Here is a 228,311-nt window from a genome sequence, read left to right as displayed (position 1 = left end):
ACGGCTCTTGGTTGCAGCTCCCATGGCCCTAATCTGGAAGACTATTCATTGATGTAGACAGTTGCACCATCTGGCTATGCCCAGAAATTTGCCACCTGGGTGTCGTTCTGGACTCAACACTTTGTCTAGATGCATATCAAATGTGTCGCCAAAGCAGTACGTTCCCACCCAATGAACAACTCTTGACCTTATCCACCCTCCCTCACTCTGTAAAAGAGACCCTTATCTCGTTTTTTCTGGCCTTGGATGTTGGGGTGCTCCGGGATGTGGTTGCAGTAGGCCCACCTATTCCCACTGTGTGGCAGGGTAGTATGGGGAATTGAGGTACCTACTGAGCCAGTTGGAGCCTACTCTCCTTTCTCGCCTTCTCAAGTTTTACATCCCAGCACCCACCCTCTGTTCATACACACATCAACATGGATGGATGTGTATTTTTGTGCATTGTTGTGTTTGTGTGGCCAGTATATGTCTATATGTCTGGGGTTGCTGTGCCTCAACTTCAGTACAACATAGTCATAGAGGATGAAGGGTTGCCCCTCCTACTGCCCCTCCTCGTTGCTGCCTCCTTGGGGATGTGAGTACTTGGTGTTTCAAGGGCTTATGGCCACATGATCTGGTGTAGTTGTCGACCCACTTCCTTGGGAGTTGTGATCCAGGGTGGCTAGGCCTCTTCTGTGCAAGGAAGGGGATTCATTATTTTAGCTTCTCACACTCATTATCACACTCACACAAGAAGATGCTAAGTTTGTGTATCTGTTTTTGTTTCTCTCGTTAAGGTGCTGTTTGTCTTTTGACTGTGCTTTATTTATTACATTTAAGATATCTGAAAGCCTGATCATCAGTAGTCCTACAGACTCATTGCTTATGATCCTCTGGCTCCTCTTGAAAAACAAAACAAAAGAAAGATGTTTGACTTCCTGAAAGTGGCATTCCTCTGTTCTTAAAGAATGTGATTTTTAACAGTCACGTGGCTTAAAACTTCCATTTTTGATTAACCTTGGACTTCCCATGATTCATCGAGCTCATCTTCACCATGCATTAATGCATGTTATTCATTTTTAATTTTTCTGTCTTCCATATGCTTCAAGCTTTATCCTTTCTTTGTTAGTCACAGTTTTTGCTATTGGGCTTAAAATTTTTACATAAGCACACAATGGTAATTTTTCACTTCTGAGGATCTTAGCATTTAGGTTAGCCAGCTAGTGATAACCTTCTCTTATATTTCTCAAAAATCCACAGTTTGAACTCTCCCCACATTTCAACCCTCATTTCTCAACATAGTTGTCATGGTCTGTACAGGGTCTGATGTTTTTGTGTTTATTTTCTGTTCCTCTCTCACTTTGTAAAAGTCGCTTTGAGTTCTAGGTGGAAGTGGGCTCTGTGGGTTTGCCTGTGGGCGGAGTTCTGCTCAGATTGTCCTTCTCATACCTGGGGGCTGGATGGTGTAGCAGATCTCTGCCAGATTGTCTTTGCTATGTCTCTGCTTGTCATTGACTAACTTTGTTACCTTGTTGCCAGTCTGTGCCAAGCCATGCAAAACCTCTCCTGTTCTCCTCATGCTGCTCTGAGGAAATCTGAGTTCACCATCAGCTGCTTACCACCAGAATCTATCACCTATAAGGTGAAGGACTTTCCAGAAACTTGCCTACCTGCACAATGACCCTTCCTGGTCCTCAGCCACTCAAGCCCTCAAGTAACAGAGTTAATCCAGTTCTCTAACTCTTTCCGCACAACACATATCCTTCTTAGCCTCAGCTAATTTCCCCCACAGACAGCTATTCTTCTTTTCAAACACTTACGCTGAAAAACTACAAACTACATTGCACAGCTGAGTAAAAATGTTTTATTTGTAGAAGTGGGCAGCACGTTGGTTAGCACTGCTGCCTCACAGCAAGATCTTCATATATACATCTAACTGACTTCAGTATGAGTGTCAGGTGTAAAGTAAAGCTGGGACGATTTGTCAAAAGATTTGTTGACACAAAATTTACAAATCTAAATGTTTAGATTGCTGGTTTATGAACAGTAAAATTCTCAAGGCCCTAAACTTCTCTTTCCTTCTTTGTTAACATTTAGAAATATTCCTTTATATATCATTGTTCCTATAATTGTTATTATAACCCAGTGTTACAATTCATAAAATATGACATCAGTAAATATGAATGCAGTTCTGTTATTTCTGGATTCATTAAATGTTCAAAGACTCTATGTAGACTTGGATTACCCCCCTCTCATAAAGCACACTTTATTCGGTTTAGTTGAAGAGTAATGCGTTGTTTTAGGCGTTAATCGTCTCTTCGTGCTGTAATATATTCACACAGCGACCTCGTCCGTCTCTTATTTCAGTCATGCGCAATACAAACTGCAACCTCACCACTATGGAAGTAGCCACTGTGATTCACGCAGGGACCAAACAGGAAGTAAAGTTAGGGAAAGGCATCCGGCGTTCGACTTCATCATATTTAAAATAAAAGCACTAATAAACGGTACAAGGTAACAGTGTATTCACAACTGGTACTCTGTACAAACCTGCTGCACTGTTAAATTATTGTTTTGTCCACTGAGATAAGACTATTGATCTCCATAGGAACAGCAGTGGATACACTAGGTCATGGCCCTCATGAACAGCACATGCAAAAAGGGATGACGTTACTAGTGACATGGTGATGCAAAAATATATCAGCGTTCCACCACGTTTTACTAGAATAGAATAGAATAGAATACTTTTTATTTGTCAATTTCTTCAAATGTACTTGCCATACAAAGGAATTGTATGGCATTACTTCGGGGTATGTTGAAATTTTCTAAGGTAGGCGCTTTCAGTGTTTCATATTTAATTTTAGCCTTACCCACACTCAAGATACTCCCCCTTTTGCCAGGACACCATTTTAAATAAGATGTTCTTAAGGCGTCGCCTTCAGGTATTACCTGAAAGGCTGACTCGGCCCCGTGTTAAAATTCTGTTGATCTTTCTTCAACACCATACACAGATGTTTTGACCATAAAATCATAGCAGTTGTTTCTTCGTGTTCAGCTGGAAGCTATTTAATTTTGGAAGGGCTTATTTTGATATACAGGAGTCGATAAGTGTGCTTCTAATGTTCCTTCAATGAATGAGCCTTTACTTTTCGTTGTATAAGAACAGAATTAAATGGTTTTTCCATCTTTACTTAAAAGTAACGTTTTGGAATCTTGTTTTTATTTGTTAAAAAGCACATTGCTTTGCATTAGTTAAAACATCTCAATTATGAATATATGAGAAGAGGTTGGAATATCTTTCTCCTTGCGGGTTTTATTTTGAAACGTGCTGCCGAAATTGTGAAGTTTACTTTTGTAGTGGTTGACAGTGGTAGCTGCTAGCTTACAGGGCACCGCAGCTCCGGCGGGACAGCGATGGCACTTAGGCGATATGTATCTCAAAAAAATCGAACGGAAGGCTGGACTGAGCCGCTAGTGATGGATATGCAGTAGTTCCAGTGTTATATGCTGCTTTAAGGAGTCTCTGGACACCGCTTATCAAGCTGAGGACTTAAAGCGTAACTTAGCAGGCTTGTTCTTCACGGGGGAGGAAGTTTGTTGCGGCGAAGGGAACATAATAGGAAACCGGGGAGGGACAAAATATCTCGACATGGAGGACTTCGGGTCGGCCCTGGAGAAAAATGTGGCTGACCTCACGGTGATGGACGTGTATGACATCGCCGCAGTGGTGGGGCAGGAGTTTGAGCGGATCATAGACCAGTATGGCTGCGAGGCTCTGTCTAGGCTCATGCCCAAAGTGGTGCGGGTCCTGGAGATCCTGGAGGTGATGGTGAGCCGCAGCAGCATCAGCCCGGAGACCGAAGAGCTGAGGCTGGAGCTGGACAAGCTGCGTCTGGAGCGCATAGACCGGCTGGAGAAGGAGAAGAAGCACAGAAAGGTCTCACACTGCACAGCCACAGAGCCAATCACTCTCTGCTATACAGAATAAAAGTGGAAGTCAAGATTTAATTTGTCAGTGACTGTCAGACTATGTTTTTGATCCGTGTAGGACGTGTTCAGATCGTCTTCCTAGGACAATACTAATACCACAGTAAAATGTCCTGCATTTATAATGTGATCAGAGTCAAAGTGTCACTCTGCTCTAAAACGAATCAGGCACAATAAAGTTTTGGATGTTAAACAAGTTGAACAACAACAACACCCCTACACGTACACAGAGTATTAATATGATCCATTACAGTCAATGTTGTATAGTCATATTTTGCACTCAACCATAGAAAAAACAAGAAAACAACAAACAGTAAAATATCGACAAAAAGCATTACAAGGCACGTGGATAGTGGTAACAATTACTTAAGTAAAAATCCTATAACAGGAAGGATACCCTGCTAAAAGAGTCTTTTTTTCATTATATTTAAATAAAAGCAAGTACTGAAAGTAAAACATGTATAAAATGCTTTTAGTGCACATTATTAATGTATAACACTAAATAGAAATGCACAAAATAGTCAAAAAATTAAAACATAGCTGCAGCCATAGTAAGTAGCATTTTTGTGTTTCAGACAGAATAAAAGCTGGACATAAGCTCTAAGAAGTGAAGCAGGAGGTGAAATTTCTAAACCTTTAATTTTTTTAATAGATAGCGGGGGAAGTGACTCTGGTTTCAAACGGAAGTTAGATTAGAAAGAAGTCTACGATAAAGTGATCCTGTTTCTGACATGATTTATAATCTTGGCAAACACTTACTTTGTGAACTTATGATCTGAATTGCCTTTTCAAGTCTCATTTAATAACATACGATGTTAATTTAGTAAATTCTAGTCATATTTAAAGTAAAACCGACAAATCAGGTTTGGGGCGAGGCTTACTTTGATTGAAAAATCACTACAGTATGAATACAGTGTCACAGTGTGGCTGTACGTAGTATCATCAAGCACTCCTGTCAGATCAAATCCTTCATCATTATGTCCCGTTTTAAATACAGTCTGTGACTGAAGTTGGTTGAGGTGGAGCTCCAGTGGTTGAAATGACTTTACATACAGATAGTACTTATTCTAAATCTAGATATAGATTCATCCAGTGTGGTAGTGAGGTGAGTATAAATTATTAATTCATATTCATTGGTGTAGGAGTTGGGTAAACTTTAGAAATGTCTAGGAATGGGTTTCTTTTTCCAATGGTTCAAGAACCACTAAAAACAATTTATGGAGTAAAAATGTATTCATACACCATGAAAGGAAAAAAAATCATCCTTAACCACATGCTGTATTGTATAAGGCAATTATATATTTGTATATAATCTGAAAGTAGCTATAGCTGACAGACATAAAGGAACTGGGTAAAAAGTACATTTCCCTTTGGAATCTAAATGTAAAGTATTATGACATGGTCAAGTAAAATCTAAATGCAGTGCATTAAAGCATCGAGCTTTAAATGTTTTCATTTATTTTCCATCTTTGTGAATCTAAAAGTAGACCCTGTGTTTGGGGTTTGAAATAAGCCGGACACTCAGACTGCTCAGTGCTATAAAAAAAGTTAGTGTCAGTTTCTCGTGACAGTGACTGAGCCAGTGGTTCACATATTAACTGTCTCGTGACCGTGATAAAGTGGAGAAGGCTGTTTGTGCTGCAACTCACAGGCCATTTGAAGCCAGCACAGTTTTCACATGGAAATGAAAAGTTCACATCCACAGTGAAAATATGCGGTGTAGTGTTTATTGGCTCCGTGCACAGTTTTCTTTTGTGTATATAAAAGCTAATGTAAGAGTTGTGCAGCAGTGTATATAATAATAAAACTTTGTGTAGGTTTTTTTGTTTTGTTTTTGTCATGAACCCAATGACTGAACATGTAGCATATGTTGCCCATGTGTAGTGCACATGCTCCCACTAAAATCAATGAAACTGATTCCAGCAGGCCTCGGAGCAGTGTGAAATGGCACATGTCCACAGAATCCGGCATTTCCACGCCTCCCGTGCACAGTCTGCGTAGCCTCCCGTGGTACCTTCATCATGGTAGCGACCAACGTGTCAAATTTTGCATGTTTACAATCCTTAAAAAGTCTTTAAAATTCTCTCTTGTTGAGGACTGCAACTCTTACTTTTGCTCAGAATCCTAACTAGCTGTTCAACAACGATTCGGATACAGTCACCTCTGATATCATTGAAAATAAACATTTAAATATGGAATCACATTTGAAAAACATGCATCACACTTTCAAAGTAATAGTGATGTTTGCCTATTCATTCACAGGTAAACTGGAAAAATGAAGTACAAACAGCAAATTATGCATTCTTGTTAATGTGACAATATGAACAGAATGACTCATGCTTCCTGTTTCCTGTTTGTTCCTGGTTTTCCAGTTGCTATATGAATCGTTTAGGGTCTGAGTGACTGACTTGAAGAAGATGTTTCGTTTTTAGTATCTGCCAAAATTTTTCCACAATTTAAAGCAAGTCAATTCGATTGTGTTTTATAGGCTTTTGTCATTAACGCATTACTCTTTGATATGACAATTGTGTTCTTTAAAAGCAAATTACTGCAGTAAATTCTGAAAGTTAGAGATGTTGAGATTTCTTTTTCTTACACATGCGCATAAACCACAAAGAGGAAGAACTCAGAAGACCACAGCAGTGCCAGTTTTGTTTTGTAATGCCAGTCTGGTCACCATAAATGCTCGTAGAAACTATGTCCATCCAGTTGTTGTTGAGATAGTCAGGACCAAAGTGGAGCAATGCGTTGATCCTCCCATTACACAACCAAAATTATTGCGAATGTTTGCAGTGAAATTGCTTGTTGGCTTTAAAATGGTTTCTTTGAACCAGGGAAGCAGGTCTGTACATAAGTGCTTGGTAATATTGCTTTTATGTACAATCACCTTGCAGTCAGGCAGCAAAAAAACCTCAATGCAATGAGGCCTTCAGTCCGATTTTTTAACTCTAGTTTTACCGAGCCATAACAAACGTGATCGGTAATGATACATGTACAGTATAACAGTATGTGTGTATGTGTCTGAGCGCAGGAGTTGGAGCTGGTGGAGGATGTGTGGAGGGGAGAAGCTCAGGATTTGCTCTCCCAGATTGCTCAGCTGCAGGAAGAGAACAAAACCCTTCTCACCAATATGTCCATGAAAGACCCCATGAGCGAGGAGGAGCTGCAGAGGCATGAGGGTGAGGATGTGGGGCTCCATCAAAGCAAAGTACTGTCTAGCTTAAAAGAAAAAGAAAATGTGTTTGTATGTGTGTTTTTCATGATACACACCAGTTTACAAGTGACTGAGAATGTGAATGACTTACAAGTCAGTTGCTTTAAAACATTATTATGTGTTATTCACTAATATGTGTGTAGAAATGTTACTGCCCTCTACGCAAGTCTTTGAGACCAAGATTGAATCGAGTCAAAAGTAGGCTCATGGAGTAGGCTCGTCACTTTTCAGGGAAAGTGTGGTTATGCATTGGTCCTACAAAGAGCTTTGCAGTTACTGTCGGATTTCTGAAACATGTGCATGGGTAATTTTTTTTTACTAACACTGTGAGCATGTTCCTGATAATAATTCCAAATAACAGACTCCTGCTTCAGTGTTGGGAGTCTGCATGCTACCACTCAAAACCTGCTAATACCTAGTAATGTTTACATCACAGCAGAGCATGAAACAGCTTGTCTTTTGCTGATTTTCCTGGAAATTCAGTTAAAGTTTCTGCCGTGTGCGCCCCGAAACTTGTCCGTTTGCCCTCGATACGTTTCTCATGTGTGTGTCCCCCTCTCTCTCTCTGCTGTGCACGCAGTACCACACTCAGATACAAACACAAACAAAGGGAGCCTTCTCTGTGTTAATGGTGAGCCAGTCTCATCCCTGCGTCAGAGGCTTCTCCGTGGTCTCACACAGAGGCCACAGTCACCCTGACGCACAGACCAGCTTCAGTGTACAAGCACACCTGCCAGCCTCACACACAAATCAGAGCTCACGTCTGCCTGTCAGCCCAGATGAAAAATCTATTTGTCCTGTTTATTTTTATGGCTGACAATTTTTTCCCCCTCTGTCACCGATTTCCAGGTATGTCAGAAAGGGAGAGGCAGGTGATGAAGAAGCTCAAAGAAGTGGTGGACAAGCAGAGAGATGAGATTCGAGCCAAGGACCGTGAACTGACTCTAAAAAACGAGGACATAGAAGCAGTAAGGACACAAAAACTCGGTGCCTCAATGAGAAGAGGCTGTTTTTTTTCTACTTGTGTGAATTATAAAGAATTCAGATATTTTCTATATTTTAAATATAAGAGAGGCCTGGTTAGATCGAGATGAGCAGCAAATGTTTTGGCTCAGTATTAAGCAGACATATTTGCTGCCAGTGTTTTACTGTTTAAAAAAGTTCAGGGATAGAATGGGTCTTCCGAGCATCTATTTAAAAATAGCTATATATAGATTGTAACAAATTAGTTTTCCAATCATTGATCAGACTTTTGTTTCTTAAGATTATTTTATCAGAGTGCCCAAGTTCCCTACCTTCAAGTTCTAGCTTCCCACCTCAACATAGGCTAAGAAACCCTGGAAATGTGCAAAGTATTTGTTTATTTTCGTACATAATTTCTGCAAAGTCTCAAATAATTTAACTTCTTTATCTTGATTTTACAAACCTTTGAAGTGGATCATACAAGTCTCAAAAACAAATAGCCTACGTGTATAATTTACAATGTCTCACATTATCAGATGAAGGGTGTTTGATGTGTTTTGTTTGCCTGTGAGTATTTCTTTTGTATAGATTAGGTTTCAGATAACAAAGAGACCCCACCTAAATGCGACAGTGTAGCGTGAACAAGCCAGAGTAAAGGTCATGCAAAGGACATCACTACAGACCAGTCTGGATTGTGTGGCAAATTGAAGACATGGCCATAGATCTGGAAAAGGTCAACGAGTCAGAAGCTGACATAGAGGACTAAAATTTCTCCAATAAACATGTAAAATTTCACAAGATGGCTTTCCAGAAAATAACAGCAGAGCCAGTTTTTTAATGTCAGGTTCAATAAAACCTTTTTCACAGCAGACATTTTGACGTGTCACCATAGGCATCAAAGCTTCAGATTTTTTGTAAAAAAAAAAAAAGAGCCCCGGATCTGTTGATCTGTCATTCCAGTCATGCATTAAACACCCCCAAAATGTGCTGGTGCAAAATGCAAATATGCAGGTTTTTGGTTCTCTCAGAGCGAGAGAGGTTATACATGTTACAGAAGAGGTTACACAACTCATCTTTTGGCCTTTGGCCATAGCTCTGCTATGAATATGGAAGTATTTTTAAAAAGGATGGATGAGTCCTGGATGAGGTGGTGGATAAAGGGAACGTAAAAATGCTGTGGCCTCAAGTTCAGGATGTCGATGAAGAAGATTCTTTAGCAAGTCAGCTAATCTACTATTGATCTACTGGTTTTCCAAATCTTTGTCAGAAAACTAAACCATTACTAACATAAATATCAGCAGCTCACACTTTAGCTTGTGAATACAGCTGTATACAACATCATAGATAAGACTGATACCAAGACATGTGCTTATGTGTGTAGTAAAATGATAATTAACATGGGTTAATTAAATATATGTAAAGGTTCCTGAACATTTCAGGAGTTATGTGAATTTGTACGCATGGGTAGGTAGAAAAATAATGTGCATTGTGAGACTTCAAAATGTTCTTTAGTCCAAGATTTTCCACATGTGAAACTTACTTTAGATATACAGTGAAGGTGAGTACTCAGACGTCACTCATTTGGTTTCCTTTGCTGTCATGCTGGGAAAGGCAGCCTAGGCACTCGCACTCTGAAATGCTAAGGCCCAGGTATTTTAGGATATTAACAGTGAATTTCCATTTCAGTCATTTATATTATTTCACTTGTCCATGAATTCAGCTGTTCATTTGTTCTGTGGCTTTAGAAACCCCCTGACACCCACTAATGGTTTGTGTGTCACCCAGTACAGCACAATCAATATCTCCTCAGACAGATTGCCTGAAAATGCGTGCTCTTACCTTTGATGGGTGGCTTTTACCTCCTGTGTGGCAGTTCTGAGAAACGCGAGACCATGCAGCCCATTGTCTCTCTGTTTCTTTCTCCAGCTCCAGCAGCAACAGTCTCGACTTATGAAAATCAACCATGACCTGCGCCATAAAATCTCTGTGGTAGAAGCTCAAGGGAAAGCTCTCATTGAACAGAAGGTTGAGCTGGAGGCCAGTGCTCAGGCTCGGGGACAGGAAGTTGCTGCTCTTCGACAGGAAGCGGCACGCTTAAGGGAACGGCTTCAAGGAGAGCTGCCTGCTCAGAACCCGGACGAGCCCCCACCTCAGCCTCCTTCACCCGCAGAGGTAACAGCACAGGGAAAACTGAACATAACTTTTTGTTTTCACGTTTTAGTTTTTTGTACAGATAACATTGCTTACTTTAATGTGGACCTATTACACAAGCTCTATATTTCTTAATTTTTGGACTCTCTGTATGTTATATAGTTAAATAATCCTTCTCTATCTTATGCTGGGCCTTGGTGAAGCCCCTCAGGTCATTCTCTGTGTGAAACAAGATGTTTTTGCTAAATTCCCCCAAATTCTTCTTCACTGCCCTTTGCAAACAAAACACAGAAGTTTTGTACTAGCAAGTAGGTGGGGCCAATGTGAGATGACCATATTAGGAATATCCACTGTCATAATGTCATACAGAGCCAAACACAGAAAAAATTCTTTAGTTAGGGTAGTCTGAAGCCTGAGGTATTGGAATATTTGTACGTACATTGGAACAGAAAATGATGGTGAAAAATAATAAAAGAAACATTATTGGAAGTTTCCCCCAGCTTCCAGTCTTTGTGTGAAGCTAACCTTTTAGTTTGATCTTCTCTTGACTTGTTGTGAGAAATGAGCAAACAAACTAGCATGTTATGCAAATCGTTTGCATTGTATAACAGATCTGATCATTTTCACATGCAGTTGTTCAAACCACCATCTTTTATTTGAACTGTAGATTGTGCACCACAAATCCTCGGAGCAACTCAATAGTTTATTATATGTCTCACAAACTGTCTTTTGCCTCACCAGTGTGGTAAAATTGCTACAGTGTTGGTGGGGGCTGAGGGCTCCTCAGAGCTGACACCCAGGGGGGTTGATGGTGTATCGTGGCCTCTGTGTGGTTCCCTCAGCCCAGAGACACACGAGGATGCTGAGGACGATGCAGTGTTGCTTTGGGTAATGCAAATGTGCTGATTGGAACTAGAGTGATGTGATTGTCCTGACTCTAACTCCAAACCTGCACTCCTCCCCATGGAACATTAGCCTTGTGGGTATAAAAACAAAGGAAGATAGTAGACTAACATTTCTGTGACATGTGGACTGTGCTGAAACAACTCTGCATGGGTGTCAGAAAGCTAACAGAGTATCAGTAGGATTTCCTCTCCACAGCTAAGTGACTTTCTGGACAAGTGCACTCATGACCCCTCTAAATATAGAATACTGCAAGAGCCCAGCCTTCAACGACACTTGAATCTGTCCTTTCATGCACCCTGAGATTGAAACACAGACGGCAGGAAAAGCTACAATTAAGTGTTTCTTTTTTATTTCTCTGCTGTAATAGTGGTAAGAAAGAATAAAAAAACAAGAGTACTACAATGGGTTTTTTTTTTAATGTAGCTACATTTAAGACTTTTATATTAACTACAATTGATGTTATGTTTCAAAACACATTAAAACACATTCAGAAAAATTTCATAAATGATAAATGAATGACAGCTCTAACTAGCCAGTTAGTGCAGCTAATGACATGAAAGCTCATGGTTGAGGTTTTTTTAGCCGCTCAACAGTATTCACCACACTGATGGAAACATCTGACGTGCTAAACAAAGGTGGAGACATGCCGATAAATCTGTTCTCACAGTGACACTGAACCTGGACTGAATCTGAGCCAAATAAACACACTAGACGGCTGCGGTGGAAGATGTACATGCACCATTGTCTTTACTACTGTGTGCTCTCAGTGAGTCAAACAGGTCTGTGTGTTCTGGCTCTTTGATCCCTGATAAATGAGAAAATAAGCCACAGACCACAGCTGACTCACATCTGGTCCTTTTCACTTCATCAGCCTCCAAAACGACTGTTTTATGTCCGAGATCAGCCTTCAGGAGGTGGCCCAACTCTATTGAGATGCCTATCTGTTCACCTTGGTGTACAATCAGTGGTTACAAGTTATCCAAGTTATGCAAACATTTCCTGCTGTTGCTGCTTGACATTAACCAGCAAGATGCAAAGATGGTCTCACTTTAGCATCGGGGCTGCTAGACAATAAGCATTTGTCAGTTTGACCACATGAAAAAATCGGTACTATTTGGTTTTAAATGAAAGAAAAAATATAAGTAAGTAAGTAAGGTTTATTTATTAAGCGCTTTTTTGTAGACAGGCAGTCAGAAAGCGCTGTACACAAAGGTTAAAATAAAGAAAACATTAAGTAATAAGATAGACAATATAAACAAATATATAACAAACATATAAATGTAAAATAATTTGTTTGAAGTGATGCAGGGAAGAATAGTTGTGAAACAGCCAAGTGAGCTGAAAATGTCTGGAGCAGACAACAAAGTCAGGAGTGGCTGAGCTAAAGCGCATCACAAAACCATTTTTTTATTCATTTGCAAACACATTCAGATAATCTCTAATGTTTAAAAAGTTTGACGAAACATGTGATTCCAGTTGGACTTTGAGATTGTGTACAGAATCCTGAAAAGCGTGAGAATTTTGGACATTTTAGAGTAGAATTTTGCATGAGTGCCTCGTGTCCGCAGCATGTGTTTCAGGTGTTTTCCTTTAACACTCAGTGAATTTCTCTTTGCTGAGTTAAAAAAGCTAACAGCATTTTAGCTCACAGACTGGGGTGAAGTCTGAACTAAACCAATGCATTGGAACAAAAAGGCCCTGTGTCTGACTTGTAGTTAAACATTTGCCACCAGGAGGCGATGTGCGATGAAGACATGCCTGCTGTGTTCCAATATTTCACTAAGGTATCCTCACTCCCCGCCCCTGCCTCTTCCCTTCTGTTCTCTGGTTTAGTTTACTCTGTGTAATGTATTTTTCTCTCGGCAGGAGGCGCTGTGTGAGGAGGAGTCAGGGGGCCTGGATCCAAAGGACCCCAACAGGCCCAGATTCACCCTGCAGGAGCTGAGGGATGTCCTGCATGAGCGGAATGAGCTAAAGGCCAAAGTGTTCCTGCTGCAGGAGGAGCTGGCCTACTATAAAAGGTACATATAGGTGTTAAACATGTTAATATTGACAATTACCCACCTCCTGTGGAGAGAGATATTTACGAGCTGCACAAAACGGTGTTTATCGTGCGCTTAAAGCATCAACAGGATTTAGAAGTTTGTTTTCTCAGTCAGACCACGCAGGGCCAGCTTCTTGCTGAGTGCTTTAAGTTGCTGTTTCCTCATTAATATATGTTAAAATTGCACTTATTTGTAGTTGTTTTCAGTTTAATTATTATATTCTTTCATGTTTATGCTCGGTTACTTAGCACCGTTATATTTTAGCCTCGTGTTTCTTGTACTGTTATCTCTGCTTTTACTTCAACTTTCAGACTTTTGTTTATGTGCTTGTGAAGCCTTTTCGGCCGTAAGATTATTATGATACTTTGGCAAATTATGTTATTGGTGTCCACCCATATCATAAGTATGGGTGGAGGGACTGAGTAAAGAAATATTCAGTCCCTCCACAAGGGATAGACATTTACTATGACTTGTTGTGGGATGATGAAGAGAAAAAAAGACATGCATGAAGAAGCCATAAAGAAACCATATGCATTTCCCAATTAAGATGTATTGCTTGATGTATTCTTAGTTTTAGACATTCACATTGTTTAATATTTTTCTTGGAGGGTTGCTCACAACCAACACAAGTTGCCACAGAGCTTTAAAATCTGACTAACAACCGATTTAAATTCTCTAAAGCATATTTTTTGTTCCCTTTTTTCCGCACATCTTTTGGTCATCCCTCTGCCAGCACATTAAGTTAAAAATGTATTTACTCCAAAAAAATCCCACTTTTTACATCTAATTCTTTTGTCCATCTGTGAAAAAGCCTGATATGTTGTGCTTCATAGACAAAGTAATCCTGAGCTCTGCAAATCTGGTGGTCTCTGTGTTTGCAGTGATGAGGCAGACGAGGAGATTGGAACTCCATCTTCTTCTCCCTCCCCTGAACTAAGGACTCGCTCCCGCTCTTCTGCCCAGCCAGAATCGGGAATCAAACGCCTGTATGTGGAGCTCACACTCACACAAATACTCTCACTCATGTAACATCTGCTAATGAAAACACTTGCCTGTGAGAACCTTGCTTCCTGTGATTAATGGGAACTTTGCATGCTGTGAGTAGCGGTTGATTATTTGGTCTCTACATGCTCAGTCATTTGCATATTACATGCTTGTTCTTGTCTCTTCAGCAGCAGTGCAAGACGCTGTTTCAGGCTGGCAGCTTTAGCTTTAGACTTCGCTTCCCTCGTGTGATACCATATACTATATATACTTTACTTTACAGAGGTAGCTGGGCTACTAACAAGTAAACATACATTTATCCTGTGTTTGTCAGCAATGTACAAACTGGAGTCTGTGGTTGTTTCCAATTAGCTGTCACATTGTGACAAGGACTCAAGACTAAAAGCAGCTCCAAGTATTCTAATTGTAGGACACTTTACTATTTTATTAACGTAATATTTAATTGAATGTCTTTTTTTTAGTGTCGAGAATTTTTTAATGAAATTGTTTACCTGTTAATCTGTGTCTCTGTATAGCTCTCTGATACAGAGTACATATCATTCCTGTAAGTCCTGTGACTGTATGAGGGTAAATATTTTCATGAATGTAAAACTAAAAGTATTCAAAATATAAAACAATTGTTTTCCAAAAAAATAAACAGACATTATTAGATTAGGGTGATATCAATAAATGGTCATTTTTACAATATTTTTTAGTATTTAAAAACATGTTCTTTTTATTTTACCATGCATTACATTATTTATACGAGGTGGCTGTGCCTCAGGAGGAAGAAATGATTCAATCCCAGGCTGCTCCAGTGTGTGTGGCAGACTATTACAAGCTTTCTGGTTAAGTTTTTTTTAATTAATTCTATGGCAGCTCTGTCAGTGTGCACAGTAGCAAGTGTAAGTACAAGATTTGGGACATTAATTAAATGTATCAGGAGGTGTCGCTATATCAATATGGTGGCAACATTAGCAGCAGTTTGCATGTTTATACAGTTTATCTGTGCAAACTAAGTTGCATTCACTGTGTTTTGGTTTTTAACATGCTGTGAGTTGTTCTTGGATTTTGTTGTATTTTTTAATTCAATATCATAATTTTATTTTCCTCTCTGGTTTAAAATAAACTCAGCTTGACATCTTTTGAGCTTTAATGAGGTTTGGTTCAGACAGAGGTCAACGGTTGATGTGGTCCTTGTCCTCCCCCATCCCCTATGTATGTGTGTTTTCGTTTTCTTACCTCTGTGTAACAGGATCTTCACCGCTATAATGCCGATGGTAGCGGCTGGTTTGATCCCAGATGACCCCACTTTACAGCCAATCAGACGCCTCATGTCACTTGTATGACTCTATATTTGGTTGGCTTTGCAATCCATCACTGTCTCAGCTAACAGGCTTCACCCCCTTTGCATGTCCACGGGGTTGCTTTCTTTTCGCACCTTTGTAGTATTCTGATTGGCTGATTGTGGGGCTGTCTTATTGTGTTTGTCGAATGAGACGACCAAGGATCGTGCAAAAAATAAATCAGCCAGTCAGAATAGTGTGTAGTCTAATGTCTCAACTTTTGCCCTCACTGACCATCCTGACTGACCATGCGCACTAAAAATGATTGTGTGGAATTTACAATATAAATTGATCTAAAGTGCTTTTAGATCATAGCTAGGGATTAATTTAATTTTTAATGCTTTAATATTTTATCATCTGCCCGGATCAATTTACAGAAAATGACGAAATAATTTCTGCTACAATTTATGAATTTTTACAATAGTGTATTAGGGCAGGTGAAGAGGAAAAAGGGGCTGGGTAAGAGGGGGTAAAATGACAGAGAACTTTAGAGATGAAAGTAATAGGTTCATGAGGGAAAAATCGCTGAAAAATAGTGTCTGTGTTTTGTAGTGATGAATGCAGCACATCACCTCACTTGACAAGGTTAAATTGGAAAGAAAATTACATATTGGAATTAAGGGGACGTTTAAATGAGCAGAAATTTACTTCAATTCCTATATAGTTATTTCACCTTAAGTGGTTTGTAGAGTTTTGTGTTAATTTGAATCAGGGTTACAACAGAACTTGACATATGACAAAAGGAAAACAATCCTGTTGACATTAGAAGTGTTCAGATTAAGAGAAACCAGTTTTAAGTGTCAGGAGCAGATATCCAAACAAAACGACTGGTGTAACATAGAGGCATTTGTTTACACTAATTTTACAGGAGGTGTCGTAAATAAAAACTAAAATAATTCACTTGTGATGCATTCTGTTAAATTTGCCATTACTCTAACACTGCTTTACATGTAGCTCATACTCAGTGTTAGCCCTACATATATGGTGTTGTAACCCACCGCCTGTTTCTTCTCTCCGTTCTCTCGTCTCAGGTTTAGTTTCTTCTCACGTGACAAGCAGCGGAGCTCGCAGCGCAGTGCACATTTCGATGTCGGCTTCGGCTCGTGGGCAGGCAAAGACGACGTGTACACCGAACAAGCCCAGGAGGCATTGCAGCACATGTAGTCACCGTATGGGACTCAAAACTCTTAACACTCCCATCACTCAACTGCACACCAAACCAACACTAGCAACTCACACTGCAGCTGAAATGCCATGTACATGAGGTGAGAAGATGGCAAGAAACAAGAAGAATCTAATGTCCTTGGAAAAATACTGTGTATACTTTAAATTCTGCCATTTAAAAAAAAAAAATCCCTGAAAGTGTTTTACAGGATTGACGTGCAGGCGAGAGGGTAAACTCAGGTTGACTGTGGAAAGTGGAATGTTTTGGCAGGTGGTAAATGATAAGGAGCCGGAGGTCCGGAGTAAACAAGGGGGGAAATGACTGCACACCTGAGTGTCACTAGTTTTTTTAATGAGAGCAACATTTTAATATCCCATTTAGTTATTTCAAATTTCTGTCAAGTAGGCAGCTAATCAGTCCATCACCAGCGTTTTGCGAGTATGCAGCTCTATGAAATCTAATTGAGGCCTCTGTTTAAATGTTGCATGCAGTCACAATTTAAAGCTGTGTGAAGGTGTGAAGATATTTTGTTCTCATATTTAATGCAGCAGTTTCTGTGACTAAAAAGAATGAATGCATAAACACTTGGGTATGAGAATTTAAAGTACTCGTGTAAAGTGAAAGTTAGATTTTGGCCATCATAATCCCAATTTGTCTTTGCGTTTTTACCCATTCATCATAGTTTTTACTATCCTATTACAGGATGGTTTAAGCATTTTAGCATTTCATGACATCTCCTATAATGTTGGCTACATGTTGTATGTAGCCAAAATAAGCAACATTGTGGCTTTAATGTTGAATTAGTGGGTCATTAATTCACATATTTGTACTTTTTAAGTCAATGTTTGCAATATTCCATCATTTCATGGTAATATAAAAGCTTTGACATGGTGAATTAGTTCATTATAAAACTTTTCCAGTTTTATTTAAGTCAACTACTACTGATGAATTATTTTACATTTTTTACTCACTCATCATGGTTTAGTATAAATTTAACACCTGACTTAATAATTTCTTGTTTTTATGATCTGAAAACCGTAAATGAATGTAATGCATTTGACTAAACAAATTACAAATTAAATTGTAAGATTTAGCAAGCCCGTTTTATTTATTAGATCTTTATAATACTAATGATCTTTTTATAGATTAAAAGTTGTAAATCATAGCTTGAGCTTTTCGTTCATTGCTGCAATTTTTTATTTTCTTTTAGTCAATCTAATTCTAATTTATTAACTTAATAATGATGTATTGTCTCATAATTTTGACATAGTAAGCTCTTCACCCACTATAGTTTTGACTTAGTATCTCTTTATTTTGTTCGAGAAATTTGAATATATTTATGTTTGTGATGCTTTTTTCTTTTTATGTGCCCCTTTTCTCTAACAATTAACACAGATTTCTCTTTTGTGAAACAGAGAATAGCTGTGCCATGGGAATTCCCCTAATATTTTACATACAAACTTACATTTGTCATAAAGTCTGATTTCACGCTTTCAGTGACAAACGTGACGCTCCACATTGTGCTCGTGCAAACCTGCAGTTTTCTAACACCAGCCAAACCATAGCAGGCAATAATAAATTACATCTATATGATTCTGTTTAATTTCTATAATCAAACATAGACCCGAAGAGACAGTGTAATATTGTATTTGAATCACTTATAACAAAAACATACAGCAGCTTTCACTTCAAATAAAAGCAAAATAAATTAAAATGTATTTTAATTAATACATATTATGCCATCAGTAAGAGCCTACATCTTACATTACATTTGCACTTTTTCCCTAGATAAAATATTCATATTCAGCATAAGCAGCAATAATAACCCCGAATATCATCACACATGTGCAAAATAGAAGTCAGTGCGTTTGTGTTTATATGCATCATTTATACAAGGCCTCAAATTTAAACATGAATCAAGGCTCTGTTTAGAAACAGTGTAAGTCATGAAGGATTAATTATTTCTCAAATTGTGCATGGTTTAAAATAATGGTAATTAAGCTGAAGAGTGTGTTTACATTTATTTTTTAAAAAGACTATTTTGCGGATGGTGCTTGTGCTTTAACAGCTGATGCCTTCATGGAAACGTTAACAGTAGTGGCACTTTATCTTCATTTATACTCACCCAGGAAGGTGGAATAAATGAATGGCAAATGAAAAGATTGAGAAATGAGGCTAAAGACGTGTGTCAAAGCAGCTTTCCCCCTTTTATGAAATCACAGATATGTTAAAGAGAAACTATATTTTACATGTTATTTGGAAGTCAAAGGGATCTGCTCAATTTATTCATGAAGGAATTAAACAGTGAAATATTTTAAGGGAAATGAACTGCTACCCGAGTGCTCACTCCAATCTTCATTTTTTTCCTTTGTTGAGTCTCCTATGAAGCCCATTAAAGTGGAGATTTAAGAGATATATTGAATGGATCAGTGCTTTATGAAATTCAAACATGTCACATCAGTAATAAAAATCTGTAATATTTGACATTTTTGCACGTGTTTTTTTGTTGTTGTTGTTGTTTTTCCCAACTTGCATAACAGATCACAGTCACGTTCAAGTGTTTGATTTGTTCATAATTGTAAAAGGAAATGGGCAAGGGAACATACATTTGTAAACAAAGAACATCCAGTGTGGTAAAATAACTGGTGTAGGGAAAAAGTTTAACTACATTAATTTTCCTCTGTCTCAATTTAAACATAAGGCACAAAGCAGTGTATTTGGTTGAAATTCCATTGTACAGAATATATCACCTTTTGCACTTATGTAACAATTTAGAAATCAGGTCTATATGAAGAAGACTAAATATGAAACATAACAGAAAGCACAGCAGTAGTCGTCCAATTCACCAAAAAAAGGATGATTTTATTTATTTATTTAAGATGCTGGGTTAGTGTGGAAAGTTGTGACAAGAAGAAATATGATTTCTCTCTATTAGATGATGATAGCATGGTGGTACAGGGGTTAATACCGTCGCCTCACAGTGAGAAAGTCCTGGTCTCGTTTTGATTCCAACCTGGGGTTTTGCTGTGTGGAATTTGTGATTCTAAATTGACCTTGGCAACCTGTCCAGGGTGTACTATAACTCTCGCCCTGTGACACCTGAGATAGGATCCAGCCCCAACCCTAAACTGGATAGGTGGAATAAAATGGACAGATGGCGTGGTGCAGAGTGCCCTCTGGTGAACAAACTATACAACATCAACCCTCATGGTAGAAAAGAGTTCTTCCCATCTTTTCTTTTTTGAATTCTCATTTATTCAAAACAGTTTTAAGCATTAACGTACTTCTTTCTTTTAATGGAAGAACAAATCAGATGCCCAAGACGTTTAATTTGCATATTACATCTTTATTAAACAATGCCTAAAACCCCAGCATTAAGATTTAATCAGCGCTACAACAGCAAAGATCTATCATGCCCTAAAAAACAGCCAACAGGTTTGTTTTGCCCCTCAACTATTATTGCATTAGTTCCACATAGACAATGGAATAATCCAGAGTGGAATATCTCTGTCAAGAAAGGCTCATATGAAAACATTTCATACACAATGCTACTGGTAGAGGGAGTAGAGGAAGGTGTATCCTTATGTATTAAACACAGTGCATCACTTAAGATGTACTTCGTCGGATACACGTGACTGGGCTATTTATTATTAACACTGGGTTGTTTGTTTGTTTTTTTTCCTTTTGCATTTAAATAATATTAACAAGAACAGAAATCCAAACATTAAATATACTGAATATTTTAAGAATAACTTAGAGAGCTGGATTTGTTGTTGTCTTTTGGAAATCTCCATAACCTCGACAGCTGTACAGACAATAAGAACGTAGAGAAATTGGTGCAAAAGGTACAATATACTGTTTAGCTGGGTCATTTTTAAACAAAGCTGCTACAATCAAGTAAGAAATTAAAAAAATAAAATAAAAGGCTTAAAGAAATAGTTCAACATTTTAGGAAATTGTGTTTCATTTGGATTTTTGCTGAGAAAAATCAATACAAGTCATATCTGTACAGTTAACATGAATTTGTCAGGAACTGCTTAGTTTAGCATAGCAGAAAGACTGGAAACAAGGGAAACAGTAGCCTGGCTATAAAAATAAATTAAAAAAAAAAAAATACCACAAAGATATTTTAGAGTGTAATTTTGGGGGAAATGAGCAAACAAAACAAAACAAAAATCGCAATAACTATGAAACAGAAAAAAAACAACATGTACCTCGTTAGTTAGTTACAGCTAAGTAGAGATTTTATAAGAGAAATATGGCACCATGCCAAACACCCAAAAACAAAACAAGATAGCAGACTTGATTCTAGAAGAACTTTTAGTTTGTTTTGTGCAAGTTTTAAGCTTCAGTAATGTGTGCAGGACACAGGACAACTTACAAGGGGAATGAATTCATCCTTCTAAAAGCTAGGAGGCTAAAGTTGCTAGTCAAGCTTGGCTGTGGTGCCTGTCTCTATAATGGATTTCATGGTTTCATGAGTACAAGCTACCTCATATATCACATACTTTAATGTATTTAAATAGTTTATGAGTTTATTAGGCTTGGTAAAATTGGTGAAGAAAAGTAATGAATAATTTTTTTTAATGTCTTTTAAAAAAAAAAAAAAATGATAGCTAAGCTTAGCAGCATAGCCACTCACTGAATTGAATTAAATGAGATTTAGTCTAAATGAAATGACAGCATTTCAGTTTATTTAATTCATGATTAACTTGTTATGGTTGAAAAAGCTGAATTAGACCACATGTTATTTAGGTACAAATGTTTGCAAGGTTGAGTCAACACAATATATAAACATGCCAGTCTGTGGGCTTGACCTTTGGAAGCAGCCACAGGTCATACATCGTTTCTCTCACTTTCAGTCTTTGCATGAAACTAGGCTAGTCTTCTTGAACTATCAACTAGACAATAAGTAAGAGCTAGGGTGACCAGATGCCCTCTGCATGTGGGACTGCACTGCAATTTCATTCCTTGTCCTCCTGTCCCACATCTTGAGACAATGCCCCACATTTTGACTGGTTCACACTTTTCTAAAGTATGGCTTTGATCAAGCACACGTTTATTATAGTCAACTGAAGCTTAGCCCATCAGTTCAAGTTACCAAAACATAACAAGCTTTGCAGCAGTATATTTTGAGTAATTGACATGTCTTTTTTTAAATTTATTTTTCAGTTTCACACAGGAGAAAATATGGTGTGAGGTGGCACAGTATGCATTTGTGTATCACAACTGTCTTAAACTATGCTGTTAATTAACTACTTGTATTTGTACCACAGAGTTCTGTTGTTACTGATAAACTGCTAAAGAACATAAGTGCGTCAGACTGTGGGACTGGGTGACATGTTTGTTCATTACCATAAACACAAATGCATGATCTAATCCTGTGCTGTCCTCACTAGAACACCAAATGCGGATTAAGCTGCCAATTAACACTGTGTGTAACCAAGTCTGATTGTGTTTCTGTTGTTTAACTTGTTGAGCTTTACCCATTTATAACACACTACACTGTTAGGAAGGGGTCAGCTGTTATCGAGTTGGCTTTTTGTTGTCCACTGATTTGTATAAGCACTGTTCATTATGGATATATATGCAACAACAGCAAATCTGTTGGCAATTGAGCTAATAAATTTGGAACATCTAAGAAGAAAAGCCATGCAGTTGTTGTGAGACTGTTTTATATGTGTACGTAAATAGAAACTAATGGAGTTCACAGTCAAAAACTGCTTGTGTGTATTTTGTAAAATACATTCATTTTCCCATTTTGCTGTGGGTTCAATAAGACTATGATGTCTGTATGTTGAAACAGGAATCTACTGATACTGGAACTGAATCACAGTTTATATTTACCGAAAATCGTGAAGATTTGGCACATAAACAAACTCTTTCATTGGTACCTGTACTGCACCTTGTTCATTACAAGAGCACACACCCTTCTGGCTGGTTTTCAACTTTAGTTTCACCAGTACAGCAAATTTAAACTATTCTCCATCCAGATGTGTGTTTAAGCGATCATTCAGAAGCAAATACTCTAATAATGCTAACAGTGGTGTTATATTACAGTAATAAGCAGATTTGACCTCCCCTGGCCCCTGGGCTCTTCAAACCATGGCACAACTTCTCTATAATTGACAGTAATGACAGATTTGATAGTCCAAAAATTCAAAATGATATTTCAGCTAGGAGTTTAATTTTAAGGCAACGGGTGTAATCTGTCTGATAAAACCTTTATGAATAAAACTGAGAATTTGCATTTTAGCCTAACCATCAACATTTTCTCTCCCCTCTTAAATGAATGCAACTGCAAGTATAATGCATTGGATTTAAGCTCAGGTGTCCGCTCTCAAAAAAGGTGATCAGATTGACATTTTGCATAGACAGGAGAGTTTGATCAATCTTCCCATTAAGTCTCAGCAAAAACAAAAAAAAATACAACATAATTCCCAAAATGTCACAGTATTTCTTTTGAAACAATATTTGGATTTGTAACAGCAAGCAAATAAATATATTTACAAAGTGCAGCACCACAGACAGTGTCGTCATCAGTGGGAGAAGTTATAATTAAGTGAAACTAAACAGATGAGATAATCGTGTGTGCCAATTGAGGTTAGAGAGAGACACCGAAACTTACTTGCATGAGCGAATCATCTCTTCGAGTCACACAGAATATTCTGTAGGTTTTCCCAGATACTTTTCGTTTTAATTTTTAAAATTTACCACATACTAACTCTTTGTATATGGCATGTTTAATATTATAAAATACAATCTATGCTAAAAAATAAACATTCATAACAGTAATTTCCATATTCTAATGTAATCTTTTCCATGATCAACACAAAGTATTTCATCCAGTGTCAAAACATGTGATCTTTTTTGGTAACCAAAACCCTGAAACGCCAAATAAACCGTGAACGTGATAAACTATTCTACCCCACTGAACAATGAGTGTGAGGTCCGATTGCTGAAAATAGATGCCCCTTGAATAGAATACATATCTAAAAAGAGTTTGTAATTTGCATCTCATAGTTTCTGCTGATTCAAAAAGGGGAGCAAATACAAGTATTGCCAAGTATCTACGTACTAATTAAAAAAAGCTGTATAAAAATGCAGAGCATCAACTACTACCTGCATGCTGTAGAAGCACTACTCTATAGGTAATACAAAATGTACAAAACAAATGTGCTGCAAAACAAAAGAATGTTTCTGAAACACGCATAAATAAAAAGTACAGATAACATCTGACAAGGCAGATGGACCTTAGTTGAAATGTGATATGAACCCAATCAGCCCCCATGACCTGGACCCATAAATGTCTACTAAACCCTCACACACCCCAGCTTCCTCATTATTGAAACAAACAAACAAAAAGTACATATTCTGTTTCTAAGGCCTTTTGTACACTAGCTAATGAAAAAACAAGTCTTACTGTACGTTTCCCTTTACTTTTTCTCTGGACCTCTTAATCAATATTTGAGCCAGGGGTGAGCAGCGATGGAAGCTTTGCTGCGGTCTCCATAGTCATAAAGCAGCTCCTCGCCTTCCTCAATATTTCGAGAGGCGATGAGAATGAGGTGAGGGACACCGTTGATGTCGTGGAGTTTGGTTTGGCAGTTCCCATTTTTACTGTGATTTATCAACCTACCCATTCGACCAGTCTCTTTTGTAGCATCCACACTGTTGGCAGAAACACATACATTTACATTGGTGTTCTTATTAGAGGTTGTTTAATATACATACACAATATGTTCACAAGACAGCATTTACATTTTCACATTAAATACTGAATTGTTTTCAGTGACCATATTAGCTGCTATGCTAATGTTTCATTTTCATTAAAAGAATAAAACAAAAAAATTGAAATTAATAATTTGTCCTATCAAACTGGTGGCTTTGGTTTCATAACTTAATATAACACAAATTCCAAAATGTCCAATGAGTGTTCACAGAATCCCAGATAAGTCTTTTCTTCCTACCAGTATGTTTTGCAGAGGTACTGGAAGTAGTACATGTAGCAGCCGGTTGCTGGATTTTGAGCATATTCGGCTTCTCTCTTTTTAGCATCGGTGATCTGTAGCAGGTCTCCGTGGTATTCCACCACATAATCGCCTTTCTGGAAACACCGAGTGGCAAACACCGCTCTCCCTTTTCCTTCTATGTATTGCACCTACAAAAACAGTACAAGAGGCTTTCTGTGGTGACACAGCTTGGCAAAGTAAAGGTTCTTCAGTAAACATATGAACAATGTACAATTTGAATTTGGTCACTCTGAGCCTTTTTGCGGGCTTCATATTCAAATTAATTCTTAAAATAAGACATTTTTGTATGAGAACATGACTGAGTAAAATTTAAGGATTTTTTAAAGGTCTACAGTAAATCCTCATTTACAACGACAATAAGATTTTTCCTTCAGATGAAGAAAGAAGAAACAAAGAAAATTCAACGTACCTCCATTCCTTCCTCTATTCCACTTGTAATGAGATCGTCTATGAGCTTCTTTTCTTCGCACTGGTAACAAAATGGAACATGAAACAGGCCAGACCAGATTTCTCTTCATACACAGAGTCATGCAGTGAGGGTAACAGTTATTTAATCCTCAGATCTCTCGCAGTGCTTGCGAACAAGGGTTTCTCTATCAAGTGCCAACTCATCTTTTGCTTGGGGATCAAATACTTTCATTCCATAACAAATCAATGGAAATCAATTTTATTTTTTTATGTTTTTGATAAATATTAAGTCTCTCTCCATTAAAACAAAACCACCATAAAAATTAGAAACTGTTCATTTTGTAGGTGAGCAAACTTATAATTTAAGCAGGGCTCAGATAACTATTACCCCCACGGTACATCCACATTATTAATAAAAAGTATATTTCCCTCAAACACAGTCAGAGCACCACACAAGTGCAAACATAAAGACAATGTTTTTGGCAATACTAAACATGCTATGAGAGTATATGTTAGACAAAGCTTTTGTCATGAGCATTCTTAAAGATACAGCTAAGGTCAAAACTCCACCTTTGAACTTTATCTACTCTTAGAAAATCTGCACTTGTGGAAACTGTCCACCAGAATTTTCCATTGGAGAAAATTTTTACTTAGCAGTGACACTTTCATCAGTCTGAGAACCAATCAGTTAAGTTCTTCTGACTCCAACTTCCTGTTCTGTTTGACAGTTATTGTTCACAAATTTTGATCAACCGAAAAAACAAGAACTAACAAACACACACAAAAAGGCTATATCATCATAATGTATCCAGCCATAGCCTACAAATACAGGCACACTATAAACTAAAAGCAGATTCTAGTATGTTGCATCTTACCTACAGGTACTAAACACTCATATTCAGATATGCTTTTGTAGAGAATATCTTCTAATGGTGATTTGTATACATTTAAAAACATTTTTTATATCAGCTATTTTCAGCCCTTACTCTGATATTCAGTGACACCACAAACAATTCAGACCTGCTCTTGTGTCAAAGTGTGGAGTGGGGGTGGGAGTTGCACATAATTGTCACAAAGACAAAACAGGTTTTGGCTAAGGGCAAACACTTTAATAAGACCCATACTTTTCCCACTTCTCCAAATAAAACCACTTCAATATCGAATAATATGAACACCTATGCCTAACTACCTATAACATATGTTGTAGTACATTATGAAATAGACTTTTTTTCTTACCTTGAGCTCCGTTTTACTTTTTCTTGAACTTCGTCTTACTGGATAGAAGTCAGTAACTTTCCGGTTTTGGGAATTTTCCCCTCCTGCCCTATAGTAAATAAACACATTGCAACATCAACAACTATTATACACATTCAGCCTAATGATAGGCTATTACAGCACTGCACCATTTATTACCAAGAGGCATTTGAACTCCTTCATGGATAGGTGCCATATTCATTCAGGCCAAAATGGAAAAAAGTTTTCTTTGGATTTAGAGGACCAAGGATCAAACTACTGACCTTCCAACTGAAAAGCCTTCCCCTAACCACATTTAGACACTCGGTGGTGATGGTTTAACTTATTATTATATAATATAATATTATACTATTAAACACTAGTCTATTAATCAAGATTAGCCAGAAGAAAGTCTGTTTAATCAAATTAAGCCCATCTAGCCAAACAGAAATTTGGCTGTCAGTGAAAAACTACAGTCAACATCAGCAAGACATTCAATTTATTAATGGATCACTTGGCTTTTGAGATCAAATCTGACCTTGAGCCAACATTCTTCTAACTAAGGTTAGCCAAGTCCTTGTAGGCTCTTCAACTGTAATGTCTAGGATTTTCTGTAGCAAAATTTCCCTTGAGTGGATAAGACTGGCTTGTTCATCCAAGCTACCAGGGCTGATTTAGTAATTTAACTGTCAGTTTTTACATTTCTTCATCAACCAACATTACCAGACTAAAACTTACCACATATATTCTAAGTAACTAAGTCACAGCTAGTTGGCTTACCACTAGTCAAGAAAGCACTGGAAGATTTAGACCAAATATTTTAAAAGTCTAACATTATGTACAAGTTAGTCACCAAAAACACATATAATACATTATGCAAAAGAGTTCAGACTATAACTATATTCCTTATATAGTGTCCATGTGGTTATCTAGTGTGTAGCTCTTGTGAGTTAACGTGTTTACAAGAAAATGTAGTAATTAAGATATAAATTCACTTACAAAGGTGCTCCAAAACCTAATCAGACCACCTTATCCATACATGGTATCTGGGGTATGAACATGACATTTATACTATGTATGGTTCCTGTATACAAAAGGCAGCATGAGGGCACACTCTTCTGCATGTACCATGAGGAAAGGTCGTAAAAATGCACCAGTAATCAACACATACATTCTTCGAGTGGATTTCTTTCCTATGACCTTGACCCGGGCTCCCCTCCTCTGGAGGCCATGGAGAGCGCCGCCATTATTGGCATGTAGGGGAGTATGAGTTAAGCCATTGCTGAGGGGAAGGGAGAGTTCAGGATGAGAACAAAGGTAGGCTTCGGTGCAGTGGAGCTGCAGAGGTGATGGCTGTTCATCAGACCAGCAGGGTGAACACTGGCTGTAGCTGTTCTCCATCTCTGTGAAATCTGCCTTTGGGTCTTTCGTTGGAGTGCTGATGGTATTCATTGTCTTTCCTGAGAGTGAATGGAGAGAAACATCATCCTTAAGATTCAGACAAATCTTGTGCTTCTAGTTTCTCTCACTGGAAATTCTTAGATGATATATATATATTAACAGGGATTCAGTTACTGTCCCATGGACTGTTCAACCAGCTCTCCTCTGCTAGCGATCAAACTGAAGAACTGGAGTAAACATACTCACCTTCTCCTGGCTTCTGGACATCATTCTGCAAGGACAAAACTGGAGAGCACTTTCCTTCCTGTGTCAACCTGATGGTGGGCTTTTCATCTTGAACTGATGATATGGAGTTGGTGCAGCTTAAGAGGGCAAATGAATGGCTGTTGCATACAGTGTCCTGTGAAAGGAGAGAAAGCTTGATCACTCTCTAGAATGATCCATCACAAAACATGGAGAGGAATCTAGAGGAATATTTGGGATAGTCCGTTTATAGCAATGAGACAAGCTGAGGCACATCTGAGTGTAAAAGCTGTGCGACAGCCTCTGGTGGTGATTTGGTACCTAAAATGGGAGCTACTTCAACATCCCCCAACAAAGCACAGTACTTCTTCCTACTAAAGGTGGAAACAACTAGCTCAATTTACGATTTGAGGCAAAAAAAAAAAAAAAAAAAAAAGGACACCAAAAAGTAAGTAGGAGGAGATACTAGCAGCTGGTGATGTGCAACCCTATCTGCTTGACGTGCACTATTATTGCTCTATAACTGAGGATTCATGCTTCAGCAGGAAATCCATGTAGTACCTATGTTGTAACTACAAACCCTTGGAAACCCAACACCGTAGTCTTTGCTAGAACCCGATGTGCAACTCCCTGGAAATATAATGGCACATCTCGTACAACCAAGCACTACTATTGCGATTGCCCTGTTCAGTACCACTGATTCCTCCTATACATGTCCACCTACTTTTTTGCCTCATTTATGGAATTTATCAGTGAGACAATAACAATCATTGTCTCAATATATGATATGATGAGCTGTGTGCAAGCTGCGAGCACCAGTAAAATGTTAAGTATTTTTTTTCTCTGTTGTCAGAAATATCGTGGTATAATTGTGAGCCTATGCCCACCCGTAACTGAATGTGAGGCTTATATTATTGGAAAAGAAACAAATATTAGAAACAAATAAAATGAGTGTAATGGCGCACAAAAACAAAAGCGGATCACCAATCCAAACCAAAATGCAAAAGGATTAAGTTGAATGAGTCACTCAAGATATGGCTCAGCTAATTTGTTGATAAGATGTAGCTTGTTTTCTTCTGTAGGAATGAAGCTGAAATGATGCAATCAACAGGAAGGGATAAGATCAACAGCCACTTTTACTTTGTCACGGTGAAAACAGTCAGATTGGGGTGTGTTTTGTGGTAATTCTATTAAACTACTTCACTTGAAAATCTAGAGCTTGATTTGCATATTAAATGTAAATGCAATGTCTAAACACTAGAATACACACAGGAAAGACAATATTATAATCATTACAATAAAATATCAAGATGGGTGCCAAATGATAGAAAGAAAAAAAAAGGTGTACCATTAAGATTTTTACCAACCGGGCTAGAGATGTTTCTCTACCATTTTGAGACTCACTCTTCAAGTCCCAGAAAAACTACTGGATGGACCAAACACCAGTTTTCTAAAAGAAATGTATTCATTTATTATTTAGAGAGAACTCTCATAGGTCTGACCCAAATCACAAACAGGTATTTGATTAACTTGGGATCTGAAGACTGTGAAACCCAAAAGATATGACCCACATGACTTTCATCCTAAATAAACCCTTCAGTGAACCTTGTACCCTCAGGACAGAAGCATTGCCATCCTGGAAATTAGCATTCTTATCAGGGCAGAATGTTTCAACATAGGACGAAGGTGATCACTCACAGTAACTTTGTGCTCATTTAGAGCAGGGGTCTCAAACTTAAATGAGCTGTGGGCCACTGCTGGTACTGTCATCTCATTCGAGGGCCACATTAGTGTTCAGAGTAGTACAAAAACAAACAAACAAGAAAACACCCACAAATATTTCCGAAAATTTAGTGTTTTGTTAGTTTTTTTTTTTAAATTTCCAATATTGTATAACAAGACAAAACTGCAGAAGTCAACGCATTTTTTCATTACTCTTAACTAACTGAAGCCTTTCATTGAACTACCAAATAAACAAATTGGTGCTGTCTTTCTGGTGAGACACTTGAGTGATCTTATCCTCTGTCGAGAAGAAGTGTAGCTAAACAAATCCATCATAAATGGCCCCAAAGCATGACACACGCAGCGGATCGCCTCGTTGTAGAGGTAGGAGGTTCAGCTTTTCCTTTAATTTGTCACACACATTTATTTATATTAGTCACACACATTTATTTACATATGCGTGTAATTATTTTTCTATATTCATTGATTCCTTAATAGCTCTCCTCAATCTTATCATTTCATTCAATACAAAACAGTCGCTACTTTCCACCAGTGTTGTGGGTGGGGCCTGGAAAAGGGGACCACGCTGGATCCACACCCACCTACACTCCCCAGTCAGCCCCTTTAAATCCAGAGTCAAGGCACAGATAGGCCTCCTGACTCATTATCTCCCGATCACATCCATTCAAACCAAACCACGGAACTGATTTTAATCTATAAACCCCGCTCAAAAATAGAAATACAAATGCACGTATTTCGATCTCTTCTAACATCCGAAAATGCTGCCGTGTCCTCGGCTGCCAGACACATGCATGTAGCTTTCAGTAGCCAAAACAAGCACTCCCCAACAAAACAGCACCTCTGTAGCGAGTCTAACGACACTAACTTACAGAAAAAAATGCTACCCAACTGGGCTACAAGTATTAACTAAATACATTTCCACCGACAAGCACCTTAGTCTCAAGAGTTATCCCACTTTAGCTAGCTCTCCGTATTTAACCACAGTTTGGCTCGACGGCGATGACCAAACAAGCAAACTTACCCCGTTCATGTCCGACTTGTTTTCGTTGCTCCTCGCTCGGCACTCTCCTCTCGATTAGAGAAAAACACGAACAGAAAATCCAGTAAAAGGCTAACCTCGCCCTGCTCCTACAAGGGAAAGATGTCCCTTCACGTCGGCCGCTTCCACGGTGACTGCGTGCCCTTCTGTTGCATTTAAACCTACAGCAGCTCAGCCAATACAGCCTCCACAGCTCCGCTCCGCCATCTTCCTGTCTGCTTGTAAATGAAGGAGAGGTGTGGAGGAGCTCCGGCGCCCCCTGCAGGTCCACAGCGACAGTACAATTATTGTGTGTTTTGTCTTTACGTTTTCTCTGGTTTTATTAGCCAAAATTTCGATACCTTTAGTGTCTGCCGCGCAAAACAAACCAACACTTCCAGGCTTCCATGTTGTCTTATTTTTTTTTTTTTAATTAACTGGTATTTTAATGCAGTAAGCCTGTGTAGGTACTGTATTATCAACACTCAGAGGGCACCAGTGCAGACTGTAAGTTTGTAAATGGATTTGTGTTTCAATAGTGGCCTTCTACTCAGTTGAACACTCAAAGCACTTTCTACTGTAGGGTCATTTATCTATGCCTAATTGCTTTCTAACATTCACACATACACACACTCTGATGGTTGAGTACCTTGCCCAAGTATGGCTCAGTCTGGGGACTGGAGGCCTCTGCCCTTTTAATTGGTAGACTACCACTCTACCATTTGAGCAACAGTCTTTCATAAACAAAGCTAAAGCTATATTAAAGAGGACCTCTTAGTTAATTAATTAATAAGTTTTTGGTTATAAATTATGTCTGTTATTATTAATCTCTGGTTACCCCCCCCCCCCCCCCCCCTCATCTTTTGTCCCGTTTCGCTCCACTACACAATATAATGAACCTTAAGGCAACTGTGGTATATAAAACTGAACTGAACTGAATTAGATTCAATATTCATAACACATATCATAACTGTTACAGTAGCAGATGGTCATACTAAACATGGGCAAAGTTTCAGATTCTCAGATCAGTATGTGTACAGCTATTGTAATCCAAAAACAGTTTTTCTTTTCAGATTTATTTTCTGTTCTTTAATTTTTATTATGCCAAATTATGATATCCATAATATGGTGAGTTCACTGTTGAGGCAAAGGAGCCACACCCACTTGCTTTTCAGAGCATCTGTTTGAGAGTGGGAGAAGAAAATTGGCTTAAAATTTAGAAAACTCAAATGTCCCGTTTATACCAGATAATGAACTGAGGTGTATCACAAAGGCCAAGTATAAGAAAAATACAGATTATTTGTAACTGTGAATCAAAGCAACTCTAGTAGAGTCTAAGAGTAAAGCTATAGAGTTAGAAATAGGCAAGATTTAATTTCTGCTTCAAAATCTTTCATGTACAGCTTAGTACAAAGTACCAAAAGTAAATGTCAGTCATCACGTGTGCATATATCAATTAATAAGAAAATAATAATAATAAAATGCACATTCACTGTACATTTTAATATCATTTATTTCTTTATTGAGTATCTGTAGCTGTGTTTACTAAAATCAGTTTAGGTCTACTTGCTAAACATTAAAAAAATCACAGGACAAGGGGCAAAAGATTGAAATTAAAACTATGTGCTCTTTCTTAGCTTAGCAGAAATCTCACTTAACCGTCACATTTTTAAAATACTCACACTTACAATCGCCTCTGTGCAAAGGGTTTTACAATACAATTCAGTACAATACATAAAGCCACTGTTTTTTCATAACCGAATAACACTACATGGCTTCTGTGTTGATATCTGTCATAAGGTATGTGGATACCAGTAGAGTGAAAAATCCCCAAAATATTGCCAAAGCTGTAACATATCATAATGATTGTATAGACACCAAATCTGACTCTTTACACTGATATAATGAAGATCAAAACAGTAGCTTTATAAACAACAGCACTCAGAGAGTGCAGGGCCCCCTGATGGACAAGAGCTATACTAAAGCTTTGATGTTTTATGTTGTTTGTATTACTGCTGATGCCAGCCTGCTTTTGCTACAATATGATTACATCAGACTGTTATGGCGTCATTGTGATGTTGTAAGCTGTCACAGTGAAAAAAATTAAAACTGTGTTGTACAGCTCTCTCCATGACCATTCATAAAATATATTACTCAAAATTGTTTCTTCAGACAAACAGACAGCCGTACAGTACTCTCTCCCAGAACCATCTTGCTTTGAGGTTACAGTATCAACCATTGCAGCACCATGCTGTAATGACTCAAAGAGTTGAATCTGGTTCATAATTTATGATAGGAAAGGGAATCTGTTGTTTACTCACTCTATATGTTTACATTAACTAAAGAAACCAGAAAATTTAGTTGTTTATAGAGAAAACATGAGTGCATTGCATGCTTCCTCAAGCTCGGGTCCTCTGCCAGAGGCCTGGGAGTTTGAAGGTATTGCACAGCATCTTAGGTGTTCCTAGGACTTCACTCTTCTGAGCAGAGGCCTCTGATGTTGTGCCTGGAATCTACTGGAGCCACTCTTGAAGATTTGGGTTTATATTGTTTCCTCTGTATCAGTGTAGGGTCTTTACCTTACAATAAAAAGCGCCTTGAGGTAACTGTTTTTGTGATTTGGCGCTTTTCATGCTCCTGTTACCACTGGGGAGACTTTGGACTTAATCTTTCACATCTGCTCCACTTGTTTCTTCAGGCCTCGGTTCCTCTTTTCTTCTATTTTCTTGTGCTCCTACACTTTTATGTTGATGTCCACTGGGATTGCCACTCTATCACAACAGTCTTCTGCTCTGTACAGTTCTCAAAAACCCTTAGCTGTGTGTTCCCCACTTGTGTCTAGGGTATGTTGTCCAAGCTTGCATCTTACATCCTGGTACTATGTGCTGGACTGTTTCTTGGGGACCTTTGATTATAGTCTGCAACTTGGGTCCTGTTGGCTGTGATAGACCCCTGCCTCTGTGGATCTGGTGCTTAAGGCCTGTTCTGGTGCTGCTATTATCAGAGCCTCTGTGTTGCTCTTTAGGCCACAGCCTTTTTTGTATTTTCTTCCACTGGTAATATTTCCTAATGTCAGCCACTTCCTCTGTTTGTGAATGGTACAATGATATGTCTTCCATGATAGTTCCTCCATCTCATCCAGCTGCCTAAGACATTTTCGTAATAGCTCATCTCTGGGTCCATATTCCTGATGTATTTGTGGATGCTCCATAATTCTCAAGGTAGCTGACCTTTAATTTTCATCATGATTCCCAATTGCCTGTAGGATACCCTGGTATTTGTAGCTGGTACCATTAGTGTGTATTCTGGCAATTCTTATCTAGTCCAAGTGACATCCTGATGTCCACAATAGAGATCCTGGTGAAGTGGATCAGTGAGTCGATGTCTTGCTTGCTTCTTGTGTACATCTTCAAATCATCCATGTACAGGAGGTAACTAGTAGTCACTCCACTCTTAAATCTATCAAATCCACACTTACTAAAGAGCTGGCTTCGGGGGTTGAAGCGCATTCAGAACAACGGCAGGGACAGGGCATCACCTTGTTATATTCTGCACTTGATGACAACTTGTGCAACTGCCCTGGAGTTGCCCTTAACCCTTTCATGCATGAAGTATGACAACCTCAATCAGGATTTTTTTCTTAAGAATTTGTATTCATCTTTAGGCATGTAAAGATGAATAAAATACTTTAAAAACAAAATCCTGATTGATTGTCATAATTCATGCATGACAGGGTTAAATAACAATAATTACAATGAAACACGTCATACATCTATAGTAACATTAAACGACCAGTGGGTGGCAGGGTATGGAGTGACACATCAGTGTCCAATATAGTGGTTTATGTGCAAGTATACCATCAACACTGACGCAAATACAAGAAAACAGCCTTTGAATAGCTGTCCATTTGTTTGAATAGCTGTCCATTTGTTGAACAACATAATTATATCCACTGTTGCCCAAATTTTTAAAGCTGCTTTGTTCCACTATAAGGTGTAATACCACCTGCTATGTCTACTTTGCTAATTCTGTTTATTCCAGCTTCTTTTATACTCAAAGTACTGAACTATAGAACATTTTCTTTCATGGTGCTCATGAAACATATGGCTGTTCATCTGTTCCAGTTAATATTTCATTTAGTCCTAAATCCATATTTCCTGTTTTATGTTTCTGTCTGTTATTCTCATGTAATATGTACTCTCACTGATTTTGGATTGATGTCTTTTTCTTTTTTTTATGGCACATTCATCATATTCTAGTTTTGTTACTAAATGAAAACATTGTGGTTACTAAGATTATTAGAGCCTCTAGAAATGACTATTTGATTTTGGATTATGAAATGACTGTGGACTGTTGATTTTTATAGGTGAAAGAATGACGAATAACCATAAATTCATTATATAACTATTCTGTGTTTATGTGTTCAACTTTCATAAATCAACTTTGCCAACAAAAAACACTTCTTTAGTGTTTTGGACAGCTAATGTGAGCATTATTTCTTCTTACTTGAACAAGAAGTCTGTAAAAACCTCGTGTCCCAAAAATGCATTTACCTTTATTTAATTTTGTATTTGTATTTGTTTATTACTTATATTGATTAACTTCATGCAGTTGTAAAGTATACACCCCTCTGTTTCCATCTATTCACTCCCACTTATTCGATTCAGGGTCGAGGGGTGCTGGAAGGTATTCATAACAGTCATATCCTTTTGAAATATCCCGTCGTTCCAAATTTTACCCACTGGGTTCACATCTTATTTCATAGTAAAATAAAAAATAGAACAATGAAAAAACGATGAAAATATTTTTTTAAAAAACGAACGATATCGATACATGTATATATTTGAGGCATGCGCATATTTCTGTTTAATAAAAGAGAACCAAGAAGAGGTGTGAAAGGAACAAGAAGACGAAGAAGAAACAATTTTCATCGTCACTTCCTATCCAGACCTGGTCGGGTCACGTGATGTGGTATTAGCTCGATGACTCTGCTATGTTTATCGTTTGCGGAAACGTTGAAGAAATGTTGATTTTCACGCTTTTATCAGTTTACTGTCATCGGGGGATGCCGCGCGGCTGCTCAGAGACTCATTTTTGTCGGCGCTGCCCGAAGAGTTTGACTTCGAAAACGGACGCTGTAGGCCTACATGTCACGTGACCAGCATGCGGCGGAGCGTTTGATAAAAAGATGGCGTGAGCGCGACGGAGCGGATAGGACAACAAGCCCCGAACTGCTGAGCGCTGCCGATCACGAGCCGCAGCGGCCGTTCAACCACCAGGTGAGCATATCGGCGTGGGAACGCTTCGTTTTAACGCTAGCTCAACTTCTTCGCGAGGAAAATGTAAAAATTACGGTGTTGCGCTGATTGTTGAAGAATAAATTCCAAGTTCTCGATTTGAAGATAGCGGGTAGCTGGTCTGAACGCTCCTTGTTGCTAATGTTAGCTAGCAAAAGCCGCGACACAGTGGGGGAGAGTACAGTGAGTATCAAAACAATGTGAGGGGTCGATAGCATGTTTCTTTTTTTTCGTTAGCTGTGGTGCAGGAGAGTAGGAGGGGTAGCCTGCTGGAAATAGTCGAAGTTGGTATTTTTTAAAACTCACTTAGTGCTGAAAAAACTTGCTAACGTCATTTATCAGCAACTCGTTATCAACTTCAAGGAGCGCCGACGTAACAAGCTAGCTAGAGGGCTCTAATATGGTGTAGTGGAATCAAAGTATCCGTGATAGTTAGACCAGTGAGAGATAAAGTAAACCTGGAGAAAACAAACATTTCCAGGAGCGAGAATCTACAGTAGGATAAATGGACTGACATATGGACGTAAGCAAGTATCCGTGGTTACCATTAATAACATTGAGCCATAACGGCTGTAAGCTTTCTTTCTGAATTTTGTACGTGGTTGAACTTGGCATTAGGTTAGCCTCTGTCAGTTTGAGAGTATTTCACCTTTCTGACTTGTCACTGAAATACTGAATATGAAACTGGTTTTCAGTTTCGGCAGCTTAGCTTTCGGTTAGTGAGCAAGCTAGCGTAGCTTAGCTGTGTCACCCTGATCTAAGCAGGCCAGTTTAGCTTGTACAACATTCTGAAAAACCACGCAGTGGCTGTTGCAGACTGGTGTTTATCTTATATATGTATTCTTTGAGCTTATATAATATTTTAGCATATACGATATTATTGTCTGCATAAATAATAAGGCTATGAACCACCCGAGCTAACGAGGAAGGAGAACCTCTGATGATCCAGAGAGAGCAGGAAGTTATAAGAGGGCATTGCAAACACGTGTCTTGTTTTGGGTCACTTTGGAACAAGTCTTTGTATCACACGGGTGTGTAGAAGTTGCTATAGTACTCGACTAGCTTTAATTCTCGTGTTGTTAATCCTACCAACGACTGAATTAAAGTATATCGAGTCAGCGTTTACAAGAATTGTTCATCATTAATTTGCTTGTTTCGATCCTGCAAGAGTTGAGGAGAGTTTAAACATCCAAACAGCTTATATTTGATTGAAACAGTATTTGCGGATTTAAGTTTAGCATCAAAAGTTTGTTGTTTCATGCTGAGTGTGAAATATTTATTTTTCATTGGAAAGCGTAGCTTTGAATTTTGTTTTACACTGATTGTTTTGTACCCCACGTGTGCTTTACATGTGGGTCTTGATATTTGTGGTTTACATTACTCTTTTGGGTTTCCTTTGTAAGCTGTCCCCATTGTATGTCTCTATGTCTGGTTACTGTAAATGACATGTAAGAATGAGGATTGATTATTACTGGTCTGCTTTTGATGGCAATGTTTGATTGTATTTGTTTAAGCAGAGCTCAGTTTTTCTAATTCATCTGAATCTGAACTAGAGACTAAAATGAGCTTTAAATGGGTAAAAGATGTAACCTTATGAGACTACACATGTTGCTTGACGTGGAAAGTTTTCATTTGGCTGAAAATAGCATTCACTTTTAAATTCACAGTTGAGTTTCATGGTTGCACAGAGTGAATAGTTTCTTTTGCATCCCAGGGAAGAGTGTCTCGCTGTGTTGGAGAATTTTTAGGGCTGCGGATGAAGACAAGTTATACTAACAATTAGTCTTTGTTTGTATTGGCTGATTACACACTGTAAAAAATGCAGATGACACGTACCTAACACATGACAAAAGGGTCTTCGGATTACTTGTTTTTAGAGGGATTCGTATTAGGCTGGGAATGTTCGCACTTGAGAGGCTGGAAACATTTTTTTGTTGATTTCCCCTTTGGTTCATTATAACACAATTAACAAAATGGCTGCTGATGTTCTATCCACTCCGTGTTAACTTCTGAGTGTGATTTCCATCATACCATCATTATTGGACCTGTAGATAATCAACACTCTAAATGGAAGATGTTTCCATAAGGTTATATTAACGTTTGTCTTGCAGATGGATCCCGGACAGGATTTACTTCTCGCCGCTCTCAGTGAGAGTGGAATTTGCCCAAATGATATTGGCTTATTTGATGTTGATTCTCAGGATGTTGCACAGCCCTCTACAACCCAGCAAGTAAGATGATCCTTAGTTTTTGTTCTTATGGAGAAATTACTGTTTATACATCTGTATATATGTTAATGTTATCATTTGCTTTCCTACAGTCTATCTCCATCAGTGCCCTGGATGTTGGTGTTGGTGTGGGGACAGAGTCAGTAGAAGTTGTTCGACCTGAACATCCTGCTGCAGTCCCCATTGTTACCATCAGGGTGAGATTACAGAACAATATGTTCCTCTTGTTTTAGTTAACTCTGGTATTTTGCAGTTTATGTTTTGCGGTGTGAATTCAAATGTACTATCTTTATTTTTTTACCAGCACAAACCTCAGCCATCAACCACCACGTTTGTCTTAAATCAGCTGAATCAGTTGCCTCCACTGGGAGCTGTTGTGACCAAACAGCCTGCTATTAACCCTGTCAAGCATACCATAACTGTCACCAAGGTGGTTCATGTGGCGAATTCAACCCTGCGAAGTTCACTAGCCCCCTCTTCCACAAGTATTCCCCCTTCAGCATCCACAGTAGTGCCTTCTAACAGAGATCAGGTGAGTTTATGCAGCTCATATTTTCAGTGGGTAAATAGTTTAGTCAGTGGAAAAGCATTTTACTTGGTTATGGTAATCATTCTAATCTCAGCAGATTCAGTTGAAAGACCTCCTTCGGCCCAACAGTGTGAAGAGCACTGGTCTAAAGGGCAACAGTCTGATAGAGCTCATGAAGCTCAAGCCTCCACCTGATATTGCTCCACCAGTAGCAACAGCCACAGGCCCAGGTGAGTTATCATGTGTTCTTGTAAATATGTATTGTAAACATTTCGACTAATACTTAACACAGCAGGCCGCATAAATAAATCATTTCAGGTTCTTCAAATCATGTCATAGAAGGTAATGGTCTATTTCTTACAGTGTTACTGAATGTGGTTGTAGCAAAAACTTATTAAGCACTTGTTCATAAGTAACTTATATCAAAGGCATTATCAGAGAAAGACATGGTACCCAAATGGTCCTGAATAGAAATAGAATCGTCCCATTCCTGTTTCCATGCGAACAGCCAAAAAGACTAACACATTAGACAGTCATGTTGTTCTGCTGACGTGTGCGTACATTAGAGGATTATGACAGTTAAAAGTGTGTGGTGGCAAGCATGTCTTTTCATTGTCATTATTAATGCAATGGGGAAAAAGTCAATTTTATGGTTGGCCTAATTTATCAATAACACGAATTAGCATGGCTTTTGTTCAGTGCTCCTGGTGGGAGGAACCAGAGATGCTCGTTGTGTTGCCAGTCTGGAGTTTCTTAGTTGAGTTAAAGCTGTTGTGTTGTAGAAATGCTGCTTTAAAAAAAAAAAAAAAAGAGTAAAAAAACAAATAAAAATATATATATTTTTTACTTTAGTTTGACTAGGAAATCTATGCATGCATTTTGATGTCCCCTGACCACTGAAATTGAATATATGTTTCTCTTCCAGTATATTTAGATAGAGATTTCCAACAGTAAGCATGTCTTTGGACTGTGGGAGGAAGTGGATTTACCTACCTAATGACTCTTTTATATTATCCTAAATGACTCCTAGTAGGGCTGCCGTTAACATTATTTACCAGCATTGTCATCACTTTATTGGTAGGTTAATAAAACATAGGAAAGGGGGAGGGGCAAATAATAACTTTAGAGCCTGAGTTTACGTCATAGTTAAAAGTTTTAGTCTATGAATTGAAATGACTAAAATATGAGAAAAACACATTCTGCATTTAAGAAGTTGAAAACTGATATTTTATTTGAATACATGTGTTCATATAAATATAAGAACTTTATATTTGAAGTTTTTGCTGATTAACATTCAGTCTGCCGGTAGTTTTCTGACCTATTATTTTTGCTATTGTTATACTATTGGAAAGTATTAATAAACATAGGTAAGTGGTGATGGGGTTTTGATCTAGTTTTCATTCATCATTCATATTTCGGATGGGTTTATCATGAGTCTGTATTAAGTCTTAAGTTTAATTTTCCAACTCCATGCCACAGCTGTGACGTTTTAATCATTCTGTTGATAAGAATCATTAAGCTCACCTCAATCCCAGAGAGCTAAAATGATCTTTAAAGTTGTAGTTGGTTGAAGCGGTTGTAACTGGTTTAAATCCTGGCTGAGCTCATCCAGAGCTGAACATTTTCTGTTTGCATCTCATGAGACAGAGATGTTTACCTGGAAAATAAAATGAAAAGTAGAAATAACAGCATAAACTAACAATATGCTGTTTATTTGTTGTGCTAACTATTATAGTTTAGCAGAGACATCTTTCTGATTTTTAAGCATTGCCTCAAAAATGACAAGTCATCCATGGGGCATTGACCATATCAGTAACAGTTTAATGGCGTGTTGGTGTTTTAGGTGACTTGAACAATGGAATCAAGAGAGAAGTTTTGGGTAAAGATGCTGCCAGGATCTGGATTCATGATGACATTAAACTACAAACTTTTCCACATTCTCTGGTAAGTGTTATAATATTAAAGGTGGACAGTTATGGTTTTTTCATGTTTTTAATTTTTCTTTATAGAGTAGATATAAGTGATTCTAAATAGTTCTTTTTGGTCTTGCTTGGCCTTGGCGTACAATTTAAAAGCAGAATATTGCTTACACATGACTCTATACAGAAACCTCCAGTGGTGAAGGAAGAGGATGAGCCTGAGGAGGAAGAGGAGGATGAGCTGGGTCATGCTGAGACTTATGCAGAGTACATGCCACAGAAATGTAAGTACTACTGTTTTAAATCAAAGAATCAGTTTCATCAATAATGAGCCATTTTGTCACTAAGCAAGGAGCTCAAGGCCAATGAACTAGACTGTGGAGTAACAGCAGTGTCAGCATCACCCTTAATCAATACTGCTCCATCAAATCAAACAAGAAGCAGCCGCCTGCTGCTGCTGCTGCTTCCTTCTTCCTCTGACCACTTGGTTTTGTCACTGCAGTAAAGGTTGGCCTGAGGCACCCAGATCCTGTTGTAGAGACCAGTTCTCTGTCCAGTGTGAGCCCTCCTGATGTGTGGTACAGACTGACCATCCCAGAGGAAGTCATTGACAGGGGCTGCCTCTCTGCGTTGCAGCTGGAAGCTATTACATATGCAGCTCAGGTAATCACTGGAAACTGACTGACTATACAGTAACTTTTTCTTTTATTCATAATAAAAAAAAAATAAGACTAAAAAATGCATCTGTGGTTGGTTGTTCCACTTTAACTCTTCTGTTGTTGTTTCACCAAAACTTGCTATTTGAAAACGGCGTATAATATTTAATGTGATGATCTTCTGTTCTTCTGCGATTGTTGTTTAGGTATTTTTGTTTTTGCGGAGTTCTTTGCTATTCCCTATCTTGAAAAATAAAATTTCTTATCTCACTGTACCACAGCAACATGAGACATTCCTCCCAAATGGTGATCGAGCGGCTTATTTGATTGGCGATGGAGCTGGTGTGGGGAAAGGCAGGACGATTGCAGGGATCATCTATGAGAATTACCTCCTGGGCAGGAAGAGGTCACTATGGTAAGTTCTAATATTCGCCACAGTCGTTGACAGATTGACTGACTGTAAAATAAAACCTAAACATGTCCTCTGTATAATATTTTGTGTTTTATTGTCTTCTCTTAAGGTTTAGTGTCTCAAATGATTTGAAGTATGACGCTGAAAGGGATTTAAGAGACATTGGAGCCAAGAACATCCAGGTTCATTCCCTCAACAAGGTAAAACACTTTTATGATGTACACAATAATGTCAAGTGTTTACTCACTCGTATGACATTACACTTTTCTGTTTTTCAGTTCAAATATGGCAAAATCTCTTCAAAGCACAATGGAAGTGTGAAGAAAGGTGTCATCTTTGCCACCTACTCCTCTTTGATAGGAGAGAGTCAGTCAGGAGGGAAATATAAGACCAGATTTGAGCAGCTTCTCCACTGGTGTGGCGAAGACTTTGATGGAGTCGTATCCTTTCAGAAGTGTTTCTTTTTTTCTTTTCTTTTTTTAAATGCATACAAAAGGTTGATTAGACCATTTTTGTTTTCATGTAACCATGAGTATGATTAGTTATATGTAAAATGATGTAAATAAGATAAATATAAGGGGTTTCCTTAACAAAGTGCCCTTTAGATCGTCTATGATGAGTGTCATAAAGCCAAAAACGTTTGTCCAATTGGCTCCTCCAAGCCTACAAAAACTGGGCTTGCAGTGTTGGAGCTGCAGAACAAACTCCCAAAGGCTCGGGTTGTGTATGCAAGTGCTACAGGTTTGTTAACAACACAAACATAATTTGATCTATGAATAAATTGGCAGTCTTAAATCCTATTATTATGCATCTTTGCAAACATTAAATATTGTAACAAAAAAAAATCCTATGTAGGTGCCTCTGAACCACGAAACATGGCCTACATGAACCGGTTGGGCATATGGGGACACAAAACACCCTTCAGAGAATTTGGGGACTTTATCCAAGCTGTTGAGCGCAGGTAAGCCTTTCAAGTTGCAGAAGAAGCCATAGACTTGAAAGACAAAGTTCCCAAAAGTCATTAAGAAGTCTGATATTGGAATCAAGGTCATGAGGGGTCTTTCTGAAAAATTTGCTAAATGATTAATGAGGGCTGTGCGGTATGATGAAATATATCGGATGGCGAAAGTAAAACATCTATTGTTTCATATTAGACGCTATCGTTTGTTTCGTGGTGTCGCAAAATACATTGTTTACTGCAGTATTTTATTTATTTATTTATTTATTTTCTTCATCGTTTGGATGGTCACCACGTGGATGCAGACACAAAGAATACCAACATGGCGAGTGAAGTTGAGGCAGAACCAGGTTGCTCCAAACAGAAGGACCTGTCAAAGCAAATCAAGGGCCTTATTCTTAAATGAGGGGCTTATGAAAAGTCTGACACGGACCAGAAAACTGTACTATGCAAATTATGCTGCAAACTGGTCCCCACCACAGACAAAATGCACTCATTTGCAAAGCATGTGTTAAAGCTATTGCTGGAAAAAGGTAGCAGCACCACGAATTTATTCCACCAGCTGGAAAGTCATTCACTGGGAAATGAAGACTGTTTTCAACTTGGCATGTCATTGTCTCCCTGCACACCAAAGAAAACGTTAAATAAATCGGTTGTGATACCTGTGACTGTTCTTGGTCAGTTGTTTTTATAGTCACTGTCTACACTGTTATTTCTGTAATTTGAGGTTGTCACTTTTTTTTTTTTTTTTTTAATTTTTTTTTTTTTAATTTATTTATTTTTTTCCCCCAATTTTTATATGTTATAAGCACAAAGGAGGACATTTTTAATTTCCGCTGTTTTATTTTGTGTCCTGAATTCTATGGCACTTATATGGTTGAAAATAACATTTGTATATCATGTATCGTGATATAGCTGAAAAATGTTGCCATATTAGATTTTCCTCATATCGCCCAGCCCTGTGATTAATTTTGTATGTGTGGGGGTTTTTTTCCACTAAGTGCTTGCTTTGATACAAGGAGGAAAAAAAATTAAGGATGAAGTTAAATGAGCTAACATTTGAAAAAGGGTGCTAGCTAATAGCTTTTCTACTTTTCCACTGGCCGCTTCATACTTCATAGAAGCCTCTTGTAGGTCATAACATGCACGTCATTTTTGCATACATTTTCCTCTCAATTCCAGAGGTGTTGGTGCCATGGAGATTGTAGCTATGGACATGAAGCTGAGAGGGATGTACATTGCAAGACAGCTGAGTTTTACAGGTGTGACTTTCAAGATCGACGAGGTTCCCCTGACTCAGCAATATATCAACATGTACAACAAATCTGTTAGACTGGTGAGCATCTACCTCTTCATCACTTTAATTCTTCCGTTTGTGCTTGCACTATTTTATTTCAACTTTGTCTCGTGCTTCTTCCAGTGGGTGAGTGCACGGGAAAGGTTCCAGCAGGCTGCAAACCTCATGGATGCAGAGCAACGCATGAAGAAGTCCATGTGGGGTCAGTTTTGGTCTGCCCACCAAAGGTTCTTTAAGTATCTCTGCATTGCCTCCAAAGTCCACCGAGTGGTTCAGCTGGCCAGAGAAGAGGTTCAGAATGGAAAGGTAAAACTGTTTTTGAAGTGTGATTAACAGTGATGTTGTTGCCCTCACTAACTGGTTAAACAAATTGATATATCAATATATTTGATATGTAGGGTGTGTCAGCTGAAGCAAGTTTCTGCAGGGGCGTGGACTTTAACCTGCAAGGAAATAAGGCTGCATGTGATAGCTAAAGTTGGGCACACTTGGCAAATTAATCTGACGTGCAAGTGTGTGCATGTTTGCATGCGTTGCTGGGTATGCCACAAAGTGCTACACATAGCGGAATTTAAAACTCCCACACAATCTGAATTTGGGTAGTTGTGTTTGTGTGGCTGTTGAGATCCGTTGAAACAAATACTCTGACTTGAAGCAGTAACTGTCAGTTGTAGGTTTACTCCACAATAAAAGCACAACTGTGCATCCTGTGATTGTCATTGACAATATGAAAGACACCTGAATGAATAGATGATTGAGCCAGCTCCTGCTCTTAAAGGACCAATCAGTAGCCAAATGGGAGAACATGACCGAATCTCCAATTCAGTTGTTAAGTGATGAAGCGATGAACCGTACCAGTTGACAGGGAAAACTTTTATCCTAAAAAAAAAAAAATCCGCTTGAGGCCCTTGACATAGCAAAATGTAACACTTATAACTAGCTAAAGGCGTTTTGGTAACACTCTTAGTTATTACAAGGTAATTATTATTATTACCTATTATTACAAGGTAGTTATTGCAAACAGAACTCACAAATTTGTTTGGTCCTATTGGATCTTATCGAGCTGCTTACTATTCTGTTTTGTTTTAGCCGTACCAAAGGAATTTCCCATCTTTGGGATAAATAAAGTATTATCTTATCCTTAAGCATACATTGTTTTGCTACACACGTAGACATACTGAGGATGTTTTTATCATGCGTTTAGTTTTTTTACTTTCACAGCTTATAAAATGTAGCTGTGGATTATTTCCCTTGTTGTTAGTGCATCCCACCAGACTGCAACTTTTTAAGTGTTTTCAGTTTTTGCCAGGGGATGGAATTGAATTGTTTTCCCCTCTGCTGTGGGGGACTAAAATGCACTATATCTTTATGGCAGCTAAACAGAGAAGTGAATAGAGTTGGGTGTGATTGGAATTGGGAATAACATTAGGGACCAAAGCCCTGGCCACAAACTTTAATAGTGATTTGAAATATAAAGTTGTGCAATTCTGATCATTTGTCTCCTAAATAAGAGAACAAATAAGCTAACCAGTTTTTACCTTTACAGTGTGTGGTGATTGGCCTTCAGTCCACTGGTGAAGCAAGAACACTGGAGGCCTTGGAGGAAGGAGGGGGAGAACTCAATGACTTTGTTTCAACTGCAAAGTACGGACTGACTTAAAATGACAGTTTTGTGACAGTGTGAACATAGTTTTGTGTCTTTATCATGACAATAATGCGATAAAATGTTTCTGTTGTAGAGGTGTGCTACAGTCCTTGATTGAAAAGCACTTCCCAGCTCCAGACAGACAGAAGCTTTACAGCCTGCTGGGTATCGACCTCTCAGCAAAGAAGACCCCCTCTCCCAGTGACACAGCAGTAGAACAAGAACAGAAGGGCAAGAAGAGGAAAGGTTAAAAAAAAAAAATCAAAAAAAAAAAAATCATAAAAACATTAATGATGCCTAAAACTCAGCTCAGCAAAAAGATGGCTCGTGTAAATCAAGTTGTGCTTTTGCATCATTCTTATTTCGTTCTGCTTCTCCAGGTTCAGAGGTTAAAAAGCAGCAGAAAAAGCGTCCCCGGAAGCATGGGGGTCTGTCGGGTACGAGTTCAGATGAGAGCCAGTCAGAGGAGTCGGACAGAGACTGTGACAGTGATGACAGCTTCAAATCAGTCAGCTCAGCAGACGAAGATGATGATTTCAACCCATTCAGAGAAGAGTCTGACGATGACGATGGTGAGGATACTAGGGGAGCCTGGATGTAAATTAAAGCATTTCAAAGTGAATTGGAGCAAATCAGTATTTTTTTTATTTATTTTTTTCCTCCTTCTAGATCCATGGCTTAACAGGAAGGAACCAAAGAAAGGGAAGGAGAAGAAGAAGAAAAAGAGGAGAAAGAGTATTGATCCAGACTCGATTCAAAGTGCCTTGTTGGCCTCGGGGCTGTGCTCCACTAGGCCTACTTTCACTGCCTCAGTTAATCCCCCCAGCACGCCTGCCACAGGTAAGCATGTTCCAGCATGGCAAGATAAACTTATATTACCCTGACTGAGCTTTTTGGAGGTTAATGAATACTGTGTCTTTCCTTGTTCATCAGTCAAGTCAGACAGTCAGGAAAGCTGCCTAACAAGTCAGGACTCAGTGGAACTTGCCCAGAAAATGAAGAAAGAGCTGCTTGAAAAACTGGAGGATCTGGCAGAGGATCTGCCTCCCAACACTCTGGATGAGCTCATAGATGATTTGGGAGGACCTGAAAATGTAGCTGAGGTAAAAAATAATTGTTGTATGTAGGCTGGACTTCCAGTTCCCCTGTTCACCCACCCCACCAGTTTTTAAGTTGGATTGTCCTGTATGAATTTTAACTTTGCGGATTCTTTAATTGTGCTTCAGATGACTGGCCGTAAAGGTCGCGTGGTCAGCAACGATGATGGGACCATCACTTATGAATCTCGCTCTGAGCTGGACGTCCCTGTGGAAATACTCAATCTCACTGAGAAGCAGAGGTTCATGGATGGAGAGAAGGTAAAGTAATTTTTTTTATTTTTTTTTTAAATTGCATATGCATTTATATATATATTGTAATTTAGTTTTAATCCTTTGGGTTTGTTTGCTTTCACCACCTTCCTAGCATATAACCAATTTCAATATGCACTTAAACTGTACTGCTGTAGGCCTGCTGTAGAATTGAACCAACAGGGTTCAAAGCTGTGGCTTGTAGTTGACTGACATGTGTCTATAAATACAGACGTCACAGCTGCTAATTGCACTTTTGTGTCTGGAGTGTAACGTTCACTCATCTGTTCCTTCAACCAGAACATAGCCATCATTTCAGAAGCAGCAAGCTCGGGTATATCCCTGCAGGCTGACCGTCGAGTGAAGAACCAGCGGCGGAGAGTCCACATGACACTAGAGCTGCCGTGGAGCGCAGACAGGGCTATACAGCAGTTTGGTCAGTAGATATTACTCCTCTGTACTCTCAGTACATGATTTTTCTTTGGTTTCCTTCTCCTGTGTTAGACTGCACCCTGTTAATAAAAAAAGAATAATAAAAAGGTATGTAACAAAATTGATGTTCTATTCTCAAACACAGGGAGAACCCACAGATCAAACCAGGTCACAGCTCCAGAATATGTCTTCCTCATATCGGAGCTTGCAGGAGAGCAAAGATTTGCATCCATTGTTGCCAAAAGACTAGAAAGCCTGGTGAGGATGCTTATTTCTTATTTCTCTTAAGTCTTGTAGAGACTTTTCTCTTCATATGTGGACTTCATTTGTGTTCATTCTTTGTAACAGGGTGCTCTCACTCATGGTGACAGAAGAGCAACAGAAACTCGGGATCTGAGCAGATTCAATTTTGACAACAAAGTAAGAACATCAAGCACTTCTCTGAGAGGATGTCTTATGGTTTTTAGGGCAGTGACTCACTCATACTCTCCCACAGTATGGCAGAAACGCTCTGGAAATTGTGATGAAGTCAATCGTAAAGCTTGATACTCCATTAGTGTCTCCACCCTCGGACTTTAAAGGGGATTTCTTCAAAGGTATGACTCATACACTGTTAACCACGGACAGGAGTTATTTCCTGTATTTCTGCAGGCTTGTTGTGTTTGCTGCGCATGTAGTTCATACTGTAGATGTTGCTATGTTTGTTGTATACCTTTGTTTTTGTTTTTTTTTGTTTTTTTTAATCAATTACTTGCACATATGGTTATTGTCTTTTTTTTTTTTTTTTTTTTTTTTTTTTTTTGTCTTTTCTACAGAAATTCAAATTGGATTAGTAGGTGTTGGCCTCATAAATGTGGAGGACAGATCTGGCACACTATCACTAGACAAAGGTGACTAGAAACTGGGGAATTTCAAGGAGAATCTCTTGTTTTTACTTCTTGGGAACCTTTAAATAACCACGTGCCTTGTTACTGTTGCAGACTACAACAACATGGGGAAGTTCCTGAATCGTATTTTGGGCATGGAGGTCCATCAGCAGAATGCTTTGTTTCAGTACTTTTCTGACACGCTTGCAGCGGTGATTCAGGAAGCAAAGAAGAATGGCAAATATGACATGGGCATTCTCGGTAAGATTTTTCAACTGCTTTTACAAACACATAAGCAAGGCTGGGCCAAAGGATGGCCTTTGTAATAAATTAAGTGTTTTATTCTTTCTTGGAGATTGAATGTTACTGTTGTGTTTCATTTTAATCATTCAATGCATTTATTTCTGTCCTCTGTTGTTAGATCTGGGCTCGGGTGATGAAAAAGTAAAGAAGGTGGACTGCAGGAAATTTCTAACACCTGGCTACACTACATCAGGGCATGTTGAACTCTACACTGTAAGTTCATATATGCATATGCTCTAGTCAGAGATTTGCATGATTAGTTGGTTCAGCTATAGACTATGTATGAGGACGAGACGTGGTACTGAATAAGTCTTTTTTTTAATTTTTTTTTATTTTTATTTTTTTTTTAAATCTTACTTTGGGGCAAAGTTGGTGAACCTTTTAACTGGTAATTCTATACATTGAGTTTTGATATTCCAGTGGGGGGAGGGAGGGATATTTAACCTCCCTTTTTTTGTGTGTGTGTGAGATACGCTCAGTCTTGACTTTTTTTTTTTTTTTTAAGTGTTTTCTTACTTTTAGACTTGTTATTTTGTATGCCATTTATAATGTTGTGTCATAGCAAATATGCCCCTAACTTTGTGTCTTCATTCACAGGTAAGTGTTGAAAGGGGAATGTCCTGGGAAGAAGCCACACACGCTTGGGCAGACCAGAATGGAGCCGATGATGGTTTCTATGTGCAGGTATGGAAGTGCTAACTCTTGTGTGTCTGAATTGGGGGGTTCATTCCTTATTGATCACATTTCATTCCTTATTGATTTTTTTTTTTTTTTTTTTTTTTTTTTTTTTTTGGCTCAAATAGCTGAACCTCTTTCTGTGAGTTAGCCTCTAGATTGTAATAAAGTGTAGTTAACTCTTACATGTGTGTGTGAATGCAGAGCAGTGACATATGACGTACATGTCTGTGGTTGATTTTCAGATGAGGAACAACAAAAAAACGGCCATCCTTGTCAAAGAGGTGAACACTAAGAAGAGGCTGTTCTTGGTGTACAGGCCCAACACCGGCCGGCAGGTCAAACTGGAGACGTACGCAGACCTCAAGAAGAAATTTAAAAAGGTTAGATGACACTCTTTCATTTAAACTGTGACAAGAAGAAGACAGAATATTTTTTGTGAATCATATGTGTTTTGCCCTCCCTGTATTAGGTCTTGTCAGAAGATGCCAAGCAGCACTGGACTGATCAGTACAAGTCTTCAGAAAAAATCTGCTCACACGCATATTGGTATGTGCACTTCAGATTTGCATGGTGCTTACTTTGCTTACTGTATTCCAATCCCACATTTGTTGATGACAGAAACTACTTCTCAGAGCACCAAATGCAGATTAATTTGGCAATGAAAATGGTGCCAGTATTTAGAACAACACTTTTCTTCTTTTGTCATGAAGACAACTTAATGAGAGGACATAAGCAGCTTCAACCTTTGATGCTTCCATTGCTCTGTGGTCCTTTTTTTTTTTTTTGTAAACCTGTTTGTGTTTTTCCTGTTGTCAGGCGCGGTAACTGCAAGAAGGCGTCAGTGGGTCTACAGTGTGAAGTTGGTCTTCGGTGCAGGAGGTACTACGTTTTGTGTGGATCAGTGCTCAGTGTTTGGAATGAGCTGGAGGAAGTGCTCACCCCGGTCAGTGGAACCAATGTAAAGGTGCAGATTGTCCGGCTGAGAACCGAAGATGGGCAGAGGATAGTCGGTAAGTTAAGTGACTGCTGTACTAAAGGAGAAATTCATATTTTGGAAACTAGTCTCATTTCTTGGTAGAGCTGGCGTCTCAGCGAAACTCCTGGTTTTATGTTTTGTGCCTTATTATTTAACAGACAGACATGTAACATGGTGTCTACAGATGTGTAGACACCGAGCTTATGCTCAGACCTTTTTTAAAATTTCTGTGTTGTTTTTAATCCAGGACTGATCATTCCGGCGAACTGTGTGTCTCCGTTAATTAACAAGCTCTCAACATCGGACCAGTGTCAGCAGCTGGCTGTGCAGGAGCAGCAGAAACGGCAGCAGCTTCACCCTCAGAGTCTGAGCCACACACACCACACATAGTTTAGGGGCTTTAATCCCCATCTTTACCCCTCAAGTTCACATCCCTCCCTGAAGGGATCTCTCTACACTGCAGGCTCCAGGACCTTCTGCACAACCCTCATTGTTCCTGAGTGTCAGAGGTGTGGTACCAAGCTGTGGTGACACTCGGATGTAAAGCAGTGGTTGTATAGAGAAATTTTCTTTTTTCTTCTTCCCTTTTTTCCCCCCAACCCCCAAAATTTGTAATCTCCAGAGACTCTTCCTTTCACCTGGAGATATTTGACAGGTGATGTATTTTCCTCTGACATTCAGAGTGAGAAGATTTGTGACTTTAAGAGAGCATGTTGATCTGAGTTATCCACTCCTCACCGATACTTTACCCTGTTTTACCCCAGAACCACCTCAGTATGAAACAAAGACTTTTTGTGGGTCTGGACCAAAAGTAGATGAAGCAAAATCTATGTTTTTTCAGAGTCTGAGGAAAGTCTCAGATGGGCATATAGTGCTTAACTACAATCACATATTAATGTATGCTAGAGACTCATTATATTAGATATTACCCAGCACTACCTGCAGCGTAAGAGTTCTTGTTTTTTTCTGAAGTAGAAAAAGTGATGCAGTTTACTGCAGGAAACCTTTTGCTTTTGGGGGGGGGGCTTCTGATGCACTGTATCTGGCATATTTGCTCATGAGACGGTAAAAACCAAATATTCTTATTGTCAGGTTCCACTTCCTTCTAAAATCAGGCCAATTTCTGTTTTTGCTCATCTGTTTTTCACACAGGTCTCAGATTCCTTAAAGTTCCTTTGTTTGTTTTAATGTTTAACTTGAACATTTTGTTCCTCTTTGTCCATGTTGGAACTTGATCAGCCAGTTGTTTGTGAACGTGCATTTGCATGAGTACTTGGAGCTACAGCAGTTGGTCACCTTCACAAAGAAATGATTTGGTTATTTTTGCATCAGCTATCCTCTGAGTTCTATATACATAGGGTGTTAAAATGTTAGAGATGATGAATATTAAGCAAACTGGGGAACTAGGTACAATAAATACAATTTAGTGTTTATTAAAGTATTGAAACGTTTAATAAATGGTTTATGGCCTTTATTGTAGCTACAAACAGATGGTGTTAAGAGTGTATCTCCTCATGTGAGGGCCTTTAACATTACTATACAGTGTTTCCCTTTACTATCAGAGGCTTTAAGGGGCATGTGGTGATAAAATGCAGAGACCATAAATTACTGCAAAGTGCAGTATAGACTCACACTGCACTGAAATGAAACAAAGCACATAAATTAGGCAACTGTAATGGTTGTTTCAGTGTCGTCATTTGTTCAGACGTGGCAGCATTTGAATGCTCACAAGAAGAAATATCATAGACAAAAGTGCTAAATAATTAAAGCAACATTACAGTGCTGTGAATCAGTTGTTAAATGTTTACTTGATGCTTAAAAAAATTTTTGGCAATAGAAAAATTTAGGTCATAGTTTGGGGTCGAGGGAAAACAATTTAATATTGTACTCCTTTCCAATCCATTACAACAGTTTTATTTCTTGACTTGGTCTTTAGCTGGCTGCTATTAAAACAGAGAAAATGGCAAAAAAAATGATTAGTTTTTAAAAAAAGATAAAGGGTTCCTGAAAAATTGTGAAATGCATGTTGTTGACAACAGCCTTTTTCCTGTGTGCGTATGTTCAAGGTTTCACAGCAGTCTGCATCACTGTCCTTCTCAGTGTTTTTTTTTTTTTTTTTTTTCCTTTTCTTTTATTACTTTGATTTTTTTTTTTTTTTTGGTAAATGTAAATCTGCTCAGGGGTTAAACTCATACGAAGACCCAAAACACAAGAGTTTTACAGTGTATTGCAAATGCATGATTAGAACTCAGTGGTCCTTGGACATCTTTGCTCAGTACAGTTGCTCTGTGTGTGTTTAGCTGTATTTACAGCTCGTATGTGTCAAACATCCAAACATGGTTCTCCAGTTTCTCTGCTTTCTTGTAATTAAGGTCTGTTTGTTGTACAGTCCACTTTTTCTGTTGAGCCTGTACCACCTCAGTCATATGTTGTGTGATGCTCGACCTGCCCTGGAAGGGTCAGAGCAAAGTCTGGATACGTGAGCTGTCCCAGTGGTGATAATTAAACAGAGGATGTGTTTGATTCCTAAACCTGTGGAGTGGTTATTGTTAGGTGGAACAAGAACAAATCTTTGTATCATTTGTACAGTTTGTAAAATGAGTCAAACTGAAATTGTTCATGCATCCTTTTTTTAATTTTTTTTTTTTTTTTTTTTATGGTGGAGGGAGAACTTATTCGTTAGAGCTTGCTCTCTAATTGGAAGTCTCATTTTAACTTGAATGTGCACCATGTACAGACGAACAACTCATGTTATTTTATCTTTTGGGCTGGTGGCTGACTTGGAAACATTGTTTTGTTTTTGTTTTTGTTTTTGTTTTTTTTTGTTTGTTTTTTTTTAAAATGCTGTCAAAATGTCACGGCAGATTTAGCTCATCTGAAGTTGAAACACTTGAAGGACTTAAATGTTTTTTCCTTTCATTATTGCACGAGTTGCACTACTGACAAGAGTTGTACAAAAGTTCAAAATTACCTGTATATGACTGAGTGCAATGCTCAATAAAGCTTGGTATACTTCTACATTGTTGTGTGTTGTAATACTGAAAAGCTACTGCATTACATTATAGAATTCTCCAGATATGCAGACTACAGTTACAGATGACTGGACTTGACTTCTTCCAGAAACATCAGTTAATCGTTTATCAAAAAACAGCAACTAGCAATATGAGATGACAAGTGTGGTATGCTTGTTTTTTGTTTTTAATGTAGGCACTCTATTTTATTATTAAAGGCAGTAATGCAACTCTTAAAAATATTCCTATGAAAAGTAAAAACACTGCATGTGAGAATGCTGCGAAGTGCTTACTCTGTATTTATTTATTTATTTATTTAGGTACTTAAAGTACAGCTCTCAGTGTAGTTAATAAGTGCAGAAAAAGCATTATGCATGCATATTAAACGTGTAAGGTGTATATGAGCATTTATAGCTCTATTACTTTAGGTGTTGCTAATAAACTGGCAACTAAGTATATAATGCCATTACATATAATTCCCACACACATAAGTTAGTACAAAGTGCATTAAACACGAAACATGGTGAAATACTCTCAGAAAGGCCGTTACGGTGTTTTTATGGAGCAATTCTCCAGCTCCTTAAAATGTCAGACTAATTATTTTTTGTAAAATAATAATAAAAAAAATCCATAAAAACTGCTGTCTTCTAAACCTCAAGCTTTATATGGTGGTTTTATTGATGAGCTCCCACTGCTTGCATTGCGCCAAGATTGCAATTACCAAAATTAGGAACGTTTATTTTGAAATGATTTAACGCTAAACAGTTCATTTTTCACCCTGTTACGTGCGCCTTCGTTTTTTTTTTGGGGGGGGGGGGCAGAGTGGGCAGGGGTCCGGGTCATGACCCTGAGAGCCACGATTGGACCACACTTTTGCCTTTGTGTGTCCAACCATGTGGCCAAGAGTACTGATGGGACATGAAGAACTGAAATGACTCCTGAGCACATTTTTGAAAAACTGAAGATAACCAAGTCTCCGAAATAAGAGCGCTGCTTCCAACTCCAGTTACTTTTCTTTTTAGGTAAAAGCAGACTGCTATCAGTAGTAATGGATACGACCCCTCAGACAAAGACAGGTACGCTGGTCTTCTTTCATACTTTATCTTAAAAAAAGAAAAAAGAAAAAATATATATATATTAAAAAAAAAATGAGTGAGTATAAAGTTTAACCTCAAATACATGTATCCACGTCTGGTTGCCTATTCTACTTTAAAAGTCTAGTTTCTCCTTCATAATGTTGTGTAAAAATTTAAGTTTAAAACATCTAAACACATATCACGTTTAAACACTTTTTGTTAAAAAAGTCTTTTAAAAGTGTCGTTAAAGTAAACTCGGGATAAAGGTTGGCAAATGTGCTTAAAATGCGCGTTAAAGCGTGCGCGAATTTGGTCGCTTTGTGGTGAAATGTGCTTCTTTTAACCGTTTTCTTGATAATCCGCAGTGGATAGTAGCAATGTTAAAAAGCACAGTGGGTGTCAATATAAAGTGACGGCCATATTTGCCGGTGCCGCTGTTGTAAACAAAAAGTGAGAGACAGACGCTTCACTGAATTTCGGGTCATTTTTATTTCTTTAATTTACAATGTCTTTGGGAATGTCTTACAAACCCAATGTCCATCAGCACATTCCGGGAACTTCTGGGAACCAGGGTAAGGAAAAAACGGCGGAGAAAATCAAAGTATCCGTCTGTTAAATCGAGTGTTAAATTCGGGGTCTCGGAGAATACCTGGAGAAAGACCGTGTCTGTAGTTTTTGTCCAGTTATATATATAGGGTCAGATCCTGGGAGCTAGGCTAATTCATATCCGCCATTATTACTAATGTAAAAGAGCGCCATCCGCGATACAAGTCGGCGGAGAAACACGGTGGGGATGTGAAAGGAGTCGGCGGCGGTTCCTACAGTGTCGATATCCGTCGTCCGGGGTCGCGGTCCCGCCGGGTGGGTGCCGTTACACGGTGACAAAAATGTATCACTTATGTCTTCTTGAGCCAGCCTTGTTCCGTTTCCTCCATGATGCTCCTCGGTCGGAGCTGCCGATTGATCTGCCTCGAATTTTTTTTATGTCTCTTCGAGGACATCTCGTGTTGGAGGTTGAATATTACAAGCGAACAAAGCGACAGGGGAGCGGTGATTATGGAGGTGCATGTGCGTGGATGGAAGTGTTCAGATCCCCAGTTTCTTTATGTTACCAGCCAAAACATAAAACAATACAAAAAATCAATCTGCTCAAAGTAAAGGTATGTGTTATATAGAGAAATGTATGGAAGAGTAGTCGGAAGAGTTAAGAATTAAAAGAAAGAAGGAGAAGGAAAAAATAACAATAGGAATTGTCGTTCCAATTCAAGCTAATGGTTGTGTACAGATTGCTATGTGGGTATTTGGTAAAATTGTAATTCAAAAATTCTATTAGTAACAAGTGAAATAATTTCTATTTTTAGCACATGAATAAAGTGCAAAAAAATGATTTTTTCCCCCCTAACAGACATTCTCTTATGAGATTGTTAATATTGATATTTCAGTGCTTTTGCAACATTTTACCCATTTTACTTCTACTTGCTTTACTTTAGTCCAGAGGTAATGAGTCCAGATAAAGGTTGCCAGATACATCTAAAGGTCAATCCTCCTAAATTTCATCACCTCTCCATTTTCATAAGACTCTGGCATACCAAAGATGATATCACCTATGTCCAACATAACAATTTTTAAGTAGTTTTTATGGCTTCATAAGCTGCTGATTAGCTTTATCTTTAATAGGACTGACAATTTTTTTAGTAGGTTTATATTAATCTACTGTACTGTAGTCTTAAACCACCCCTCATTTCTTTATATTTTGCTAGGAAAATGGGAAATGGATGTAGAGATTTATTGAATCATGTGCAAACATACATGGGAATACAGTATATAATGCAAAAAGAGAGTTTATATAATTCCAACAATCTCGAAAGTTGAAGCTTTGTTCTTCAACACAGCCTTAACTCTCATAGGAACTAGGAACATAGGAACACTGCTTCAGAGTAAGGGGAGGTCAGACTGACTGTGTTCCAGTAAATGTTTTTGTATCCAGGTATGCTCTACTCCAGTATGTTTGGGAACATTATCATGGTGAAAAATGAAACGTTTGCATAGTGGATCAAAATCTGATGGTACTTTTCTCCGTTCACAATCCATTAATTTTGACAAGAGCCCCAACATCACTGGCTAAAGTGCATCCCCAAACCATGACAGAGCTTTCATCCTGTTTTATAGATGGCTGTAGTGCTCTCCTGACCTTCTCGGTACACAAACTAAAAATTTGAACGCCCTGTTGCTGGTGATTTTCAGCCCAGTTCTTGTGTAACTTGGCATACTTGAGCCTTTTTCCCCCAGTTTCCCTTCCTTAAGAACAGCTTCTTGACAGCTACGCTTCAGCTGAGCCTGTTTCTGATGAGGCTTTGGTGAATAGTAGGTGGATCACCTGAAGGGCCAGATGCATCTCTCCTGTGACAGATTTTTTTTCTCCTTTTTCTTAAACATATGACATTCAGATAAGATAACCCAGGCCTAAAGATAGCCCTTTAGGCCTTTGCTCCTCTTTTGTCCTCCAAGTTCTCCATATTGGTGTAAATATACTCTATTATACCTGACAAACTGTGTTATTGTTGGCATTTTTCATAGTCATCTAAAGATGTTTACTTCTGCAGCAGGCTGCTGGTAAAAAAGTGCCTCAAGACAGAATTTAAATTGGTTCTTTGCTAAGTCCTCTGTCATGTAGTAACAAAACTCCTTGATAATTTAAGTTTTGTGCCTTTTTTCAAGCTTGAGTGATTCATAGATCAGTGTTAGGTGGCTTTACAAAGAAAAAGAACATTCCTTTGAAGGTGATCAGGTACAAGGACTGGACTGAACTTTAAACAACCTTCATTGTTCAAGATGACTTTCAAAAATCATAAAGTCTGTCTTCTTGGAAGAAAAGTATAAAGATTCACTGGTATACTCATCTCTTTTCTTCATGTCTGAGGTCACTAAATGGGTGGTTTGATAAAGGTTTTGAGTGTGATGACAGTAACAAGCACTGCTGCTGCTGAAACTAGAAAATCACTTCACCCCGCCTGGGATCACTTTCTTGCGGCGTTGTACTTTTAATGTTTTCTGTGTATGTGTGTTTGTGTGTGTGTGTGTGTGTGTGTGTGTGTGTGTGTGTGTGTGTGTGTGTGTGTGTGTGTGTGTGTGTGTGTGTGTGTGTGTGTGTCAGAGAGGAGATACTACACCTGTGAGAAGAATAATTGCTGCTTGTGGTGAATGCTGTAGTATATTTAATTCGCACACATGTTCCTAAAAACCTTTTACAGTATATGCATCTTTTCTTTAACTGTAATGTGAAACATATGCACTGTCAAGCCCTGCACCATCAGCATCACCTCACTGCTGTTTCCCACACCACAAACACTGAAGAGCTTCCTTTGTGAAACTGATGACTATAAGAAAAAAAAAAACCTGCTTTACTGCTCTGATAATACAATTTCCATTAAAAAAAATCTCTTTAATGGCAAACAGTTTCTATTTGTAGTGCCTTTTAACCTTACAGGTTCTCTAAAGTGCTTTAAAAGTTGAGCAGTTGGTTGGTTTCGAATATATTTGATTTGTGTGTCTATTTTGATTTTGACAGGAGTTGTTTTTGAATTGTCCACAGTTGCAAACCTTCAGTCTCCCTCAGCAGCTAACCTGGCCACGCTGCAGTCCTACAGGCCCCTTCTGAGTGACTACGGACCTCCTTCTCTGGGATTTTCACAGGTAACTACTAAACTCACTGCATACCCCAGCTCGTAAAGGCAAAACCAAACAAACATACTTTTCCAGTTTTTACATTTCCTTCATTGCCATGGAAGATACAAGAGTGTTGTTTGTTGAGTTTTATTGGTGCAAAACTGGAGAACATTGGCCTAATTACTTCATATTCATATCAACTTTACAGTCCAGGTTTCAACATAAGTCATATTTGTATATTAAAATTGCATTTACAGTCTGTCAAACCACCCATATGATGAAAAGCAGTGTTTTTACCTGTTTATATCCAGTGGTGGTCTTTTACACAGCAGCAGCACAACTGAATCAAGAAGTGGTGATTCCTTAGAGATTTTAAGCAGGGCTGCTTATGTCACTCTTATAGTGACATGAAATACCTCTGTGTCTGCTGTAGTGTTGGGACATTATGAAGGTCAATTTTAGACACTACTCTCCACCCCGGACTCCACAGGTCCTAATTTTTGGTATCAAACTGTACCAAGTATCAAATTGTACTGTGTCGATAAGGCTCCATTTTGCATACCAGAAACCAGTTTAAATGTATTGAACCTGACTGATTTTTGCTTTAACTTCAGGGCTCTACTGGCAGCCAAGTGCCTCAGAACAAATATGCAGAGCTGCTGGCCATCATTGAAGAGCTCGGAAAGGAGATCAGACCCACATACGCTGGAAGTAAGAGTGCAATGGAGCGACTGAAAAGAGGTAACCTTGATATGCAGAGCAATACAAAAGCAGCATGCAAGCATTAACATTTCTCAGACTAAATGTGTATTTGTTTTTCTTCAAAGGAATAATCCATGCCAGGGGGCTGGTGCGTGAATGCTTGGCTGAGACTGAGAGGAATGCAAGGTCCTAGCTAAAAACACCCATTCCTCCCTGCAAGAACTACCTTTCATGAGGAGAAAAAATAACTTGCATGGCGTTTCCTTTGCAAGGAGGAAGTAAATGAACAAAGGATGGAACAGCAAGCTCCTCGAGAGAGAGAGAGAAAAAAAAGAAATACAGTAATGCAATTTGTGACTCCTGAGAGCTCTGGAGGATAATTTCAATCATGTGTGGGTTATTGGAACTAAAATGAGAGATATCATGTGTTTGTTTGTTTGTTTTTTGGTTGTTGTTTTTTTTTATGCCCCATTTTTTTGGATCATAGTTTTGACTTCATATTTAAAGCATTGGTTTATGCATGCAAATGGGCCCATAGGTTAATTGTAGACACTGCATGGAGTATACAGGTGTAGATGGGGAGGACTTTTTCTTTGAATTTTTTTTAAACTTTGGGTTTTTTTGGTAGTGGTTGGTCTGATTTTCAGACCCCTTTAACACCTAGCTAAGTAAGGGAGGGACAGAGACGTGCCAAATGCATCGGTTGATTCGTGTTGAGGTTGGTTTTGGTATTAAAGGGAGGGAAAAAAAGGAAAATGCTGTTAACTTGCATCTTTGTATGTATTTATTACTCAGTGTAATAAATTGTATTTTCAATATAGTTGTCAACATGATTCATTGTACGTATTCAAAGTACATTACTTTTTCCCATGTACACATGGTTCAAGAGACTACTGGTATATTGTACTATCCATCCATCCATTCGCTTCCGCTTGTCCTTTTCAGGGTCGCGGGGGGTGCTGGAGCCTATCCCAGCTGTCACAGGGCAAGAGGCGGGGTACACCCTGGACAGGTCGCCAGTCTGTCGCAGGGCCAACACAGAGACAGACAACCATTCGCTCTCACATTCACTCCCACATTCACACCTATGGGCAATTTAGATTGATCATTTAACCTATCCCCACTATTGTACTAGTTATAGCTAATTATAGAGGCCAATGATTGTCTGTCAATTAATTAAATTTGACCTACTAATAAATCAGCACCTACCTATAATGACACATCTCTTTGGATGAATGGATGATGGATCAGTAAACCATTTTGGTCCAGGTTGAAATATATCAACAGTTGGTTAGTTTGCCATGATGATGGACATAACCATCATGATATAACACATTGTAATACTATTAAAAGCTAGATGAAAGTAGACTGAATCAGAAAGTCAACTGCACCGAGTGCTCATGTGGTGGTGACCTGCCAATCACAAGGTAGGTCGTACACCTGCCTGAGTTCTATAGACTTATCCATGCCAAAAGGGAGAAAATATTTCTCTCAAACATTTAACAGTTATTAACAATTAATCTGCTATTCACTGAACATTAATTGACAAATATTTTGATGACAAAGTGCTTCTGAGACCTGATGAGTTACTTCTGTATGACAATAAATCACCCCCCGCTAACATATCCCAGCTTTATCTTTAAGTAGTATTTTTCATATTCTCTAAGGCCTCTAATATATAAAATGGATTCTTGTGTGACATATTTTGTGTTCACAGATATTGTGAAATACCCATAATTAAGAAACCTGCAAATTAATGCCAAGCCAAATGGGAGATGCAAGATCTGAAATCAAAATAGAACATCTGACTCGTTGTGACAGTGGACATGGGGTTCCTCCACACGTTTGAATAATCAAAATGCAACCAAACAAATAAGTACAAAATTTCAAATACATTTCAAAAATGAGAATGTGATGAATGGATTCATATACTTTTTGAAACTTTTTACTCTGGTTGTTCCACAAACACACAATATGGTTTGGTGTACAGGTCTGACTGTGCTGAAACCAAATTATATTATATGCAACTGTATATACTGTAGTCACTGTTTTACATTCAAAGGTACTTTAAAAAGGAGCCACTCTCCTGAGTAAAATGTGTTTTGTTTGACTACTTTATAAGTTGCTAGTACCCTTGAAACAATACTAACAAAACTATATTTAAAAAACGATACAATCAAAGATGCAATTTAGCAACGATGGAAATCATGCATCGTTGCTAAACTCTTTTATTTTACACCATAAATGAGAAATGTCTAATATGAAACCCATCACACACTAGTTCAAGAATCGAGCAAACTGACTTTAAAACACAACAAGGCGTATAAAATCAGAAACTCTTCATGACTTTAGTTATCTGGCTTAAAAGCCACACTTTAAGTCAAATAAACATTTGTCTTTATCCCGTTATTGATAATTTACAATCCTCATGCTTTTGGTTTATCTACGGTCCCAACAGATGCGTACGCCTCTGTCCCCCACATAACCAATAGAAACACTGAGTGAAAGTAACGACCAATCACAGCTCTGTATTTCAGATAATATTTTGACCAATAGCAATGTGGGCTGTGAACGCTACAGCAGCCAACGACCACTGCAGTGCAGTAGCCAACCAGCAACCAGCTAGCCAGCTTGACTACTCACAGAGAAATATGGATGAAATAATGATACAAGTTAACGGGTAGGTTAAATGTTTATTATATGTAGCCAATCAGCGCGACACAGTTTTCTGTTTTATATCATTTATTATATACCCGCGTGCGCTATCGTTTCACCCGTGCTCTCCTGCGTGCCTACGCTGTGCTTACAAACCTGTCATAAACCAACTTAGCCAAACTGAGCTAGCTAGCTAACCATTTTGAACTGCTAGTCAGAGGTAGTTACTGTGCTAGCTTGGTAACTTAGCCTGACTGACCCAGGCTCCCGTGGAGTTTATAGGCAACTTCAACTGTCTGCAGCATCCGTTGCGCTGGCCGACACCATAGAACAGCTAATGTAGCTTCTTACTAAATGAACCAGCCCACCGCTTGTGGAGCTCTATCTCTGTTGATTTTCTTGTTGTTGGCTAAGTTAATTAGGTGTCCAATCAAAGCTGCCCATGTTGGACGAGCTCTCACATACAGCAAACACAGGTCATGACAGACAAACTGACAGAAGAGGCTAAAGCAAGAACAATTACATATTATCTTAAAAATCTGCATATTGTGCACGGCTTTTGTTTATGTCTTATTTATGTTGCTTATATTTATGTCAGTTACTGAATGTTGATATTAGATCTAAGATCAAAACTAAGAGTTGATTTGGTGTCTTTTCTTGGCTTTTACATGTATTATACATTAACGTATTAATGCATTGTCGTGTTCACAGTTCAGCAGCACTTCCTGTTGTTGAAGCTGGAAATACAAGAAGTGTGATTAACAGCACTCTGAACTTTTCTCCTTTGGTCCCTAGCTGTCAGAGTGACTTCCTCTGCATGGGCCCATAAAAATGTCCACAGATGACAGTATCTCAGAGGATGTGTCCAGCTCAGGGGCTTTGAGCCATTGCCATGTCAGTGCTGATGGGGATGTGGGCAAGGAGAGCGAAAACTCGCTGGTGTCTTCTGAGGGGACATCAGCCTCAGGACTGGCTGTCTCTGAGGGGAGACGCACAACCTCCCAAACAACAGGAGGCACTGTGGAGTGCAGGCCCATGGACATCACACCAGCATGCAACAAGATCAGGTACCGTAACTCTTAAGTTCCTTACTGTATGAGGAAGTGTCTGCATAAAAAAAGAAACACTTGCCCCTTTTAAAATATTAAATATTTGAATATTTTTTTCCTAATGCAGGTGTGTTGTTGCAGTTTAATTTTTAAAAAAATTTAAATGCTTAAAAGGAAATTGATTTACATTTACTACCTATTTATGCAGAATATTTTCTCCATTATTGTGACAGATCTCTTTAAATGCTTGTGGAAATTTGAACATATGTAGGAGTGTTGAATATGAAGATGCATTGACTGCAATTTTCTGTGTCAATTTTGATTTATGGTCTTTTAAAACTCCTGTTACAGTTTTTTTTCTTTCTAAGAACTACAATTGACTGCATACATGATTATTTCTCAGATTTCAATGGAATGGAAAATTGAATAGGTGCTGATATTACTCTGTTGTGTTCAGTGGACCTTTTTGTGTTGTGTTTGGAAAACCTCTGAACAGATTGAGTTTAGACATGTACAGACAAAGCTATCTTTAAGCAGCATTCTATCAAAAGTAGTAGAGCACGTGGATTACTGGATCTTTCAAGTAGATACTATACATACAGTATACATATTGGGTGGTATTTATTTATAGTTACACATATAGAGTGTTAAACTGGAAGAGGAAGTATAGGGCTATTTTGTTAATTTCCACCAAAACATTTCAAAGACTAAAGATAACTTCCAGTGCTTGACACTGCCTACTGCTCAGCTGTGACGTTACTCTGCTGCATGTACTGCAGACAAACGTGTCAGAGCTATTCTTCAAGATAAACACTGTTTTTAAATATACAGATGGATATTCTTCTGCCTTATGTTGCATAAAAATATTTTTAATATTGGCGCATGTTGAACAAAATATCAGACACTGAAAAGTCTGTGATAGGCTGCAGATATTGGCTGAACTAAGAAGTAGAGATCTTTTTTGACTTTTATAATTTTATTTAGTTGTCTCTAAAATACTGCTCAGCTATAATAATAATAATAATAATAATAATAATAATAATAATAATAATAATAATAATATTGCCAGACAGTATAAAATAATACTGGCTGGAGAAACATATCTAATATATTCTAATCTAATATCTAATATTTTAATACTTGATACAATATTTTAACAATATCCAATTTGTTTTACAGGAGCCTATGTCTGAGCACAGATGAAGCCTTTGAACAAGGGAAGACCCTACCATTCATCAATCCAAGCTCCCTGGAGACCCTTAGGGCCCTGGTCCAGGAGATCCAGAGCAGTGGAGAGACAGACCCTGAGATCTGGAAGGACTGTGAGGTAGGAAAATACCCATTGAGACTGGAAGACAATAGGTCTTGTAGAAAGGCTGATGATGAAGTGTAGTTAGTGTTTGCTGCTGTAGCAGTTTGTTCTTGTGCGCTGTATTTGGCTGCTGGTAGCCTCAGTTCAGACTTGTCACATGTATTTTTTGATCAAATCACACCTGACAGTAAGATAGATGCACACATACACATTTACAGACCCCAACACCCACACAGCACCACTCCACAGCTGATCTTTTCAGACACAGGATGTGATTTGCAGAGAACAGACAACTGTGATGCTCTACAATGTGAAGGCACTTTATGGCACAGTTCATCAAGCTTGAAGCCTTTCAGTTTGTACACCTGGGTATAACACACTCTGTTCTCAATCTTTAATTACTGTATGGGTAGGTCACAGGAAAATTAAATTCTTCCTATGTCTTCTTTCTCTCTAATGGAAGTTTGTATCATAATTGTTGTACACAGCTGGGTTCTCTGGCACCTTCATAAATACACATACTATTGCAGTCCTTTAGTGTACATGGAACTATTTTCTTTTGTGTTCTCAACTCTACTCAATTCATATTTATTTATTGTCTCTGTGTAAGTTAACCCGCCCTCATGTGTTTCATGCTGCTCTGGATTCATTTTGCCTTTGTGGATATTATATTCTTTGGACTGCTTAAACAACCCTATTAAAAATGTATTTTGAGTTTAACCCTTGGCTGTTTTGGTGTTCTGCATTTGGGTCAGTATTCTGCGATTCATGGGAGTGGGACATGGAAAGGGAGCAGGTTTGTAGGAGCTTGGTGATGTAAGAAGGGGCCAAACCATGAAGGGCTCTATTGACAAAGAGAAGGATCTTGAAATCAATGAAATCAATTCAAAATTTTTCAGGAAATCAAGAAACTAAAACGGGTATAATATGATGTCTTTTTTGAGTCCGTGTGAGGATCCTAGCAACAGCATTTTCGATAAACTGAAGGTGGGACAGAGAGGACTGAGACAATTGTAAAGTGAATTGCAGTAGTTGAGTGGGAAGAAATGAGGGCATGAGTAACAATCTCCAGATCTTTCACATACAGAAAAGGCTTAATTTTTGATATGGAACAGAGATTAAAAAAACAAAACAAAGACGTTTTTAACCACTGAGGTAATTTGCTTGTCAAACTTAATCAGAAAGTGGGCTTCTCATTGGGGTTGAGGCAGAGGTGCAGCTGAATAGTGTCAGTATGAGAATGAATAGAGATTGTGTTTACTCATGATTTGTCCCAGAGTAAGCAAAACTGGGAGACCAGAATAAGCCCTAAAATGGAATCCTGAGATACCCTACAATAAGGTGCAGCTGATGTAGAAGAATTGTTTTCATTTTATACTTTTTAAAGATGTTGTTTTTCTGTATGCAAGGAATAAGTTGCTGAAGAATTTTGGTAGTGGTTGTTTGTAGAGGTTGGTAATTATTAGGTAATTTGGAGTCTAAATTGTACTTTCTCAGCAAGGGCTAGATTACCTGCTTCAAGAGAGATGGAACAGTACCAGTAGATTTAGAAGTGTTGATAATGGAGAGGGTGCTTGGATCAAATACATCTTTCAGAAGAGTGGAAGGCACAGTAACTAGAGAGCAAGTTGTAGATTTCAATGAGAAATCTCTGTCTTTGTAAGAGCGGGTAGTGTAATCTGTTTAAAACAGTCTATTTGAGAGAGTCAGTTGTATACTGAACAACTGTTGACTCCTAAACTCCTAAATAAAAATTCCACAGTGGTGGGGAGGGAAACAAAGAGAAACCGGCTTCTTTTTTCCACCATAACAGGCTGTGTTTACAGGCCGTTCCAGTGTTTATCTGTCTTACACACTCGACCAAACAACAAATACAAAATTAAACAAAAAGTACGTTAAAAATAAAAATGTCTCTTCCAGCGAGCATTAAAAACAAACAAACCAAACTTCGATGTAATGTTAAGTCTTTTGTGCGATTTGGCGCATCTCAAATAAAAAAATAAATAATCCAAAAAGTAGCTATATTAAAACTGAAACAAACAAGAAAAGAAAGTAAAATATTCCCTCTAAACAAAACTATAAATAATAAAACAGGAAAAAATCAAAGGAGTGAAAGGGTTAGACTCATACGAGCATACAGAGTGGACTAAAGACATTAGCTTGCTGCCCAACTTTCATCACACAACACTAAAAGTCCAGTGGCGTCAGCCACAGCATTAAAATCCACTAAAATCGGAGCGGGGCAAAGAAAACACGACAGCGACCCCGGCCGTCCTGTCTGTCTCTTTGCTCCGGAGTACTGCAACAGTCACTGTTCTTTCCAGTGAAAGGGATTTCTTGTAGCACAGTGTGTCTCGGGACCTACCCTGCAATCCAGGGGATCTGTCGCCTCTTCGTGACTTTGGAAAGATGACTTGAACAATTTTTCTTCCACGAAGGAATCTGATAAAAACCGATCTCTTTACCCGTCGGCTTCCCGTGGCTGTCATGCGACTGGCTATGGCAGTTAGTAATACAACAGCTTCTTGCCATTCTTTGTGTCTCTGTTTATCTCTGTGTGACTGTTGTCTTGTAATAGCCCGCGCTTTTATTCAAAGTAAGACAAGTAACGATGTTTGTTTTTCTGCTACAGGGTCGATGGCTGCATCTGTTTCAGCTGGTTGAGAAGCAATACCAAGAGCAAATACTTGCTCAGCAAGAACAATACCAGTGCCAAATACAGGTAAGCCTGGATTTAACATCATGTCCTGTTTTATGAAATTGGACCACCTCAAAAAAGAGATGGTGGATTACAAGGGGACTATCTTAATGAGTATATTGAAAGCAATTTCTTACAGTAAAATAATTCCTCTTTTTCAGTTGATTCAGGATGAAATTAAGGCCCTTGTTCAGCTCCAAAACCGCCAGGCTAGTGTCCAGCCACATGGGGAGTTCTCCCCAACTCCTGTGAGCAAAAGTACCACAAACATGAAGGACTATATTTTCCCCCCTGTCTCCAGTGAATGTACTGTTCCCAAAACTGTGTCCAGTGACAATGACAGTCTGGCAGCTCCCGTCCATACCCCTTTTAGCTCCCCATCGCCTCCACTCCCTAGGTCTGAGGCCACAAATCAGCGGGATGAGCGTGCAACCACAGTGCTCAGCAGTGGATATGGGACTCTTTCTACTTGGGAGTCAAGTCTGGAACCTGCAGGTTCACCGGGAGAAGATGAGGTTGTTGGTCAAAGAAGCGAGAAGCATCACTGGTCCATTAACTTCCAGAAAGACACAGAGACAAGTATGCTTGGTTGCCAGCAAGATTTCTCCAATGAGAGGATGCTCGGAGTGAATGAATCACTAGTTTATCAGCAGAAAATCTCTGGGTATGTAAGGTCAAACACATCCATGCTAAACTGAGTTTGTAAGGATGTACTGTGGTGTTTTCTCAGCTTTTTCAGACATAAACGTCTATCTGTTAACCCAAGAGCATCTGAAAATGGCTATAGACAAAGTCTGACACTAGTCCATAAACATTACAGACACGGTAAAAGGCACGGTTTACACATGTTCAGCTGGCCAACAGTTTATTTTCTATGTTGAGTGTTTAAAATAATGGAAAAGTCTTCAATGTGATAAAGACAGAGTCTGTGACAGGTCAAATTAATGAGATTTAGTCGGGAGCCAAAGTTATTTGTTGCCTGCAGCTGCCTGTAGAAGTCTTGCCTCTGAGTTTCCAACACCTGCAGCATCAATCATTAAGCAAGAGAGCTGAGCAGATTTATGAATGTGACACAACAATAGTAGCTTCATTAATTACTTAAAATAAATGGTGCCCAACATATAGACACCATTGATTAGGATCAAGCAGCTAGTGACTGTGTACTTCACTTCAGATCTGTCACGCAGTCAGTTTATACCCAGTTTATACCCTACAGTGAGGAACATGAATGTAAACATGACCTAAAAGAAATACACTGATGAAGCCATCAATGTTAAGTGTTCTGTGTTTGAAACTGGTTTTATAAATACATTTAATATCAAATTTAATTGCCTGTAGATGTTTTCTAAAACATTTTTTGAAACTAAATGGCCACCCAACATGACATAGTCACATGAGTCTCTGGCTGGCAGATGATAGGAAGCCCAAATTCAAACAAGAAAACAATAAATATTTCTCAAAAATTTAGCATATCCTGCCAAGTATCTAGATCATCATATGTAGATCATCCCCCTATCACACTAGCTACTTTAGTAATACTGTTAGGAATTAGTAACTTAATCTGGAAAGTACTAACACAGTATTACAATATAAATGCACTTGGTAAATGGCTCTAGAATAGTGGTTTTCTTAAGTTTTGATAAATGAAAACAAAATTAAAAATGTAATTAAGGACAAAAACATGTGTATGTGTGCTTACCCAATTATTTTGGACATGTTTGCGAGTGTGAGTCTTTATTAAGCTTTATTGGAATATATCATTGTGCTAGTGTTTCCTTCCCTGTCTCACTTGTGTGTTCACCACCTCGCACTCTGAGTGGAGCAGAGGGCACACAGGTGACTCATTCTCAACAAGCGTTAAACTGAACATACTGTAGTGAGAGAAAGAGAGAAAATGCGGTTGTCAGAGCTTTTCAGTTGTGTCTGCGTATGCAACCAGTGTTTTAATCACAAATTGTTACAAACAAACAAAGAAATCTTTGGAATGCCTCCAAACTGCTGACCCTTTGCTGTAATATTAAATAAATAGTAAATATAGAACAAAAAGCCACTGAAGTGACTGGATTGGCAGCAGTATGCTTGTTGTAACAATACTCATTTAACCCTTTAGATACCCTGCAAGAATCCTGTTGAGGTTTAGGCAGCATTTGTCTGAGAAATTATAATTTTATTTACCCTAAGCAATTCTGTTGACAGCACCAGTCAACAGTTGACCTCCTGGGCCCAGAGGCAGAAACTGAGGCCCAAGAAGAGCAAAGCAGGACAAGCGTCATCCCAAATACCAGAGTACCAGGAGCAGCCTCGCAGCCCCAGAGAATCCCACAGTCAAAACACTGTGGAGAGCACAGAGTCCCAGGACCAGGTATAACCCAGGAAGTGGTGACAGCCTCTTCTCCAGGATTATTTGTCCAAGATTTTGCATAGATAAAATAAAATAAAACAAACAAACCCAAAACAGCAACAGTGCATAGTGTTTATTTGTAGTATTTTTTCTTTTTGCTGTATTTTTCTGTTTTGATTACTTTCCTGCTGCTGAATCTAATCCACTCATTTCTATTGGTTTTCAGCATCAACCAGCTGGGCCATCTTCCAGCTCTTTTCCACTGAGGAGGAGTGATAGTTTAGCATCTGAAGCCTCAGGTAAGAATTCAGTGACTTGAATTCAGACACACAGTGACTGGATTTGGCCACTGTAAAGTATATTGAAATAAATCAAGTACAAAACATGAAATAAAAATAAAAAAAATACAGGATATTACACTTTTTCTTTTAGAAGATGAAGCCCCTGGTCATATCAGAAATTGAAAACATACATCTCTACACATACCTGAAGAGCTAATTTCTGTGTTTCTTGCAGTTAAACATATAGTAGAGTTACAATAGAGTTGCGTTTTTCTCAGCCAGTCAACCATTTTTTAAACAGCTGTTCACTCCAAGGTTTTTTTGTTTTTGTTTTGTTTGTTTGTTTGTTTTTTTGGGGGGGGGGGTGTTACTCCAACACTATGGTGCAATTAAGTGTTTATAATAATATGTAGATTACACTAAGGCTCAGTGGAACAACAATAAGATATTTTATATAGACATACACACATATTTTTCAACTAAATTCTTTCTTTAGGTGTAATTTTGGTACTTTTAATAGCTTTGCTAGTAACAAGGAAGATATAAAATATATGTCAGCTGAATATTGGTATTGGAATTGATCCATGTTGGCTATATCCCATCCATATTGATAATGGGATATTAACAATCTTTGGTACAGAAACAAATAAAAAATGAATAGTATCAGCACTGGCTATCAGCCAAATTGTTATTGTAAACATTGCCAGTGGTGTCAACCAATTGAGCAATTAACTAAATATCAGACTTCTTGTTTATATTAAAAACATATATTTTTAGGATGGCCAGCGCTGCCAGAAATATGTGATAAAATTGTAGTTTCAAACAATGTTTCCAAATTATTGCATATAGCAATTAAAGTAAGCCTTTTTTTGTTTTAGGCCTCACGTATTGGCGTCTGAATGAGTGTGATCTCTATCACCCACTACCTGAAAGCTTTGACAGTGGTGCCTATCTACTTCTGCAAGAGGCATCCATGAGTCTGGTGAGTTGCGTTACGGTTTACTGTGGCTTCTGAGACTGATATAAAATACATGGTTTGCTTATAATGCTGAGGTTTGATGCCTAATTTGGTCTTCTTTAGACTCCGGGAAGCCAGGAACCTCAGCTGTCTCTCAGAGAGATCTATCAGAACAAGCAAAGAGCAGATTGTAGGCGTTCAGATTGGGAAGGCTCTGCTACTTCTTTTCCGTTGTCACCGCAGGTATGTCACATGACTCAAACTCTGCAATCCCAAGATTGTAGAAGTGATTTACAGAAGATAGATAATGACACGATAAAACATTAATTATTAAAAAATATAATATTTTTTAAAAATACAACTGACTGGTGACGTGTTAATCTTGTAATCTTGTAATAAATTTCACATCCACAAGTTCACATTTTCTTACAATTTGTATTTTTGTGCTTCAGATGTTGACACTGGATCCAGCAGCTAACATGCGGCAGTCAGATCGCACCTCTGGCTTCACTTCACCCTCTCATTTCAGCAGCCCATCATTCGCCAATCAGCCCCACCGCTACCCTAGAGTTGGGACCCCCATAACCCCTGACAGCATGGTGGATTGCAGCCCCAACCCTGGAGATACAGACTATATCTCTGATACCTCCAGTGTCTCTGCCCCATCTAAAGTGCAAAGCCCATGGGGAAATACAACCCAATTCCTGTCTACCTCCCAAGATAAGGCTCAGTCCTCCCAAACAGACAGCCATCAGCGCAGAGCCAGTGCTCCCTTAGCCAGCGAAGAGGAGGGTAGTCACACCCACACCAGCACCCTGAAGCCTTGTTCAGCCTCTGGTGCTTCTCTGCGTCATGAAGTCAGTCCACACATGGAAAGAGCATCATCACTAGAGGATCCTGTTGTCCTCTCTCTGTACGTACATATGTTATAATGTATAATGTTCTGCTCAACCATTTGCCTATATCTTTCCAAAAAAATGCACTGATATTAACTTGAACTTGTTTGAGCCTTTTCTATCACTTGGTTTTGATATGTTATTCTCAAACAATCCACTGAGTGTCAATCTGTCTTTGAGTGGTAGATCTTTTCAGTTTCCTTACAGAAAGTTAGCAACGCCACAGGAAAACTAGAAATGCTCTGTATGGTGACATTTTTTTTAAAGTTGGGTGGGTTTTTTTTTTTTTTGGGGGGGGCATGACATAATGTTAGAGACTTGATTGAACAGAATTAAATAACATGAAAATTAAAAAAAGTTTTACATGTGTCAAATAATTAAAAAAAAACAAACAAAATAATTTCTAACAACATCTACTCTAATGCTTGATTTGGCCCTTTATGGTAAATGTTGACCTGAAGCTAAATAACTGAAAATGTCTGTTTATAAAGTATAAACGATTAGTATTTGAACAATATGAATCTCTAAAGACATCAAATAAATCCAAAATACTGCCAAACACTATTAGCACTTTAGCTACACCTAATGTTTTCTGTTAAGAGGACCTGAAATAAGGACATGGAACGTCATGTGTTTCATAGGACCCAGAACCAGTGAACAGAAATCTCATGTTTAATAGCTTCATTTCATAACAAGATTGATTATGTTAGCACATATTTAAAACTTTTTACCCTTGAGGTTGGTTATAGTTCCCCTTTTATTCCTTTATTTACAGGTGAGTATAATCGTTTCTGGCACTGTCCAAGAGGCTTTAGCCAGCCCCAAAAGGAAAGCTGCTCTCATTCCAATTTATTGCTTCTTTTTTTCCCCATTATCTCTTTGTACTTGTAAAAGTGGAGGTATGTATTTGTGATTATCAGAAAGTCAGAAGTAATGGATAAATAAGGTAACAGATGAATTCGCTTCACTTTGCATCGTGATCACATTGCCATGCCCAGTCACCTCCCAGAGAACCAAAAACTACTTCAAGTGCTGTGAATAAAGTAACATTACACATGACCAATCTTCTTTAAAAAAGTTTTGTTTTTCTTCTCCTGTTTTTCAGACTAAGGCAGAACCTGAGAGAGAAGCATTCTCGGCATGTGGCTGACCTGAAAGCATATTATGAGTCTGAGATCCAAATCCTGCGAGACAAACTCAAGCTCAGAGATGTGCCCCAGGATTTAGAGAAGAGCAACCATGCGCTCACAGAAAGGTTTGCATTTATGGACTATATTTTCAGTTAAAATATTATTGTTCATTATATTGAGTTGGAGTGAAAAATTTGTTTTATATGTACAAGAAAAATAAGCAGGGATGATACAGTTAAATGTAGAACCAAATCACAGTCCCCTCAGCGGGTTAACAGTCACTTTTGGTTAGAAATAGCCAATAAGTGAACTGATGTTTTTGATGTCAAGGGGTTCAAAAGTTTAACACATTTCTGCATCTGTCAGTGCATTAACAATAGGGGACATTAAAATAGGTACTCCATTTAGGATGATGCAAAGTTGTGGTTAAGATGCTGAAATTAAAGGGGAAAAGGTGTCAAATCAAACTTGAATGATATTGAATTCATATTCTGAATTACCAAGACGCATAAAATCCCGTAGTATTATTTTTATGCTTTCATTGTTTATTGCTATTTATTTACAGGTGCAGGCATCTAGAACAGGCTTTGGCTGAGGCCACCACCCGTATTCAAGAACTAGAGGCAACAAACAGCTCACTGGAAAAAAAGCTGGTATGCTTTGCTATTTATTTTATATCATTTTTACCCCTTAGCCGTAAAAAGCTGATGTGGTATTGTCATCACCCAGCAGGGGACATGGACACCCAAGTTGTGAATGCGATAACTCGTTAACCAAGCAACATAGAAGTTTCAAATTGATACCATAGGTACACTACTAGAATTCTCAACAAGTTTGGTCATAGGTCAAATTTTTTGAAAATCTTGTGAATGCGAAAATCCGTGTTTATGTGTTCATTTATATTTATTGGGTTTTAATTAGAATGTCTTTTTAATTTGTCACTTCATCAAGGATGTTTTCTAAAAATATGTCAATGGCTATGAAAGTAATCTTTATTCCATATCTTCATTTTGATGTCCTTTTTTTGTCATTAGGCAGAATGGCCGGAGCGCTATGCTGTAGCAGGTGCCACTGTGAAATCTTTGCAACAGCGACTGGAAGAAAGCAAACATTCGGCCAAAGAAAAGGACGCCCTGGTGGCGCGTTTGAAGAACCGTGTACGGCAGCTGGAGGAGGCAGCGCAGAAAGCCTGCAGAGAAGCAGATGAGAAGGAGGCCAGGAGGGAGAGAGAGTACAAGATGCTGCAGGATGTAAGTGTGAGAGAACAGAATGACATGAAGACATGATAACAGTCAGAAAACTGTCATATAAACATGAACATCCTCTTATTCACTGGATGCTGGTAGCATCAGTACGGAGGTATTTCCTTTAATCAGGCAAGTGCACTGTTGTTAATGGACTTGATAATTTGTGATAGTTTACTTTATCTGCAGTCAGCTAGCTCTAGGTGTTGAGGAATTAGTTTGCAGCTGAGGATGTATGTAAGAGTTTTTTCTATGTTAAGAGTGTTTTTTTCAAGGATGCACCAGTCAGGTTCATCTGATTACTATCTGCTCCAGTATTGATTCTTTTAACCTCATGTTGGCTACAGCCAGATGTTCTCCAAAGCAGGGGAGTACAAGCAAACGTCTTTCACTTTATAGTCTACATATAATTTTTGTGTAATACAGTTTCTGCCACTTTCATGACTGGTCTTTTGAAACACTGGACAGTGTAGTATCGGTGGATTTAAAAAACAAACAAACATAATTCTGAAAGTACTATTAAAAAATATTAAGTCTGTCACACAACACAGTTAGAGAACTATTTACACTCACATTCACACTTTTGGGCAATTTAGAATCACCAATGAACCTAACCCCACTAGGTGCATGCCTCTGGGCTGTGGGAGGAAACCAGAGTACCCAAGTGTAGAACATGCAAACTCCACACAGAAAAGCCCTGGCTAGATGGTGGATTCGAACCCTCATATTTCTGCTGTGAAGCAACAGTACTAAAAACCATGTCACCATGCTGATCTAAAACAAAAAGCAATTGTATTTTTTGCATTCATTATCAAATTATAACATGTTATAAATCAAGCTCATTATTTTTTACAGAGGTGCACTTTTTGCACTAAAAACTAAACTCCTGATCAACCAACAGACTATGTGGCTAGATAACTTATGCGTAATTTATCTAACGGAACAAATTACATACTCCTTTAGATTTCAGAAAGATGTATTAATTTAGTATTTAAACAATGAAGAGGCAGTGTTACACATTGGTGGGCTTTTTTGTTTTGTTTGTTTGATTTTTTTTTTTATATTATTTTAAAAAAGGACATTTGCCAGTGCTATAGTATGTATAGAGTGTTTAAAAATTAAGTTTAAAAAAACCAAACTATTAAATGACCCCATGTTAGCCACCACATCCACCTCATTTTTCATTGATTTTAATATTGATTTTTCTTTCGTCTGAAGTATTGTCAGTACTACTGTCACATTTTCAGAATTTTGTATTAAGAGCAAGAAAGTAAATCACTCTTTGTCAGCACTGCAGTAATGCTGGCGTCCAAGGTTAAGATGTCTGTGGTTTTGTTTCCTCAGCTGCTTGGAGAATATGATTCTCTGATAAAAGACCATGAAGGATTGAAGGTAATGATTCTCTCACTGAAATTTACATTAAAACCTTACTGTGATTATTTGATTTGTTTGGCTTCATGGAGTTTCCCCATTTATTTATCTACAGAACAACCTGGTGTCAGCAGAGAATAAGCTTGTTGATTCCAATGATCAGATATCTGAATTAAAGAGGTGAGTGAAGAGAGTGACGGTAGGTGAGCTGGATCTAAAGGTTAAAAAGTCAAGACTACCAGCTTGTTTAAAGGTCACTTTAGGTCAAGGTCAAAATGTTACAGTGTTATTGGTCTCCGGCCTGTCAGTGTTTCATTGTCACTTGCTGGTTTGAGCATTTTTGTGAAAGGGCTGCAGTGGTGGGTGGTATTCAGCAGGGAGACGGAGAAAAGAATATTAATCGATAAAGCCTAATGATGATCCTGTTAAAAATAGATAATAGTGCTGGCCTCTGGTGCTAGGCAGCATTGTCTCCTTGCAGTTTCCCCTTTGCCTGCTAATTGATGCCTATAGAGGGAGCACATTGATAAAGTGTGCCAAGTCAACAATAAGAACAGATGGTAGTTATAAATTGGAGTACTTTAGCTTATCTGTTTTTGACTTAATAACCTAAAGGGTAAGGCCTACATCAGCATCCACTGAAATAACATATGACCTTGTGTGTAAAGAGACTTTGGGGAACCTAAGAAATGTTTTATTTTTTGAATACACAGAAGACTTTAAAAATAGAAAATGTGTAAGCTGCTCTAAGCGTCAAGGACTAATGGAGTCACAGTGCAAATGTTAATTACTATGATCTGTAAAACAGAGGAGCAAATTACAGCCAGGCCTTGAGAATTTTTCTTGCAAAATGTTGACATTAAAGAGGACCTAATATGCTCATTTCCATTTTCATATTTTTATTCTTGCACTGGACTAGAGTAGTGTTGTATGACTCACAGTTCAAAATAATCCTACTTGAGCTTACAGAGATGTTGTACAGCCCCTCTGTCCATCCATTGTCTGAAGTAGCTGTCTGTTCATGTGATTGGTGGACCCTTAATTTCAAATTTAAAAAGCAGATGGGTGAAGCTGCTGTGTGTTTTATAGCCTCACAATAATTAACATTTTATTTGGAATTTATTTACAATCATATATTATCGTTTGCACTTATTAACATTGTTTGCTGTTTTCTGATCACAGCTACTGATTGCACATCTCCATCAGTCATTAAAGTAAACAGCCTTGTGCTGTGTAGTGAAAAAAGAAATAAATGAGCCAGCATAGCTTGTTGTACCTGCCTTTGAAATACTTCTATGACTCTTTGAATCTAAACAGCGTTGGTTTAGTTATTTCATGTGTATGTTTGTGATTAAACCCCTCAGAGTGATCTCTAAGCTGGAGTCTCAGGTGAAGCAGTTGGAGCATGAGAACCAGGCCAGGGCCCGTTATGTTTCCCACAGTAACATACAACCTTCTGGAGCTGGGTAAGCACAAAAAGTACTGAAATCCTTCACAAGGTGTAATCATTAATGTCAGGGACTCCACCCATTAAATAATCCATAAAAAGAATCTTTACCTGGTTTAAATTTGTTTGATTTCCTATCAAGGCCATCTTCTCTGATACCTTTGACGAACAGAGGTGGTATTTTTAAAGCATTCCATGGACGTCCTGTTGAATGTGCCACTGTGATACCTTCTGGTCTCTGGACAACTATTTTTAGTACTGCTATTTTTAGTCCCCTCTACATATGCCCTACTTATGTCCTGTTGCCACCTGGTTTGGCCACTTTCATTGATTATAATGTTGCAGGATGTGCTCTGCAAACATTTAGACGCTTCAGGACTGTACAGTAGAACTCCAATGTGATATGGAACAGATTTGATATGGGACTCTGTAACTGTTAATAAAACAGCGAGCATTCTCCTTTGTATTGATCACCATCTTGGGTCTTTGACAATGTGAACTCTTCTACTAAAAATTCTTGTTTCAGATGTGGTTTTTGCTTTAAATTGCCAGGGTCACAAAACTTGATGATTTGAGTTTTGAAAAGCACAACCAGGAACATAGATTACGTGAATCTTTACTTTTTTTAATAATAAACAAAAGTATGCCATCAGAATAAGAATGATGAACTAATAACTAAAGATTTTCTTTAATGTTTTTAATCATGTCTCTCTTATTATATCTTTCCAATTTAAGCTCAAATATTTTGTAAGTGCAGTGCTTACAAGGGGTGTATAAACTGATGCGTGCCAAATTCTTAACCTTTTAACGTGTCCACAGCCTTTTCCACCATCCGGACCTCCTGCTGTCACCCAGTAAAGGCAAAGCAGAGCCAGATGTCACCCACAGAACGTCTCCTCTTCTATCAGACCAGCTAAAAAGTGTCAGAAGACCTAATCAATCAACAGTCCACAAAAGGGCATTGTATCCATTAAATGATCATTCATCGGGAACAGGAAGCTCCGTGGACACCCCTTCAGCTGCTGGGAGCTGGAGGTGTGTTTCTGATTGTTGAGGATGTTTTTTTGTTTTGTTTAGTACAACTGTAAGTGATTTACAGAGATCTTCTCCAACAGGTGTGCATCTCCTCCAGAGTGTGAACAGTCTGTTCTTCAGATCAGACACCAGGAGCAGAGTGCTGGCCACCAGGACGCTAGTCACAGAGAAGGATCCTGTGCCCTGACACCCATGATGAGGGCCCTGATAGAGCTGGAGGAGACTAAAGCCACAGATACCCGGGCCCCCTGTAAGAACAGCTCCACCAACCATAGTATGACTCTCACTCACACATTTACAAAGGCCACTTTATACTGAGGGACTGTCTGAAATTCTAAGCAGCTAACCATGAAAAAAAATGTTCCTCAGTCCTGTAGCTCAAATCAGAAAGAGTGACTCCTGGAAAACAAGCTAATTGAGAAAAAATGAGAAATTATACAGCTGCTATATAGCCCAACATGTCAAATGAAGATTTGTGGCCAAACAGTTAGGTCAGACCTCAGTGTTGGTTTTACAAAAGCAGCTACAATTAAAAGGGGGTTTCTTACTGTAATCATTCCTCTATTTAGTACACTTTCAGTACATGTGACATTATTTAATTTGTGGTGATTCACATTAAGTTCCAGGATTTTATTCTTTACTTTCAGGTCTTCTGTAGTCACTTGTCATTTCTTGCTTTTCTGTCTGGAGATGGCTCAGCTTATACCTTATTGCACATCCTGTTGTTAAATCTTATACTGGATGCACTTTTTAAGCTGCTCTTGGATTATATTATGTTTTTGTCTCTGTAGGGGTCAGTAGCCAGAGAACCACTGTTGGGTTTGTCGAGAGAAGATACAAAGAGCCAATTCAGGAGCGCGCTGGACTTCTTCACAGAGAGAAGGAGTTGGTTAAACCTCGAGGAGTTGTGGCTGGAGCTGAACATGGAGGATCGAAAAGTCGCAGTGGAGCAGAAAGAGCTGCTGCTCTGCTAAGAGCTCAGAGGAGTCTGTCTCCAGAGGGCCACAGATCCTCCTCACTGCCTCCTCCAGCACACCGAAGCATACCCACAGCTACACCCAGTAAGAGCTTCCAGTCATTCTACCTCCATTTAGGGGTGACGGTGGCTCAGGTTGTAGAGCAGGTCACCTACTAAATGGAAGGTTCAACCCCCGACTACTCCAGTCTGCATGCCAAATAGCCTTGGGCAAGATAAGAACCCCAAGTTGCTCTCCAATTCATCCATTGGAGTATAATTCTGTGTGAATGTTAGATGGAAAGCACTTACATAGAAAAACATATATGAATCAAGCAAGTTGTATTTAACGAGTACTCAGAGTAGAAAACAGCAAATATAAGAACAGTTACCATTTAAAGAGGAATCAAAAAATGAGTAAAATCAAGTGTCTTGTTTAATTTTTTTTGGTATGACTTAAGATGTATATACTGTGTCTGAAATTTATGGTAGCAATCAGATGGCTTAGTTGCCTTTGTTTTCTGTATTGGCTTCACTACTTGCTGCTATAATTGGTTGACTGGTATTGTGATTACTGTAATAAGTTGTACACTGCTGGAGTCCACTGTTTGTCTGTAATTTGAATTACTTTCATTAATTGGAAACACAAAACACAAAGACATTGTTTTTGGCTCTGTCTCCTGTGACACACTCAGTGTGATAGTGTTAATAGGGCTGTGTGAGCTTTACTTAGTGGTACACTCTTTTCTTCCATTCAGCAAAGAGGGAAATGTTACTCATGCCTCTGTCTGCGAAGTCCAGCCCTAAACGCAGCCCGACTGAAAATTACTCCACTGCTTTTGGTCACCCAATGCCAAGAGAGGAATACCTTCTCCACAGGTAAGAAACATACATCACATTACCTTGTATTGTTGCACAAGTTCTCCGTAAGCCGTGTTTGAACAGCATTAACATTACAGGGAGAGGGGGAATTTAGTATTCACTGTGCTTCACAATATTTTAACTAGTGATTCTTTATTTTAAACCATCTAGAAATAACATAATATGAGCTCTCCCATATGGGCACGTTTTTACATGACCTGAACTTTCTTTATGTGCCAAAATTGATGCCACAAAAAGAGCACAACAAAATAATTCAAAAAAGATCTCAATAAATCAAAACCTAAATAAAAACAATAAAATAAGTTATTCTGCATCTGTCCTCATGTCAGTGGAGTTGAAACATATATTAGGGAAAGTGTTCTGCTGCCTGTGCAGTAAGCTGTACTGAGGGTACACAGTTTATTTTCTATATCCATTCATTATACATTCACTACCCGCCTTTTAAGTCTGATGTCATTAGCTGTTTCTGGGTCCAAACTCCTCTTCAGCTCCCAAACTCAAACAAATACTGTGGTATCACCGAATTAAAAACTGTCGAAATTCTTTCATCTTTAATAAAATGATCAGTGTGGCAGCTCTACTAGGTGTAACAATCAAGTGTAACATCCAGGCATCCATGAAAACAGGATTTCTAAAGTTTAAAAGAGTTAGAAGTTAGCAGGGAGTTACCTTGCTAGTTTCTATTTAAAGATGATATGCCATATTCTGACTGAAGGATTTCTGAAAAATTAAAACATAAAGCTCTACTATCACTTATCACATTAATGAAGACAGAAAACTAAACAGCAGTGATGATTGTAGGAGTACTGAAGTTGGGGCTAGCTGGCATATGCTATGGTTAGGATGATATAAATACATTAGCACAGTAAAGCTGGAGGATGAACACTATTTCCTCCTCATTAGAAGGTAACGTGAGGGTCCCCGATGGTTAGAGACAAATGCAATCACATGGCAGATAAAAGACGCTGAAAACGGGCCAAACTGAGATAATCCATTCACAATATGAAGTTAGTCATGTGAGGCCGACAGTGATCGCTGACTGTTCAGATTAAGCAGAACAAGATACAAAGCATTAAAGCGTTAAAAAGACAACAGCCTTTATAATCCCAATGTAGTTTGGACCCCGAAGCAGGGTTCATATGTCTTCACTTAACAACCGGATAGCCACAGTGATTCTCTGACACTTTCCTCTGGGAAGTAATATGGATGTATTTTACAGCCTGTAGGTCAATATTCAGGCCACAGAAAAGTCCCATTGCAGTAACCTGTCTGGTGTTGCACCATTTTTCTCAAGTAGTGCAGTCCCTGTACATTTCTTTGTGCTACTCGGATTAATATGACTATCATTCAAAATGTTCTGAAGCCAGGTACAGTCATAATGTGGTCTGGGAAGCAAGTGTAAGATCTGTATGAAACACATCAAACTACACTCAATATGTTCCCTTTGGGTCCTAAATTGAGCTCACCAAACCAAATGATAGTTGGAATATTGGAAAAAAATTTTCACTGCTACTACACAGTGGCAGGCTAAAAAAAAAGAAAACAAAAAACCCCCCAAAGCCAAATGCTCGGGTATCTCAGCTCAGATCTTAGTTAGCTTGGAGAGAGATGTGTCAAAGATTTTGGTGTGGGTGAGCTACCGTCGAGAAATATTAGCAGTGGAGCTCTGGCATCTATTAGTGAACATTATTAGTTGCACCATGTCACAGAGGACAGAGTAACCCTTGCGTCATATATTTGTCGTAAACACTGCTTGCTGAGATTTACCACCAGGTGTCATCCCACTGCTCCCTACACACATTAAAACCTTGTAAAGAGTGTCACACAGAACACAGGTTTGTTCAAAGTCAGTTAGAGCATGAAATGAAATATAAACACCTCACTGCTTTATCACATAAGCCCCTGAACAGCAGCTGTCACACTTGTTTTTTGTTGAATTAAAACCTCATTGTGTGCTGTCTACAGGCCTGACGGACAAGTTGACAGGAGACGTCACTCATTCCACAGCAGCAGTCCGAAGAAAAGACTCCAGTTTACGTCAACAGGCAGAGAAGATGGTAACATATTTATACGCACAGATACAGTTTTTTTTTTTTAGAAAATTCAGTTAAGTACTGCTTTTTTGTTGTTTGACCAGATTTATTGCATTGTTTTGGTGCTGTACTCCTACCATAAACCAGTTTAAATGATACTGAATAACAGGGTGATTATTTATACTTATCTTTTAATGTAAGAATGGATGGATGATGACTCTTTTAATATGCAATGTAACAATAAAACCTGATGCTTGATTGATTTGAATTGATTTTCCGTTGGGCATTATTTATTTTAAGGTTTTGCTTTAGAGTGCGAGAAGGTACATTATAATTAATTTGTTATATTAATTACACTAATCTTCACTACTTCTGTTATTGCTGTAGTAACACTTCAGTAACTTTCTTTTTTTCTTTTTTTTTTTTTTGCACACATAGCAGACAGTAGATCTAAAACAGTGACCAGTGAGTGTATTTACTGGGAGCATATTAATAATGTTTTTTTTTTCCCTTTCTCTGCCAGAGTCCTCTGGTGGTGAAACCCCACAGGATGAAAACTCCCAGCTGGGTTGGGAGGAGCAGGGAGGCTTTAGTGGACCTGACCCGCAGGACCCCTGTGAAGACTCAGCCTCACTTCACAGAATCCAGTCACTGGCGGAGGCTGAGAAACTGTTTGACGAGTTGACGCAGGAGAAACAGCAGGTGAGAGTTCAAAGGCATGTCACAATATGCAGTAGTATCTGCTTTTTTATCAAATCAGTGTATGTATGTAAGTGGAACACTGGTGTCTTTTTAAAAATGGTGTAAAAAGGTAAACATGCACGTGAAGTTTTCTGATGAGTCTGTAGGTGTGGGGGGGCTAGTGAATGGTATTTCTCAGTGTTAGCCCATTAATGAACTGGTAACAAGTTAAGGGTGTACTTGGTTTTACCCTAAGATAATCTAGTCTCCCTGCCTCTAGATAGATGGTTATTAACAAAAAACAAACAAACACATGAGCGTAGTAACATTCCAAAATTTAGCTTCCCTTATAAGCTGTTGGGACATGGCAAACATTGATATTAACAGCCTTTATCTCGCCACTCTACAACAAAGAGTACATGGGGGAACCCACCCAGCACTGGGAGAACATGAAAACTCCACATAGAAAGTTCCCAGCAAGCCAGTGGATTCAAATCAGGACTTTCTTGCTGTCAAGCAACAGTGCTAACCACTGTGCCACCCTGTTTGCTGTCCAATTAACTAGAACACCTGTCCTTCTGCTTTGGTATTAGGATTTCCTCTTCCTCTCATTTTGGGCAGACTTTGTACTTTATTGATTTGTTATAACAGCTTGTGATACAAGTGCCCTGTTTTTAACTTTTTCTTAATATCTCTTTGATACACTTCCAAGTCATAGTGATTGTTTCATCACATTCTGCTTGTAATTACAAAAGGAAATTTGCAATTATTTTAAACACCAGAATGTCCAGTGTTTGCAAGGGTGTCAAGAGACCCTTGCATCCCTTGACACATAGGCCAGAATTCATTGTTTTTACAGAGCTGCTAAATAACTTGTATTTTTAGGAGGTTTATACTGCCCCCCCCCTCTCCCCTCCTGTCTCTACCTTGCTGACATGGGAATATTACTCTGCGTTATACATGAGTCCATTGAATGTGTTTCATGTGAGGGGTATTTAATTAATATCATTATTTTGGGTCATACATGATTAACCTCTGAATGTGTGATGTACAGATTGAGGCAGCTTTGAGCCGGATGCCTGGTGCAGGCGGCAGAGTGAGCCTACAGACCAGGTTAGATGAGGTAAGGCTCCACGGAAACCATCCAAATATTTATTATTATGTTTCTAGGATTTATTTATGGTGGTTGTTGATATTATTGATACATTTTAGATTTAGCCACCAACTGCTAAATGTTGTTCAATACTTTGTTTTTTTATTTAAAAAAATAAAGACCCAGAAAACATTGCCATCAGTCTGAACTGTGTCGTATGCAGGGCTTTTTAACAAACGTTAACATACTGACACTTTAAATAAAACTGCTAAACCTCAACATGTTAGTATGGTAGTATGCTTTGTTAGCATTTCGTTCAAAGCTTACCACTGTGATTAGGTAGAGACTCTGAGCTGCTGTCAACCTTGTATAGTAGATTCTGCTTTGTGGACCAAACTAAATGCATTAGCTAATTAGAATCATTGATTCTACTGTAGGGCTGTTTGATATATGTTTCGGATGACAATATGAAAATGTCTATCATTTCATATTACACGATCATTTGTTTTGTGGTGTCACAAACTGTTTATGGCAATATTTTTTCATTGTTTTGATGGTCACTGTAGTGGCTATATTATTTTTTTAAAGTTCTATCTTTCTCTTATATTTAAAATAACCACACTACAGATGGAAAAGCGACGGTTTTTATGCTTTGTCGTTAGCAACCACAATGGTAAAACATTGTGTGGCTCCGCCGTCTGCTTGTTTATTTTCCACATAAACCTTTCACAATAAAGTTGAAACTCCTGTTGAGGTTTTTTGAAATAAACTGAACATGACCTGACAAAATACATTTATTCTCAAACATCAAATTTTATAATATGCATCAAACAAATTACCTCAAATAAAAACATGAAGTAACTCTAAATGGCACTTACAGTCACCACGTGGATGCAGGCACAGAGAACACCAGCATGGCCAGTCAAGATGAGGCAGAACCAGGTAGCTCCAAACAGAAGGATCAGTCAAAACAAATCGAGGAGCTTAGGTAGCTTCTAAATGAGGGGCTACCTTTGTAGCATGGACATGGTTTGGTTATGAAAAGTCTGACACGGACCAGAAAACTGTACTATGCAAATTATGCAACCAGTCCCCACCTCAGAATCAAACATGGCAACCCTCTTCTATCACCTACGCAAGAAATACGTGAAAGCGTATGGAGAGAGTTTACGGATGAGAAGCAAAATAAAGCCGTCAGGTGCTCAAAATAAACCTTAGAACTTAGAAGAACTTAGAACGTTTATTGTCAATGTTCAGTTGCTTGCACAATGAAATGAGGAAACAAGACCACAAAGGTGTGAAAGAAAAGAAAACAATATACAAGAAAGAAGAAGAAAAACAATATAAGAACACTATATACACGATGTTTGTGTTACAGGGAGCATTGTGGGGGTGTGCACAAGGCGTTGTAATAAAATATAATAAATAAGGGTGGAAGGGCTATGGTTGTTAAGGGATGGAAATTGCACATCTGCTGAAATATTGCGGAGGAAGAACAGAATATTGCATGGAAACAAAAAGACACACACACACAGCAACATAATAAATAGCAAGTAGCAGCAACAGAGTGATTGTAAAAAAACTCTTAATTTGCATTTATTTTTCTGACTGCCCACGGTTAGAAGCTGTCCTTTAGTCTGTTGGTTTTGTACCTGATGGATCTGAACCTTATTCCAATTCAATTCAATTCAATTCAATTCAATTCAATTTTATTTATATAGCGCCAAATCACAACAAAAGTCGCCTCAAGGCGCTTCATAGATACAGAGAAAAACCCAACAATCATATGACCCCCTATGAGCAAGCACTTTGGCAACAGTGGGAAGGAAAAACTCCCTTTTAACAGGAAGAAACCTCCAGCAGAACCAGGCTCAGGGAGGGGCGGGCATCTGCTGCGACCGTTTTCCAGAGGGCAGGATGTTGAATAGATGGTGGTTAGGATGGAGGTGGTCTTTTATAATTGCCCTGGCTCAGGAGAGACATCTAGAGCTGGCAATGAAGACCAGGGTGAAGAGTGGACAGCCGATCACCTTCTTTGCAGTTCTGATGACCCTCTGGAGTCTATTCTTATCGGCTTTTGTGCAGCCAGCGTACCACACAGGGATGCCGTGCACCAGCACACTCTCGATTGTGGCACGGTAGAAGGACACTAGTAGGTCAGTCTGCAGCCTGTTCCATCTCAGAACTCTCGGGAAATGAAGGCACTGCTGGGCTTTCTTCACCAGGGCTGATGTGTTAGTTGTCCAGGATAGGTCCTCGGAAATGTGGGTACTGAGGAACTTAAAGGAGGACACCCTCTCCACATAGTCAGCTGTTATGGAGAGGGGAGGGGGATCAGTTAAAATAGTTAAAAACAATTTGCTGGGACCTCCCAGACAGGTCAACATCCCTAGAGTTAATACAATTGCTTAAATCAGATACTAATGTATTGAACCTGCTAACTTACTTTTGAAATGGCTGCCACTGAACTTTCTGCTCCACTTCCACCCTCAGGTGGCTTTAGAGAATCGTCTGGAGAGGCTGAACCGTGAGCTGGGATCCATCCGAATGACCCTGAAGAGATTCCACGTCCTCCGTTCCTCGACCAACATATAGCAATGTCTGTCTTCTTACTTTAGTATTGATTCTACAACTTAGTGTCTTGGTTTTATACACAGCACTGATTGTCCTCCCATCTTTTTCTGTGCCATAAGCCCATCTGTACAGTGACTCCACAGCATCTTTTTATACCTCTTACTTATTACTCGGGGATATTTTGTATATGTATGAAAGATATAGCAATTTTTTGGAGTATATTTTTTAGAAAAGCACAGATTTGTACAGTCGTTTACTTTTTTAGCCACAGAAATATCAATATTAATATTCTTTACTTGCCATATTGAGGAGTAGATTTTTAAATCGGCTCATGTTTCAGAGTAAATGTGAACAATCAAAACAAATGTTTCCAGCAAAGTCATTTATCCACTTTGGAACTATCACTGCCTTTTTTTCTTTTTTTCTTTTTATTTTGTTGTGGCTCTTTTGTTTTTTAAGTTTTGAATGTTTTTCCATTTGACATGTGTTAAGGTAATTTTCTTCAATTTGTTGCTTATTTATCTTTTGCTTTGGGCCAAACTTATTGATCTTGAAGGAAATATTTAATTGAGCCAAATCAGGTTTTTTTGTGTGGCTTTTTTGCTTTATGTCTGTAAATTATTTTACAGTAATGGTCCATTCCGAAATCGAGTGAAACCAGCACACACACATTTCCACAGAGTCAAAACTCGAGTCAGCTGTTTTTCAATGATGCTTGTGCATGGAGGTTCTTGCACTGCTTCCTTGTTGTCCTGGTTTTCCTACAATGATATGAATTCACTGGAAATGTAATATTGTTGCACAATAAATGATGCTTTTTGTTAAAAATAAACCAGTATTTCTCTTTGTTTATGCCTCATCATGTGCATTGCCTAGTGGCTGTTATTCAGTATTATTTACATAGAGCCCGTTTACAAAATTTATCTGAAGGCACTTTATATTCTCAGGTAAAGAACTTACAATATTAGAGAAAGACTCCCTGTTGATCTCCATTGAGCATGCATTTGTTAATGGTGGGGAAAAAGAACTCACTTCTATGAGGAAGTACTCAGTGTACTGTGGAAAGGCCCCTGGCAACCTAAACCTATAGCAGCATGATACAGCATGACATCATGTGATGCTCAACTGAACTGTAGAACTGTTGGTTCCAATGATTTGTGCCGCTTGTACTGAAAAGTTACATTTTTCAGAGGCAGGAATCAGCCAATCAAATCAGATTTATTTACCCTAGTCAATTGAGGTAAGTGAGGTAATTGCTCTAGAAGTTTAGTGCCAAAGAGGAGATCCTGGCATTGAGGATTCACTCTGTTTTGTATACAATGAATAACAGGCAGTAATTTAAGACTAATGAAAGATCGGTTAGCTTGCCTGATTAGATTGTTGTTGCTAGGATTACTGTATCTACAAAGCACCACCATCCCACAATTAAGCACTGAGGAAATGCCTATATGCCTCCCGAGTTTAACTAGGAGCTTGGTCCACGCCATGGGGGCCTGACAGCCGTATACTCTGTGTGCCATTCATTCTCACATTTGCAGGGTTCCTATGTCCTTTATTTCTGTCCTCCTTTTAATTTTCATCTATTTGCAGCATACGCACAGTGTCTAAACCCTATTCTTACACATCAGCTAAAATTTCATACTGTTAGTGATAAGAAGTGTGGGGACCAAGAAATATGTTGCTTTCCACCTGTGGCACACTTTGTATTTTACCATTTTGTAAAAGTCAAATATAAAATGATGTTCTAATACTGTCTGGATGAGAATACAGGGCTTCATATAAATACCCATATTTTCAAAACTGTGGTGTCCTGGTCCCCTTGTTCTTGGTCGATCTCGTGCCACTCCACTTAAGAAATCCTGTAAACGCCCCTGCTTACTTGAACACTCTTTCAGCAGTAATTTCGCAGCTGGCACAGGTGACCCACTAGAGGACGCCTTTCTCCTCTGTTGCTCTGCAGAAAAATGTCCTGTTCTGTTATTACTATTTACCCGGCATGTTATCAGCAGCCACCGGCAGCACACTGCGCTGCAGCGGAAAGCCCGAACAGGACGGCCGGGTAGTCCGCTGTGGCGTTGACAGCAGCTTTGACAGGCGGAAACACACCGGGAATGAGCGCTGTTTGTGGGGGAAAATCAGCAGAACGAACACCGCTAACACTTCACTGTACAATATATGAAAGATAACGCTGTAAGCCGGCTTGTCTCCTCTGAAAATCCTCTGAAAAGTCCGGAGATGTGCGCGATATGTTGTCTGCAGACAGACCGTGACTGCAGGTGAGCCGCCGATCGCCCTGATGCCGCAGTTGTTGACCGATTGTACGGTGTCACTGCTAATTAACGCTCCTATCTCTCATTAATTCCACTAATGGAGGCGATGCAACGTTTAATTAATTCCCGCATTATTTGTGGCAGCATTGATTTGGGCTGCAGAGGTCAGGTGGTGTCCGTCATAAGCAGTGCAAAACAGCTAAGCAGCATAGTCTACATATATTATGACTGTGGTGTGAGGGGAATAATGTTAGTCTGTCTACTGTGGCAACTTGCATGACATAAGGGACACCTGTGGAGACACATGTAAAACGTTGTAAGAGCTGCCCCATGGCTGCTGTTGTGTTGTGGGTTGATCTCCTTCCGTCTGCAGTCATTTCGTGCGTCTTTGTGACTATCCTTTTTCTCGATTGCATCTCTTTTTGGTCATTTTGTGTAGGTGCTTTGCATATCATCGTTGTTTAGTGCGTTGTTGTGGTCATTTCCCTCTGTTTTTCTCTGTCTTCTTGTCGTTGTTTTTCAGGTTTTTGTCTTCTTCTTCTTCTCTTATTAAATCCGTGATTGATTAGATGGTTTTGTGTTTTTTGTGCTTTGTTTTATGCGTTCTTGTAGGTGTTTAATCTCTGCAACAGTTTGTCATTTCTTTGCACACCCTTTACTTCTCATAGCTTTTACCTCTTTGTATTTGTTTTTGGTCTGTGTGTATATATATATAATATTTATATATATTATCTCTGTGTGTATGTTTGTGTCTCTTTTTGCCTCCATGAAGCTTTTTGGAAGCTCTGATTTCTTTGCAGTGTTTTCCTTAGTTATTGTATCTCTACGTGTCTCTTTAACATCTTTTGTTACCTACTTTAATTGCTTTCTGTGCATTTCTCGCTGTTGCATAATTGGGCATTTTTGTCTATTTTCTTGCTAATCAGTGAATTATGATATATCTCTCTTTGGCTGTCCCTCTCTCACTCACATATACACCTTTACATTACACCTGTGAAAATGGAGAAAAATGGATAGATTAATGGAGGCCAGAGAATGTTTTTTTGTCCATGGCAGCAGCTTAATGGTTCGAAACGTTTTTGGATTTCCAAAAAAGTTTCAAACTATTATGCTGCTGCCATGGACAAAAAAACCACAAACAAATAACCCATCTGCTTGTTATCACTCCTATCAGCAGATCCAGTGCCAGATGCATACTGGTTATGGATGTGCTCGTTCTATTTCCTCCCATTTTAGGTTCATTTTTAATGATTTGAGTGTGTTTGTTAGTGTGTGTGTGGCAGGGAGTGAAAGAAGATGGAGCCTCACAGGATTTGATTATCTAGCCAAAATGATTAGGTTTGCTTTAATGAATGCTGTTAGGAAGTAGCCACTGCAGAAAGAATGAGTCATATTATTGATTGCCACTTGCTCCTTCTCCTCCTCCCTCTCTCTCCCTGTGTTGTCGTCCATCTATTCACTCTTCCTTCTCTTTTTCTTTGTGTCATCTCTAGATATTCACATTATCACTTCCTTTTTTTCTTGTCATTTTCTCCTCCTCTGTTTTAATTTTTCATTTCTTTTAAAGGATATGCCACATTCCTCCCTGTCCGATGTCTACAAAGATTTAATGTGAAGTGTCATGTAGCCAGAGTGACAGTTGCATACCAGTAAGGAGGGAAGAGAGTGGCTGGGGAGTCTTGGAAGAAGGGGGAGGCTGGATGGGGGTCTTGTCACGAGATGCCACGTCATCACAGTGTGTGAAATCTATTTTTAGCAGCGTAAACAGAGGGATTCCAGCCCACTGATCATGGCTTTGCAGTCAGGGCTTTGAGGTGGGAGACTGCCAGAGCGTGAGATGCTGGATGTGAATGAACGACACCTGTATTAAGCCCTTTTTGTCTGCCTCCACCGTCACTCCCCTCCCATCACCTCGGCCTGTCATAATGAACACTGCACCGCAAATAAACCAACAATTCTTCTGGCTACTTTTGCAACACTGTTTTGCTTTACATGCATTCACATGCAACATCCTTTATGTTTTTGACTGAAAAATCTGTCTCAGTTTTTTTTCAGCACTGCAATCACACAGTGATGAATCTACCATCACTTGCTTCCATTTTTGTGCACACACACTCAAGCCCAGGGATTATACGAGCACACCGTTGCCAATATCCCTGGCTGTTTTGTAACTAACTATGTTGTCTGGCATGGATTTATCAGTTTCTTTGCCTTGCAGGACCATAAAAGTACAAACATAAAGAAACAATCCAAATGCATTTGATTTTTATTACCAGGAACACAGTAAAGTGTTTTGCCAAACAGCAATAGAGACAAGCTGAGGGACAGAAACCAATGAATAAATTGGACATAAAATAATATAGAACCAGTTGCTACTTTATTAACAAATAAACATGTGCCATTTTAGTTTTGATTTTAGTTTTTTTAGTTTACTAAAGTCATGCTGGTGAAATGTGAGGACTTTTACTCAGAACTATTTCTGTATTCTGGTGTTAGTATTTCCACTGACATTAAAAAAAAACACTCTATTATTACACAGCTGACACAAACACACATATAGGAAATATTCAAAGTAGCCTGACATTGTTAGGGTTTACAGTGAATTGATGGTTCCCTGAACACATCTGAGACCAAGTTGGCGGGCTAGAGAGGGGGGATTGTTCTGGGAATTGAAAGCACTCAGACTAATTAACAGTCCCCCAGCTTTGTTCAGATCTAGTGAGGCGTTATGTCCTCGTTAAATATTCACACAGGTTCAGGGGTACGAATGAGACACAGAAAAATCAATAGATTTTCGATACACTCTGCTACTTAGTTAAGAGTAGTCTCTGTGAATCAGTTTTCTCAAAGCATACAATGAACATTCTGTTTTGCATTTGGCATAAATAAGGATTGCAAGACAGAATTATGGGGTGGCTGTAGCTCAGGTGGTAGAGCAGGCCATCTACTGATCGGAAGGTTGTTTAATTCCTGGCTCCCCCAGTCTGCATGCCTTGGGCAAAATGCTAACCCCCCCACTTGCTCTCCAATGCACTGATGAAGCATAGGGTGTGTATTTGTATGGATGAGTGTGGCGTATTGTGTAGAGTGCTTTGAGTACTCCAGGAGAGTAGAAAAGCGCTATATAAGAATCAGTCCATTTACAAATTACAGCTGTTTTGTTATATAGATTGAAATGTATTTTTACTGTTCTGTCTTATTTTCCTTTGGCCTTTTATCTCCTTAAATCCTCCTGTTGTAATAAATGCCTGTTACTACTTGGATGAGATTGTTAGACCAACTAAACACCAAGAAAAATAATTCCCTATCCAAGGTTCCTTGGTGCCTTTAGGGTGATCCTGTGGGTTCCATGATTGTGGATACAAAAGAAGGCTTTTACCACCTGGTTGGACTAGATGAAAAGTTGGAAGTAACATCTGGAGCTGAACAAAAGCAAATGCACAACTGGCAAGAACTGCAGTTCCTCTAGCAGCCACTAGAGGCTGACTCGAAAAGGGAGTTGATTGCCATAGACTCCCATTACACAAATGTCCAACTTTACAGTATTAAAACACATGTTTACAGTCTGGTACAAATGCTTTATGGGTAGTTTACTCCTTCATAAAAACTCAGAGTGGGGTGAATTTGCTTTAAAACATAGTTAGGGCATTTATTGCTGACTGTAAATAGTCCCAAAGTCTGCTAGAGCAACTGTGCATCATTGAATTGGACTCCTTTACTGTAAATGGTTTTGCATTCTGGAGCTGTGTAATGGATTATATAAACATTAAGGCTTGCTTGTGGTAGAAGTTTGTGCTTCAGTTTTGGTGATTGATTATTTTATTGGTCTGTTACCTAGCCCTAATCTGCTGATATGTCTGTCTCTGAGTTGCATCTGTACAGCCTATCCATGCAGTTTCCCAACCAAGCTTGCTAGCACAGCAATTTTTTATCCATATGTAGTCACTTCTGGTTTGAAAAACAAAAAACAACTTGATGGTGGCTAAAAGACAAATGTTGAGTCTGGTCCTGGTGGCTACGTCCATGTTTTATACAATGAATGCATAAATGTCTGGAGAAAATTTCAAGTTGGGAGTATGACATCGTCCAAAATGTGTTGGTATGCTGAAACATTAACAGTTCCATTCACTGGAACTAAGGGCCCAAGCCCAAATCCTGGACCCCCCCATCAGACTGCCTGATGGAGAGGCAGGATTCATCAATCCAGAGAGCTAATTTGAAGCCCACATGAAGTCTGGAGGTCTGTAGCGGCTGACTGCAGGAAATTGGTGGCCTCTGCGCACTATGTGCTTCAGTGTCTGCCGACTTCAATTTGTTATTATACCTCTAGCAGACTGGAATTTCATGACTGGACTTCCTATCACAGTAACCACGCTGGAATTTACTTCCATGATTAATGAAATAGTCATAGCTCATGGAAGTGATTGGAACACCTGAATACAATGATTTGGATTGGCAATATAGTGTAGGTGTGATCTCTGTCCTACCTGCTACTGCTGCTCCGTGTCACCCCAACTTCAGCATATTAGTCAGCCTCTAAAGCTTGGAGGTGGGTCAAATGCTAATGGCCCTGTACCGAGGTATACCATCCTCTTCCCTTAATCTGTAGGCTTTCAAATCTTAACAGCAACCTTGCACTTCTATTTTCTTTTCTTTTTTAGTGATGTCTGTGATCACCCAGCTACCCCCTCCAGAGCCTTACACTCTCTATCTGCAAGTAAGCCGCAAATCAACTTCTCACTAGTTACTGCTCTCCCTACACTCTCCCACTGTCCTGATGCACATCCGGGAGGGGATAAATGGAAGAGTGCATTCAACGCAGCACACCTAAGTCATTTCGAATATCTGGTTATGTTGTCTCACTAATGCCCCCTGTGGTTTTTCAGACACTAGTTAATGATGTATTGAGGGACAACGCCTCCTGGAAAATTGGTTATATTTCAAGGTAGAAAAATGTGAGTTCCACTTTCCTTCAGTAACCTTTTCTGGTTATATTCTGGCAGGAGACGGGTGAAGACCGACCCAGCAAAGATTCAAGCAGTGAATGAATGGCCCACTTTCGCTAACTTATACCGTCACTTCATTCGGAATTACAGCTAGGTAGCTGCACCACTCACTCACTCACCATTTCTGGTCTCCTGAAGCTGAAGCAGCCTTCATTGAATTGAAACAAGGGCCACAAGCCAAGCTACAGCATTCTTCTCACGTCGCCTCACTCTAGCCAAGCGAAATTATGATGTGGGCAACTGAGAGCTGTTTGCAGTAAAATTAGCCATTGAGGAATGGTGTCACCTATTAGAAGCAGCCGAACAACCATTTACCATTTGGACTGATCACAAGAACCTAACTTAACTAAGAACCACCAAGAGGCTCAATGACAGCCAAGCCCGTTAGCTTTTTTTTTTTTATTGCATTTTCTCTATTTCTCTACTTCCTATTGCCCAGGCTCCAGAAATGTCAAGCCTGATGCCTTGTCCCGCCAGTTTGCCACCAACAATGACCCACCCGAGACTGCCACCATCCTCCCTGCCACCTTCATGGTGGCTTCATCTCCTGGGACGTCAATCCACCAGGCTCTTCAGGATGAGCCTGACCCAGGTACCAGTCTACCTAATCACTGCTATGTCCCCATTCCAGCCCTTTCAGCAGTCATCCATTGGGTTCACACCACCAAGTAAGTAGGTGTAAGTAGGACTATTTCATTAATCAAGTGTCACCACTTTTGATGGGGAACAGAAAGAGATGTTAAAGACTATGTGGCCGCCTGCTCCATCTATGCATGAAGCAAGAACAGCACTCAAGATTCGATTCAATTCTGTCACCCGCCTGCCTTCTTCCAGGAAGTCCGTAATTCTTTCAATATTTAATAGGTTTTTCAAGTCAGCCCATTTTATTGCTCTGGACAAACTCCCTTCTGCCTCTGAAACTACCAGGCTCCTGGTTGGTCATATTTTCAGTCTCCACAGTACCCTTACAAAAATTCTCCCAGACAGGAGTCCTCAATTCACTTCACAGGTCTGGTAGACCTTCTGCACCGTTCTTGGAGCCAAGGTCAGGCTCAGCTCTGGATATCGCCCACAATCCAACAGCCAGACTGAGATGCTCATCCAGGAATTTGAATTTGCCCTCCACTGTGTCACCACACTAAACCCGGTAACCTGCTTTTTGCATCTTCCTTGGGTAGAGTATGCACATAATTCACTTACCTCATCTACAACTGGTCTCTCAACTTTTGAAGCCTCTCTAGGTTATCATCCACCCCTGTTCCTTCAGAATGAGGTTGATCTCGCTGTTACTTCTGTTCAACACCACTTGCAACGCTGTCGTCACATTTGGACTCGGACTCGGGAGGTGCTACTAAAGGCCGTTGTTTGAAAGCACCGCTACGTGGATCGACTAAGAAGACCTGCCCCTAATTTTACTCCAGGAACATTCCCCTCAGGCAATTTTCCAACAAGCTCGCCCCATGCTATTTTGGACCCTATGAAATTGAGTCTGTCATCAGTCCTATGGCAGTTAAACTTAAACTCCCTGCATCCATACGCATAGATCCTATGTTCTACTTTTCCCAAGTCAAGCCGGTGCGCTCCAGTCCTCTGTCATCTGTTCTTCACCAGTTTGTCAGCTACCTCATGGTGGTAACCAGGCCTCATTCCATGTTTATGCTATGTGCTTAACTTGATCGCTTTGTGCCTTCAGTAACCTCGTCAAGCCACTGCGTAACTCCTCGGAAGTTAAACAACTCAAATGCCTGCCAGGAGGCTGCCCGTCGTCTTCTCAGGAATATAGGAAAAGCAAGGTCCTAACCACACTCTCCCTCTGTTACTGTGCATCCACGTCCGAGATTCCCCACCACGTACTCACGTCTTGTCATTGCTTATCTCTGTGTTTATAATAAAGCTTTTGAAAACCTTAATGCTGTTCTGTTTGTGCCTGCATTTGGTCCACTCCCACGTACTGGCCTCTGGGACTCCTTGACACCTAGTCTCTTTTTATTACATCTGAAATGTAATGCTGATTTGTAGACTTGCTTTAACTTTCTATCTTTATATTAGTAGTTTTGTACTAACTGTGTGCATTGTATGTGCTCTGATTTCCATGCTGCGTGAATTTCTCCTTTAAGCATTTCTTTCAATTGCTTCTGTAGTATTTTATTCATACTGTTGTGTCGTGTTAATCACTAATGTAACACTTGAAGATTTGTGCTTATGTGAGCACAAAAATAAGCAGAAGTTATATTTATAGAATAACTAGAAACAAGGGGAAAACCAAACTGCACACTACCTCATACTGCTACTTTGCTCCATTTCATTTGGAAATACCACCGTTTTTTAATCTATTGTATTTATTATAGTCTTTTTAACTCTAAATAAATTCCACGCAGAGAATAATAATGACATGAAAAACCAATAACATTATTTTCATTCAGTGGTGTAACTTGATGCATGCTCAATCATCCAGGTAAGTAAATCCCAAAAGGTTGATTCTGTTCATTTGGACATAGTGTTTTCAGTGGGAGAAACGTTTGTTCACTCATCCAAGTGACTTCTTCAGTCTCTGGAGACTGAAGCCTCAGAAATTGCAAGTTAACATCATCTCAGATTACAGCCCAGATAAATGCCAAACAGACTTCCAGTAGCAGTCACATCAACTGTTCCGAGGAGACAACGCAAATGAGTCTTTATGATCTAATAGCTGCTAAGACACCATTACTAAGCAAAAGCAACAAATAGAAGAGATTTGTTTGGGCCAAGAAACACAAAGACTGGACATTAAACCAGTGGAAAGCTGTGTTTGGCCTGATGAGTCCAAATTTGAGAGCTTTGGTTCCACCCGCTGTGTCTTTGTGCAACATAGACAAGGTGAACGTATGGTCTCTACATGCATGGTTCCCACTGTGAAGTATTGAGGAGGAGGTGTGATGGTGCAGGGGTGCTTTGCTGGTGACAATGATGAAAAAATTGAAGGCACACTGATTCAGCATGGCTACCACAAGCATCCTGGTTTGCATTTAGTTGACCCTCATTTATTTTTCAATATGACAATGACCCCCAAACACACCTCCAGGCTGAGTAAGGGCTATTTGACCAAGAATGAGAGTGATGGAGTGCTGCGTCAGATGGCATGGTAAATGGGCTGGTTTTTATATGGCGCTTTTCTACTCTCCTGGAGTACTCAAAGCGCTCTATACAACACACTGCATTCACCCCATACACACAAGCACTATTATCTATACGGTGAGCTCTTTTCTAACTATCATTTATACTCCGATGGATGCATTGGAGAGCAAGTCGGGGTTAGTATCTTGCCCAAGGATATTTGGCATGCAAACTGGGGGAGCCAGGGATTGAACCACCAACCTTCCGATCAGCAGCTCGACCTCCTGAGCTACAGCCACTATGGCCTAGCATCCATAGTCACATGACCTAAACCCAGATGGTTTGGGATGAGATGGACCGGAGTGAAGGCAAAAAGGCCAACAAGTGCTGAGCATCTCTGGGAACTGAAAGGCTGCTTAAAACAATTTCAGGTGACTACCTCATGAAGCTCATGGAGAGAATGCCAAGAGAGTACAGTAATCAAAGCAAAGGATGGCTATTTTGAAGAATGTAAAATACAAAGCATGTTTTGAATTATTTCACGCATAATTCACATGTGTTCATTCATAGTTTTGATGCCTTCAGCGAGAATCTACAATGTAAATCGTCATGAAAATAAAGAAAAACCATTAAATGAGAAGGTGTTTCCAAACCTTTGACTGGTAGTGTATGTCAATAATTTACTGTAGGGCAGTGGTGTCAAACATCTAAAACCTGCAGGACACCGGCCCTCGAGGCCTGGAGTTCAACACCCCTGCTGTAGGGTCAATCCATGAAAAATCACTCTGTGATTTTGAACACAGTGGGCTGAAATTTGTTGGTTTGGTCACCTTTTTTGTCAGCATTTTTGAACCTTGGTAACTTCTTAACCATAAGTGAGAGCCACATTTAACATTCAGGACTAAAGAAAAATGTATGCAATTTTACATCAACTCCAAGTGTCACTATCTAACGATAAAGATTTAGATTTTAGGTAACCAATTAAAAGAAACTACTTTCTAAACCCTGGTTATGGCCCTGCTTCTGTTGTCCACTGTTGGCAACTCTGTGTGAACTCGAGTTTTCTGTTCTTAGCTGATGGGATTGGCACAGGCGGCCTTCTGCTGTAGCTCATCTGCTTCAAGATTTACCATGTTGTAGGTTCAGAGATGCTCTTTTGCTTACCCCGATTATAACAACTGGTTATTTCAGTTACTCTATAGTCATTCTCCTCTGACCTGTAGCATCACTATTGTATTTTCACTCAGAAAACTGTTGCTAACTGGTCATTTTGTCTTTTTCAGATCGTTCTCTGTATACTCTATTGATGATTAGATATTTGTGGTAACAAGCAGTTGAACACGTGTTCCTAACAAAGTAGCTGATGAGTGTATATGTCTCTGTATATATCCAAAAGGATGTTAACAGTTCAGCTCTTTGTCAGCTGGTTAAATGACACCTTTTATGAGATCTTTCATTTCATGAAGTCGTTACAGTTGAACATGGGGCCACATCTAAAGTTATTTTTTTATATTCAGTCTGTGGCAGTGATTAATATTCTGCCCAAAGGAAAAAATTTAGCAGTTTTCAACTTGTGTTTGTTTTGTTTGTAGCTGCAGCTCTGTGCCATTGTTTAAGTGCACTAAACAGCATTGCAAAGACTGACACGAACTAAGCAGAGGCTCAGATGAGTGCTGAGAACACTGATTAGCTCCCCTCCCTCCTCAGGCGGTGATGCATTGCCGTCATTTACGAACGCGCAGGAAAGCAGAACAATTTGAGAAATGCCACAACTAACTCCAGCTACAGCAACGCCATCACTTTGATCCCTGGACCCGCATCACCTCCATTTCCCCCATGCCCCCACCTCCTCCCTCTCCTCTGACACCCTCATCTAAAAATAGCTTCTCCTCTTTCATCACCCAGCCATCACGTCAGGGCTGCATTCACTCTCATTTGCTGCCCATGCCTTGTTTTTTTTTCTCTGCTGTGATATTTTGACAGTGTCAGATGACCACATTAGCTATGGATGAATACATTTGGCGTCAAGGAAAATAAACCTCCAACTAATTGCAGACACCCAAATCACTTTTTAAATAATGTAATATGCAATGCTTTTGCAACTAAGCATTACTCAATACTTTCAATGCTCTGAAACTGGATTGAGGAAGGAAATGGTTTAAAAACAGTCACTTCTCCTCTGTAATGTGATATTTTTGACAGCACTCTCTTTCTTGTGCAATGCTTCTGCATTGTAGGCTCCTTGAAACACACACCTGCTCTCTGAGGTTTATTTCAGCTGTTTCTCATTCACAGGAAGAAGGGTTGAAGCCTCCACTGGGGATGAACTGCAGGTCAGTGACACCATCTTCTATCCGTAGTAGTTCTGCAAACCAAACCATCAACTGATGGAGGAAGAGTGATAAAATATCATTTTTGTTAAGTAAAAGGAAGAACAGAACACCAGCCCTACTTACCGTAACCATTCAGAAAAGTCAAAGTACTCATTCTGCACTATAATGTCTTTTGCATTATGTGTTGTTATTAATGCTGACTCGTTATGTGTAAGCAGCATTATTTTAGTGTTTCCAAGTCCTTTTGTTTCCACTCCTATGATTGGAACCGTAAACAATCTGTGACACCCTGAGTCTCTCTATGAAACTGATTAACATATTGACAGTAGTAAAGTGATCAACAAACACTGCCGCGACTGGTAGGGGGGTGAGGGGAAGCACGCTGTAGAAGTAATTTACACTAATAAATAGCTTTTAGCTTTAATTTTGTTTTTAAATTTTTAAAAAGGAAAAACAAATGGACACCTCAGGTAGCGGGTTCTTTGAATGGCTACTTGAGGTCACTCCAGTGTATCAATCCTCATAGAGCCTATCCCAGCTACCAGAATACAGAGAGACAGAGATATATGCTAACTTATATTTTTAAATTGTATTAAGGCTTAAAGTTATGGAATATTAAGGGTGTGGCCACTTTGAGAGACGGAGAACTGCCTACTAGGTGGGGTCTGTCACATTACCAGCAGCTTCAAGTCACTGAACTACACTACTGAAAACCTATGGATGAGAGGGTGTGCACATTTTGGCAGGCTGTTTCTAGCACTAAGAAAAAATGGATAAAATGTAATGTAAATATAAATAAATAAGTGCCTCACAATTGTAATTATGTAATGCTTTAAAGGATATAGTGTTGAAAATGACTCAGCCGAGATAAATGTGAAATATAAATGCAAACAGTCTACTGGTAATGCAGCCATACACATGCTCAAGTGACGTCCACATAAATGCCGTTAGTTGCATCACAGCAACTGACAGTGAGTAGCCACACAGACCTCTTTTTGATGAGTGCAGGATGGGTAGCAGGAGTATCTGGTGAGGAAAGATGTGCTTGACAACATCACAAATTAACAGTCACAATGACAGCAGATGTTCATGTTGGGTTGTGCGTGTGTAAGTGGTGTTTGCGTAGTAGGGGTTGTTTCTGTTAGCGTCTGCTCTGCTGATGCTCAGATAAAGAGTGTGTGTGCAGCGGGCGGAGCACCCATCAACAAGTCATTTCATTCTGAGGATGTGGATCCCTGCAGCTCACAGATAAAATGCGAGGCTGAGAGCAGTGAACCTGCTGCTGGTGTGACTGTACAAGCCTCGAAGCTTGTTTTCAGTTGCCACTGACTGTAAATTAATTTAGGGGTTGGCTTGGCTTTTGAGATCTCCTGTAGTGAAATGTCTCAGGTTGTCTTTCTTCTCCTTCCTCTTGTAAGTTATAGTCTTTGAAATGTCCTTTAAGCCCAAGCAGCAGCTACGTAGTCCCCTATAGATCACTACGAGCTGCAGGTGGAGTATTTTAAAAGGAAACCCTCTGAGAAAAGTCATAGATAAATTGGTGTTAACTTGAAGCTCAATGGGAAAAGTGCAAAATAGTTCATAAAATGGAGCGTTAGTGGATGGAAATGTTTATTCAGGCTGGCCAAAAGCTAAACTCAACCATGGTCTCTGCAGATCAACTTACTCAATGCCAGCTTAGGCAACATCCTGTTGCAAGTAGGGTTACCACACTGTTTAAGCTTCTTTAACCTGCACATAGTTGCTAGAGCGGCAGAGCCATTGCGTGGTGGTGGTGGGGGAATTAATAAAAAAAAGAAAGAAAGAAGAAGCTTAGACACTGCTAGCATAATGGACAGGTTTTCTACGGGGCTCCCACACAAATGCAAAGCTGAGGATGAGGCATTGCCAAATACTAGAAAATATGGTGAAGCATATCTTCCCTGTGCACAACTGCCACGGTAGGTCTCCCCGACAGAATTGGTTTTCCCTGCGTCGGAAGCACACGCTGGGCTCTCCATATCACAGACAAACAGTATCCCACATTCTTGATTTTTAGTTGACTAAATACTCCTGACATTTTAGAGATGTTAGCTCTTTATACAGTAAAGTTACTGTGGGATACAAATAATCCTGCCACAATTTGTTCCCCCTGTCCAAATCACAGACAAACAGTATCCCACAGTTGTTTATGTTTTTGAACCCATTTTGCACAGAGAGGCATTTTTTTGAAAAATGCAATGTTGAATATTATTACACAGGAAAAAAAACAACTACACGTAAAATAATTACACCGTGACGCCTCTGCATTTCTAAATGGAGGGACAGTAACTGCGTGTGTAAATGTAAGCATAAAACCTGAAGATAGTCAGATTAACAGTAACAGTATTTTGTCTCTATCCGCGATTGTAGAAATTCATCTCATGTAAACAGTAATGTGGCGCAGAGTGTGAAAAAAGGCACATACCTTTGACCTTGCATGACGAACTCCGTATTCCTAAACTAACCTCAACGCCAGCTGCTCCTTTGGTGCTGCTTAAGTTTGAATTTAATGTCATGTAGATTTTCTACTGATGCCTGCACTGTCTGGACTCTCGCAGCTGCTCTACAGCTGAGCCATATGCCAAATAAGGTGACTATTGACTAAAGTCAATGTTAACCAAGGTCATTCAGGACGTTTATTCAGCTCAGCTTTGTAGCAAATGAACAAATCTTAAATATACCAATCAGGAATAACATTATGACCACCTGTGTTGTGGTCCCCCTTATTGCTGCCAAAACAGCCCTGACCCATCGAGGCATGGATTCCTCTAGACCTCTGATGGTTTGCTGTGGTAGCTGGCACCATGATGTCACCAGTAGATCCTTTAAGCCTTGTAAGATGTGAGGTGGGGCCTACATGGATCTGACTTGTTTGTCCAGCACATCCCACAGATGTTTGATTGGACTAACATCTTTGAAATTTAGGCTGAGTCAACACCTCAAACTTGTTGTTATGCTCCTCAAACCATTCCTGAACCACCTTTGCTTTGTTGCAGGGGGCATTATACTACTGAAAGAGGCTACATGACCCATGGTTCACCACTGTTCCTTCCTTGAGCCATTTTTGATAGATACTGTTGATTGGGTGGCCCATGACCCCAATACAGGAAGTCTGTCTCTCAACAATACTAACCACTGCAGAGCCAAAACACCCAAAAATGCTCCAGTTTTGGGGATGCTTTGACCTGCGCTCCCAATCTAAATTTAGCCCATGTCAAACTTACTCAAATCATTATGCTTGCCAATTTTCCCGGCTTCACTGTGTAGTCTGCTTTACTAAAACAAATTCTGCAAAAACTAAACATCCAAAATTGCACCAGGCTCATTAAAAGGAAAAATGGCCCTAATAAGAGAGCTGTCAGTTAAAACAATCGAAAGGATTATAAAGCTTTCTCGAGAAGAAAATCTGACACAGTTCACACAAAAGATGTTGATTTTTTCCACTCAGCTGTGTCTAAAATTTGGAGGAAGTACAAAAAAATGGAAAGGTTATAAAAGGAAAGCATATATGGGTAGATGGAAGACAGAAAACTCAAAGGACAGAATAAGAAATTCAAAGCAGTATACAGGAGTCACTGTTTGTGACAGAACTGTAAGAAATAAAGGGTATGTATAAATTAAAATATACCTTCTATGCACATCAAATTTTGTGTGCATAGAAGGTATATGATGATGATGATTTTTGAATATCTCAGAAGGCTATTTGCAGTGTGGAATTACCTGTATAAATTGTATCATTTTGCTCAACCAAAAGGAAATACCTGTGTTCACAGCACTCAGTTGACTCATTCTGAAGCTGTTCAAAATGCACCTCAGAGGCTGAAGCACAAGCAAAGCACCTCACCAAAGGCAGGACAGTCACGATGCCCTGCAAACAAAGGCATAATCATCAGAGCAACCAATCTGCTGCTCAGAGCTCCCATTAAAACGTGATGCACACACATTTTCTTCACACATTGACTCCTTATCACCTCTGGTGTTGTCTTTAAAAGAGATCCCATCATCAAGGATTTGTGGGAATGTGTCAAATGCACAAAAAGAAAAAGGGATTTGCAAAGCCATTCCTATAAAGCTTTATAAAAATGACTGAAAAATGACACTGTCGTTGAAATTATATATTAGAAAATGTGTTTATTTTTGAAGCAACATCTTTTTCCCCCTGTTTTTCCTGTTATATATATCCATCCATCCATCCATTCGCTTCCGCTTATCCTTTTCAGGGTCGCGGGGGGCGCTGGAGCCTATCCCAGCTGTCATAGGGCGAGAGGCGGGGTACACCCTGGACAGGTCGCCAGTCTGTCGCAGGGCCAACACACAGGGACAGACAACCATTCGCACTCACATTCAAACTTAGTGGCAATTTGGATTATCCAATTAACCTATCCCCACAAGTTGCATGTCTTTGGACGGTGGGAGGAAGCCGGAGTACCTGGAGTGAACCCACGCGGGTTCACTCAAACACGGGGAGAACATGCAAACTCCACACAGAAAGACCCCGGCCTGATGATGGAATTGAACTCAGGACCTTCTTGCTGTGCGGCAACAGTGCTAACCACCGTGCCCTGTTATATATATTTTATATAAAACATTTGGTTTTCTCTGGTATTAGAAATAGATTAAGAAAACAATCAGCCAATAAGTTGGTATTGAGAATAATACATAAGCAATTAAAAGATGGTGTCTTGGTTGCTATTGGTGAATGCAACTTCAGTCAATGGCAATTTGTTGCGAATGAAAAATTAGACTAAAGTTGCACTGATCTTGTTTCTGAGTTTGTCAAGTCATTTTTAAGTCATTTTTTAACATACAAATGGAAAATTGCGCTGGTTTTTCCTCTGCTAAAATGGGACTGTTTCACTACAAACTCATCTTTGTTTGTTGTTATGTGATTGATGGCTGAAAAAAAGTTGCTACAATAAGTTATCTTTAAATTGATAGAAAATTAATTGCAGTCTTTTTAGCAAATAGATTAATCATGAAAATATTTTTCAAAGCAAAAATGGTTTGCCTCACATCAAGAAGCCTGAGCTATTTTGTGTGGCGTTTGCATGTTCTTCTGGTGTCTGTGTGGGTTCTCTCCAGGTACTTGGCTTCCTGCCACAGTCCAAAGACATGCAGTTAGTGGGGTTAGGTTAATTGGTGATTCTAAATTGCCCATAGGTGGAAATGATTGCCTGTCTCTCTGTGTTAGCCCTATGACAGACACTTCCCCTATTGAGGCTGAGATAGGGTCCACCCCCCTGCGACCCTGAATTGGATAATACAAAGAAAATGGATGGATGATTGTTTTCCATCTTCTGTACTGTGAGCATTTATTGCTTTAATCTGCTTCATATCTGGAAAAAAAAGGCAAAATTATATTTATTGAAATTTTTCACAATTATTTTCATAATTTGTTTGTGAAAACTAGCTTTCTGCTTGTTCTCCTTTTTTATCCAATAAAATTAATCAATTAATGTAATAGACAAAACGTGCTGAGTTAGTCTTTTATAGATTGCTAAATTCCATTGTAAAGTATGTATTTTAATTGGGAGTTAAATAAATTTGACATTCACAGTCCTCCATACTTTCCACCACGGGCTTTGCTGTGATACACAACCAAGTAATGTAACACTAAAAGTGAATTGTAATCCCCGCTTTACTGAAAATAAATTCCTATATATCTCCACTTAGTAAGCTTATTCTGGCTCAGTATTACACAACGATTCTGACTGAAAAGGCAATCAATCTAGTGGGCTGCACTGCCGACTTGCTGCATCACAACAAACTCCACCAATCAGGCCACAGCCTCATGCGTCTCCGTGGTAACAAAGCTTCCTCAGTCCCAAAGAGGTGGAGACGGCAGAAAAGGGAGCGCAGAAGAGAAATAGAGGTGGATGGGAGGAGAAAGGAGATAGAGGAGAGACAGAGAATCGATATCTTCTCTGATTTCACTGTGAGAATTTAGAAAGTGAAGCTCCTTACCAGAGCGGGGGTGAACCGGTGAAGATAAGCTGGCCAAAGACGGAAGAGGAAGGGAAGCGAGGGTGCGTGCGCTGGGATTCTCTTTAGGATTGGAATCTGCAATGGACCCTAAGCCTGTATTTAGTGGATCAGTTGGGTAGCTTTGAGGTAAACACCCAAATGACTTATTTGATTATACATGATTATTTGCTTGTATACATGAAATACTGCCAAATGGAGCATTCGTTTGTTTTCTCCTCCAAACTGCACTGTTATGAACGTAAATGACATGATGGTAACATAAATGCTGCCTGCTGGACTGTGGTTCACTGTGGTCAAGGCTGACTGGAGTGAGGATCTGCAGGTGGGAAACTATGGCTGTGAATAATTAATGGATTCATGTTTGATGTCTGGGCTTTAGCAGTATTCAGTTTTCTTTATCAAATACCACTTTAAAAAAGAAAGAAAAAGAAAAACTTTTTTTTTTAAACGTTTCTATAATCAAACACTGTAACCCTGTGGATGTGGGGAAAATGCCAGTTACAGGTTGTAGCCAAATATCTGAAAGAAAATTACCTCATCTTGCAAATTGTGTGAACCAACTTGCATGTTGATTATTTAGCTTGAAAGAATCAAAATATAAACCTTTAGATCTGGTGAAACATCATGTCATTAACGTCCTGTGGCTGCAAGCTGGGTGGTGATGATGTGCTGAACGCTGAGTTTTTCATGCCTGAGTTATGATAATAAATCATCATACGATAACTCTGCTCTGTACAGAGTAACGCAAATATCGTTTGCTAATTTCCTACTGGAATATTAGGCAGTACATGCGGTCTATGAAATCCACATCTGCAGCTAGTGTGGAAGGAAAACTGAATTACGCAACAAGCGCACACAGTACAGTACTTGACTCTTGGGGTATCTCATGAAATCAGGGGGGAATCAGACTTGCTGTTGATTTGTCTGTGTGTATGTGGCAGATGTTGTGCCCCAGCATATGTGTTCTCATGTGAAGACTGTTGTGGTGTGTTTTACATCAGTGTGTGCTATGATTACTGAATGTAGAGCACAATCCCATCGGGGGATCTTGTCAGTGCAGCACGACTCCTCTAAGTGCCAAAGAATCAAATCAAATGTATCCTGATGCATCCGACTGTGATGTGTAACAAACAGATGATGCACTGGCCTCCTGCTCTTAGATGTTGTGTATGTGATTGTGACAGAAACACATTATTCATATCATGGTCGTAGGGTTTGTTTGAGGATCTGTGAGGGAACACGTTAAGTAGGGGATCAGGGAATCCCCCTGAAGTAAGCTGAGAGCATTGGACACATAGCTTAGATTTCCATTATTTTGAGTCAGAAATCGTATTTTTTGTAGAAAAAGATTAAGCAAGAGGTAACAGTTTGCCATACTGTTCATTCTAACTAACTCTTCTGCTTCTTTTATATCTTTATTAGGAGAACAAATGCATTGGAGTGGATGTGTCATGTGGATTCCCCCTACAGGGAGTGCAGAATTATTAGGCAAGTTGTATTTTTGAGGAATAATTTTATTATTGAACAACAACCATGTTCTCAATGAACCCAAAAAACTCATTAATATCAAAGCTGAATGTTTTTGGAAGTAGTTTTTAGTTTGTTTTTAGTTTTAGCTATTTTAGGGGGATATCTGTGTGTGCAGGTGACTATTACTGTGCATAATTATTAGGCAACTTAACAAAAAACAAATATATACCCATTTCAATTATTTATTTTTACCAGTGAAACCAATATAACATCTCCACATTCACAAATATACATTTCTGACATTCAAAAACAAAACAAAAACAAATCAGCGACCAATATAGCCACCTTTCTTTGCAAGGACACTCAAAAGCCTGCCATCCATGGATTCTGTCAGTGTTTTGATCTGTTCACCATCAACATTGCGTGCAGCAGCAACCACAGCCTCCCAGACACTGTTCAGAGAGGTGTACTGTTTTCCCTCCTTGTAAATCTCACATTTGATGATGGACCACAGGTTCTCAATGGGGTTCAGATCAGGTGAACAAGGAGGCCATGTCATTAGTTTTTCTTCTTTTATACCCTTTCTTGCCAGCCACGCTGTGGAGTACTTGGACACGTGTGATGGAGCATTGTGCTGCATGAAAATCATGTTTTTCTTGAAGGATGCAGACTTCTTCCTGTACCACTGCTTGAAGAAGGTGTCTTCCAGAAACTGGCAGTAGGACTGGGAGTTGAGCTTGACTCCATCCTCAACCCGAAAAGGCCCCACAAGCTCATCTTTGATGATACCAGCCCAAACCAGTACTCCACCTCCACCTTGCTGGCGTCTGAGTCGGACTGGAGCTCTCTGCCCTTTACCAATCCAGCCACGGGCCCATCCATCTGGCCCATCAAGACTCACTCTCATTTCATCAGTCCATAAAACCTTAGAAAAACCAGTCTTGAGATATTTCTTGGCCCAGTCTTGACGTTTCAGCTTGTGTGTCTTGTTCAGTGGTGGTCGTCTTTCAGCCTTTCTTACCTTGGCCGTGTCTCTGAGTATTGCACACCTTGTGCTTTTGGGCACTCCAGTGATGTTGCAGCTCTGAAATATGGCCAAACTGGTGGCAAGTGGCATCTTGGCAGCTGCACGCTTGACTTTTCTCAGTTCATGGGCAGTTATTTTGCGCCTTGGTTTTTCCACATGCTTCTTGCGACCCTGTTGACTATTTTGAATAAAACGCTTGATTGTTCGATGATCACGCTTCAGAAGCTTTGCAATTTTGAGACTGCTGCATCCCTCTGCAAGATATCTCACTATTTTTGACTTTTCTGAGCCTGTCAAGTCCTTCTTTTGACCCATTTTGCCAAAGGAAAGGACGTTGCCTAATAATTATGCACACCTGATATAGGGTGTTGATGTCATTAGACCACACCCCTTCTCATTACAGAGATGCACATCACCTAATATGCTTAATTGGTAGTAGGCTTTCGAGCCTATACAGCTTGGAGTAAGACAACATGCATGAAGAGGATGATGTGGACAAAATACTCATTTGCCTAATAATTCTGCACTCCCTGTATGGGTCACCTACATTGGCCATGTACTTTGCACAGACTCAGGGGACTTGGCAGAGGAACAGGAATTTAAAAAACTTCAATATGAGATGTGCAGACAAGTAAGGTGCAGAAAATAAACTAACTGAAAGCTTAAAAAGAGCTCCACAAGAGGATTTTTTTTTAAATTAATCAATCCATTTTTCTTAACCACTTCAATTCAGGGAGGCTGGTTGTGAAAGGTGGCAGGTGGGGTACACCATGGAAGGGCCAGTCCATCTCAGTTCTGACACTGAGAGAAAATTTAGAATGAGCAGTTAATGTTTTTGGACTGTAGGAGGAAGTCAGAGTACCCAATTATTTGTGGGTCTATTATTCATGGGTTTTTTTGTTAGAAAAAAATCGCATAATAACAAAGCCTGTAATAAAAGTATGAAAACACTGACAGGAGAATTATCTCCTGAACCTGGATCTGCTCTTGGCTCTACAGAGCTGTTTGGCTCCAGCTTCACTGCTTCTGTTGGCTGTTTGGCAGCAGGTTTAAGACAACTATAAAAAACGAACAAACAAACAAAAGCTGCAAAAAGCAGACACACACAAAGACCAGCTGGTGACCATCATGCACCATTTAGTAGCTACAGAGCCAGAGATTTCCCCTCAGGTGTTTGTGAGGCCAAAATAAAAATAAAAAAGTTGAATTCTGGACTTGATGACAATGCACCTTTCACAAACTAAATATTCTCAGCTGAATGAAGCAGTGCTCATTAAGGTGGGTTTTAAACAGCTTCTTTGAATTGTAGGCATCTTGGTTTTGAATCGAATGTGCAAAGGTCTGTTAGATACGGAGCCTAAAATATGAACGATCAAAAGAACAGAACCAGGATCAGGAAGCTAGTTTAAGAGTTGAGAGCTTAAGAGACTAGAGAAATGGTGCATATGCAACATAATGCTTATGTTGTTGGTGCCTGTTTGATAAAATGTCTATCTTTGATCAGTTTATTAATAAATATACAGTTGCATGCTACATTTGTCCAGGGCATCTTCCATGAGGAGCCCAACATGACCCTGAACATTGTCAGTATCTTTAGCATCAATCTAGACTTACTGGCGGATCATCTCATAACCCACTTCCACTCACTGGGATGGAATGGTCCTCAGTGAGGGGGACCTTCCACATGGACACACAAATGAAGTGGAAGTGGGTAGAGAGAGGGTGTCAACTTTGAAAAAACATAATATGTTCATGTTCTGTTAATTTCTATTGACCCTAGTGCTCAAGCAAACTGGTTGGAGAATCAGTCGAAGTTGTTTGTCAAACTCATCAACATGTGCTGTAAGTAGCCTTGTAATCTTTTTGCTTTTTAGCACAAGTGTTTGATTAGCTTGTGCCATGGCGAGATGTGTGTCTGTCCATCCTTATGTCCATCACCAATTTGAAAGTAACACAATTTTTCATAGATTATTCATTAGTCTGGTTCTTCAACCTAACTGTGCTCAGGTCCAAGGTCACATTTGCCATTTTACGAGGAATAACCTGTAAGTTGTGGCAGATCGTGTCCCATACGTTCTGGTTTTATCTGCAGTTGTCCCAGAGATGAGCTGTCACAACCTTTGTCATTCAGGTTGAAACATCAGCATCTATTGTTGGACTGTGGGTCGAAGGGGCTAATGGTGGGTGTGCCTTTTTCCAGACAGTGGCTTGAGCTCCAATTTGGTGCACAGGAACAAGCTGCTGTTTCTATTTGACCAGAGCTGCTTCAGCTGTAAATTTAGTACAGTTTAGCTGTAGGCTTTCTCAGCCTCCCATCACATAGGACTTTGATAGATGGCTGCTGGCAGCTAGTCATCCTCTCAGAGGTGCAGATGAGACATTTCTTTTTCTCTGCATAGGCAGGCACAGGCTCTGACCAGCTGTAATTTTCTGCTTTGAGCTCAATTGGAAAGCTTCTGAATCTACCCAGGAAACGTCCTAGCTGCTGCACGGAGTCAACACTCTGTTTGAGTTTACTGGTGATTTTGATTATAATAAATATTAGTTGTACAGTATTTTTAAAAGTAGAGTTTGCAAAGCAATTTGGCAAACAGAAAAAGCAGTTCCAGTTAGAAAGCCAAATATTAGGGCCAAATAAGGTCAATACAATTAAGTTCAAGTGAAGACATAATAAAAAACAGAAAGTAAAATAAAAAATAATTAGCAGTAAAAGAGTAAAATATAGGGAAATAATAAAGAAGACAAGTGAAAGATGATAAACAGTTAATACAAGACTATAAAAGACGAAATAAAATTGTAATGACGTCATAAAGGAGCAAGCCTGTAAAAATGTGCTTTGGAAGAAGTGGTTTCAAGGAAGTTTCTGATTTTTCAAGCCTAATTTCCGCAGTCATATCTTTATCTTTCTGTAGATTTAAGTTTGGGCTTTGAAACAGCCAGACGGCCCCACCTAAAGATCTGAGGCTGCAAACTGGTTCAAAATTTCTTCTGTGCAGCTTGGTACCAAGCTGGTGCCTTAAAAATGATCATCTTAGATGTTAAAATCAACTCTAAAACATACAGGAAACTAATGTAGAGAAGTCAAGACTGGGGTGATGTGATGTTGTCTGCTAAAACTTGCAAGAAGTCAATCTGCTGTTTGAGAAAATAAACATGGATCGCTTGTTCTAGTTCATAACTTATTTGATGTCTGGTTTAAAGACAGAAGCTGAATAAAATGTTACTCTAAAATGTATGAACAAGAGACAACTCCATGGGGTTGTACAAGAAGATTTTGTATTTTTAGGTACTGAGTTGAAGAAAATCTTGTGCCATCCAACATGCAGCCCTTCATGGTGATCTGAGAACCATGTAGGATTCTCACTTATTGGAGTCTATAGAGGATAATCTTTCTTTATTATGTGGTTTTGTCCTGGTGCCACAGTGAAATGTTGTGTCTGGTGAGCAGATGTTGATTGGGGCTTATTATAGCATTGCTCTACGAATTGTAAACTTATAGTTAAAAGATGCTAAAATGCCCTGCAAAGACAGTGGCAATTAGCTTCAAATTCACCACTAAAAGCAGCCCCTCTAATAGGAAATCATGTGACTTCTTTGTTTGTAGGAGCTGCTGTTTGTACTGTAGTTAATAAAAGCAACTTTAGACTATTTTAACAACTTACATATAAACCTGAGATTTGCTACACTTGTGCACAAGACCTATGCAAACCAGGAAAGATAGCTAATCTGTTAATGACTATCCTTATATTTAAATCTACTTGAAATGATTTTGTTTGTTAAGAAAAAGCATCTCCCATTCTTAAAATAATTGATTCATTTTCTGTCAGTGAACTAATCATTTCCCCTACAGTAATATCCTGGCAGCTCTCCTCTATAATTCACATCCTTTTGCCAAAAAAAAAAAAAAGCCAGTTTATCATACATGACACTATGTGTCTGTTTATGTCTACATGTCAGGGCTCATCTGCCACTGTCACATTTTGCATTATGTGGATTTAGTGATTCTTGCTGCATAGCAGCTGTCCTGTGGGCCAAGGACTCACTCTTCACAGGAGTCAGTGAGAAATGTCACTCAGTTTCTCTGCTGTAACTGCTCCAGAGCACAAACTGTCTCTGCATTGTAAATAAGGTCATGCATTACAGCCTCTGGAGGGCAGCTTGGATTTCACTGTTCGTTCTGTTGTTGAGTCAGACAAATATTTTATACCTGCTCCTGTTGTTTGTTATTATTTATCCATTGTAGATGTGTGTAAAAGAAATCAATCTTTGAATGAAATGATTTAAAAGTATAGTATTGGGCATAGATCTGAATCATGTAACTGCTCCTGGGGCATGGACTGTTCAGACAAATAAAACAACCCCCCTGCCATGCAGTTGTTTTACATCTTGTAATAGTTTTTCTGGTCAGATTTTCCTGTTTGCAGTGCTGGCAATCAAATTGGAATATTAAAAATATAAGCAAAAACTTAGAAGCAAAAGCTATTTAAGGTTAGACCATAATAAAAGCTTACATTTGTTTTTTCAAAGCTTTGTATTCTTGGTTGCCAGGGTGACACATCTTCGCTAAAGACAATATAATGTGACCTTCTTATAAACGTAAACCAAAAAAAAAAAAATCCATAACTATTTCACAGTTTCCTGTTTTCCGTGAGACTGGGCTGGAACTTGTATGAACCTGCCATCTGGAAAAAAACAGATGGCGTTTTGGATTTTCTTCCCCCCAGAATTCTGACATTAATTGCAGAATTCTGAGTTTTTGTTTTTATAATTCAGTTTTTTCTTTCTCAGAATTCTGCCGTTCCAAAAAAACCCAAAACAACAACCTTCAAATTCTGTGGTTTATCAGCTGGGCTTTTACTGTCATTTGACAGATTTTAAAAATGGCTGTAACTTAAATACAATAATAAGCAAATGAAGACTCCAGGAAGTCTTTAATGTCAATCTATACTTCCTGACCACTGCAGTTCATTTGCTATAGAAGCTTGAACAAACATGCACAGCTTAGTCATGCACAGATGGACAGACACACACTTCGCATTTGACATCAGCTCCTTACCTTAACCCTTTCCCCTCTCAGCATTAGATTTACTGTCCACCATCATCTGCCTAAGATTAAGTATTCACTGTCATGTGACCCTCCTCTGGTTGTTTAACGGCAGGTGGAATAAGCGGTACATCATCCTCACTCTCACAGCACTGTTTGGATAGATGGATAATGATGTAAAGTAAAGATGGCGGTTTTGGTTTATTTATTTATTTTTTTTAATGGAGCACATGAGTCAAAACACTTGGTTCCACCTTCCACAGAGCTGTCAGACTCATAGAGATCGGATGAGCTGCCTTTTTAAAGTCTAAAGTTACTTTTGCAATTAAAATTCCCACATTTAAATGGTAATTTAACTGCAGAAAACTGGTTATTTAAAAATGTATTTTAATATGCAAGCCAACAGATCGATTCTGTTTTATTTATAGTGTAGCACCAGTCAATCGTATCAACAATAGTCACCTCAAGAAGCTTTGTATTGTTGGGGTAAAGGTAAAGGTGCTACAATCAGAGAGAGAACCCCAGCAAAAGCACTTGGCGACAGAATAGAGATCACAGGCTCAGCGAGGAGCAGTCATCCAGCATGTCAGTCTCTCTAAGGTACACATGGGAAAAATACAACCCATAGCCTGGGCCCATCTCGGTTTAGCTAACACACATGTAAAAGAGAAACAAAAAGAATGCAGCCTTTTGCTCACTTCATCTAAATCAGCATCAGTAGAACTCTGGAATTAAAATGTTGGCCAAACCTGCTCTATGGGGACAAGTGAACCAGATAATGCCAGGAAACTTTTATGGAATGCATTATTTTAAATGAACAGCTTATATGTTTTCCCCCCTATGTAATAATGTAAATAAAATGTCTAATAACTTTAAGTAGTACAACCTTTCAATCTGAAATGCACTATAAGTAGAAGTATAATACTTCAACACTGTGGCTCCCTGATACTTGAATACATGCGCTTTCTATCACTAGACAAGAAGAATAATTTAAAAGGCAGCACTGAACACAACTTGGTTGCATCTTTGGTCTGTAGTCAGAGTTGGGATTTAGGTTGCTGGGGGATTTCAGCGCGTTTCCTGGGTCAGTGGATTACCTTGTATGTGTTGGCTTGTGTATGTAGAAGGAGGGAGGGGGGGGGGGTGTTAATCCTTGAGACAAACATGCAAACTCTTCCTGTGTTTTGTCTGTAACTCTGGAAGCTGAAAGGACATTTTTCCTCTGTTTCAGGTGTGAATAATGAGTCCCGTTCTTCCTGCTTGAACATGCAGCTTGGGTAGCAAAGCCGACTGACAGGAGCATCTACCTTCACGCGCTGCTTCCTCTTTGGACACACACACTAACTGTGTCGGCTCAACTCAAGCACAGCCATGCTGATCAAGGAGTATCGGATCCCCATGCCTATGAGTGTGGAGGAGTACCGCATTGCTCAGCTCTACATGATCCAGGTGAGTAGTTTTCCTCACACAGCCTTACAAACATTACACATGTATTTAGGTTCATTTCACCTGGTTTCACTTAGATGTGGCGCTGCTACGGCTGGACACTATTAAAAACTAAGCATTTATATTAAAAGACGCATGTGTCATGCAATTACATGTTTATACACAGTCCCACATTTTCAGAGATTCAATTAAAAGTGGAAAAATTAGCATCGTTTTAAATATAAGGTAAGTCAGTGAACCAAATGCAAACACAAGTGAAACACTACTCTACTTTACCTGCTTAAACGGCCCTCATCTGGCTGTGACACTCTTGTTTATCAATTCAGATGCTATTACCTCTGAAAATAGTGCACTGTGTTGTAATTCCTAATCAATTAAACCACGTTTCTGGTTGTTTGGTCTAGAATCCATTGTGGTTGGTCCAAGGCAAAATAAAAAAAATGTGTATTTGTCCAAACACTTACAGGTATGGACTGAACTGTGAACAGTAAAAATAAATTAGACACACTACAAGAAATTTGAATACTTTTTTATTTTCTAATTATTATATATTATTTTGTTATAGAATTTGGAGATAAAAGCTGCAGACAAGGTGTGTGTAAAATAAATAATGGCATCATTTTGGCTTCAGAATTTATATTAAACTGTTTTAAAAATCAGAAATTGCAACTCATATAACTTGTATGCTCCCGTCTAGATGTCTTTTTCCTTTGCTGTAAAATCAAAACTTTAAATGAGAAGTTGCATTATGTGATTTTTAAAATTCATTTATTTTTAAATAATTTATATACTCAAATATTTGTGGAGCACATTCTCTAATTTTTCTGTCTTCAAATGAAATAATAAGTATACCTGAGAGGAATTAAATTAAAAAAAAATTATAGTACAGGGCGTAGAGTATTTTTCTTGACCTGGGGCACTAAACCAGGTAGAAGTTCAGGTTTTTTATGTCATGGTGGCAGAGGTCAGCTGTGTGGGTCTGTACCAGGACAAGAGCACTAAGGGAACATGAGTAAATGGTCACAGGGGCAGTGGAGTTCTGCAGAGCAGATGGTGCTCCATATGCCTGTGGCTTGTGTTTATCTTGGTAATTGTGTGAAAATACAAATGCAGATAGTTACAAGGGCATAAAAATGATCTCTCTGTGAGTTTTGTTTAGTAAACATAAGCAGGGAAATATTCATAACCATAACCACCATCTAGCCCTCATTGTGGTGTCTCATTGCTCTGTGTATTGTATTCTAACAAAATGTTATTCAATATTCAATATGCTTGCAGAAAAAAAACAGAGTCTGGTACTAAAGTCCAAGACCACCAGAGGTCAGGTGATGGGGGAAGAAAATCTATAAATCCAGAATTTTGTGGTTGTCAGGTGCTTCTTGAACGCTTTGTGGTGTGTGGCCTGGCAGCAAAATTGCAGAATCATCAAAATCTTTTGTCCCCGCAGTTAGTTGTAACTGTGGATACACTAAAAGTGTGCATGCATCCAACAAATATACTAGAAACTAGTATAATAAGAACAGCTGTTCATCTGCAGTGTCCAGAGCTGACCATGTGCGAGTATTCTTCCCCTCTGGGAATCAGTTCAGAGACCACTGAGATGCTCTGAGACTATTAGACAGCCTTCTTCTCCAGCCCTCACCTGTGCTGACTGGAGTCAAAATGTCTATCTGAAACGTAACTGGATTTTTGTCTCTCAATGTACAAAGCCTGATGTATTGCTCTCTGTATGATGTGAAGCCTAGCCATGTTGTGACACACAGAAAGGCTTTTTTGCTCATAATAACTTTTTCACTCTTGTGAAATTCCTTTATTTCTTTTTATTTCTTTTTTGGCCAACGTCACTGCAGAGAGTAGTCAGGAAAGTGGGAAGATATGTAAAACATGGTCTGGAGTCGAATCAAACCCAGCTTTTTAGAATATGGGTCACCTGCTCAACCAAAGGAGCTATAGCACCACCATGTTCCTTTATTGCTTCAGCTGTGTTCATGAGATACAGCCATTTTTCTTAGAGGTGAACAATGGCTGCGGATTAATTTAGCTTAACAAGGGTTGATAAGACAAATTGTAAGTGAATTTTACAAGTTACGACTTGTATTCCTAAATGTTTTATTAAATTAAAGGTTTAGTTGGGATCCTCATACCTTCAGATTATTTCCATTTATACATGAAAGTGTCGCAGCTGTTTGATGTAGTCTCAGATATGCTGGACCTCACGGCATAAAAGCAGGTAGTGCCTGTTTGATATTTATGTTTTCCCCCCAAACCCTCTAAATGTATTGCCACTGGCACATTAAGTAAGACACACACATACACACACTTGTGCTGGACGTTGCCTCTTGCTCACTTTCACAGCTGGGCACTAGTTGCCATGGTAACCGGTGACATCAGCTGCAGCAAGGCAGCAGCTGCCATCATTTTGTTTTTGAGAAAAACAGCAAGTGAAAGGACAGCTGTGATTTAGTGAAATGTTGGGATATTGTTGGAAATTAAGTTACAACAGACAATTAAACAAGTAAGACCAAAAAATAAAAAAATAAATTTTAACTCCTCGAGTTACCTTCCAAAAGGTAAAAAGCATTAAAATATCAGTTCAATCCCATCATCATGCATACTACAGGACTATTATCTAACATTCTTAAAAAAAATCACGTTAAGCTTCTCAAATGTGGAAATTATTAGATCAATTTATACAAGGTTGTAAATTTTTTCCTGACTATCTTCTGCTCATAAATACTTAAAAAAAAACTTATCCAAAATACACCAAGACAACAGGCGGGTTAGCAGCTCATCTTAGAAGACATTAAGCTGTGTATTTGTTCTGAAGACTCAGTTTTAGGAGACCTTTGATGATGTGATTGGAATCTACTGCAGTGTCTCTCCCAGGGAAATGGGAATTACGGCCTCTAAAGCTCCTATTCCCACTGGGATCATATCTGTTCTGTGATACGTTTTCACTTGTGCGTCTAAGTGTGGAGGACTGCAGTTGCAGAATATAGAAAATACATATGTAGCAGTTTTTGAATATCGAATGATTGTCTGGGTTTGTGTCAGTGCCAGTGTCAGTTTCTCTAGAAGCCATCTCACATATCATCCCTCACTTTTGTTAATTAGAGGTCATTAAAAACTATCTACAGGAAATTATCAACCCCTGGGCTTTGTCCTCTGGGGACCATGATTTGTCCACAGGAGATTATTACAGTTTTTTCTACTTGTTGGTGGATTTTCCATTGCATTTTTGTTTTACTTCAGCAGCAAGCTGACAGTAACCTTTTGTTTGTGGCCAGTGTCAGATTGACGCACAGGATTTGAAAAATGACCAAGGTAGGAGATGTGTGAAGCCTTTGAGCAGCCACTCATAATGTTTGATGCATGAGGTTCTACTAAGGCACCAAGAGCTGAGGAGAGGAGTTAGCTACCCCTGGTTTATGCTAACCTTGTGTTGTCACATAAATTATTCAGGGACACTTCAGCCTGGCAGACTCACGACCCTCAGCAAAGCTGGGTTATTACAATTCACAGAGGGAGTCGTCCGAGTGTCTGCATAAGCTAGCAGCAGTTCTCAAACTGGACATACAGATAAAGTCAAGGTCAAATTTATTTATATAACACAAATGTATTTATATAGTGTATTTAGAATAACAAAGTTCAACAAAGTGTTTTAAATGAAAATATATAGCCAAGTAAAAGTTTTAAAATCCAGTAAAATAGAATCCAACACACCAGATTAAAAGACAATAAATAAAATAAGATCAAATAAAATAAAGTAAATGCAGACCATAAAATGCAATAATCTAAAGTGATGTCACACTGGAGGAAGAACTTGAGCCTATCCCACCTGCTATAGGGCGAGAGGCAGGGTACACCTTGGACAGGTTGGCAGTCTGTTGCAGGGCAAACACAGAGATACAGACTAGCATTCACTCTCACATTCACACCTATGGGCAATTTGGAATTACCAGCCAGAAGTGATGAAAATCTGAAAGTAGAAAATTTTTCCACAACCTGATCAACATTACACCGCTTCTCACCAAGACAGAATTAAAAATACTAAAGAGCAATTGAGGCCTGTGACTGTTATTAGAAACAATATTTGAGAAGTAAGCAGACATGACTGTTAAACGGTCATGTAAGATCTCCAAGGAGACCTGGAGCTTGTCCTTTTTCTATTTACTCAGCATGTCTACACTTATGTCTGTGGGTTGTGTTATTCAGCAAGGGCTGAAAGGGGGATATAGTCCAGCAGTTAGCTAAAGCCCAGCAGTGCAGGGCTTTAGCTAACAACTCTGAGTTTGTTAAACCTGAGTGGGGGGAAACTAAAGCTTTTCTGTTCTAGAAAGAGAGTTATCTTCAACTCTGAAGATAAAACTGATAAAACTGAACTCTGAAGTGGGGTAACAGAAATATATTTGGCCCTGTACTAGCCAGCTCAACATATCCAGGGTATCTTTTTGTTAGCTGTATTCACTTACCCTAATGTTGACAATCAGGATAAGCAGTCAAGTTAAGCTGGTTATTAATTCGGTAAATTAACCCAGGGTTTTCTTGCGCGCACATGAAAGAGGTGGTGTTGGCAGTCCCAATCTAAAAGGATTGTTTCATGGGTAATATGATTTTTCTTCCACAGAAAATGATCCCCATATGAGTGCCACCTACAACATGATTAAAAATCTATAAGAAACATAAAAATATAACAGTCAAATGCAACACTATTATAAAAAGGACAAGAGATGAATGCTGCAGAAAATCGTTAGTCTGGTAGTTTAGTTCACAGAGGGGTATAATAAGGATTTTTAAGGGTTTGATAATAAAGATTAAAAATAAAAACAGAATTCAAACATAGGCTTAGTCTATACATAAATGATATGAGGTCTCTAAGTAGAGTGTAGGTGTCCTGTTTTAGAATCAGATATTATTGCTAATAAAACAATAAAATTGTTTTTAATCTTTTTGCAGAGCAAAGCTTAGTAAACTATACAAATTTTTGAATTTTAAAGCTGACAAATGAAATGCATTCAAATTCTGAGTTTTCACTTATTAAGTTTTCACGTATTAACTGCTAATTAGATGCAATCTAATTAATGTAATCTAATGGTGTCAAACTCCATCAATAGCAACTGTAGAGACTCAGTAGTTCAATCACCACTGACAAAGCCATTAATTTGGCTTTTCAGACACTTAATCACAGGCTACGTCCACACGTACACGGGTATTTTTGAAAACGGAGATTTTCTGTTTTCGTTTAAAAAAATGATCCCGTCCACACATAAAGGCAGAAATGAAGGAAAACGCTGCTAGGAACATGCCAAAGCAACAGGTGGCGCTATATTCCTAACCGTGTAGAAATGTTGGCCAATCAGAAGTCTAGAAGCCTCGGTGGCAAAAAGTAAACAAAGCTGGGGCATAGAAGCAGAACCCAGTCGTATGTGTGGAAGGACAGTAACTGTGTGTGTATATGTAAGCATTTAAACACTGCAGAGAGAACAATTAACAGTAACAGTATTGTAGAAATTCATTTCACCGAAACAATAACGTGGCGCACACTGTGACGTCAAAAAAGGCGCACATCTTTGACGCTGCGTTTTCTCCGTTTTTCTCGTCCACACATAAATGCAAAAACGGAGTTTTAGAAAATATCCACCCTGGCCGGAGTTTTTAAAAATCTCCATTTTCAGTGACCAAAAACGCCGTTTACATGTGGACGAAAGGTGCAAACGCATAGAAAAATCTGCGTTTGCAAAAATACCCGGGTACGTGTGGACATAGCCACAGTCAGTTTAAGTAAAAACCATTCATATTTTTCTGTGCATAAACTGTATCTTAAAGATGGCCCCAGCTACACATTGTTTAGAGAAGTCCTGTTGTGAACTTTCTGTCAGGCTCAACATTCCCCAGGATTACCTATGTTTTAACCCTTTAAAGCCGGTCGGAATGGACACGCTCCATTTTGCATAACTATTTTTAAATCCCGGTAGCACTGCAACCAAGTAAGCTAGCACAATAATTTTTTTTGCATATGAAACCGGAGGAGTTGTACTTACATCTTATGCCATCAGCTTGTCCTAGGTCACAGTTTCCTTCCACATATAGCTTTGCAAAAACTGCATAAAAAGCACTTGCAGCAACAAAAACATAATATTCCAGAAACACGCTTTGCCGATCCGATCAGCTGTTTGTAACACTTCCTACGTCCATCAGCGTGAACTATCGCATGTCCGGCATGACCTGCCCAAAACCGGAAGTGACGTCATTTTGCGGAAATGTAGTTTTTTACCATCGTGGCCTTATGAGCCTATACTTGTGTTTTTAAAAGTTATGTTTGACTTTATGACTTTCTGTGTCGCTTCTGGGATGCTGAGGACTCACATTGCACTGCTGGAAATAGTTTATTTTGATGCATATGCTGTTATTTTGCAAATTTGCACTATAATATATTTTTTCGTTTTTCCTGCAGTATATGAAAATTGGTGTATCTCAAAAATAAAACTATGAAGACACTTAAAATAAATTTCCTTTGGTGGGAAACTAGTTTGTGCAACTTTTTTGTATTTACAGTTTTGAGGGATAAGCCTCTTAAATTTCTCTAACTAGAAATATATGTTAAAAAAACGAAAACGATTTTAATTTTTTTGTAGTTTATTGCACTTTTTTTTTTTTTTTTACAATTTATGTAATTACTATGCACTTAATGCAGAAATATTATTAAAATTTGGGCTATAACAGTTGTATTGATGTATAGCAACTTGAAATGCTCCAAAAAATGGCTCCACAGCATGTAAAAATATACTATAAGCTCTGGCGGACTTGGTTCTATGGTAGGTCTTAAAGGGTTAATAAAGATTCACAGAGCACCCTGTATATTCTACACTGTACCTTTTTTCTGCTCTGGGATTGAAGATGAGTGTTATTAATACAGATCCTGTGTGCTCACTTCCCAGAAGGTATGCAGACAGAAGGATGGTAATTTGAGGCTCTTAGCACCTCACCTAAATTACATTACCTGCTAGATTATTACAATTTTCCAGCTGTTTGCCTCCTCTGACCTTCATTACTGATATTACCTCCCTAAAGTCTTCAATAGAGAGAGCTCATTTTGCAATCTGAGCTCTCCTTCTTGACCCTGAACACCCCACTCTTGCCGTTAGTAATGATCATGATGATTTGTATTCATGTTGTGCGTTCCTCGACCTGCAGCATATTACAGTGGCAGGAATGAAATGCCTTTTCAATCATTTTTCAATCATGTTTCAAAAATCACAAGACAATGCCAGTGCAGTCATTCATTCTGAATGAGTAGGAAGATGTACCCAGTTTGCATGAACAATGTAACACCTGATAATTAACTCTTACATCACTAGTATATCACTGCCGCTAAAAGTGCATGGGCAGCAACCCTGAGACCCCAGATCTTCATATTGCCCTAAAAGCCCCAGGTTGACACTGTGGTGTCGTACACATACAACAAACATGGACATAACCATCAACCACGGGTTTCTGGAATCTGAATTTTGAAATATCAGTGCTCTTACTGTTGCCATGTTAACTTTTGGAGCCAGATAACAGAGAGCAAAAGAGCAGATGACTTAGCAGGAAGTTTGGGTTGCATCTCCATCCACAATCTATGTGGGTCCAACAAAGAGAAACAGATTGGTAATGGTGCATTAGTATCAGACAAATAAAATCATCGAATTTCACTCAACAAAACTGAACTGCAGCTGTCTTTTTCTAGCTGTGCCACACAGCAAAACATTCTATTTGTGCTCCAAAAGGTGCTATCGCCACAAACACATCAACATGTCCATTTCAGTGACTAGAATTAGCAAAGATCAGGCTTAGCAGATACAAATCAGCGATACTGTTCCCTTTGTTGGCACACCTGTGTATTATAGCAGCCATGCCCTTTATCAGTGTCCTTATAGACATATAGACGTATAAAAAGATAAACATATTATCACATATTCTTTTGGAAAGTTCTTTTATTTTCCAGTATTATAGACTATTGTTTATATGACACATGTATGCACCCATGGTGTCAGTGCTGACTTGGATAGTCATTAGCTGGCGGTAATAAGTTTTCTTTTTCTTTTTTTTTCAAGACTCCAATTTCAATGTTTTCTGTTCCAATATGAGTCTGCCCAGCTATAGTTTTGTACCAGTGTTATTATGTCTGAAATATTCAACCAAGCATGGCAGGTTAATTATATGAAAGTCGCTGACCCTCTTAAAAACTACTAAATCCAGTAATATAGATATCTCTCATGTAATCACTGCAGTCATTTTGGAAATTAGCTCCAGTCACAAGCCAAAGGATGGTAAAATATAAAAGAGGTTTTAAACACCAAACAATCCTTTACTGTGTGAATGTGAACATTTGCCTGCCAGTGGCTGGCAGATGTTAAAATTTTAAGTTCACTTTCCACCCTGGTAGATTGTGATTCTTATGTAGGTAACTGAGCTTCTATTATCAGATCCTGGAGGGTTTTCATATATTTAATAAGCCACATAAAGGTGGATGTGTACAAAAGGAGAGCCTTGTAAGAAGATGTAGGCTCTTTATAAACGGAAACTGTAATTCCAGACCAGTTGTCTGTAGAGCAACAGGATTAATACAACACTCGGTGGGGTCTATGTGGCTGAACCATCTGCTGCCTTTTATTGGAGGAAGTTCCATGCTGATTTTACCTCCCCTATGTCTGTCTCATTTAGTCTGGATTAGATGAAAAGATGCGAGGTTGATAACAGATTCAAAATATTACTGTATGATCTACTGTTATGCACTTCTCAGATTGTTATTATATAGATGCGTAAAAAATACAATCAGAAATGTATTGTTTTGGTTGGTATTTCAGGATATTCCATTGAAATCCAAACCTTAATTTGTAATGAACTGACTTTTTTGGTTACAAATATTTTGCTTCCCACTAAGTGACCTGTGAAATCGCCTTTTGATCAAAAGTAGTTGGCCAGAGGTGTTGTGTTGCACGCTCAACTTCTGGGTGATCAGTTGCTTTTTGCAGCTACTTGAAATCATTCACCAAATGTGAAAAGAAATTTGTGCAATCACCCGGTAACCAATGAGTTTTTATTCAGTTTTTTTGCCCTAAAACAATATTTTCTACAAACCTATTATCATGTAGAACAGGTCGAAGACTATCCTACTAATATTCCCATTTAGCATAAGGCATCAGATCAGATAATCTGCTCAGACTAGATCACGCTGACTCAGCTTTCCTCTTTCAGTGATGAGCTAGGACTGAGACTTCATAAAACACCTGAAAGCTCCTCCTAATGAGGACGATCCTCCTAACCTGAGGAAAATCTGCAAAATGCTGCATTTAAAGCAAGATCTACTCAAAATACGCAAACTGAATCTGCTGTTAACATAACTCTTCACAGTGTAACATCAAACAGAGGTGTTGTTCAAAGCCAAAGAAGATGGAAAACTCTGAACAGTAGAGGAATAGGGTGGGCGAAGTAGAGAAAACTGGTGTCTTATATAATGGAGAGGCAGACCTTTCTTGTTCCATGTGGCAGCTTTTTCTTTCCACCTCATCACATCGGCTCTGCTGCATCATCCAGCTCTGTGATGTAATCACAAGGTTGGGCAGTGACAGACAGGAGTGCTGCGTAAGGCTAGCAGGGGTTTAATTGGAAGTTTATAGAAAGAAGCGAGTGTGTGGACACCAGTCCCAGCTGCAAGTTGTTCATTAATCAAAACCAAGGTCTGAGCCAGGAAAAGTACAATTTAAGGACCTTTATCATTCAGCAGTATAAAAAGCTTGCGATACCAGTTTTTGCAAGTGATCTGTTATTTCGATTTATTAGTCCCCTAAAAACATACCATAGTTGACAGGATATTAATGATAAGAAACACTCTTGGCTCTTTATAGAATATGAAGGAACAGAGTTATTTTCAAAGAGACATGCTTATTTAAGCGATTCATTGAAATTAACAAAGAAAAAAGTGTTTTTTGAAATTACACCACTCTTAGTTAACAAAGGTGCTCTTTTGGGATATGTCTTATTTCACTGAGGAGAGATCAATAGAGAGAACTAAACATAATTCATGATGATTTTAAGTTATGGTATTTGGCGATTAGATGCCGATGACCCATCACAGTAGAATAAAATGAATTAGGACAGGATAAGTTGAAAACTTGGATGAAGTGACTTGCGTAAGGCAGAGATGAGGGGGAGTTGGGTTGCACGAAGGAGTCTGAAAGGGAGAATGAAAGATGAGTGGTGTGATTTAAAATATGCAGAGAGGAGACTGATTGAAGGTGGGCTGAGTTCACTCAGAGTGAAGGGAGGCAGAAAGATGATTGGACTACAGCAATGATGTCAGCACTGAGTTTTACAGCATGGGAAAGTGGAAGTGAAATCATGTAGGTTTTGTATGTTGGAGGCAGGATCTAAAGTGTACAATCACACCCCTAATAAAGAGGAAACGGAACTGTAACGTGTAACAAATGAATTCTTGTAATGTCAATGATGATAGCCATTGTCACAATGTTCAACATGTTCAGGCAGGTGGAAATCTCTTTCTGTTACTGCAGTATATTTCCAGTGTTGGACATTTTCCCCCCAACTGAAAAATGCTTTAAAGACACTACATCTCCTCAGAGACCAATACTGGGGATACTGCTGAGGTGGTGTACAGAGACAAACTGTGTCCTTGTTCAACAAATTATGGACCTAACTGTATGTGAGCTTCTACCTGAGCTTCGTCTGAACACTGCTTATATAGACAAAAATATAACTTGAGGGAATCTGACCTTTTGTACTGAGGAATTATGGTCACTGAGAAAATTTGTTTTAATTGTCTGAAGTTCTTTTTGCATTTCATCTCTTGTGTTTTGAAACATTTCTGAATTCCAGGCTTACGAATAAATATCTTGGGTTTTGATGTGATCCAACACTTTTGTCCAGTAGAGTCCAGTAGAGTATAACATGCAAATACATGTAAAATTAGCTGATGCTACATTATTATTATTAATATAATGTGTGTATGTGATACTAATGTAATACTCTAACGTGAACACCATTGTGGCTGTATATTGAGTACTTTTACACATACTATTTACTGACTTTTTTTGCATCTTGATTAATCTCAACAGCTTTATACTTTAGATCTCTTCATATTTGCTGTCTTGCAGAAAAAGAGCAGACAAGAAAGTTGTGGTGAGGGCAGTGGGGTGGAGATCCTGGAGAACAAACCATATGAGGATGGCCCTGGCGGCTCGGGTCAGTACACTCACAAGGTCTATCACATCGGCAAACACATCCCATCCTGGTTTTGTGCCATTCTGCCTCAAGCTGCCCTTCGAGTGGAAGAGGAGTCTTGGAATGCTTACCCCTATACGCGAACCCGGTGAGGGAATCACAGATACAGAAAATAAAATAAGTGATGGAATTTTATTTCTGGGGAACACATTATAAAACTGTCCCCCTGTGCCTCTTGTAAAACAGTTGCTCCCTCTTAATGCTTAAGCGTACGTTACATGAGGTTGGCTTTATCTGAAGTAGAAATGCTGACCTTTCAGAGATAAAATGTTGTTAATGGTTTTTATTATGTTCTTTTTATTATTATCTGCTGATGGCAGTGTGTTCTTTCTTTCTTTTTTCTTTTTTTAAATACAACAACTTCAGCTGCATGACCACATATTCATTTGCTGCCAACTTTGAATATCATCCTGATGACTTAATGTGTTGGAACCAGCCACTCCAACTGCTTTCTAAGCCCATCAAGTGTTAAGGGAATTTTATTGGCACCACTTTTTACTTTACAACTGATGCTGATTTGCAGCATTTTACATGAGCTCTGCAAGTACTGCTTACAGGTGCTGCACTTTACTCCAGCTTAGGCTTTTTTCTGCTGATGCTCAGCTACATTTTAAAGGAGATGCACTTACTAGTAACTTTAACCATTTCCACCCTGGAGGTCCCTGTCTTAGGACCAGGCTGTTAAAATGCAGCCCATTGCAATTTCTTGAAAGGATGCTGAGCATGGGATATTCAGTGAATTGTTGTGCTTGGTTTCTGTTGACTTTCACTTGAAGATATCTAATTGCCTATGCATCATTGGGGGGGGGTCATGAGATCTAATATTGACTTGGGATGAAGGATACTGTTAACTGATGCATGATACCACCAATGACTTCTAGAAAAGAACCCAAACACTGGTTCTTGTATTGTTTCAACCATGTGAAGATGCCAGAGCAGCTTTTCACTATTGCCTCTGACAATCCTAGATTGTGACACTGCATTCACACTTCATATGATTTTGAAGTGGAAATTAGGATTATTACTTTCAATAGCAGTGATTTTGTGCTCAAAGCGTTTTCTTACTACAAGGCTCATTCACCCTGTCATATACACTTGCACTACTAATCCTGCTTTATATAAACTGCTCTTTTCTGCATCTAAGCACTTAATAAACATTCTTACACACTGACACTCACACTCTGATGGATACTTCGAGGTCAATTCAGGGCTTGGCATCTTGCCCAAGGGTACTTTGATATGTAAACTAGGGGAGCATAGTTTCCCTAGAGGGATTGAGCAATCAACCCCCCATCTTGTAGATAACTGGCTCTACTTCTGGAGACCCAGCTGCTAATATTGCTTTTCCATCCAAAGCAACAATTTCTTTTTCTTTCCTCAGGTATACCTGTCCCTTTGTTGAGAAATTTTCTATAGACATTGAGACTTATTATAAACCAGATACTGGAAATCAAGTGGATGTCTTCAATATGTCCTCTGCTGAGAAAAGACAGAGGACTATTGGTAAGTTTATCGTCATGCACACTTAAAAACTCACTCTCTCTGCACCATTACGCTAAAATTGTGCCTCTGGGATCAACTGCCTGGTCGTCGTCTCCTCATAAGCAGGATCAGAAATCGAATTTACACAGAGTTATTTGGAATGAAAGCGCTGACAGTGTGGTGCAGAGGGGATGTAGGCTGTGGAGTGTAAGAGCTTGTGTTGTGTTGAGCCTCCGCATACTAAAATTCACTGGGGTGCAGGGAAAATGTGCAGTCAGCTCCAGACACGATCCCGGCAGGGACTGATTACATAAAAGACACACACATAAAATCACATTCTTTTCTTGAGGTGAGTGAGGACATTGAGACATACCTGCTGCTTGAATCTGCCTCAGTTTAGCAATTCATTATGTCTTTGTTTCCCTTGTAGACCCCATAGACATCGTCAAGGACTACATACCTCCTCATGAGTACCTCGTGGAAGAAGACCCTAAGCTGTATCAGTCGGTCAAGACTAAACGGGGTCCATTGTCAGAGGACTGGATTGAGGAAATTGGCCAGAACCTGGGTCAGAGTTCTGTCATGTGTGCCTACAAGCTGTGCAAAGTAGAGTTCAGATACTGGGGCATGCAGTCTAAGATTGAACGCTTCATTCATGATGTGGGTAGGTATGGCTTGCGTGTATGCATGTTTTTATGTGGTTCAGATCTTACAACCTACAGACATATATTTTACTGAAAAACAAGGATAAACCAAAGTCTAAGATAACTGTAGAAGCTAAAATAAAAACAAAAAATCCCTAAAGATCCTTAAAGATTAGCAAAAACTATGACTATATCAATATTTAATCCCAGTGTCCAACAATCCTGCAAACTGTGACATCCTAAAGAGGACTGAAATGCACAACTTGGAAGAACAGATAAAAATTCAAATTTTATTTGTTAATTCAAGATTTGGTACATAGGTAGTTAATCTATTCATATAACAAATTGCATAACAAACCAGAGGATTCTGGCTAGGTTGGCAAGATATGTTGAGTTTATAATCTAAGTTTTCAATGGCTGTTTTTTACCTGGCTAAATCATCATGGTAATTTATGCCGAACACATAATCTTAAGTTTTTATTAAATCTTTTAACTAAATCAAATCTATAAATTTTTTATTTAGAGCATCCTTCGAGTGCTGGGTGACTATGTTTTATATGTGCAAGTTCTTAAGCTTTACTAACATTGCAAATGAAACCCATCGGTAAAGAGCAGTTCAAACTGTGCATTGTAATATCTCTAGAATTTGCACGTAGTTAGTTGTTGATGCAGAAAAAGCATAAATGTCTTTATTGTAATAAACTTAATTCTAGTCTGCTCCAAGTTGCTTTCACACTGCTGAAATTGCAGCTACTAGAACACAGAACACAGGCCGGGAACACCTGTTCAATCAATAACATTACTTTCAGTTTGATTTGCTGACAAACTAAAACAATTTCCACTTCTCCTTCATTAGACTATGAGACAGTAAACTTTGACATTTAAAGTATTCAGCTCCCACGATAGGAATAAACAGCAGGATCAAAAATTTACTCAGTGTTAAAATAATAAACCTGAGTTATACTTGAGTTAATTTAGCGTTTTACTGCTATGTTTTTTATAGTCTTTTTATGTCACTGTTGAATTATTTTCCTTTATTAACATCTCTGACTGGGGCAGGTGACATGAAAAAGTAGATCATTTTGTGTGGAAGAGGAGTTATATGACTCGTGAAATGTCCCTTTTATGTGAGCATGCACAGAATATGAAGCAAAAAGCCTGGTTTAGGAAAGAAAGTGATGACCGCTGGTGTGATACACCAATTACTTGTGAGACATATTATCTCTGACAGAGTTTTGAGGATTTCTTTTAACCCAGCTAACACAAAGAAAGCCGAGCTCTGTTGGGCTGTGTATAGACCTCATAGACTTCACAGACCTATTAAGGTAATCTGATAGAGGAAAAGGAAATTGTTGGGTCTGCGCTTCCACAGGCCCGCTGGTTTAGAGACTTATTTCCGTTAACGAAGCAAGATGAACAGCTTAACCGGTTTTTCCCATGCTGTAGCAAGGGAAGGATTTCAGAGCAGCCCTTCTGCCCTCGGTGTCAGACCACTTTGAAGAACCATCACCCCACAGCAGCCTTTTATTTCTGTGACACACAGTTTACACAAACACCCATTGTAAAACCCGCCTATGGTGCATCATAAACCCTAAGGCATTGAGTTTGTATGTGTATGTAAGTGCGTGTGTGTATGTGTATTCATGTGCACGTGAGTGTGTGTGTCTGTGTTTGTGTGACCTCCTGCTCACCAAAAGGGTCATAAAGGCAGGAAGTTTACTAAATAAGAAAACAGAACCCTCACATAGGATGTGTCCCTATAATAAATGTCTTTAATCATACAGTTTGAACCAAGACTTACAAATTTAAGTAACACAATGACAACATTTAACAATTTCAACCTAACAGAAATACACACAGACCAGGCACTTAGATATACACAGTATGCAGCTAATCACGTGAGGAGGACGTAGAAGAGCTGACACAAAAGACAAGCCTCACAACAACACAAGTCAGAAAGTCAAAAACAAAATGTAGTCTGTGTCACGGCGGTGGAACGGACTCAGGCGCAGACTGAGAAAGCACGCAAACAGTTCTTTATTAATCACACTGGTGCGCTATATATACGTGAAAGGGGGGAAACACCAGGGTCCCGGGGGTCAACAGGTTAGGGAAACACACGCCTTCATACTCGCTCCACTCCTTGTCCACACAATCTCCACACAAGCAGCTCCACTCTCACGCACGGGGTCCAGGGGTCACAAATGAGGGCAGATCCAGATAAACCTATTTACAGAGATTTGGATTAAGCCAAGACAAGCACGGGAACAACAGAATCACTATAGAGACGGGCAATACTAACGAGAGTTACTCAATATTCCAGTGACAAGTAGCTCAGAGCCCCTGCCTTAAGAAGAGCCAGAGATCAACTGCAAATCACCGGTGATCAGCTGCAGGTGCGTAGGCCAAGGGCGGGAGCCCAATCTGAGCCCCGCCCAGGCAGACAGGCAAGAGAGAGAGAGAGCAAGGCGAAGAGAGCAGAGAGAGCAAAACAACAAACACTTCTCATATGGAAAAGAAATAGTAAAAACATATATGTGAATGAACCAAGTTAAAATAGAAGGAAGTGTCGAAGAAAAACTAATAAAAATGCAAACGATACCTGGTGTAGAAAGTGTCAGAGAGGCAGGAGCAGAGAGAGGTTTCTGGCTTCTCGAGATAACAGAGCAGGCTGGATTAATTTCCTGCCTGTGTTGGTGTGTTTCTGTTTTATTGCTGTGATCTAAGACTGTTTATACACTTTCACGGCCCTCAGGATGCTGCCTCACAGCATTTTACTTCCAGACTAGCGAAGCAGCGGCTGCTCTATCTTCATGATATTCTGACTCAGTGGTCCAATCAACACATCTTCAATCACAAAATGTGATTTACCTCTGTGACTCTCCCGTTTCAGCCTTTCACTGAACGTTATGTTTATGCTAATGTTATCTGCACTTGTTTACTGGGCTTCCGCCCTAAAATATTCACAGGGTCTTCATCTGCATCTCCCCTGATTCATGAATACTATCACACACCAGCTCCAAGACACATGGCCTTTTTAAACTGTGCCTAACAGGTGTTTGAGTTGCATAATATCCTTAACCTTTTTCATCCTTATTCTGAGTGTGTATACATGGAGTTAAATTGCTTTTGACACACCAATCCTGACTTCTGTTTATATAAATGAAAACTGAAAAAAAAAACCAGAGGCCAGGATTGGTCTGTCAAAAGCAATTTAACTCCATGTATACACACTCAAAATAAGGATGAAAAAAGTTAAGCATATTATGCAACTCAAACAACTGTTAGGCACAGTTTAAAAAGATATGGCTGTTGAGTTTTTAAATTTATGCACATGTATAAATTGAAAAACGTGACTGTCATAATGATATGAGTGGCGATAAAACACTTCATGGTGAGTTTCAACTGACTGGTTAATTATACAGTCATCACCTAACTGTTCTTGTTCACCATCACTGCTCTCTTTCCAAAAAAGATGAGTAAAGATCACTTATATTTCAAAAAAGCAGTAAAAAAAATCAACTAAATCAAGATGAAGACACAAGACAAACCTATAACAAATAGCTGACAGAGAATCGTAAATACCTGAAGAAAGTAAATTGGATTTATAATGATACGGATATTAAGCTAATCCACTTTTGTAGATTTGAGCCCTTAAAATAATTCATTAGCGCTAAATTTTGGTTGCTGTTCCTGCAGGCCTTCGTAAAGTCATGGTTCGAGCCCACCGGCAGGCGTGGTGCTGGCAGGACGAGTGGTATGGCCTGACTATCGAGGACATCAGGCAGCTGGAGCTGGAGACCCAGCTGGCCTTAGCAAAGAAGATGGCCCAATACAGCCTGAATGAAGGAGGGGGAACAGAAGCCAACAACTCCTTCATTAGCCAAGAGCAGGAGCAGGGAGCAGAGACAGTGGGCTCGACTGCAGAGGCAGAAGGAGCAGGAGGGAAGCTTGGAGATTCACTTGAGACAAGAGGGGAGCTCACAAAACAATGGTCAACATCCTCTAGATCCTCCAACAGGTCATCAAAGCGAGGAGGTGAGGATGTCCTTCTGATTTTTGTGTGTTTCACTGGCTTTTACCACAGTCTGTGGTACAATATTTGTATTGATATACCTTGAATTACAGTGTGACTGTTGACATGAGTGCAAGTACTTATTTAAAATATTGGTCATGCCATAATTTTAGGTAACGCTGTAATACACCAATGTTAATCTTTGTTTGTACAGGAAGTCCATCTCATCAGAGCATTTCAGAGTGGAGGATGCAGAGCATTGCCCGGGACTCTGAGGACAGCACAGATGATGAGTTCTTTGATGCTCATGGTAAAGATCAGCAGAATAAAACACATTATAAACAGCTCACGAGCCAATGAATTTATTCAGTATTGTACCCATGCACAAGAAAGATTTTTGCATTTCAGCAGTTCCCACAGATTCAATTTAGTATTTGGACATTATCTTGAAAGATGAATTGATGTGTTTTCATATCTGTGTGTCTTTGGGATGATAAATATTAACAATGGAGAAACTCAAGGTTGTTAATCCTGCTTGCTTCTTTTAATGTTCTCGTTTATCCCTGTGGGTATTTATCCTTAAGAATGAATGCTGAAATGTTAATTAATGAATGTTATTAAAGTTGAAGCCAGAGAAATTATTCTGCCAGACAGTCTCACAAATTAATTTTTAAATGTCTTAACTTGCTTATTATATTAGTTTTTAGAATGAATTTATTAGCAATGTGTGATTTCTGAGAAAAAGGCATAATAATTTGTGCCAACAGCTTGTTACTGTGCACTAATGCCATATACACGGTCACTTTATTAGGTACACCTGTTTTTGTGTTTCTGGAGTATCCAAACACATTTTTTATGAGAAAAATTGTAATTCTCAAATGAATGTGTTAGACTTCATTAGATCGATCGCCTTCTAGTTTCTGGAAAAACTTGTGTATTTACCATGTTGCTAAAATCAATTCCATCCCTAACCGTACCCATAAACCTGGAGGGTTAGGGGGTAAATTCAGAAACCTTCACATGCCTCTCCGAAGGTCCTGCCTAGTGAATGTGAATGCAAACAAAAGTGCCTACATTTTGCTCAGTACTGGGTGTGATGGAATAACAATGACCTTTGAAAGAGGACTTTGCAGGCACATCTTTAAAAAAGACCTCTGGAGACTTTGAGGAGGTTTGAGGTTTCAGGGGAACCAGCCTTTAGAGAACCATAACAGACAGACTGATTTTTCAAAGAGTGCATAAACAGGAGTCACCTTTGATGTAATTTAGGTTATTTAATCTGTGTTATGAGGCTGACTGCTTTGATCAGATCAGAGAAGTGTCTCCATTATATTAAAATCCCTTCTGTGTATCTTGCAGAGGACTTTTCTGATAATGAAGACATGTTTTCCAAGGAAATCACCAAGTGGAGCTCAAATGATCTGATGGACAAAATAGAAACAATAGAAGTGGATGAAGGACAAGGTAAGTGACTGCCTCACTCTTAATCTTATGCTTTTGTGTACCAAAACAAAACAAGAAAACACTGGGCTTCATTTACTGATATACATAAAGTCATGAAAGAGATGCACCTACCAATTTTGTTCTTATCATCTTGTGTGCATTAAGGAAAATGATCTTGTATTGAAAGGTGTTATTCTCAATGAGAAGCATGCCTACTAAAGCACAAATCAAAAAGATTTCAAAAGTGAAGAACTGAAACATTAGTGTTCCATGTGGATGAGGCACAGAAGTGTTTCCTGTGAAGTGACAAAGGGGCTGTAATAACCAGGAGTTGGATGTTTTTCCCCTGAGATAGGGACTGTGGGTCACTTAAGAATAAGAAAGGTTTGACATTTAAGTCCATGCCAAGAAAACTAGGAAAAAAAGAAGGAAGAAAAAGAAAAAAAGACCAGAAAAAAGAAGGAAGACAAGGCCTACGTGACCAGCATGACAGCAATTACATCAGACTGACGGCAATTACTGGGCAAACATCCAAACGGAAAGCTTATGGACACACACAGTTTAAGATTTATGTCTATGCACTTTTTGTGAACTCAGACTGTATATCGAAGATGGACATAGTCACCATGACATCACCCACTGGTTGGTGGGCTACAAACATTTTGAATCCCTCGACCATTGCCATCATGTTTTATGTATTTGTTTTTCTCATTTTTCTCACGCCGCAGAGTGAACAGTGCCACAGTTTACTCTTTTTGTAAATGAAGCCCAGTGTATCCTGAGGACTACAGGACTCAGAATTTATAGTTTAGGCCATCTCTTCTGTCATCAGTGATGAAGTCCATAATTCATAATTTGTTTTCACAGAAACCTTGTACCAGGAGTCGGTCGGGGAGTATGCCGTCAATGTGGAGACACAGATAGAGGTGCCATTTTTTCAGTGTTCTTGCATTTAATTCCTGTCTTTCTTACACCGACACCTATAATTAAAGGGCTTGGAGATGGTACTGTTCCTTCTACATTATAACGCCAGTGAAGTGAAACTAGAATCCAAAATAAAACTTGACCCTAGAATTTAACTTCAGGAGTGACGTTTAAGATTTTTCCTCCTCTTGTCCAGTGTTGTGTCCTTAAAAGGGGAAAACCTGGTTAGGGTTTCTTTTTTCTCTTCAAAATGAAATGTAAATGTAGCTAGCTCACCACTGGTCTTCTCTAGAGCAAAGTGTTTAGACTTTATTTGATTATTTTGAACTCATAGCTCATTTAAGCACAAAATTTTGTGTTTTCTTGCTTTTTTTTTTTTTTTTTTTTTTTACAGATAACTAATTGAATCTTTGCAAGTGAAGGTCCAGTTCCCAGTTCCTCCTCTTGCATGTCATAATGTCCTTGTCCTTTTAAGTACTGCTTGCAGTGTTTTCCTTTACTCCCTTTTGCCTCTATCCCTATCAGCCCACCTTTATTTTCCTGCTTTTTTCCTGTTTCTCTTACCTGCAGGATTGTTCATCTCAGCAGTGTGTACAGCCTTCCAAAATTCATGTCCTCATTTTGGTCCTGCATGGAGGCAACATACTGGACACTGGCTCTGGTACAGAAAACCTAAGTCAAACCTTCAAAATTCTTCCCACAATCCAACTAACTGCTAAATTCATTATAGATTACATTATAGACTATTTTTGGATTAACTGATTGTTTAGTACAAGAGTGAAAATAATAAGAATACATTCTTAAAGCTAAAATTAGCATAGTTAAGTTTTCATTTTTCTGTGATAAAAATATCATTTACATCAATATAGTAATAATTAGAAGAAAAAAGGAAATTAATTTATTATCAAAAAAATTCAACCATTATTAAATTTGATCAAGGATAGAAAAGATTGAAAAATGATTTTTTTTTTCATACTAAATACCAGGTGATAGGATCTCTTAAAGCCTTATAAAGTTTTCAAATGAAATAATCTAAGCACAAAGACATTAATGGCTAGATACATTTCACACAGTCATAGAAAAAATAACAACAATTATCTACCAGGATATTTACAGGAAATACTTTTACACTATAAAATATGTAATTTTAAAGAAAACAAAAACAACTAACTAATGAAAAGCAGTTCGTTTTTAGCTAGGTCAAATAGTTAAAACAAACATGTGAAAAGTGAATTAAAACAAAATTATAGTGGCTAGTTATGATTAGCTAAGACTAGGAAAGTGTTATATATGTTATATGTATATATTTATTTAAATGAACGAGCCCCCACCAATAACACAATCGGTATAGGAGATGTTCATTTATGCAGTACAGTAAGTCTTTTAATTTTCAAACAAATGTGCAAGGCCTTATGATTGTGTTTCATGGCAATGATTAATAATGAGCCTTTGCTTTTCTTGAAGGAGAACAGAACAGCAAACAGGGAGATGTAAACACGCTAAGTGGAGCTTTTGAGGCTGTGATGAGGGTCCATTACCCTTCAGCACTGGGCCGCATTGCCATTCGAATGGTACCCTGTCCTGCTGTGTGTGTCGAAGCATTCTCGCTTGTGTCCAAGTGAGCAAGCAGCATTTTAATAACATGCTGTCATACATGTGCAAGCTGATTATAGACATAAAGCCACTTCTCTCTGCTCTGCAGTCTTAGCCCCTACAGCTACGATGAGAGCTGTCTATCCAGCAGTCAGGACCACATTCCGCTGGCTGCGCTTCCTCTTCTGGCTACTTCTGCACCACAGTACCAAGATGCCGTGGCAACCGTCATCTTACGAGCCAATCAGGTGTACAGCGACTTCATCAGATCTTTGGAAGGAGCTTCTTTTAATGGCCAGGTTGGGTTTCTGTTTTTTTGGATTGGCACTGCTTGTACAGATAACGCTGATTTAGTGTGCATACTCATGTTTTTGTGCTTTGCTTTATAATACAGGTGTGTGTTATTGGGGACTGTGTTGGGGGTATTCTGGGCTTTGATGCGCTGTGCAGCAGTTCTGTGACGGTATCAGAAAGCCAAAACAGCAGCAGACGGGGCAGTGCCATTAGTGTCCAGGTATCAACTTCAATTCTCTGATGACATACCAAGCTGTTGATACCGTAGACCGTATATAAAAGATGGATGTAGCTTTTGGGTCTAAAAAAGGAAACTAATGCTGAAGTCTTAAAAAGTCTTAAAAAAACAAAACCTGCCGATGTACATTATGGTCCCCACTGGTGTCAAGAAGGACTGTTCAGTGTCTCTCGGTTTATCGGTCAGCTTCACTCCTTCTTAGTTATTTTTAGGATCAGTAGCTCAGATGCCGATGGCTAAAATGCTTAGCTAAAGACAATGTAATGTAACAGTGGCTACATCCATCTTTTATATACAGTCCATTGTTGATACCAGAAACTGTGTTTAGCTATGCTAAAATACGTGGAAAACTAGCCAACACGTTCAATGCATTGCATTCTTGCACTCAACTCCATCCTTGCTTTATATGAACTTGTCTGACAATTTTCATTTGTGTATGTCCATGAGTGCGCAATGGTGTGACTTATTCTGTTTTTACTGTAAGCGATATGTTGTCAAATGCAGTACAGTGTGCTAAATGTGTGACCCTTGGGGGGAAATATATGAAGAAAATATGTACATTAGATGTAACAAGACTCTGAAGCCATGCTAGTGGGTCTGCAAGACAATACACAGTGTGGCACAGCGGTGCCTGGAACTGAATGCTAAACTAGAGCAGCCTAGTTTAGCATATTCTAATGTATTACATCTATTAGTAGGTAATACATACAAAGTGGAAGTAATGCAGTGATGTATGACATCAGTTTTGGAGGTGCATGTTCTGGTCATAAACCCAGTTAAAATTACAATTCATACAATTTCAGCCTTGCATGAAGAAAAGGTAAAGAGTTATCACAGATCTTATGTCACATTTAAAGGGTACTGAGGCAATTTTTGATATCCGTACAGGTAAAGTTAAAGCAAAATCTTGTAGTTGTCTTTCAAGTGCAATGATCTTGTAACTTGTTGCAAAATAGCAACTGTAAAAGCTAAACCATCCTTAATTTTCTAAAACATAAACAATCAGCAACTTAAAAATAAATGGGCTTCACATTGCTGGTGCAGCTCACTATGGTAACATGTTTTTCTGCTGGTCTCATTTATGCTAGACAAAGACTCTGGATATTTCTTTTTCTGAGGCATCTCAAGACTATGAATGTTGGTGTGGGGCGACCGTGGCTCAGGGGGTTGGGAATCGCATCTGTAACTGGAAGGTTGCCGGTTCGATCCCTGGGCTCTCTGTCCTGGTCGTTGTGTCCTTGGGCAAGACACTTTACCCTACTTGCCTACTGGTGTTGGCCAGAGGGGCCGATGGCGCGATATGGCAGCCTCGCTTCTGTCAGTCTGCCCCAGGGCAGCTGTGGCTACAACTGTAGCTGCCTCCACCAGTGTATGGATGTGAGAGTGAATGAATAGCGGTATTGTAAAGCGCTTTGGGTGCCTTGAAAAGCGCTATATAAATCCAATCCATTATGGTGCAAATTTTTATTACCATTCACCTGATAGTTGCCAAATTATAGTGCGTATAGTCCTGACAAACTAACCTACAGTTTGAGAGTGCTATCCATAAAACTATAAGGCTATTACAAACACCTAAGTCATTCCAAAAAAACTGTGGGAATAATTTCAATCACACATTTGACAGTATCCTCTTTCATCCCTCTCTCTCAGGACACAGAACTTCTTTCTCCTGGTATCGTCATAAACAGTGTCTCTTCTTCCTCGCCATCCCTCGAAGGAAGCCGCCATCTCAGCCGCAGCAACATTGACATCCCTCACTGCTCTGGGCCTGACGACCCCAAGAAGCAGCTTCCACGCAAACGCAGCGACTCCTCCACGTACGAGCTGGACACCATCAAACACCACCAAGCCTTCCTCTCTAGGTGAGATACAGAACTTAAAACAAATGCCACAAATCCTTCAAAGATTTCTTCTAATGTGTTATATTTTGTTTCTTTCTGGGCAGCCTTCACGCCAGCGTTCTCCACAGAGAGGCTGGATCCCGGCGTTCCAGCAACAGCACCATGTTGGAGGGAGGATCTCTGGGGAAGTTCGAATTTGAAGTGACTGACTTCTTCCTGTTCGGCTCTCCACTCGGGCTCGTGCTTGCACTGAGGAAGACTGTGGTGCCCACTCTGGATGGTGGGGAAGGATTTTCTCCCTTTTTATGCTCCTATCATTTATTTTGCTGTTGGTCTAATTTGATGTTCGTCACAGGTCAAAGCAGGAAGTGGTTATTTGTAGCACTTTGTGTTTCTTCCTGTGTGAAATGCATGTCTCCAGCAGCTGGGAGGCAGGTGTCAGAGGTTAGAAGTCATGCTTTTGATCTCAAAGGCTGAAAAAGAGAAATATGTGATAGAAGTGCTTACACAGCCACAAGTCTGACTGCACTGTGTCCTTTGAGGTTTTAAAGAAACAGATTACTGACCTGCAGCTGTTGGCTTAACATGTGGACTTTAAAAAAAAAAAAAAAAGGAAATCATTACAGTTGCTGTCGGATGTTTAGTTTCATTTCTTTGTTTACACAGCCATTTATTTCTCATGGTTTTCCAAAGTAATATCGGAATAACTTTAAAACGTTCAATATTATGAAAATAAGTTGTTGGTAGATGCAGTTTTATCGGTCTCTTATACTAATAAAATACATAAAGAGTCAAATATTTTTGTGCTGCTTGCCTTGAAAATGTCCTGGAATTACCACTGGTGAGGATATTCTTATCTATCACTTAAATAACATGCCACAAAAATACAGTATCCTCCATACTCTTGAAATATGACAGTACAATCACACATCAAATTAGGGCATAAGACATAGGATTAAATATAAACAAAGCTTATACCACCTAGTAGCTTAATGAATCAAAGATTCATATGGATAAAGGTATGATTTCAAACAGGACATACTACAGTAGTTTAAGTGTAAAACAAAGTGATTATGATGGGATATAAACATTGATTGTTTGGAATTCTAAGTGGTTATACACATTTTCTTTTATTTTTCATATGGGCATAGTTTTTTATTGCTGTTGTTTGTAGACACTGTGACAAACACTAGAGAGTCTATGGTGTAGTCAGACCAAGACCAGTGGAAAGTTTACATCAGCAAAGTAGTTGTCAAGCTTTATATAAAGACAACAGTCCTATTACAGTTTTTATCAATCACTTTGGTGCAATTCTCACATCAGCTATTGTTTCTACTTATAATTTAGTACTAAATGGACTGGTTCTTATATAGTGCTTCTACTCTACCTGAGCACCAAAAACTTGCCTCATACACACATGCACTTTTTTCTGTATATGTGCTTTCTATCTAACATAAACACACATTCATATTGTGATGGATGCATTAGAGAGCTCAAGGACCGTGAGAAGCCAGTGATCGAACCTATATAATTCTTAGTCAGAACTCTACATCTGTCACTTTCTTGAATACTGTCCAGCACGGCATTAGTGTTTTCAATCAAGCTACTTTGAACTTTTTTCAAACATGTATGAAAGAGCAAATCCACTCACACACTCTCGGTGTCAGCAGTGAAATTGTCCTTTGGGTAAAAGCAAATAGAAACACGTTGTCAGAAGAAAGTTTAGTTTAAACAAATAGAAATAAATACTGACCACTTTATTAAGTACACCTTGTTAGTACAAGTTTCAGAGCAGAGTTGTTGCAGATTTGTCAGCTGCTCATCCAAATTTAGTAGTGACAGTGACTTTTCTGATGGGAGAATTGCACCAAAACGATCGAGGAAAACTGTTCTTCCACTGACAGTGTGTGACTGGCCTTAGTCTTTCATACAGACTTTGAAAGAAGTCTGAAGGGATTTGATTAAAAACAATAATGCAATACCGGGCAGTGTTACGGAAAATGTTTTGATTAGTTATGAGATTCAGACGAGAAGTGCTTCAACACAATAACAAGAAGAAGAAGAAGAAAGTGTACTTTATTGGTCCCCGTGGGGAAAATCCCTCTCTGCATTTAACCCATTCACTCAGTGAAGCGGTGGGCAGCCACTGGGCGCCCGGGGAGCAGTGTGTAGGGACGGTACCTTGCTCAGGGGTACCTCAGGGTAGCTGTTCAGGGCAATCGAACCCCCGACCTTCCGATCATGGGGCCACCACTCTACCTACTGAGCTATCCCTGCCCCGAACAAAATGTGTGTGGTACTAATGGGTAGAAACAATAGCACTGTGTGCAAATACAATAAGAAATTCTCAAGTTAGTGGGGAAGTGTGTTACAGAGTTAAGAACTGCATTTCACTAGCCATGTGACCACATCCTCATTTAGGTTTTACAGCAGTAGATATAGTAGATAATGGCAGATGACTTGAGCATGAATTGAGGTTGTGGTTTGGGGAAGGCCTCAGGGCCTCAGAGGGGACTGGCGGAAAATCCCAGACTGGAAAGATCTCAATGTACTAATGAGAAATGAATCAATTGAAAAAAGGAGACAGGGTAAGGCACAAAAACAAGAACAAACAGCTTCTCATTTTTGAGAAAGGGTGTGCTTCAAGGTGTGGTCCCACTAATGAAATTCAGATCAATGATCTCCAAAAGGAGTGGAGAGAATTACATCGATGATGTGAGAACTGCATCAATGTAACTCAGTAAAACTGTAATGTATTTTCCAGCCTACTATCTAAAGTTATAGTTTGTATACACAGTGTCCCGTGTTACTAGTCACACCAGTCTGTTTATTTAAAACTTCTTGCTGTGTTTCCTGCTCTAGTGTCGGCGCTGCGTCCAGCCTGCCAGCAGGTTTACAACATGTTTCATCCAGCTGACCCCTCCGCCTCTCGTCTTGAGCCTCTCCTAGACAAGAGGTTCTACCTGCTGCCTCCCTGTAGCGTCTCCCGCTATCAGCGCTTTCCTCTGGGTGATGGACATTCGGCTCTCTTGGGTGAGTTGACACACACGCAAACACAGACAAAAAAGAAAGGCACACTTCCTGAGACATTTTGCTGCAGAACTTTATGTAATACAAGTTGTTGACTTTTTTTTACCCCTTGTCTGGCTTAGTTGAAACTGTGCAAAGTAACCCCCAGCTTCTGATAGAGTCTGGCAGTACAGCATCACATCGCAACCAGGAAAGCACTGTCAGTGAGACCTGCATCCCTGTGCCTGTCCTCAACTGGCAGACCTCCCAGAGCAACACAGAGAGTGTGTATTTGTTCTCTTAATCTCCTTTATCCTGTTATTTTTTTTTCTAATGTGGTCTGGATTTGGTTAAAACTAGAGCTTCTAACAATATAGGATTTTTTAAGACCATTACTGATATTTGGTGATTAAAAAATACAATATTCCAGTATATTGGCTGGTTCATCTGTTGATGTTTATGGCTCTTTCATAAACATCAACAGATTTCCCTAACATTAGTTATGGCTCAGTTGCTTTTTTTGTTTGTGGGGTTCAAAACACCTGTTTTGCCAACAGGGAAATTGCAGAGTAAGGTAAACCCCTAAAATAATATTGAGAAAACCCCAACAATCATACAACCTTTTATGAGTAAGCACCTATTGACAGTGGGGAGAAAAAAAAATCCATTTTAACAGGAAGAAATATCCAACAGAACCACGCTTGAGGAGATGCAGCCATCTGCTGCGGGTAAACCTGTACTTACCCACTGAATTCATTTTGAGGTTCTATTATTTGATTAGCGAGCTGGTTGCAGTTTTATCATTTTGGTTCACTCTAATGACTCTAATTTTTCTGCCACTTCAGACTCCTGTCTCTTCTCAGACAAATTAAGCACTAAAAAGCGATTTTACACTAACTGCTCAGCAGCAAATAGCAAACAGAATTCTTTGACTATTGGGTAAAAATAGTGGAACATGCAGTAGCTAAGCAGGAAGATATCTGGAGGAAACCAAAAACAGAGTTAAAAGAGTGAACGTGAGACTTAAATTTATCAAATGGTTAAAACTCAAAAGGTAACATGTTGTATTTACAACTTGTTTCTCCTTGCATGAGTGATTAAAATGTCATTATTTTATATTGGTGTTTGAATTATTCATAATCATAGAAATAATTGATCATATGTGAATAAAGAATATGACTATAACTCCTCTTTATTCGCAGTGGATACCCTTCACTCGCATACTCTTGTTGATGGTCAGCATCCATCATCAACATCACCAGGGATTCCTCACCTTCGCTGCACCCGTAGAGCCAGTGAGGCCAGCATAGCCAGCCAGGTGTCAGGCTTAGCTGACTCTTACACCGCCTCCAACATCGCTACGAGTAAGCTGACCTCTGACATTGTGTCTCTGACCTAATTTTTGGTCCAGAAGCTGGAAGTTTACATGTTGACATTCTCATTTCCTCCCTCCAAACATCCTCTTAGCAAGCAAATGTGAAGTGAGCCACACTAAAAGGCCCAGTCTGCTGTCACAGCTGCATCTACCCTACCATAGATTTGCCTCTCGGAGCACACCGCCTCAGTTGCGCAAGAAAATTCGTCAGGTTTTTCCGAGATCCAACGGTGTGGAGTCCGAGCACAGCTCGGACGTTAGCTCTGACATGACTTCTGACATGACCTCTGACCTCACTGATGTTACGTCTGACATCACTGACATCAGCTCGGCACCCCCGTCGCCCAGGGTGCTGAAGAACATAGAGAAAGGTACCCTGGGAGCTGTAGTAAGAGGACCTTGAGGGAAGGATGCTACAATCTGTATTCATTCCCTGTGTTCTTTCCTTCCTCCTCTGGCTTCTTCCTTTCTCTCAGATAGTACTCCCAAGTAGTTACAGTAATTACACTGGAGGTCCATAATCCTTCTTGTGAGCCTTTCTGAACTTAATTCCTTGAGAACCACTGTTTTCTTGTCCTGGTGGTGATTCCCAATCAGGCTTACTTGTACCTCAGTAGCTACTTTTGGTGTTGGCAGAAAAATCTCAAAAAATATATACTGATGTTTTATGACACGATGGATTTTGATATTAAACATGGTCTAAGTTTTAAATAAGAAGGTCAGTGTACTATATGTGTAAGTGATCCCTGTGAGCCTAAAGCTTCAGATTGCTCTAAAGACTTTCCCCTTGCTGCTACATCTATATGATATCACTGAGAGCAGATATTGCTAATGTGATCATCTCAGGCACGCAGAAGCCCCACCCACCTGTTGATCACACCTTCTGGTTGCGAGATGCAGCCAGTCAAAAGAAAGTTATCTCAAACAAAGCGTGAAGGAAGTTAAACACTTTGTTTAAGACAGAGACGGCACCAAAGCCCACTATAAGTAAATTCAGATGCTTTAGCATTATGAATCATGGCTACACTAGTAGTGGCTACAAATAAATCTGTGGAGATAAAAATGAGCGTAAGAGATCCCATTTATGTGGGAAAATAAAACAGCCCAAATAGTAGTAAAAATTGATGTGTACTAATTTATTTCTATAAGCGCTAACTAAATTCATCATATCAAATAAATTGCTGTATCCAAGTCATATATTGCAGTTTAGGGATATTAACAGTTCATAGATAAAACAGTGGACAAATACAAGTCGTGGATAATAATAATAATGGATTGCATTTATATAGCGCTTTTCGAGACCATGAAAGCGCTTTACAATTCCACTATTCATTCACTCTCACATTCATACACTGGTGGAGGCAAGCTACGGTTGTAGCCACAGCTGCCCTGGGGCAGACTGGCAGAAGCGAGGCTGCCATATCGCGCCATCGGCCCCTCTGGCCATCACCAGTAGGCGGTGGGTGAAGTGTCTTGCCCAAGGACACAACGACCAAGACTGTCTGAGCCGGGTCTCGAACCGGCAACCTTCAGATTACAAGACGAACTGCCAACTCTTGAGCCGCGATCGCCCTAAACAGTAACAACAGTAACAACAAACATTTTTTTTACTTTTGCAACACAAAGAATGGACGAATTGCTTCACTACAGTTAATCACACGTGTCTTTTAAAATATCGTAGAGTTTAAAATAGCATTCATTGGGATCATGTTTGGAACACACTGTGGTATCGGTGGAGGGATATTTGAGGGCTTTGGGGATATATCAGTCAAAAAGGTTGGGAACCACTGCATTACAAGAAAAAAAGAGAGGGAACAGTGTGCACTTCAAACCTTTCTACTACTCACCACTGTCCAGTTTTAACCTAGCCCTAGTGCCTCTTAGTCAAACCTTCAGTGAAAAACACTAACTAAAATCAGCACAGTGGATGTTCTGACTGTCTGTTTTTCCCCTCACTGCTGTAGTTGCCTCTCGGTGGTGGGGCAGTAAGAGGATGGACTATGCTCTTTACTGTCCTGATGCCCTGACAGCATTTCCAACCGTGGCTCTGCCTCATCTTTTCCATGCCTCCTACTGGGAATCTACGGACGTTGTCTCATTTATACTCAGACAGGTTCTCTTTCAATTGATTTTATTTCTTTGATGAGACTGGAAATGTCTTGAGAGCTGTAATCACTAAAGTGTTTTAAGTTGCATAGTTCCAGGGATGATAATCTCAGTCATTGCTTTTTTAAAATTAAATATAAGACCCCATTCCTTTACAGAAAATTTGGTACAATAGGTTCACCATGCTTTCTACATTTCTTTTTTTCCCCATAAACATTAAAGAGAACAGAATCTACATCATAGACATTCATACACAGCATTTTCATTCTTCTGATTAATGTTAATTTCATTTCCTGTTGCAGGTAATGAGACATGAGAATTCTGGTATTTTGGAGCTGGATGGTAAAGAAGTGTCTGAATTTACTCCTTCAAAACCTCGGGAGAAGTGGCTTCGAAAGAGGACTCATGTTAAAATTCGGGTAAGAGGTCTTTATGGTATCTCCACCTGACAGAGGCAATGCTGAACTTTTAAGATGTGGATACAAAAGAGAGATTTTTGACTTAAACATCCATAAAGTATCTCTGTTATATTTTCGGAGGGCATAGGTTTGGCTTTAGAAGTATTTCAGCAGCAGCAAAAAATGACACAAAGGGAGAAAAATGGATGTTTTATTTACCTGAAAGACAAATTTACAAAGAAAATCTGAGTTTCTAATGATCCAAACTTTGGAGACCTCAACATCGTTCCCTAAAAGACTAATTTATCATCAGAAAATGTCATGTCACACATACTAGAGCCATCCATTTATCCATTTTCTTCTGCTTGTCCAATTAAGGGTCATGGGGGGAGCCTATCCTAGCTACCATAAGGCGAGAGCCAGGAAACCCCCAGAACAGATCACCGGCCTGTCACAGGGCCGACACTGAGAGACAGGCAGCCATTGTCATACTGTTCACGTTCACATCTAGTTCACATCCAACTTTAATTAACCTACCCGATTAACTTAACCCCACTTACATGCTAAGCATAAAACATTTGAAATAATGCCAAGCTAAATTTGTTCCAACTAAATATTAGATTATCATTGCTTTCTTTTGACAAGGCTGTGTATAAGCTATTGTTAAAGATTAAGCACGTTTTTTGATTTTCATACTTCAGATATCTGTTAGTTACTAGCATATCTACCAAGAAAATATTTCCTCTCTAAACATTTAATAGAATAGAATAGAATAGAGTAGCCCATAGCCCTGCATAAGATATAAGCAGCAAGACATAAGTAGAGGATTTCAGTTATTCTGGAAAAAAGGTGTCCAAAAAGTCCTTGAAGACGATACGGTAGTCCCAAAGGTGCCAAAGAGGCATTTCACAGGACAAACAATTTAGGAAAAAAGCACCTCTAATGAGCTGATTAACATTTCAGTCAAGTTCTCGTCATCTCATTTTGGCAGCAAAAACAGTAAGAGAAGTCTCAAGAGAGACTTTAGAGAATTGAAACTGATTTCCTGTTTTGGTTGCTTCTCAGAATGTGACAGCTAATCATCGCGTGAATGACGCCGTGTTCACAGAGGATGGAGTGCAGACACTGACGGGACGTTTCATGTATGGTCCTCTGGACATGGTCACACTAACTGGAGAAAAGGTAATGACTGACATGTTTGGCTGTTAGGAACAACAACAAAAAAAGAGACGGTTTGTATTCAAGCCATGTTTTGTTTTTGTTTTTTTTCTTTTTCTTGCAGATTGACATTCACATCATGACCCAGCCTCCCTCTGGAGAGTGGGTGTACTTTGACACGGAGCTCACTAACAACAGTGGACGTGTCTCTTATGTAATTCCAGAGAGCAAGAGGCTGGGTATCGGGGTATATCCTGTCAAAATGGTGGTCAGGTATGCTGAGTTGTAGTTATTTCACAAGGAAAGACGCATACATGTATGAATTTCATCATATTTACCAGTCGCTGTTTCTCTAATAGGGGCGACCACACATTTGCAGACAGCTATCTTACTATTGTACCACGAGGAACAGAGTTTGTTGTATTCAGCATTGACGGGTCATTTGCTGCCAGCGTCTCAATAATGGGGAGTGACCCTAAGGTTCGAGCAGGGGCTGTGGATGTGGTAAGGTAAGGAGAACACCAGCATGCTTGGTAGGAATACTACTCTGCAGTAATATATAGTGTAAAACGTCTAGATAGTACAAATCAAAGTTGTGGACACAAACAAAAACTCCGTGGCAAAGACCAAAACAGATTGTTGTGGTGTGGAATGTTGTCTTGGCAACTTGTTCTCCATACTTCATGGTGGAAAATGCATATGCAGATATGAGCAGTTCACTTTCTCTGCATCTCACATGGAGCCACATATCTCACATTTGAATCTGGTCTAAAGTCTGCCCCTTTTGTATGTTAGTAAGATAGAAGAAGCAACACAAGAATTGCTTCTCTAGGTCAAAAACATCACACAATGCAAAACATTCCTCTCCACAGTGAAGGGATAAATGGATAAATGACCACAAACACATGGTCTACTTGCTGCATGGACAAAGGTACTGAGGCTGGGGTTCTCCACTCTCTCAGCTCAGGTACTTGCAGGACTAATTGTTGTGTGGAGCTTACACATTACTGTTACAGCCAAAGGTGAAAGTTTTGAAAAATGTAAAATTGAAAAACACATTTTCTTTCACACATTTTTAATTCCATATATGTTATTTTATAGTTTTCTTCTAAACTATTGAGAATAAATACTACCCCCCTGGTATTTGTAGTTTTTACATGTGCTGCATCTTGGGAATATTTATGTGAAGTAATGGCAGAATATTGATTTTCTGAACAACATATCACTCCCTTTTAGCATGGAAGTCAGCTAATCCAAACGCGACTCCTTCTCAGGATTTTTATTCTTTATTGTTTGCAGGTACTGGCAGGACTTGGGCTATCTGATAGTGTATGTCACAGGTCGTCCTGACATGCAGAAGCAGCGTGTTGTTGCCTGGCTCTCCCAGCATAACTTCCCTAATGGCATCGTCTCATTCTGCGACGGCCTGGTACATGACCCTCTCCGACACAAGGCCAACTTCCTCAAAACCCTCATCAACGAGGTAAGTGAGGGCAGGGAGAGTCTGGAATAGCAATGCAGCAAAATCCTTCCAATGTCTAAAAGTTTAAACTCTTTTTATTTGATTAGGCCAACATGAGGATATTTGCTGCCTATGGCTCCACCAAGGACATATCAGTGTACACTTCTATTGGCCTGCCTCCATCTCATATCTACATAGTGGGAAGGCCCACGAAGAAAATGCAGCACCAGTGCCAGGTCTGATAGTAAATAATTGTGGTACATTATGAATTAGTTCACAATGAAACTATTTTATCTGAGTGGGTGTACAGTTGTAAAATAGTTTCATTGTGAACTAATTAGGCCATGAATATTTTACATGATTAATCGCTGAGTGTTTAGGGTCTGTCAGGGGACCTTCTGTCTGTGCATTGATGCTGAGTAAACCCAGTTTAATTGACTGTTAATCTGTTCCAGTTCATCCTGGATGGCTATGCTTCCCACCTATCTCAGCTGGAGTACAACCAAAGGTCTCGCCCTGCCAAGACCGCCAGTACCCGTATGGTCCTCCGGAAGGGCAGCTTTGCTCTGGGCACAGCTGGAGGAGACTTCCTCCGGAAACGGAACCACATCTTTCGCACCATCTCCTCTCAGCAGCCTGGAGGGTCGGGGTCATGCTCACCCAGCCAGCCCGGCCGGACTGAGCGCACGCTCAGCCAGTGTGAAGTGGAGCGCGATAGAGGGGTCACAGCAGCAGCACAGAGGAGTATGAGTATAGCTGCAGGGTGCTGGGGGCGCAGCAGCAGCACCAAGGAGGGCAGTGTAGGCTTACATGGCCCCAAGTAATGTTTAAATAAAAGCTTTGGTATAAAGGACCCTGGCCGAGCCACTATGATCTCTGGACTAAGATAAAAGATAGAAAGGTGAAGAAAAGATGGGAGGGTGTGGATGATGGGGTTGTGGAAGGAATACACAGATGGTTCAGCATAAATAACCCATAATTAATAGAGATTAGGAAGGAGCGATAAGTAGGGATCTGTCCAGGAGGAGTGGACTAATCAGGCCAAGTGGGATCTAGAGAACAAAACAGTTCTGTAGCATGACTCTTTTACAGTAATACTTTTATAGGATATACCACTATTTAAAAAAATGACAAAGGAAGGATTAAAAAAAGAAATTGTAAGCCTTAAACTAATCTCGTCTAACGGGAAACCCTCCCTTCTCCTTTCCAAACAACATAAACATTTACACTCATGAGCTCAGGACAAACTGCAGAGCCAGATTGATCTTCAGACAGTCAACCATGGGACTGAGGCTAAGTTCGTTTGGCAACCGTGGCAATGGGCCAGTGATTTACACTTGAGTTTCTTTTCCACTGTTTTGGAACACAGCAGTGACTGGCAATAAGTATAGAAAACCCTCATGATGCAAAAACAGAAAGGCAAATCTAACAAAAAGTAAGGAGAGACCAAATGGAGACCTTACTGTAAAGGATCTGTTCATCCAAACTCTACCAAAAGAGATCATATTAGTAGCTATTTTAACTAGCCACAGCATGTTAGTGTAAACAAAATCCATCCAGAAGGTTGTTAGGTTAGATGCTTTAGTTACTCTCTTCCCATTTCTTACCAACAGCCTGTCAGCTGGCTTCATAAAGGATTCTCCAATTCCATTTTACTCCACCCTATTTATCTGGCTGGTACTTTTTGGTTTTATTTGTCCAGAAGTATCTAAACATTAAGATGATGTAAATGTAGGTGGAAGTATTTTCTGTCATGAAAATGTACCTGAGAGTCTGCCAGGGTCCAAACTCTCTTTGTTACCACCTAAAATCACCATGCTAACAAGCTAAACTAGATTAGAAAAAAAGCTTGCAGCATTGTTACTGGAGAAATGATAGCATGAGAATGCTAGCATTGAGTTAAGTGTAATGGACCACAAACGAATTACCTTCATGGTATTGTGCTGGCAGAGATTTTAAAAGAATCTCTAAATTTTCTATTTTTAGATACCAAAAGATATGAATAAAGAAATGTGTATTTTGGATGAATTGATCCTTTGAACAATAAGGGCTGGATTTGTGAAATATACTGTATCACAGAGGAAAGTACTTGTCGTCTTAGTCACAGATCAGTCCTGTTCATGCTTCTTAAAACATACTGATAGCAGGTCGGCCATTCAGTTTTCATTCCACCCTGTGTGAAACTCTGAAGTATTTTCTGTTTCCGTGTGGCCTCTGGGCCATCCAAGGCCTTAATATCCCACAAGACACTTTCTTTGCAGAGGAGACGGAAAGCAGAAAAACAGGGCATGCAGCATTAAAGCAACAACTGAGACTCTGTACAGTCCACAGCAACTATCCCTTTATTTATATATATATCTATATATATATTCATCTGCTTGCAATACCTCAGATCCACCTGCTGGTGGTGTTTTGTTTCCCATAGTTGCTGCTGCTGGGAGACACTTTTGTGGTGTTTCCTGAGTATTTGCTCTTTTTTCTCATAGGATATAATGCAGGCTGGACCTGGAGCCTGTTTCATTTCAGACTGAACTGGAAGGGAGAGCTTTCACTCACAAAGATGTTTCAGTATTTGTACCAAATGGACTAAAGAATGAGCTGAAGTGATTCAGCTCGAATGTTGAAATGACTGAATTATCAGTGTGTGTGAAGCATGGGAGATGAGTCCCATTGGCCTCTCTTTCCCTTTAAAGAAGATGAAGCCACCTCACATCTCTGACCCAAATCCAAAAAAAACAAAAACTATGGGCACATAGCAGGCATAAATGTCACTCTTTAAATAATAGGTAAAAACAATTACAGGTATGATAAATAAAAAAGTCAGGTGCCTGTGTGAACACTGAAACAGTAAAACTAGCCATGAAGACATACCCTACACAATGTGCTTCCAGTTTAGGTGATAGTGGACAGAATCCACTATGCTTATTTTTGGTAAATGTTAACAACTAAACAACATCTCTCGAAAAATTGTTGTGTTCAGGGTGTTCTACTAAGGGCTGCACAAAACTGAATGACAAGACCTTTTAATGTATACCTTTAAAATGATTCAAATTCAGTCAATAGGAGCTAAAAAAGTTTTTAAAAAAAGTGTTTATGAAGATAATTCAAAAAAGGCCATATACTCGATTTTTAAAATCAACCCTTCTTATTTTGCAATAGAATTGTTTTAATATAGCTAGTTTTTAAAGTTATTCATTTTTATACACACCCTGTAATAATTTGACTTGACCTGACACAAAGATGAAATTTAAAACCTTGGAAATCATTTAGTTTAATCTTTTAAGCCAAATTTTCAAAATAATATTTATAATAGTAATAACAAGCATAAATTCTAATGTGTTTTTGCATGAACTGGAAGTCTAAGTCTAAACAAATGATGCGTAGTTCTACATATGGATGCTTGGTATAGACTTAAATAATTATAACTACAACAGTTTCAGTGTTCAGATGAGCATCTGGCTATTTCTGAAGCATGAAAAATTGTGAATCTGTCCTTTAAGCCTTCGTGTATGGATGTATGGAGCAGCCGCACTGCTTGTCACCCTCATTTTACTATGCTGTTATTTCACATGCCCAGTTTCCACACTACACAAGAGTGCATCTGTTTCCAGTCTGTGTGATCCAGACCGTCTTGAACCCACCACAAAAGCCAAAATCATTCTCTAATACTGTAGTTAATCAACGGCGTAACCTCATTATCCTTTTTTGCACTAGTTTACAGTGGAATATACTGTAGTTACCATCTTATGTTGCTGCATTCGAACACCTCTGTAGTGCATGACATTTTTTATTTATGTCAGGATATGATATGCATACGTCTGTACATTTGGTCACAATATGAAAATGATATACGTATATGTGCCAAATAGTTAACAAGGAACTCTACAGAAGTCTTTAGACCAGGAGTTTTCAAAGTCTGATATTGTGCTCCCCCCTGATGCATATCCATGCCCACACTCTGTGTTCTCTGAACAGGCATATTTTTCTGTTTGGTGGATGATTATTCTCAAAGCTTTGGAACTACAGTAACTGTAATTCTTTAAAAATGTAGTGCAATCTAATGTAGACTCCTGAAGTTTACCTTTAAAAGCGCACTTTTCCTTCTTATGTTATGTTATCTTACAATAACATGACATACAGAAACCTGATTTCTTTGTGCTATTGGCTACATACACAGTACACCCAGAAATATCCTCCTGAGAAGCGAGGAAAAAACAATCTTTCTACTGAACTTTTTTGTGATTTCCTTCCTCTTTGGAGATAAAAGACAAAACCCATGAAATATCAATGGAAATCCCAGAATGTCATATATTTAGCACATCAGGACTTAGTAGGTTAGCTCAAATAAGTCAAAAACAGATGTTTATTACAGAGGACACATAAATGAATGGGCTGGTTCTCAGGAGGATATAACTCTCAGATAATCAGTACTGCTCCTCAGCAAGCTTCCAGCAGTTGGGCAGTCAGAAGAAAGGGGGTTTTTTGGGGAGGGACACCTTAAATGGACAAACAGGATCTTCTAGTTGTGAAGCAACAGTACTTACTGCTCTACTACTGTGCCACCACACTGCAAGAGGTGTCTCTTCAAATCCATTTCCTAATTTTCCTACTATCTACTGCTGTCTTTGTTTTCATTTGGTTTCAGAGGTGCAAAATGAGAAAGATTTCAAGTTTAAAATCTTCTTTTTACTGAGTAGAAAAGGCTTTTTTGTTGTTGTTGGTTAACCCAGATACTTAGAAGACTCATTGAGGAATCCAGAAAATCATTTAGAACAATGGTGACTGATTTTAAAGGAATGTAATTAGCTTTGTGACTTGACTACATGCTGATATCTGAGAAGCACAGACTATAGCTAGAGGATTAGGAGTTTTTCTTATTTTTGTTTCTTTTCTTTAAAAAACAAAAGAAAACTTTTTTTCTTTTCTTTTTTTCTTTTTTAAGATTTTGGCCCCATTAAAAGCATTTTAGCAATTGTCTTAGCTATTAGCTCTTCCTGTTTGCACTGTACCCATGAAGAACTGTCTGCTTATTAGTCATGGGTACTGGATATAGCAATGTCTTCTGAAAGTCTATGGCCCATTGAATCTAAAGATACATATATCACATAGATCCACTCATTTTTAACTTGGAAATTAAAGGGCCAAAAAAGACAACTAGTGCTTCCTGTTGCTCTCAAACACCTCTGTGCACCTGTACAATCCACCTGACACAGATGGGAGGTTGTCATAGTTTGAAAACCCCTGATGCATACTGTATCCAGCCTTTCGTAAGAAGGGGAAGTGTGTACTGAGAGCAAACGTCTTAATGCTTTGACTGGATTTTGATTTGCTGACTACATAATATTAAATTGAATGTTGCATGTGAAAAAAAAATGGGCAAAATGTTTTGACCTTGTAGAACAGAGTCTGAGCGTGCTGCCAAAACCTTGGACAATATGCTAGACTGAAAGAAGTCCTGGAGTTTAAGCGTGACTGCCTGTCGTGATGTGGGTGGTTTTATGGATGCAAACACTTTTTCCCATTTGGCCATTTTGGCTGCTGAGTTGAATGTCTGTCCGTCTGGATTCTGACACTGTTCAGGAGCCAAGGATGTGTCACTGTACATACTGTAAAGATATATATGTAGGAAATATAGGGTCGAGGTTTATTTATTTATTTAAGGTTCATGACGTTACTCTGGAAATTTCAGGTGAACTATAACGGAAATATGTAGCATTTTATTTGTCATTTTGGCAGTCATTGAGGCTATGGACCAACACAGGAAGCTTTTATGTTCCTACCAGTGCAATATTATTCTTCACATCACAGCAGGGGCACAATCTACCACAATTCAATCTACATGCAGTCTGAAAGCATACACGTCCATACACCACGTGCAGCTTTTTCACACCATGTGAAAACTGTTTGTATTTGAGCTGCTGTAGACATCTGCTGTCTCTTACAACAGTCAAGTATGTTTTATAGGACTATTGTACCTATTTTTCAAGCTGGAGTATTTTACAAAACCTTTGCAATATAACTCGAGACATTTTTCTCAGCCAGCAGTAGGTGCATGGAAAAGTAAAAGCCCATAACAGAAAACAATATTTAACAAACTGTTGCATTTTGTCTAATCCGACTTAAAATTACATAACCTACACTGGTAAGAATAATAAATGAACTCTTCTCCACTATGTCCTTACAATTAAACTGAACACTTACATATAAAAACAAAAACAAACAGCAGAATATATTTCCTGTAATCACAATTATTGCCACTTTGGGATAAGAATGATTAAATATAGAGACCTACATCTTTAGTTTTAAAAAGTGCATTATTAGTTTGTGGTTTCACTTTCTAATAACACACCCTTTGTGAAAGGGTAAACATTATTGTATGCTGAATAAGTCACTGGACATGTTAGTCCAAAGAGACCACTTTTCATTTCAGTCTATGAGATGACTGCTCAGTTTAGCTTTAATGCTGACACTGTGAAAAATGTTAGCACCCACTGTTGCTTCTATGAACAGCATTTTAGCAAACTAATTATTTGGCACTTATTGAAAATTCATGTGTTTAAAACCTTCCTACATTTTCTAAAGCTAATAAAAGTATTTGTAATGACTTCTGTAAACTCATACCTGAAACATGTATGTATTGTACTGAAGACGTACAGCCATGTAAAAGGAAAGCATGCCTACTGATTAAAGTTCTTAATTGATGACTATTTAGTATTTATAATAGGATTACAAATGTTTTTAAAAGCCATTATAAGTGAAACAAAGCTGCCAAATAAAAGTCGGTTTTGATTAATATCTTTAAATGAATAAATCTTTTAGAAAAGGTTCCTTATTAGAAAGTGGGACTGACAATTTATTGATGTCCAGCTTTAGCACCATATCATATTTTGTATGTACACATCTGAAATATAATGCCGCAGATGCTGTAGGACCGTGACAAAGTGTATAGTGGCAATAATTAATATACACTTTCAATATATGCATAGTATGGGATTAGAGTCACATGCACAAAATTTATTTTAACATCATCTAGTTTTTATAAGCACCACTATAAACACTTGATGGTTTATAACACATTAAAATGTAGCTCTACACATTGATTTATTATATTTGTAGCAATTTTAATTGCCCTGTAACCATTACTGCATCATTAATTCTTGCTTTATGTGTGATTTCCATTTGTTTTACGTTTTTTTTTAATAATTCCAGGAATAGACAAACACTTTGTATCTGCTTACAGTTACATTATTGCATCGTTAAATGTTTATATGCTGCTTATATTTGCTAGGAAAGGGTGGCATAAAATAGTACTTCTCTGCGCCATGTTAGCTGTTGCATAGATTGTCATTACCCATTTGATATGTTTTAACTGATTCTTTGATCCATGACACCGACAGCCAGTAACTAAGATGCCACATGTACTTAATTAGGGACACCAGAATTACTTTTCCAAGTGATTTAGACTCACATTTTCAGTAGGTACAGATGTGTCCTTGTTCATACAGTATGTGTTCTGGTAGATTTCTGACCCCCAGCACTCACCATTATCCTCTGTACTGTGGAATAAATATAATTGGATGATAAATTACCATGTGTTTGTGTGTTCCTTTTAGCCTAGTCTTAAATGTTTACATACAATTATGTGGAATGCCTAAAAAAAAGAAAAAAAGTATAAACCCGGGACTTACAACCAGCTGAGGAGTGAGATCCCACTGTGATGTCTGAAGCACAGTGTTTCAAGCACTGATGTCTTGGTATTTAGAAATAGGAAGCACTGAGTGAGAGGTAGATCTGGGTCTAACTTTGAGTTTGTTAACCCTGCAATCGGCACCTCTGAGTTTTTTTTTGTTCCAGAACAACTAATCAGCTTTGGAGCAGACACTGCAAGGCTTGTAAAGTAGCGACTAGTCAATCACAAGTTTGGCTCATCCAAATGTGTACTCTGCTTTCTCAGCCTCTAATGGGTCCATAAAGAACAAAATAAACACGTTGTATTCAATAAGACTTGAAACTAGCAACTGAGACTTGAAATCATCAAGAAAAGTATTTACTGAGGTTACACATCAAAGGAGCCAAGTGACTTTGGACTTCTATGCAAGTTCTTTTTGTAACCAGAGGCCCACTGCTGGTTACTAGAAAACAGATGTGGTATCAAGTTACACACATACAAAGCACAGGTCTTGAACTTCATGTAGCTCAACTGCAATAAACTGAGTTTACAGCAGTCATTTTGATAATAAATACTAATAAAATTAATCTAGGCTTACAATTAATCTAGGCCTGAGATGTACCTCTAACCTCGACCTGGCGTCTTCGGCCCGGAGGGCATTATTAAATGTTAGGTTGTTGATGAACAGGGGTGGAGGACTTGCGGTGGTCTTTAGGAATAAATTCCGGATACGGCAGCTGTCCCCACCTATGTTTGCTAGCTTCGAAGCACAACTATTGGAACTTGCTGGTCCCCCCCTGGCTCTTTGTGTTGTGGACTTTTATCAATGATTTTGCTGACTTTTTAGGATCTATTTGCTTAAATTATGACCGTCTTCTTATTGTTGGTGATTTTAACATTTATATCTGTTGTAAAGACGATAGGCTTGCCAAAGACTTTCTTGTTTTAGCTCTTTTAATCTTACTCAGTGGGTAAATGCTCCAACCCACTCTAAAGGTCACACACTTGATTTGGTTTTCTCTCATGGAAAACCACATCCCAGTGTTGCTAGTGTCAGGGAAACTAGCAACACTGGGATTTCTAACCACTTTCCAGTCATTTTTGATGCTGATCTATGTGAAACTGATCTGAACCTTGGGGGCCCTCGATACCTTGCCGGTTCATTGATTCTGGGACTGTGGCTGAACTTTCTGCGTTTTTCTCTGAATCTGTGCTCCCTGATACGGCTGGCATCACACAGTCTTTATTTGATGACTTTGCCAACTCCCTACTTGCTATATGCACCTCCATACTGGACTCTGTGGCCCCTATAAAAGTGAAATGTCCTAGAAGCTGTTCCCGACCTTGGTTAAATGACTCTACACGTGCCCTATGCCGTACCTGCTGTCAAGCTGAGAGGCGGTGGAAAAAGGATAGGCTCCAGGTGTCCCTTGATATTTTACGCAGGACGCGCTTGGAATTCCAGAAATCTGCTAAGATGGCTAAAGCGGCTGTTCTGTCAGCCATCGTTACGAATAATAGTCATAATCCACGCGTTTTATTCAATATTTTTAACTCCTTGGTTAACCCTTATCCTGAAGCATCGTGGCTAGCTTCTTCGGCTCTTTGTGAGCAGTTTTTAAATCACTTCACTGATAAAATTTCTACCTTAAGAGCCTTAAAAGCTCCGGTGATGTGCCAAGCCCCTGATTTACGCTGCTCTATGACACTTGCTCAGTTCGAACCAGTGTCACTTCCTACCCTTAAGGGAATTATTGGCCGTCTAAAAATCTCAAATTCTGTTCACGACATTCTCCCATCTCACATTATTAAGGAGGGATTTAATGTAATTGGGCCTTGTATATTATCACGAATCAATCTTTCTTTGTCACTGGGTTGTGTTCCGGCTGCCTTTAAACATGCCGTAGTGAAACCTGGTCTTAAAAAGTGTTCCCTAGATCACTCAAACCTCGCTAATTACAGACCTATTTCGCAACTTCCGTTCCTGTCAAAAATCCTCAAGAAGATAGTCCTATCACAACTTCAGACCTATCTGAATGTGAATAACATCTGGGATAAATTCCAGTCTGGGTTTAAACTGCGCCATAGCACGGAAACGGCACTCTTGAGGGTCTTCAATGATCTTCTTGTAATTACTGACTCTGGGTGCCCTGCGGTCTTCGTTTTGTTGGACCTGTCCTCTGGTTTTGATGTGGTGGACCATAATATCCACTTAATGAGGCTTGAACATCTGGTTGGCATTACGGGTATGGCCCTTAGTTGGCTTAAATTCTACTTATCGGAGAGGTCCTTCTCTGTCACGATGGGTACCTACTCCTCTTCCACTGCCCCCGTTACCTGTGGTGTCCCTCAGGGGTCTGTGCTGGGTCCTATGCTATTTTCTCTATATATGTTACCCGTTGGTCGTATTATTGACAAGTACAAACTCTCTGATCATTGCTACGTGGATGACATTCATATTTATTTTGAATTGACTGAGGATGATACTTCATCGATGCTTCGCTTCTTCGATTGTATAAATGAAGTTAAAGACTGGCTGCTGAGCAATTCCCTTATCCTTAATAACAAGAAAACGGAAATTGTAATCTTTGACAGTCACACCCCTGGAGCCCATCTAACTGGTGTCCTCGGGCCCTTTGCTGATTATCTTTCCGATTCCGCAAGTAATTTGGGTGTTTACCTGGACGGCTCCTTTAAGTTTGAGAAACATGTGTCCTCTATTATTAAATCTTCTTTCTATCAACTCTGTTTAATTTCTAAGGCCCAGACATACTTACCACATGAGGATGTAGAAAAGCTTATCAATGCCTTTGTCACATCCAGGTTAGACTACTGCAACTCCCTATACACTGGGCTTCATTCTGCCCTTCTTCGTAGATTGCAACTTGTCCAAAACGCCGCGGCTCGCCTTCTAACTGGTACTCGTAGGTTTGAGACAATGACCCCAATTCTCACTGGCTCCCAATTAAACACCGCATTGATTTTAAAATCTTACTGCTTACTTATAAAATCATAAATAACATTGCACCCAGCTACCTTATTGATCTCCTTAGTGTGTATACTCCCAGTAGAATGCTGAGATCGTGAGACCAATTGCTCTTGGTGCAACCTAGGTCAGGGCTGAAAACCCGAGGTGACCGTGCCTTTGGTTCAGTTGCACCTAACCTCTGGAATAACCTCCCTCATACTATTCGCACATCTGACTCAATCCAGACCTTCAAGTCTTGATTGAAAACCCACCTTTTTAGCTTAGCCTTCCCGGCCTCCTAGAGCAGGCCTTTTAAGTGTTCTTTCTTGCCTTCCCCTTTCCTCTCTTTTGCCTATATTGTTTTTATCGTTAAGTCTTGCTTGCTTATCTGCGTGCTTGTATGCTTGGTTAATCAATGCCAGCCATCTGCTAGCTTATCTGCATTTGTATTTTACTACTGTTTTATTGCATTATGTGAAGCACTTTGGCTACCTCTGGTTTTAAATGTGCTATACAAATAAAGTTGTATTGTATTGTATTGTCTTTCATGTTAAACTGAAGGCTATAAAAAGATTTTCATGCCTTTGAACAGCGTGAGTAGTTAAACATATTTTAGTAATAATTAGTAACTATGAACTAGTGGCCCAGAAAAAATTAGCTAGATGCTCCACAGAAGGTGCCCTGAGGGCTAAATAAATACACATACAGCAACAAGAAGTAATCTTTTATTATGGCAAATGAAAAAAGAACTGTTTCTGTAAATGTATCCTGAAACACCTTGATCATAGTGCACCCTTTAGTGCAGTTAATGTCACATAAGGTTAATTTTAGGCTTGTCTCAATCAAACCCTAATTACATACAGTATCAACACAAACACGTGGCTCATGTTACACACAAACTTGACATGCCCTGTTCATCCGAGCTGAAACAGGAAGAACAGGAAGAAAAATTCCTCCAAATATTGCACAAAATGGCATTAGTTGTTTATAAAATTGCCCTGGTGAGCATGACTGATCTGATAAAAAATAATTTAAAACCATGTCTGAACTTTTTTTTGTTTTAAAATCAAGTACTTGGGATTAAGCACACAGAGAAAAACTTTATAGATACGCTTTACAGGAACATGGCAGAGCGTGGGCGGTACGCTCTTTGGCTTTGCAAATGGATGGATGACAGGAAGCAGTCTGTACAGCAGAGAGGTCAGGGAAAACCAAACACACTTACAGGAACTCACACCATAAAATCACAGCTGAGTTAAATCAGCTGCTTCATCAGCACTGACCTCCTTATGGCCTTCACCTCTCTGAGGACCAATCAGTGAAATAGCACATGTTATGCGTCTATAGCGCCCGAGGCCTCTTGGGGGTGATTTGTTTGCTAGCTTGTTCCTCTTCCTGGAGAGCACAACGGAAAGACTTGACTTTATCTGGAAGAGGAGAGAATATCACACAGAAGGCACTATTTAAATGATGATCTTTGTCTTTCAGGATAACATGAAATCACGTCACTCATACAAAATTTGATACACCAGTGGAAGCTTTTATGATTGTGAAAATATTGTGAAATATTCCGTAGCAAAATGTGAATTTTATAAAAAGTGAAGGTGAAATGATAGGATAAGAGCAGAAACTGGTGAAGAATAGGAAATAAAGATTTATCTCTCTCCTATCATCATGGATAATCCTTCTGCTGGACAATTGTGTTGTCTTTGTTGGGTCTCTTGTATTTTCATATAATTCGTAGCTTAACTTCTTTCTTTCATATAATTAGCTATTTGCTCATCAATACTGACCTTGATTGAAGTATCAGATTTTTAAATCACCAAATATGGGTATAGTTCTTAAAAATCCTATATGAATATTGCCCCTATATAGGGCGATTGTGGCTCAAGAGTTGGGAGTTCGCCTTATAATCGGAAGGTTGCCGGTTCGAGCCCCGGCTTGTGTCGTTGTGTCCTTGGACGAGACACTTCACCCGTTGCCTACTGGTGGTGGTCAGAGGGCCCGGTGGCGCCAGTGTCCGGCAGCCTCGCCTCTGTCAGTGCGCCCCAGGGCAGCTGTGGCTACAATGTAGCTGCCATCACCAGTGTGTGAATGGTTGGATGACTGGTTGTCTATAGCGCTGGTTGTCTAAAGCGCTTTGGGGTCCTTAGGGACTAGTAAAAGCGCTATACAAATACAGGCCATTTTCCATATGAATAAGTGTAAAACTTATTTGAGTTGTTTGCACAAAACACATTTTGAGTTGTACAACTGAAAATGTGAAGATATATTTTAATTTTACTTGCAAGTTTGTTGATGGAAATGGCACACTATCATAGAAACTGCTTAGCACTCTTGCACTATAATGCGTTAGTTTGGATTGAAGCTTACGCACTGAAACACAGCACAATAATACAAACCAACCAATATACACATCAAGGCTGCAGTAGATGAAAAATCCTGTGTTTTGTGAGATAAAATTGCTGTTTCTGAGTCTGGTGGAGAGTAACAGATTCATTTCCTTGTGGGAAAGAACTGCTGGCAGAGGAAATGTTTTAAATGTAGCTTAATATATAACATAACATCGGTACATTGCTTTTATTACTGTGGCAGCTGGTAGTTGTTTGTTAACGGTGTGTCTGTTGCCATCTACAGTTATTCATTTATCAGACTAACTTGTAGAATTGATACTTTCTTAATGCAAAGAGGCTGAAAATTTGGAAACTGCATGATGTTTACCTCTTAGCTCAGTAAGAATGTCTATCTTCTGGTCCAGGATTTGTTCTAACTGAGTTGCATATGATTCAACATCATAGTCCACCTCCTCTGTCATTTCCAGAAGCACCTTCTCATCCTCCAAGCACCGGATCGACTCCTGTAAGGGAAAAAGATGCAGCTGAGTTGGGCTATGTGGTTTTAAATTCATATTGCCTATGAATGCAAAAGTGGGTCAAAGTTGTGTTATGGCACGTGGTTCCTCTTTATAAAAATATGGCAAATTCTATGGTATTTACTGTAAATTACTGCACTAAAGATAAGCTAAGATAACCTTTATTAGTCCCACATGTGGGAAATTTGTTTTGTCACAGCAGGAAGTGGACAGTGCAAAAGTTATATGGCAAAAATTAGAATATAATAAAAATAAAATACTGTACACAACTGTACAGAATAGAATAAAATAAAATACTATATACAGTAGAATAAATAGAATAAAAATATACAATAGGATAAAAATAGAATACAAATACTTAATACAACTGAGTAAAAATACAACTTTGTCAGATAAAGAGTATTGCACTTAGTGTTATTGCACATGTGTGGATGTGTGTGTTTGATCAGTTGGAGTCTTTGTTGTACAGTCTGACAGCAGTGGGGAGGAAAGACCTGCGAAATCTCTCCGTCCCACACCGTGGGTGCCGCAGTCTGCCACTGAAGGAGCTGCTCAGTGCTGTCAGAGTTTCCTGCATGGTGTGGGAGATGTTGTCCAACAGGGATGACAGCTTAGCCACCATTCCCCTGTCACTTCCCACCTCCACTGGGTCCAGAGGGCATCCTAGAACAGAGCTGGCCCTTCTGATCAGCCTGTTCAGTCTCTTCCTGTCCCCGGCAGAGATGTTGCCACCCCAGCAGACCACACTGTAAAAGATAGCTGAGGCCACCACAGAGTCATAGAAGGTCTTCAGGAGTGGGCCCTCCACTCCAAACGACCTGAGTCTCTGCAGCAGTCTTGACCACCAGCTCCTTGGTTTTACTGGTGTTGATGCGGAGGTAGTTCAGCTGACACCAGTCCACAAAGTCTTGGGTCAGTCCTCTGTACACCTTGTCGTCCCCATCAGTGATGAGGCCGACTACTGCAGAGTCATCAGAGAACTTCTGCAGGAAGCACTGGGTGGAGTTGTGGGAGAAGTCTGCAGTGTAGATGGTGAAGAGGAATGGAGCCAGAACCGTTCCCTGTGGGGTCCCTGTACTGCAGACGACCCTGTCCGACACACAGCCCTGAGTTCTCATATACTGTGGTCGGTCGGTGAGGTAGTCCAATATCCAGGTAGTGAGGTGATGGTCCACTCCAGAGTTCTCCAGCTTGTCCTTCAGGACCGAGGGAAGAATAGTGTTGAAGGCACTGGAGAAATCAAAGAACATGATTCTCACAGTGCTTCCAGTGGTCTCCAGGTGAGCGAGGGAGCGATGTAGGAGGTGAATGACGGCATCATCCGCTCCAATGCCAGGTTGGTAGGCAAACTGAAGTGGGTCCAGTGATGAGCTCACCAGGTGCCGAAGCTGAGCCAGGACCAGCCGCTCCAGGGTCTTCATCAGGTGGGATGTCAGAGCCACCGGCCTGTAGCTGTTGAGGTCCTTGGGGCGTGAAGTCTTTGGCATTCGCATAAGCTGTTATCGCGATAACATGCGAGAATTCCCGGGGCAGGTAATACGGACGCATGCTAACGGCTAACAGCTCAGTGTCTCTGCTGCAGAGTTGTTCTTTCACAGTGATGTGCCCAGGGTTACACCATCTGTCATTCACAAACACTGCCAGTCCCCCTCCTTTCCTCTTACCGCTCTCTCTCGTCCTGTCCGCTCGCAGCATCTGGAATCCCGGTAGTGTCACGCTTGTGTCCGGAGTTAGCGGTGTTAGCCACGACTCCGTTAGCATCATGATGCTACATTGCCGGTACTCCCTCTGTGACCAGGTTAGCGACGTGAGCTCATCCATCTTATTGGGCAAAGATCTTACGTTTCCAATAATTACAGAAGAAAGAGATGGTCGATAACGTCTCCTTCTCGGGCGACGGCGCTCCTTCCCAGCACGACACCCCCGTCTTTTCTTCCACAGCTCGCTGGGAATGTCGATGTAGCTTTAAACAGGTTAAAGCTATCAACAAAGGACTTCATGGAAGGACTTCATACATCTATGTATTTTGTTGAACAGATAACAGAATAAAGAATGACAAACTTCTGGTGACCAAAGAAAAGCAGGATGCTTGTTGAGTCAAACACTTCTGGGAAACACTGACCAGCATATACAATTTTGAGCAACAAGAAGCACTGGGAGCTCTTCAAGTAGAAGAAGGCACCATATCTCAACATGAAGTCTGTTTGGCGATGAAAGCTCAAAAATCAAACAAATCAACAAACCAGCCGGCATGGATGAAATCCAATCAGAATTGCTGAAATATGGAGGGCCGATTGTTACAAATGTGCTCACAAAACTGTTCAATGAATGTTGGTGAATGGAGGCTGTCCCCGAAAACTGTCAGAAAAGCGTCATCCTCAAACTACCAAAGGAGGGCAACATGATGGAGTACACAAACTGGTGTGGAATCACCCTACTCTCGGTCAAAGGAAAGGCCTTCTTCACCATGCTACTCTGCCAACTTAAAGGTGCTGCCGACCAACGCCTCTGCGAAGAACAGGCGGGCTTTCGACGTGGATGACCATGCACTGACCAAATATTCACCCTCAGGAATATCATCGAACAGTTAGCGTTCAATGATGTGTGTTAATTGAGAGCGATCACTCTCATTAAACTTCATCGACTTCAAAAAAGCCTTTGATAGCATTCACAGAGATTTGCTTTGGAGCATCCTCCACCTCCAACGTCGAACCTGGCTGGAAAAAGTTGGACTTTGCATCAGTGCAGAAAAATCAAAAATCATGCACATTAGCGACCAGGCCGGTATGCCTAAGATCAAGATCGGTGGGCAAGAACTCGAGGTGGTTGAGAGGTTTGCATACCTTGGCAGCGTCATTGGCTGAGACGGAGATTGAGAGACTCATTTCAAGAGCCGCACTGGCAAAGCCTCGGCGGTATTCCAACAAATGTGAAATATCTGGTCATCTGCCTCCATCTCAATCAACATCAAGGTTCATTAGTACGCCTCAACCATCATCCCAATGGAAATCTATGCATCTGAAAGGTGTAAAGCGTCGGCCAGTATTACCAGGAAGGTGGACGTCTTCCACCAGTGCTGCCTTTGAAGGATAATGAAGATCCGATACTTTGATCATGTCACCAATGAGTAGGTGCTACGATGAAGCAACCGTCCTCACCTCAGCGTGATTATTGCATGCTGCCGTCAAAAACTTGCCAGGCACATCATTCGCATGGACGACAGCCAAACAAAACATTCATATGGGTTCCACCTGGAGGTTGTGGCAGGGGACGGCCATAGCTGACCTGGCACCGGACCTTCCATTATGACCTCAAAGCCCTTTGCATTGCTTGGGATGAAGGTGAAGAGCTTGCTGGAAATCGTAATCGATGGAGAGACCTTGTCGCCCAATACAATCGATAGCTTGGGTGGACGGAGGTCTGGCAAAGGTAAAGCCTCTTGAGAAAATAGGGTAGATGAATTCCAGTGCTAGCTGTGAACTGTTGCTTAGGATATCACATTTTTAAAACTAAAGCTTTACCCATTATAATACACGATTTAGCATTGTTGAGAAACAATCTGTATCTATACTAACATGCCTCAAAACAAATGATCAATCAGGTATGTGGGGCTAGGCATAGCAATTAGCTACAATTGGTTATTACTTTCCTATTATTTTTAGCTGTAAATGGAAAAACAGAAATCTTCTGGCCTACTGTACCTGAAAAACAGCCCTGTGATCCTCTAGCACCTGCTCCTCCATTTCTACCAGCTGAGAGACGGCTTCATGGAACGTGAAGAGCTGCGGGGAAACCTCTTCCTCCTACAATAAACAAAGCCAGTGCTGTGATTATGAATTTAAAACTGCAGGAAATATATGCAAATTTAAACTAAAAACAATTATGCTAGATAAATTCCAAGAAATAAAAATAATGTACCAAAACCCACAGGTACTTCATTTACTTCTTTTATTAAATCCTAATGTTATTCAATATTCAGCCATGACCTTTTTCCAGATGAGGCACCATCAGCCACAATGTGAATGAGGGTTATGACATAAAAGTTAAAAAATAAAGTGACTGCAGAGGAAGGCAAGATCTATTGTTTATTTTGTTGAAACTGTAGTTTTATATGGAAAGTAACTGTGCAAGAACCTGCAAGCAGACTTAGTGCTGAATTGAACTGTGAATGTGGCAGGGAGCTAGAGTAAAGATATGAGAAGGTAGGAGGTATTTTGAATATTATTGTTTTCTATGGGCCACATTTGTGGAATAATGCAAGTTATCATCTGGCTCAGCAGTTCCCAGCCGACTGAAGTCAGTTTGTGGAAACCTAGCATCTATATTTTTCACACGGAGCTGCTGTGGGTTCAGATGTTCTCTGTCACAGTAGCGTGCGTGGGCAGCAGATGTTCTTACGTTCTGTTCACAGAGCAGCTTCAGATCATCTCTCTGTGGAGAGCTCCCCACTCCCCACTGAGCCTCCAGCACCTCCAGCTGCGTGATGTGTCCTCCCTGATGGCTCTCCATCATGGCTGCCGCAGGGTCCACTGTGAGCTCCTTCACCCTGACAACACATCAGCACTATAGGTAAACCAACAGTATGACAACTGCAAACAACTGCAGAGGTGAGCTACAATGGTGTGTAGCTGTATATGAGAAATATACAAACGTGTCGCGTCGCTGACAAGTGGTTCAACATGCCAAGAAAGCAGTGATGAATACTGTGAGTTATGAGAAAGAAACATGAAGATGAAGATGATGACGAAGAACTTCATGCAGGCTTTGGGAACTCACGTCTGGAAAACAAGTCAAGTCAACAAATGACTGATGAAAGAAAGCCTAAAGAACAAAGAAAACCAAAAAGTTTACACTTCTGCTGAATTTGGGATTTAGAGATGGAACAAAGTGGGGAACATGCATCATGATAGGTGACACAAAACTAAAATATATTGAATAGATTGGATGATACTGGTAAGGTGATGTAGTGATTTCTTTTTTACTTTTTGCCAACAAATCTTACAGAAAGATCAGAACCCAGAGGAGGCAGTTGTCAAATGGTATGCTGAATGGAAAGATCAGGATGCGGTGTAATTTTTTTTTTTTTTTTTTGCCAGCCATACATTATTTTAGCACATAATTTTATAAATGAATTGTTAACGTACTCTTCATTTTAGATCAGTTTTGTTAACGGTTTCCTGAAGATGCTTTATATTTTAAGGTAAAAGCCCACAGCAACACTGAGAGAACCCCAATGCCCTATGAGCAGCTTTGTTGAGGATCGCTCCTTTAACAGGAAGGTCATATGTGTCATTACTGTGAACCCATTATAAAAATTTAAATTTCTATAGATAGTGAAAGAACAGGATCTTTTCTGTCATTTAACAGTTTATCAGTTGCGTCATTACATTGGTGCCGTATAAATGGCCATTAGGGAAGGTTGTGCTGGGCCAATTTCTGCCCCCATGCCTATATTTGATACTGCTGCTTTAGTGAATAATTATTTGCACTACGAAGACATGTATGTGGGTTTAAAACACAATAAATGACAATTAGTTTTCACAGCAACTAAAAAATTTGTCATCCAGTGCAACAGTGTATCTCACTGGAGTGTTTTGGGATGGAAGTGCAAAATATATAATACTTATATAATGTAATACTTCATAGAAAAGTACAATTGTTATTGTTTTTTTTTTCAAAAGGATTTGTTGACAAAAATAAAATAAGACTAACAAAAAAAGTGAATGACTTAACCTTCTAGGACCTGGCGTCCACATACAGTATGTGGACATCACATTTTGGGTTATTTAGACCAAAATACTCAATTTTGCTCTACAAGGGCCTGATATCCACTTACGAGGACATTATACAGCTACTGTTCTATCAAAATTTTAAACAAATATCCCCATATGTGGTTCTTATTTTTCTTAAAAACAAAAATAAGGTAAAAAAATAATAAAGAAATCTGGTGATTCTTCGTTTTTACATTCATAGGGCCCCAATCAGCCCAAATATCAAAGAGAAACTAAAAATGCATTCTGTGGAAGAGTTTGGGTCTTAGGAGGTTAAAGCAATAAAAAAAAACTTTGTAAATAATAAGTAAAGTGAGGCAGACAGTGAATGAACTCATTTTAACCTTGGTTCACATGCCAGCTAAACTGAATTTAATTCAGTTTTATTTATATAATGCCAAATCACAACAACAGTTGTCTCAAGGCACTTTATCTTGTAAGGTAAAGACCCTACAAAAATGATTACACCATGATTATGGTGACTGATGATGTTAGGACCCTCAATGATCTTTTTAGAAACAGACACAAAGCAGCTGCCTGGGTTCATGTGAAATGCCAATACGGGGGTAACTAATTGTGCAGGACACTGTTAAGAGACATAGCAAAATGATCATACTCATAGGTAGGGGAGAGCTCAGAGCGACCTCCTCCACCCCCACTCTGGGAGAAGGGAATGTCTGAGGGACTTATCCCAAATTCCTTTACTCTGGGAAAAAAATAAAAAGCATGACAGGGGAGAGAAACACACATCAACAAGTGGAGGCAGGAGAGGATCATGTTATGTTATGTAGTCTTTTCTATTTTACATTTTTATAAATTCATTCAACAGAGGAGAAAGACAAACAGAGCACACAGATAACTAAGAATATTCCTTACAATACGTCAACATTTTCAAGAAAAACCTGGCTTTATGTTTCATGCAAACTCCTCAAACACAAAATTTTAAATAATTCTCTATACTGTTACAATGGTGAATGTGCTTAATAAACAAATTTTCCAAACTTCTGTTTGTGATAGGCAGCCAATCAGAAGAAAGCTGGCTTAAAGTGAGAGAAGTTGAAGTTGAATTGAATTTTTTGACAGTTGAATCTTGTATAATAGATAAAACTATGGAACTTGAAATCAGTATAACAGGTCCACTTTAGAACTTTATGTTGATGCTTTTGACAAAGACTGAAAGTCAGGGTAGTTAGTGGAAAGTGAAGGTGTATAAATTTGAAATTATAACTCAATGTGCATTCATCTTAATGTTATATCTGAAAACCTTTTTTTGGCTTTCAGTAGAATCTTTCCTACCTGTTGGCATATCTCAATGTGTTCAGTGTGTTTTCACAAGATGCCATCCCAGGAGAGATGGTTGCAATCTGTAAAAAGATGAGAGAGGGATTTACCAAAACTGCAACCAAATCTGTAATCACTTTCTATTGTGTCTGTCTATAGTGGGTACATGTTGTTTTCTTACCATGCATGTTCTGGAGTTTTCTCCTATGAACGAGTCCCGCAGCACTTGGGTTAACTTGCTGGCTCTAAATGGAGTGTGTGGTTTGTTTCTGCCCAGGGCTCGAATACACTCCTGCAAACATACACCATGCCCAATTATGCAAAAAATCTGGCTAACTAATTATAGTCATTTTTAAAAAATAATTTTTAAGGAGAACTAGGAAATATTTACTATTTTTCTTTTCTCACATGATTTGCTGTTTCAAGTCAATTGAATATATCTGGGTTTTCTCGAGATTGCCTGCCTCCATCTCCTCCTTTCCTGTAGAATCTCCCAAGAATCTTCTTTGCTGTCTTAAAGTTGTTTTTTTTTGTTTTTTTTTTATATCTATAGCCTATTTGTTGCATTTTCCTTGACGGATGTTCTTCTGATTATACAGCAGCAAAATGCCCCTGAAAGATATTCTTGATCCCTTTTTTCCTCCTGCCTGCTGTCTTCACATCCATTGCTTCATATATCCACTATCCCTCCTCTGACATGTCCAAAAACCCCACCCCTCAAAGCTGCTCAACCAGAGCACCTTATTAAATCCTGTCCAATCTGCTTACTCCTACAAAGATCTTAACATCTTCAACTCTGCCACCTCCAACTTGGCCTCCTGTCAGTGCCACTGTGTCCAAACCATACATCATACCAAGTCTCACTACCACCTTACCTTTCACTCTTGCTGCTATTCTTCTGTCACAAATTACCCCTGACAGTTGTCTCCATCAACTTCACCTTGCCTGCACTCGCTTCACCTCTCTTGTGAGGTGAAGCGAGTGCAGGCTGTCTCCGTAGCGATCGGTGAGTGGGAATAGTCGGTGTAAGAATCCAAGTTAATCGTCTTAATATTAAATCAATCGAAAGTATCCGTAACATTTTCTTTCTGTTTGCAGCATTCCCTCGTCGACATGAGAGCTAAGTGGCGAAATAAGCGCATGCGCAGGCTGAAGCGCAATAGGAGAAAGATGAGGCAGAGGTCCAAGTGAACCGTGCTCTCCGCCATGGCTGTGACGTCACATGCTGACAACAACAACGGGACCGGTGAGCACAACTGGAGACCCAGGACCCTCCCAAGTCAAGTCTGAGACCTGGAGCATCCACTTCTACCAGAGGCAGCAGCTGCTGGCTCACGCTTGGAGCTGTGATTGAACATCTGCTGGACGACAGCTTTTCCTCTGGGACATTCTGAACTCTTTGTTCTATTAGAAGACATAGCATACATTTTCACTGCTATGCAGATGACACCCAGCTCTATCTGTCCATGAAGCCAGATAACACACACCAATTAGTTAAACTGCAGGAATGTCTTAAAGACATAAAGACCTGGATGGCCGCTAACTTTCTGCTTCTTAATTCAGATAAAACTGAGCTTATTGTACTCGGCCCTGAAAAGCCTAGAAATATGGTATCTAACCAGATTCTTCCTCTGGATGGCATTACCTTGGCCTCCAGTAACGCTGTGAGGAACCTTGGAGTCATTTTTGACCAGGACATGTCCTTCAACGCACATATTAAACAAATATGTAAGACTGCGTTCTTCCATTTGCGCAATATCTCTAAAGTTAGAAATATCTTGTCTCAGAGTGACGCTGAAAAACTAGTTCATGCATTTATTACTTCCAGGCTGGACGACTGTAATTCATTATTATCAGGATGTCCAAAAAACTCACTGAAAAGCCTTCAGCTAATCCAAAATGCTGCAGCAAGAGTCCTGACAGGGACTAGAAAGAGAGAGCATATTTCTCCTGTTTTGGCTTCCTGTTAAATCCAGAATTGAATTCAAAATCCTGCTCCTCACATACAAGGTCTTAAATAATCAGGCCCCATCTTATCTTAATGACCTTGTAGTACCATATCACCCTATTAGAGCAGCGGTCCCCAACCTTTTTTGTGCCACGGACCGGTTTATGCCCGACAATATTTTCATGGACCGGCCTTTAAGGTGTCGCGGATAAATACAACAAAATAAAACTAGTACCGGTACAGAAAAAAAGAAAATTTATTCATAACACACGTGAAAAGACCAAGGAAAACCGAGTAAACGATAAAAATGATAACAAAATAACGCTGAAAACTGATAAAACCCTGAAAACTATAAATTTCACACCTGAGCCTCAACTCTCGCGGCCCGGTACCAAACGACTCACGGACCGGTACTGGTCCGAGGCCCGGGGGTTGGGGACCGCTGTATTAGAGCACTTCGCTCTCGCACTGCAGGCCTACTTGTTGTTCCTAGAGTATTTAAAAGTAGAATGGGAGGGAGAGCCTTCAGTTTTCAGGCCCCTCTTCTGTGGAACCAGCTTCCAGTTTGGATTTGGGAGACAGACACTATCTCTACTTTTAAGATTAGGCTTAAAACTTTCCTTTTTGCTAAAGCATATAGTTAGGGCTGGACCAGGTGACCCTGAATCCTCCCTTAGTTATGCTGCAATAGACGTAGGCTGCTGGGGGATTCCCATGATGCATTGAGTTTTTTCTTTCCAGTCACCTTTCTCACTCACTATGTGTTAATAGACCTCTCTGCATTGAATCATATCTGTTATTAACCTCTGTCTCTCTTCCACAGCATGTCTTTATCCTGTCTTCCTTCTCTCACCCCAACCGGTCGCAGCAGATGGCCGCCCCTCTCTGAGCCTGGTTCTGCCGGAGGTTTCTTCCTGTTAAAAGGGAGTTTTTCCTTTCCACTGTCGCCAAAGTGCTTGCTCATAGGGGGGTCATATGATTGTTGGGTTTTTCTCTGCATCTATGAAGCGCCTTGAGGCGACTTTTGTTGTGATTTGGCGCTATATAAATAAAATTGAACTGAATTGAATTCTGTACTGTCACTTTGCATGGTTAACCCCGAGTATTTGAACTCATCCACCTTCACTACCACCTCTGCTGCTTGCTTTTTCACTGTTATACCTGCCTTCCTTTACCATCAAAACTGCTCATGTCAATGTTAATTAGATTTGCAGGACATTCATGTGCTCCACCTACAGGACTTGAAAAAATGAAAACCTTCACTAGGACTTTTCTGTTGTTCTACAAAGTATAATTCTTTTTTTTTAGCAAAGGTATGGTGTGCAATCATTTCACCCTGGAAAATAAACAGTTCAAAGAAATCTTTAAAATGAAAATGACATTAATACCCAAAATGAGTGTATGTAAACTTCTGAAATCACAACTATATGAGAAGCACAACACTAAAGAACAGAATATCTGTAGTACTAAAGCGAAGACCTTGAGTGCCAGCAGACTCTTGTTGATCTCTGCTCCCTCGAGGCGAGTCTGCCGGTCAGCGCTGGACGTGTCTGCCCCTCTCTCATTCCCCGCCAGGTCGATAAGAGAGAACTTTCCATGCATCTTCCCCCGCCGACGCAGGATGATCTGGAAAACAGCGTGACTCCGGGAGGAGTGAGCGTTGGCCGATGTCTGCCCAGACGTCCTGCAAGAGGCATGGTGGGGGGTGTTCAGGGGGTTCATTCAGCAGTTCTCCAACTCAAATCTTGTTACTGTTTAGTGTTTTCACATATCCATATGTGAAAAAAAAAATCACGTTTACCTGCAGCTGTTTCCCACTTCGATGAGTTTGAGGACGTCTTCTGTGCATTTCACCTCCCTCTCCTGCAGGCCCACCACCTGCACCTGCTGCTTCCCGTCCTCCAGCACCCGTAACTTGGCTTTACGGTTTAACAGGTCAAACACCTTCAAACACAAATATGCTCAACAGTAGCGTTAGCAGTTTAACCTTTTCTCAGCTTCACAAAGACAGAGGACTGGACTCTGGAAAATTTCTCCTGATTTAATTTCCATTACTTGTGCTGATGGTTCTTACCCCATGTAGTATTTTCCTAGCAGCACTTCTACCATGAGAATCATTCACATGATTTACCACCAGCCACTTATGCTGAGATGTGTTTAACATGGTCCCTGATCTGAGCTGCTGGTATCTGGTCAAGGCACATGAACCTCCTTTCCTAGAGCAATTCTCATTACAGCTAATTTTAATCAGAGCCGGTCCTTAAAAAAACTTTTCTGGACTACCTGTCTTTATCATTTGAAGTCATTCTTGTCATAATATTAACATTTACAGCCTACTTCCTCCTGAAGTAGCACCATTTAATTTCAATCCCTCACTGCTGACAAATAATACATGTAACGTGCGATATCATGCCCAGATGTGATATGAATCCCAGGCTTGCACCTAGCTCTTACAGGTTCACAGTTCATCTGCTCCCCGCCAAGAAAGCGGTGCCTACTTCAGGTCAAGTTCCATGTTAGTCGCCTTAGAGCAAAGGCCCACTCATGAGCCTCCACAGGGTGTGGAGAGGGGCTCACGTTTGCATGTGAGGAGGAGGGAGATCCTGAAGTTCCTCTGTTGCTGCCCAAGAAGTGCAGTCTAAGTTATAAGCTCTCCCACTCGATTATGGAGCCTATCTCCCTGGTATGGAGCACCAAAGGTGCCTCAGGAGGCAACACAAGACCATAACTGAGAGTATGTTCCACCTGGTGAATGCCAGTGTTCCATGCTATTTGTGTTGTTCTGAATGAACCGACTGAAAGGGAACAAAGTCTTATGTTTAATACTTCTATTGCCTGGAGAAGAGGAATGAGGTAAAACACTAGCTTGCTCTGTTGTGCAGCTGGGCTTGGTGAAGAGCAGCTATCAGACTGACTGTGATGACAGGGGTGTGTATGTGCAAGTGCGGCCGACATGTTATATATATATATGTATATATGTATTATATATGTTCAGGGAACAGAAGTTATAAACATAACAATTTGTTTTCCAGTGACTGAGGTATCCGTATGCTACAGAGAATCAAGCACATTGGCATAAACAGTTAAATATAAATATGTGGTATTTTTGAAGTAAATTGAAGTAAATGTCTCATCCTTCATCGTGACTCTATTCATCAATTATTTAACCTTTTTTTTTTATTATATATTAACATACAGCTTAAATGATCAGTGATGATAACACACTTACCTTCCCACTGTAAATTTCAAAAAATGTGGCAAAAACTTGCAGGTCCAGCTTCTTATAATTTGGCTTCTTTAACATGAGAAAAACGTCTCTGGCTGCAGGGAGAGAAGGACACACCTAAATGAGAGAGACCAGCAATAATAATGATAATAATAATAATCAGTAAAGCAGAAACTAACCAGACAGTGCATAGATCCCTTTGGAGCAGTCCTGGTTCTTTCCTGAGAAGTCCCCTCCCATTGTCTAAAAGGAGACATGAGTTAGAATTTGAGAAGTTTGGTTTTATGACACTAAAACCAAACTTCTCAAATCAAAGTCAAAAACTCACATGTGTTTTTCCACTTCCAGTTTGTCCGTATGCAAAGCACGTCGCCATTCCCCTCTCAAAAATGGTCTCAACCAGCGGCTGAGCAGTGAACCTGCAGGGTGGAGTGTTTATTGGCAGCAGAATATTTGACTCAAGTGCTACAGCATGAAGAAAAAAGAAAAAACAGTGTACCTGTAAACCATTTCATTGGTGGAGTTCTCATCAAAGGCATAGTCAAATCGGAAGGTCTGGTTCTCCAGGTAGCGGGTCAAGTCAACTTTCTGCTTGGGCTCATGGACCATTACAACGTCCTTACTGGGAATGGTGATCACATCCAGATCCTTTGTTGATAACTCTGAAGAGACACAGTCATTGTTATAGACATTTTCTATTTATGGCCAAACACAGGCTACAAAGATGTACAAGGGCAAGGACAAGCAGCAGTCTATAGACATCCCTGTTACTTGTTTTTAATTAATCGACATTCAGAGATTTTTAGAAATAATATTTAAAATGGACATAATTGGCACCACAACAGAAGAAATGACCCATGAGTGTCCAAAATCAGGCAGATCTGATTGGTATAGTGGATGTAAACAATAAAAAACTTTTAGGGAGGCTTTCCACCTCCTCACAGGGGTCATCTCTCCAATTCTAAACTACTTTGATTAGCTGTCTGAGCTTGAACACAGGCTTCACAGTTTCTCTGAATACAGCTGCTACATAAATATGCTCTTACCTTTTTTGTTGAGGGGACGTGCACGAACGCACACGCATATCCTGTGCTCCTCAATCTGAAACATGAGAAGACATGAATAAATAGTGCGGTTCACACCTTTGTACTGGCCATATGACCTCCTCGTTCCTCCTTTCTTCCAACATTCTCAGGTACCTCTCCCTCTACTGACTCCTTCTGACCAGCAGATCTAAATTGGACTCACCAGATCGTTTGTGGTTAAAGGTCTGTAGTCCAGACTGGCTCTGAAGTCTCTGATCATACACATAATCTCATAGTTTGGTAAATTAACGTCCACCTCCTGCAGTGGCACAGAAAACAAAAGTATTGATCACATAATGACAAAGACAATAAAAACATTCAGGAAGCATTTCAATTATTCGTGAATTAATTAATTCAAAATCAACATCCTAACATTTTGAGTGACACGTCACGTACTTTTAAGTCTTTTGTCTAAATCAGCCGATTAGAAGCTACTTTCAGCCTGAGAATACTTTTTGTATCCAGACAGTGCTCTCTAAAATGATGCTAAGTTTGGTAGATCACGTTTTGATTCCAGCTAACTATATGTTTTAACTCTAGGGCCACCTGCTCAGAACACTGTGAACCGAACACAGCTGCAATAATCAAAAGAAAAAAACTGAAGCATCTGATTCCTTTAAAGGTTTGTGTTGTTTCAGCTGTTTTCAGAATTTAAACGTTTTTATTAAATGCTACATGAGCTGACTGATTGATTAAAACAGTGCTTATTAAATCTTCTCACAGTTTCAGTTAATATAACTTGATGAGTAATGTTTCTTCTGCTTTGTTTTTTTGGAGTATAATTATCCATGTTTTTTTCTTTTTCATTTCACTCATATTGTCATAGTTTTGCTTATTTAACATGAGGTTAAATTTAAAAAACCTGATTAATGGCATGCATTATAGTTTCAATAATTTGCTACTGCAAATCTGGAACATTACCAGCACACTGTGAAAGACTACAGCAGACACACGCAATAGAAATAAGCACAGAAAAAAGCTCAGTCCACACATCCACATTAATTAAGGTCAAAATATTCAAGCAAAAATATATACAGTATATTTAATCTTGGGTTAACAGTACAGAGTCTAGTTGTTTGTGCATAATTCTGTTGACCTTTTTTTTTTATAAAGAGACACAGTACAACAGTATAATGGGTAAAACTCCTGTTGTGTGAGAGGCAGCATTATTATCCATGTCTTATAGTTATGACTATAAACCAGAACTTTCAGCATTTAGGTTTGAAAATCTGGGACTTTTGTTTGTTAGAGTGGTGGGGTTGGCTCAAATACTGAACTTTGAAGTCATTTAGATGAAAAAGTGAAGACAGTAGACATTTTGCATTTTTGCAAATTTTGGAAGTGTTACAGTACAAATAGTAAAACAGGTGGCCTCCAGGAGATGTCTTAAAAACCCTGGGAACATGTGTTGGCAGGTATGCTATAAATCAGCTTCATATCTAGAGATAATTCTCAAACAAATGGTTCTCCACTTCACACTGTGGTAATGTGTTTGTTGATGTGTGTATAATGTAAAGTACTGTAGTGTATGCTTGAGTTCTCACTTGTGCCCTCTTCTCTCTGAGCTCTTGTTGCTGAAGACGTCTCTTCTCTCTTTTCTCCTGCAGTTTCTCCACCTCCTTCACACAGTTAGATTTCCTCCGTGCTGAAAAAACAAGGAGCACAGTGGCCTAAAATATCAGCATCAAAATATATATACATATGGTTACAGGCTGAAGTAACAGGGACTATTCCCTCTGATACATTAACAATTATTTTTGATGATGCTGACTCATAATGCCTTACATTTACTTTTACACACACAAAACAAGAGCTGCAGTTTTGCTTATGCTCCTACTCAGTCATCTGGCCACCACATCGACAAAACACTTCATACAACAAAAGGGAAAAAAAAGAAATAAATCAAAAGAACTGTGTGTAGCTGAGTAGTTACACTACGCTTTGTACATTTACCTAAAATCTAAATGGTTTCATAAATTTAATTAATCTTGTTCAACTTTTATTATATGTCCCACTTTCAAATCTTGAATTAAAAGTCAGTTTTTCTACTATACAGATGCATCATGCATGCATCACCTTAAATCAGTCATTCTCAATAATCAAGTGTAAAATGTACAATATCTAAAACTTTATATTATAAAGACTACATCCATTTACCCAATTCATAAGTTGTAAAAAATAATTTGTTGATAATTGTGAATGCCCCCTAACCTGGGTGTTTTTTTAATTGGCAACCAGCATTATTTTAAACGTGTTAAAAGTCCTGGAGTGTTCCTAAAACACATGGCAGTGATTTGATTGATTCAGTCCCTCAGCCCATATCTTGCCAAGCTCCATTTGTCATTCTGTGTCTGAGTTCATCTGTGTCATGATGTCGGCTCCGTTCTGCTCTTGCTTTCAGTGTACGCACATAGCCCGGTGGGCAGGTCTACAAAAAACTTGCTAGATTTAACTGATTTTTAATGAAAATTACACTGAATATGACTTTTTATTTACAGTATTTCTTTTTTCAAATGTTATGTTTTGAGTGCTATTTGAAGGCCTGATCTTATTTACATATTTATTGTCATTCAAACAGCAGCAGAGGAAAAACTTAAACAAGTGCTGCAGTATGAAGCCACAGCGAGTGAAAGAGCCTTTGACACCCTTAGACACACAGCTGTGTGGGAGCATGACATCACTGCTACAGAGAACAACAACAGAGATGCTGGAAACTCCCTCCACAGAATTTCAAACAGAGCCATGTGGACATGAATCCTCTCTCATATGAAGTTTGCAGACGGGGTGACTGTGTTACCGTTCTGCTGCTGTATCAGGGACTGGTTTACGGCAGGCTGGGGAACGATGGTTGGTGGGGGTGGCTCCGCAGCTTGGCTGTGCTGACTGGGACGTGCCCGGGTTGTTCCCACTGAGGCAGCTGAGGAGCACACAATCCATTGTAACTGCTCATCTCAAAACATTAAAAAGGCAGTTCACCCAAATTATACAAAGTTAAACCCAAATTCTCAGGAGAAGTGTTCACAGTGACCCTCTTAGATTTTCTGTGAGGTTTGTTCATGCCAGTGTTTCTATGCTGACTGCTTCAAAGCGACTGCACAAACTTAGCCATTCATTTTGTCATAACTGACAGACTCGTGAAGCAGGGGATTTTATCATTAGAAGAGTAAATACAACCAAACATGATTCTTTAATTCTAACAAAATATTACAATTTTAAATATTTAACACTGATTTTTTTCTTGTCAATTCAGTTAAACATTCATAAGAAAGAAATTTCAGCACACTTATTGGATGTTTCTTCCTAAATGCACACTGGGAGTCATTATTACATTCTTACAAAACCCTGTTGTATACAAATTTCTATCTTTGACTTTTACAGTTATTAATCACTTGGACTAATTCTTGTATTGGGAAAACTTTAACTCACCTTAAAAACTGACTTTAAGGTGAGTTAAAGAAGTTGTAGTGAAACTGTTCTACAGTAATTTTCGAGAAAATAACCCTCACTCACTCTGCTTCCCATAAACTCTTTTTTTTTTACATGATCGGGCAGCACCAACTGTATCGAAGTAGAAAATGATTAAATTATAAGCTTCATATCTCAGAGCTGTTAGTGGGAGAACGTACCTCTGTTCTCCCGTGGGGTATTTTCAGCCTTGGGTATTGCTGTAGTCCGTCTCGTCTATAAAGACCATAATCATTAGAGTTGAATGTAGAATGCAAGAAGGCAGTACATAAAGTACGCAAGGAAAATGTCTAAACTGACTTATAGCTTATAGCAAAAAATACAGCATAATCTCTTCAAATCAGGAATAATAGTAATATTCTGTTAAAAGGTCATGTGCAAATAGGAGTGATTGATTAATGATGTCTGGTGTTGAGAAGCAGACCTTGGGTACTTTGCTGGTTTTGGCAACATTGGAGGGAGGAACAGGAGCCTCGGGACTCTGTGGTATCTCTTCATCAGGAGCTACATCTGGATTCAGAGCAAAGACGCTCTCCAGATCAATCTAAATCAGAAAAAAGAAAGAAATTCCTTTGTTATCGTTACAATCTTTGTTTAAGCAGGGGCTCAAGATCACCTCATCAAGTGCAACAGGGGCTGTATTTGCTGAGAACATCAATAAAGATGATCAATAACGTTTATCTTTGCAGTATGTGACTGCTTAATTTGTCGTAATATCTTTTATCAATAACATTTTTTCAATATTTGTACTCTTTTAGAAGGCTGTAATGATGTAAAGGTGAACTTAGCCTCCCAAATGAACACCCAACATAAAAAAAAGCTCAGATAATTCTGCCAATGACAAAGCTCGTTAAAATCTGCGATCTTTCTGGTTGCCAGCAGGAGGACATTCTTTAGCTTTTTAAAAAGAAGTTTGATTGCATAGAAGCCTATGGGAAAATGGCCTATAAGTTTCAGGTCTTATTGCACACATACATGAAATTATGGTCCTAATTAGATTCTAAAATGAACAATAAAGCAGGTTTTGTCTTAAAGCAAACCTACATTATTTTTGTGAATGTAGTATTGCTAAATCTTCCAGTCTTTCCTAGTTTTGGTAAACCTTACTTATTACATCTGGTTTCAAAACATCAACATTACAATTCCAAAAAAAAGCTCACCTTTTGACATGAGGACTTTATTAAACTATGGGTCATGTGACGGTATCTACTTCTATCTTTTTTAAGCATTTTATGCTTATACACTTGAGATACTTGTAGTGCACTGCATCGGGTACAGCAATACACCCCATATGTTACAACAGCATTACAACATGTCCAGGATAAAGCAAGTAATAAGATACTCATGTCTATTTCATTGCTTTCAGGTGTTCCAAAAAGTGATTTCCAGTGTTTCTTTATGTTTTTCATCTCTAACATACGCTGATAAATATTGTGTGGTCAGGATTCACTAAGCTGTTATGTATAAAATAAAGAAATTACCTATTTTGCAAGTATCTTCATGACTCTGTAATATTGTATCTGCTCCTTGTTTTTTATTACGATCAATCCTGTCCTTTTTGGCTACTTAAAACATCTTTACAGTACTATGTCATGTTTGTTGCAATTTCTGCTTCTCTTTTGGCCAGATCCCTCCTTAAAAAGCCATTTTTAATATGAATAAGAGTTTTTACCTTGATAAATAACGTGTATATAAAAGTCACTTTGACAAAACTGATTGCAGCATCTGACGTCTGACAGGGTTATTGTTTCTGGCTCAAAATGCTTTGATATCATTCACAAGAGATATGTTTAAGATATGTTTCACGGGTTATAGGCCAGCAACTCATTTACAACAGTTTAAATACCAGCTATCATTTTTTGGCAGACAATCACTTTTTAGTCACTTCATCAGCAACACAAATAAAACTACAGACAGGTTATTTGAAAGTTAATTAAAGTTAAATAAAAGAATTTAGGTGGAAACTCTCAGGATCTCTGACAACAATTCAGGAAGAGAATTACAAATTACAAATCACTACATTTCAGGAAATAATGAATGAAACCAAGTACAGAGGTAGATGTACCTCTTTCCCTTTGGTGTCTCCGTTCTCAATCCATTCCACTGTCACACTCTCATTGTCTTCATGCAGTGATGTGACCATCGCCTGGTGTATTCGTCCTGCAGAGAGGATACAGAAGGATGCTAGGCCTGCGCAGTGCTGGACCAGACTGTAGAGCCAATGCTCATACAGACACCAACTTATGAGCCATAAAGCTAATGTTCAGTAATTAGGCCTGAGGATATTTTGTGCATTATCTTACAACAAATAAACGGATCCATCAGTCATTCAGTGTTTACAGGGAAAACTTAAACCCTAAAATAAGGATGCTGATATGCTAAATGGGTGTGGCTGATGAAAGATGATGTTGAGACTGTCAATCACACCACTGCAAGCGCTGCGTGTAGTGACTGTTGACCGGGTTCTTAGCCATCAGACAAATATTAAAATACACAGAGCAGTTTGAAAGTCGTGCGATTTTTTTACTGAGATGAAATACAGTTGGAGATGAAAGGCCCCCCATCAGCCATCCATCAGCCCTGGTTAACAGGCCACCGCTGCATGGTGCATGATGCAGTGCAGACTTGCGCCTGCATCCCGTCCTCTAACCGGAGGTGTTTCGGCCGTGAAGCAATGGACGGGAGGAAGGAGAGGGAGGGCGGCAGGGTAGGTGTCAACCGGACAGCAGGTGGACGGACCCGCCCGCAGCCCTGCAGTCAGGTCGACCCATTGCCGTATGTCACTGACAGACACAGCAGCACCGTGTCAAAGACTATTTGTGTCATTTTTGAGTCTCTGACACTTCGCTCGCCGACCTTTTTATTGCGACATTCCTGTGAATGACAGTGTAGCAGCCTGCTAGCTAGCAAAAACACCCGGCTGCGCTGAGCGGTAACGTTAGCTGCTCTCATGCGGACCGGCCGGATGGAGAGCGGTGTGTCTGAATGTGCATGTGTGAGCGGAGCATGCTACGTACCGTCGCTCCGTTTTATCTCCACATAAATGCCAACGAATATCTTCCCGAACATCCCGGCCATCGCTCCCGGTATGCCGTTTATTGAGCGCTCCAGTCTAAGTTGCGTGATATTGCGGAGACTGAGGTCATTTGCGGTCTGTCAGGAGAGAAGACAGGCGGAGAAGAGCAGGTGCGCATGCGCCACTGATGTTTTCCCCTACAATTTCAACCCAATAAATAAATAAATAATAAAAACGGACTACTGTCGTTAAATTTATAACAAAAATTCACGTTGTAATCCTGTTGTTGTTAGTACAATTAACGAAATATGTAGATACTTTACTTTTATTTCCATTTTCTGTAACTTGGACAATATAATTATTATAGGGCAGAAAATTAGATTAATATATCTTATTTTTTTATTTATTAAAAAAAAAAAATCAACAATCTGAGCTCAATAAAAGCTAATAAACTTTTCGATTTTGGACTGATTCAGAACCTTAGGAGCCTGACAGACGACATTCTGTCCTCTCCAGTTTTTTGTGACTGTGAATCAGGACAGGAATTAACGAGTACAGTTTATACCAAAATGTGCATCCGTTTAAAATATTGTGGCAATTCTGTTCATTGTTTTTTGTGATGTTTTGTCATAGCTAAAAGAGAGAGACTGTAAATGTATATATATCACATAATTTCTTTTTAATATAACGAATTAAGATGTATTCATCCAGTTTTATGCATATAAATAATAATAATAATAATAATAATAATAATAATAATAATAATTTACAAAAACAAGTTAACTGTGACTGTATGAAGGCAGACAGAAGACCATAACAGATATGGTGACATAACTGATTGACAAATATCATTTTTATGATTCACTACTTTAATTAAAAAGTGCATCTTTTTTTAAACCAGCATTATTGTAAGGACAATCACTGAACATTAAGTCATATTTTTAAAACAATGCAATATCATTTTTATGGAAGCTGAATTTAAAGCAGATTTTTCAAAGTAACATTTTCAACCAGGACTGTTTATTCTTGATTTTCCTTATGTTTACAGAAACCCCAGGATTGTTAACTCACTCTATTCTATTTTAAGCCAGTTTGAGCTTCTGACAAAACAAAAAAGTTGCTATTGTTCCCAATCACTTGACCATACAGTAGTAGAAGGAAATTTTAGAACTGAATTTGTTGTACGAGTGGCATCTTATCAAGCTGGAACTCCTGAGAGTGACCCATTATGTTTGTAGTAGCCTGTAATCTTTGTAATCTTTCATTTTATACACTGGTGACCATGGAAGTGATCAAAACACCTGAATTCAGTGATTTTGGATGGGTGAGTGAATAATATACTGTAATGTACATGCTATGATACACTTATATCCTCTAATACACAGCTGATTGGAGATCACTTGTGGGGCTCCACAGGGCTGCATTGAATCCTATGACAACTATTCAAATTTTCCTTTATTTTTTGATGATTAAAAATTTTTATATATATATATATATATATATATATATATTAGAAAGGTTCTGATTCAAGGGGAATAGAAATGCTTTGGTTCAATATACATAAATTATCACTGAATAGCAGTGTGATTGTGGTTACAATGTTTTTGTTCAGTCATGTTTATTTGCTAGTAGATAAGAATACATTTAGATATGTTGCATGCATTAACTTCCATGACATATTAAAAACTGACTCTGGAGGAAGACTTATTACACAGAAGGCAAGTCTTTATTTTGACTGAGTCACAGTTCTCAGAAACGTTATCCAAACTAAATCCAAAAACTAAACACACAAACTCATAAGTAGCCCAAAGGTGTATACTAGGAATCAAACTGAACACAGCCATGATTTTTGTTGTTGTTTTTTTCCCTTGCATAAGCTGGCATGACAAATCACAAAACACCAGCTGGGAATAATGGGCCGCATGATGATTGATATCAACTTTCTTTGTTAATCAGGGCTTTCTGCATCAGGCTCTGCGTGTGCTCACAGAAAAATGGTGGATTTCATGCATCTTTTGACTTATTTTCCACACAAAATGATCTCTATGTGACACCTACTCCGATTAGAGATGTCATCAGATCATCACATGTTAGAATGAATGAATTAATTTATCCTCTGCTAAAGGAGGTAACAAAAAAGCCCACATAAACATCTTTTCTTAGTATTTGCAAAAATTCACCAATGACTTGTGGGTTCTGTTATCAGTTATATCTAAATTCCCCCATCATGTTTTTAAATGACTGAATTTGTGTTTTAATTAAGCTTGTGGTACTTTCTCTCACTTTCTGTACAGTATTTCTCAATCGCTTTGGCTCAGTTCTCACAGCAGAAAAGTCAAAGCAGTGTTGTCATTGTTTCTACACATACTTCAATACTAAAGATATTTATTACTGCGTTGATGCACTTCTCATTTGAGTCTGACAGCTCATCAAAGCACTTTGTACTTTTGTTGTTAACAACTCTAGGTCTGTCACTTTCTTGAATACTGTCCAGCATTGCATTAGTATTTTCAATCAAGCTACTGCAAAATTACAAGAACAATTTTACTTACAACAAATGAAAATACATACTTTCAGTCTTGTGTCACAGTTGCTCATCTAAATTTCCCTTTCTAGTATGTACTAAGAATGCCTCAGTTTCCTGTTCTTAACTGACAGGTGTGGCTCCCAGAGATGCTCTTCTGCATAGCTGGTCTGTAGTGAGTGGGGTTTTTTTTGAGTTACTGTTTCCTTCCCAAGAGCTCGAAGTAATCTGGCCATTCTCCTCTGATATCAACAAAGTGTTTTCACCCAGACAACTGTCGCTCACTGGATGTTTTCTCATATCAGCCCATTCCCTGTAAACCCTGCAGGGGATTGTGTGAGAAAGTACATCTACAGTGTCTGAAATATTCACACAAGCTGACATCAAAATCCACGCCATAAATAATTATCGTTCTTCCTTATTCTGATGCTTAGTTTAAACCTCAGTTCTTAGATTGTACATACTTTCTTTGTCTGTTTTCGAGTAGCAGTATTTTGCTTTTCTCCATTTCATCAGTTTTGTAAAGTTTCAAATAAATCCTTTCCATTTCTTTTTTGCTGAAAACAAAACACTCTACAATGGTCTTCATTTCTGCAGAACTCTTTCCAAAGTCAGTATGGTTTTGACAAAAAAAACCCCAAAGACCAAACAAACATTTTATTGACTCAGTCTTTAAAGGTCAGTGAATGGTTTTTATTCATTTACCAGAGAGTTGATGTGCTTGATTGACCATTCATGTTTCAACAAAAGTAAAAAAGATTTTGATCATTGGAGCATCTTTTGCACAGGTTACGCTGTGTTATGAAAAATCCCCTAACTGTTTTGAAAACTGGATTATGAGTGGCGAGAATGACTTTTCTGCTGTGAGAACTGAGTCGAATTGATTGAGTTGAAACGAATTGGTTTTAATAAAGCCTTGAGACTTTATTACTACTTGAGACCAGTAGAGGGAGCTGCTGTCTTAAAAAAGATGAGTCTCGGGTAATTATCACATAAAATGATGCCAGTTTAGGGAGCTGGAGGGTTTTAGATCAGGAAAGTTGAGATTTTTTCTACCAAACTGTATTGGCATCACTAGAATATTGTATATTGTTATATACCTCAAATTATTTATCATACAATACTACTACTCTGGAGTCTGATAACCTTTGGTGTAGGGATTCATTTTTTAAAGGGCAGTACAAGCGCACCCAGAAAATGCTACCTTGCATTATAAATCATTAATAATTGAAGTGATATAATATAATAGAATAGAATAGAATAGCTCTTTATTGTCATTGTACATGCAAAATGAAACTGGAAGAGAACAGAAGTATATTTGTATATTTCAGCAAAAAGGTTCTTAGTGCTTTTTAAAAATTAAAAGTAAATTACATGAGAGCAAAAACGCCTTAAAAGACGAGCCTTTTTAAAATGTACTATTTATTTTAAGAACGGAATTTAATTCAATAATTAATCAACAATTTAAGATAAAAAAAAAAAAGTCAGTACTTTGTTTAAATGTTGGCACAAGTATGTAGTCAGCAGCATCTCAATTCATTTAGGCATGTAGACATGATCAAGATAACATCCTGAGGTTCAAACCGAGCATCAAAATGGTGACGGAAGGTGATTTTAAGGCTTTAAGGCATCATTCTCTCAGAATGGCTGTCACAGTGGAAAGAAAGTATGCAGTACTGACAAGTCTGAACTCACAGGTCGAACTTTGAAGCAGATGATTTACAGCAGCAGAGGATTGCACCGTGGTGCCACTCCTATCAGATAAGAACAGAAAACTGAGGCTACAATTCAGAAGGGTTTACCAAAACTAGGAAATAGAAGACTGGAAAAAAAATTGGATAGTAGGGTCGGAATAAAAGCATTCAAATTCAAATTCAAATTCAAATTTTATTTGTCACACACACACACAACCATACACAGTATGACATGGGGTGAAATGCTTGTAGCTGTACAATGCCCGACCATTAAATGACAGAAGAAAAGTTTTACAATATTTACAATTTACAGTTTACTACAAAAATTTACAAATTAACTTAGGAATTTACAGTAAAGAATGTGCAAATAGCAGAAGAGATTATAAAGATAAGGATTATAAATTATAGGAATTATAGGATTATAGGAAATGTGTGGTGGTGCGTGTGGTGACGTGTGTGAGAGTCCAGTCTTATAGTGACGTGTTTGGGAGAGTCCAGTCCTACACCTGGTTCAGGGCCCGAATAGCCTGGGGGAAGAAGCTCCTCCTCATTCTCTCTGTTTTGGCCTTAAGGGAGCGGAAGCGCTTCCCAGACCTCAACAGTGAGAAGAGTCCATTGTTGGGATGGGAGAGGTCCATCATAATCTTCCTAGCTTTGGACTTGCACCGCTTGGTGTAGATGGACAGCAGGTCAGGGAGCTCTGATTGAATGATGCGTTCTGCCGAGCGCACCACTCTTTGCAGATCTCGTCTGTCCTGCTTGGTGCTGTTCCCAAACCAGGTGCAGATGTTTGCCGTCAGGACGCTCTCGATGGTGCAGGAGTAGCATGGAGCCATCCTGACTTGTATCAGAGGTTCAGGCTGCTGTTGATGGTGTAATGGTGTGGGGCATGTTTTCTTGCCAATTTTGAGCCCCTTATTGCCAACTAAGCATCGTTTAAGTGCAACAGCCTACCCGAGTATTGTCTGATGTCTGCTTCCAGTACAATAATGCACCATGTCCCAAACTTTGATAATCTAAAATTGGTTTCTTGAACATGACAATGAGTGCTCAAATGGGCTCCAAAGTCACCAGAGTTCAGTTCAATACGGCATCTTTGTGATGTGGTGGACTGGAGCAGCTGATACATCTGCAGTAACTGTGTGATGCTATTATATCATGGACAAAAATTGCTGAGGAATTAAGGGAGTTCTGAAGGTAAAAGGGGGTCCTAGCAAGCCACTGATGAGTTTTTGCCTGTAATTGCAAATAGTTAAACATAGTGATTAGGGGGCACTTTTCTAACAAATGCAATGTGAGAGTGCAGTGTAAAGTCACAGTTTATATTTTATGGAGTTCTGTTTTGAAAATATGAAATGAGAATACAGATGAAGCTCATATCAAGACAACTTTATAGTTGTATGAATGTAGAAGTATTGTGATCTCCAGAGCAGTCATTCTTTCTCTCAAAGAGTGCCCAGGTTCTCCAAAGGACACAGAGCTCACACCAGAAACAGCCAGCAAAGAAGATGCTCATGGTGGTGTTATGTAGGCTGGAGAAGATGAAGAGGCAGTGTGTGATAAATTTAACTAAATTCAAATTAAAAGCCTTGCCTCCCTTCCTGTTCATTTTAAACAATACCTTGTTGATGACTCATCTACAATTTGCATTAATAAATATTTTCAGAAAAACTCTCTGTGCACACTTTAAAATGCTGTGGGGGGGGGGGGGGGGGGGGGTGTTAATTCAGCTGGGCACTATAGTTTTTAAAACACAGTACTGGGAATTATTTTCAGCAGTGGTTAAATACGTATTTGTTCCTCCCTCTAACCCTAAGCCACCAGACATTCATTAAACCTGGATTCTTGTTAAGAGGCTAGTTTCACATCACATTAAATAAAAATTAAGTTCAGTTTGTAAAAGTATGGTCATTATTAGAGTGAAAAAAGATTATAAACTATACATTTCACTGTCAGTTTGACTGTCAGATTCACCCTCTCTCAGATGATTTTAAAATACAAATAAGGTGACAATGAAAAGCTTCTGCTCATTCATGATGCCACTGCATAATTAGTCTTTTTGACTCTCGATAATTTACAAAATGAAAATGTTGTATTCAGTGTAGTGTGACTGCAAACGTATCAGGAGAGCCTTTACTGCTTTACTGATGTTATAGATAAAGTGAGAAATAGGGATTTTTTTCTCTTGTAATTTTTGATAATTTGATGTCTTTGTGCAATCAGGACAGTTGCCTCCTGCTGGTCGTTACAAAGAATGCAGATTTTGGGGTGAAATCTTTCTGGTAGGAAAAACCCAAGCTTAATTATCACTCAATCGTTGCTGCACTGTCAAACAAAACAAACAAACAAATAAACAAAAACAACTTTTATTTACATCATACATTAACTAGGTAATTATTTTTCCATGTATTGAAATTTTAAACACCTTCGTTGCAGTCAAATACAATTCTTGTTTCATGGACTGGGGGATACAAGATCAATACCAAACCTAAAACACGTAATAAATATAGATTGTTCTACTAAAGGTAGATGTAAGTATATGTTTTTATTCATTTATTTATTTTTTATAGAACAACTCAAGGAACACAACTTAAAAAGCTGAGCAGCCATTCAATTTTATAGGATACACTTAAGCATTTATGATACCATAAACAAATGTGGCAGCTCTCCACATCCTTGAAGCTGTAACCACAGAAGGTATGGCCTTATTTCTTGAAAAGCAATTGATGATTGACTTTTATGTAGATCTAAAAATGTATTCTCTTGATTATTTTTGCATACTTACAATACATGCTTGTGGTTGACTGTGGTTTGGCACTTGTATTTTGTAATAAATTTGAAGACATATATTACATTCTTTTTCTTATTACCTTTTTAGTGTCTCTACAGTGTAATTTTAAGACATCTGCCTTACACACAAAAGATCTCCAGTTTAAAACTGAGAGGAAACACAAGACCTTGGGAGGGTTGCATCAGAAATGGCATTTGGTGTGAAAATCTGTGCCAAATCAAAGCTGTAGATCCATCATCACTCAATTCAGTTCAGTTTAGTTTAATTCATATAGTGCCAAATCACAACAACACTCACCTTAAGGCATTTTATATTATAAAGCAAAGACCCTACAATAATAGAGAGAAAAACTAAACGAACAGAAAATCGTTCATGAACAAGCGAGTGGCAACAGGGGGAGGGAAAAACTCCTTTTTAACAGGAAGAAACCTTCAGCAGACCCAGGCTCAGGGAGGAGCCATCTGTCATGACTGGTTGGGCATGAGGGGAGGAAAACATTAACTTTTTCAAGTACAATATTTGATCTTGCCTGATGGGCACTCAGCTTTGGACATCTAACTCTTTTGTGATAGAAGTGAGGTGCTCCAAATATATCAGCCTTCCACTCAGCAGTCTTCAGTCCTAAGCTTTTAGCCATCATGCAACAACACATCAGTCCACAGTAGACTTCTTCACACTGTCCCCCTTTTCACCCCATCATTAGCAACACCCTTTTGCTCTGCCCCCCACACAGATGGACAGGCACAGAAACACATCCCCTTGCTTCATCCTATCCCTGAGTTGTCGGCCATCGCTGTCTCTTGTTTCCCCAGCAACGGCAGCCTGCCCTGCCAGACCCGTGAGTGTGCTTTCTATTTGCTTTGGTTTCTGGAGGATTTATGGGCCCACATTATTTTGCTGGTGTTGTGTCTAGGTGTGTAGGGAATACACTGCTGCATGTTCTACAGTAAGAATGCAATTACATTTTTGAAAGCAATTATGTTTCTATAACAAGATGCAAACTCTGGTTATTTAATCAAAGTTCTCTGACATTTGAGTGTCATAGGAAATGTACTCCTTAGCTTGGAAATGCTGATTGAACCCAGACAGACTATGCTTGCATACATATTTGTGCAGATAATTCGCATTATTTTACATACCAATATTCCATGTAGTGCAGCTTCTGCAAGCAGGAGATCTATTTTGCAATCATGGATAATTCATGACGTGCACAGACACCGCATATGAAAGTCCTCTGAAGATGTTTCGGGGCAGGGAAACTCCCCTTTCTTCCACTTACTTTCACTTAGTTAATGCCTGGCTTTTTGTGTTTACTGCCTGGAAATTCACACATTGAAGTAATGTCAAATACATGACTCACTTAAATCAGCCATTGGTGTTCATGTTTTTCCTCCTGCAGTTTTGTTCAGATGTGGAATGAACAGTGTTGACATCTCTACCCAACTGAATCAAGGGGTGATCTACAGAAAGATAGAGTGGTGGCTGTTTATTTAATTTGGTTTTCTTTATTGGCGACAAATATTAAGACACAATATAGGGCAAAGAATACAGCTGCAAATATGAAAAAGGGTTTGTAGTATCCTCTTACATCTGCCATAAAACTAACAAGATCTGCCATAAAACTAACAACATTTCATAAAAAGAACATTACACCAACAGTCAGACACGGTGGTGGTAGTATGATGGTCTGGAGCTACTCTGCTGGATTCATGAGAACTGCTACTCATTGGATATTTGCTCTTTTTCAGACCATTCACTGCAAACCTATCTGGATGTACAGGAAACACAGGAAGTTAGTAATTTAAACACAAAATTAAAGTGATTGCTAAGGTTATTAAACAGTTTTTTTCAAGAACATTTTGTTTTTTGTTTTCTCTTTCCAGCAGTTTTTTTTTTACCATTTGGGTATCCATACCCTTTTGATCGATCGCAGATGCTCACAGCCCTGTTGCCAGCTTGATTATTTGTACCAGATTTCATAAATTGGAAAATACATGACCCACTGAAACATTCTTACCCTGTGCTACTTAAGTTAGCAGGATTTTGACTCAAGAATGAAGATTTAGTAACAGTCACAGGGACAGTTATATTTCAAAACAGGTGCTTTTAGTTGCTGAGAATGCTTATGCACTTTAAAAATCCAAAGTTTGTTTGTAATGGATTGTTTTCCCAATGCTGTGTTGATACTTATATCTAAACACTAATTTGCCATTGACAGTGATGTGTATGCCTGTCATGTTAGTTGTCAGCACGTTGTGCACTCTGAGCTGACCCATGAGGGCACATATGATTAACAGCCTGCACTGTAATTGCACCGATTCCACTGCCAATTAAAATTCCCTGTCAAATCTGAAGGTCTGTGCCCAAGTTCCAAGCCTGAAAGGTCTGAGCAGTTCTCTGTAAGGACAAAGGGGCCAATCGAATTACCATCCATTTTACTGATTTCATTGCCACAATAGAGGCCACGGGAGCAGAGCATCTTCAGCAGGTAATGGTTTCTGGCAACGATGGGCCCCTTTGTCTAGTTCACTGGAGCTGCAACATCACCCCAGGGTTTTATTGGCAGTTAGAGCAATCATTTCTCCTCTTGATGTCATTTGATGAAAAAAAAAGTTATGCTTTAGTTAACCTCATTCGCTGCTCTTTTGTGCATAAAAAAGCTAGGCTATTGTATGTCTGCTCAACCAAACAATGTCCTGTGTAACTGCATAGGTTATTTCAATGTGAAATGGGATCATTTAGAAATATATGAGAGAGATTTGCTTTTATTCAAGCCAGAAATTCACTGAAAAGATGCACTACATAATGGGGATTGTCAGGTTGCAGGCCAGGGACCTTTAATTGGAAGATTAGAAACTGAAAGGAGGAGGAGGAAGAAAAAGAAGCAGAAGGTAGGAGGGGGAGGATGCTGCTGCAGTGTTTAGGGGTGAGAGCAGCGGGAGACCTCTCTAGGGATAGGGTGCTTTACTTTGAAGTGCGTGGTAGGACTGTGCAGCACAAAATCCCCCAGTCCTCAGTCTACCAGGCTTTTCTTTGCTGCTGTATTTGCTCATTATGTTTTCATGGGCTGATTCTCAACGCCTGAGTGGAATCTTTTGGCTCAGGAGAGACAAACTCCAGGGGAATAGGAATGAGGCAGAGACGCTCGTGTATTTTCAGGTCGGCTGTCTACATGGATTGATATGACTGACATCAAAAACGCTAAGATGACATATTAAGAATATGTTACTGTGATTCTTTGATTGAAAACTCACACTGAGCTGCCTTATATGAACCACTCTATCTCAGTTCAGTCTATAACTAGAATAATGAGCCCTGATCATTAGCATCGCTTTATATTTCTTCATGCTCATTTGGCCACATTAAATGTTCTCATCTTGGGTCTTGTCTGAGTGCTCCTGCCTCCTTATCCCGTAAAGCATTTTCTTCAAATTATGTCACACAAATGACAAATGAGAAATCGGTAAAATTATATCTTATTTTAAATTATGCTGAGCAGACAGTTAATGGTCTGAAATGCTGTTCGTCACAACCTTCATTGTTAGTCTTCAAATCATTGTCTTTGTTTACTTTAATATCCGTCAAATGCACTGATTTGCAAAAAGAAAGAAATATTGCTGATGCAAAAATAACATATCAGTTCAGTAAAGTATATTCTCCCTTTTATCATTTTATAATTATGATGATAAAAGTAATTTATATTTTGGATCCAGTTTTCCAATTGAAAATGGATGATGTGTTTTTATTAAAATTATCTTTTCAAAAATTATTTTTATTTTAGTTTTAAGATTTGAGTGCATATACAGTGATTATACGCACTGTGAAAAAGTTTATTTCCATGTATATTTGCAGATGTTTTAATAAATGCTGCACCTATTTTACCAGCAAAATATAAAGACATGAACGGTGTAAGACACAAAACAAAAAAATAAAATAAAAATGACATTCAATTATTCTACATTTAAATTTGACATTTGAAATTATTTTTTTTAAATCTGGGTTTTTGTGTGAATTGCTTAAATGTAAATAATACTTTATTTACATTAAGTACCTATTTTTGGAAATTCAAAATATGAGACATATATGCTTCAATGCCAAACAAAGCATATATATATATATATATATATATATATATATATATATATATATATATATATATATATATATATATATATATATATTATATATTATGTATATATATATATATATATATATATATATATATATATATAGGAGGGAGACGAGCTTGGGAGTCACTGCACCTAGTGCTCCGATTACCACGGGGACCACTGTTACCTTCACCCTCCACATCCTCTCGAGCTCTTCTCTGAGCCCTTGGTATTTCTCCAGCTTCTCGTGTTCCTTCTTCCTGATATTGCTGTCATTCGGAACCGCTACATCGATCACTACGGCCGTCTTCTTCTGTTTGTCTACCACCACTATGTCCGGTTGGTTAGCCACCACCATTTTGTCCGTCTGTATCTGGAAGTCCCACAGGATCTTAGCTCGGTCGTTCTCCATCACCCTTGGGGGCATCTCCCATTTTGACCTCGGGACTTCCAGGTTATACTCGGCACAGATGTTCCTGTACACTATGCCGGCCACTTGGTTATGGCGTTCCATGTATGCCTTGCCTGCTAGCATCTTGCACCCTGCTGTTATGTGCTGGATTGTCTCTGGGGCATCTTTACACAGCCTGCACCTGGGGTCTTGCCTGGTGTGATAGACCCCAGCCTCTATGGATCTTGTGCTCAGTGCTTGTTCCTGTGCTGCCATGATTAGTGCCTCTGTGCTGTCTTTCAGTCCAGCTTTGTCCAGCCACTGGTAGGATTTCTGGATATCAGCCACCTTCTCTATCTGCCGGTGGTACATACCGTGCAGGGGCCTGTCCTTCCATGATGGTTCCTCGCCTTCCCCCTCTTTCTTGGGTTTCTGCTGCCTGAGGCATTCACTGAGCACGCTGTCAGTTGGGGCCATCTTCATGATGTATTTGTGGATGTTTGTTGTCTCATCCTGGACTGTGGTGCTGACACTCACCAGTATGGTGACCATATTTTGATTTCCAAAAAAGAGGACACTTGGCCTATTCATGAAGAACTTTAATAATGCTGTTTGCTTAAAGACATTTTTAACACATTTAAACAATGCCTTCTCTGTGCGGTTAATGAATGGTGAAACAAAAATGTCATATAGGCTTTTACAAGTCAATAAGGGCAAAAACCCCCAAACCTCTGTCATGGTTTGGCAGGGCAAACCGTGGGGATGTAGGGAAGGAGGACCCAGGCGCGGAGTTCTGTGTGTAAACAGTGCGTTTATTTACAATGTATGGAAACCAACAACAATAAATCCCTGTGCTCTCCCGTGACTCCCGTGTTGTGCCCTCCTTGTGCTCTCTGCTCCCGTGTGTCTGCACTCCCGGTGCTCGCTGCTCTCCCGGCTTCCCACGTTTCTCCTGCAAGAAACAATAGTGGCAGCTGTCAGGACACTTAACTATAGCAGGCATGCACTCAAGGACTAAACCTAAACTGGATTACTTACGTGGAGTCTCATGCAATGATCCCGCGTCAGTGGGAGCTCCATCGGTCTCCTAAATAGCTCCCCCGACGAGCCACTGGTAGGATTTCTGGATATCAGCCACCTCCGCTCTCTGCCGGTGGTACATAACGTGCAGGGGCCTATCCGTCCATGATGGTTCCTCGCCTTCCTCCACTTTCTTGGGTTTCTGCTAAGCTATTCGCTGAGCACGCTGTCAGTTGGGGCCGTCTTTGTGATGTATTCGTGGATGTTCCTTGTCTCATCCTGGACTGTGGTGCTGACACTCACCAGTCCCCGGCCCCCTTCCTTCTGCTTAGCGTACAGCCTCAGGGTGCTGGACTTGGGGTGAAACCCTCCATGCATGGTCAGGAGATTTCTTGTCTTGATGTCAGTGGCTTCTATCTCCTCCTTTGGCCAGCTTATTATCCCAGCCGGGTACCTGATCACGGGCAGGGCGTAGGTGTTTATCTTGTTCTTACCGTTCAGCTGACTCGTCAGGACTTGCCTGACCCTCTTCAGGTACTTGGTGGTTGCAGCTTTCCTAGCGGCCTCTTCATGGTTCCCATTTGCCTGTGGGATGCCCAGGTACTTGTAGCTGTCCTGTATGTCTGCAATGTTGCCTTCTGGTAGTTCAATCCCCTCAGTTCTGACTACCTTCCCTCTCTTTGTTATCATCCGACTACACTTCTCCAGTCCGAACGACATTCCGGTGTCATATATCCTGGTGGTGTGGATCAGTGATGGTGACTTGTGCTATGGGCTTGAGGTTGGCCTCCAGTGTTGTACGCCACATCCCCGCTGAGTTCCTGATGAAGGCTCTCAGGGTCCTGTTGATCTTGTATAGTTCTAGGCATTCCAGTATCCAGCTGTGGGGCATTGAGTCATAGGCCTTGTTGACCAGACCCAGACAGTGCACAGGTTGGTCAGTCTGATTTTGCAGTCTCGGCTGATTGTTCGGTCTACCAGTAGCTAGTGTTTTGCGCCTTGGGTATTCTTGCCCATCCATTTCTGTGCCCCACTCATGTGCCTGTTCATCTTAGCCCCTATGATGCCTGACAGGAGCTTCCATGTGGTACTGAGGCATGTTATTGGTCAGCAGTTGTAGGGGACCGGTCCCTTCTGGGGGTCCTTGAGGATCAGGACTGTCCGGCTTTCGGTTAGCCATTCCGGGTGTCTCTCGTCAACTAGCAGCTGGTTCATTGGTGCTGCCAGATGCTTGTGGAGTGCAGTCAGCTTCTTCAGCCAGTAGGCGTGAACCATGTCAGGGCCTGGTGCTGTCCAACTCTTCATATTGGAGACCCTTTCTTGGATGTCTGCCACTGTGATGGTTACTGGACCCTGTTCGGGGAGGTTGCTGTGGTCTGTCCTCAGATCCACTAGCCACTGAGCATTGCCGTTATGGGTTGCATCCTTCTACCATATGCTCTTCCAGTATTGTTCCGTATCCAGCCTTGGTGGTGCTGTTCCCATATTGTTCCCCTGCCACTGAGACTACACCTTGGCTGGTTCAGTGGAGAACAGCTGGTTTATTCTCCTGCCTTCTCGATCGAAGGCAGGATATATATATATTTTTTATTTTTAGATTGCTGAATTACTGAATTACATCACTGTTTTACAACTAGATAAGAAAATACATATATTACCACAAAGTGCTTGCTTAAATCACTTGGTACAACAACAAAATAATAATATATGATTGTTTGCCAATATTTAATATCCATTTGTGGCCAGATCTCTATTTTTGAAATTCTATTTTATAACAAAATTAAAGGATTTTTAAAGTTTATTTATCTGCATTGCAAAATAAAATTTTCTTTTAAGCTCAAAATTTAGTGATGGAGTTTCTACTTTTGTTCTTTTTAGATAACATTTATTGTGCATTTAAAATACCTTAAAACATTTAAATGCATTAATTCATGGTGTGAAGCCCTGATTTTGCTTGTTAATTAAAGAATTAAAGTCATCTTAAGGGTACATGTAAGGTTATTTAGTAAATGAATTCCATGTTTGAGGTACAATTTCCATTTGGCATGCAAATCCCTCAAAATATATTTTGTTCACATCTGAAAACATTCCAGATTTTAATTTAAAGCAATATCATAATGACTTATTAAATATACCATAAACAATTACTTGTCTTATTCTTTTCAAAATAAATATATTTAAAAATATGATTAATGATATGTTTTCCAGTTATTAGTTGAACCAAGTGATCACTATGTTAAAAATGTGCCTTTATTGTTGTGCATGTTTAAAGTTTTTTGATAAAGAGCCAGGTTTTAGGTTGTAGTAAATTCAGCCTGGTGAAGTTTGATTTTCAGAGGCAGCTGGGGAATCTTTTTTTTCTCTAACAGCTATGAAATCTTATCATTTTTACTTCTGAAACTTGTTTTTACTTCTGACAATTGGTGTCTTGTCAGATGATGTTTGCGCAGTTTTTCACATGATTCCATTGATTCTTCTCTGCCGGCCCATCCAATATCCGCAGCTCTTGTGCCCTTCGTGTTGCACTGCTTGTCACTTATTTTAATATGGCTGTTTTTCATGGTGCGATGATAAAGCCATTATCTACCCTATTCAAAAACTGTCACACGCTGCCACAGAGCGGGTAACAATTAATTTTCTCCAGTGATGATACCTCAGCGACTCCCTGGTTTGAGATAAAATTTCTTTGTCAGCTTTTATATGAAAATGTATATTTCACAAATGAGTGTGCACCATTCAATTTGGCACACATAGCTGTGCTCACAATCCATCTGATTCCCTTCAGTGCGGGTCCCAGAGCTGTCAGCTGGTGAGTCAGTGGGATGCTATGGGTTGTGACAAACTGCAGCAGATGATAGCTGAGAGGTGATGGTGAGCGATTGTGGTGCTCTGTTGGCAGCTGAGAATTTGCCATTATATAAGTAATCCACCACATTTCACCTAAATGCAATATTTTTGTGTTTGGCTACACTTTGCAAAAAAGTTAAAATGTGGCTACCATTTTTGTGAAAACACTCAAATTTGGTTTTTTGAATCACACTGCATAAAAATAAAATAAAATAAAATAAAATAAAAAAATAATACACACAGTAAAATAAAAACCAAAACGTAACTGCTACATAAAAGTTGATGATGGGTCCATGAGTTTAACATATTTAGACCATATTTAGACCACTTGTCATAAAAACAAAGAAACTGTCATGGGACCGAACAGACTCAAGTGCAGACTCAGAGTTCTTAGAATGAAAGTCAAAAGTTTATTTACAATCACCAGGTGAAATATATACAAAGTGCGGGGGTCGGGGTTGAATTTCAAGAAAATAGGTCGGGGTTCCACGGGAAGGAGGGGGAAGGTCCATACACAAAGTCACTATCACACACGCCATGCTCCTCTCCAATGTATACTCCACAGTCATCTTCTGCGAAAACACACTCTCACTCCACACCACCCTGCCTAACTCAGGAATCAAGGGAAGGTAAACAGGAGCAGGTCCAGGGTACCTATGTACAGGGAAACACACAGTCAGAAACAAGCAAGTGATTCGTACAGAGCCTAGGATTTGCTGGGGCTGCACTGACTCAGGTTACTCAATGATCCAACGGGGAGAAGTACTGAGCCACTGCCTTAAACAGTGGCCAGAAAACCAGGTTATTGAGCGGCAGGTGGTTAATCACTCCAGGTGTGTGGGCCAAAGGCAGGAACCTGTGACGACTTCCAGCCAGGCAGGAGATAGGAGAGTGAGATAGAGAGAGCGGAGAAAAACAATAACAACATATGGGCTGACGCTGAGCCAGTCGAAGAGATGCAGGGGTCTTCCGGTTACCCACCAGGCTTGTCAGGATACTGGCGATGAGAGTCCCACAACATTGTCTTATCCAGGACAGCAGCCCGTGGGATCCAGGAGTGCTCTTCAGGGACGTAGCCCTCCAACAAATGCTGGAACTCCCTAACCCCGCCTAAAGTCCATGATGCAAGTAAAGGAGCAGGTTTGAAGCCTATCCACGACCTGGGTGGGTGGTGGGATCCTGGAATGAGGGCACAATGGACTGGAGAGAATAGACTTCACTTGTGAGACGTGCAAAACATTGTGTATTCCTCATGTTGCGTGGGAGTTTGAGTCTTACAGAGACAGGATTTACCAGAACTGAGACTTCAAAAGTTCCAATATAGTTTGAGGTGAGCTTCTTGGATTCTGAATGTACCGGGAAGAAACGTGTGGAGAGCCAAACCTGGCCGACGGAGTATTCCGGTGCGGGAGCTCGGTGCTGGTCTGCAATGCGCTTGTTGCGCTCCTTGGTGCGCAGCAGCGCTGCCCGAGTGGCCCACCATACCTGCGCAGATGAGACTGAAGAGGCGGAACAGAATGCTCACCTTTGATTCTGGGAAAAAGCAGTGGTTGAAAACCCAAAAGGCCTCAAATGTGGTTAGAGCGGTGTTATAAGCATACTCAATCCAAGGCAGCTGCTCACTCCAGATGACCTGATTGGATGAGGCGACGCAGGGCAGAGTGGCCTCCAGCTCTTGATTGGCGCGCTCCGTCTGCCTGCTACTCTGTGGATGAAACCTAGAAGAGAGACTGACCTTGGACTAAGGAGCAGAACTCCTTCCAGACCTGAGAAGTAAACTGCGGTTCCCGGCCCAAAACAATGTCCTTCCATGAAGGCAAAAAAACCATGGGTGGTGAGTAGCTGCGCAGTCTCTAAGGCAGTAGAAAGCTTGCATAGGGCCACAAAATGTGCTGCTTTGGAGAAATGATCAACAATAGTAAGAATTGTGTTGTTACCTGCTGAGAGGAGTAGGTCGGTGACAAAATCCAGGGCAACGTGTGACCAGAGCCGGGGAGGTGTTGAGAGAGGTTGCAATAATCCCGCGAGTGGCTGATTTGATGGCTTGTTCTGGGCACAGGTTGAACAGGCACTCATATATTAGTGGGCATCCCGGGACAGTGTAGACCAAAAGAAATAGCGCTGCAAGAAGGTAGTGGTGCGGTGTACCCCAGGGTGACAGGTGAGGTGGGCTGTGTGAGCACAGTGAGGTACCTGAGACCAGATGGAGACAGGACTGAAAAGCCGCCCCGATGGACCATTTCCAGGGTCCAAGTTGGTTTGCTGGGCTTCCTGATTCTATTTCCCAGGTGACGGCTCAGATTAAGCAAGAGACAGGAAGTACTGGTGCTGGGTTCTGTTTGTTGTTGGTGACGAAAAACTGGTGTGACAAGGCGTCTGGCTTGACTTTGTGAGATCCCGGCCTGTAGGTAATCGAAAAACAGAAACAGGTGAAAAACCGGGCACATCTGGCTTACCGGGCGTTCAGTCGCTTAGCTGACTGCAGGTATGCCAGGTTCTTATGGTCGGTACACACGATGAAAGCTGTGCCCTCCAACCAATGCCTCCACTCCTCCAGAGCAAGCTTGATGGCAAGCAACTCCCCATCCCCAACGTCATAATTCCACTCTGCAGGGGTAAGATGACGAGAGAAAAGAGTGAAGCTTACCATTCTTTTGCTGAGAGAGTACAGCCCCCACCCCAGAATCAGAGGCGTCCACCTCCACCACAAACTGCAGACTCAGATCTGGCTGGGACAGGATGGGAGCTGAGGCGACAGTTCCTTAAGGTGAGTGAATGTAGTTTGGGCAGACTGATCCCACTGAAACGTAACCTTAGGAGATGTTAGAGGGGTTTGTGGTAAAGCTATCTTTCTGAAATCTCTAATGAAACAGTGGTAAAAGTTTGCAAAACCAAGGAAATGGTGGAGCTGCCGGCAGTCTGTGGGTTCGAGCCAGTCTTTGACATCCTTAACTTTTACTGGGCCTGGTCTCAGATTTCCCTGTTTAATGATGTAGCCAAGAAGCAACACAGTTTGTGCATGAAACTCACATTTTTCCCCGTTTATAAAGAGTCTGTTCTCAAGTAATCGTTGGAGTACCTGTTTGACGTTCAGAGACTGACCTGGAGAAGATCAAGGCGTCGTCTAGGTAGACGAAAACAAAAGGGTTGATGAAATCCCACAGTTTACCAAGGGCTGGAACACGGCTGCCACATTGGTTAATCAAAACAGCATCAACAAAATACTCAAAGTGGCCCAGGTGAGTATTGAAGGCAGTTTTCCCACTCATCTCCTTCACGGATGCCTACCAGATGATAGCCCAACTTGCTGAAAACAGTCGCCCCCTGGAGGAGCTCAAAGGCAGAGGAGAGAAGAGGCAGTGGATATTGCGACACAAGGATATCAGATCATCCGTGGATATTTGCTCTTTACAGTTATATTATTCAATCCTCGGTAATCAATGCATGTCCTAAGAGATTTGTCTTTTTGCTCTACGAAGAAGAAACCAGCTCCTACCGGAGATGAGTAGGGCCGAATAATGCCTGCCACCAGTGAGTCCGTTATGTAGTCCGGTTGGGAGAGACTGTATAGCTGGCTCATGGATAGTGGGGTTTCGGGGAACAAATCAGTCGCCCAGTCATATGGCTGCGGGGGTAATGACAATGCCCTATCCTTCTTGAATACCTCATCTAAATCATGATGGAGATGAGATTAGAGGTGAGATTAGATGATTCAGAAGTCAAGGATGGATTAGAGGCAGAATTTAGTGGCAGTGGTGGATCGGAGACAGTTCATATGACACTCCTCCCCCCACCCAGACATGCATGCATTTCACCTTGGTTTAGCAGGCAACATCAGTCTTGGAGGAGAATTGTTGGTATCTATCTCGCCCACCGGTACTCCTACCATTACTGATGGGTGCACCCTTTTGCTCATGATGGACAGATGGAAATAAAGTGTCCTTTCAAACCACAATATAGACACTCACCGGAAGCCAGGCGGCAGTGTCATTCAGCGGGCGTGAGTGTCCAACCTACATAGGTTGCTCACCGTCATTTTCCCCCTCGTGTTCAAGAGAGTGCCGGGATTCAGCCACACCTCTCAAACGATGCGCGGCTGCTGTCTTGCTGGTGCCTTTGTCAAACACATTCCTAAACTTAGAGAGAAACTCAGAGTAAGCAATTTCTGGGTTGGCTTTAAGAGCAGTCTGAGCTCACTTGATCGTATAATCACACAGTAATTGCACAAAGAAAGTTATTTTCGCTCCATCTTCCCCATATGGGTGCCTCTGCTGGCAGAAAAAAGTGAACACTGGGTTTGAAATCCTGCACATTTGTCCAACTCACCTGAAAAAGGTGTGGGTAGGTGCCTCTCCAGAGATGCTGATAAGAAGGGACCTTTTGTCAAAGTGAGATGGAAAACTCCCTTTTAAAATAAAGAGACCTCTGGCAGAACCAGGCTCAAGGAAAGGCAGCCATCTGCAATGACCGCTTGGGTGTGAGGTACGAAGACAGGACAAAGACACGCTGTGGAAGAGAGCTAGTGATGAATAATTAATGATTAAATGCAGTGAGTGGTGTAAAACACAATAGATTTAAATGTATTCAACAGAAAAATGAAAAAAAGAACTGAATAACAAGTAATCTCCAGCCAGCCCACTGTCATGGTTCTAGGCCTTTGACCCAGTGTTTAGTGCTTTGTGTTCTGGACTTGTGTGTTTATTTTTGTTTTGCTTATAGTTAATAGTGGGTTATGTTTCCTTGTTTAGTTTTCTTGTTTTATTTCAGGCAACTCATGTTTATTTTACATCGTTTAGTTCCTTTTGTGTTCCCCTCTTGTCCCTCAGTCCTTTCATTGTGTTAGTTTCTACCTTACCAAGTCGGTCTTGTTGTCATGTCCCATCTGTCACAGTCTTCGTGCCTGTGTTATGTCTTTAGTGTCCTGTCTCCCCAACCCGTCCCTTAGTCTTTCCCTCGCTCTCTCCCTCCGTCTTTTGGGCCGATCATGTCTGTCTGTCATGTGTTTGTTACTCTTCCCACATCAAGTTGTGTGTTTTGGTCTGCTTCTCACTTTGTTTCCTGCCTTATTTTGACAGTCCCTCATCTCATGTGCATTGTGTTCAGTTTCACTTCCTCTGTCTTGTTATGCCTGATTTGCTCCTCCTGTTATCCCAGCTGTTTCCACTTTCCTGATCACCCTGTTGTGTATATATTGTCCCAGTCTCCCCTTTTCATTTGCTGGAACATCAGTTCATCTCATCTCTAGGTTTGCATGACACTCACACTGAATATGGTGGACTAGGAACTGTAATCAACACATGATTTGTTATTAGTAAATAAAAATGTTAAAATTGAGATTTTATCACTGATAAAATAACAGAAAAATAATTTCTAGCTTAGAACCACTCACCCACCCACACACACAGACAGGCATACCTTTTTTCCACTTTTCACCTTTTCCCTGTGTTGCTGTCATTGTCCTGGGTCGCTGACCCAGCGTTCTGAGTTTATTGTTATTACTTTCTAGTTTCTTCTGATTTTGTATTAGTTCTTAGGGTTTGGTTCTTCTGTTTAGTGCTTTATTACTCCTACCTGTGTTCTCCCCCCTGTGCTCTGTTCGTGTCCCTGAGTTTGTGTTGTAAAACAGTCTGTGAGTTTCCTGTTTTACTTTGAAGGTCTGTGTCTCATTGTGTCTAATTATGTTCAGCTGTGTTCCCCTCTGGTGTGTCATTCCCTTGTTGTCTTGTGTGTATTTATAGTGTGTGCCTGTCTGTGTTCGTTGTCGGCTCATCTGTGTAAACCTAGGTAAACCTTCGCGTCTCTCTGCTCTCCATTCTTTGTGTATCTTCCCGTGTCCTCATGTTTTCAGGTTTGTTCATTAGTTTTTCCCAGTCTAGGTTTTAGTTGCTCCCTGTTCCTTATTTCCTGTTTTTGTACTTTGCCATCACTATAAATAAACGCTCACTCACACCCCAGCAAGTATCTGCATTTTGGGTCCTTTTCTCACAACACCACACGACTGCTGCCCCAGCCGTAACAGTTGCTGCTCTTTTCTGTCTTTTGTAGAGTGGTGTGGTGGTCTGCTGACTTTATAGCTTGTGGAAATTCTGATAAAACAACAGGGATTTAAGATGACTATGATTTTATGTTGATGATTTATGTATAAAAATGTATGGTTAGCAGTAGAACCTCTACTTTCCCACACTGCCAAGTGGTGGGGAGAGCAACACTCGATCTCTTCTGAATCCTCTGAGCCTGAGCATTGACAGAGCTGCTGGGGAGAAAACATTTTTCACTATGAAATATGCATGGTGTATTCAGCACAAAATATGTCACCGCTATTCCAGTCCGAACTGCTTTCCATGATCTGTCTTTTATGAAAAATGCATGTGTTGTTGTGCCTCAGAACTTCAGTGCAGCCAAACTTGAGTTCGATTAGGGAGAAATCAAAGCACAGATTCTCAGCGAGGAATAATTCATCTTCATTGAGATGCGTTTGCTTTCCCAAAACTTGTGTGATAGTGAATAAAGGGGAGATTCTTCTTCTTTTGCACAAGAATCCTCCCATATCCTCAGGCTTAGCATGAAGATACACAAAAGAGAATAACAGCCTGCAATGAATTCCCTTCTGTGTAGAGTCCCCTCTGCAGCATCAGTCCTGAAAATACACTGGTTAATTATTACCACACATAACCAAGGGATAAAAAGTTTGTAGAAAAGCTTCCTATAAAACAAAACACACTTTAATAAAGGATAGAACTAAGTTTTGAAGTGTGGATATTGTGTTTGTCTCTTTCCTTTAAAGGAGTAGATTTATGGACCTGCTGAATTTCTCGTCCTCCACCTCTGACAACTATTAATTACCTACACCTGGATTAGCAATACCTGATCTGCTATAATTAATAACCATAAACCTTTGGGACTTTTAAGTAGCCAGTCACATTTGTTTCTGTGGACACTGATGGACAACCACCTTTAAGGACCGGAACAAGTCAGGCATGTCTAACAAATGGTCAAACACTCCTGTTTTTCCTTGTTTCCTAGCTGCTTTTTTTCTTCTTCACAGAAAGCCATGTGATGTGTGCAGAACTGTAGTGCCTCTTTTTTCCACACACTTAAGGTCTAAGTCTTAATGACCACTTAAGCTAATGTTGTCCAGTAGGCTGCATTTATGGTTTTGAACCTGCAAGTGGTGCTGCAAGCCACTGAACATGTACAAACTATGTTTCTATTCTGCTTCTCCTTCAGCAATCATAGGACAGTGTCTGCAAAACAGAGTAGTACGGCAATTAAGACAATGGACGGGACAGAATGAGGCCTTCTGTGTATTCAATTATACTCCCCTCCAGCACACCGACACCCATACACCCACACATGCCTTATTATTCCCTTCAACTGTTTAACCGCCATCCGCTTAAATTAAAGCCCTTCATCTACTGTCATTTTATGTTTCCCCATCAAAGAAAAAAACAGCTGAAGAAACCTAAAAAAACAACAATTGTAGATGGATTTAAATGTTTTGTCTTTTTGTGAGCAGAAAAATCACTCCGTTACTACAACTGCAAGCTTTGTGAGTTTTTTTCTTTGTTTTTGCACTCTTATTCTAAAATCTCCCATAAGTCTTCACCTAAGTTAAGCTCAGATGATTATGAAGGCCATAGCAATAGCAAATGAATCACATCCTTTTCACAGAGACCCGCCATGCTCAAATTCTTTTCATGGAAGCAACCATGCAGCAATCAGGGTAGAAATCTTTTATATTCAGATAAAGGCTATCATTCAGAAAAAGTTTGTATTGATTTGCAGTAATTGTTCCCTCTCAGGGGACAGCTGAACTCAAGCTAAGCTCCCTATACCACTGCAAAGCTGCCAGGTGCACTCACTATGGGTTTTAGATTTTTCCTTGAATTTGTCACAAGTCTGCATTGAATCATAGCATTAGTTGATGCAAGACATGAATATCAGCTAATCTAATTGCCAACCCACATCTGATATCTTTCTGTCCTTTCAGATTGTCAAATGTCATTTTAAATGAACTACATGCGCTATCTGACTTAATCAGCGCCATATCCTACCCACAGAACAGACTGACGTGAGAAAAATGGAAAGATCAGTCTTCTTTTCAATGTTATGTTAAAGATAAAACTGATGATTACAACTTGAGTGTGCTTGTCATGACAACTACAGGGAGTGCAGAATTATTAGGCAAGTTGTATTTTTGAGGAATAATTTTATTATTGAACAACAACCATGTTCTCAATGAACCCAAAAAACTCATTAATATCAAAGCTGAATGTTTTTGGAAGTAGTTTTTAGTTTGTTTTTAGTTTTAGCTATTTTAGGGGGATATCTGTGTGTGCAGGTGACTATTACTGTGCATAATTATTAGGCAACTTAACAAAAAACAAATATATACCCATTTCAATTATTTATTTTTACCAGTGAAACCAATATAACATCTCCATATTCACAAATATACATTTCTGACATTCAAAAACAAAACAAAAACAAATCAGCGACCAATATAGCCACCTTTCTTTGCAAGGACACTCAAAAGCCTGCCATCCATGGATTCTGTCAGTGTTTTGATCTGTTCACCATCAACATTGCGTGCAGCAGCAACCACAGCCTCCCAGACACTGTTCAGAGAGGTGTACTGTTTTCCCTCCTTGTAAATCTCACATTTGATGATGGACCACAGGTTCTCAATGGGGTTCAGATCAGGTGAACAAGGTGGCCATGTCATTAGTTTTTCTTCTTTTATACCCTTTCTTGCCAGCCACGCTGTGGAGTACTTGGACGCGTGTGATGGAGCATTGTCCTGCATGAAAATCATGTTTTTCTTGAAGGATGCAGACTTCTTCCTGTACCACTGCTTGAAGAAGGTGTCTTCCAGAAACTGGCAGTAGGACTGGGAGTTGAGCTTGACTCCATCCTCAACCCGAAAAGGCCCCACAAGCTCATCTTTGATGATACCAGCCCAAACCAGTACTCCACCTCCACCTTGCTGGCGTCTGAGTCGGACTGGAGCTCTCTGCCCTTTACCAATCCAGCCACGGGCCCATCCATCTGGCCCATCAAGACTCACTCTCATTTCATCAGTCCATAAAACCTTAGAAAAATCAGTCTTGAGATATTTCTTGGCCCAGTCTTGACGTTTCAGCTTGTGTGTCTTGTTCAGTGGTGGTCGTCTTTCAGCCTTTCTTACCTTGGCCATGTCTCTGAGTATTGCACACCTTGTGCTTTTGGGCACTCCAGTGATGTTGCAGCTCTGAAATATGGCCAAACTGGTGGCAAGTGGCATCTTGGCAGCTGCACGCTTGACTTTTCTCAGTTCATGGGCAGTTATTTTGCGCCTTGGTTTTTCCACACGCTTCTTGCGACCCTGTTGACTATTTTGAATGAAACGCTTGATTGTTCGATGATCACGCTTCAGAAGCTTTGCAATTTTGAGACTGCTGCATCCCTCTGCAAGATATCTCACTATTTTTGACTTTTCTGAGCCTGTCAAGTCCTTCTTTTGACCCATTTTGCCAAAGGAAAGGACGTTGCCTAATAATTATGTACACCTGATATAGGGTGTTGATGTCATTAGACCACACCCCTTCTCATTACAGAGATGCACATCACCTAATATGCTTAATTGGTAGTAGGCTTTCGAGCCTATACAGCCTGGAGTAAGACAACATCCATGAAGAGGATGATGTGGACAAAATACTCATTTGCCTAATAATTCTGCACTCCCTGTAAAGATGGAGGCTGTAGGTCTTCTCCTCCTTTCACTGCTCACACATTACTGGCTGCTCCAGTTGTCTTAATTAATAGAGAGTGAAATACAGGTCAACTGATATTGACCCATCACAGATGTATTGCTGTTGGCATCTATGAACTCCAGTGTGTACTAATAGTAAAAAATGCATACATTAGGGTAGAAATGGTGTAATCCCATGACATTTGTTCAGCACAAGGGCTCAAATGCCATTACAATTTTTCTGCATGACTTCTGCAGGTCAAAGTAGCATCACAAATGAGCAAATGATGGTGATTAAATGGAGAAGTGTCTTCATGCTCTGCTGTTTATTTGTTTGTAAAATCTGTTTCTGGAAAGTTGCAACATAACTTCAATACACTGCATTCATAAAAGCAAAGAATATCAGCCAACATAACAATCATCCCTCAAAATTTACAGTGTCCTAAAGAATTCAGTGCAGGGCAGCTTTTTTTGTCATTTACATGTACAGACAAAATAAACTGGACACTGACATACATTTTTAACATAACAAGCAGGAAAAGTGTAATTTTAAATACTGTCTTTTTTTCTTCTTCTGTTTTTAAAAAAAATGTGAATCATAATTTGTCTTAAAGGTAGGTGTTTGTCTCTTTGTTTTAGAGCAGATCCACCTGAGCTTTCAGGAAAAAACAAGACTTTTGATGATAAAGTGGATGCTATTTACAGATGAACACCTGGAAAATATGGAAATTCAAAATTGACATGTAAGTAGCATTAAGTATTCTATCAGTTGAACACATATGCAGACAAAACACTGCTGAATGTGTGTGTCTGTCTGTCTGTCTGTCTGTCCGTCCCTGTTTTCTACACATTCATTTGCTGCCAGCAGCCTTAGTGGCAATTACGAATGACCTGGCTTAATGTAGTGAGGAGATCAGTACACCACGGTAAAAATCATCACACCCTCCCCCACACACATTTAGAAACATATGTGACAGACTTAACAAAGGACCATAGAGCTGAGCATGAAAGCTTGATCATGAACACACTGAGCCAAATCCTATATGTCCATTTAAATCTTAATGTCCGCCATACTCTGTTCCTGTAGGTTTGTCTTTGTGCAGATGAGTCTGGTTCCTATTTTCACCCATTAGGAGCAGCTCTGACTTGATGGTAGGTGACTGATGCTGCTAAAAGAGCCTGGGGCCATGTTCTTGTAAGCATTATAATGTGTGTTTCGTCATGGCAGCACTCGCATGAATACTGCAGGCAGAAGGTGGGAACACAGCAGAATGTGCTGTTGAAAACTGTTGTCATTGCATAAAGCGGGAAGGCACTGGTGGCCCTGTGACCTCAATACAGTGCAAAAACAAACAACCAGATACTGAAATTTAGCTGTTTGCACAGAAAAAGGTGGCACTGCATTACTCAACTAATGGGATTTCCAGGGAACACTGAAATCTTGAGAACAAAATATAACAAATCAACCACTTTTAGCACTGTAAATTCCATCCACTATATTGTGAACCAATATCCCAAAATATCTCCCAAAATCTAGTCTCTAGAACCTGTATGTCCCATACATATAATCCATAAAAGCTTAAAAGCTTCTCAATGCAGCTTGCAGTTGTTGTATTTGTAGCATAGTTTTTGTATATACTTGCTGCATGTTTGTAGCGCATATCTGTACTTAACTGTGTCTATAAGTTGCTGCTGTGTAGAAATACAAATAAATCCTGGCAATCTTCAAAAGATACTCGCCATATATTGATATTCTACCGTACAGTGCAACCTTTTGTGAAGCTTTACGATATTGAATTAGGGGATCAAGAGTTCTTTACACAATTCATATCCATTGACATTTTGTGGGCTCACGGGTTGCACATTTGTGCCCCAGTGGAGAAAGCAATCGATGGCCTCAGCATTTCTCTGTGGACCAACGCTATTGTGCAGGACAGGACCGTGTTTGCCACACAAGGCAGCATCCTGTCCCTGTGCAGCCAATGGAAGAGCTGTTGCACAAAACTCTGTAGATGCACACAACGGGAAAAGGTGGTCAAGATGCTGCTTACTCATCTATTCTGCTCACGTTTGGACCAAGAAGGCAGACAGACAACACAGGGAGGGTGGGAGCCTCCTTCACAGCTAAAACCCCCAGATGTCATGGAGGGGGCAACGCATCATTGCCATGGAAACCAACCCTCAGTAATATTTGATTTTGATCAGCAGCAAGGCTTTGATGAGATCCCACTCGCCTGCTTTCTGCTCTCCAGGTGACAGGATTTTCAAAGTTGGGAAGCAACCTGGAACAGATTGTAGTCATTCAGCTCTTGTAGGGACTAGAATTAGATTTAGCTCTGGTGATAATTGAACTGGGGAAACGATGACTCCATTGTGATGTTTTCTCCTTTCCTTTCCATATGGAGTGCTTCTCAATCAACAGTTGTGCGCATTAACTTGGGCACCCCTGTACAAACTGCATATTTAGTTGATTTTTTTTTAAAGCAAAGTAAACCACAAAACCAGACAACAAAACTAAACATTGGGTAGGACAAGCTTTCTGGAACCAGTGAAAAAATACATGGTTTCTGCAGCACATTTTGTAATGAATGAATGTGAAAGAGGCAAGATGTTAGTTTGTTTATTTCTTCTGTATTAACTCCCTGTTTTGCAATCAATAAAAAGATTTTCTCACACCCCAAGGTATTTGAAGTGAGTGAACCATAGCCATAATTAAAAAGATTTTGTGTTCAGTGCTCTATATTAATCATCTGTGAAAGGCTTAAAGATATTCACCCATACTTCATCACTCTTCAGTGATAGCCCTCTTATAACGCTTCAGCTTGTTCTTTGAAATAGTTGGTGAATTTTGTGCTGTGCTTTAGGTCATTGTCCTGTTGAATGAGTTAACTTCTGATGAGTTTTATTTTCTTAAGGTGGGCAAATTTTGCTTATTTCCTGTTCCATAATTTTATTCATCAGCTCTGGTATTTGAGTAGCTTTCTATATGACAGCTACTGAAATATGAGTAAAAGAAATTGCTGTTTATGTTTATGCTGTTTTCATTACGTGAGACTTTGTCCACATTTACTATGAGTAGCACCAGTGTAATAGTGTGTGATGACTAATTGATATTTGCATATATCTTTAGATAGAAATATATATTTCTTGAAATTAAGTGGAAGTGCAATGGATCTTTTATAGTGCCCTTCAAAGAACCCAAGGTACCTTAACACTAAAATTCAAAGGCCAAAAGACTCAGTGAATAAGTGACATTTCAACTGTTTTTGTAAATGCATGAGACAGGACATTGTAGATCTTAGATGGGAGCCTGTTTCAGTGAGTGCTGCCAGTCTGTCCCTAAAAGACTGCAGTCTGCTGTGGGGGATGAAAAGTCCTTGTGCATGGAACACAGAGTCTGGGAGGTATAGAGAAGGAAAAGGCCCAATAAGTACTAGGACTGAGCTCATGTGGAGATTTGTAAGTAAAGAGGAGGATTTCATAGGAGATACAGATTTTAACTGGGAGCGATTGAGCATATATAAGGTTGGGAAGTAAGAACTTTAGCAACTTAGTTTTCAACCTACTATAGCTTGTCTGGACCTCTGGAAAGCAGACCACACAGGACACCATTGTTGTAGTCAAGGCAGAAGATGTTAAAGACCTGAATGATGGTTTGAACTGCAGAACGTTAGAGAGTTATGGCTGAAGGTGGTAAAAGTCAGATTTATAGATGAGAATGATGTGTGACAAGGAGAAGGTAGAGTCCAAAATCATACCAAAGCTGCAAACCTCCAAAGATAGTGAGATAGAGCAGCCATTGACCATTGATATTGAATGACTGACCTCTGCCTTGATATGTCAAGGCAGAGGTCAGACATTCTTTGGAGAAGCGAGAATGTCTGAGAAGCAAGAATGTGTAACAATGTGTTCTCATCAGAATCCCAGTATGAATGCTCTCTGTGCACAACATGAACCTGGTTTATCCAGGTGTTGTTTTGCAGGCTTCAGGACCTTTGTGATGAGCTTTCAGGTAGGTTTCCTACACTGAAGACTTTCTTAAAACCTGCTTTGTGGATCAGCTTTCACAGTTCCATTTAATTCTCTGATATTTCAGAGAGTGAAAACTGGAAACTGGAAGGTCACTTGGATAAATTTTTAGCCATTTCCTACTTTGTAGGCATGAACCTCACTTCAATATAAGTTCTTCTGCCAGTTTCTTAGAGGACATTATGGTTGTTGTAGATTACTAAAAGGTCTGAACATTCAGAGATTTGATTTAAGTCTGAAGTGGTGGGAGCTTACAATGCCTGATAACAATTCTTGACTTACCTTAGGAGGACTAAACAGAAAGTTAAAGCTCAATGAATGTCTCATTAGCACAATGTTGCCCACATTTTGTCACATGGCACAATTAGGTGAGGCAACTTTTGCATACAACTACGCATATTTTTCCCAGGCACCTCTCAATGCTAAAATACCAGCTCACAATATGTAACATGTACCCAGTGCACAGTGAAATACTGTGCAATCACTGCTCAAATGTGGTGCCGAATTACATCATTACCAATAGGCAGAGCTGCAGAAAACAACACACCTGAGTCATGAACAACATAAAGATTACTGTATCTAATACTGTGCACAAGCCCTACTGCCTGCAATATGAACCTTTGTGTCTAGACGCCCATTACCCGCCTGCACCTAAAACAGTGGAATCAATACCATTGCAGGGAGTCATAATGGCCCAATTACTGTTTGTAGGTTTGTCAATGCCACGTCTCTGAGGACGCCTGCAAAAGGCCACACAAGCATGCAGTGTGCAGAGTAATGCCATAAATTTATAATGGTGCGAACATGTTTGTGTGTTGGATTTTAGTTTTTGAACTGCAGCACTGTGACATTTAGAAGAAAAACGTAAGCAAGCTGCTGTGTTAAGGCCTACGCTCATGTTGTGGCACTGGGCTTGAAAAGACAACAGAAACTACTCCTGGTGCACTTGAATGTAAGCTAAGATAATATGTCAAATATAGCTGGAGGATAACATTGCTGACCTCTTCTCCACTTGATTCTATATTAAAGGTTTTTCAGACTAATAAGGTATTTTATTTCAAATTAAAAAGGCAAAAGCAAAACCTTAAGATTTTAGAGTAAACACTTTTTGTTATTGGCTGAACAGACAGACTGTCTCGTAGCATTGCACTTTAAGATCTAGATGCAACTGTGCAAATATGTGCTTTTTAATGTTTGACAACATGTATCTTTTTATCCTGTCAGTAGCCCTTTCATGTGTTTTTACAGATGGTATCTTTAGGAATAGAAATGGACTTTTAGTTTACCAACAAATAGTTATAACTGCAAAAGAATAATAATTTGAATTCTTAGTTTGAGTGGCCGATATCATTTTCACCTTTCTGAGTTCACCTTGTGAGTGTCCTCATTGCAAAATGTGCTACTACATATCTACTGTACAGGTCTTCATATATGAGTATACCAAAGCCTAGTCTGAAGGTGAGTTTGTCACATCTTTATGTATTTGTGACTCTAATATGCCTCTGCCCCACTACTGAAGTTCTCTTTACACATCTTTAATTTTATTTTATTTATTTATTTTTCCCCATGGTATGTGATCCTATTGTGTTTTTTCTTTATTTGATGAAAGTGTGCAATCAATTTCATTACAGCTCTCGTGGTCCATGATGAGATTTTTTTTAGCTTTATTTTTGTCTTCACCATTAAAAATAGCCCAGCTGTCCATTTTCTTTTTTCTTCTTCTTCTTCTTTTTTTTTCAACAGTTTTCATTAAAAGAATTAATACTGTTTACTTACTTATCTGTATTTAAGGGACAGGAAGGTAAAAATCTAACATAAGCCTCCTATCCCCCTGTATGCTGGCCTCTCTCTGGAGGTCTGTGGTTGGGGAATTATAGGCAGGCTGTAAGAGGCATCTTTTTGGGACCATTAGTCAAAGACGGGGACACTATCAAGGCTTTGATTATAGTGGTATGGAATATTCCCCCAGGATCCACTCTTCTTTGTGCCATTCATCAATTACCACCACTGCAGCAGCAACATAGTCGCTATTGTTCATGTGCATTTAAACACAGCAATACAGACACACACACACACACACACACGCACACACATGCACACGAGTGGATGTATACACATTATGCAGAGCACGCACAAGCACTCTCAGACATCCATGCCCATTATCACATACAGGCACTGAGGCATGTGCATGCACACACATGCAAATGGCAGGTGAAATGGTATGTGTGTACCCACCTGGTGTCTTCACACAAATACAAAACTGTTCCAGAGGGTAAGAGTGCTGGAGTTTTCTGTTTATGATTACCAGATCCTGGTACTGTTCAATACCATGGCAACACTACTGAGCCAAAATAGTTAATCAATAACTAGGTGGCTAAGTAAACACTGAAAAGATATTCATGGATTGCAGAAGATGACTCCTAATGATGCTGGTAATTTTTAGCTAATCAGGTTGAGGCGCCATGGTGGCATGGGGAGGCTTGTATCAGTCAGCATGGGTCTGCTGCCAACAGTAATTACTGCGGCTTATTAAAAAAGCCTCACCTCTGCTAATTTCAGTCAATGAAACTTTGGACCATATGCTGGTATGTTATACTGCATCACTTAGAGTTGAATAAGTAATGATATACTGATAAAGGATGCAACAACTAACAAAATATGTGTTTGTGTGTTTCTGCCATATGGTTCATAAATGCAACATGCTAACCAAGATTAACTTTACAAGCTTAACTAACTTTACACTCGTGTCAAAAAACAGCAACATGTGCAGTCTGCAAAGCAATGACATAACAGCAAATGTGTCTTTTATATACAGCCTATGGTACAAAAAAGCATTTACTGACCATAGCAAACAGCTGTAAATGAAGATGTATGCAATTGTAACCATGCATATACCGAACTATTGTAAAACTGTGCCAAACAAACTACCTTGATTAAATTTCAGTTTTCCAAATTTGGACCAGCTTTTCTGACGGGAACTTTGTGATCAAACAGTAAGTAACCTAACCAGACCCTTTCCTTGTAAGTGCAGCATGCACATTTCAACCTCATGTCCAGCACTGTGTGAAACCTCTCATATTTGATGTGCATTATACCAATATTTAATAGATGGATTCATTTGCAACAGCAAATATAAACGAAGGAATGGTAAGAGACTTTTCTGCGGTAAAGAAAAAAACAGTCAAAGAATCAGAAACGCATTTACATTATTACCATATTTGTGTTTTTGTATAACCCAACAGTTTACAGCACAGCAGGCTAATCTCTCTCATTTGTGTTTGGTACACATGATATCACATGCTCATCCACCACTGGACACCTAAACAAGGATACTCACCTGTACAGTAAATGACTTGGTATAAACATAACAGATACAGTGTGTGATGCAGACCTAGACTTTTCAGAAAAATAAATCTGACCCCCAACCCCCAACCCATACCCCAAAGGCAGAAAAGGCAGCTTCACAGTTCATTTGTCAGTTTACAGATCACTAGCTGCTCTAAAAGACACAAAAAGCCTCAAACCCCAGACCTGGCACAGCAGGACACAGCACATGACTGCCTGTAGGTAGTGGAAATGTGTATGCTGAAAGATACATTCCCTAATATCATTGTGTGTTAAGTGCGTGCTTGTGTTAAAGACGCAGGCTATTCAAACAATATGGTCGTATATCTATTGGACACTATAGAAACATATTTTTCCTGGAAGTCACAATTGGTGCTACATTTAACATTTTAGGGTATTTCTTTCAAACATCAACTTCTACATCAGTGTAGCTGTGTGTGTGTGTGTGCGTGTGTGTGTGTGTGTGTGTGTGTGTGTGTGTGTGTGTGTGTGTGTGTGTGTGTGTGTGTGTGTGTGTGTGTGTATTTTATTGGGAACTGTGCAAAAATAATGCTAATAAAGGCAATTAACTGATGAACCAGTTCATGGCCAGGTGAGGCCAATTTCCCTCCTTGATAATCCATGACAAACTAATCTGATTAAAGATCTGGAGTGGATTATGTGTCCCTTGGTTTGGACCCAGTGTCTTCAGTTTTGTGGGGTTTTGATTTATTTATGGATTTATGTGATTATTTCTTTAGTTCATCTTTTCCTTGTCAGGGTGTTTAGCATTTTTCCCATGTGCCTTCTAGTTTAGTTATATATAGTTCTTAGTTCCATCTTTAATTTAGTCAGTTCCCTTTTATGTACATGGGCCTGTATTTAGTTAGTCTTGTCTTTTTGTCTATTCCCTGTCAGTCTGCGTCCTGTTCCCATCTTTGGATTTCTGTTTTCTTGTGTCTGTCTGGTTACTGTGTCCTGTTCCTCCAGTTTGTCGTGTCTCAGTGTTTGTTTACCTTTTTTTTCCAGTGTCAATTTGTATGTCAATTTGTATGTCTCTTTGTGTCTGTGTATTAGTTCCTGTTTTATGTTGACAGTCCCTTGTCTCATGTGCATCATGTTCAGATTTGCTTCCCATACCTCATTAGTCATATTCTGCTCAGACATGTTGAGATGAACCTCTTTGGAGAACATTGTGAAGTTAAATCAGCTTTTACAGTACTATGCAAACATTAAAGGCAATACAATAAAATCGAGAAAATTAAATAAATACTTCAATTTATCAACAAAAGTAATTTAAGGTGCAGTAATAATAAACATAAGTCAAATCAATATTTGCCCAGTACCCTTTCTCCTAGATATGCTTGCACGCAGTTTTCAGAGTTTTTGGGAAATAGGCTATTTTTGCTCAGAGTTTAGAGGTTGGAATGCATCCACTACATCAACTGGCATTGTTAAAAGTAACAGAACTTTCTCTGATTAAAACAACAAGGGGTGTTGTGAAAGCCTTACAGGTTGAGACTGAAGAAGTCACTTGGATGATTGACGAAACGTTTCTCTCACTGAAAACACTACATCCAGACGAACAGAATCAACTTTTCGGGTCTTACAGGCTGACATTTGTATTTTTACCTATCTTTGTATTCTATGTTATGGTAATACTTTTTCAAATGCTGGAAAATAGTTTTCCTGTAATGGTCAGTAGGGGTCACCTACATAAAAGTTTCCATATCCCAAATGTTACAATAACATTTTTATTTTATTCTGACATCTAACTGCTATTCCAGCAATATGTGCCTTTCTTCTCTTGCTCCTACAAATATCAGCTTTGTACCACAGTTGGTGAACCCTGATTGGCTGATTGTGCAGAAAAAGACCTATCCCAGACGCAATATATTTAGCTTAACATGCTCAACAGTTAATTATTCTTATTTATATCACTCTAAAGGGCATATCCTGCTGTCTGCCCTGTTTTTCCATTTACTGTTTCTATTAGTACAACTACATCCAAGCACCCTGCCTGGATGTATAGTTTTCCTGATTGCATGTATTCAATAGAGCCTTTTTCAACCTCCAGTCCTCCATGTCCATCACAACCTCCCCTCAACCTTTCATCCACTGACTCCTTCATCTTTTCCCGCTGGTGCCTTTTTCGGCCCTCTGCTCTTTGTTTTCTCTCCGAGACATTCAGGTGGGCTGGACCTTGGCAAGCCACAGCCTGCTCTTTGGAGGTTTGTCTGTGGAGCAGAGATAAGGTTTAGGGTCAGAAGTAATTTAGAGTAATAACAGAGTCTATCTCTGGAAAAGAGTGACTGCGTGTATATGTGTTTTTAAAGCCAGCAGGTACATGTACATATACAGTATTGTATATCTGCTATATGTTCACTATATTTATGAGGTTTTTTAAATCACAAAAACATCAAGACCAGCCAATGTATTTATGCTACTATCAAGTGTTGTGTATGTAGCAAACCCTGAGGTATCGTATTTATCTTTGCCACAGAGCTCTATTGTCCAGTGTTGTTTGTTTGAGTTTAAGCTGACATCACTGTGCCACATCACTAGAGCGGTGAAAATGAATTTATACACTGCTGAAAATAGTCCCCATTAAATTAACCTGCAGCTGCTTGAATAATGTGCTCGAATCCACATTGTTCATATGTTTCTGAAAATTACTGAACTAGAGATTCAAGGTTTTCAGACAGATTAGCATACTGTTTGTTTTTACTTCTTTTTGGTCTTTTCATTGATTGTTGTCTGTTCAAGATCTCACTGATGCTCCATTTCTGATACTATATATTTTATTTTATATCAGTTCCTACCTTATAATATTCCCAAAGTAAAAACGAGAAAACTTTACACTTGATACATTAAACAATTACAGTAGGCAACATCCACTTTAAAAAAAGCATATTTTTACTTTAATAAACATTTTCAGGGATTTTCACTCCTAACCGACAGTTCAAATAAAATAACATTTTTAAATTTTGCTTTCCATATATAAAATGTAAAATATTTTCCAACTCTGAGCTATGATGGATCAACAACAAAAATAAAAATTGGTTTTTGATCCTGTGCACAATAGAACATGGCGAATATTATGTGCTCAAAGTGTAAACTTCACCATTTTAGGAAAAATATTGTAATATTTTAATAATACTAAGTTAACGGGCTATACCTCTGTTTGTTTTGCAGGATGTTGCACAAAAAACAAACAAAAAAACCCATAACGTTACATCATGTACAGATCCAATATCAGAATTTAAAAAATGAGGACTTCCATGTAAACTTTAAATTTCCAGCATTTCTCTCAACTTAACAAATATCAGCAAATATTTGTTAAGTTGAGAGAAATGCTGAATTTGATATTACCTGCCATTAAAAAAACTTTACTGTCTCTATCCTTGCTCCTCATCTGTAGCTAGCTAGATCCTGAAGTACAGCGACCACAGCTTATGGACATCTGTACTTGTTTCAGTGTTCTGGCCAAAAAAAAAACCCTCCCCCAAAAAACAACCAGCACACTTTAACCACTGACTATGGGGCAATAGTCAGAATCACAATAACCCATGGTGATTGTTGCACCAATAACATTGTCTTTTATGTGTTAATGTTTAGTCTCAAATCAGTTTAATGTTTGAAGGTGTGAAGTGATGTAAATAACTTCCCTCAAATGTCTTAAACTGAAAGTAACAAGCCTGTTTTGAACATGTAAGGTGTACAGATATCTGTTTAAAAATGTAGGGAGCAAAACTAAAGTACAGATACTTGAAAATTCTACTTAAGTACAGTACACCTCTTGAACTAATGCACCCCATACCATGAGAGAGGGAGGTTTTTAAACTGAGCACTGATAATAAGCTGCATGGTTGTAGATGTCTACTGTGAACAACAATCATTGAACAGATAACCAACTGTCAGCCATCTACAATGCAGTTTTGAGATCCCTTCCTGGCGCTTCAACCCCAACTCGTCATTTCAGCTGAAACCTCTGGTGGTCATGACCCATGGCTTTTTTCACAACTTGATTTATGTGATGAGGCGCATGATCATTAGTGGGTCAATGACCACTCCAGTCGCTTTCTTTCCAAGCTCCTTTGAATACAATGACATTGATGACTTTGAACTTACACAGAAACAAGCTGGGCAGTTTTTGTCTCTTCAGTCCAGAGAATGTGGCGTCTTTTCAGAATCGGAATACTTTATTTGGTCACTATGTGGTCATAGTTGCTCCAAGACAGTAAAAACTAAATCATCAGAAAATTTCTGAAGATGGCAGGTCTCTGTGCAGTGGCTGAAGTCTGTGGTGTAGAGGGTGAATAGGAAAGGGGAGTGGATCGTCCACAGAAACACTTTTAAAAATTCTAACAGTTCTAACAATCTATTTAAATTGAGCTTTGGCCCAGAGAAGATGGATCATGTTCACATGAACATGATCCATGAAGCTTCACATGAAGCTTCTACTTGACATGATATAGCTCTAACCTGTGTTTGTGAATCTGACAGCAAACTGTTTCGATAGAAAGTCATTTCTGGAACTGTTTCTGAGCACACGAAGTAATTTACATGACAGAATTATGCCTGTTTTTTATGCAGTGCTGCGCTGAAGCTCATGAGTATCCAGTATTGATTTTCAGCCTTACCACATACATGGAGAGGTTTCTCCAGATTTTTGAACTCTTTTGATGATATTGTCTATACAATTTTATATGTCCAATACTTTTTGAAAATTTCCCCCAGGCTTCTTCAAGTCCATTTCCCAGTGGAGCTGAGGAGTCGCCATCATCATGTCCCACTCACTTGTCTCTTCAAAATAGTTAATTCCTGGAAATTCCTCCACTCCACTACCTTCAGGCCACAAAGAAACCTGTTAACCCCTCCTGGGCCAGATAACCTTCCATTCACAAGTAAGCCTGACATACTCTTACTCACCATTTGGAACCACAAGTTCTTTTCCCTCTGGATCTAACTCTCATCTCCTCTCTCTTAGTGGATCACCCTCCTGAGTCTCAGTTTCTGCCCCGACACCCAGCCACTTCCCTCCAGAGTCTCTCAGTCTCTCTTTTGTGAATCGAAAGTCTCAGCTCAGTTGTGTGTGAGAGTCCACTCTTTTATCAGTCAGCACCATCCTAACGTTGTTGACGTGTTGCTGCCATCAAATTCAAAATGAAGTAATATTTTCCATGAAACAGTAAGATGTCACAGTTTAAACATTTGATATGTTTTCTATGTTCTATTATGAATAAAATATGGGTTTATTTACATTATTTACCTCAAGTTTTTTGAAAGTCGGTTGTTCATACTGTATGTACTGTATATGGAAATATTATCATTATTATCACACTGTTCTGGGATGGTGTAAGGTTAAGCAAAGACAGATTTATTGATTCAAAAATAAAAATACCTTACCTGATGTAGGGCATATTCATGCCCCCATCCACCATATTTCACTTTCATGTCACTGATCTAGCTCACAGCTTCACACCGAGTGTCCGACTTTAGGAGCACTGAGGAGGAAGCAATCTTGTCTTTTGTCTTCCTCCTGTCACCTTTGTCTTTGTCCCTGGGGACAAAGACAAGCTGACACCAAAGCCTTGTTTCATCCCTGCTCCTCAAGCTGCAGATGACACTTCACTCAAGTAGAGAATGTGAAGTGAGGGAGCAGGTATGATGTACATGTATTTCATCTGGAGGCAGAGAATGGGGCTCTGCAGAGACAGAAAGATGAAGGTTGGTCGTTGTGAGAACAAAAAACATTTCAAATCTCCACAAATTAGAACACTGTTCCTATGCTTAAATTTTCCCACTGGCTAGTTTATAAATTATTCATGAGCCTTGGGCTAAAATCTAATAAAATGCAAGAATAGCATGAACGCATTAGGTCCCTTTAAACATTCAAAGACATTAACCAAACATAGTGAAACTGCATGTTATACCTACAATAAACAGCCTGTATTTATATAGCGCTTTACTAGTCCCTAAGGACCCCAAAGCGCTTTACATATCCAGTCATCCACCCAGTCACACACTGGTGATGGCAAGCTACATTGTAGCCACAGTTGCCCTGGGGCACACTGACAGAGGCGAGGCTGCCGGACACTGGCGCCACCGGGCCCTCTGACCACCACCAGTAGGCAACGGGTGAAGTGTCTTGCCCAAGGACACAACGACCAAGACTGTCCAAGCCGGGGCTCGAACCGGCAACCTTCCGATTACAAGGCGAACGCCCAACTCTTGAGCCACGATCGCCCCTTAATGCCAACAAGGATGAAAGTAGCATCCCTAGACAGGGTAGACCTTACAGATGCTGAATGCTAATGCTGAAAGTTGTAGAACACACTTTTATTTGACCTTTGCTATATCCCAGATTATTTTAGCACACTAACTTATTGTTACTTGTAGAAAGCCAATGTTAGCTGTTGGCTAGAAAGTTTGCCTTATATGTTAAGGTACTATAATATTTTGTGCAGGGCTTTTTTAGAGCAATTGATTAATGAATTTTCACTAACTAATCAGTTTATGATGTCTAATTATATAGCATTAAATGTTTGTGTAAATTAAATGTTTTTCTTTCCTATTTCACCTTTCATTGATTTGCAGCTTCAATATTTGTGATCATTGTTTTTTAAAGAGAGCATCTAGTGGGCTACATAAATGAAATGTGGTTGGCAGCTATTTGTTATGTAAAGCATGCAAAATCCCCCCCCCCCCCCCAAACTACAAATGAAAAAAATTAATTTTCCTTTAATTTAGTTTTTAAAATTGAATATTTTACAGCATGCTACTAGCATATTTTACAGCATGCTACTAGCATATATTACAGCATGCTACTAGCATATTTTACAGCATGCTACTAGCATATATTACAGCATGCTACTAGCATATTTTACAGCATGCTACAGCATATTACAGCAATATTACAAATTGCCAAAGTAGCTTCTTGACTGGTTTAATACAAGGCCATACTGTCACAGTGGAAGAGTGATTCAAAGAGCATATGTAAAGGTCAGACTGTACCACTGCTGTAAATGGACATCTGCTAAAAAACATGCATAAAGGTGAATTTTGTTACTCAGAGCAACTCAAAAGGCTGCAGTTTGCATGAGAACTTGATGTGCACTCAAGAGGAAAATTACATTAACAGTTAATTACACAGTCAAACATGAGCACCAATCTTTAAACAGCCCACTAGTTAGAGATAGCAGATACAGTGTGGTAATGTACATTAATTAACTGCCCCTCACATTTTAATGCAGTTTAAAGGTAATAGATGTCCTCAGGTGAAACGTCTCTGCTTTAACAAAGGCATATAAATTAACTTTAATATATTAATTCATTTTGATTTTTTTTTCTTTATCGTAAAATTCACAAGAGGATTATATTACACTGATACATTGGGTGGTAAGGAATTAGAGCAGGAAGGTTGAACATTATCAAGAGGGGCAGTTTTTAAATTCATACCTCTTCTTTTCATGATGTAATGGGTTTGAAGGAAATATCTCTCAATTCTATTTAACTCTAGGCTTGTTAAGGAGGCGAACAAATGGAAACTATTAATCTTCTGACAATGTGGAAAGAACCACTTAGACATACACTCTGGAGATATTAATTAGCATTTATAATTAAATACTAATTAATATCTCCATAAATATCAATATAATCTCTCAGAAATTTTATATGCTAACCTCTGAGAACCTTTAAGGAAAGGGACAGACCAGTAATTCATTTCAGTTCAATTTTATTTCTTTAGTGCCAAATCACAACAACTGTTACTTTAAGACATTTTATATTGCAAGGTAAGACCCTGAAACGAGAGAAACAATCATACTCCATTTTGAAAGGAAGAAACTTTTGGCAGAACCAGGCTCAGGGAGGGGCAGCCTTCCACCACAGCTAAAGGGAACAGAGGGAGAGGGGTTATGGTAGTGAGGGAATAAGGAAAGCCAGGGGACTGTGCATATCAGGAAATGAACGCGGTCTAGAGGAAGGAAAAGAGGAAAAGTAGTCCAGGCAGCATTTTCCAGTAATCACTGCAAAGACGTTTTAAACTAGTGAGAGGGACCCTCAGAGTCTGAATGCTTACTTGGAAGTCCAGGGTTATTCAGTCACAGGGGGATGTTGAAACTGCCATGGTCTGGGTTTGTGAGGGAGAAGGAGCTGACAGAGGGTGAACAGGCAGCTGAGTAGCAGTGAAGGTTTGAGAAGGAAGTGCTGCAGAGGAAACTGTTGGGTGAGTATCCAATCCAGGTATGATGAGAGGTCACCAGTGTTCTATGGAGGAAGGCGAGCTGAGCGGGCTCCAACTATTCGCATGACCAACAGTGGTATACACTGGAGACAAGGAACAAAGCCGTTGGTTCATGAAGGAAATTTTCACAAAAGGATAACCTAAGAGACTGACACGTTTACATAACAGAGTTAGCTGATAATCTGGTAAGGTTTGAGCGGCCAAGCTGGTCCATTTGTACTGAAGCTGATTAGAGTGACAAGACACAGATGGTCCAGCCAGGGAGAGGAAAAGGTTCAACTCAGTTAAACTTGGATTGTGACATGCGTGAGTACTTCTCACCAGCCCACTTGTGCTGTGCTTTGTTTTGTGCTAAGAGGAAAATAAAGTAAAATGAGATCTTTAAGGTATAATGAGGCTTGATTATGTATTCAATTATGATTTTAACAAGGAGGCAATGAAAAGATGCGAATATGGAAGAAATATCTGTCTTTCAAGTTCCAGTTAATACTCTTGCTACAGTGTTCTAGATCAAGGGAAGTTTTTCGGGGAAGTGTTAGAGTAAAAGTAACTTCAGTTTTGTTTGAATTTAGAAGTAGGAAATTATATGCCATTTACGTCTTTATGTCTTTAAGACATCCATGTAGTTTAACACACGTCTATCTAACTGAGACTTTCGATTCACATCTATGTAACACTGAAAATGTATGGAGTGTCTTCTGATAATATTATCTATTGGAAACATGTAATATTAGGTGTGCACCGGTGTGATTCTGCGTTGTGTCTGATAAAAAAGGTAAAAGAAAGAAAGGCCTCCAAGTAAATAATTTGCCCACTCCAGCTCCTCTACCACAGGGGAATTGTAGAAAAGGCTGGCATTTATTTTTACATTAAACATAAAGTATGGATTTACATGTAACATATTTGACATAAGATAAAACAAAAACAACAACACAAAATCCGACATACCTGATAAAAAAGGTAAAAGAAAGAAAGGCCTCCAAGTAAATAATTTGCCCACTCCAGCTCCTACGACCAAATACAAACAGTGGGGAAGAGGGTTAGCTCAACCCACCACAACTTCCAAGCAAGCAAGAAGTATATATTCATTTATGGCGCCTAAAAACCATTTATGATACATACATACTACACACTTGTAACATCTAACAAAAAACAGGCTTAATAATGAAAATAATTGAACTAAAATCACAATCAGAAACATCCAGGTGGCTAAATATGCATTACATGAGCATTTTACAGTGTTGGGAAAGAAATTATACCAACCTCTCCCACAGGGGAATTGTAGAAAAGGGGAGAGGCAAAAGGGGTACACTGTATTTATAGGGTTGCACCAAAGAAGAAGAAGAAAAGAATGAGGAGGGGCTCTAACTGATAATGAACATAACTACAGGCTTGGAGGTCCTAAAAGTCAGGTATAAAAGGAACAGTTTGGGGGTTTAGAACAAATTTTGTGTAATTATAACATAACATGTGATTTATGACCCTGTTACACAGGCACATAATCCTGTGGAACTCTGTGACTAGCTTTTGTGTGATAAGAAAACCGATTTAAATGCACAAACTGGAATCTGATACACATGATTCAAACCACTGCAGCGGAATTCCTTTAATACCATTTACTACAGACAAACCATGTAATGTCTGTAGCAAAATATTGTGGACAGCAATATCGAATCTACACTAAGGTCAAGCATAGAGATGAGTCCACTGTCAGAGGCCTTAAAAAGATCATTCTTAACCTTCACTAGTGGTGTACAATGTACTCTAAATCCTGACTGAAAGTCTTTAAATAAACCTTTTCTCTGAAAATGATCAACACATGCTAACACCCAACAAGCTCATCAAATGTTTCTTACTTGCATAGCCCCAGTAAATTTAATGTTAGGTGGATTTTAGCAGAGAGGGTTTTTAGCCTCTATCTTTGTACCCCACAACCTTACCGTACTGTTAAACATAATGGACATGATGATGATTAACGCTTTTAATAATAGTGTAATGGGTCAGTTTCTATCGATCTTGACTAAATTATTATTAAGTGAAGCGTGAATCTATTACTTATAGCTGATTTTGTGTAATTTTAACTCCAGAATATATTTTAATGATTCACTTACTATTTCACTATTTGATCAAATTAGCCTTTGTTTTTGTTTTTAACATAAAGAGTATAAAACATGGAATTATGCTTTAAAAAAATGAAGCCAGATTTGATGCTAGGCCAAAAAAGCCTTAATATAAGCCACACGGACTGCCAATCAACAAGCAGAGAGGCATGCTCTGTTGCTAGGAGACTAGAGAGAATACTTGCCCAATGAGATTCTGATTGGTCAGTCATTACAGGCCACTTATATAACTGACACTGAGGTTTTTTGGTGAGAATGATACATTTTTGAATCAAACATGTTATTAATTATGCAAAATAGGTTAAATTTTAAATGCCTAACAGGAGTAATGCTACAAATAACACAAATATATGTATACTGAAAAACCTGAGTAATTGCATCAATTATGTCTGTGTAACACCAGCTTCTCCCTTACTGTGCGTCATTAAAAAGGATTTTTGTTGTGAAGAGCTGGCCTTTCAGGAAACACCTAATTGCTATTGGCTGTTACGTTTGCAGTGACATTTATGAAAACTTTATGGACAACAATCCCTCCAGCTTGTGACATTTTGGATTCCTTTTAAAGCAGTGAATATGGCAATTTCTGCTTTACGGGCCACAGGACTCAAAATGAAAATGACTTCAGCTCCCAGTTTCACTGGCACAGATCAGAGAGTGATGAGAGAAAAGAGATTGACGGTGTTTTCATCCTGTAAAAAAAGGTCATCAATGTGAAGCATAGATAGAGACAAAGGGTCTTGTTGGGTTTTTCACAAGTTGTTGAACTGCAGGTAATTGAATTGATTAAGTAGATGTTAAACTCAACATGTAACTGTTACATGTGATAGTGTGGTGCCTTTGGACTGGTGTTTGATTTGGATGTATGAAAAAAAAATTACTTTCAAGGGCTTCCCACCTACTGCTCTTTGTGGATTTATGCAATGAATTATCTTGGCTGAATTTCATTTCTTACTCTAATAATATACTGTATACTGTCTTTAGAGTAGACTGTATACAGTTGGTATAAAGGCGGAACTCAGTAAATTGATCTAAGCATCATCATCTTAAATGCTAATTAGTTTATTACACTTGACACAACCCAGCACGGACCATAAGCACCACATCCACTGTGCACCAGGCCAACACAGTCCTTCGCCACAGTACTGCAAGCTAACCTGTTTATCCTGCACGAAACTGCAGAGTATTTTCATACAACATTTGAATAACACAGTTAGTTGATATACTTAACTTGTTTTGCAGGATGTTTCACAATATAAAAACACATAATTTATCTAATTAATTTATTAAATAAATCTGCAGTTTGTCAATGAGCAGTCGTTACCTTTAAATGCATCTTCTCTTTTTCTTCTCCTGTCCTGTCTTTCTTACATCTTTCACACTCTTTTCTCTTCCTGGAAATACAGCAGCTGGACCTTTAGCTAACAAAACACTGCGTGACAAACTGTACACAAATAGTTTTTGTGCTTGCTGATATTTGTTTAGCTGATAAAATTGCATTTGAAATAACCTGACAGCTAAAAAATGTCACTTCCTTTATCCTCACCCCTCTTCTGTAGCGCTAGCTAAATGCCAAAGTGTCTTGGCCACAACTTACAGACACATGTACACATTCCTCCCCACTTTAGTCCCTGGGAATATTTGACACAGCTGAACCAAAAGTAACAAGCCAGTATTGAAAATTTAAGACAGAAAGTGCAGATATTTGTGTAAAAATATAGGGAGTAAAAGTACAAAATTGTCAGAAAAAGAAATACTCAAGTATAGATACCTGAAAGTTCTACTTGAGTAGAAAGTCTATCTAATAGTCCACCTTGGACTGGGATAGTTACAGTTCAACGAGAGGAGAGCAGGGGATAAAAGTCATAAAATATGGTAAAAGTTCTAGATTTTGTGTTGTGTGATGTAGAGTGCTAGATGGCGAAGCTGTAAGCAGACAGTGAGGCAGTGTTTTATAGACACTCTTACAAACCAATCTGGGGATATTTAATCAGGGAAATGTTTTAAAATTATTATGGGTCCTGGCAGATACACATACACAAATCATATTGATAGAATTCATAAAAACAGTTTTATTACAATAGGTAATGAAAATGGGCATTAATTTGCTTTTTTTCCCCTTTTGAATTCTTAATAGCTGATGATATTTTGTGCTGAATTTGAACAGTGTAATGGTTTCATAGGAAAAACATTGCAAACTTAGGACACAGAAGGCAGAGAAAGACTCCAAAATCACTGTCTAGCCACATTTTCATTTCTCAAGTTGATACTGTTCATGTAGGACGTAGCATTTTCAGTGGGGGAAAAAGATATATCATCCATCCAGGTGACTTCTTCAGTCTCAGCTGACTGCAGGTGTATGTGGTTAAATGCCAAGAGGACTGCAGTGAATTACACATCTTGAAATTCAGTCAGCCTCTGGTTAGGCAGATGGCACAACACAGAAGAGCTACCTCGTCAGACCACAACTCCAAAGCCTATTTACACCTACAATCCAGTGGTCACTCTTTCAATGATGAGGAATTTACACATCCTGAAAAGAAAGGAAAGCTGGTTTAAACCTTTAAACCTAAATCATTTACGTGAAGAGGGAGTGATCATCTCTGAACAGAGGAAGGGGCCTTAGAGTACATATTTCACTATTGTAGCCATTCCCCAGCTCTCTGTGAAGGTTATTGTATTCATGGCCACTGATTAATGATCATAGCCATTGTTAGTCAGTGGTGCTAATTTCAATTATTATGCAAATGCACTGTTTATAGCGTTGGAGAAATTCTCTAATCCTGTCAGTCAAAAGCAAAATACAGAAACCCTTCCAAAATAAATCACAAATGAGGAGTGAATTAACAAAATAGAGAAAGGTAATTTGACACAAAAGCAAAGACAAAGAAATCGCAAAGACTACTAACTAACACACTGTCTTGAAAGCTTGACAGATGAGAAAGGCAAGTCAGCATGGCAACTAACAAGAGTAAATGGGATTGTATAGGGTGAGAAGACCGGAAATAACTCAAAAGAGGTGAAACTGATGAGGACAGGACAGACAGTTACAAAGTAGGGATCTTGGCAATGGCACTCTTGACAGGAAGATTTTTAGTCTTGTCATTTTCTTGGGTAAATAATAATGATATGGATCTTTAAACTAGAGGTTTATGTTGAAACGTTGAATTTGTTCAAAATTTTCATCACTCATCCAAGTGACTTCTTCAGTCTCAGCTGACTGCAGGTTCACCAGCCTTATAAACTGCAATAATAATTTACTGTTCAGTTGTTCTGGCAACCTGCTTCAGTCATAATATTGTGAACAATAAAGATGATCTTTAATCTTTGCATCAAGGCAAGGAAAATGGGTGAAAATGAATGAATCATGAGAAGGTGTTGGACTTGTTGGCTTCATGCTTTCTACTATAGATGGACAACTTCATTCTCAACATTTAGAGCTACTGCAAGGTACCATACGTTGTTTAGTCTTTAGAATTTTGTGGCATGAATTTGTCTCATCATTTTATATAGAAAAACTTTGATATGTTTGTCAATGGGGACAACGGCTCACATAAAATGGAGCATGAGGATATGTCATCACTAAAACATCGTTGTTTGTGTATGTGTTCATGTACATTTAGAGATGTCTCCTCTGGTGTCAGACATTCCATCTAATTAAATTGGCGTGACAGCCATGGCGCATTAAGCCAGCGGGACTCTAGCTTAAAATATATGTTCCTGCAAAATAATGTAGTTAGTAAGCTAATTTATATACTGAAACAGTGTCACTTTCTGCCATTTTAGTCTATATTAGTGTTTGCTTTAAAGCCTCTAAGGACTGTAATCTGACATCAGATCTGCAGTCGGGTCTTCTTGCTTTGCTGGGCAGGTGGACTGTTTTCTCTGCAGTCACCCCACTGCCTTCATTAACATACTGGATCAGATTATCATTACATTATGTATTCCAAGGACAGGCCTGAGCATGATGGATGATTGGTGCAGTCTAGTAATCTTCACCAAGGTGCTTTGTCCAGCCTTGTATTGCTGCCTCGAAATCTAGCGGCAGTGATCTTAGCACTTCTATGCTGCTCCAGGGTCAAAGGCTCAGAGATGTCTTCAGCTTACAGAGTCTTAAATATTAAGTAAAGGTATAGATTAAATGTTTTTATAGAGTCTGCAAATTTTATACAAACGTGCATGTTTGTTGTTTTCCAAAATAATTGCAATAATTACTTGTCCTAAGCTTAGGTGGAAGTATGTAAGTATGGATGCTTGTTTCTGCCACTGGAGATAAATCTTTTGTGGTCCATAAGTCAAAATTTCTGGTCAGTGTCTTGAAAACCTTATATTTCAGAACTGTGATTTGGGTATCTCAACATTTTCATTTACTGTGTGGCTTGGAATTTCAATATATTCAGTTGAAATTTCAGTTTCTAACTTAAATTTTTTAAGATGAACTCAGAATTTCTACTTAGCTCTGCCTGGCTTTTTTGTTTGTTTGCTTGTTGGGAAAGAAGATGTTCATGGAGCAAGTGACTTAAAGGAGCTATATGTAAGAATTTAAGCATATGATTATCAACATTAAGCAGAAATTGCCAACAGACTGTTACAGTTTTGACAAGATGTCTATGTATTGTGTTGCAGAGATAGCTACTGAAGTTGACTCTTACCCACTGGCATGTCTCATAATCCTTATTTACAGGAATTAAAGTGGGATAGAATGGTCCCGTAAGGCGTTCCAGCAACTGCAGCTAATAAATACTTCAAATATGTAAAAATCAAGCAAATTAATTTTTTATATGTTCCAGCCTGGTGGTCCTTACAGCCAATACCATGCATGGAGTTAAGCAATCCCCATGTCTGCACACACTGCAGATCCTTATGAGATTTTTTTATGTGTGCAGATGAATATCAAGTAGCAGTCACACTACAAAAGAGTAGCTAGCATAAACAGAGTAACTAGTTGATAGCAAACAGTTTCTCTTCTGGTTCAATGTGTTTGCTAGCTAAAGTCAAACTGGCTGCATTGTCTGCACAACAAATAAAATTGATTCTCAGAGAGGGTAGATGTGACTGAAACTTGATAGACTGGAAATTTAAAGCAGCTTCCATGTAATTCAATTCAATTCAGTTTTATTTATATACCGCCAAATTACAACAACAGTTGCCTCAAGGTGCTTTATATTGTACAGTAGATCGTACAATAATAGATACAGAGAAAAACCCAACAATCATATGACCCCCTATGAGCAAGCAGTTTCACGACAGTGGGAAGGAAAAACTCCCTTTTAACAGGAAGAAACCTCCAGCAGAACCAGGCTCAGGGAGGGGCGGGGCCATCTGCTGCGATCGGTTGGGGTAAGAGAAGGAAAACAGGATAAAGACATGCTGTGGAAGAGAGATTAATAACAGATATGATTCAATGCAGAGAGGTCTATTAACACATAGTGAAAGCAGTCTTACATATTTGTTTTATATGTGCATTGAAGGACATGTCTTGGTAAAAAATCACTCCAAGGTTCCTCACAGCGTTACTTGAGGCCAAGGTAATGCCATCCAGAGTAAGAATCTTATTAGATACCAAATTTCTAATATTTTCAGGGCCGAGTACAATAACCTCAGTTACGGAGCCCCGCAGGGGACATGGGAGAAAAAAAAATTAGGGAGAAAAAAAAAAATTAGGGAGAAAAAAAAAAATTAAGACGGACTTTTGCGAGATCTCGCAAAACTCCAACAATGGCGGCAGCTACTTAGTTGTAATATTACTCTTTCTGGGTCACAAAATACACT

The 228,311-nt window shown here is 39.4% G+C and overlaps 7 protein-coding genes and 1 long non-coding RNA gene across 23 annotated transcripts; 6 read left to right on the top strand and 2 right to left on the bottom strand.

The window, feature by feature from the left end:
• Positions 1-3,266: 3,266 nt before the first annotated feature.
• Positions 3,267-19,224, top strand: rilpl1 (Rab interacting lysosomal protein-like 1). 5 transcript variants are annotated; one of them, XM_040007216.1, is made up of 10 exons: positions 3,267-3,916; positions 6,998-7,145; positions 8,030-8,148; positions 10,070-10,315; positions 11,036-11,182; positions 12,934-12,984; positions 13,067-13,221; positions 14,127-14,231; positions 15,485-15,572; positions 16,607-16,719. In XM_040007216.1, the coding sequence occupies exons 1-10, from the start codon at positions 3,629-3,631 to the stop codon at positions 16,610-16,612; spliced, it is 1,353 nt and encodes a 450-aa protein (XP_039863150.1). In that variant the 5' UTR covers positions 3,267-3,628; the 3' UTR covers positions 16,613-16,719. The 5 variants fall into 5 exon arrangements, with proteins under 5 accessions (XP_039863150.1, XP_039863151.1, XP_039863149.1 ...); XM_040007217.1 differs by lacking the exon at positions 16,607-16,719 and having other exon boundaries at positions 15,485-15,578; XM_040007215.1 differs by lacking the exon at positions 15,485-15,572 and having other exon boundaries at positions 3,273-3,916; positions 16,607-19,224.
• Positions 19,225-19,249: 25 nt separating this feature from the next.
• kmt5aa (lysine methyltransferase 5Aa) lies at positions 19,250-31,080 on the bottom strand. The gene is made up of 7 exons (XM_040007221.1): positions 30,823-31,080; positions 28,062-28,215; positions 27,586-27,874; positions 26,418-26,505; positions 25,183-25,242; positions 24,711-24,901; positions 19,250-24,411 (listed from the first exon to the last, which is right to left on the bottom strand). Exons 1-7 carry the CDS (start codon positions 30,829-30,831, stop codon positions 24,201-24,203), a joined length of 1,002 nt encoding a protein of 333 aa, XP_039863155.1. The 5' UTR covers positions 30,832-31,080; the 3' UTR covers positions 19,250-24,200.
• Positions 31,081-35,756: 4,676 nt separating this feature from the next.
• On the top strand, positions 35,757-53,382 carry sbno1 (strawberry notch homolog 1 (Drosophila)). Of its 3 annotated transcripts, none has more exons than XM_040007431.1 (33): positions 35,757-36,098; positions 38,228-38,347; positions 38,437-38,541; positions 38,649-38,876; positions 38,971-39,103; positions 40,717-40,817; positions 40,980-41,076; positions 41,295-41,455; positions 41,730-41,863; positions 41,970-42,060; positions 42,139-42,300; positions 42,466-42,601; positions 42,716-42,821; positions 44,001-44,154; positions 44,239-44,421; positions 45,662-45,759; positions 45,855-46,006; positions 46,141-46,332; positions 46,430-46,600; positions 46,694-46,863; positions 46,987-47,118; positions 47,410-47,545; positions 47,687-47,799; positions 47,890-47,961; positions 48,038-48,137; positions 48,357-48,431; positions 48,522-48,668; positions 48,829-48,923; positions 49,308-49,394; positions 49,631-49,768; positions 49,858-49,934; positions 50,205-50,398; positions 50,612-53,382. In XM_040007431.1, exons 1-33 carry the CDS (start codon positions 35,967-35,969, stop codon positions 50,752-50,754), a joined length of 4,335 nt encoding a protein of 1,444 aa, XP_039863365.1. In that variant the 5' UTR covers positions 35,757-35,966; the 3' UTR covers positions 50,755-53,382. The 3 variants fall into 3 exon arrangements, with proteins under 3 accessions (XP_039863365.1, XP_039863364.1, XP_039863366.1); XM_040007430.1 differs by having other exon boundaries at positions 38,968-39,103; XM_040007432.1 differs by lacking the exon at positions 35,757-36,098 and adding an exon at positions 36,106-36,639 and having other exon boundaries at positions 38,968-39,103.
• An 891-nt stretch (positions 53,383-54,273) lies between these two features.
• On the top strand, positions 54,274-59,635 carry LOC120718757 (cyclin-dependent kinase 2-associated protein 1). 4 transcript variants are annotated; one of them, XM_040007445.1, is made up of 4 exons: positions 54,274-54,451; positions 58,020-58,144; positions 58,732-58,858; positions 58,945-59,635. In XM_040007445.1, the coding sequence occupies exons 1-4, from the start codon at positions 54,424-54,426 to the stop codon at positions 59,010-59,012; spliced, it is 348 nt and encodes a 115-aa protein (XP_039863379.1). In that variant the 5' UTR covers positions 54,274-54,423; the 3' UTR covers positions 59,013-59,635. The 4 variants fall into 4 exon arrangements, with proteins under 4 accessions (XP_039863379.1, XP_039863380.1, XP_039863377.1 ...); XM_040007446.1 differs by having other exon boundaries at positions 54,276-54,451; positions 58,044-58,144; XM_040007443.1 differs by lacking the exon at positions 54,274-54,451 and adding an exon at positions 54,743-55,023.
• A 1,742-nt stretch (positions 59,636-61,377) lies between these two features.
• LOC120718755 (M-phase phosphoprotein 9) lies at positions 61,378-86,301 on the top strand. 3 transcript variants are annotated; one of them, XM_040007438.1, is made up of 24 exons: positions 61,378-61,499; positions 62,270-62,541; positions 63,703-63,850; positions 66,468-66,557; positions 66,695-67,197; positions 68,730-68,895; positions 69,101-69,173; positions 70,034-70,137; positions 70,237-70,356; positions 70,572-71,026; positions 72,115-72,264; positions 72,705-72,792; positions 73,174-73,389; positions 74,728-74,775; positions 74,870-74,934; positions 76,119-76,220; positions 77,021-77,236; positions 77,317-77,510; positions 78,028-78,297; positions 78,950-79,070; positions 81,039-81,130; positions 81,630-81,808; positions 82,842-82,910; positions 85,374-86,301. In XM_040007438.1, exons 2-24 carry the CDS (start codon positions 62,306-62,308, stop codon positions 85,473-85,475), a joined length of 3,807 nt encoding a protein of 1,268 aa, XP_039863372.1. In that variant the 5' UTR covers positions 61,378-61,499; positions 62,270-62,305; the 3' UTR covers positions 85,476-86,301. The 3 variants fall into 3 exon arrangements, with proteins under 3 accessions (XP_039863372.1, XP_039863373.1, XP_039863371.1); XM_040007439.1 differs by having other exon boundaries at positions 70,566-71,026; positions 77,317-77,486; XM_040007437.1 differs by having other exon boundaries at positions 70,566-71,026.
• An 834-nt stretch (positions 86,302-87,135) lies between these two features.
• Positions 87,136-153,999, top strand: LOC120718753 (membrane-associated phosphatidylinositol transfer protein 2-like). Of its 4 annotated transcripts, XM_040007434.1 has the most exons (29): positions 87,136-87,730; positions 93,170-93,322; positions 98,119-98,156; positions 112,935-113,152; positions 124,306-124,520; positions 125,814-125,935; positions 126,345-126,578; positions 130,258-130,596; positions 130,788-130,883; positions 131,933-132,037; positions 132,884-132,942; positions 133,511-133,601; positions 134,405-134,558; positions 134,643-134,832; positions 134,928-135,047; positions 136,716-136,927; positions 137,011-137,186; positions 139,769-139,939; positions 140,059-140,199; positions 141,118-141,279; positions 141,383-141,661; positions 143,255-143,403; positions 143,699-143,815; positions 144,860-144,976; positions 145,077-145,225; positions 145,312-145,461; positions 146,252-146,435; positions 146,522-146,650; positions 146,870-153,999. In XM_040007434.1, the coding sequence occupies exons 4-29, from the start codon at positions 113,075-113,077 to the stop codon at positions 147,236-147,238; spliced, it is 4,308 nt and encodes a 1,435-aa protein (XP_039863368.1). In that variant the 5' UTR covers positions 87,136-87,730; positions 93,170-93,322; positions 98,119-98,156; positions 112,935-113,074; the 3' UTR covers positions 147,239-153,999. The 4 variants fall into 4 exon arrangements, with proteins under 4 accessions (XP_039863368.1, XP_039863370.1, XP_039863367.1 ...); XM_040007436.1 differs by lacking the exons at positions 93,170-93,322; positions 141,383-141,661 and having other exon boundaries at positions 87,150-87,730; XM_040007433.1 differs by lacking the exons at positions 87,136-87,730; positions 93,170-93,322; positions 98,119-98,156 and adding an exon at positions 103,643-104,288.
• Positions 154,000-157,763: 3,764 nt separating this feature from the next.
• On the bottom strand, positions 157,764-179,898 carry LOC120718756 (kinesin-like protein KIF2A). 2 transcript variants are annotated; one of them, XM_040007441.1, is made up of 21 exons: positions 179,717-179,897; positions 178,765-178,859; positions 177,124-177,243; positions 176,861-176,915; positions 176,032-176,151; positions 174,779-174,879; positions 173,398-173,493; positions 173,196-173,250; positions 172,649-172,811; positions 172,478-172,568; positions 172,329-172,392; positions 172,153-172,244; positions 170,725-170,867; positions 170,403-170,607; positions 167,157-167,267; positions 166,991-167,058; positions 166,311-166,400; positions 164,322-164,469; positions 163,625-163,726; positions 159,773-159,908; positions 157,764-158,478 (listed from the first exon to the last, which is right to left on the bottom strand). In XM_040007441.1, the coding sequence occupies exons 1-21, from the start codon at positions 179,775-179,777 to the stop codon at positions 158,393-158,395; spliced, it is 2,202 nt and encodes a 733-aa protein (XP_039863375.1). In that variant the 5' UTR covers positions 179,778-179,897; the 3' UTR covers positions 157,764-158,392. The 2 variants fall into 2 exon arrangements, with proteins under 2 accessions (XP_039863375.1, XP_039863376.1); XM_040007442.1 differs by lacking the exon at positions 166,311-166,400 and having other exon boundaries at positions 179,717-179,898.
• LOC120718758 lies at positions 167,946-168,296 on the top strand. Its single transcript, XR_005692554.1, has 2 exons — positions 167,946-167,981; positions 168,074-168,296. It is a non-coding gene; the product is annotated as an uncharacterized LOC120718758 (long non-coding RNA).
• Positions 179,899-228,311: the final 48,413 nt, after the last annotated feature.

This window comes from Simochromis diagramma, unplaced genomic scaffold, assembly GCF_900408965.1.
Source record: "Simochromis diagramma unplaced genomic scaffold, fSimDia1.1 OVJJ01000682.1, whole genome shotgun sequence".
Classification (NCBI taxonomy): Eukaryota; Metazoa; Chordata; class Actinopteri; order Cichliformes; family Cichlidae; genus Simochromis; species Simochromis diagramma.
The sequence above is the reverse complement of the archived record's forward strand: the minus strand, read 5'-3'. Positions and strand labels throughout refer to the sequence as shown.

Bases quoted from the DNA above. Each gene is read 5' to 3' on its own strand.
- rilpl1 (XM_040007215.1), top strand. From the start codon at position 3,629: ATGGAGGACTTCGGGTCGGCCCTGGAGAAAAATGTGGCTGACCTCACG. The intron at 7,146-8,029 runs GTGAGGATGTGG...ACCGATTTCCAG, and splicing joins GGAGCTGCAGAGGCATGAGG to GTATGTCAGAAAGGGAGAGG. The intron at 8,149-10,069 runs GTAAGGACACAA...TTCTTTCTCCAG, and splicing joins AAAACGAGGACATAGAAGCA to CTCCAGCAGCAACAGTCTCG.
- kmt5aa (XM_040007221.1), bottom strand. The intron at 25,243-26,417 runs GTAAGAAAAAAA...TTTTGTTACCAG, and splicing joins AAAGTAAAACGGAGCTCAAG to TGCGAAGAAAAGAAGCTCAT. The intron at 24,902-25,182 runs GTACGTTGAATT...CTGTTTTTGTAG, and splicing joins GAATAGAGGAAGGAATGGAG to GTGCAATACATAGAAGGAAA.
- sbno1 (XM_040007430.1), top strand. From the start codon at position 35,967: ATGTCACGTGACCAGCATGCGGCGGAGCGTTTGATAAAAAGATGGCGT. The intron at 42,301-42,465 runs GTATCCTTTCAG...AGTGCCCTTTAG, and splicing joins GCGAAGACTTTGATGGAGTC to ATCGTCTATGATGAGTGTCA. The intron at 46,333-46,429 runs GTGAGGATACTA...TCCTCCTTCTAG, and splicing joins AGAGTCTGACGATGACGATG to ATCCATGGCTTAACAGGAAG.
- LOC120718757 (XM_040007443.1), top strand. From the start codon at position 54,957: ATGTCTTTGGGAATGTCTTACAAACCCAATGTCCATCAGCACATTCCG. The intron at 58,145-58,731 runs GTAACTACTAAA...CTTTAACTTCAG, and splicing joins CTTCTCTGGGATTTTCACAG to GGCTCTACTGGCAGCCAAGT. The intron at 58,859-58,944 runs GTAACCTTGATA...TTTTCTTCAAAG, and splicing joins AATGGAGCGACTGAAAAGAG to GAATAATCCATGCCAGGGGG.
- LOC120718755 (XM_040007437.1), top strand. From the start codon at position 62,306: ATGTCCACAGATGACAGTATCTCAGAGGATGTGTCCAGCTCAGGGGCT. The intron at 68,896-69,100 runs GTATAACCCAGG...ATTGGTTTTCAG, and splicing joins GCACAGAGTCCCAGGACCAG to CATCAACCAGCTGGGCCATC. The intron at 79,071-81,038 runs GTAAGAAACATA...TGCTGTCTACAG, and splicing joins GAGGAATACCTTCTCCACAG to GCCTGACGGACAAGTTGACA.
- LOC120718753 (XM_040007434.1), top strand. From the start codon at position 113,075: ATGCTGATCAAGGAGTATCGGATCCCCATGCCTATGAGTGTGGAGGAG. The intron at 139,940-140,058 runs GTGAGTTGACAC...TGTCTGGCTTAG, and splicing joins TGGACATTCGGCTCTCTTGG to TTGAAACTGTGCAAAGTAAC. The intron at 145,462-146,251 runs GTAAGGAGAACA...TATTGTTTGCAG, and splicing joins GGGGCTGTGGATGTGGTAAG to GTACTGGCAGGACTTGGGCT.
- LOC120718756 (XM_040007441.1), bottom strand. From the start codon at position 179,777: ATGGCCGGGATGTTCGGGAAGATATTCGTTGGCATTTATGTGGAGATA. The intron at 172,569-172,648 runs GTACACTGTTTT...TCCACCCTGCAG, and splicing joins ACCAATGAAATGGTTTACAG to GTTCACTGCTCAGCCGCTGG. The intron at 167,268-170,402 runs GTCTTCGCTTTA...GTATGTTTGCAG, and splicing joins AGAGTCTGCTGGCACTCAAG to GAGTGTATTCGAGCCCTGGG.